General features: G+C 44.0%; 1 protein-coding gene across 1 annotated transcript; it reads left to right on the top strand.

The window, feature by feature from the left end:
• Positions 1-51,136: 51,136 nt before the first annotated feature.
• On the top strand, positions 51,137-253,611 carry LOC149282334 (gamma-aminobutyric acid receptor subunit alpha-3-like). Its single transcript, XM_089498382.1, has 9 exons — positions 51,137-51,141; positions 51,273-51,394; positions 72,069-72,136; positions 91,150-91,370; positions 124,561-124,643; positions 158,940-159,083; positions 198,783-198,935; positions 250,437-250,648; positions 253,303-253,611. Exons 1-9 carry the CDS (start codon positions 51,137-51,139, stop codon positions 253,609-253,611), a joined length of 1,317 nt encoding a protein of 438 aa, XP_089354508.1.
• Positions 253,612-288,358: the final 34,747 nt, after the last annotated feature.

Raw genomic sequence — 288,358 nt, 5'->3', positions numbered from 1 at the left:
AACACTCCCCCCCAAACTTACCGGTGCTTTTGTCTCCCCTGCGTCCATCGCGCAGACCTTCCCCGACTGTCAGAGAGAATTCCCCGCACCAGTACGGGGAACTCTGATCTCTGACAGCCGGGAAAGTTCTGCGCGATGGATGCAGACAACCCCCGCTGCTAGCCACACCTCCTTCCGGCTGCAGCATAAGTTGTCTACGCGAATCGCATAGACATCTACACACTGCCCCGGCTGTACACCGGGGACTCAGAAGCACCGGTAAGTGGGGCGGGGGGGACAGGGGACAGGAGGATCCAGGTCCCCTGCAGCTGCGGGGGATCTGGATCTTAGTTGTCTCATAGTCAGACCTATTTGAGGTCTGATTATAAGACGAGGGGTATTTTTCAGAGCATTTGCTCTGAAAAAAACCTTGTCTTATAATCGAGCAAATACGGTATAGATATATATATATATATATATATATATGCGTATGTGTGTGTATATATATATCTGTTGTTGTATATACTTCTCCTCTCTCAAACCAATACCACCAATTGATATGCGTGGAGAATAATCCGTTCTGCGTTGTGTATTAATGATATATGTAATACCCTTGTTACCTCCTCCAAGAACTAACATATAACCGTATCCCCTTTTCCAGATAATATATATGTCTAGTTCTACTAAGGTTTTCTACCTGATATTACAATAAAACAGCCAACCCAAGATTCTTACCAGAGAGAGGGCTTTAATTAGAATCTACCCAGATTACACAGCTCTGTTAGCGTTTTTCCAGTATCCTTCATGTTACGTCGCTCAATAACTCTTTCAGCTACCAGGTACACGGACAAACGCCGGTTTGTCCACTCTTTATGTCGGATTGGCTGTTGGTTTAGTGTTAGAATGGCTTTTAACCCTTGGTGCTCCAACTTCTGCTACCGATCCAATTTATGCTTCACCGCTGGTTGTGTACTTTGGCACATATATGTGCATAGATATTTTATGTTGTTTTAGGTTCCTGGGGGGGGGGGGCTGCTATATTATATGGTTTCCATCGTTGTCTGTTATAAACCTTTGTGAGTTGTTCTGCTTGCATGTACCTTACATAGCCTACCGTGGCTTCATATTCGTCTACCATCATACATGCCAGTTCTATACCCACACCTTCCATTGTAGTCAGGGTAGGCGAGCTCCAGTTTAAAGAGTTTAATGGTATCATCAGGCAATATTACTTTACGGAAAGGTAGTGGACGCATGGAATAGCCTTCCAGCAGAAGTGGTAGATGTTAATACAGTAAGGCATTTAAGCAAGTATGGGATAGGCATAAAGCCAAGCTGGATATACAATATGGGGAGGTACTAAAGGTAATATTCAGAGGTTGGGCAGACTGGATGGGCCTACTGGTGCTTACCTACCGTCACTTTCTATGTTTCTATGTTCCTGTTGTTCCAGACCTATCACGTCTATGGGTCCATACGGGCTGAGACTTCGTTTTTTTTATTGACTGGCGTCCAGTCTACTCGCCCGTACTACATACGTCACATGTGCAATACTCATAAAATTCTTACTCGTCCACTTGAAGCAAACTAGGCCGAGATTATTATTAGCCGGTTCTCGCCACAGGTATCCTCTCCGCCTTTGTAATCAAAGTCTGACACGTCTTTCAGACTTGTATGCCTAGACTCTTCGTTTTTAATTGATCCATCCAGTCCACATGGATCGGGTCGGCATACCGGGCCCTCGCACGTACACTTCCCCTAGGTAGCGCCATGTCCAGCTTGTTACCATACGGTCGTGGGGGTCCCATCTCGTTCTAGACTCTGCCCAGGTGGTCACCACTCCCTCCCCCTTCTCCACTACTGTATTTTCTCATAGTGACCGCAGTTTAACCATTTGTTTTCTCCCAGCCGTCATGTCTCACGTCTCGGACCCTCAAGATTTGGACTCCGTTCCTGAGACTCCCGCCAGAGGGTCTGACAGGGGTAGCAATCAGTCCTTCAGGGCCTGGACTATTCCCAAGCTTGCAGCGGAGTGACAGAAACGGGGGATAGCTTACTCAGCCACGGCCAGGAAGGCTGAACTATTCAGACTTTTGTTTCCCACTGCAGCACAAGCCTCAACCTCGGAGGCTGTGTCTCTCCAGTCCGTTAATACCCTGCTAGTCCAGATTCGTTAAGTGTTGTATTCTCTCTGTACCTTTATGCTTCAGCTTCAACAACGTACGGAAGCTTTGGAGAGAATGAACACCAGTAGTCGTATGCTGGCCACCCATGTCGCGCAGTCTGGTCCTATCCTACAGCCGGCAGCCTCTCCGCCTTTAGGTACGGGCCCCACTAACCCTGCTGTCATTTTTATGTCGGCTAGTATTAGGAGGGACATCTTGGAAGGCAAAGATGTTAATCTTGCTTCTCTTTCGATCACCACGCATGGTGTCGCTGACAATTAGTCGTATGCTTGCAGGGATGTGTCAGTGGTTCTTAAGTCTAAGGATCTCAGATTGAACAGGAAACTCTCTATCCCTGAGTTTGTGCTGGTGTTTAGTCTATTTAGGGATATGCTCTGCTCGGTGCACCCGGATAGGAGTGAAGAGCTGGACCTCTATTTGTACAATGTGGTAGATCTGGGTTGCAAGTATGGGGGTTCATGTTTTTATGACTATCACTGTTCCTTTTTGGCCAAAGCAGCAGCGGCCCTCTCCCAGTTCCAGTTCCAGTGCTTTGCTTGATATGGAGCTGTTTTGTAGACACTTTGCGGGCATTAACCCCTTCAATCCCAGGGGTTTTTGGTACCTCAAAGCCCAGAGCAATTTTGCCATTTTTGGGGTATGTCGGTTTAGTGATGATTCTCTTTTCCTGTGAATAGTGTACCCATATAAACTATATATTGTTTTTTCAAGGAGAGATAGAGCTTTCATTTGATACCATAGTTGGATGATTAGCTGAAAATTTAGAATGAGAAATTTAGTAAAAACTAGCGAAGATTAGAAAATTAAACAAATTTTTTTTTTTACATTTTCCCTCTGAATCCTCACAAAATTAGGTAAAGTGATGGAAAATCCCCTCCAAGTTTATCAATTCAGGTGTCCTGATTTCAGAAATACCTAATTTATATAGATTTTCCAGACTTTCCCAGCACCAGGGAGCATACTATAAGGTGTACAATTTTGTATAATTTTTATGCATCTGGCTTCACGGGTTTGGGGGTTGTGAACGGGGGCAGAAGGGTTATACTGGCTAGATGTTATGCTAGGGCAATGGGAAGTAAGGTTTTTTAATAATTTTTTTATTTTTTTTATATATTTTTTTTTATTATTTTTTTTAATTTTAATTTTTTTACATTTTTTTTTTATTTTTTATATATTATTTTTACACAGAAATGGTTAGAGGTCCTTAGGTTAGGGACCTTCTGAACATGCCAGTGATGTCACAATGACATCACAGCTCACATTATATATTTTTTTTATTATATATATTATTATTTTAATGATTTATTTAATATTATTTTTTAAATGAATTAACTTTTTTTTTTTTCTGCTTTTCTCTTTCAGGACGGGAGGGGGAGTGAGAGAGATGGTTTCTCATTCCCCTCCCCGCGATCCCCCTGCACCGATCACACTGTGATCTCTATGAAGGTCCTCACAGACCTGCATAGAGATCGCAGCGTCTCTGTGCCTCATCGGAGGGCAGGATATCCCCGCAGGGGGCTTTCATGCTGGAAGCTGTTACAGGAGATCGGGCAGCCTGGTCTCCCGTGCAGCGGCAGGGATGTGTCCCTGACGCTGCACGAAGGGCTGGACGTACCGGGACGTCCATTGGGGTTTCTTTGTGGGCGTTTTTTGGACGTCCCGGTACGTCTATAGGGGATTGAAGGGGTTAAGGCCCTGCTTTGCTCCAATTGCCAGTCTTCAGCTGGTGTCCTACAGCTGCTCTGGCAGCTTCTACCAGCTTGGATAGGGGAGGGGCATAGCTTCAGCCATCCTCTTCAGCGACACCACAGGTGGATAAGTTGGGCAGGCCCATTTGTTATTTAGGGAAGGCTCAGATTTGCGATATTTTTAACCTTGCAGTATGCAACTAGCGCAGTGTCGGTTGCTTCACGTGTGTTTCATTTGCTATAGGGCGCACCCTGAAACTGCCTGTACTATTAAGCAGCAGCTTATGTCACTATCGGTCATGTCTTTTTTGCGTAGGCTCGCTTGGTTATCTCTGCATCATCATTTTCATTTCCTGGGCGCTAACATACCAGGAGTGTTAAACTCGGCAGCTGATTTCCCGAGCTTATTTCCGTATGTTCTTTTTACAGAATCCAGCAGCAGACCCCTTACCCACGCCTGCATCGCACTTCTCCCAGTTCACCATGGATTGAAGTGCATATGGACGTTGCCCTTGCCCTTATCGACAGCTCCCTGTCCCATAATACTAGAAGGCTTATACCACGGCCTGGAATACCTTTGCTAGATTACACGATTTGTATCCCGGCCAGGACTCTAGTGACACGCGGTATATACTAGCTGTCATATCTTATTGTCACAAGGACCTTAACCTGTCCTATAGTACCATTAGACTGTATCTGGCGGGGATACAGCACTTTAGGTCTATAGCTGACCGCGACATTTCTTCGTTGTTTGCTTCTAGGCCAGTCAAAGTGGCGCTCGCTGGGTTTCACAAACTACACCGCCCATCGCGCATGAGGTTGCCTATTTTTGGTACCCTGGTTCAAGGTATGGCTTCCTTGCTCAGCAGTTCTCCGTTTGGGGTACTGCAGAGCTTGGTGCTCAGGGCTGCCATATTTTTGTCCTTTTATGGTTTCCTGCGGCCCAGCAAGTTTTCTTACTCAGGCAGTCAGTCCCTTGTGCTGAGGAAATAATTTAACCAGACAGCCGCAGGGTTACCACTTGCATTTGCGACGTTGCAAGACATGTCAGACAGGACCGGGCGTGTTCATTAAGATTTTTGCTACACAGAATCAATGGTGTCCAGTGGCAATTCTGGACCTACTGTTATCCACTTTAGTGGACAAACCACCAGATAGTCCTCTGCTTCCTTTCCCGATGGGACCCCTTACCACCATACCGTTTATTACGTATGTACGTATCCTATTGGCTAATCTGCGACCCTAAGAGTTTCTTGGCTCACTCCTTCCATGTAGGCGCAGCTTCAGCTGCTGCTAAGAATGGGGTGCCTGCCCACGTCATCAAGCATCTTGGTAGATGGAACTCTGGGTGTTATGCTAGGTACATCCCAGATCCGCAGGTGGAAATGGGTATAGCTTTTTCTAAAGTTGTTGCAGTTTTGGAATATTTGCAATGCTTACCTTTTGGCTTCTTTTTGGCGTACCGTCCATCAAGATCATGGCACACCTCAGATCCGGGTTCCGGGCGCCGGGCAGGCAGCAGGGTTAGGATACAGATCCCCCGCAGCGGTGCAGGGGACCTGCATCCTCCTCTCTGATACGCTCAGACAGCCTCCCCTGCCAGCACTTCCCACAGGGGAGTGCCGGCACGGGAGGTTGTCTAAGTGCATCGTGCAGACGTTCACCGGCAGCGGCCGGGACTTCCCCCGTGGGAATTTCCGGCAAGGGAGATTGTTAAAGCACATCGTGCAGACGTGCCGGCAGCGGAGGCTGTTTATGCTCATATCGCCGCAGCCGGTGAATATCTGCTCAATGTATGTTAACAATCTTCCTTGCCGGTACTTCCCACGGTGGAAGTACCGGCACCGGAAGTTGAATACGCGTTATACGTAGATGTGCCCCGCAAGAACCCGTGGAATCTGCACCGGTAAGTCTGGTGGGGGGGGCATCTTGGGGACAGAGTGGCAGCATATATGAGGGGTAGAGTGGCAGCATATCTTGGGGGTGGGGGGGGATAGAGTGGCAGCATATCTCGGGGGGGGCACATCTTGGGGCAGAGTGGCAGCATATCTGGGGGGGATAGAGTGGCAGCATATCTTGGGGGGGGCGCAGACATTTTTTTTCTTTAAAAAAGCACCTAACTTTTAGGGTGTGGCCTATATTCGAGCCGGTAAGAGAGATAGATAGATAGATATATATATATACACACACACACATACCGTATTTTCCGGCGTATAAGACGACCCCCAACTTGTCCAGTTAAAATATAGAGTTTGGGCTATACTCGCCGTATAAGACTACCCCTCTACCCAGTATACAACAACCAGCCAATCACGGCAAGCGATGTACCTTACTGGTGATTGGCTGGTTGTTGTATACAAAGCCTGCTTGGATTGGGTGGGTCAGCTCTCCCTAACATATGCCTGTCGACACACACATGTATAGACATACACTGCCCTCACACACCCCTTCCTTTACACACATATACACGTACACACCAGCTTACAAACACACATACACATACACAGACGTATACATACATACATATATACATACACTGCCCTTACACACATATATATATATATATATCTACATCTACACATACTAACATACGCCTGTCCATACATACACATTTATACACTGCCCTCACCACACACCCCTGCCTTTACACACACTGCCACTCTGTGTCCCCCCCAAGATGTGCCCCCCTCTCCTAGACTTACCAGTGCAGACTCCCGGAGTCTCGGGTGTCTTGCGGGGCCGACAGGGGACATCTATTCTAGGATGTAAGGAGGATTGTTAAAGCTTACCGCGCAGACGTTCACCGGCAAGCGTAAACAACCTCCGCTGCCGGCACGTCTGCACGATGTGCTTAGACAACCTCCCGTGCTGGCACTCCCCCCGTGGAGGCTGTCTGAGCGTATCAGAGAGTAGAATGTAGAATTTTTGTCAAGGATCTTGGTTGTAACCACAGTCTTCTAGGGTAAATGAAGCCCAGGACACATCCAGCTCAGTTTCAATGTTTTTTTTTCAGGAATAACTGCAGCAGTTATAAGCAGCACAGGATAACAGTCTTGAGTGCTTGCTTAGGACAAAACAGCTTTGCAGAGAGAAACCACTCCTCAGTTCATCAGCTCTCCTAGCTGGCATAACAATGGCTCCCCCTCTGAATCAGGCTCAATTCCTTTTACCCTCTGCCTGCTAATTAATCAACCACAGGTGAGCTGCTACTTAGTCCACACCTTTTGTCACAATATGTATATATGTGTATATGTATGTATGTATATATGTGTGTATGTATATATATATATATATATATATATATATATGTGTGTGTGTGTGTATTTGCCAGACTATAGGCCGCAGTTTTTAAGTGAGGGTGCGGCCTATATTCGTGGGCCTGAGCAGGAATGTGCAATTCGTATCGCCCGGGACATGCAGTTGACAGCCAGCCGGTGAACGTCTGCACGATGCGCTTTAACAATCTCCCTTGCCTTGTCAGAGTGGCAGTATATCTCGGGGGGGGGGGCAGAGTGGCAGTATATCTTGGGGGTGGGCAGAGTGACAGCATATCTGGGGGAACAGAGTGGCAGCATATCTGGGGTGGGCATAGTGGCAGCCTATCTATTCCACTAAGTAGTGATGTCCGGATCATGAATGAATCGTTCATTTGATCCGATTCTTTTTAGTGACCAGTCTACTGAACCGATTCATCCGGAACGATTCATTTGTAGCAGTTCAGTTTGTGAATCTTGCAGTCTGTGTCTGAGGAACCATGGCTCATAGAGTCAGAGAGTCGTTCAAAGATTCGAATGATCCAAATGATTAGAGTCTTATAGAGATCCGGATCTTACAGAGATTTTAATCATTCAGAGAATATCACTGATACCATACTTTTATAAATCAATACATTAATAATCTTCACTGCCCCCAGGATTTTGATTCCCCTTAGTTTGCCCCCCTTTACCTCTAACTGCACTTTCAGTTAACAACTTCCGCCTCTCCCGTCCACTTCCGCTGGGGCTTCTACAATGCAGCGCCAGCATCACATGACCTTCGTCGTAGAAGCCCCAGCGGAAGTGAAGGGGATTAACGGAGGCTGTCTGTGCGCATCGTGCAGACCCCCACCGGCTGACAGAAAGGAGAATCCAGGTCTCCTGCATTGGATCATCCTCTCTGTCAGCTGGTGGGGGTCTGTGCGATGCGCTTCTATGAAGCTCCAGTGAAAGTGCCTGTCAGCAACGGAGGTTCACAAGACACCAGGGAGTCGGGGAGAGAGGCAGAGTGGTGTATGGGAGGGGGGAGGAGGCAGAGTGGTGTATGGGAGGGGGGAGGAGGCAGAGTGGTGTATGGGAGGGGGGAGAAGGCAGAGTGGTGTATGGAAGTCTGGGAGAGAGGCAGAGTGGTGTATGGGGGGAGAGAGGCAGAGTGGTGTATGGGAGGGGGGAGGAGGAACAGTGGTTTATGGGTGAGTTATAGTGATGTATGGGGGGGGTATAATGAATTTCAGAGTGGCATACCTGGGGAGGCAGAATGGTGAATCAGGGAGTATAATGAATCTCGGGGTGGTATAGGGCATTTTTGGGGGGCGGAGTGGCATATCAGGGTGCACAGTGGCATATAGGGGGTATAAGGCATATCAATATTGGGCATGTCAGGGGGGCATAAGACATCTGGGGGTATAAGGTATATCAGGCGGCTCAGTTGCATATCACTAGTATATAAGGAGTATACGGCATATCGGGGCACAGTGGAATCTCTGGCATATAGGAGGTATAAGGCATATCTGGGGCAGAGTGGCAAGCTGGGGGTCAGATGTGCATAACTTGGCAGTTTGGCAAATAAAAGAAAATATAAACAAGGCTTTTTTTCTCAGTTTTTTTTTTAACACCCAGTTTGTTCATTACATTATTTTAAATAAAAGAAAAATTAGCATTTTTTTATCCGATAAATTGAAAAAATAATCGGCCACCTAATCGATTATTAAAATAATCGTTAGTTGCAGCCATATCTATATATATATATATATATATATATTTATTTATTTTTGTTACTTTTTTTTTATTTTTTTTTAACTGTTTGCCTCCTGAAATGCCCCTCCCCTCGACTTACCACTGCTTCTGACACCCTGGTGCCTGGTGGGGGCAGCGGGTGGAGGCCGTTCATGAAATTAAAGGAGCCGGCGTGCAGGCACCGCGGGTCAATGGCCGTGCCTCAGCTCTTCGCCCTGGAGGCAAGGTATCGGTTTTGGCATCGGAGCAGTTGCAACTGCTGTATATCGGCACCGATACCATTATTGGTATCCCAGGCACCAGGGTGTCAGAAGCAGTGGTAAGTCGAGGGGAGGGGCATATAGGGGTATAAGGCATTTCGGGAGGCAGAGTGGCATATAGGGGGTTAAAAGGCATATCATGGGGCAGAGTGGCATATAGGAGGGTATAAGGCATTTTGGGGGGCAGATGTGCATAACTGGGGGGGCAGGTTGGCAAATAAAAGGAAATAAAAACCCAAATCTCTCAATTACAGTTAAAAAAAAAAAGTTAAAAACCCCCCAAAAAACTAGGTCTCAAAAAAATATAATATATATATATATTTAATCAGGGCTCGACAAATCCCAGGTGCCAGGTCTCCATGGCCACTAAGAATTTTGTCCTGGTGCCTAGGTCAGGGGCGTCCAACGTGCTTTTGTGAAGGGGAACCGGCAACAGACTTACTCAGAAGGGCGGAGCTTCCCCTGCAGCAGCCGGCACCAATAGAAAGACAGGGGAAGGACTATCTTGCCATCTACCATCTCTCTCATTCTCCCAGCCACTCCCCGAGTGTCTCTGGCTTGACACGCCCCTTCCTTTCCATTCCTGGCCTGCATCCAATTGTCTGGCCCGCCCCGTTTTGCATCATCTGGAGTTTCTAGCTCTGCTCAAGGTAACGAGGAGGAAGAAAGAAGCTGTCTGGGAGTGATAATGTGTAATAGCTGGGTATAATGGGTCTGATACGTGATGCCTGAGTGTGATAGTGTCTGGGTGTAATAGAAGTGAGTTGGGATGTGTGGTGGTTGGGTGTGATAGGAGTGAGTTGGGACGTGTGATGGCTGGGTGTGATAGGAGTGAGTTGGCATGTGGTGGCTGAGTGTGATAGGTGTGGGTTGTGATGTGTGGTGGCTGGGTGTAATGGGTATTAGATGTGCTGGCTGGAGAACGGTCACAGCTGCCACTGCGAGTGATTTTCGCCAGCCGCAAGATGGCGGCCGCCCTGTAAAAAACCCAAAACTATCAAGTTGGAAAAGTTAGCCAGAGGGTCTCCAGACCCTCTAGAGATTTCCCTGCCATCCCAGGTGACACTGATTAGACTCCTCCTCCATACCTGAGATAGGGCAGGACTCAAAAGGTTAAAAGGCCCCTCCCCTCCTAGCACCCTCAGTGTTTTTTCCTGCCCTACATCAGGTAGGGAGGACTCATCTCCCTGTAATAAAATGTATATGGGCCAATACAAAACTTCAAATAATTGGATCACATATAAATGTATGTGCGTCAAAAATAGGCAGAGTCACTTAGATGCAAACAAAGGTAAAACATTTAATACGAACAAAAATAGAAGAAGAATATAAAAAGTAGATAACAAAAATAATATAAAACAAGTCTTACAAAACCTTGGAGAGGAATTTAGTTCATGACATCTGTCCTATGCATTCCTGAGGATGGAGGGAGGGAGTGTTGGGACGAGAAGAGTCCGTGGATGGCAAGTACATCTCCCCTCTACCTCTCCTCTTATGCTTTTCCAAGGCCTTAACTTATATACACAGTTTGAATAATGATGTCGGTCTTGTCAGTCTATTGGTCTTCACCTAATTGGGTAAACATGCTCACTAAGATCTTTACACGTCGAAACCCTATTTTAGGTGGTGGCTGTACGCAAACTGTAATGCCCTTTTAGAGTTACAACTATACCATGCATTAGCAAGCTTCTATCCTATCTATAGAATGCCTGTTCAGCAAATCCTTCATTCCATATTTTAAGGTCAAGGAAACCTTGAAGCCTATCATTGAAACATATTAATATATCTTAATAATCATTTATTTATGAACAATGATTACATATCTTTGACTATTGCCTATACCAATAATTATATATGGTCCATTTCATATTACTAGGGTTAAAAGAGATGTTAAATGTGTTCGAATCTTTTACAATTCCCCCTGATGATAGGATAATATCCTTATCATATATTTTCAAATACACACATTTACTCACCATTCGTATAACATTCGTATCACATTTATACTACAATCACATCACACTTTTCCTGGGACCATATGATAATCATTAGCATGAGACACCCTTTTCTCTACGTTTGTTATGGAATGAGAAGATTGTGCTCTTTTTATCATTTCCCTTAATATTCCATCTCCCTTATCTACTTCATACTTAACATGTTTATATATCTTACTTATTCTACACATAAGAAAACTTTGATAAACAATACATAATAAAACAAGTATAGCTATAATAACAATTGGATTTAACAATATATTCTAGGGCTGCAACAACTAATCGATAAAATCGATAATAATCGATAATGAAAATCGTTGCCAACGAATTTCATTATCGATTAGTTGAATCGATTTTTATTGATTATAAAATGAGGGTTTTTTCAGAGCAAACGCTCTGAAAAATACCCCTCATTATATAATCCGTTTAGTCTGACTCACAGCAGCAGCTCCTACTTACCAGCCCCTCCCTGTAATCACTGTGACAACTGGCCCCGCCCCCTTCCTTCTCCCAGAAGGCCAGAACCACATGGCTGTGACACTCATCTAACTGTAAGTATAAGATTAATATTTGGGCTGCTGAAAGTTAGGGGAGGTGGGGGTTAATTTAGGGGAAGTTATGGTTAATGGAGTGTTTAGGGTTAATTTAGGGGAAGTTATGGTTAATGGGGTGTTTAGGGGCAGCTATGGTTAATGTGGTGTTTAGGGTTAATTTAGGAGCAGCTGTGGTTAATGGGGTGTTTGGGGTTAATTTGAGGCAGTTGTGGTTAATGGTGTATTTAGGGTAGTTGTTTTGATGGGGTATTTAGAGTTAATTTAGGGGTAGTTATGGTTAATGGGGTGTTTAGGGTTAATTCAATGATGAGGACTGAGGGTTAATTTGATTAATTTAATAAAGTTAACTTAAGGCGCAGTTAGAGGTAAAGGGGGGCAGACTAAGGGGAATCTAAATCCTGGGGGCAGTGAAGATTAACCCAGTACTTATTTATAAAAGTATGGTGTCAGTGTGCTGTGAACGGGTCTGTGACCCAGCGTGGCACGTCTGGGAGGCAGCGTGGAGTGGTATATGTGGGAGGCAGCGTGGAGTGGTATATGTGGGAGGCAGCGTGGAGTGGTATATGTGGGAGGCAGCGTGGAGTGGCATATGTGGGAGGCAGCGTGGAGTGGCATATGTGGGAGGCAGCGTGGAGTGGCATATGTGGGAGGCAGGGTGGTGTGGCATATGTGGGAGGCAGCGTGGAGTGGCATATGTGGGAGGCAGCGTGGAGTGGCATATGTGGGAGGCAGCGTGGAGTGGCATATGTGGGAGGCAGCGTGGAGTGGCATATGTGGGAGGCAGCGTGGAGTGGCATATGTGGGAGGCAGCGTGGAGTGGCATATGTGGGAGGCAGCGTGGAGTGGCATATGTGGGAGGCAGCGTGGAGTGGCATATGTGGGAGGCAGCGTGGAGTGGCATATGTGGGAGGCAGCGTGGAGTGGCATATGTGGGAGGCAGCGTGGAGTGGCATATGTGGGGGGCAGCGTGGAATGGTATATGTGGGAAGCAGCGTGGAGTGGCATATGTGGGAGACAGCGTGGAGTGGCATATGTGTAAGGCAGCGTGGAGTGGCATATGTGGGAGGCAGCGTGGAGTGGCATATGTGGGAGGCAGCGTGGAGTGGCATATGTGGGAGGCAGCGTGGAGTGGCATATGTGGGAGGCAGCGTGGAGTGGCATATGTGGGAGGCAGCATGGAGTGGCATATGTGGGAGGCAGAGTGGAGTGGCATATGTGGGAGGCAGCGTGGAGTGGCATATGTGGGAGGCAGCGTGGCATGTCTGGGAGGCAGCGTGGCATGTCTGGGAGGCAGCGTGGCATGTCTGGGAGGCAGCGTGGCAAGCCTGGGCTCAAATGTGCATCAATTGGGGGGGCTGGTTGGGAAATAAAGACAAGAAATGCATTTTATCAAAGTTTTTTTTATTCTGCTGTTTTTATTTAACATCATTTGTTTATTAAATTATTTTAAATAAATGAAAAATGTACATTCTTTTTTTTTATCCGATTAATCGATTAATCGACAAAATAATCGGCCAACTAATCGATTATGAAAATAATCGTTAGTTGCAGCCCTAATATATTCCCAGCTGCGGATTTTACCGAAGATTGTGACCACATATTTACTGATTTTTTAAAATTTGACCACCAATTAACTCCAGACATATCATTCCATTGATGTTGAATTTGTTCTAATTCACCTTGTTTATGTTGGAAAACAATTTCTGCATCTTTCAATTGTTGCTTTAATATGGCCAATAATCCCTTATCTTTCTTTATTTTCTTCTGTCCATGTTTTCCAAGGAAAATGGTCTATCTGTGTCAGATTAAATTGCTGAGGTAGTGTTCTTAAACGCTCTGTACCTATAGTGGAGACATTAAACTTTTTCCCATCTATCTCCAACTTTTTCAAATCACCTTCTATGCAATATAATCCTCTGTGAAGAGTATCATTATGCATACAATTTGAAAAGAATGCTCTGACCAATGACTCTTCCTTCATTACTTGAAAACAAACTTTCCCTATCTTTACTTGAGTCATTAATTCATGCATAGATGTAACACTTTCAATCCTGGCTTCACATGATGAATGATTCTGAAAACAAGAATGATAGACAACCTTTTCTTGCCCTGGAAGACATATTACTTTAGAAACAAAATGAAGACAAGCTGAAACATCTAATTGTTCCAGATTTTCCCCATCAAATACAAAATCTGTATACCTTAAATTATAATGAATCAATTGTGTGTCACTGACCGGAATTTCTAAAACTGTTACTGGTACCACTACTTGTTCAACTCCTGCCACTGGGATTAAAGATGTCCCAATACAAAAATCCTGATCACAACCCATCCATTTATTAATCCACAAATCAATATGACCCAGACCAAAACTATATTTGTCAGGTAAGCTTTTCAACAAACCCAGAGGTATAATACCACTCTGTAAAGCCTGTGCAATCATCTTTAGATTAGTGGAATATTCTATCTGTATTTCCAGGCATGCCCTTGACACTTGATTCTCCTCTTGACTCTCTATTAAGTCTAAAGTGGCATCCTGTAAGTGAGATACAGACGACCCAATCACAGTAGCAGAACTTAGAACCATTTTTTCCAATAACTGATTTAACCCTTTTTGTACTTTTGCTCCCTGACTTCCAACATAACTCACGGATCCCAAATCGGATTTAAGAGTATTTATATCCATAGTATTAAGTAAGCTTCCTACCGAACCAACACCCCCCAAGATTCCCTCAATAATACCTCGTCTACTTCTTGCCATTCCCAATATTTGTCCAATTTTGTCCAAACCATTGAGCAAGACCTTTTTCCATGTTAGTAAGGTGTGACAAACATTGAGGAAACCAAGTGGATATTTTCCAATCAGTCATGTTAAAAGTCCATACTAGGGTTACAAACGATCCATTCCTCAACAATGGCTTAGATTGAAAGTAATTAACCTGAAAAGGATTGGATGGTTTGAGTCTAGTACCAGTACACAAATTGTCTTCAGGGGACCAAACACTGACATTTGCCCTGTCACAGTGTTTGTAATCTCCTTTCATTACTTTCAAGGAATCCATGTATAAAGTGGATATAGAGGCAAAGGTGATAATTGTTAACCTTATTTGCATGTGCCTACCCAGAATCCCTTGTGGTTGTGAAAGCACCATGAGATTTCTGAGGGAAAAGCAAGCCTTCTGGCTTGTCTGGTGTCTGTAGATGAGTGTTTAATAATACTTCTACTACCCCTTAAATTTTAGTGGAAGGGTTTCCATCACCTTTTACCCACCATAACTTATGTAATGATATAATCTCCTTTCAGTAATACACCACATTCATATATCCCAGAGTCTTTACGAGTTGGACTATCTAATCTAAGCATAAAATGCATACCATTCCAATGTACATCCCCCATTTGACCCTTATGAAGTATACGAGTTGGATTATTTGTAAAACTTCCTGTCACGGAGCTGGCTAGTCCGACCGACTGCCTCCGCTGTCTTGTGCTCCCTTAGCCTGGGACAACACACTTTCCCCGGTTCCCCAGTCACTAGCCGAGACTCAGTGTAGGGTAAAACCAAACGAAGACTGCTTTATTTTAGACACACAGAGCTGGATATATCCAGCAAAACACACATTAACATAAAACAAGATATTGGGACACAAACCGCCCCCTTAATCTGCCTCTCAGAGACAACAGGGGCAGTAACGGGATTAACAATACAATAGGGGGGAGACTGATTTATACAACATTAAACATCAAACAATGGTGGTCACTTCCTGGTGGCAGATCCTGGCTGTCTGCTGGAGATAATCCCCTCAGCCAGTGATGAGATGATACTGCTGGGGGTAGCCACAGAAGCCTTTACAAACCCAGGGCCCATAGTCAATAGGGAGGAGGCTGGCAGTCAGGCTTCTCCAGTGGCCCCAGTGATGGAGGCTTCCGTCACAATTCTCCCCCCTTCGAATTGGACTGACATAGGATGAGACCCCAAACGGGTTGACTCCGTAGTCAGTCAGTTTATTTGGCCCATTAATGCCCTCCCATGGTACTGCGCCATCTCCCGGGTACCGCTGGGGAGTGATGCCGCCTGCATCCCCTCCCTGGTGCTCCTGTTGCCGTTGAGGGAGTTCCGGTTGATCCGGTCCTGGAATTAGGTTCTGCTGCTGGGGGGGCGAGTCGCCGCTGTATCTCCCTGAACTCCTGCAGCTTTGGTAGGTGCTGGGCAGAGGCCAGCGATGCTCTGCCTGGTTGCCAGCACTTCAGCTGGGGTTAGGGAATCTTGTGGGTCGGCCTGCCGCTGGGGAGGGAGGGCCGGTTCCTCTGCTCCCGGACATGTGAGCTGCCGCTGGGAAGATGGACCGGCTGTCACATCTCTCGGTTCCTCCCACTGCCGCTGGGGAGGAAAAACAAGTTCCTCCGCTCCCGGACATGTGAGCTGCCGCTGGGGAGAAGGGCCGGCTGCCACATCTCCCTGGATCCCTGTAATCATTACAGGTGTGGGGCAGAAGCCAGCAGCGCTCTGCCCTGTTGCCAGCTCTTCAGCTGGGACTAAGAGATCTGGGCAGACTGCCCAGCATTCTGAGGCCCCCGGTGTGGAGACCGCAGTGTTATCCACCCCTCTTGGGTTAACATCCTCAGATGCAAAATCAGTTAGATCCACAATCTCTGGATCTGGTTGTGGAGCACAGTCGCACAGCTCCAGTATCGGATCTGGATTAGCTGCCCAGTATCCCTCTGACTCAGGGGTGGAGACCGCAGTCCCATCCACTCCGCCTGAGTCAACATCCTCAGGTGACCACTCAATAACATCCACAAAATCCACACAATCCCTGGACACCGGGGCATTCTGTTGAACGCGGTCGAACAGTTTTTTATACGCCTTCTCCAGTTCCCACTCCTGCGTAATTAAAAAGTCTAAATCACCTTTAAGTCCTAGCGCATCTGGGAGGTCCCACTCCCTGAAATCCCGGATGTCCTCAATCCGCCACTCCGCTGTGCTGCCGAAGTCTGGATCCTCCTGAAGACTATCCCATAATAATCCCGGGCCACCAAAGTCATAGCCCTCTGGAGAACATTCTTTCGCAGTTCCCCAATATGCTTGCTCTGTATACCACTGCAGAGCCCTATAGTGATCTTCCAGCTCTACCTCCTGTTGGACCAGCTTGTCCAATTCGGATACCCATTGCTCCTGGGGTTGCTGTCCCAGGAATGACATCCGTAGTTCCCGCTGGTCTCTAATCTTTTGTTCGGAGCTTGGAAGACACTGACCCCGGCGTATAACAGCCCTCTGCCATACTGACCGTCGAACCACTTGCCTCAGGTTCTGGTATTGTTCTGTAGGCAAAGCAGTGGTGTAGCAGGAGAGGATGACCCGCAGCAGCCCCTGGAATTCTGATACCACATCCATGTCCTTGTCAAGGCGACCGAAGTCTGCCGTCCTGTCGGTCAATCCCGGTAGAAAGTAAATGTCCCTCAGACTAAGAGGAAATCCCGCCGCTTGCCACCAATGTCACGGAGCTGGCTAGTCCGACCGACTGCCTCCGCTGTCTTGTGCTCCCTTAGCCTGGGACAACACACTTTCCCCGGTTCCCCAGTCACTAGCCGAGACTCAGTGTAGGGTAAAACCAAACGAAGACTGCTTTATTTTAGACACACAGAGCTGGATATATCCAGCAAAACACACATTAACATAAAACAAGATATTGGGACACAAACCGCCCCCTTAATCTGCCTCTCAGAGACAACAGGGGCAGTAACGGGATTAACAATACAATAGGGGGGAGATTGATTTATACAACATTAAACATCAAACAATGGTGGTCACTCCCTGGTGGCAGATCCTGGCTGTCTGCTGGAGATAATCCCCTCAGCCAGTGATGAGATGATACTGCTGGGGGTAGCCACAGAAGCCTTTACAAACCCAGGGCCCATAGTCAATAGGGAGGAGGCTGGCAGTCAGGCTTCTCCAGTGGCCCCAGTGATGGAGGCTTCTGTCACACTTCCTAAAGATGTTTTCCCTTTTGACCAAACAAGTGATGCTTCCTGGGGTAATAGTAACCTTGTCCCACATTGTAGTTCTATAGGTTCCAATTCCTCTTGGCTTTTCACACTATGGGGATTAACTCTAACTTCAGGTGCTATAGAATTAGTTACCGTAAATACAAAAGATACTTTGGCCATAGCTATCTCTCTTTCCACCTGAAAGTTCCAAACCCTAGTCCAATCATCATCCCCTGCTGATATAGAAAGCAGTGAAGGATCCAAGATTTTACCATAAGACTGAGTCTTATACCAAATCTCTGTCTTTGATCTTCCCATTTTCCCTGATGTTAACATCTCATTGGTAACATCACCTGTCCATTGTGCATGTTCTTCTCCCTTAATTGTTATAAACCACCACATGGACTCAGTAGGATGACATTCCCAAACACCTGTCTGATTATTATGGGTATAATTCCCCTGTGACTGTGTGAATTTGGCTTTTGGTCCTACTTTTGCATGAACCGTGATCTCTGAGGTATGCTCAAAAAATATAGTCAAACAAGGTTGATCTCTGGAGCCATAACCGAATCTAATTTGTCCAACAATGTCTCTTGATGTATCAATGTCTGATGTCAGGAGTCGATCAACTCGAACTTCTCTTATCTTATGTGATAACAATGTCTCCTGTGGTAAATCCTTTGTCGGATCATCAATTCCAATTGGCTTCTGGTATAGATCAAACAACACAGCAATCAAAAAACTCAGCACCAACAACCATGGAAGTAATATGTAACACACTATTTTGATGTCACGCTTCTTGTATTGCTGTTTCTCTGGAGGTTCTCTGTCCAATAGTAAACAGTTTTGTTCCTCCATTTTCTTGCAGAACTGTGTTCCTGCAAGAACAGAATTTAGTTAGAAACATACAATTTACACTGGTCAACATGTACCCACAGCTTCTGCTGCCTACGGGTATTTTTCACTGTTTTTTCTGTTCTTTGAACAAGGATCATAACTTGACCCATTGTGTCGATTATTTCAAACGGTCCTTCCCAATTACTTTCCCAAGGTCCTGCCTTCCTAAAAGTCTTAATCATTACTGATGCTCCTTTCACAAATTTAGATGAGTGAGGCGGTACCATACGCTGCATTCTAGACGCTGCGTGAGGAAGGATTGTTTTTAAATTACCCTGAAGTACCTGTAACCACTTAGTTCTTGCAATGGCATCTTTCTGTGGAGTAGACAAAAACGGTTCATGAGGAAAGATCAATGGCATTTTCCTTCCTGTCATTAATTCAAAAGGTGTATACTGGGTAGTTGAGGAGCTTGTTCCCCTAATACTCATCAATACCAGAGGTACTGCATCAACCCAAGTATTTCCTTTATCAAGTAACATTTTTGCAATTCTAGACTTAATCGTTCTGTTCATTCTTTCTACAATACCTGCGGACTGAGGATGGTATGGAACATGGAATTGTTGACGTACCCCCAGTATTGCGCAAACAGCCTGCATGACTTTGCCAGTAAAATGGCTCCTCCTGTCAGAAGAAATCATCCTTGGGATTCCCCAAGTACAAAAAACATGATTCACCAATGCTTTTGCCGTAGACAAAGCATCATCTTTCCTGACAGGCAACAGTTCTACCCACTTAGAAAATACATCTACCACGACTAATGCATACCTGAGACCTTGTTTACCTGAAGGTAGGGGACCTATGTAGTCAATCTGCAATGTAGACCACGGACCGTCTGCAGGTGCAATTCTTAGAAGTGGTGGCTTTTGTCCTTTAGGCCTGGGGTTTACTTGAGCACAAATGAGACATGACTGAACAACATTTTGTACAGAGTCTTCCATTTTGTCCCAATAAAACTTCTCTTTGAGAATTTCCAGCAATTTTTGCTGACCCACATGACCTAAACTTTCATGATTATAGCGGGTGAATTCCGTCTGCAAGTGTTTAGGCACAACTGGAAGTAAATTACCTTGCATCTCATAACAAACCACTCCATTTTCACAAACAAAGGGAGGTGTTATTTTATTCTTACATTCCAACGGTTCTAGTTCCATCACTATCTGTCCTGTCAAAGCTGCTTCCTTTGCTAGAGAATCTGCTTTCTCATTTCCCAAAGCTAAATCACTAGTTCCTCTGCTATGACCTGGTACTTTGACAATAGCATATCGGTTAGGATTTTTAGAAGCAAGCTCAAAAATAGTCTGCAGTGTATCAACATGACTTAAGATTTTGTTAGATGAATCCACAAAACCTCGTTTTTTCCACACTGGTAAGTAGTCTGTTAGTGAACGTACGACATATGAACTATCGCTATAGATTACCAAAGGATCATTGTTTTCTTTCTTGTTAATTTCCAATACTGTTTTAACAGCTTCAATTTCTGCTCTCTGGGCAGAAAAATGTCCTGGTAGTCTATGCTGAATAGCTCGACCTTTCTTTGGAAACCAAATGGCATATCCGGTATAATACTGTCCTTTCAAGCAAAATCTAGAACCATCTACAAATACTGGTTCATCAGTTTCCTCTACTTCTTTTCTAAAAAGAGATTGATAATCCCCCTGAAATGTCTCAACACACTCATGTGATTCACCCTCATATTGCATTAGTTGAGGGAGCACATATTTAGCTTTATGATCCACTTCAATCTGTTTTGGAGACAAAGACAACAACCAATGTGCAAATCTTTGATGTGACACTCCTGGGATACTTTTTTCAAGAAGCAATTTCAAAGTGGAGTGAGGAGTCTGCAGAATTAGTTTGTTAAACCCAACAATATGTTCAGTCGCCTTAACTGCAAAGTGTACACCCACCAAATGTCTTGCACACGTTTCAAACCCTTTTTCTACAGGTGAAAGGAGTTTGGAAAAATAGCCAACTATTCTCCATTCTTTTCCCTGTAGCTGCAGTAAAACTGCTGAGACAGCCGTCTCTGAGGTATGACCTTGTAAAGCAAAAGGCTTAGATGGATACACAGTTGTCAAAGCTGGTGCTCTCTGTAAATCAAGTTTAAGTTGTTCAAACGCTTTCTGCTGCTCATCTCCCCATGGACCAAATAAATTGTCATCATCAGTACTTTTTAGTAAGTCATATAAGGGTTTAGCTTTTTCAGCAAAGCCCTCTATGAAGTCTCTAGAAAAATTTACAAGTCCCAGGAATTGTCTTAAAGCTTTGAAAGTTGTAGGTACAGGCAAAGCTGCTACTGTTGCTACTCTTTCCTGCAAAGGGCGTCTCTGGCCTGGACTTATCAAAACTCCCAAGTACTGAACCTCTTGTTTCAGTAATTGGACCTTCCTTGGATTTAATTTCAATCCTGACTCGTACAACAGATCAAACAATTCTGCTAACAAGGTGAGGTGTTCCTCCCTACTCTCTGTTGCCAACAAGATATCATCAACATACTGTAGAATACAATCTTGCCTTGAGAATTTTGATAACACTTTTGCCAATGCCTGATGAAACAGACTAGGTGACATGTGCGCCCCTTGTGGTAATCTGCAAAATACATATTGCTCATTCAGAAAAGTAAAAGCAAATTTGTATTGACAACTCCTCTCTATCTGAATACTGAAAAAACCATTACTAATATCCAGTACCGAGAAAAACTTCGCCTTAGCATTCAATCGAGACATGATGTCAGGGATATCTGCTACAATTGGTGCCACATTTGGGATACATTTATTAAACATACGCAGATCTAGAAGCATTCTATAAGAATTATCTGGTTTCTTAACTGCCCATAACGGATAATTTGTAACCGAATTTGATTTGCGTATGATGCCTTGTTGAAGTAGTTCTTCAATAATTTTGGACAAAGGCTCAATTGAATCTGGAGGCAATCGGTACTGTTTCTGAGCTATGGGATCTATTCCTTCCACTTTAACAACAACATCTTTCATTGTCCCTACCTCATTCTTAGACTGAGCCCATAACGAGGGATGTTTCTGCACAATTTCTACAAGAGCCAAGTCATTACAATCCATTTGTGGCCAAACATGATTTGGGGATACCTCCTCAATTAAATTGATAACGCCCACTATACAATAGTCACTTGGATCTATTACTACAGGCCCTTTAAGGTTATTACTTCTCCAAATCACTTGATTCCCTAAGTCAATGACCCAACCTCTTTCTCTCATTACGTCAGCCCCTAAGATATTTTCTGAGCTAGGACAATGCCAGATATCAATTTCAGTACACAAATAGCCAGGAATCTCAAACAAAACACCAGTAACTAAAGTTGCTGAAGTATTACCTTTACCTCTAAAACCTACAATCGAGCAAACAGGTGAATTAGATGTTATAGGCAAAGCTTGATTAGTCACACTTAATTGAGCTCCTGTATCAATTAGGAATGTAATCTCTTTTCCCTGTAATTTTCCCTTGACATATGGTCTGCCACAGTTGTCAGTTGACACTGGAGCTACATAGGTCAACTTACAGAGTGATTGATTCTTATCTAGTCACTGAAAGGGCGTCAGACCCCCCCTGACATTCTTTCCTGTTACATTAGTAGCAGTACTATTTGTTGTCAGCTCTTGCACCTGTCGTATTAGTGGAGTGTATGGGGACGTTGACTTAAACTGTTCACCAGTAGGTGGAGCTGTTGGCACCAGCCCATTCTCTTTCCCAAAATTTTGTGTTCTAGGGACAAATTTTCTATTTTTAAGAAATTGTTTACACTGCCACTTCAAATGTCCTCTTTTACCACAATGATAACAACTAACATTTGGTCTGAATATCTTTTGGTTAGTATTATCAAATCGTTCAAAATTAGTAGGATTAGTTTGTGGCTTGTGACAGTCATTCTGAGTTAATTCCAGCCGTTTGTCAATTAGTTCCTGTACTGTAGATACTTTTACCTTTACAGTTGACATTTTCATTGCTCTTCTAATACGATCAATGAATATGGCTGCTTCTTGCAAACTAGGTTTTTCAGAGGCAAGCTGAACTGATACAGGATCTAGATATTTAAATTTCCTTACAAATGCTATAATCATTGCCTGTGGTTCATCTCCATCATCAATTCCCATTACCATTCTATAGGCTTTCTCAAATTTCAACAAAAATGCAAAGGGATCATCTTGCAGATTCACTTTTAGAGATTCAATTAAGTCAAGAGATGGAGATGAGTCACCAGTTGTGAACAGAATTAATTGCTTCAATCTATCCATGTCATTTGCATGCACTAATTGACCTAATGCATCCTCTGTAGGTGTGTCCTGTAACCTTTTGGACATATGGGAAGGTATCCAAAACCTAAAAATGGCGTTTCTTTGTTTATTATTTAATTGGAATTTGTCTGTATTTGTCTCAAATACATCAATATTATGGAATGCATCCATCTTATCGTCATATTTAGGAAGATCTTTGGCGATTTTCATTAATTGATCATTAATTTTTAAAGTCAATTTTGTTGCACTGTCTCTGAGCTTTTGTCTCTCAACTCCTCCTACGTCAAGTTCCTCATCAGAATCTATCGTTGAGGTACCAGCTATTTCAGGAACAAAGGATACGCCCTTCTTACCTTCTTGTCTTGTGATAACTGACACCTTTTTATTTTTAAAACATAATCTAGACAGTCTATCCCTATCCCTCTCCAAGTTCTCTAATTGCTGAGCTAAAACAAAACAGTCGGGACAGCTGTTAGTCGTCAGTACTGTCATCAGGGTGAGATTCTGGTACAACTTTGTTAATCATGCAAATACTTTGTCTAGGTTGTAAATCCTCCACAATCAAGTCATTAAACGTTTTAAACATGCTTATGACATTTTGTAGTTTCTTCTTAAGTTTATCAATACATAACAATTTCTTATCTATCTTCATATTTTCTAGCTCACATTGTTTGTACATACTAGCCCATAGCTGTGCATTAGTAGGACAATTATCAAATTGAAAAGTTATTTTACTTTTGTTAGCATAAGTTTTTATAAAATCCATGACTTACCCTGTTTAGTGAACTCTCCGTGAGTGGCTGTTGTTTCACGCTGTATGGCTGTCTTGCGTCTGCCGTCAATAGCGTCTCTTAGCACTTGTGGTTCCAATAAAATCTGAAAGTCTGTATCCTCAAAGGTCCTTTTCTTAATTTTCTCCCGACAGTTTGCAAAAAGTGTACAGATATATCTGCCCTTCCCCCTGAGCAAGCTGGAGGGCAAAGGTCAGGAAAAAATACGCAGGGCTGGCACGCCAGATATGTAATAAAATGTATATGGGCCAATACAAAACTTCAAATAATTGGATCACATATAAATGTATGTGCGTCAAAAATAGGCAGAGTCACTTAGATGCAAACAAAGGTAAAACATTTAATACGAACAAAAATAGAAGAAGAATATAAAAAGTAGATAACAAAAATAATATAAAACAAGTCTTACAAAACCTTGGAGAGGAATTTAGTTCATGACATCTGTCCTATGCATTCCTGAGGATGGAGGGAGGGAGTGTTGGGACAAGAAGAGTCCGTGGATGGCAAGTACATCTCCCCTCTACCTCTCCTCTTATGCTTTTCCAAGGCCTTAACTTATATACACGGTTTGAATAATGATGTCAGTCTTGTCAGTCTATTGGTCTTCACCTAATTGGGTAAACATGCTCACTAAGATCTTTACACGTCGAAACCCTATTTTAGGTGGTGGCTGTACGCAAACTGTAATGCCCTTTTAGAGTTACAACTATACCATGCATTAGCAAGCTTCTATCCTATCTATAGAATGCCTGTTCAGCAAATCCTTCATTCCATATTTTAAGGTCAAGGAAACCTTGAAGCCTATCATTGAAACATATTAATATATCTTAATAATCATTTATTTATGAACAATGATTACATATCTTTGACTATTGCCTATACCAATAATTATATATGGTCCATTTCATATTACTAGGGTTAAAAGAGATGTTAAATGTGTTAGAATCTTTTACACTCCCGTTTGTTGTTTTTATACGGCTCTAGGTTGAGCCGGTTCTCCTTAGGGCTAAGCCCCCCGGGTGGGGGTATTCCTGCACCGTAGCCGGATGGCTGGTGCCGCGCTGCCCCGCGCATACTCACCTCGGCTGTGCGGTGGTCCGTCCGGCTTCCTTCCCTCAGCTCCCGCTGCTTTCTCTTCTGCCTTCTGCATTCTTAGACGCCGCAGTCCGGTGTCTCAGCGTTTTTCAAGATGGCTTCTCTGCTTCTTCCGGCTAGGATTGCTAGGCATGTCCGGTATGCGTTCCTAGCCTCGTTTTCATGTAAAATTCAAAATTTTGGTGCCAAATTTGCTGCTGTTGCAGCTTGCAGCCTGGTTTGGAGCTATTTAAGCGGTATGGTGAGTTGAGAATGGATTGTTATATATTTTTCTAACAGTGCTGTTGCATTCTGTCTGATTATGTCTGCTCCAGATAATTCTGAGCCTCCCTCTGTTGGGGAGCGGCCTAAAAAGGCTTTAGCTAAAACCAAGCAGTGTTCTGGTTGTCACAGGCCTCTGCAGGATTCTAAGAAAAAGCTCTGTTCTGCCTGTTTAAAGTCTGTGGCAGATTCTGAAGCCTCTGGTGGGAGAGAGTTTTTAGCCTGGCTTAAGGAAGAGATGCAGTCCACCTTTTCTGCCTTTCGTCAGTCAGTTCCTGCTCCTTCCCATCTTCCGGCAGTACGGGAACCATCTCTCCTGGGTTACCAGCAGTTTTCTGACTCCGAGTTTGATTACCCTGAGCTGGAGGAGTATTCTTCAGAGGAAGGTGAAATCCGGGAGGAAAGCTCCTTTTTGTTCCCGGTGGAAGAAATTGATACTCTTGTTTCTGCTGTAAAGTCTGCCATGAACTTGGAGGATACAGCGACACCTAAGAGGGATCACTTCTTTTCCGGCTTCTCCAAGCAGTCACCTGCTTTTCCTGTGCACCCTGCCTTATCCGACATCATTAAGCAGGAATGGAACCATCCAGAGAGGAGAGTTAAGTCCAGGCGGGTGAAACGCCTTTTTCCGTTTGAGGAGGACTTTGCCAAATTTTGTGCAACCCCACTGGTTGACACCGCGGTGATGAAAGTTTCCAGAAAGACTGCCTTGCCGCTGGAGGATGGCTCTCATTTTTCGGATCTAATGGAAAAGAAGGCTGAAGCGGCCATTAAGAAATCTTTTGAAGCCTCCACTGCTGCTTTTAAACCTGGCATAGCATCTGCCTCAGTGTCTCGAGCTGTAAAAATCTGGCTGTCGCAGATCGAGGAGGATGTTGCGGCAAAAACGCCTAGAGAGACTATCCTCAAGAACATTGCTGCTATCAAGTTGGCTGTGGATTTTCTCTGCGATGCCTCAATTGAAAATGTCAGGATGTCAGCCAGGGCCTCTGTACTTTCGGTGGCGGCCAGACGGGCCTTATGGCTTAAAGCCTGTGGGGCTGACAATGCCTCAAAGAACAGACTGCTTAATATCCCTTTTAAAGGAGGGTCTCTGTTTGGCGAGGAGCTGGAGTCCCTGCTTGAGAAGACGACTGGTGATAAACATTGGATGCCACAACGCAGAACTGCTGCCAGGAGGCGGCAGTCCTTTCGTCCATACTTTCCAGGCCAGTCCAGGGGCTATGGTTCCGGTTTCTCTCGCCCTGCAAGGGAACATGCCTTCCGGGGCAGATTTCATCGTGAAAGGGGTAGACATGACAGGTTCGCCTTCCCCAAAGCGGCCCGGGACCCCAAAGGTTTTGCATGACTCGGCATGCATCCCGGTGGGAGGAAGACTTCGGCATTTCAAAGACTATTGGTTCTTCATCACCCAAGATTCCTGGGTGAGATCCATCATATCCCAGGGTTATCGACTACAATTCGAGAGCAAGCCTGCAGACCAGTTTTTGATTTCCCACCTTCCTCAGAACCTGGAACAGCGGGGATTCCTGTTGTCTGCCGTCCAACAGTTTGTAGATACAGAAGTCCTTATTCCCGTGCCCCTGCAGGAACAGGGTCAAGGGATTTATTCTCGTGTCTTTTTGGTTCCAAAAACACCAAAGGGGTTTTGTCTCATTATAGACCTGCGTTTCCTGAACCGTCACTTTCGTTTCATAAGGTTCAAGATGGAGACCGTACGATCGGCCCTGGACTCTCTAAACCTTCAAGACTTCATGGTCTCCATAGACCTAAAGGATGCGTATCTTCATGTCCCTATGCACCCCTCCCATCAACGGTTTCTGCGGATAGCTATTCCTTGGGGCTCAAGAATCAGACATTTTCAATTTCAGGCCCTTCCATTTGGACTGTCTCCAGCCCCCAGAGTGTTTACAAAACTCCTTGCAGTGGTGGTGGCCCATTTCAGATGCCAGGGCATTTCGGTTATCCCTTACCTGGACGATTGGCCGATTCACACTCATTCAGCAGCTCTCCTTCAGTCTCACCTTTCCCGGGTGGTCCATACGCTTCAGGATCTCGGCTGGATTCTAAATTGGGAGAAGTCCAACTTAGTTCCTGCTCAACAATTGGTGTTCCTCGGCCTTCGCCTGGATTCCTGCGAGGGAAAAGCTTTTCTTCCTTCAAGCAAGATCAGCGGTATTTATTCCCTAACCTGCAAGGTGCTTTCTGCGCGCAAAAGTCCACTAAGGCTATGTATGTCTCTTCTCGGCAAGATGACTTCAGCAAGGTATGCAGTTCCCTGGGCCCTGGCTCACATGAGGGTCCTTCAGAACCATATTCTTCATCTGCTGGAGGAGAACCCATTCGCCCTGGACAGACTGGTTCGTCTTCCTCCGCATGTCAAGGCATCCCTCTCCTGGTGGCTCCTACGAGACACTCTGGCCTCGGGAAGACGATGGGCCTGGTCATCCAAGGAGCTCCTTACCACGGACGCGAGCAGAACAGGCTGGGGAGCCACTTATCGGGACAGCTTTGTTCAAGGTCTCTGGTCGCCTGCCACTCAGCTCCTTCCCTCAAACTGCCTGGAGCTGCTGGCAGTGGAGAATGCCCTACATCACTGGGAAAAGCAGCTCTTCGGCAAGAACATCCTGCTTCGTTCCGACAATCGGGCGGTAGTCGCCTACATCAACAAGCAGGGTGGTACGAGGAGTCCTCGCCTGCTGCGCCTAGCTCTCAGGATTTCCTTTTGGGCAGAATCACGTCGAATGACTTTGTCCGAGGTTCACCTACAGGGGGCTTTGAATTCCCAAGCCAACTTTCTGAGCAGGACTTCCGTTCAAAACAACGAATGGGCTTTGCATCCTGCAGCCTTCCACATGATTGTCCAACGGTGGGGAATGCCCGAATTAGATCTTATGGCCTCCAGGGACAATGCTCAAGTTCCAGCATTCTTTTCTCTCAATCCTCAGGACCAGCCACTGGCGGTGGATGCCTTCGCCCAGACTTGGAGTTTCAGCCTCGCCTATGTTTTCCCTCCATTTCCTCTAATATCCAAGGTTCTGCAGAAGATCAAGGCCAACCGGGCGTCTGTTATACTAGTAGCCCCAGACTGGCCCAAACGTGTCTGGTACGCGGGCTTAGTCACACTCAGCCACTCACCGCCCCTACGGCTCCCGGCCTGGAAAGACCTGCTTCACCAGGGTCAGTTCCTTCATCCAAATCCTGCGGTATTTCAGCTGACGGCTTGGAGGTTGAACGGAGAATTCTGAGGTCTCGAGGCTTCTCTGAGTCAGTTACGGAAACTCTTCTTCGCAGTCGTAAGAAGGTCACATCCCTCAGATACATTAAAGTGTGGAAGAAGTTTTGTAGCTGGTGTGGATCCAGGAAAATTCGTCCTTCAGACAGTTCTCCGGCTGCCATTCTGGAATTTTTACAAATGGGGTTTGACCATGGACTTCAGCCTTCTACCATCAAGGTCCAGATTGCTGCCATCAGTGCTTTACTTGGCTTCAACTTGATTTCTGTTCCAGTCATCAGGCGTTTTTCCAAGGCTATGGTGCGTATTCGTCCTCGCCCTGTCTCCAAGATGGTGCCCTGGGACCTGAACCTGGTCCTTCGCAGGGTCATGTTACCACCTTTTGAGCCTCTTCAATCAGTTTCCCTACACCTGTTGTCTCTGAAGACGGCCTTCCTGGTGGCCATTACCTCTGCGAGGCGTATTAGTGAACTCCAGGCCCTTTCGATGAAGGAACCGTTCCTGCGGGTTTTTCCGGATAAGGTCATCCTCGCTTTGCCCCCAGAATTCTCACCCAAAGTTCAGACGGCTTTTCACAGGGACCAAGAAATTGTGTTGCCTACGTTCTTCTCGTCCCCTCAATCGGCGGAGGAAGAAGCGCTGCATACTTTGGACTTAAAAAGATGTCTTTCAATTTATCTGGAACGTACGCAGCCTCTGCGCAAATCTTCTAGTTTGTTTATAGCCTCTTCTGGTCCCAGTAGAGGTCTTAGCATTTCTAAGCGTACAATGGCAAAATGGATTGTGTCAACTATCAGCTTGGCTTATACCGCAGCTGGCGGGGTTCCCCCTCCCGGGATTCGTGCCCACTCTACCCGCGCAGTTTCCACTTCATGGGCTGAACTATGTCTCGTCTCGCCTGAACACATCTGCAAGACAGCTACGTGGGGAACTCTAAGTACTTTTGTACGACATTATAGACTCGATCAGATGGCGCAGGAGGATGCGCTGTTCGGTCGTACGGTTCTTGGGGCTGTTCTTTCCCCCTGAGGTTCTTTGTTTCCCACCCTTCTTCTTTGTTATATCTCTCATCAGTGTCACCTGGGATGGCAGGGAAACATTAAGTTCTACTTACCGAGAGCTTCTTTTCCCTTTCAATAAATGTTTTTTTTTTTTTGCCGCAGTTCTGTTTTCCTGTGTGGTCTTTGATATTCACTGAGGGTGCTAGGAGGGGAGGGGCCTTTTAACCTTTTGAGTCCTGCCCTATCTCAGGTACGGAGGAGGAGTCTCTCATCAGTGTCACCAGGGATTGGCAGGGAAAAGAAGCTCTCGGTAAGTAGAACTTAATGTTTCTTGCTCCACTTGCAGGTTGAATACAGGTACTGCATTCAACCGTGCAAGTCAATGGAGCCCAGCTTTCTAATCACAGTGTGATTAGTAAAATAAATATAAATAATAAAAATACAATTATTTTTTTATTATTGTTTAAAAAAAACTGTAAAATGTAAAAATAATTTCCCACTAATGTCACCTTCAAGTTCCAAAAAATTTAAAATAAATAAATAAATAAAAAATTAAAAGGCAAAAAAAGGTAATATATATATAAAAAAATAAATTTGTGAGCAAGTCCTAAAATTAGCACATTAGCTTAAAACAATTTTCGCATGGAAAGAGTTAAGATACTGGCATGTTAAATGCCCATGGGGTGTCTGCTTTTAAAAAATGTGTGATTTGATGGGGTAAATTGAATTGGCCGGGTTCAACAATGTCCCAATTAACACGGGGGGAAGGATGACCACACGTCTAATTTACAATAAGAAAAATGCACATGTCCGAAATGTGGCCTTTTAGTTCCCCAAAAAACAGACAAACCCATACATGGGGGGGTATCACTGTACTCAGGAGATGTTGCTGAACACATATTGGGGTGTCGTGTGACAGCGACATATACCAGGAGCTGTAAATTCATACATAAAGTAGGTGTGTGGAAAAATACACACAATAAATACCACTGCAAACTTTGAAAAAATGCTGGTGGTAAAATGTGTGCATGCAAAGAGTTAAAATACCAGCATTTGAAATACCCTGGGGTGTCTAGTTTTCAAAAATATATGGTTTTATAAGGCACACTGAAATGGCCGGACTCAAAGATGTACCCAATAGGGCATGGGCAGTGGATCACCAAGTGCCAAAGTTCAACATTGAAAAATGTGCATGCCCCAAATGTGGCCCTTTTCCCCCAAACAGCAAGGCAAAACCATTCATGTGGGGTATTGCTGTACTCAGAAGATGTTGCTGAACACATATTGGGGTGTTTATGACAGTGACATATACCAGGAGCTGCTAATTCATACCTGAAGTAAAACGTGTGTGAAAAAAAAAAAATGCAAAAACATGACTGCCACAAAGTTTGACAAAGACTGGTGGTAGAATTAGTGCATGGAAAGAGTTAAAATACTAGCATGTGAAATACCCTAGGATGTCTAGTTTTCAGAAATATATGATTTGATGGGATAAATTGCATTGGCTGGCTTCAAAGATACCCGAAATGGCACATGGGGAAGAATTACCAGATTTGGAAAAAATGGTTTTGAAATAGCAAAACACTACCTGTACTTATTGCCCCATAACGTGCAGAAAAAAGCAAAAAAACATTGGGTATTTCTAAACTCAGGACAAATAATAGAATCTATTTAGCAGGTTTTTTCATTACTTTTTATAGATGGCTAAAATATTTTTCAACTAAAAAAATGTCTCCATATTTTACACTTTGTTTAATAGTAAATAATATGATACAATCAAAACAATGTCATCTAAAGAAAGCCCTTCTTGTCCTGAAAAAAGCAATATATAACTTGTGTGGGTTCAGTAAACGGGAAAGAAGAAAACTACAGCTAAACACGAGCAGCGCGGAAATGTTAAAACGCCCATTATCACAAAGGGTACAAAAAATGAAATCAGCCTTTATCACGCAAGGGGTTAATCAGATAAAAAAACTGACATTTTTTGTTTATTTAAAATAATTTAATGAATAAATTGAGTGAAAAACAAAGCTGAATAAAAAAAAAAAAACTTTGAGAAAAATGAATTTATTGTTTTATGCACATCTGAGCCAAGCTGCGTCCCAGATATGCCTTATATCCCCAGATATGCCTTTCACCCCCATATATGCCACTCTGCCCCCCCCCCCCAGATATGCCTTATACCAGGGCGTCCAACATGCGGCCTGCCGGACTTTAATGTGCCCTGCTCACGGCGCAGCACGGTGTGAGCAAGCCGGCCGCCTAAAAAAATTAAAGTGGCCAGCGTGCACACACGGCGGTCTTACCACCTCAACTTTGGACTGTCAGCCCACAGACCGGCCCACAAGGTCCACTTAATTTTTTTTAGCCGGTCGGCTTGCACACACCGGGCTGCTGAGTGGCAGTGCCTCAGTGAGGCTCTTTGTCCCGTCCCTTTCAAGACGTGACGCTCAAGGGGGTATGCTCACAGAAGAGTTCCTTGTGACGGGGAGAGGATCTTCACGTCGGAGTAGAGTGGGGAAAAAAAGAAAAGCGAAAATGTAAGTATTAAAAAAAAAATAAAAAAATAGGCGTTCGAGGAAAGTGGACCTATATTTAAGGGAGAGGGGGGGGAACTCCCTTGGGACATCATTAATTTTCGTTGTTGAAAATAAAACTTAGTTTAACAAAAATTCCTGGCTCCTAACTTTTTTTAGCTGGCTCCTAGATTCAAAACAAATATGTCCTAACAAACTAATTTTTAGAAATTGATGTACTTTAAATATGCAGATACCTCTAATGAAAGGGGAATGGGCCACAAATCCACTAGAGCTGGGAAATGACAGCAGTGCTGCTTGTCATTATAGAGTTTTGGACTATACAGTAAACCGCTCTATGCATTTAAAACATATATTAAATGTGGTCTTGGTTTTTTTTCTTTTCCCACAGGTTTTGCAGGTATAACTCTTTTAATCATGGCACAGTGGAAGAAAGACACTCCTTTGATATACTTGGTTACTCTAGGAATTCTCCTGATGATCTGTCTGCTGCCATCTGGCAAAGGGTGAGATTTGAGAACATACATTTACAAATTTGATTTTGGATGTCAATGTAGAAGAGTGTTTCGGCTCCAGCGATCATCAATCAGTGTGGTTTAATGTAAAAACAGAAGTTATTCTGCACCACACTAAAACTATTTTAGAAAGGCAGTAGTAGTGAGTGTACATCCTGTAAAACAGTGTACATTTGCTGTCCCCTCAAAATAACACACAGCCATTAATGTCTAAACCTTGGCAACAAAAGTGAGTACACCCCTAAGTGGAAATGTCCAAATTGGGCCCAATTAGCCCCCCCCGGTGTCATGTGACTCGTTAGTGTTACAAGGTCTCAGGTGTGAATGGGGAGCAGGTGTGTTAAAATTGGTGTTATTGCTCTCACACTCTCTCATACTGGTCACTGGAAGTTCAACATGGCACCTTATGGCAAAGAACTCTCCAAGGATCTGAAAAAAAGAATTGTTGCTCTATGTAAAGATGGCCTAGGCTATAAGAAGTTTGTCAAGACCCTGAAACTGAGCAGCATGGTAGGCAAGACCATTCAGCGGTTTCACAGGACAGGTTCCACTCAGAACAGGCCTCACCATGGTCGACCAAAGAAGTTGAGTGCACGTGCTCAGTGTCATATCCAGAGGTTGTCTTTGGGAAATAGACATATGAGTGCTGCCAGCATTGCAGCAGAGGTTGAAGGGGTGGGGGGGGTCAGCCTGTCAGTGCTCAGACCATACGCCGCACACTGCATCAAATTGGTCTGCATAGCTATCGTCCCAGACGGAAGCCTCTTCTAAAGATGATGCACAAGAATGTCTTCAACAATCTGTTTGCAGGCTAACATTACTGGAACCATGTCCTTTCGTCCGATGAGACCAAGATAAACATATTTGGTTCAGATGGTGTCAAGCGTGTGTGGCGGCAACCAGGTGAGGAGTAAAAAGACAAGTGTGTCTTGCCTACAGTCAAGCATTGTGGTGGGAGTGTCATGGTCTGGGCCTACCTGAGTGCTGCTGGTACTGGGGAGCTACAGTTCATTGAGGGAACCATGAATGCCAACATGTACTGTGTACTGAAGCAGAGCATGGGCGGTATTCCAACATTATAACGACCCCAAACACGCCTCCAAGACGACCACTGCCTTGCTAAAGAAGCTGAGGGTAAAGGTGATGGACTAGCCAAGCATGTCTCCAGACCTAAACCCTATTGAGCATCTGCAGGGCATCCTCAAACAGAAGGTGGGGGAGCGCAAGGTCTCTAACATCCACCAGCTCCGTGATGTCGTCATGGAGGAGTGGAAGAGGACTCCATTGAAAAACATGCTAAATATATTCTAATATTCACCCTGAGTTTAGAAATACCCAATGTTTTGAAGTTTTCTTTCTTTTGTTTTTGCAAGTTATAGGGCAATACATACAGGTAGCATTTTGCTATTTAAAAACAATTTTTTTTCAAAATCAAGTCATACTGTCCCATGTGCTATTTTTTAATCTTTGAAGTCAGACAAATTTACCTTGTCAAACCATATATTTTTTGAAACAAGCCACCCCAGGGTATTTTAACTGTTTTCATACACCAATACTACCACCTGCCTATGAAAAGTTTGTGGTAGTATTTTTCTGTTTTTTCTGACACACACACTCACTCACTCACTCACTTCCAAACAACAGAAACAGCAATCGGGGCGCATGTGTATATAGGAAAAAAAGAAAAATATATCTGATAGTGTGATAACGTATGTAAAAATCAATATGTGTAATGAGTATATGCACTCACAAGTATAGCCGGTGAAAGAGGGTCTTCAAAGGAAAATTAACAGTTCTTTATTCTTTAAAATCTATAAATATAGAAATGAAAACAACCACATAGCGCAGTAACTTCCTGTGATGTGATAAACAAATGTGAATGCACTTACAGGATGGTTGAATTCATATGGTATGTTCAAACTCATAAAAAGTCCAGGGTTCAGAGAAAGGAAGGAAGATCCTCACGTCAGGAAATACCAAACCTCCTCTGTGTGGTCACGGTCTCAACGCGTTTCGCCTCTTAATGGGCTTCCTCAGGAGAACAAATTCAGAGTAATCTGCAGTATTAGCGTATGTGTAGCAGTCGCGGGGAGTTCACTTTAAATACCATCTGGATCTATGCAGTTGCCGATGCATATAGAAGGCGTCATCACGTATGTGCCGGCATCTCTAGATGACGAAGACGTATCTCCTCCCTTCAACTTTAACGTCTCCTAGTGACGGAGACGCTTTGGAAGTAAATATGTGCGTGTGGGAGTTGTTTTTCCCTGCGGCGTCGGCGTCTCTAAGCGACCCTAATATGTGTTCAACATCTTCTGAGTACAGTGATACCATCCATGCATGGGTTTGTTGGTGTCACGGCTAGAGGACCAGCAATGCAGGAACTTGGTATCATCCACCGGTTACAGGAGCAGAGCAGGATACAGGTAGCAATTGGCAAAAGAGTAGTTGTTACACGGATCCGAGGTCAGGAGTAGGCGAGGACAGGATAATCAAAACAAGCCGGGTCAAATGCAGGAGATATGTCAAAATATAGGTGAAAACCAGTGCTCGTATAGTTGTGAATGGTGTAGAAGATATATGAAAAAATAGGGTACTTCCCTTTTGCCGGATATACAGCTGCAACCTTGAACAACACTCTCCAAGTTACAAATGGATTCTGCTTAGGTGCGCTCGTATAAATCGGTACCAAAAAGATATATAAGAAAACAAAATAAAAACTTGATATTGTAGAAATCAATGTAACACCTTGTATCTTAAAAAGCTCTCATTACACTCACAATGTGTCTGTGATGTTCTGGACCTTCAAGATCTGCATGAGGCTTGCATGTAAGAAACACACAAACAAGAAACAACCACAAGGTGGTAATTTGACAGAGAAAATCAAGGAGGTGAGATGCACTTACACTTAAGTGGATATGCTCAGTCAGTAAGTAAATCCAATGGATATCCAGGTATAATTTCCGTTTGATGTCTGTTGCAGGGTCAGTCTGCAGCTCCACGGTCTGATTCACCTGAATCTTTTGATTAGTTCCTCTGGTGTTTCTCAATATCTCCAAATATATAGGTGGGTGCAGGTACAATAAGGGGTTGGTGAAAGGACCTGTTATACCACTCAAACCACTGGAAACCTCTCTTCAAATAGTTAATAAATATCTCAATTTATTGTGGGACCAAGCCCAGTATGTAATAATTTATAAGGGACAATCAACATACGTGATTATAAATAAATATTTATTTAAAATGTATGTATTGAAGTCCCGAAAAAGTAAAAATAGATAAAATCAATTGGTATAAAATTTAAATAAATACTGGAAAGACGGTTCCTTAGTATCTTGACGCGTTTCGCCACCGTGGCTCATCTTCCGTTTTTTTTCATGTGTGTGTTCCGTCCTCTACTTCCTCCTCCCGGCGTGATGACGTCTACGCTGTCTGTTCCGCCTTCTACGTTCTGCGTGCCGTCCCACAAAGGTGTGCAGCTTTGCCCTTCCTCTCGGCGTTAGGGACTGCTGTCTCCTTCATTCTAAAACGCTGCTCCACCGGCATGTGGAGTTTCAACGTATAAGCAGAATTATGGAAAGGATAGAGGTTAGATGTGGAGGACATAATTTTAAACGGTATTCTTCTGGCAGCCTATTGATCATATGTCTTAAAGGAGTAATTATTATATGATTCCTGTAGATCTTAATAGTGATGGATGAGAACAGGTAAAAAAAAAATAAAGTAAATTATTATGAAAGAGATAACGAATGTTCCTTCTTAAATAAATAAATGCTTACTCTCCTAATGTTGGTGTTGTGTATTTTTTACGTGTATTCTTGTTCGTATGTGGATGTCTCAAGGTAAGTACGGTATTATTATAAGCATTAATGGATTATGGGATAAGAACTCCAAATCTTTGGATATAAATAAAGATCATTTTAAAGGTAAATAAAAGGCTAGTATCGACCATATGGACCTATTTGAAGGATGGGCTATGTGAGGGACCTTGTTCATCAAATGAAGGCTAGTATGTCTAGTTCCATATTGAGACCCCCTTTTTTAATAGTTTCAAATTTAAATATCCATTCTGTCTCACGTGGACAGATTCTCCACATAATCACCACCCCTCCAATTTGGAGGGACCCAGTCTATGCCTATAATTTTTATGGTTTTGAAAGAAAAAAGGTGGCATGTATTGCAATGTCTTGGGACACTATGTTTCACGTTCTTATGTCTGATATTTCCCAGGTGTTCTAGTATCCTTTCTTTCATAGGTCTAATCGTCCTTCCTACGTATTGTAGACCGCATTTGCATTCCAATAGATAAACTACATTTTTGGAAGTGCAGTTTATAAAATGTTTGATCTCATATGTTAGACCTGTTTTTGTCCCTTTAAATTGACTAGTCTTTTTGGGAAGAGAGGTACACATTTTACAATGCCCACATGTTATCCAAAAAGGTTTTTTGTGTGGTTCCCTTTTTTGGTAGAACACCTGGGGAAAGGATTGTTTTGAGGGACCCTGCTTTTTTGAAAATAATCTGGTCTTTTGGACAATAGTGTACCCAAAACCTCATCACTTTTAAGGATATGCCAATGTCTTTCTAAAATGGTGTTATGTTCAAAAAATAATTGTACATCTAAAAATTCTATTTGTTCAGTCTGGATATTGGAAGTAAACTTTAAGTTAAAATGGTTGTTATTGGACTTCCGGGAGGCGGGCCCTTGAGATGGCTGCTTTTTAATCGAGCTCCTCACCTTGCTTGAAAATCCATAGCCATCCATCATTCTACACGGTGTTTTTTTGAGCACCACTTACATCACACTCTTGGTTTATTTACTGGGGACACGCATCAGGTTTTATTTTGTCCATTTTTTTGCTTTTGGAGCTGCATTCCCCACTCAACGTGGTGTGGCCTGGAAGTCAAGGCCTCAATAGAAGCCGCCGGCCTGGAGTGGAGACTTCTCTGCTCTGCCATTTTATTTTCTGCCTGCAACGGTACTTTCTTTTTTCCGCCGAGACCCGTCCATCATCTGCTCTGACCAGCTGTAACCCGCGTAAGCCGAATACCTACCTTCTTCGTTCCTGTCAGGGCACTCGGTGCCGGATCAGGTAGGAGTCTCAATGCAGGGGCAGGTTCAGAACATGGATGTAGGCCAGCTGATGTGTCCAGTTCAGGGCTGTGCGCTACTTTAGCTTTAGATTTTCTATTAGGCGCCATCTTTAGGTGTTCAGAGAGAGCAGGAGAAAAACAGGCAGGAAACTGGAAGCCCACGGGCAGGGCAGACGGCTAGGAAGCCCAATGGCAGGGCAGACGGCTAGGAAGCCCACTGGCAGGGCAGACGGCTAGGAAGCCCACTGGCAGGGCAGACGGCTAGGAAGCCCACTGGCAGGGCAGACGGCTAGGAAGCCCACTGGCAGGGCAGACGGCTAGGAAGCCCACTGGCAGGGCAGACGGCTAGGAAGCCCTCAGGCAGGACACAAGGCTTGGAAGCAGCTGGACAGGTAGGTACGTCTGGAACACGCCGGGGTCTGGTACACAAAACTGGATCGTTGACGTAGCCAAGAGTCATACACAGGAGACTGATCAAATGCAGCAAAGCAGTAGCTCAGTATACAGGGCCAGGAACACAATGCTCTAGCAATGAGGCTAAGCTGATGCCTGGTTTATATTAAGCCTTAATTGACCAAACGAGGGGCAGGTGTTTCAAGAGCATTAGGGAACAGCATGGTCCAAGGAGAGGTAGAAGGACACTGCAGTCCAAGATTCACCTGGTGGAGTAGTGGATAGGTGATAAACCCAGAATCCACAGGGTTGCAGGTTTGAATCCTGGTGGTGCCTGACATAACCCCTCCCTTAAAGGCTGGCCTCTGGACAGCCTCTTGTTTCAGAGTGGTTTCTTTTTGTGGCCTTGTGTCTGGGCACAAAGGGCCTGCTCAAAAATAGCCTGGTCTTTCCTCCGTATGATGGTCCCATTGGAGGCCACCATGAGATCAGGTGATAATTGAAGAGGTTCTGCGTAAGCTGAGGTCACAGGAGTGGATGGATTTTGCTGTATAGCTGTGCTGGGTTTACTGTGGGTTGCAGTGAGGACACCATGTTGTAGAGGCGAAGTCAGAACGGTACCAGTTAGTAGACCATGCTTGACACAGGGTGCATCCTCTACTGGGGATGTATAGGACCCAAGGTCCTGATGAACAGAGGATGAATGGACACAGTCCATACTTGAAGGCAGCTTGGTAATGCAGGTACCTGAGGAGTCCTTCTGGTTGGGGACTAAGAGTGTTCTCCGTGGATCCGATTCCTGTGGAGATGTATTCCTTCATTCAGGGTTAGGCTGAGCTCTTGGGGGCCGAATAGGACAAAAGCTAATATAATGATTCTGCTCCCCACAATAGAAACAAAGGTTTTGCTCCCGTCTTCGGGTCCACTCGTCAACAGACAGGGGTGCTCTGGGCCAGGAAATACGGGTCATTGTAGAGACGGATGCCAAAGCGGGCACGGGACAAACTTGTAGCTTAGAGTTCATGGTTGCCACCACAGAGGGCTTAGTGGCCTTAATAGTGGTACAACCCTCTGGAGCTGAGGCCACCCTGTGTGTAGGCTGCTGTGTGGGACACAAAACAGGCAATAACATAGTCTTCAACGTTTTTAACTCATTTAGGAGTAATTTAAAGTTCTTTTGCTGGGCTAGCATTTGTTCAGTGAATAGTCCAGGGCCGTGGGTGGTTTTTTCAAAAGCAGGTGCAGAAGGTTGTGCCACGTACCTCAATTCAGGGGTGGAAGCAGATCTAGGAAGCTTGTCTTGGCTAGGTTTTACTGTGGACGTAATCATGGATTTTAGGAGTTGGAAGTCCTTGAAAATCAATACAAAAAAATTGTGTTGCTCCTTTATGCAGTTTGCCATTAGCATGATCTGTTCGGTTAACTGGGTTAAAGCTGATAGCACCCCTGCGGACTCCATAGTATGGCTAGAGCATTCTGTCAGGGCACTCGGTGCCGGATCAGGTAGGAGTCTCAATGCAGGGGCAGGTTCAGAACATGGATGTAGGCCAGCTGATGTGTCCAGTTCAGGGCTGTGCGCTACTTTAGCTTTAGATTTTCTATTAGGCGCCATCTTTAGGTGTTCAGAGAGAGCAGGAGAAAAACAGGCAGGAAACTGGAAGCCCACGGGCAGGGCAGATGGCTAGGAAGCCCAATGGCAGGGCAGACGGCTAGGAAGCCCACTGGCAGGGCAGACGGCTAGGAAGCCCACTGGCAGGGCAGACGGCTAGGAAGCCCACTGGCAGGGCAGATTGCTAGGAAGCCCACTGGCAGGGCAGACGGCTAGGAAGCCCTCAGGCAGGACACAAGGCTTGGAAGCAGCTGGACAGGTAGGTACGTCTGGAACACGCCGGGGTCTGGTACACAAAACTGGATCGTTGACGTAGCCAAGAGTCATACACAGGAGACTGATCAAATGCAGCAAAGCAGTAGCTCAGTATACAGGGCCAGGAACACAATGCTCTAGCAATGAGGCTAAGCTGATGCCTGGTTTATATTAAGCCTTAATTGACCAAACGAGGGGCAGGTGTTTCAAGAGCATTAGGGAACAGCATGGTCCAAGGAGAGGTAGAAGGACACTGCAGTCCAAGATTCACCTGGTGGAGTAGTGGATAGGTGCTAAACCCAGAATCCACAGGGTTGCAGGTTTGAATCCTGGTGGTGCCTGACAGTTCCGCCGTACTGTTGTGGGAGTCCGGTTGGGCCACCACGCGGTTGGTGGCCTTGTGGGAACGCAGAGCTGGAGCGGCGGTCTTGGTTGGCAATCACCTTTCCCGGCTCTCTACGTTGCAGACATCACGCTGGGCAGTGGCTGTTGGACCACTAAGCGGACGACTTGAGCGCGGCTACTTCCCCTGACTGGCCTCCGATTCATCGCTGCCGCAAGCACTTACCGGGATAAGCTGCCCCTTATTTTTTGTTTATGATACGACCTGGCATTAGTTAGATGGAAGTACGGGTGGGTTTTAGTTAGGTTGGGTGGTGGGGTTTGGGACTTGGGCTTTGCCACATACAGATCGTCTCCACGTGCTGCGCCATTAAGTGGATCTGTGACTCCTACTACTCTCCTGAAAACGGGACTTTATGCTACCTGTGTGTTGCTGCACCTTGCATCTAGATAGATAGGGGTTCTGGGTGGGCTATAGTTAGGTTGGGTGGTGGGGTTGGGTTTGGGGTTCTTCTACTTTTTTTATGTTTATTTTTTGGTCCTGGTTTGGTTGAGTGGCTTGGGCCCGACTTGGAAGTGGTGTGCGTCGCATGTGAAGGAGAGCTACGATAAGCGTCAAAAGCACAAGGCCCTACATCAACGTGACTGTCCACGGACCACTTTTTTTTTTTCTTTTTGACTTGCCACTTAGTTAGTTTATGGGTTAAGGTGGGCACTAGTCAGGTGGGGAGGCAGGATTTGGGCTTCTTTATTTACTATTCTTTTGGGGTTTGTGTTCAGATTTTCCTTTTCTCTGCTGTTGTTGTGATAAGCTCACTGTTTTGGTGATATATCAGTACATGTATATATGCTCGGGTATCTCATCCCATCAAACGATCTGTGCATAGATTGTGGTTTTGTGTCATACTCTCTTGTGTTATTCTATTCTTTCCTACTCTTGGGGGTGAGTTCCTCACGGCCCCTTATCTACACATGGAAAAATATATGGATCCACCATCTAAATCATCCACCAGACAAAGCAAGGCAAGAGACAAATCTACAGCGACTTTCAAACCGGTGCCACCTTCTGGGTCAGGTTCTACTGTAGCGGAGGGGCACTCCGTGTCCGACGCCTCCTCAAAAGATCCGCTGACGGCTCAAGACCTTGTTGGTGTCATATCTCCACTCTTAGATGCAAAGCTTGAGAAACTGTCTGATTCCATCAATGCCGTTCTTGCTGAGTTGGTCTCTCAGGGAAAAAGGATCACTTCTCTGGAATCCAGGGTCTCCGACATAGAGGATGGGAACGTCTCCATGTCTGCATCCCTCCGCTCACAGGATCATTTACTCACGTCATTACAAGACCGTATTGACGACCTTGAAAACCGCAGTAGACGCAATAACTTGCGTCTGGTTGGCCTGCCTGAGGAGGTTAAGGGCATAGCGCTACACTACCTTGTAATGCTTCCAAAGTCTTTGGGCCTGGTGCTTCCTCAGGGTAAATTGGTCATCGAGAGAGTACATCCGATCGGTCAACTACCAGTTTCTGCCACGTCTCGTCCTAGGGCGGTGATTTTTCAGGTCCTCAACTATACTGACAAGGTCAAGATCCTGGACATGTATAGAAAGGTCACGGCTCTTTTTTATCACAAACACAAGCTGTTACTTTTCCAAGATTTTTCTGCAGCAGTAACGGTCAAACGACGCCAGTTCTCCGAAATCTGCACGGAACTTTACAACAAGCAAGTGAAATTCGCTCTTCTCTATCCGGCTAAGCTCAGGATTACCCATGAGGGGTAGGCCTACTTTTTTGACACCCCTATGGCGGCCAAAGAATTTCTTCGTGCTGGATCCAGATCTTCTCCCTCTCCGGATGATAGTTCGGCGGTGCCTGGGGCCTCCCCCCTTTCTCCTTCTCGCTCTCGTCCTGCTCTGCCTCGCTCCTCTCCGCCTGTCTCCCCTAGGGCTCGAGATCTCTGAAATCCATTGGTACTTGGATATGTATCCTCTGGTTTACCTTTATTGGTTATTGTACACTGTTTTGTTGATTCTCGATTATTCTTATTTTTTTTGGTTACTCTGTTGTGTTTCTGGGCACAAAATTATATGTGCCGAGTTTCGGTTTATAAAAAAAACGAAAAAATGGGAGAAGCATAGCACTTTACAACTGGTGATGTACGGTTTTCTTTTCTACTTCGTCCGCTGGGCACTTGGGGGGGCTGGCTGGGACCCTCCTGGGCCGCCATTTCCAGGTTCATTTTCTGTTTTATCTTTTCCTCAGCGGTGCATTGGGTGACCTCCTGGCCTCGTTGTTATTGTGGTTATGGTACAATCTGATAATAGCTGTGATGCGCCTTCTTCCTTACGGATTGTATCATGGAATGTTGAAGGCTTAAATACACCTGTTAAGCGTAAAAAGGTACTTACCCATCTCAAATGAATGCACCCAGACGTTATTTACCTCCAAGAAACCCATTGGTGTGACCGTGTTAAAAATGAGCTGAAAGCTCCGTGGCTTCGAGCTTGTTACTCCGCTATGTATACTAAGAAATCTAGGGGTGCCACCATTCCCCTCTCTAAAAGGTTGCCCTTTGTTATTGAGTCCGAGATTGCTGACCCGGAGGGACGCTACATTATTCTTAAGGTTAAATTGTTTAATGAATCTTTTACTTTTGTCAATCTATACGCCCCTAATTCTGATCAGCCCGCTTTTCTGGCCAAAATTTACTCACTGTTGCTGGAGATTGCGGCCCCTAACGTCATTCTGGGGGGTGACTTCAATTTAGTGGCCAACGTTTCCCTAGATGTGTCTGGCCCTTCCTCTCGCCCTGTCGGGCTCTCCTCCCTACCCGTGTTGGATCACCTTCGTTTGCGGGATGCCTGGAGATTTCTTAATCCGACGGATAAACAATACACGTTTTACTCCCACCCCCATAACTCCTTCTCCAGGCTGGATTACCTGTTCTTACCGGTGTCGTTTTTGCACAGGTTGAAGGGTGCCCACATAGGCCAAATAGTGATCTCTGATCATGCCCATATCTGGATGGATATCTGTCTAGCTTCCCCATATCAGGTGTCCCGTAATTGGAGGTTTCCTAATTATTTATACAATTCTGAAGCGTTTAAACAATTCCAGATTGCGAAATGGAATGATTATGTCGATGATAACCATGAACATCTTGACGACCCTGATTTGTTTTGGGGTGCTTCTAAGCCGGTTCTGAGAGGGCATATCATTGCCTATGTTGTACGACGCAGGAGAGAGGCCGAAGCTAAACTTGTCCAACTCACTGACGATCTTTCCAGGGCATATGTTGCCCATAAAACCCATCTTGGTCCAGATACCCTAAAAAATATACAGAGATTAAATCCCTCTACGATGCCTGGGTTACTGAAAAGGCACAGCTTTCTTATAATTATACTCGTGATACTTTTTTCCGCTGGGGCAATAGGTCTGGCAAGCTTCTGGGCAATCTTATCCGTCACTCTAAATCTAAATATCATACTGTAACCCGGCTTCAGGATTCTTCTCAATCAGTCGAGACCGACCCTGTTAAAATCACTCAACTCTTTGCTAAATACTTTGAGGATTTTTATTCTTCAGAACCTAATGACCCTGATGAGGCGCTTCAAATGTTTCGGCGGGCTGATATTCCAAAACTGTCACCTGCAGACTGTGAGCGTTTAATGAAACCGTTCACCCCGTCTGAGATAGCCGCTGCTATCAAGTAGCTTCCTAATGGCAAATCCCCTGGCCCGGATGGCCTGGGAGCCGAATATTATAAACTTCTCTCTACGTAACTACTGGTACACCTTGCTGATGTTTTATAATGGATTTCTGCAGGGGAAGGTCCCCCCGAGGGATTTCACGACCTCCCGTATCATAGTCCTTCCCAAACCTCACAGGGACCCTACCTTGCTCTCCTCCTATCGCCCCATTTCCCTCTTGAACCAAGATCTAAAAATATACACCAAGATTATGGCCTCTAGACTGCAACCTATTCTAATGACACTCACCTCTCCTTCTCAGACTGGATTTGTTAACCCCTTAAGGACCGGGCTCATTTTTCGTTTTGTACCCTGTGGGACCGAGGCTGTTTTGACACTTTTGTGGTGCTTGTGTTCAGCTGTAATTTTCTCCTCACCCATTTAGTGTACCCACATAAGTTATATATTGTTTTTTTTCAGGACAAGATGGGCTTTCTTCAGATACCATTATTTTGATCGTATCATCTTATTTACTATAAAAAAATAAAAAAAACATGGTGAAAAATTGAAAAAAAAACACATTTTATGACTTTTATTTGAAAAATCTTTTACTCACCTAAAAAAGCAAGTAAAAAAACTAGCTAAATAGATTCTACTACTTGTCCTGAGTTTAGAAATACCCAATGTTTTTATGTTTTTTTGCTGTTTTTTGTAAGTTATAGGGCAATAAGTACAAGCAGCGTTTTATGATTTCCAAATCTTTTTTAACAAATCTGGTCAGTCTGCCTCCATCTCCTCTTTGGAACATCTTTGAAGCCGGTTAACTCAATTTAACCCATTCAAACCATATATTTTTGAAAACTAGACACCCCAGGGTATTCCAAATGCTGTTATTTTAACCCTTTCCATGCACCAATTATACAACTACACTTTGTCAAACTTTGTAATAGTAATTTTTTTTTATTTTTTTTTCCACACAAATTGTACTTTAGTTATAGATATACAGGTGCTGGTATATGTCACTGTCAAACAACACCCCAATGTGTGTTCAGCAACATCTCCTGAGTACAGCGATACCCCACATGCATGGGTTTGTCAGATTGTTTGGCTGGTAAAAGGCTACTTTTGGGGCATGCGTAATTCAGGTGGTCATTTGGTCATTGTGCCTCCCTCTCCTCTTTGGAATATCTTTGAAGCCGGTTAACTCAATTTAACCCATTCAAACCATATATTTTTGAAAACTAGACACCCCAGGGTATTCCAAATGCTGTTATTTTAACCCTTTCCATGCACCAATTATAGAACTACACTTTGTCAAACTTTGTAATAGTAATTTTTTTTAATTTTTTTTCACACAAATTGTACTTTAGTTATAGATATACAGGTCCTGGTATATGCCACTGTCAAACAACACCCCAATGTGTGTTCAGGAACATCTCCTGAGTGCAGTGATACCCGACATGCATGGGTTTGTCGGGTTGTTTCAGATTTAAAATGCCACATTTGGGAAGTGCGCTTTTTTTCTCCATTTTGTCCAGTCTGTACCTATGCCCTATCTTTGAGCTAGGCCACTCCAATTTACCACATCAGCCATTTTTTTTATATATTAGACACCCCTTGGGTATTTGAAGTGCTTTTTTTTTAACTCTTTGTTGAGATTTTTGAGAAATTTTAGCACTTGCTCAAAATAATAAACTTTATTTTTTAATTTTATTTTATTTTTTTAATACTTTTTTTATATTTTTTTTACACATTTTTCTGGTACTGGATGGTTCATCTAGTGACATCACTGCATAATAATTTTTAAATGTTAGCACATTTTTTATATTTTTTGAATATTTTACTAATCACATAGTGATTAGAAAGCTGGGCTCCATTGACTTGCATGGTTGAATGCAGTACCTGTATTCAACCAGCAAGTGGAGCCAGTTCTCTAGAGGGTCTGGAGACCCTCTAGCGAACTTTTTCGTCTTTATTGTTTTATTTCCCGGGCCGCCGCCATCTTGCTTGATGGCGAAGATCACCGGCAGCGGCGGCTGTGACCGCTCTCCGGAGCGGTCACAGCCCACCCAGAGGTAAGTGTTTGGTGTCGCTGGATGCCTCCTGATCGAGGCATTCCAGCGACACCATTTAAGTTTAGGAGGCGATCGTTGATCGCCTCCTAAACGCTTTTAAAACGGGCGTCCGCCGCCATACAATGTATGGCGGCTGTTGACGCCTCCGGGAGGGGCCAGACATGGCCCCCGATGCCGATCTCGGCCTTGCTGAATGCCTCGACATCGAGGCATTACAGTAACGCCGTTTAAGCGAAGAAAGTGATCGTTGATCACTTTCTAAGCTTATTTTACTTTTTGACGGTTCAGGACCGTCAAAGGTCATTTAGTGACCTTCATGTCATGACGGTCCTGAACCGGCAAAGGTCGCGAAGGGGTTAAAGGGCGCCACTCTACTCAAAATATTAGGAGCCTTATCTCAGCTATTCTTACTGCCAAACTAACTAACAGCAAGGCCTCTATAGTAATTAGTTGTGATGCTGATAAGGCGTTCGATAGAATTTCCTGGCCATACCTTGTTAGTTTTTTCAAATACCATCATTTCGGGTTGCCTTATGTACAAATGTTTGCTCCCACTGGTTCTCCCTGGGTAGGGGTACTCGCCAAGGATGTCCCCTGTCTCCTCTACTTTTTTAATCTGGCGATTGAACCTCTAATTCGTGCTATTGAGCGTTCCACCGAAATTGAGGGAATCAGGGTGGGTGATGTCGAACTGAAGGTTGCCGCCTTTGCTGATGATCTTTTGTTATATCTCTCCAATCCCAAAGCGGCGATGCCTCATCTACTTAACCTATTTGACCGATTTCATAAGGCCTCGGGATTCTTAATCAATAAGCTTAAGACCGAAGCGCTTCCCATTTTCCCACAGGCTAAACGTGGCTGGGGGGGCCTTCCCTTTCAATTTGACTCGACTTCCCTCCTTGAAGTTCTAGGCCTTACAATCCCCATAAATCTGGCACATCTTTACAAACTAATTTTTTCCCCGTTGTTGCATCAAATGGAAGACTCTTTTAAAACTTGGTCCAAATTTAATCTCTCCTTCTTAGGTAGATGCCACTTATACAAAATGGCCTTTTTCCCCAAACTACTGTACCCGATTCACATGTTGCCCATTACCTTGAAGAGGAAGGATATCCAATATCATAATGCACTGCTGCGTAAGTTTCTGTGGTGCAACAAAAAAGCTAGAATTTCATTGGTGAAGCTTCAACAGCCTGCTCATAATGGGGGAGTGAATTTACCGAACCTATTAGACTATAATCTGGCCTCTAACTACCGCTTTGTGGCGGATTGGCTGCGTGGCAGGTCTAGGTTCACCAATGTGACCCTGGAGCAGCAACTCTTTCCTACCATTTCTTTGGCCTCTCTCCTGCATCAGCCTAGAAATACTTTGCCTCCCGATGTGGTCACCAGTCCATTGTTGTATCATACAATAAAGGCCTGGGAGCGTGTTAGACGTTGCCTGGGCTTGGAGGTCCATTATTCCCGGTTCTTGCCCCTGGTTTGCAACCCGCAGTTCCAACACGGGAGGGAGGATGTTGTCTTTAGAAGACTCGCCCGGGTGGGGAGTCGCGCTGTTGGTGACTTCCTTGACCCACGAGAGGGTAAACGGTTGTCGTTCTCGCGGTTCCAAGCTAAATTCCCTACTGTTCAAATTCATCCTATTCACTACCTCCAGCTCCGTAACTATGTTAATACGCTTAGACCAGATCACAATATTATCGTCTGCCCCAATGCTCACAATGTCTACAATATATAATCTGCTTCGACCACTTATCGATTGGGAGACCCATACGGCGGGTATTGCCTCCTGGAAAACTGATTTTCCAAATCTGTGTCCAAAACAAGTTCTCCAGGCATACTTCCGTAATTCTAAACTTTTGGTGTCTAGGGATTATTGTGAAATGTTCCTTAAAATCCTGCATAAAGCGTATGTCACCCCCAAAGTCCGGTTCTTAATGGGTTTATCTGATCATTCCCGATGTCTGAAATGCCGCTCACCTGAGGCAGATCTTCTTCATGGCTTGTGGTCCTGCAGTTCTATTGTCCCGTTCAGGAATGCCCTACAGTTGTACATCACAGATACTCTGGGCATTCGTTTTGTAATTTCTGTTGAATGGGCAATTTTTGTTATATTCCCTGACCATGTTCCTCCCTCTGAAGCGAGAGCTAAATCTCTCTTGCTCACTATCTCGGCAGTGGCCAAACGGGCAATATTGTCCCAATGGATTGCTCCTCAGCCACCTTTATTACCTATGGTCCTGTCGCGATTACGCTTTTTGTTTCAGATGGATTGGCTTGAAGCCGTTCTCCATAAGGAAAGCAAGGTTAAATTTCTGTTTAACCGTTGGTCCCCATTTATCGCGACGCTGGATAGTAATACCAGGTTGTTGTTATACCAAACATTTAATACCACAGAATGGTACTGCCTTCAGGTCCTGAGAGGTACTCGCCCTGTCCCGGGCTTTTGATCTTAATGATGGGCGGGATGGATGCATGTTGTGACCCGAGGTTTTGCGTCGGTGGGGGTAATGACATCTTTGTGAAGGGAAAATTTTGTACCTTACATTTGCTTCCATGATTGTCCTCCACTTAACCTTACTTTTGGTCTCCCAGATCATTGTTTGTACTGTATGTTATACTGAAACTGTACATCACTTGTCTCTGTAAATGTCAAGTTTTGTCAACATGTCTGGATGAAAACTTATTCTCATGTTTTATGCTTTGTCTTCTCATATATTTTTGAAAAATATACACCCCAGGGTTTTTCAGATGCTGGTAGCTTTTTCAGTGCACGCATTCATCTTTGTTGATCAGTTTGGCCATTTTTTGGGGGAAGAGGGCTTTTCTCCACATTATCCTTTACTAGCCTCACTAGGGCTTTTGTGGATGCTGTGAAGCCACCGTTTGCAGCGTTTACTACAATTTTCAAGCAGCGCATTGTCACAAATGCATTGCATCTTGAGCCTGTACATGTACAGGATTTGAAACATGAAAGAGTTAAAGACAAATAAAATACAAATAAAAAATGCCAAAGATCCCACTGCCTCAATAAATATCTCAGGTCGGTTTTTCGTAGAGCGTGTGCTTTAGAGAGGTTCTAATTGAACTCTCCATAGTAAAAACAGACAAGTCCTTGGGACCTGATTGGATACGCCCAAAGTTATTTCAGAGTTTCCCGGCCAAACCGCTAGCAGACTTACTTAACTAGCTGTTATTGGCAGGGGCAGTTCCAGAGGATTAGAATTTGGCAATTTTGGTACCACTTCACAAAAAAAGGTAGCAGGGTAGACTTGGGCAATTACAGACCAGTAAGGCTTACATCATTTACATCTGGATGTAAAAAATGGGTTGCAAGATCAGAGCCACAATGGGTTTTCTGCAGGGGACCCTGTCAAACTATTTTAATTTATGTATTTAACTTAACCACTGCATGTTGGTGCCTACACCTAATGAGGTGTAGTTTGGTGTTCGACCAGAAATAAATGCAGCAATTTGAAGAATAATGTGCAATACTTTTAACCTTTCTTTTCCCATATTTCAAGAAAAAAATGTCAGTGGCAGCAGCACATAGGTTCCATCTGAGAAGCCTTCAAAGACCTTGCACCCACCCATGTTTAATCAAAATGTGTATTATATTAAGATGAAACAGGATGGGTGCAAAGTGTTTGGTGGCTTTTCACTTGTCAGGAACCAATTTTTCACTGCCTGAACCATGGCTTTTTTTATACCTGTGGCGTTTACATCTGCGACCACTAGTGGCCACCCTCCGCCCTCTAGAGCACTCAGAACTCAGGTGTGCCTTCTTACCTGGGTTGAGCCCTAGTCCATACATCCAGCTGGGCCTTGTTATCTGGATTACCCTGCCTTTATGAACCTGCCCTGCCCTTCAGTCAGGGCATTTGTATTGAAGTCTATGGACCTTCCTGCTGTGGCTCTGCACCTGTACTGTTCCTGGTTCCCTGCTATTGTGTCCTTCCAAGTGGACTCCCTGCTATTGTGTCCTTCCAAGTGGACTCCCTGCTATTGTGTCCTTCCAAGTGGACTCCCTGCTATTGTGTCCTTCCAAGTGGACTCCCTGCTATTGTGTGCTTCCAAGTGGACTCCCTGCTATTGTGTCCTTCCAAGTGGACTCCCTGCTATTGTGTCCTTCCAAGCGGGCTGTGTGCCTTTTGTGTCCTTCCAAGCGGGCTGTGTGCCTTTTGTGTCCTTCCAAGCTGGCTGTGTGCCTTTTGTGTCCTTCCAAGCGGGCTGTGTGCCTTTTGTGTCCTTCCAAGCGGGCTGTGTGCCTTTTGTGTCCTTCCAAGCGGGCTGTGTGCCTTTTGTACCCTTCCAAGCGGGCTGTGTGCCTTTCGTGCCCTTCCAAGCGGGCTCTCTGTCTGTCGTGCCCTTCCAAGCGGGCTCTCTGTCTGTCGCGCCCTTCCAAGCGGGCTCCCTGCCAAAAGACTTATTACCTGTATTTTATTTTGCCATACGTCCGGTTACTTGCTTAGACTATATTACCCTTATTTGCTGGTCCTGTTATATACATGAAATACACTGCATTACCTGGATTTCTGTTTGTGGTGTCTTTGTTTGCATAATCATGCACCGTGGGTTACATACTGAACTGTTAAATGGGGGGCATAAGGCATTTCTGGAGGCAGAGTGCTCTGTGAAATGCCTTTTAACCCCCTTAATGCCACTCTGCCTCTAAAAATGCCTTTTAACCCTCTATACGCCACTCTGCCCCATAATATGCCTTTTAACCCTCTAAATGCGATGGACCCAAACAACCCCTGCTGCTAGCCACGCCTCCTTCCGGCTGCAGCGTAAGTGCGTGGGATCTACACGCTGCCCCGGCTACATGACAGGGAAGTCAGAAGCACCGGTAAGTTGGGGGGGGGGGCGGGGGAGTGTTAAATGGGGGGCATAAGGCATTTCTGGAGGCAGAGTGCTCTGTGAAATGCCTTTTAACCCCCTTAATGCCACTCTGCCTCTAAAAATGCCTTTTTAACCCTCTATACGCCACTCTGCCTCGTGAATGCCTTAATGATATGCCTTTTAACCCTATATGCCACTCTTCCCCATAATATGCCTTTTAACCCTCTAAATGCCAGAGTGGCATATAGGGTAAAAGGCATTTCTGGAGGCAGAGTGGCACATAGGGGGTCAAAAGGCATATCATGGGGCACAGTGGCATTTAGAGGGTTAAAAGGCATATCATGGGGCACAGTGGCATATAGGGGGTATAAGGCATTTCTGGGGCAGATGTGCATAACTGGGGGGCAGGTTGGAAAATAGAAGGAAATAAAACCAAAATATTTTTCTCAATCATAGCTTTTATTAAAAAAAAATAGTTTAGATGAATTAACATTTACTGGTAAAACTTTTTTCCTATAGGGTCGTCTTATATTCAGGCTTTTTCTTTTTTTCCTAAATTAATATTCAGATTTGGGGGGTCGTCTTATAATCGAGCAAATGCGGTATTTGTTTTTTCCCACATGTATTTGCACCCCAACATTTGAAGATTTGTTTTACAACTATAATAATGAAAGAGAAATGTGAAGGAACTATTGCTATGAGTATAATATTTTCATAATTATTTAATCTTCAGACTGTCACCAAAACATGCCCCTGAAGTGCTTGATTACAGCAAGGACAATATTACGATATTCACCAGGATCCTGGACAGACTGTTAGATGGATATGATAACCGACTAAGGCCTGGACTTGGGGGTAAGGAACATGGTTTTTATGTTTCAATTCACAGATATACCAATGCCTTTGTTAATGTCACATACTGTATATATACACACTGTGTTTTTGGAATATAAAATATAATCTGTAAAATTAAAATGTCACTTTGTTAGTTAACTTTGGTCCAGTAAACCTAGGTCAGGGGCGTCCAACGTGCAGCCTGTGTGAGCAGATTAATTTTTTTAGGCGTAAGGTGGCTTGCACACACCGTGCTGCTAAGTGGCCATGCCTCAGTGAGGCTCATTGTCCCTCTCCTTTCAAGACGAGACGGGGAGAGGATCGTCACGTCGGAGAAGAGCAGGGAAAAAAAGAAAAGCGAAAATCTAGTATGAAGTATAAAAAAAAAATAGGGGTTCGAGGGAGAGGGGGGATTCCCTTGGGACATCAGTAAAACCTAAATAATACAAAAGGGGGAAGGCTGTGTTTTGAAATGACAAAATCAATATAAACGGGTGTGTGTGGCTGGGGCTAATACACATGGCAGTGGGGGCATCAATAGACAAAAGGGTGGTTGGGCATCACATAAATTAATACTAAAGGGGGGACATCAATACACAAGGGAGGAGGATTGGCTGGGGGCAACACAAATCAATGCACATGGGTGTGATGGCATAAATGCCCAAAGGGGGGCAATACACAAGGTTGTGGGGCCAACCACATTAATCAATACTAAAGGGAGGCCTGGCTGGGGCATTAATACACAAGGGGCAAAAATATAAAAGGGGGGTTCATGACAAACCAGTGACAAATACAAGGCATGTTCATGGCCACAAAAAGCCAAGTGAAAAACACTAATATATAATATAGAAAATTTGGTGTGTCACATAAGAATATATAAAATTATCTGCATAACTTAAATGCCCATGATGTTTGGTTCTAGTCCTTTTTACGTATAAATTTAAGATCTATTATTTTTATTGTTGAAAATAAAACTTTGTTAGTTTAACCCCTTCAATCCCAGGGGTTTTTTGTACCTCAAGTCCCGGAGCAATTTTGCCATTTTTGCGCTATGTCGGTTCAGCGATTTATTCTCTTTTCCTATGAATTGTGTACCCATGTAAACTATATATTGTTTTTTCAAGGAGAGATAGAGCTTTCTTTTGATACCATAATTTAGTGAAAATTAGAAAAAAACACCTAATTTTTTATAAATTGTCTCTCTGAAACCTCGCAAAATTAGGTGATGGAAAAATTAAGTGATGGAAAATCTCCTCCAAGTTTATCAATTCAGGTGTCCTGATTTCAGAACTGCCCATAACTGCCCCTAAATTAACCCTAAACACCTCATCAACCATAACTGCCCCGAAATTAACCCTAAAGACCCCACCAACCATAACTGCACTGAAATTAACCCTAAACACCCCACCAACCATAACTGCCCCTAAATTAACCCACACCTCCCCTAACGTTCAGAAACCCAAATATTAATTTTATACTCAGATGAGTGTCACAGCCATGTGGACACTATAGGAAATGGGGGGGCCAAAATGGTGATAAATGGAGCCAAGTCCAAACGTACCAACCCCAACATACGTTTTGCTGCATTTGATGAGGCATGTGTCGATCTGACATGTGTCACTTTTATTGGCTGCTCAGATATATAAATAGGTATACCAGTTACGCTGTTAGCCACACCCCCTGACAAAGCTGTCCAGGTGTGGCTAACAGCGTAACTGGTATACCTATTTATATATCTGAGCAGCCAATAAAAGTGACACATGTCAGATCGACACATGCCTCATCAAATCACGCGTACCTCAGCCATAGGGTTGGGTATATACACACCTGATGAATGATGGCGGTGATAACAGTGCACGTATCGCTACCATTTTTGGGTAGTTTGTTAGTTTTTGGTGATTATTATATCTCTGTTTTTCCCTGCCTTGCCTCAGTTCCCATGTTTAGCTGTAATCCATTCCTGGATTTCCGTATGCTCTGTCCTGAACCTCTGATTCCTGGATTCTAGTTCTGCTCTTTGCTTCAGATCTTGTTTCCTTTATAAGGTGTGCCACACCCGTATGTTATGTTTGTCGCAGTCTAAAGGTATGTCCTTCTCGGTTCTGTGTTTGGATTCAGTGGTTACTTTATTAGTAATTCAGTAAGCAGGGTTTAGCGTTAGGACCCACCAAATATTGGAGTACTTTGGCGTAGTGGTGGGCTAAGCATACTATGGCCATATGATGTGACGGAATCTCCAATTCTTATCACATAGTCCGAGGCTAGTTCCTGTATTCATGTTTGTCTCTTATGTACCTTTGCCCTCCTTTCCCTGAATCATCTGAGGATTTCAGTTCCTCTCTCCTCTCCCCATGTGCCAGTTAAGCTGTCCTATCCTTGCTTAAAGGAGAAGCGTCAGAGGATTCTGGCTCCTCACTCCATCCCCTGTGTTCCTTGTCTTGTTCCCTGTGCCTTGCTTGTTATGTTTCTTGCTCTGTCTCCCTGTTCCTTGCTCTGTCCTCCTTGCTTGCTACGTTTCTGTTGATACTCATGATGCACATGATTCTAGTGCAATGACTCATGCCTGCCCCAGGGTGCTTGCAGGATACCTCCACGTTCTGCTTTGTTCTGGACTACATCAGCTACTATGTCAGGGTGCTGTTATGTGGCTGCACAACCCTAGATGCTCACCCGTGTGAGTGCAGTCGCCCTGCATAAGGCCCTGTCCAACTCCGCTACTGCGCAATAACTCCTGAACACAATCTTTGGGCGCTCTGGGTCCCAATGGACCAAGTTCCTGACATAGAGATGGCGTCATATTCAATAATATACCATGGGTCATCTTTAATTTGTTCCATTTGTAAGTAACTTACATGTGCAACTATATTAGCTTGGTATAACCAATATATATTAGAGTAATTCAGTCCGCCCTGCTTAATTTTCCTGCAAAGAGTTGACTTGGCTGTTCTTGGTCTTTTCCCTCTCCAAATATATGCATCAAATAATGATTGGATCATCTGTAACCAGGGTCTTGGAATTTTAAATGGTAGCATTTTAAAAAGATGTGCCCATTTTGGCATTATATAAGAATTTATTGTATTAACCCTTCCCCACCATGATATTTCTAGATATCTCCATTCTCTTAATAACTTGTTTGACTGTCCATATAGGCTCGTAAAATTTATCTCTACTTGATTTTTCAAATCTGCCGCTATCTGTATGCCAAAATAACTGAACTCTTTGCTAGTCCAATTAGAATAATAATGATTTTCCAGAGTATTCCGTAAATCTGGAGCAATTATTTGAGCAGTTGTTTTATTCTCATTTAAATTATAATTTGAGATTAAACTATATCTATTCATTTTGTTCATTAAATGATGTAAAGAAGTGAGGGGCTGGGTAAGAGTAACTAGAATATCATCCGCGTACAGAGACATTTTTAATTCTCATTTACTAGTTGGAAAACCTTTTATAAGGGTGTAATTTCTTATTCTTAATGCCAGAGGTTCTATTGAAATTAAGTAAAGGAGAGGGGATAATGGGCATCCTTGTCTTGTACCGTTTGTTAAATTTTGCAAGTATTTGGACCAATAGTTCTAGCCATAGGAGATGAATTTATGCTTGCCTCATAAAACAAACCTTTAATTACAAAAGCTTTTTGAAAAGTAATTTTTATTTTGTCAATAGAAAAGATGACTTCCAAATAAACTTAAATACAGACAACACACCACATCATAGGTACAGTGTACATATCACGACAACGCCAATGAGCGCGGAACAGGAGATAATGTAAACAGAATGTACCCTAATAATAGGCCCCTGGCACAACGCCCAAAAGACGAAGGCACACATTGAGCGCACAGAATATCAGCGCCGGTGAGTCTGGAGTAGGTGTAAGTATCGAAAATCATCTCCAGAGAGAAATGCAGAGAAAAGAAAAGAGATAAAGCCAGAAGACCAAAGAGAAGCACCGAAAAAAGGAGAGGGGGAGAAAAAAAAAGAAAGAACTCTCAGAAACCTCAGAGCCTCAGCCAGCCGAACAACAGGTAGCAGCCACAGGTCAGATCCACGAAACCGTTGCTGGCGACATCCCAAATTTCTCCATCCACGGTCCCCAGGTGAGAAAGAAAATGTGGGACTTGTCATGCAGGTAAGCCGTGATCTTTTCCATCTTCAGCATATGCCAAATTTTAGCTTCAACAACGTGCAGCTCAGGAGTGCCAGATTTCCATACTTGGGCAATAGCGAGACGGACCGCCGTACAGACTCGAAATATAAGACGATGCGCTGGTTTGGACAGAGTATCCGAAGGATAGCATCTACAGAGAAGAGCCGACCAAGGCTCGGGTCGGAGGGATTCCCCAAGAGCATCGCTCAGCAAACTGAAGAAATGGGCCCATATCGGCACAAGCTTGGGGCAGGTCCACCAAATATGCAGCGGGGTCCCCACCTCGTCACAGCCACGAAAACAGAGAGGGGAATGCGTCGGGAACATACGGTGCAGGCGTGAAGGGGTGAGATGCCAGCGAGACAACACCTTAAAGCAGTTCTCCTGCACAAGAGTGCAGGTGGTGACTTTCCAAATGTTCTCATAAATCTCCCCCCAATCAGAGGAGTCGAGGGCTTGATCCAAATCGGTCTCCCATTGGCTTTCAAAAGAAGGCGAGGACGAGTACTTCACCCCCAAAGCATGGTTGTACAGAAGTGATATCGCCCCACCGATTTTATGGGAACGCACGCACAAACGTTCATAAAAGGTAGCAACGTAATCCGGAAAGCGCTTGAGGAACTGAAGGAGAAAATGAGAAATCTGGCTGTATCGAAAAGTTTCAGACATAGGTATGTCGTGCAATGAGGCCAGTTGTTGGAAGGAGTAGGGCCGACCGTTGAGGAGCAGATCTCCCACTGTAACCAGACCCTTGTCAACCCACCACTGGAACGGACGAATCTGAAGACCAGCCGGGAAATCCCGATTCTGGAACATCGGTTGCAATCTAGAACCATTGTCCATGAGCTTATATTTGTGACGAACCCGGTACCAGAGAGAGAAGGAATGTAGGAGGGTAGGGCTGTCCGATATCCTGAATTACAAAAGCTTTTAATGTCTCATTTAGATATCCCCAACCAACGCACCTTTTCGGCATCTAGAGATAGTTAGTAAGGGTTTCCCAGAATTCTCTACTTGTTCTAGGATATCAAACATTCTTCTTGTATGGTTGCAGGGCAGTCTGTTAGGTACAAACCCAATCTGGTCAGAGGTATTATTGGTTTAAGACATTCTGCTAATATACACTGCTCCAAAAATTAAAGGGAACACTAAGATTACACATCCTAGATCTGAATGAATGAACTAATTGTATGACATACTTTCGTCTTTACATGGTTGAATGTGCTGACAACAAAATCACACGAATATGACAATCCTGGTGTTCTCTGGCAAATGCCAAACTTCCTGCACAGTGTTGGGCTGTAAGCACAACCCCCACCTGTGGACGTCGGGCTCTCATACCACCCTCATGGAGTCTGTTTTTGACCATTTGAGTGGACACATGCACATTTGTGGCCTGCTGGAGGTCATTTTGCAGGGCTCTGGCAGTGCTCCTCCTGCTCCTCCTTGCACAAAGGCGGAGGTAGCGGTCCTGCTGCTGGGTTGTTGCCCTCCTACAGCCTCCTCCACGTCTCCTGATGTACTGGCCTGTCTCCTGGTAGCGCCTCCATGCTCTGGACACTACGCTGACAGACACAGCAAACGTTCTTGCCACAGCTCGCATTGTCATGTGCCATCCTGGATGAGCTGCACTACCTGAGCCACTTGTGTGGGTTGTAGACTCCGTCTCATGCTACCACTAGAGTGAAAGCACCGCCAGCATTCAAAAGTGACCAAAACATCACCCAGGAAGCATAGGAACTGAGAAGTGGTCTGTGGTCACCACCTGCAGAACCACTCCTTTTATTGGGGGTGTCTTGCTAATTGCCTATAATTTCCACCTGTTGTCTGTTCCATTTGCACAACAGCATGTGAAATTGATTGTTTATCAGTGTTGCTTCCTGAGTGGACAGTGTGATTTCACAGAAGTGTGATTGACTTCGAGTTACATTGTGTTGTTTAAGTGTTCCCTTTATTATTTTGAGCAGTGTAGTTGCTTATAGTTTTACATCTACGTTGATTAGAGAGATCGGTCTGTAGTAGGGCTGCAACTAACGATTATTTTAATAATCGATTAGTTGGCCGATTATTTTTTCGATTAATCGGATAAAAAAATGCAATTTTTTTTTAAATTTAAAATAATGTAATAAAAAACGTACAATTTACACTTTCATCTCTTTATTGCAATGGCCTCTTTCTCTTTATTCACCTTCTTATTTTACTGACATAATAATAACAGCAAGAACCCAAACACAGTGTTTCTCAAACTAGGTTTTAATACAAAGTTATTAGTAAATATTAATTCATATGTTAACTATTTTTCATATTTAATAAAAACTATGAGAAAAAAGCCTTGTTTATATTTTCTTTTATTTACCAAACTGCCCCCAGTTATGCACATCGGACCCCCCCAGCTTGCCACTATATGCCTTATACCTCCTATATGCCAGAGATTCCACTGTGCCCCCTGATATGCCACTGTGCCCCCGATATGCCTTATACTCCTTATATGCCAATGATGTGCAACTGAGCCCCCTGATATACCTTTTACCCCCAGATATGTCTTATGCCCCCCTGATATGCCTAATATCGATATGCCTTATACCCCCTATATGCCTTATAACTTCCAATATGCCACTCGCCCCCATTTATGCCTTATACCTCCCTATATGCCACTGTGCACCCTGATATGCCACTCCGCCCCCATAAATGCCCTGCACCACCCTGAAATTCATTATACTCCCTGATTCACCACTCTGCCCTCCCCAGATATGCCACTCTGAAATTCATTATACCCCCCATACACCACTCTACCTCCCCCTATACACCACTCTAACTCCCCCAGATATGCCATTCTGCCTCCCTGAAATTCATTATACCCCCGATACACCACTATAACTCACCCATACACCACTCTGCCTCCTCCCCCCTCCCATACACCACTCTGCCTCCTCCCCCCCTCCCATACTCCACTCTGCCTCCTCCCCCCCTCCCATACTCCACTCTGCCTCCTGTCACCAATGGAGGTTCAAAAGACACCAGGGAGCCGGGTAGAGAGGCAGAGTGGCGTATGGGAGGGGGAGGAGCCAGAGTGGTGTATGGGAGGGTGGCTCCCATACACCCCTCTGACTCCTCCCATACACCACTCTGCCTCTCTCCTGACTCCCTGGTGTTTTGTGAACCTCCGTTGCTGACAGGCACTTTCACTGCAGCTTCATAGAAGCCTCAGCGTAAGTGAAGGGCAGTAACGGAGGTCTGCACGATGTGCACAGACAGCCTCCGTTACTGCCCTTCACTTATGCTGAGGCTTCTATGCAGTGAAAGTGCCTGTCAGCAACGGAGGTTCACAAAACACCAGGGAGTCGGGAGAGAGGCAGAGTGGTGTATGGGAGAGGGGAGGAGTCAGAGGGGTGTATGGAAGAGGAGAGGAGAGACGGAAGTTGTCTTTGCCCATCGCATGGACACCCACCGGCCGACAATGAGGGGAATCCAGGTCCCCTGCAGCGTTGCGGGGGATCTGGATTCTAGTGTTATAATCCGATCTCTGTTTGAGGTCGGATTATATAAGGAGAGGAGTTTTTCAGAGCATTTGCTCTGGAAAAAAACCTCTTTTTATAATAGATAAAAATCGATTCGACTAATCGATAATGAAAATCGTTGTCAACTATTTTAATTATCGATTATTATCGATTTTATCAATTAGTTGTTTCAGCCCTAGTCTGTAGTTTCTTATATTGGTAGGATCTTTTTCAGGTTTTAAAATCGGTAAAATATTGGCATATAGAAATCCGGCAGGAGTTTTAGAACTTAATGCTATTTCATTAAAGCTAGACAAAAGGCATGAAAGATTTTATAAAAGTTATTACCGAATCCATCCGGACCAGGAGTTTTTGGTTTTCTAAATGATTTATTGCTTTTATCAGCTCTTTCATAGTTATTCGTTGATTTATACCGTCTCTTAGAAAATCTGTTATTTTTGGGAATTTTATTTATTTCAGATAATCATCTATTTCTATTGTGTTAAATTGTAAAGATCACTATAATAATGTGGTTAAATGCCTGACCAATATCCTCCTGGGTTAAAAATATTTTATCCCCTTCCATGATTTTAGATATTCTACTCGCTGATCTTTTATTTTTAAGTTTATTGGTCAGGATTTTATCTGCTTTATTCCCCTTGTAATAGCTCTTTAGTTTTAAATTATGAATAGCTTTTTTGATCCTGTCTTCTAATTTAGTATTTATTTTTTGTTTCGGCTCCTTGATTGCAACTAGATTATCTTCTTTGGGAGTGGTTTTATTGTTAGAAGTCAATTTAAGATATTTCATATATAAATCAGCCAAATCTGGGTCCTTATTTTTTTTGTCTTGTTTACTTATTTTAATTATATAGCCTCTCATTACTGCTTTATATGATAGCCAAATTGTAGCCGGGTCTAGTTCAGGAGTCATATTTTCCTTAAAAAAGAAATCTGACATTTTTAATAAATCTCTATTTTCTTTATTTCTTTGTATTAAGTAATTTAACTGTTGCCAATCTCTAAAACATTGAAACTATGGTCCGACCATGTATTTTCTATTAAAATCGATTTCTTCACTCTCTTAATCGTGGTTGCACAGCCCAAGCATAGGTCAAGCCTAGAGTAAGAACTGTGTACTCGGGATAGATGGGAATAATCTCTTACAGAGGGATGAAAAGTAGTTATTTTGGCTTGTTTAATTAAGTTTTTATCTATCGGGCCATCATTGGGAATCTTTTTGTCCAGATTCGGATCCATTATACAATTGAAATCACCTGGGGTGAGTGTTCTGTGTTGCTGAATGCCTCTTGATCGAGGAATTTGAGCAACACAATTGAAGTTTAGGAGGTGATCGTTGATCGCCTCCTAAACGTTTAAAACACTGTATAGCGGATGTTGACAGCCACGGGGAGAAGCCAGACATGGCCCATGATGCCGATCTTTACCATTCCTATCCATCTTTGAAGCTTTTACGAACAATTTCAAATTTTTATTACGTATAACGTCACTAAACTGAAAACCCGAGCCTCCAGTCTTATTCGCAAGCAACTCACTGCACCTTAAGTTAACCTTATTAAATTAATTAAATCAGGGGGCGTGGCTTGGATGGCAAAGAAGTAAGACGTAAGTTCGTGGCGCTCCTCCAGCTTTTGTTCATTTTCTACTGATTATACTACTTTTTTGGAACCTGGTTGCGGATTTACTGTTTCTACCTTGCTCCTAAGATGTCAGTGAACAGAAATAGATGTTTGCTCAAAACTAACCCGGCATTTTTGAGCCTAAACCGAAGAGGAAGGCAGCTTCCCGCGCTTTACCGTCGACTCGTGGGGGGGGGAGGAAGATCCCACGCTGCTTCCAGACACTGCTCTCCAGCCAACCTCTCCGACTCCTTCCACTGACGATCCTGAAAATCAAATTGTCACCATTACATCAATGAAACTTTTATTAGAAGAGACCTTCTCTGCAGTTCAGAAAGACCTACAGATTTGGGAGACCGAACGCACCACTTGGAAATCAAAATGGAGGACTTCTCCGCCGCTCATAATACGGTAGTGGATGCTTGTGATTCCCTTCAATCTGAGGTGGACTCTCTACGTCTAAAGCTAAGTGACTTAGAAGATAGCTCGCGGTGTAACAATATCCGCATACGGGGTATTTCCGAGGATGTCACACCAGACAACTTACAGGCCTATGTCACCTCCTTTATGTGAGCGGTGCTGGGTCTTCCCAACACGGATGATATCAGCATCGATCGCATCCACCGCTTGCCGCGACCTAAACCGTTGAAAGGTTCCTCCCCGCGGGATGTTATTCTTCGGGTACACTTTTATGAGCTCAAGGAGAGGTTCATGTCGAAGGTGAGACTCAGTACGGACATTCCTGAGCAATATCGCCATTTGCAACTCTTTAATGATCTCTCCCAATATACACTTTCACAAGATTTCGTATAAATGGGGCTTCCCTACTCACCTTTTAATTGCTAAAGGCGGTCTGACCCACTCGGTTCGGTCTCCTAAAGAAGGAGTAACATTACTGGCGGACTGGGGCTTGGACATGCTGCAACCGAACCTCCCATCTCGCTGTACTGCCTCCTCGCCTAAACGGCTGGCTCGAGAATGGTCCACGTCGACTACTACACGCACCGACCCCTAAAGTTGCTAGACTCTCATCTCTTCACATCGACAACATGAACACCTGAAGGTTGACAACACTTTTTCCCTTTTTTTTTTTTTTTCTTCCCACCTTTTTGCTGTCTCCGGGCCATCGCTTTGGGACGTAGTTGCTGAAGGTCCACAGTTTTACCATGATCGACGTGACTGTGCTACCTTGACTGACAGAGGCGTCTCTAGGTGGCGACTATGCTGCCCGAGATTTATTTTCGTTGGCTCTACTACTCGCCACGTATTTGCTGAAGGTCCACAAGTTTTACCGGGATCGGCGTGACTGTGTTACCTCGACCGACAGAGGCATCTGCAGATGGCGACTATGCTCCCCGGGACCTAATTTCGCTGACTCTACTACTCGACACATACGTGAGATATCATGAACTTAAGTTATGTTTTCCTTTTTCTTTATCACCTGTATGTTTTCCTTTTACTGTATTACACATTACCCTTCAATGACAGTAGAGACGAATATTTTACCGTTATTAAAATCTACAAATAAAACCTAAGAGACTGGAAAAGGAAAGAAATTTCCTGGATCGGTAGAATAAACACTATTAAATCATATATTCTTCCTAAATGGACTTACTTATTTCAAATGTTACCTTTACAAACTCCTAAGAGTTGGCTACGTATGATCCAGACAGCTTTTAATAAGTTTATTTGGCTAAATAAAAAAAACCTAGAATAAGTTTAACACTTCTATCTAAGAAAACTAGAGAAGGGGGCCTTGGAGTACCAAATATTATGGAATATCATGACGCATGTATGCTAGCCCATGTAATGGCATCCCAGACAAAGGAAGCTAGAGATGAAACATGGTATCAAATTGAAGGGAAAATTATTGGCTGTGTAGATATAGCATCAGGCAGCAAACAACGTAGGTCAGGAACAAGCCGGAATCAATACCAGAAAGATAAAGCAAGTCAAACGCTAGTGTAGACAGAAAGGCAATATCACAGGCAAAGGTGTAGTGCCAAATGAGGGTTTAAATATCCCTCCATGAAAAGATCCTCCTACCCACCTAATTAGGGGGAGGAGAAAAAAATGTGATAAATGTCACGGCTCTCATGACGTTGAGACGCGCGACCTGTCAAGATCTCTTGAACTCGGCGGGGATGCGCGTCTAGGAGGAGGTGTCAGGGTCCTCAGCAAGGACCCCAACGAAGCGACTCACCCGAGTACCCGCCAAGGGCGGGCACCAGTTCCCACGCCGCTGCCGTCCTCACTGCTACTCCGTCGGCTGCTTCTCAACGGCGTTACGCACGGAGGCGGGGCGACCCCTGGTGGTAGCTTTAAAAACCAGCACTGAGCTCTATAGAATTGCTGATTATTTCTATTGATTCCTGTTGCTGACCCTTGGCTATTTGTACACCGTTTATGCTGACTTCTACGTTCCTGACCCTTGGCTACTAAATACCGTTTATGCTGATTTCTCCGTTCCTGACCCTTGGCTATTGAATATCGTTTATGCTGATTTCTCCGTTCCTGAACCTTGGCTAATAAACACCGTTTGCGCTATTTTTTCCAATACCGGGCTTTGGCTGGACTTGCTGAATTGCCATCTATCCTCACCGCTGTGAGGTATCCTGCATTCCGGGTTCCTCACCTCGAATCCCCGACATAACTGAGCCAACATGGAACCCGCAGGATTTCCGGACACGCTTACCGCCCTCACACAACAATTAGCCAACTTCCAACAGACGCTCCAGGAGATTTAAGCCGACCAGCGCCACCTAAGACAGGAGGTACTTCGGCTTCAGGTAACATAGTTCATAAGGTTGAAAAAAGACCAAAGTCCATCAAGTTCAACCTATATACATATTGTGTCCCTACTGTGTTGATCCAGAGGAAGGCAAAAAACCCTTATGAAGCAGATGCCAATTGCCCCATACCAGGGGGAAAATTCCTTCCCGACTCCAAATATGGCAATCAGAATAAATCCCTGGATCAACGTTCTGTCCCTATTAATCTAATATCCATAACTTGTAATATTATTGCTTTCAAGAAACACGTCCAGGCTCCTTTTGAACTCTTTTATTGAGTTTACCATCACCACTTCCTCTGGCAGAGAGTTCCATAATCTCACCGCTCTTACTGTAAAGAACCCCCGTCTGTGCTGGTGTAGAAACCTTCTTTCCTCCAACCATAGAGGATGTCCCCTTGTTATAGATACAGTCCTGGGTATAAATAGGTCCTGGGAGTGATCTCTGTACTGTCCCCTTATATATTTATACATAGTTATTAAATCCCTGCTCAAGGTGCCACTGCTCTTGAGCCACAGATTCCTCTACCAGAACGATTTTCGGGAGATCGGAGTATATATCGTGCTTTTGTGACTTCGTGTGAGATCCTCTTTTGCCTGAAACCCCGGACATATCCTACAGACTACATCAAGGTACACACGGTCATATCCCTGTTATCCGGTGAACCTCAACTTTGGGCGCATCACCTATTGCACAGCAATAGTTCAATATTGGACTCTTGGCGTTCCTTTCGTGAGGCTTTGGATTCCCTCTATGATGATCCCTACAGGGCCTCCTCTGCTGCAACTACATTGCGAGCATTAAAGCAGGGTCGTCGGCCGGTGGAGGAATACATCTCGGAGTTCAGACGCCTAGCTCTAGAATCTAACTGGAACGAACCTGCACTACATGACCAGTTTCGCTGGGGTTTGTCGGAGGCTATCAAAGATGAACTTGCACGCTCCTCTATTCCCCCATCCTTAGAAGAATTCGTACGCCTGGCTACCCAGATTGACAGGAGACTACGAGAGAGACGAGCTGAACGCCAGGCCACCAGTTCCAGTTGGACACCGGCACGGGATCATCCCGGGGTCCCTTCTTGTCCTACGGAAGAGCCTATGCAGATAGGTATTGTTCGAGGCCCCCTTTCGACCGAAGAGAGGGAGCGTCGTAGAGCCTTGAACCTCTGCATGTATTGTGGCAAATCAGGCCATCTATTCAAAGATTGCAGACTCCGTGCCTGCCATACCAAGGGTAAGGAACCGATCGTTTTGCTTCATACCAGTTCCAATAGACGTCCTTACCTATCTCCTCATCTGTCTATCTCCGTGTCTTTGCAGTGGACTAAAGGTACAGCCCGGCTCACAGCCATGGTGGACTCAGGAGCCAGCGGAAATTTTATCGACGTCGAGACACTTCAGACTTTGACTATCCCTACACGTCTCAAGAGGAACCCGGTGGCTATCCAGCTGGTGGACGGTAGTCCCCTTAAAACCGGTCCCATCGTCAGAGAGACTGTACCTTTGACCCATCATATAGGGAATGGTCATACCGAAACCATCCAGTTCGATGTCGTACCCTCTCCAGTGTCTCCTCTCATTTTAGGTCTCCCTTGGCTCAGGAGACATAACCCCCTCATAAACTGGGAGACTGGTGTACTTCAGTTCTCCTCCTTGTACTGTACCAGTCGCTGTCAAAAGACTTCATCCATTTGTCTCACACAGACTGTTTCTCTCCAAGAGATTCCCCTTCCCTATCTACAATTTAAAGACGTATTTGAGAAGAAAAGTGCTGACAAATTACCCCCTTCAAGACCATGTGATTGTCCCATTGACTTCCTACCTGGTGCTACTATACCCTTCGGCCGTATTTATCCGCTCTCAGAACCAGAACTCGCTACACTGAAAGACTATATTGAAGAAAATCTGGAGCCGGGATCTTCTTTGTACATAAAAAAGATGGGGGCTTGCGTCCACAGTACCGGGAGCTAAACAACGTCACAGTAAAGAACCGCTATCCTTTGCCACTCATCCCAGAACTACTTGAACGTAAAATCTGCTAAATATTTTACCAAACTTGATCTACGCGGGGTTTATAATCTGGTGAGAATACGCAAGGATGACGAGTGGAAAACAGCTTTTCGGTGTCGTTATGGACATTTTGAGTATCTCGTTATGCCATTCGGCCTGTGCAATGCTCCTGCCACCTTCCAGCATTTCATAAATGATGTATTCCATGATATTCTAGACCATTTTGTTATTGTATATCTGGATGACATATTAGTATTCTCACCGTCCTTGGAAAAGCATCGTGTACATGTGCGCCAAGTTCTGGCCCGCCTGAGGACACACGGACTATATGTCAAATTGGAGAAATGCATGTTCGAGGTACAGAGAATAGAGTTCCTGGGATATATCTTGTCTCCGACCAGTATAGAGATGGATCCCAAAAAGGTTACGGCAATTCTCAACTGGCCAGCTCCTACAGACCGTAAAGGAATACAACGGTTCGTCGGCTTCGCAAACTTTTATCGCAAATTCATTCGCAATTTTTCATGAACTATACAACCTATCATGATCCTTTCTTCTAAAAAACAAAGATTTATTTGGACGGAGGCGGCCCAAAAGGCCTTTGACTACCTGAAGGAGAAATCTGCCTCGGCTCCTATCCTTCAACTACCTGTTCCACAGAGACCATACACACTCGAGGTCGATGCTTCTGACACCGCTGTAGGTGCTGTCCTCTCCCAAAGACAAGACTCCGATGGGCAACTTCATCCTGTAGCCTTCTTCTCCAGAACGCTCTCACCTGCCGAGAGAAATTACTGTATAGGCGAACGTGAACTGTTGGCCATAAAACTAGCACTGGAGGAGTGGCGACATCTTCTCGAAGGTACCCTTCACCCCATCACCGTCTTGACGGATCATAGAAATTTGGAGTATCTACTTTCGGCTAGACGTCTACAACCTCGACTAGCAAGATGGTCACTATTTTTTACCCGGTTTCCACTGCATATCACCTATCGTCCAGGGTCTCGCAACGTCAAGGCGGATGCCCTATCCCGAATGTATGACTTACCCTCGTTATCCTCAGATCAGGACACAATCCTCTCCCCTAATAATTTCCTAGCTGTTACCCACTCAGTATGGGATTCTGTGCGTCAACATTCAAGAGACATTAACCCTTCTGAGATTCCTGGGTTGCGATACCAACACGGTTATCATAACAACCTTGTCTACGTTCCACCTGAGGACCGTCTGCGGATCCTACAGTCATTCCACGACACCCCTGCAGCAGGTCATGGAGGTACCAAACAGACCCTCGATTTGATACAACGGTCCTTCTGGTGGCCTGAAGTAAAGGAAGACGTAGCATCATTCGTATCCTCCTGTGTTCCCTGTGCCCGCTCCAAGGAGATGCACAAGAGACCCGCCGGTCTTCTACAACCGCTGCCGATTCCCTCAAAACCATGGACCAACATCACTGTAGATTTCATCACAGACTTGCCTCCTTCACACAACCAGTCTACAATAATGGTGGTAGTAGATCGCTTCACCAAGATGGCACATTTTACCCCTATCAATCACCTTCCCTCCGCTGCGGAGACAGCCTCTCTGTTCATTCGAGAGGTCTTTCGCTTACATGGTCTACCCACGAATTGATCGTGGCTCCCAATTCACCTCTCGGTTCTGGAAGGCATTCTGTGAACAGCTGCATATACAACGGTCTCTTTCCACGGCATTCCACCCTCAGAGCAATGGTCAGACCGAGCGTACCAACCAAACATTAGAGCAATACTTCACCACTTATTTACAGGATGACTGGGATCAATACCTACCTTTGGCTGAATTCGCCTACAATAACCACATCCATCGCTCCATCAACATGTCTCCTTTTTATGCTAACTACGGATATCACCCTTCCATGCTCCCAGGCTCCCCCATACCATGTGTTGTCCCTTCAGTTTCGGAACAAATCATCAAGCTTACCAAGACGTACGATATGCTGAGGGAGACTCTAAGAAAGACCCAGCTACAACACAAATTCTTTGCCCACCAACGTCGTTCCGATGCTCCAGCATACCACCCGGGTGATAAGGTTTGGTTATCAACCAGACACCTCCGTCTTGTCCTACAAAGAAGCTGGGTCCAAGATACATAGGACCTTTTCGCATCTCTCGCCTCATATCCCCTTTGGCCGTAGAGCTCGAGCTACCCAGTACCATGTCCATCCATCCCGTATTTCATATCTCCCTCCTTAAACCATGGACTGCAAACCCATATCCTAATCGTTGCCCCTATCCTCCTGCTCCAATCCTTGTCGATGACGTAGAAGAATACGAGGTCAAGGAGATATTGGACTCTCGACGTTTCTATGGGCGTTTACAATACCTGATCCGTTGGAAGGTCCTGAGGAGGATTCTTGGCAACCAGCTAAAGAGGTTCACGCTCCTGATCTAGTTTCTGCTTTTCACCATCACCATCACCATCCTGACCGCCCTAAACCTGCTAGAGTCGGAAGGCCTCCCCTAAGGAGGAGGATGGACCCGGCCGAGGCTCCCATCAACGGAACGAGCAGGGAGCCGAACGTGCAGGCTGCGTCTCGGCATCCCTGCTCGTGGAAGAGAAGATGCCACAGAGGAGGTAACAGGTATTGGCTTTGCAGCAGAAATAATACTTATAGATGTGTGGTACCAGAACAGTGAGGACTGGTGATTATTCCTCCTTCTTGAGACTATCAGCAGTGGCGTCTCCAGCTTTCATATTTAGGAGGGGCACATGGGGGGACAGGGACCAAAGTGGGGGACAATTATAAAACGCTACATATACACTATATATATATATATATATATATATATATATATATATATATATATATATATATATATATATATATAGCGTATTGGCTCGAATATAGGCCACACTTTTTCCCCCCACTTTAAAGTGGGGGTGCGGCCTATATTCGGGGACCTGCATCCTACTCTGATACGCTCAGACAGCCTCCCCTGCCTGCACTTTCCACGGGGGGAGTGCCAGCTCGGGAGATTGTCTAAGCGCATCGCGCAGACGTTCACCGGCAGCGGCGATGCGCGTAAACAACCCCCGCTGCCGGCACGTCTGCATGATGTGCTTTAACAATCTCCCTTGCCGGGAATTCCCACGAGGGGAGTCCCGGCAAGGGAGATTGTTAAAGCACATCGTGCAGAAGTGCCGGCAGCGGAGGTTGTTAACGCTTGCATCGCCGCAGCCGGTGAACATCTGCGCGATGTACGCTAACAATCTTCCTTGCCGGCACTTCCCACGGAGGAAGTGCCAGCACCAGAAGTTGAATAGGCGTACTGCGTAGCTGTCCCCCGCCGGCCCTGCAAGACCCCGGGGAGTCTCCACTGGTAAGTCTGGGGGGGGGGCCTCTTGGGGGCAGAGTGGCAGCATATCTCGGGGGCAGAGTGCATATCTCAGGGGGATAGAGTGGCAGCATATCTGGGGAGAGCAGAGTGGCAGCATATCTGTTCCACTAAGTGTTTTTTTTTTTTACTTTTTTTTAATTTTAAGAAAACTTTAAAAAAGCACCTAACATTTAGGATGCGGCCTATATTCGGGTGCGGCCTATATCCAAGCCAATACAGTATATACCGTATTGGCTCGGATATAGGCCGCCCCCATATATAGGCCGCACCCTAAAAGTTTGGTGCTTTTTTTAAAGAAAAGGTTTTTTTCTTTAAAAAAGCACCAAAAAAACATGCTGCCACTCTGTCCTCCCTCCCCGAGATATGCTACCACTGTCCTCCCTGCCCGAGATATGCTGCCACTGTCCTCCCTCCCCGAGATATGCTGCCACTGTCCTCCCTCCCCGAGATATGCTACCACTGTCCTCCCTCCCCGAGATATGCTACCACTGTCCTCCTCCCTGCCCGAGATATGCTGCCACTGTCCTCCCTGCCCGAGATATGCTGCCACTGTCCTCCTCCCTGCCCGAGATATGCTACCACTGTCCTCCTCCCTGCCCCAGATATGCTACCACTGTCCTCCTCCCTGCCCCAGATATGCTACCACTGTCGTCCTCCCTGCCCGAGATATGCTACCACTGTCCTCCTCACTTACCGGAGCAGACTCCCGGGTGTCTTGCGGGGCCGGCGGGGGACATCTACGCAATACGCGTATACAACTTCCGGTGCCGGCACTGGATGTGCCGGCACCGGAAGTTGTATACGCGTATTGCGTAGATGTCCCCCGCCGGCCCCACAAGACACCCGGAAGTCTGCTCCGGTAAGTCGGGGGGGAAGGCAGAGGTAAAACGCATCGTGCGGACGGTCCGCACGATGCACTTAGACAACCTCCCGTGCCGGCACCCCCTCCGTGGGAAGTGCTGGCAGGGGAGGCTGTCTGAGCGTATCGGGGATTAGGATGCAGGTCCCCTGCACTGCTGCGGGGGATCTGTATCCAAACCCCGCTGCGTGCCCGGCGCCCGGGACTGCTTGTCACGGGCGTCGGGCGCTAGACCCCGAATATAGGCCGCACCCCCACTTTAAAAACTTAAAGTGGGGGGAAAAAAGTGCGGCCTATATTCGAGCCAATACGGTATATGTATATATATATACGTTAGATATGTGTTAGACATGTATTACATAATCTGTACTTTGAAGTAAAGACTGTGATTGAAATGATGATTTTAAATTAACAGCTGAACTGGCAGTTGTTCTTCATTCTTTAATATTAGACCCTGCTGCCGATATATATTAGTATTGGCCTCTGCTGCCAATATATCTATCTATCTATCTATCGATATATATATATATATATATATATATATATATATATATATATATTAGACCCTGTTGCCAATATATTTAATATTGAAAAAAATTGGACCCCAGGAAGGTATTTCTTTGGGCCCTAGCATGCAAGCGCCTACACCGTGACCACGGAGCTGTGCAGTGGAGGACAGGCTCATTCCAAGTAAAGACCAGTGGGGCCTTACAGCAGCTATCACTTACCTGACTGCTGCTTTATATAATGATCATGCAGCTCTTAATCTATCTAGTGTCAGATTGCCACTGATTGCGTCATAGCTTCTCTTAGGCTTGTTGGTACAATATGTGAAACAATACAATGCACAGCATCAAAATGCCCTTGAGTTAATAAATAAAAGTTACAAAAATTTTTGTTGTTTCTAGGTCAGTCATGTAATTTAACCTCTGCAGTTTTCCAATGACTAGATCCTGATTTTTATTTTAGAGTACTAGCACCAAAAGTACTCCATCAATAACATTTCATTGAATGACACACATAATTGACAGATCTGTGATTTATAGGCAAAGTATGATGATGATAATAATCAGGGCTGGCCTTAGGGGTGTGCGACCTGTGCGACCGCACAGGGCGCCATGGTTGCAGGGGCGCCTGACCGGGACTTAGATTAAAGCATAGTTTTATTTTTTTGTGTTTTTTTTTTAAAAACTTTATTTAACATCATTCATGTTAAATAAAGTTTAAAAAAAAAAAACGATGCTTAAATCTAAGTCCCGGTCAGGGGCGCCGAGCGGTTGCTCGTGAAGTTCTCGGCAACCGCTCGGCGCCCCTTACTCTCCGTGACTCCGTCGCTGTGCCGGCATCTCATGTTGAGCGCCAGACTATTCCGGCTCTCAACATGAAATGCCGGCACCGCGGCAGAGCGAGAAGACGGATGCCTCCCGCTCTCACCGCAGGACTCTGGCAACAAGGTAAGTGGGGGGGGTGTAGTTTGAAGGGGCAGAGGGGGGGGGTGTAGTTTGAAGGGGCAGAGGGGGGGGGTGTAGTTTGAAGGGGCAGAGGGGGGGGGTGTAGTTTGAAGGGGCAGAGGGGGGGGTGTAGTTTGAAGGGGCAGAGGGGGGAGTGTAGTTTGAAGGGGCAGAGGGGGGAGTGTAGTTTGAAGGGGCAGAGGGGGGAGTGTAGTTTGAAGGGGCAGAGGGAGGGGGGTGTAGTTTGAAGGGGCAGAGGGAGGGGGGTGTAGTTTGAAGGGGCAGAGGGAGGGGGGTGTAGTTTGAAGGGGCAGAGGGAGGGGGGTGTAGTTTGAAGGGGCAGAGGGAGGGGGGTGTAGTTTGAAGGGGCAGAGGGAGGGGGGTGTAGTTTGAAGGGGCAGAGGGGAGGGGTAGTTTGAAGGGGCAGAGGGGAGGGGTAACTACTCCCCTCTGAAGGGGCAGAGAGGGCGGGTAGTTTGAAGGGGCAGAGAGGGGGGGTAGTGAGGGGGGGCGCCAGAGGAGTAGTCCGCACAGGGCGCCACAACGCCTAAGGCCGGCTCTGATAATAATAATTTACGAATTAGCATTTGGACGTAACACTTTATTAGTTGAACATAAGTAACTGTAGATAGACAATTTTGTGGTTATTACATGAATTCTGGACTAATTGGGTAGTATATTAACCCCTTAATAACAAAGCCCGTACATGTACGGGCTCAAAATGTATTGTTTTCAAAGGGTTTAGGGACTGCCCATTGTCCTTAAGGGGTTAAATCCATAAATTCCAAAGTATTTGACGTAGTCTTAATCCATTTTTCCTTTTAAAATGGTTAAAAAAAAATAATAGTCATTTGTACACTAAAAACAGCGAAAGACAATGAAATGAAAATGTAGTAAAACATTTTTCTATTTTGTTTTGTCAGATTCAGTGACAGAAGTAAAGACAGATATTTATGTCACCAGCTTTGGTCCTGTGTCTGACACAGATATGGTAAGTAGACATGATATGATATAAATACAAATAATTAAGCAATATCTCTGAAAACCATGTTAACTTTTATAACCGTGTTAGCGCTTAGATCCTATAATATATTTGTATGCTAAGAAAATATAATAGAACGCACATTCCTGTGCCTCTGGGGCCATTTAGTCATGTTATTTTCCTTAATCCGTTGAGCAGCTCTTAAACCCTTAACGACAATCCACATGCATGTACGGGGTTGCCGTGCAACGAGATAATGACAATGCCCGTTAAATAGCTGCATTGCGGCATTTTCATGAGGCTGACCGTGGATCCGGGGAAGAAAGCCCTCCCCGGAAGAAAAATGGCGTGAAGGTACGTGTGTCCAACTCTATTGGTCCCCGGAAGGGGGCTCGTCTGGCATCAATGAATGAATTGCAGAACTGCAGAATGCACTTCATTCGTTGATGGCAGACGAGCCCCCTGCCGAAATGACCAATAGAGTTGCACACATGTACCTTCATGGTGCTATCCGAGGTGTACACAATACACATTGCCCTAAACTGAGGGCCAAGTTCCTCCGAGCAGTTGTCTTGTCTAAGACCTAGACAAATGCTCCAAGGAACTTGGCCTTCTTTATTTATCATACACAGTCACACATCCATAGATGTTTAAAAAAAGAATAGGGATTATTTTACATTTTTAAATCGATTTTAGACCACTTTTAAATACATGCCTAACATTTGCTACCTATTTACAATGGCATACTTTGCAACAACCCAACTTTTACTGGACAGGAAAGGAAAAAAGCAAGACTGTCCCTGAAAAAGTTGGGTCTGTTGGCAGGTATGTGGATGGAAAAATGTTATAGGGTGAAGTGTGAGTTATAGCGTTAACCCCTTCAGGTCTGGGACGTACCTGGTACTTCCTGATCACAGGTCACCGGTAGACTGGGACGTACCAGGTACGTCATCCCCAAAAACCGCCCCCACATCGCCACAATCGCGGGGGCGCTGCTGCTGCTGTCTGCCCAGGAGTCTGGGCAGACCAGCACAGCCTCTCTAACCCCGCCCCCAAGCCTACGATCACGGAGTGATTGTGTAGGCTGAAACCGCGATTGCAGAAAAACCTGCAATCGCGTTTTCAGCTGCCACAGGCAGCTTCAGGGAAGGGGGTGGTGTGTTGATTGGGTGACACAACACCCCCCTGCTACCTGATCGCTCCATGAGAGCGTCAGTGCAGCGTTAACCCCTTCAATGCCGCGACCACGGCATTGAAGGGGTTAATTCCCGTTTTTTTATGGGGCTCTGCTGCTGGTGGTCTGCCTGGAACCCCAGGCAGACCAGCAACAGCGAAAACGAGCCCCCACAAGCCCTTTGATCAGTCCTGTAAGACTGATCTAAGAGACTCCTCCCCTGCAATCTCCAGTCTATGGGAGATTGTGTCCCAGCTGCCAGAGACAGCTTCAGGGACAGGGAGACAATGTTCTTTGGTCTCCACATAAGTGTGGAAACCAGCCCCCACCCCCTCCCTTGCTCAATTAACCCCTACCCCCCTCTTGCTCAATTAACCCCTTCAATGCTGCGATTGTGTATAACCTCCATCGCAGCATTGCAGGGGTTAATATTAGTCCCCACAAGCTTGTGGGGACTAAATATCAGTCAATGCTGTGCTTCAATGGAGCATCAGCATTGAAAAAGTTAAAAAAAAAGTTAAAAAAATTTTAAAAAAAAATATATAAACAAAATGAAAAAAATTAAAAATAAATAAATTTAAAAAATAACAGCACTGACCTGAAAGTCCAGGGTGCTTCCAGGTCAAATGCTGGGCTGATGATGATCAGATCACTCCTGGCCAATAGGAGTGATCGGATCATTGTGGCAGCCCATGGATGAGCCTGCCCTACAAAGAGAGAGGGGTAATCTAGGGTAATTATGAAAAAGCACAAATTATTAATAATAATAATAAAAAAAACATAATTATTACCTGATCACTTGTCGGTGACATTTTAAGTCACTGATTATTGATCGGTCTCCCTGATTGATGTCAGCGGCCTAAACCTGTCACTTACAAGTAATCTGATAAAAAAAAATATTTATAAAAGTTTCAAAATTGAAATGCGCATGTTCCAGTTTTGCCCTCATGGCTTCCTCAAAAAAGGCATGAACCATGCATGTGAGGCCTTGTTGGAACCGGGGATGTTGGTGAACAAAATGTGGTGTTCTCTTCCATTGTTGCACATATGCTGTGCAAGAAATAATTTGCAACATTGAAATGTATTCGTTAAAAACGCAATAAAATAAATTTTCCGTGAACTTTGGCAGACATCAATGAAGAAATGGCTGCCTGAAAAACTGTCAAAATTACCCTAGTTGAATACCTTGACTTGTCTGCTGTTCATAAATATATACTTTTATGGGGTAATTTACAGTGGGGAGCTTCCAAAATCTCCCAAATGGTATATGGGCCCAGTAAACCAATTTCTGAAAATTCCAAATTTGAAAACTAAAATGCTCGTGTTCCCGCTTTGCCCTCATAGCTGCCTCAAAAAATGCATGAACCATGCATGTGAGGTCTTGTTGGAACCGGGAGATGTTGGTGAACACAATTTGGTGTTTTTTTCTGCAGTTGCACCTATTCTATACAAAATATAATATGAAATCTTAAGCAACATTGCAACATATGCAAAAAAACACAAAAAAATATAAAAATACCTCAAAATTTGGCAGCAATTGGCGATAAAATCCCTGTTTGAAAAGTGTCAAAATGACCCTGGTTGTACACCTTGACTTATCTACTATTCATAAACATATAATTTTGGGGGGATAATCAGTATCTGTGACAAATAATTGCAGTTATTAGACTACCATGCCAAATTTGAAAAAAATTATATTTTAAAAACGTGATGCATGCCTTGCAATATTTGCCCTATACTGGTCAAAATAGATGAAAATCTTGGCTTTATTGGGTGGTTTCCAAATAAGGACAAGTTAATGAATATATTTTGGATAATTTTTTCCCATTAGTTCAATGTGTGTACAATTTGTATGTATACAAAACTGTAAAAAAATTAGTTTTTTTTTATTTTTTCCCACTTTTTCCAGTTTATTTCAAACAAAACAATGTACTACCCAGCCCTACTTGTGCTGAAAAAAACAATATATGATTTGTGTGGGTGCACTAATTGATAAGAGAGAAATTACAGTTGAAGAAAGACATCGCAAAAACACAAAAACGGCTACGGTCCTTTAGCGACACCTTAGTATGAAAATCCCGGTCCTGAAGGGGTTAATGCTAGTGAGTGTAGAAGTGAAGGCCAGGGCAAATAACAGGAGGAAAGGTCCTTGTGATTTGTGAATTGTACATGTGTGTGTTATGTGTGTTATGTTTGGTTGGTTGTGTATCAGACGGAAAAAAATTATATGGAAATGGAAAAGGCGAATGAGTGGGCAATTGGCGACCCACTTACCTGTTTCACCCCAGGGCAAAGCATCCAAACAACTGTCAGTCCTATAGTTTGGCAGTGGACTTCCAGAGCTCAGACACTAGGCCCTAGCGTAAGCTGGCTACTCCGGCGGAGGTAGCAGGCGTTGCCACACCGCAAACAGACGCAGCCATGGGGGAGAAACTACCCTTACCATTAGGGACATTTTGGGCATGACTCTAGCCAGGAAGCGAACTGGCAGAGAAGAGACGCTGGCACTACCACCAGCTTTGAAAAATGGAAAAGGCGAATGAGTGGGCAGTTGGCGACCCACTCGCCTGTTTCACCCCAGGGCAAAGCATCCAAACAACTGTCAGTCCTAGACGTTTTGCAGCGGATTTTCAGAGCTCCGACACTAGGCCCTAGCGTAAACTGGCTACTCCGGCGGAGGTACCAGGCGTTGCCACACCGCAAACAGACGCAGCCAGGGGGGAGAAACTACCCTTACCATTAGGGACATTTTGGGCATGACTCTAGCCAGGAAGCGAACTGGCAGAGAAAAGACACTGGCACCACCACCAGCATTGAAAAACGGAAAAAGCGAATGAGTGGGCAATTGGCGACTCACTCACCTGTTTCACCCCAAGGCAAAGCATCCAAAGACTGTCAGTCCTAGACGTTTGGGAGCGGACTTTCAGAACTCAGACACTATGCCCTCGCATAAATTGGATACACCGGCGGAGGTGGCAGACGTTGCCACACCGCAAACACGTGCAACCAGGAGGAGAAACTACCTTGAACATTAGGGAAAATTAACTTTCCGAGCTAAAAGCTGGGTAACCCAACTTGGGCAGATTGAATTTAAGAAAGGCAATCTGCTCCATCAGATGAGGTGCCATGCGTGAGCGCTGTGGACTCAGTATGTTTCCAGTCATAGAAAACACGCGGTACCGGTGGGAACAGTAGGCGCAGCACTAGTGGTGGTAATGGTGGTGGTGGTTTTCCCTACGAAGGAATGAGATCGCTTTGGTTTGGGAAAACCCCTCTGAGTCTTGCTACTAATTTGGCTCTGCTTGGTACCTTGCATGCTGCTTGTGGATGGGGAAGATACTACTTGGGGCAAAAGGCACTTCTTTTTACTCACTGGGCTAGTAGAAGTACTAGTTGTGCTACCCTTTAACTTTGAACGTGCTTCTGGGGCTTTAGGCTTTCCGTAAAAAAACAATAGAGCTTGTGGGCCTAGCAGCACTACTACTGCCTGCTTTTGGTGCCTTTCCTTTACTTGATGATCCTTCAAGCAATGCTTTCTTAAACGATAAGCGAGAGCTTGGCCTACTTGACCGACTAGACTGACGCAAAGGCTGCATCTTAGAACTGGTGGTGGTGGTGGTGGTGGTAGATGGAGCTTGTCCCTCCTTAGTCCCAAAAGTGTGTAGTGTAGTGTTTAACCCCTTAATGACAAAGCCCGTACATGTACGGGCTCAAAATGCATTTTTTTCAATGTGTTTAGGGACCGCCCATTGTCCTTAAGGGGTTAAAACTATAAAAAAATAAAAAATTAAATTAGAGGAAGTTTCTCTTCAGTGCTACTGCTGAAAAAGTAAAACTATGCACAACTGCACTGTTCTGTTGTGTGCAATCTGCCAAAGTGCTCAAGTTATTTAAATTATTAACTCAAGATTAACTATTTATATTAACTAGCAGTATTTTATTTTTAATTTAAATTTACACGGGCCTAAGAGCCTAGCCTACTACTATGCTAAAGCCATATTTCCTTACTATTCTAAGTCTAACTCTAGGCAGATGCTCTCAAGCCCATTAAGCTAAAGTGAGGTTAAATCAGATTCAGTATATGATTTATTAATTAATATTAAATTATATAATATTAATAGATTATAAATCAGAATTACTTATATTATGGATTATAGAGTATAGATTATGAATTAGAATTACTTATATTATAGATTATGAATTAGAATTTATTATATTATAAATTATATAATATATTATAGATTAAGATTAAAGATTAGAATTATTTATTAAATTATATTATGGGGCTAAACAACTTTTAGTTTAAATCAGATACAGAAGCAGACAGATATAGTTGTCCTACTTCTGCTTACTCTACAAAAATGTGCTAAATTATTTTGTTTTTTAATAGTACTACAGCTAGTACCTTGAAGCTTTTCTTAGTACAGTTGTCATCACACAGTCAATCTTTCTTGAAAATAAATTAGAAAATAAAATGTAACAGCAAAACCGTTAGCTTCACTGCTTGCTGAACAAAAACACACAGCACTTATTCGGCTGCACTCACTAGCCCAACAAGTTCACTTCACTGATGGACTGAGGTGAGCAAAACAAATGAAATAAAATTAAATATCAATTAAGAAAAATTGACTTGGTCTCTTGCTGTTGCTAAAACAAAGCACAAACTAAGGAGCTGCAGCACCAGTACTAATAAGATTAGCTGAACTATAAAGTTATTAAATTATTAATAATTTGTTAATTAATTAATAATGAATTATCAAATTCTAGATTGATCTTAAAGGTAGTAGTGGACTGGTTAATCTTTATGTTGGATACATTATTAACCCTTCTACCTGACAGACAGTCTCAAGCAAAATAAGCTAGTAGTAATTTATAGCTAATTAATTATTAAGCTAACTAAAATGAATTATATAATATTACTATAATGATTTTAGATTAGACATCAGTAGTTGTCTTGAATGTCTACACTCTACACTAGTATACTATAGTATATATGACTGACAAATATATATAATAATATTAATGTATTAAATTATTATATATTCTATTAAATTATTATTTATACATTCTATTATTTATTTAATTTATCTAAGTGAAGACAGGGCAGGCAGTAGGCACTGCCAGCCCAGGGCAAGGACAACCCAGTGCCAGTGAGGCACTGTGTGCACTGTCAACTCAACAGCACTACACAGTTGATGACAGACAGAAGCACTAAAAAAAATGTAATTAAAAAATGACTAAATTATTATGTAAAGAGTACACTGTGAGAAATGGCAGGCTGAGGCTTACCAGTCTCACACAGAACTATCTCTCTCTGTAATGCTCGGATGCAGCACAGCAGTGTTGCCAAAGCAGTCACAGTGAAAAATGAATGAAAATGAAAATGAGCTCTCAGGCAAGCTCTGGTCTTATAAAGGCGGTTTCAGGATTCAGAAAACAGAAGCCACAGGCATTGGACGAGACCTTTAGCGTGACGTCACAAGAGCCGATTCTTCGTGGTTGTGCGTCTTCGCCTACGTTTTACTGGCACTGTATTCTGTTCTACGTTTCTTTGGAACGAACAAAAAAACGGACTCTTCGTGTTTGTTTTCATGTTCGCCCAAAGACGAATGCACAAGTCTACTTATTTCTGAGAACTGAAAAGTAAGCGAGAAATGTAACAAAGTGTTGGAAAAAGCAAACGGTGTGTTGGGTTGTATAGCTAGAGGCATCAATAGCAAAAAGAGGGAAGGAAGTGTTTGACCTTACCCAGAATATTGTGAGACACCTTCTCCAGAAGGTTATTGCCATTCTGAAGGTAGTTCAGATGCTGCTATAATGGTTAATTGTTTGCTGTATTAAAAAAAAAAAATATTAAAAAAGGCCAAGGGATCTGAAAATGTATTTCTTAGAAGAGCAAATTGAAGGAGGAGAAATGAAAACACAACAAACACAGAAGTATATTCCAGGAGGAGCAGAAATATTAGTACAAGAAGACATAATCTAAAACTTGTGGGTCAGAGAATTATGTGTTTATTTTGCTTTGTTGCAACATAAACATGTAATAGGATGTTTTACTTTACTGAGAGGGTGGAAGTTAAGTGGAACAGCTTCCAAGTGGCTACGGCTCATAGAGTGAGGGAACTTAAAAATGCATGATATAGGCAAAGTTTGTGACTAAAGATTACTGGAGTCGTGAATCTAAAATTTTTATAGGTAGAGACATGCATTTCCAACGAGAGACTGATCTTAGCTAATAGGTTAAAAAGTTTCTGCGTAAAGGTGCCAAGCGGGCCAGATGTCATTATAGAAACCAGTGTTTGAGACCATTGAGAAAACAGAAATTTTACTCATTTCCTTTCTCCAGTATAGTGGCCGTACTTGTGGGCTTGTTCTTTCCCCGGGACAAGACGCTCTAAAAGATAAATAAAGAGTTAAAAAGCCCTCCCCTCCCGATGGACGCAGACAACCTCCGCTGCCAACCACACCTCCTCCCGGCTGCAGCGGAAGTTGTCTACGCGGATCGCGTAGAGCTCTATACGCTGCCCGGACAACGCACCGGGGACTCAGAAGCTCCGGTAAGTTTGGAGGAGGAAGGGGGAGGGAGTGTTAAATTGGGGGCATAAGGCTTTTCTGGAGGCAGAGTGTTCTGCGAAATGCCTTTTAACCACCTTAATGCCACTTTGCCTCCAGAAATGCCTTTTAACCCTCTATACACCACTCTGCCTCCTGAAATGGCTTATAGCTCCCTATATGCCCCATAATATGCCTTTTAACCCCCTAAATGCCAAAGTGGCATATAGGGGTATAAGGCAATTCTGGAGGCAGAGTGGCACATAGGGGCTCAAAAGGCATATCATGGGGCACAGTGGCATATAGGGGGTAGAAGGCATTTCTGGGGCAGAGTGGCAAGCCAGGGGGCAGATGTGCATAACTGGGAGGGCAGGTTGAAAAAAAAAAGGAAATAAAAACAAAATATTTTTCTCAATCATAGCTTTTATTAAAAAAAAAATTGTTCACATTGTTCACATGAATTAAAATTTACTGGTAAAACTTTTTTCCTGTAGGGTCGTCTTATATTCAGACTTTTTCTTTTTTCATAAATTTATATTCAGATTTTTGGGGGTCGTCTTATAATCAGGGTCATCTTATAATCGAGCAAATATGGTAATACAAAAACGAGGGAGGGAAATACGGACTGTCACTATACTGGGGAAAAGAGAATTTACGGTGAGTAAAATTTCTGTTTTTTTCCCTACGTATAGTGGCGGTACCCGTGGGATATAACAAGATCCCTTAATGGGAGAGAATCAGGAATTAACTGCATGCAGGACCTGCCACCAAACAAGGTTTCTTAGGCAGAGGGCATGTCCAGCCTGTATTTTTTTAATAAATGTATTCCAGGAGGACAATGTGGCTGCTTTGCATATTTCTTCCGGTGAAACTGATGCCTTTGCTGCCCAAGAAAACGGACATGGATCTTGTGGAATGGGCGTTAACATGTGAGGGACGTACTGCATCACAGGCCTTGTATGCCAAGTGTATAGTATCTGTAAGCCATCTAGCTAATGACCCGATGACTTTCCTTGAAATTTTACAAAAATATGGTCTGATGAACAAAAATAAGCAGTACGTTTCAAATAAATGCATAGAGCTCTTTTGACATCTAAGGTATGTCATGTTCTTTCCTACAGTGAGTGCTTGGAGTTTCCCAATTCTTCGTGCTGATGTAATGGCCACTAGAAAGGCAGTCTTAGGGGAGAGAAATTTAAGGGACACATCCTCTAGAGGTTCAAATGGAGATGAACACGGGGGAAATTATGTGATACGCGCACAGGGAGAGGTGCTTTGGAGGAACGGACGTAATGACGTGAAGGCGCAACGAGGAAGCTGAAGCGGCTACCGGACCCCACGGCTGGACTAGCTGGTGCAGCGGTTCGGAGACGGGTGGCGAGCTGGCGTAGCGGTGACGTCTCGAAGTGTCTTGGTGCCCTGGAGTGACAGCGTCTCTGCATTTTTTCCTCCTGGTGCCTCAGCGTCCTGGTTGGTTGGTGCCCCTGTGTCCCGGTTTGTTGGCGCCACAGTGTCCGCCAAGGTGTTCAGTGCCCAGGTCCTGTAATCGGATGTGATTTTGGGTGGCTGCATTGACGGACAGCCGAGAAGTGCCTTGGAGGGATCAAGAGGCCAGACGAAACTGCATGGGGGCTCCCAAAGTAATGCAGTTGTAAAAAAAAAAAAAAAAAGATACTTATGCTATCCAGGAGCAGGACTAACAAGCCGACAACAGCACTGGTTGGACACGCATAACGCAAGTACTAGATCTCTTTTTGGAATCCCAGACCAGTTGTTTCTTACTATAAAATTTATTTAGAGTACCTAACTCATGTATTATGAAAGGTCTACTTGAATAATTACTGTTTAAAGGTACTCAATACAAAATCTGAGATCACTGTTATAGAAAAAATAATCCAGAGCGATTACTAAAACAGGCGTTCATATAGAGCAGGGGCGTCCAACATGCGGCCCGCGGGCCAAATGCGGCCCGCAAGACCTCGAGGTGCGGCCCGCGTAAGATCGGCAGCCAGGGCAACCGATCTTACACGAGCCGCACCTCAAGCCCTGCTACTTACTTGTGGGAGGGTCTTCTGGACAGCACAGAGGAAGCGGAGTTCACGTGACATCCTACTTCCTCTGTGCTTTAGCAGAGAAGGCAGAGGGAGGCCGCGCCCCCTGCTGAAGTCTGTGAGCGGCATCGAAGGGAGATGCAGTGCAGGTAAGGGGGTGGGGAGGGTGTTTGAATGAGTGTGTGTGATTGAGGGAATGAATCTGTGAATTAATGATTATATGAATAAATGAGTGTGTGTGTGTGTGTGATAGCATGGATGTGTAAGTGCTGGAACCTAGGCATGATGGGACTGTGATTGCTGTTAGCAATCACACTCCTATCATGCCAAGTCAGCCAGTACATGCTGAAACCTGGCTAGCTGCCCCCCTTGTGTATTGATGCTGCCAGCAGTATGGGGTCTGCACATCACTTACAGCCATCCTGTACCAGCGTGTATTGGCTGACTTGGCATGATAGGAGTGTGATTGCTAATAGCAATCAGAGTCCCATCATGCCTAGGTTCCAGCATTTACTGGATGGATGTGTAAGTGCTGGAACCTAGGCATGATGGGACTGTGACTACTGTTAGCAATCACACTCCTATCATGCCAAGTCAGCCAGTACATGCTGAAACCAACTAGCTGCCCCCCTTGTGTAGTGATGCTGCCAGCAGTATGGGGTCTGCACATCACTTACAGCCACCCTGTACCAGCATTTACTGGCTGACTTGGCATGATAGGAGTGTGATTGCTAACAGCAATCACAGCGAGCACAGTCCCATCATGCCTAGGTACCAGCATTTACTGGTTGCCTGGGTATGATAGGAGTGTGATTGCTGTTAGCAATCACACTCCTATCATGCCAAGTCATATTGCAAATTTTGTCCAATTGTGTGTTACCTACTTTTATTAAACATGTGAGTTTTTATTATTTTTAAAGGTGGGGGTCATTTTCGGTTTTGGTTAAGTGAACCCTGAATGTTTTGGTCCAGAATTTTCATTTTAGTTCATCCCTAGAATTAATCTAGGGAATCCTGAATTTGTAGTCGCAAAACTTTCAAGGCCCAGAAATCAGTGAGAGGAAGAGTAAAGGTTTTGTGTCATTTTACTTTATTTTAATCTGCATATTTTATTAAAGGCCATATTTTTTGTCACAGTGAAAAATGAGTGCGGCCCGCGCACGTATACAATTCTGATGAAGTGGCCCACTGCAGAAAAAACTTGGACACCCCTGATATAGAGTATATCCCTAAAAATAACATCATAAAGAAATAAGCAAAGTATATGGAGCCTGACTCAGCTTTCTAAAGCATAATTATACAGCTAGCGGTCTTGTCAGTATAAATAACACCCAGTACCTGTGAACAGCTGTTTCCTCAGTATGAAATCTATTAAGAGCATTATTGATTAATTATTTTTCAAATGGCATATATGAACTTTTAGAATAACAAATATAAAACCAAGGAAGTTTAAGCCATATTTCAAAGTCTATGAAGATTATACCTACTGCCCAAGAAGCAATTGTACTAAATTAACATACAATTAAATCAAAAGCTACTATGATACAGCTAATGGACTCTAACGGTCCCTGGACTAATTTATATCTCACCTAAGAGACGCCGCACTGGACCCTACTATTTTTTATAAATTAAGAGAAAAAAGCCAGATACAGGGCAAAGGACATACTAACAAGATGTTACGGAGAATTAACAGTCAAGATGGCCTCAAAAAAGGAAGAACCAAAGTACAAAAAAGGGAAAAGCGTGATATTGACCAAAGGAAAGAAAAAAATATTACTACATTAGTTTCCCCTCAGGCCCCTAAAAAAATGGAGGAATCTCTATGCCTCTCGGACGCTACCATAGATGAATCTGGAAGACAATCTCTCAGTCCTAGTTATCAAATGACGCAACAGATTACCAAAGATTATTTTCAACAATGTATGGAAAAGCATCTTACTCAATTTAAAGAAGAACTAACGAAAGTACATAATGACTGGAAAACCGAATTTAAAAATGGATGAAAGCCTCAAATTAAATCAGCAAAAATGTGAGCATTTGGAATTCGAGATAAAATCCATAAAAGAAGATCTCAGCCAAAAAGAAAATATGATACGAGAACAAAAACTGATAGATTCTGAAGATAGATCACGAAGGAAATACTTAAGAGTTAGAGGTATATGTGAAGAGATTAAACAGGACTCTATTAGAGGTTTTCTGAAAGAGTTATTCATAGATATTGGCATTCTTGAAGTAGAAAGAGATGATGTAATTGAACAAGTCCACAGAACTACAAAGCCTAAATCCATCATGGATTCTAAACCAAGAGATATAATCATTTGTTTTTCCACATTTTATATACAACAGAAAATACTGAGGGCTTCAAGCGCTTATACCTCTAAAGAAGTTAGGATTCAACATCTGCTCTTTTTCCAAGATCTATCATTTGATACTAGACAAAAGAGAAGGGGATTTAAAGACATAACTAAGACTCTACGGGACAGAAACATCAGCTATTTATGGGGCTTCCCAGTAAAACTGATTATAAGGTTTGGAAAACAGGTGGTCACTTTGTCCTCAGCTAAAGAGGCTAGGCAATGGCTAAATGATGAGCTTCCTTTAAACTAGGGACATCAAGGACATCTAAGAGTCGCCTTCCTTTTTTTTTTTTTTTTTTTGCAGGATATATGAATCTTATTAACTTGCATTGAATATTGATCACTGAGTTCCTTATTGATAGACAAGGGTTTAAGTGAAATGTATTACTTGTCTTATGATATGTTTTATAATGGTAGAAGGAAGAAGGACAAATGAAAAACACTGAAATTGTAAGGATATTAATAGACTAAAAAATATACAGTGATAGAACATTCTTCTTCTTCATCCAAAAAGAATCGAGGGGTGGCAATTCAAATCTCTAATAATATTAAATCTGAGATAATTTATAAACAGAAGGATAATTGCGCCACGTATGTCTTTATTGTCTGTAAACTTGATGATAGAGTATATTCAATATTAAATATATATGCTCCTAATTCAAAACAAATTAATTTTCTCAATAGCACTCTACAGAAGATTCAAAAATATATACAGGGAACATTCTTATGCATGGGAGATTTGAATTGCGTTATAGATCCTGAAATGGACAGAAAAATTAATGAGAACTCTAGCAATAATAGTAACCAGCCTGCCCTATCGAGAACATTTAGGGAAACCTTGGTAAAATATGATTTTTATGACATATGGAGAACTATAAGATTGGCCGATAAAGATTATACTTTCTTTTCTCATCAACATAAATCCTTTTCAAGAATTGACCTAATACTGACTAAAGCCAATTAAAAATTTTTATAAAAATCACAATTAACAATGTAGCGTGGTCAGACCCCGATTCAGTAACTCTTGAAATGCTAAGGACCCTGGAGACTCCAAGACTATTTGCTGACAGGAAAAGACACCTATGAATACCTCTCTCTGAAAACTGAACAATATTTTCAAGAAAATTTGACAGAGGATATTAGCTTAGGAAACGTATGGGCAGGGTATAAATGTGTAATGAGAGGACTTTTAATTAAAAAATCTGCCTACTTTAGAACTAAGGGTAAAAAACATTTGTCAGAATTATATATTATATATATAATTTAAAAAGAAAGTGTGCGGAGCATCCTAGTGATTTACATATCACAAATATGATACAAGTTAAAAAAGAAATTCAAGAGATCCTTATTTCTAAAGCAAATTATAACCTAATTAAAATGAAACAAAAATATTATTATGTTGGTAATAGAGCGGATAAATTACTTTCCCATCAATTAAAAAAAACGAAACCTAAAAGATGGGAATAACCATCTGTATAGCCCGGAAAAGATAGGGAATGCTTTTGGTGAATTCTATTCAACCCTGTATAACACCTCTGATCAAAATCAGGACAGGGAACACATTAGGAAATACTTACTAGAATCTAAATTGCCAAAAAATATCAAAGGAACTAGCTGAACAATTAGATACACCTCTTACAGATGATGACGTTTGGAAAGCAATAAAATCAATGAAACTGAACAAGACCCCTGGACCTCATGGTTTTACAGCATTATTCTATAAAATAATTTATTAAATTATTTCCTCATTTAACAAACATTTTTAATCACATTAAAAATACTAAGACCTTTCCTAATGGCATGTTAGAGGCATCTATCCATCCAATTTCAAAACTGGGGAAAGATGGTACAAATTTGGCTAACTATAGGCCGATTTCTCTAATTAATGTTGATACAAAGATATATTCTGCCATCCTTGCTGAACGTTTAAAGGCAATTAGCCCCCAGTTAATCCATAAGGACCAAACAGGCTTTATTAAGGGAAGACAATCTAACGACAATACGCGTAAAATAATTGACCTTGTGGAATATGTATGCACATATAAGATTCCTACTGCGTTCTTGGCCCTGGACGCTGAAAAGGCTTTTGACAGAGTCAACTGGACCTTCCTTGAGGAGTCACTACGCTGTTACGGGTTAGGGGAAGGATTCATTGATTCGTTAATGTCATTATATACAAGCTCGACTGCTAGAGTAATAGGTTAAGGGTTTAAATCAGATTGGTTTAATATGTATAATGGCACTAGGCAGGGATGCCCTTTACCACCCCTGTTATATGTTCTTACCATAGAACCTTTGGCGTCCAGGATCAGGAACAATGTGGATATCAAGGGGATTAAGATCGGGGATACCGAAAACAAAATTAGTCTATACGCGGATGACGTTTTGATTTTTTTATATGACCCAATGTCATCCCTAAAAGTACTAATGGGCGAAATATTATACTTTAGTCAATTTTCAAATTACAAATAAACATTAAAAAGACACAAGCGGTGATGGCAGGCATTCCAGATTTGATAAGAATGAAACTGGAAAAAGAATATGATGGAACATGGGAAATGAATAAGATCGATTATCTAGGTATTATTATTCCACTTAAGATATCCAACATCATTGAAATTAATTATAATAAGCTACGAGTTGAACTGTTAAAACAAATTTCAGCCTGGAAGGGATTATTTGTGTTTTGGCTAGGTAGAATAAATATTATAAGATCCTACATAATTCCCAAATGGCTATATATTTTAAGAATGATACCTCTTCCAAATTATTGGATTCAAATATTCCAAAAAAATATAAAAAAATTCATATGGGCGGATAAAAAACCCAGAGTTTCCAGAAAAATTATTTATGCAAACAAAATGGTCTAAATGTGCCCCGCTTGGGGAGATACGGGCAGGCTAGCCTCCTCTTACACACTCTAAAGATTCAATATAAGCATAGCATCAATGAACTTTTGTTTCATATAGAACAAGAATTGACAGGAATATCTAATCTGGAATGCCTGTTATGGTTGCATCACGATAGGTTCCATATAATATCAAAATCTCTTCCTATTTCTCTAAAAAGTACAATGGAATTCTGGTATTCTTTTAAACATCGTATAGTATTGAGAAATAAAATTATGTTATCAGCTCCGCTTGAAATACTACATAATAATATTTCTAATCTGAATCTTAGGAAATGGTGTAACTTTAAAAATAAAAGAGTTAAAGACATATTGATTGAAAATAAATTGAAACCATTTATTCAAATCTTTGAGGAATTTAATCTTAATAATCTGGAGTCTTTTACTCTTTTAAGAATTAAGCATTACCTAAATAAGAATCTAGAGGATGTATGCGTACAGATTAGTGAAGTATTTTCACGAGAGATAGTTACTAAATGTCTGAAAAGATGTTACTCTATATTAGAGGATATCGAATCCCCACTTCGTATTAACGCCTTGACTTCTCGGCAACAGGATCTCTGCATTCAAATTGATCAAAAACAATGGGTAAATAGCTTAATGGAAATAAATAGAGGAAGAGTTTGGATGCTGCTGCCACTAATGCCATGTTCCTGCTTATGGGTGGGTAGGAAGAAACAAGGAAGTGATTGCGTGGAGCCTTGAAAAATCTGATCTTTTAGCCTTCTGATATTGTTTGTCGGATCCATGAGTTGTTTGTAGTCTGGAACCACGTGTTCTGAAATACCTGAAGGCGACCTCCCACTCAGAATTTTCTTGGCTTTTCTTGTCTAGTGGGTTTTGCTTGAAATCTTCCTTCTCTGTTTTGCCTCCAAAAATAGATGCTCTGGAATATCTTAGTTTGTTTGGATATCTCCGATTCCATCTTGGTCTCAGGTCTTGTGGAAGAGCTCTCTTAGTATCAGACATTTGTTTGATGAGATCCTCTATTGATGAGATCCAAATAACTTTACCTTTTTAAAGGGGAGATCGCACAGCGCCAATTGAGTTGCCGTATCTGCATTCCTTGACCTAAGCCATACTGCTCTTCTGAAAGACCCATATTCCGTGCAGAAAGCTTCACAACTTCCTCTACCGTATCAATTAGGAAATTTCTTTAAAAGGTGTGTAATGTCTTCATCTGCATCTTCTAATAAATGCTCTTTTGCACTGAAACCCTGATGCCTGAAAAATTCTTCTACCAGCAGTTTCAGCTCTTTTGTCCATGGCGTCCTTGAGACCAGCCACTTGTCCTATAGAAAGGGTAGTTCTCTTAGACAACTGCGCTATTTGCACGTCAACCTGCACATGAAAGACACTATGTGAAGCTACAGGATGATCCCACCAAGAAATTTACTAAACAACTCAATAAGATAATAAAAAGACTGCCATACACCATTAAAGACCAGCTAAAACCACTAATACATGAAGATCCAAAATTGGGCTCCTTCTACATGCTACACAAAATACACAAAGAAGGCAACCCAGGGAGACCCATCATCTCAGGAATTGGTACACTGACAGAGAATATATCTGGCTGGATAGAAAACACCCTGTAACCACTAATACAAGAAACACCCAGCTTCCTTCAGGACAGCACAGACCTCTTAAACAAACTGGCTGACCTCCCACAGAACACTCTCCTGGCCACCATGGACGTTGAATCCCTATATACTAACATCCCACACAGAGATGGCATAGCAGCATGCCAGGAATACCTGAACCGATACAACATGGACATTGAATCAGTTACGCAGCTCATTCAATTTATACTTAACCACAACTATTTCAGGTTTGGACAGGACCTCTACATCCAGAAAACTGGGACTGCGATGGGTACTCGAATGGTGCCACAATGCGCTAACCTCTTTATGGAAAAATTAGAAGATTTCATATCCACCTGCCAAAAAAAAACCCTGGTGTACCTTCGCTATATAGATGATATTCTAATCATCTGGACCGCCAGCAAAGAGGAACTTCTCACCTTCTGATCATTATGGCAGTAATTATGGAAAAAACATATTAATAAAAAAAAATAAGTATTACCTGATCACTTGTCGGTGACATTTTAAGTAACTGATTATTGATCGGTCTCCCTGATCAATGTCCGTGGCCTAAACTTGTCACTAACAAGCCTGAAAACTTTCACAATTACCCTAGTTGAGCCCCTTGACTTGTCTACTGTTCATAAACATATACTTTTATGGGGTAATTTACAGTGGGGGCCCCCAGTAAACCAATTTCTGAAAATTCCAAATTTGAAAACTAAAATGCACATGTTCCAGTTTTGCCCTCATAGCTTCCTCAAAAAATGCATGAACCATGCATGTGAGGCCTTGTTGGGGGATGTTGGTGAACACAATTTGGTGTTTTTTTTTCTGCGGTTCCACATACTCTATACAAAATATAATATGAAATCTAAAGCAACATTGCAATATATGCAAAAAAACCCCATAAAAATACCTCAAAATTTGGCAGCAATTGGTGATAAAATCCCTGTTTGAAAAGTGTCAAAATTACCCTAGTTGTACACCTTGACTTATCTACTGTTCAGAAACATATAATTTTGGGGGGATAATCAGTATCTGTGACAACTATTGCAGTTATTAGCCTCATGCCAAATTTGAAAAAAATTACATTTTAAAAATGTGATGCAATGGGAAGATATTGCTGGAGAGATGTAGTTCCATTTAACTTTTCTGTGCATTAAGTAGCTCCGTCCTCAGCGGGCTCTTGCTCTAAGAAAAGCACATAACATATGCAGGAGTTCTTGTAAATCACTTCAGGGAGAACGCTTTATAATGCAATGTAAATTCAGGGAGCTGAAATCATAACTCTGCTGCAAACTCTACTTACATTCTCTGTTTAGTGAATAAACCCCAAACTCTGTGTGGTACTCACTGAGCTCTTCCAACATAAGGCTGGAGTAATTCATGTCCTTCGCAAAGGTTAAATGGTCTACATGTTTTAAAAGCTGTTTATTAACATGCATATTAACTTTTTTTGTGTCTATTAATTAAGGTGTTAAGTGGTCAGTTAACTTATGGGTTAATTTGGCTGACCAGACTCTACTCCACTGTTCATTAATCTGCGAGTTAGATGCATGCAAGTATCCATGGCTTTATATTTTACAATTGGGAGTATGTGAACTTGTGTGACCTCACCTATGATTTGCAAAATTAACATTGGCCCACAATACCATATTTTAAATGTAAAAAAAATGGAGGTCCCAACAGTAGGTTGACAATTCTCTTGCCCTGCAAGGAGGTGTGTGGGCTAAATAAATATTCTGTGAGGAGTATGTTCATTTATGTCCCCCTTTCCCTTACCCCTTGCTTTGTGGGATAAGGGATTGAATGATGAAAATACATCCAATGAGATGAGGGGTTAATGTATACGGTATCTTTGCCAAACACCTTCCACCCCCCAATCCCTGACTTATAGGATGGGAAGGATCGGGTTACTTAGAACCTACCTACTCCACTACTCCTAAGTTCCTCTGGTAAATAGAGAAAAAAGGTTTATATATCTTAACCCAAAAAAGAATTAAAAAAAAAATGAAAAATAGAAAATCTTCCCTGATGGCACTGTCATATAATGGGTGCTGGTGAATTTGCAAGTTGGACGTTGGTATTTTTTGCCAACTCGTGAGCGCTCCAACCTTAGTGAATAGAGGTGCCATCTTTTTAGTACTTGGGCATCACCTTTTATTTTTATTTCAACAAGAATAGATAATTGTTTGTGTTTAATGTCTTTATGTTTTACTAATTCTTGAATGAGGACAAGCATTTATTATATGCTGAACTTTCATAGAGAATTTCAAGTCATCTAATTTTCTCACCCTGCATTTGAAATGAAGGTTCTTCCAGTTATGCTACAATAAATATCTATAAAAATGGTTATTCTTTTACATGTACCATGTTGTTCCTTTATCCCATTAGGAGTACACTGTAGATGTTTTCTTCAGGCAAAGCTGGCTGGATGAAAGGTTAAAATTTAATGGACCCATGAAGACACTGCCCCTCAATAACCTACTTGCCAGCAAGATCTGGACCCCAGATACCTTCTTTCACAATGGAAAAAAATCAGTAGCCCACAATATGACAACGCCAAACAAGCTTTTGAGGCTCATTGACAATGGAACCCTTCTCTACACAATGAGGTAAGGGGCAAGGATAACACTATAGGTCACGCAGGGGACTATAAGCAAATTTTTACAGTTATACACCTTGATGGTATTATTATTATACTTTATTCATAAAGCGCCGACAGATTCCGCAGCGCTGTACAAAGATGAAAATGTTACAGCTAATGACAAGTACAATACAGCAATTGACATACAGATACAAGAGTAATGAAGGGCCCTGTTCCTGCAGGAACTTACAGTCTAGGTATGGTATTTTACTATGCCCTGTCCAAAGTTCAATTTAGATGTCAAAAGGGTCTATACACTAAACTGCGACTGCTTGAAAGAATGGATGTTTCTAGTAGGAAACAAAAGTCCAACTAACAAATTACTAATGCTAACTTACATTAACAGTCCCAAAATGACAATGGGAGAATAGTCCCCAGTTATAGCCCCCTCACCCCTCTCATTCCTAGTGGGGTGTGATATAAAAGTATAATTTAAACTAGACTTGTGCATTCAGATTGGTACAAACTTTGTCTTTTTTAATGAAATATGCCTGCTTTGTGCATTGGTACAAAACTCCGATAACATGAAGGGTTCCTGACGAAACAACTGAAAAAAAAAAAGACAAAAGATTTGTTTATTCATTTGCCACGTTTTAGTGCCCTGTGAGACTGTGAACCCCAGGGAGTTGATTGGCATGGCATCTGGGTACAGCTGCTATGCAGATTTTACATATGGGTCCCTGGGGTGGAGCAATTGGAGAGCAGAGTGGGCCAATGCTCTGTTCCCCCATTCTGTGAAAATTCCATGCCGGCTTTTCCAGGAGGCTAGAAGTCTGCAGGATCCGGTCCGGGATTCCTATGGGGGCCGGCGTCAGGCACAGGTGCTGGGCATTAAAAACCCAGATGATACTCAGAGAGACTGTTTTCCCTGAGCTCCATGGGCAAGGAGAGGCCCTGAAGAAGACCATCCCTGAGCCAAGTGAGGCAATACCTGCCTGGACCTGTGTGTGCTGTCTGGGGGAGGTTTTCCAGAGCCTGGCTTAGCTGGGTCTGGCGGGGAGGTCAAGTTAGTGGGTGATTAGGCTGGTCAGTCTGGGCCAGCATAGTTTAGTTAGAGGGCTCCAATTGGGAGCTAGGTGTTTATTTTTATGATTTGGTTTTGGGATTTTGCAACAAGCTGGTGTTCCCAACTCTGATTACCCTAGAGGAGTGTTCTTAGAACCCCTAAATGTGACATGTATGGCCCTCATGCTACAGGGTTTGTCACAGCCCCCAATTACAAACTGTTTTGGCACTCTTGGTTAAGGTAAAGTGGAAATGTACTGTGTGTGGAAGGGTATCAGAAACTTTACTGGTACGGTTGAATTGGAGAAGCTGTAATATGCTGCAGTCTATGTATTTAATTAACTGATATACAGGAGACATTTTTCCTCATTTTAGGGCTTTTGATTACTTAAAAAAATGCCTCTACATTTTGATCAGCACAAAACAAACACCCTCTTTGAGTTCTATGGTTTTACAGATCAGGACATAACAATCAGTTCCTGTCAGGACTCCACCCTCTCAGCCTGGACTATTTAGGTGTCATGTCCGTTGCAGCCTCTAGAGATCACCTGTCAGATCACAGTAACTTGTATGCTAACAACCTGACCAGCTGCATCTGCTTACCTGGTTGCAATCCTCCCTCTTAAATACCTGTTGATTCCATCATTCCAGGCCTTTGCACTGCAGTGTATTCAGCCCCTGCTGTTTCTCTGCTTCCTGGCCTTATTCTGTCTCTAGTAGTTCTGTTGGATTCTACTTGTTTTGACCCGGCTTGTCCTGATTTTGATCTTGGCTCCTGATTTTGCTGTTATTCGTGATCTCCTGGTATTGATGCGGCTTGCCTGACCATGTCTGCCCTGTCTGAGGACTCCCTGGCATGTGTCCAGTGCCTTGCATGAGGACTGCCTGACGGAAGTCCGGTGCCCTGCCCGAGGGCTTTCCAGCTGTGTGCCCTGCCCGAGGGCTTTCCAGCTGTGTGCCCTGCCCGAGGGCTTTCCAGCCATATGCCCTGCCTGCCAGAAGTCCGGTGCCCTGCCCGACTTCCCAGGCAGTCCTCATGTTCATCCCCAGGCAGTCCTCATGTTCACTCACGTCCCAGCAAATTCACCCAAAAGTCAGACCTTGCAGTGCTTGGTGAAATTGCAAAAAAAAAAAATCCAAGAATCTCAGACTCTTCGGGCCTCAGAATGTTAAATGTTAAAGTTCATGACAGTACAATTAGAAAAAAGACTGAAAAAGTATAGTTTGTTTGGAACATTAAAGCATACCTGGGAACTCTCCGGAAGAAGCAACGAATCCTCCGGGTTGTGGGAGCAGGGTCTTAACACTCCCCACTCCCTGTCCATTTCCCCTTTAAATGAGGGTGTTTCCCGCGATGTCAGCGGGACCGCCCACTGACCTCAGCGGGCAGTCCTGGCTACGTCCTGCAAGTCCAGACCTCACTCGATGGAAATGCCATGATGGGATGTTAAGAGAGCTGTGCATAAACAAGTGCTGATAAACCTCAACCTACTGAAGTAACATTGTAAAGAAGAGTGGGGCAAAGTTCTTCCACCATGTTGTGAGATACTGATAAAATCATACAGAAAACAATACCATAGTCCTATAAGCTGAGGTCAGCATACCAGGAATCAGCAACCAGGAGGTTGTCCTCAATGTGCATTATCCTCTCTCAGTTCTTACATGTTTGACCTTGGCTTGTTTTACCTTGATGTTGATTCTCCAGTCTCCTGACCCTGGCTCCTTATACGATGATCCTGATTCCTGGTATGCTGACCCTGCACTATGAAGCATAGGCAGCCATCAGAGGGCAAGGATCACTGGGAATTAAAAGGTTTAAATAGGGAACAAAAGGATGGGGCACGGAATTCAAATTTGGCACCAAAATCCGTTTGAAACATCACTTCCGATTGTCAGGGCCCCCAGCTTTCTGTAAGTGGAGGGGGTCTCCCTCTTCTCTGTGGTGGTTGTTGCAGCTGTGAAGAGGAGGGGTTCTCCCCCTTCTTCGAGCAGAGGACAGAGAAGAGGAGTGCCATGCAGATATGTAACACTTCATGTTTATTCATTGATAAATATTGGTGACAAAATCAGGCATTTTACTGCGCTTGCGGACAGTTTGACTGTGTTTTAGTTGTTTCAAATGTAGGTTCTGTAATTGAGCTGAGTTGATTGAGACAGTTATGTTACCAGTCAAGCATCTAATTTGTGGACCACGCACGCACGGTTCCACCAGTTAGTACACCGCCATATGAAAACATGCCTCTTCTGGGTTCTGTACAGCCCCTCTTAAAAGGACCTATATAGCGCATTTGCCCTCCAAGCCTCGTTTCCACTGCAAAGCGAGGGGGCTGGAATTGGAGGACTATTTGAGTCCTAAGAACACAGTGATTGCCTGTTTTAGTGCCTTGTGCATTGTGGCTCCCATATCGTACTGATCTATTATTCCAGTTTTGACCCTTGGTTTATCCACAACCTCTCCTGCATATCCACAGTCCTTGACCTTGGCAAGTACCTGACTGAGAGATACTTATGCCTGCCTACCTGGTTGCCGACCCAGGCCATGTCATCTGATTTTTCCAGTCCTTGTCCTTAGCTTGCATGACACGTTTCTAACTGTCTGCCTGGTTACCTTCTTCGGCTTGCCTGAAAACCACCCCTGCTGCTACACTTCCACCTTGGCATATTAATATGCTCATATGCCATCCATCCATTTTAACAGTTGCCGGCTCCTCAGAACTCCATCCCGCAATGAACACCTATATACCATTAAGCAATACAGACAGCAAAAGGCCATCACCTTCCAGACTGGGTTCTACCTCTACTTCTCCACCCACCATTACCACTTCAAATTATACTTTAGAATTGCTTGTAAGGCTTCAAGGGTGTGTAACATATTACACCTGCTCTAGATCACCTGACTGGGACTATACTAACCAGGTTCCTGCATCAGTGGTCCTCCAAGTGTTATAACTCTGCTTTGTGCCCAGTTCGCAAAGGATATGGTCATCTAAAAAAACAATGTTGTTTATGACGCCGATGCCCTGGATTAAAATTATGAGCCATACATGTTGGAGTCAAGCAACACTTTCAGTAATAATGTCTCTGTTAGATGTTTTTCTCCTTCCACTCTGTGTGAGCAGCAGCAGTGTAGCTATACCATGGATTCCTCTACATGAACTGGCAGCACTACCACCATCACAAATGCTATTTTATTTTTTTTTATTTACAGTAAGGACAATAAGGATGTGGAATTCTCTGCCTGCAGAGGTAGTTTTATCGGAGTCCGTACAGACATTTAAACTGCAACTGGATGGATACTTGGAAAAACATAATATTCGGGGATATAATCTTTAATTATGGGGAAACGGCTTATTGATCCAAGGAGAAATCTGACTGCCATTTTGGGGTCAAGAAGGAATTTTTCCCTGGTTAGTGCAAAATTGGAAAGAGCCAAACTGGGTTTTTTTGCCTTCTTTTGCAACAAATTATCAGATATAGGAAAGGCTGAACTTGATGGACGCATGTCAGCCTATATAACTATGTAACTATCATGGGGGAGGAGGGCAAAACACTAGTACCATTGCTACCGTATCTGGTGAGCAATGTCATAGTAAATTGTGGGGGTACTTTTAGAGTGTGGAAGATGGGTGCATTGCAAGGTGCAAGTTTTGTCATAAGGTAGTGAGCCAGATGTTAGTAGATCTCACCAATTCTGGTATGACTCAAGATCTATGCTTCCGGGAGAAACTGACAGCATTGGTGCCAACCACAAACCTACAACTGGTTCCACCGCCAGCAGCAGCTGCCAGAGCAAAGGGCTTGGTAAGGCCTCTGCCTTCTAGAAGAATGCAACTATTTCAGAGGGGCAGGAACATCCACTGCATCAGCCTACCCTATAACACTTTAGGGCTTTGCATTCAAGGAGCACATCAAAGCAGCAGTTTCTGTCAGAAGTGCTTCCTTCTCCATGGTTGAGGGGGAGCATGCCTTTCTTTCACTGACTGTACACGGGTGGCCGCTTAAAAATTTGGATGACAGGATCACTGTTGCTGGCGTAGGCACACAAGATGACAGGAGATTCGAAACTGGGGCAGCAATCCAACAGGATTATAGATCTGCCACAATTTTAAACCTTGTGTAGGCTCATGGTGCACCAAAGAAAGCCAAAACAACAAAATGGTAAAGTTGCGTGTTGCAAAGGATCCCCATCTCATTGGTGGGAGAGTGGTGAACGTCCAGGGACACAAAATATCCTTAAACTGTTGGTGGAATAGTGCTATATGTCCATTTTTGCCAGGAAAACCAACGTGGAATGCACAGCGGAATGCATGGACCAGAAACCAGAAGTGCCCTACATATAGTTACATAGGCTAAAAAAGACATGCGTATATCAAGTTCAGCTTTTCCCACATCTGTTAATTGCCGTTGATCCAAAAAAGTCAAAAAAGTTTGTAGCTCTTTCCAATTTTGCAACAAACTAGGAAAACCAATTTCTTCTTGACCCCAGAATGGCAGTCAGATCTCTCCTTGTACCAAGAAGTTATTTCCCCATAATTTTAAAATTATATTTCTGAATATAATGTTTTTGCAAGTAATCATCCAGTTGTTGTTTAAACGTCTGCACAAACTCTGATAAAACTACCCCTGCAGACAGCATTCCACATCCTTATGAACAATAATAACAATACTATAAAAAAAAAAAAAAACCCTTTCCTTTGCCTTAGACTAAATCTCCTTTCTTCCAGTCCAAATGCATGACCACTTGTCCTATGCATAGTCCTGTTGATGAATAGATTTCCAGACTAATATATTTGTATAATGCTATCATATCCACTCTGAGGCACCATTTTTCTAAACTAAACAGATTTAAATTTGTTAACCTTTCTCTATAACTAAAGTGTTCCATTCCTTAATTTTGTAGCCCGCCTAGGCACTCTCGACCTTACTGTTTTTCTACCAACTGCTGACTGACATTCCACATTGTTGCCTAATTTGTTGTCTATAACAATTCCCAAATCCTTCTGATTTGTTGTTATCCCTAATTCACTCCTGTTTAGGGTGTAAGTTGCTTGTGCATTCCTTAGCCCAAAGTGCATAACTTTGCATTTCTCTACATTAAATTTCATCTGCCATTTGTGTGCCCAGTCCCCCTTGTCAGGACTAGGGTGATCAGGTCAGGTAGGAGCCCATGCGCCTTGGGGTTCGGTCTGTAACCCACAGTGCATGATTATGCAAACAAAGACACCACAAGCAGAAATCCAGGTAATGCGATGTATTTTATGTATATAACAGGACAAGGAAATAAGGGTAATACAGTCTGTAAGCAGGAAACCGGACGTATGGCAAAGTAAATACCGGTAATAAGTCTTTTGGCAGAGAGTCCGCTTGGAAGGGCACGAAAGGCAGAGAGCCCGCTTGGAAGGGCACGAGGTATAAAAAAGCCATGGTTCAGGCAGCGAAAAAGTGGTTCCTGACACCCCCAGTCTATCTAAATCTCTCTGCAGCAAAGTAATTTCCTACTCACATTCTATTACTTTACAGAGTTTTGTGTCCTCTGCAAACACGGAAACATGACTTTCAAACCTCCCCCGCGTTAGCCCCCCATATTAAGAATTTGTTAGATCTGTTTTTTTCTAAAAAAATATTAATCTTTTTCAGGGGGGCTAACCTGTAGCTAGCCCCCCTCAACAAAAATTTCAACAAACTTATTGATTATGATAGCTCCGCGTTAGATGAGGTTTGATCAGACAAAATTTTTGTTAGATCTAGTCCAATTACTGAGATATTGCATATTTAATGGGGGGGCTGGCCCCCTCAACTGAAATTTTGATTTTTTTAAATTGATTTTGGTAGATATTTGTTAGATCTGGTAAGATCAACTGTTTTTTTCCCTTAATAACCCTTCAAATACTCTGCCAGCCACAGAAGTTAAGCATGCAGGTCTATAATTTCCAGGCAAAGAGTTTGAACCCTTTTTGAATATAGAAACATCTGCATTCCTCTAAACCTCTTGTACAATTCCTGAAAGAAAAGAATCCTGGAAGATTAAAAACAGAGGTTCACTTATTTACACACTTGGCTCCTTAACCCCTTCAAAGCCCAGGGCAATTTTGCAATTTTTTGCGCTATGTCGGTTCAGCGATTATTCTCTTTTCCTGTGTATAGTGTACCCATGTAAACTATATAGGAGAGATAGAGCTTTCTTTTGATACCATAGTTGGATGATTAACTGAAAATTTAGAATGAGAAATGTAGTAAATTTCTAGCAACAATTAGAAAAAAAACCCTAATATTTTTAACATTTTCCCTCTGAATCCTCACAAAATTAGGTAAAGTGATGGAAAATCCCCTCCAAGTTTATCAATTCAGGTGTACCTAATTTATATAGATTTTCCATACTTTCCCAGCACCAAGGAGCATACTATAAGGTATATATTTTTTGTATAATTTTTATGCCTATGGCTTAATGGGTTTGGGGGTTGTGAATGGGGGCAGGAGGGTTATACTGGCTATTTGTTATGCTAGGGCAATGGGATGTAAGGTTTTTTTATTTTTTTTTTATATTTTTTTTTTTACTCTAAGGGACCTCCTGAACATGCCAGTGATGTCACAATGACATCACAGCTCACATTATTATAATTTTTTAATTATTTATATTATTTTAATTTTTTTATAATTTTTTAAATGAATTAACGTTTTTTTTTTCCCTTCACTGTTTCAGGATGGGAGGGGGGGGTGAGAGACATGGTTTCTCACTCCCCTCCCCGCGATCCCCCTGCTCCAATCACAGTGTAATCTTTATGCAGGTCCTCATGGACGTGCATAGAGATCACAGCGTCTGTGCCTCATCGGAGGACAGGATATCCCTTGCAGGGGATATCCTGTCCTCCGATTAACTTCTGGGTTACGTCAGCAGTGACGCAACCCTGAAGGGAATGCCCGATCGCGTGATTTGTTGCATGGGTTTGTTGGGTTATGTGGGAGGTAAAAGGCCGCCTTTGTTAGGTGTGTATTTTTTTTGCCATTTAGACATCTGATCCTACTGCCCCCATGTCCCATATTTGGGACATCTTTGAACCCGGCCAATTCAATTTACCCCATCCACTCATGCATTTTGTAATACGAGACACCCTATGGGCATTTGTAATGCCAATATTTTAACTCTTTCCATGCTGGAATTTTTGTAAAGATAAAGAATTTTAGGACTTGCTTATTAATTTTTTTTTTTATTTTTTTTTTTTGGTGACAGTGGGGCTTTTTACATGTTACCATATTTTTTTTAAAACATTTTTGAACAATTATTATTTTTTTTTTTTATTACTCTCATTAGTGAGCTGGGCTCCATTGACCTTGCATGGTTGGATGCAGTACCTACATTCAACCTGCAGGAGGAGCTCGAGAGTTCTCAAGAGGGTCTGGATAGACCCTCTGTGAACTAATTTTCTATTGTCAATGCCATCCTGTGAATGACGGCAACGTCATTTACAGGATGGCACTTGTGGTTGCTCTTCGGAGCAATCACAAGGCGATCGGGGTAGGGGGGTAGTGTTACTGACATGCCTCGATATCGAGGCATGTCAGCAACACAGTACCTTATATTTATCTGCAAACTTTTTGCAATAATCATTTGCATATCCATTGCCATTGGTTCCTCCTAACTTAGTAAAAATAGTTATTTAAAGTTTCTGCCTTTTCCTGGTCCTCATTAACTAACACACCCAACTCTGTTTTCAGTGTACCTATACTTCTCATTATTTTTATTTTAGAATTTATATACTTATAAGAACTTTTAGGGGTTGGTTTTGCTCTCTTTGGCTATCACTTTCTCATTTTCTAGTTTAGCCCATCTAATCACCTTTTCACATGCATTATTGCCTTCCTTATATCTCATGTAACAAAATAAAACAAAAAAATCAAAATAGTGTGTTTTGCTTAACTGTGGGTTTTCCCCCCTTTTTAGTGTGTAATTTGTACAGGGTGGGGCTTATAATCGATTAACTCTTTTGCTCTGTATAAAAGAAGTGGTTAAACTCACAACGCTTGCTCAGAGTAAGGGCTTGCAATTCGCTAAGTGACTTGCTTTTTGTAAGTGGCCAGTTTGTGCACCACCGCCACAAAGGAGTTGCAAAGAGAAACTAAGGTAAGCTAGATATTGTTTCAATTAATTACTCATGTCCCTCCATAAAGTATGAGCAAGCTTGGAGATCTCACTGCCATATGTATGCTTGCTTGGAACAGCAGTTCCTGGATCCCAACAAATTTGCCCATTTAAGTGAGCGTGTTGGGGAGGCAGACTCAGAGGTGGGATTTCTGGAAAAAGCCGTTAACCCTAAAATCAACTCATCCAGTGTCACAGACCGGGTGAACAGGTCTGATAGGCGTCCAGGTGCAGGGGATATGAGGGGCTCTGTCTGTACCCCACAATGCATGATGGTTTGGGGTTGTTTCAGACAGGCACAGGAAATAAATCACAGACAGAGGATGCTGATAATAGTTGTATTGCAGATGATGGTACAACAACATATACTGCAGGGCACTCGACCTGGGAGTCCACTAGTGGGGCGCTGGCCACAACTCAGGAACAATAGAGGAACCAAAACAGGCAGTCCTCTAACGTTAATGTCAAGGCCCAGACTGAAGGGCTGGGCAGGTTCATAAAGGCTGGCTTGATCAGGTAATAAGGAGCAGCTGGACATGATAAGCACTCAGAGTGGGTCAGCGTGACAAGGGTGGCCACTAGTGGTTGACAATGAAAATGAGCAGCACAAAGTTTAAACAATTCCAGACAGTGAAGGGTGAAACGTTACATCCAGTGTACATGAGATCCATAAAGAAAGAAAAGTCCAGGCACGTTGGGGTGGTAGGGGATTCTATAATTATGAACAGGAGAACAGACAGGGTAATCTGCAGCACTGATCTCAGCAACCGAATGGTTTGCTGTCTCCTGGTATGTTGCAGACAGAGTGGATAGATTATTGGCACCAACTATCTCACTATCTACCCTGCCCCCCCTTTTATCACCATCATCTACCCCCCCTCCTCCTCCTCACTACCTGCCCCCCCTCTCCTCACCACCTGCCCCCCCTCTCCTCCTCCTCACCATCTACGCTCTCCCCCTTTGTAGTTCATTTACCTTGTAGAGGTCCTGTGGTAGGAGCGCGAGGCCTCTGTGTCCCTGCTCTGCCGTGGGGCGTGTTGCTTCACTGCTGAGCGCCGGAATATGACGTAAGGACATATCATCTAATTTTCTCGCTTTTATTTGAAAAATCTTTTACTCATCTGCAAACATGAAAAAACCTGCTAAATAGATTCTACTATTTGCCTGAGTTTAGAAATACCCAATGTTTTTGTTTTCCCTTTTTTCTGCAAGTTATTGGACAATAATTACAAATACCGTTTTGCTATTTTAAAACCATTTTCCCTCGAAATCTGGTAATTCTTCCCCATGTGCTATTTTGTGTATCTTTGAAGCCGGCCAATGCAATTTACCCCATGAAACCATATATTTTTGAAAACTAGACACCCAGGGTATTTCAAATGCTGGTGTTTTAACCCTTTCCATGCACTAATTTAACCATCAGCTTTTGTTAAATTGAAAAAAAATTTACACACACTGTACGCTCCTGGTATGTCATTGTCAAACAGCCAAATATGTGTTCAGTAACATCTCCTGAGTACAGCGATACCCCCATGCATGGGTTTGTTGGGTTATTTGGGAGGTAAAAGGTAAAATGGTCAGCCTGTGCCCATGTCCCAAACATTTTTTTAAACTAGGCACCCCATGGACATTTAAAATGCCAATATTTTAACTCATTCCATGCAACAAGTTTTGTGAAGATATAGCGCTAATTGTAGGACTTGCTCATAAAAAACTTTTTGTAATATTATATATAATTTTTTTTTAATTATTAATTTTTTTTTATTTTATTTTACTAATCACATTGTGATTAGTGAGCTGGAATCCATTTACCTGAGTTCTCAGATATTTAACAGCTTTGCATTGTGACCCTAACTGCTTCTCCAGATCTCCAATATGAGCTTACATACAAGCCACTTGCTCACCCCTGCCACAGAGGTATAGACCCTGGACGGATTCATCCAGGCATGCATACATGAGGCAAGATGTGCATTGAGTCGGATCATCAATCTTGCTAACTCCCATAACCATACACACAATTAAATATAGGTAGAAAAAAAATAAATGAGAATCTACAAAATAACAGTTAAACAAGAACACCCATCAAAAATAAACAGTTAAAAGTACAGAACTAAAGTTCAACAAAAACAGTCCAATAAATATCTAACAGTATAAATAACAGTACCTTGTGTAACCCCTTTTTCTCTTTTCAACTCCTGTTTCTTTTTAACTCCTACTTAAAATAGCCTACTTCAAAAGAGATCTCAATGCAGAAGCATTCTCCTTCCCCTACTCACTATCTACCCTCCCCCCTTCTTACTTTCTACCCCCACCCCTTTGCAGTTCACTTACCCTGGCGAAGTCCTGTGGTGGGAGTGTGTGGCCTAAGCCTTGCTGTCCTGGCGCGGCGCGCGCAGCTTCACTGCTGAGCATCAGGATATGACATCATATTCCGGCGCTCATCATTAAGTGCCGCACCGCGACCAAGGCCTCAAGTTCCCACCACCACAGTCAGGGCAGCGGTAGGGAGCAGAGGAGACAAAGGGGGCTGAGCAGTTGCTAAAAACCTTTTCATGTGCGACCACTCCGCGCCCCTTTCTCTCCTCCTCTCCCTGCCACCTCGGCACGAGCCTGGCCTTGGTGATGGCGCCCCTGCTGCCATGGTGCACTGTGCAGCCGCACAGATTGCACACCCTTAAGGCCGGCCCTGTATACTGTGGTGACCTTCAGATCTTTGATGCAGTTCCCATTTTGGGGGAATCTTCTCCTGTCTCCTATAGGTTTGTTCTATCCTTTTTCTGTTTATATTATGTCTAAGTGAATTCATCCACCTTCTTAGAATCTGAATCGTTTCACTTACGTATAGTCCTAAACCGATGCAGCACACACTGTTTGGGGTATACATTGGATGACTTGCATGAAAAGTTACCTTTAACTTTACGGTGTACGCCTGTACGTTAAATTGGTACCGTGCTTGTGGTACATGTGTGTGCACAGGTTTCACACCTTTTCCGGTGACAGCGTTCATAGCTGGTTTGTTTAGGGAGCTCCTTACTTGTTGTTTTAGGTTTGCAGTTGTTTGTAACAGAGTAGAAGAGGGAGTGAGAATATGTATGTATATTTACAATTGCTTGTTAACAAAAATAACTAATCAGCTAATCACGTGGGAGCAACTTAATGCATTTAGGCATGTAGACATGGTCAAGACAACTTGCTGAAGTTCAAACCAAGCATCAGAATGGGGAAGAAAGGGGATTTAAGGGACTTTGAACATGGCATGGTTGTTGGTGCCAGACGGGCTGACCGGGTATTGCAGAAACTGCTGATCGACTGGGATTTTCACGCACAACCATCTCTAGGGTTTACAGAGAATGGTACAAAAAAAAGAGAAAATATCCAGTGAGCGGCGGTTATGTAGAAGAAAATGCGTTGTTGATATCAAAGGTCGGAGGAGAATGGGCAGACTGATTTGAGATGACAGGCAACAGTAACTCAAATAACCACTTGTTACAACCAAGGTATGCAGAATATCATCTCTGAATGCACAACACGTCGAACCTTGTAACAGATGGGCTACAGCAGCAGAAGACCACATCTGGTGCCACTCCTGTCAGCTAAGAACAGAAAACCGATGCTACAATTCGCACAGGCTCATCAAAATTGGGCAACGGAAGACTGGAAGAACATTGCCTGGTCTGATGAGTCTCGATTCACAGCTGCAACATTCAGATGGCAGGGTCAGACTTAAGCGTAAACAACATGGAAGCATGGATCCATCCTGCCTTGTATCAACGGTTCAGGCTGATGATGGGTGTGGTGTAATGGTGTGGGGGACATTTTCTTGGCACACTTTGGCCCCTTAGTGCCAATTCAGCATTGTTTAAGCGCGACAGCCTACCTTAGTATTGTTGCTGACCATGTCCATCCCCTTATGACCACAGTGTGCCTATCTTCTGATGCCTACTTCCAGTAGTATAATGCACCATGTCACAATGGCTCACATAATCTCAAACTGGTTTCTTGAACAAGAATAAAAATAGTAGTGCAGTAGAAAACTGGAGAAATAAAGGAAATAATGAAAATGAACAAAAAAACTATACAAAGTGATAAATGATGAGCAAATCATGGATAAAAAATATGGAAATTACAAAGCTACTATTACAGTTAATACATTTATCTACAGTTCTTTTGAGCACAAAAAGTAATTCTAAGTGAAGGACAGATGCAAAAGTTGGAAATAGAAATTTACTAGCAAAGTTAAATGATCGCCTCTAAAATGACCAAAGCATATCTTGAGAACTTGCTACTACCTACTAGTATTGACATTCAAAGTTTTGGGACCAGAAAGCTAGTCTGGACAGGCATCTCCCTAATGGCCCAGCAGTTGCTTTCATCACTACTTACCAGTTTGCAAAGCAAGAGGGTTTTCTCTGTGAAACCCTCAGAGAACACAACTCTCCCTGCACCTGGTTACTAGGTTACTGAGCACTCAATATTCAAAGTAAATGTGATGCTATTGCTGCTGCTCGATCGCCTTCCTTACTCTGGGGGATAATTTTTTTTACATTTCTGTAATATTGGGAAAACTCCCTTCCTGGGTTTTGGGGCAATTTGATGTAATCAACATGCCTTTGTTTAACTTAATTGGATATTCATTCTATTTCAAGATTAGTGTTAGGTGGTTAGGGAACGGGGAAGATTGCGTGTTGATAATGGGCGTAGGAGACCCCAAAACATTAGATTTATATCATTTTTTTGGTTGGCTGCTTTCCATGGCTTAAAAGTGAATGACAAATTGTTGCATGGATCATTTGGTTGCCAATGATGTAAACAGTGGCTTTTGTGATACCTGAATGGTGCTTAAATGGACTGAATATAGGGCTGAAACAACTAATCGATAAAATCGTTAATAATCGATAATGAAAATCGTTGTCAACGATTTTCATTATCGATTAATCGAATAGATTTTTATCGATTATAAAAAGAGGTTTTTTTCAGAGCAAATGCTCTGAAAAACTCTTCTTATATAATCCGACCTCAAACAGAGATCGGATTATAATACTAGAATCCAGATCCCCCGCAACGCTGCAGGGGACCTGGATTCCCCTCACTGTCGGCCGGTCTCTCACTTCCGTCTCTCTCCCCCCTCCCATACATCACTCTGCCTCTCTCCCAACTCCGTTACTGACAGGCACTTTCACTTCAGCTTCATAGAAGCCTCAGCGTAAGTGAAGGGCAGTAACGGAGGCTGGCTGTGCGCATCGTGCAGACCCCCACAGGCTGACAGAGAATCATCCTCTCTGTCAGCCGGTGGGGGTCTGCATCGCACAGACAGCCTCCGTTACTCACCTTCACTTACGCTGAGGCTTCTATGAAGCTGCAGTGAAAGTGCCTGTCAGTAACGGCGCCGGGTAGAGAGGCGGAGCGGTGTATGGGAGGGGGGAGGAGTCAGAGGGGTGTATGGGAGCCACCCTCCCACACACCACTCTGGCTCCTCCCCCTCCCATACGCCACTCTGCCTCTCTACCCGGCTCCCTGGTGTCTTGTGAACCTAAGTTGCTGACAGGAGGCAGAGTGGAGTATGGGAGGGGGGAGGAGGCAGAGTGGAGTATGGGAGGGGGGAGGAGGCAGAGTGGCGTATGGGAGGGGGGAGGAGGCACAGTGGTAAATGGGAGGGGGAGGAGCCAGAGTGGTGTATGGGTGAGTTATAGTGGTGTATGGGGGGTATTATGAATTTCAGGGCATATAGGGGGTAAAAGGCATATCGATATTAGGCATATCAGGGGGGCATAAAACATATCTGGGGGTAAAAGGTATATCAGGGGGCTCAGTGGCATATAGGGGGTATAAGGCATATCGATATTAGGCATATCAGGGGGGCATAAAACATATCTGGGGTAAAAGGTATATCAGGGGGCTCAGTTGCATATCACTGGCATGTAAGGAGTATAAGGCATATCAGGGGCACAGTGGCATATCAGGGGGCACAGTGGAATCTGGCATATAAGAGGTATAAGGCATATCAGGGGCACAGTGGCATATCAGGGGCACAGTGGCATATCAGGGGGCACAGTGGAATCTGGCATATAAGAGGTATAAGGCATATATGGGGGCAGAGTGGCAAGCTGGGGGTCAGATGTGCATAACCGGGGGCAGTTTGGTAAATAAAAAAAATTTAAACAAGGCTTTCTTCTCATAGTTTTTATTAAATATGAAAAATAGTTAACATATGAATTAATATTTACTAATAACTTTGCATTAAAACCTAGTTTGAGAAACACTGTGTTTGGGTTCTTGTAGCTTTTATTATTATGTCAGTAAAATAAGAAGGTGAATAGAGAGAGGCCGTTAAATAAAGAGATGAAAGTGTAAATTGTACTTTTATTACATTATTTTAAATTGAAAAAAAAATTGCATTTTTTTACCCGATTAATCGATTAATCGAAGAAATAATTGGCCAACTAATCGATTATTAAAATAATCGTTAGTTGCAGCCCTAACTGAATACCTAGAAAACTTGTGGCCGTGTGGAAGGCAGGATGTTTTCATATATATATATATATATATATATATATTTTAATCGATCAGGTGGTGGTTTTAATTTAGTTTCGCCCTACCAGATATAGGATGGGGCTAAGGCACACCCTTAAGGAAATTTTTACACCTCCCTAGTTTGATTAATTTACCTTGGACCCGTTATGTGTTGAGAAAAGGGAAGCAACCATCACCTTTCCCTTAGTTAATAGGAATCCTATTTTTTTTTATATTTGTCATATTATTTCTGTGTTTTGAAGGGGGTGGATTACACATTTTTTAATGTTTCAGATGAGGGTATGCAATATTTAATTTTACTCTCCTGCACTTGTAAACAGCACTTTAGCATTTTAGTGATTGCCCAATTTGTTTTGTGAATTTCAGCATGGGAGGGCATGCACCTTCAGTTGAGTCGACTGACCACTCAACATTTTTTGTTACTATGTAACAAGCAGTTCTAAAATGAGTAATGTGCTTGTGGACGTGTTATTTCAACCTATATTTTCCCTAAGTATAGTGGCAGTATGAATGGGTTTGTTCTTTCCCCCCCAGACAAGAGCCCTGAAAGATATAAAGAGTTTAAAAAAAACCCCTCCCCCTTACCTATAAAGGGCGAGATACTAGACCCCTCATCAGTTCTTTCTGGTCCCTTGCAGGACGAGTAGTGCCGTTGTTTTCTGTATAGCTGGTGCAGCACATGGGTTGTTGCCGTGGGGAGGAGAGTTTTTCGTGGTCCTGTGGCTTCCCGGGTGGTAGCACAGCTGACACGTGCCTCATAACTCCGGTTACAGAGGCTTATGCGGCTTCCGTTTTTTTTATTGGTTGCAGAGGAGCATGTGCAGTATGATATGCAGTGCTCTTACGCAGAACGGGTCTGTTGTTTGGCGCCAAACTTGAAAATTTGGCAGCCTATTTAAGCTGTGCTAACCTGACTGACCACAGGAGTGTGTGTCAGCTCCTGCTAAAAAGGCCTCATCTAAATCAAGGCATTTGCTTTGTTCTGATGGATACAGGAAAAAGATGTGCCAACAGTGTGCTGCTGACAACATGGCTAAAAGACAAGATCTGCAGTCTTTTTTATGCTGGTTCCAGGATAATCTGGCACAGACCTTTCTAGCATTTAAAGATGCAGCAAAGCCGCCTCTACCGGATTTACCAGAAAAAAAAAAAGCGCAAAAGGCAATTATCTTCATCTTCAGACCGCTCTCCTGGAGAGTGTTCCCGTTCCTCAGTTGATGCTTCTAGTTCTTATGATACAGAAGAAGAGTCCGGTTTCCCTCCTCAGGAACTTGACACATTTATTAAGGATGTTAATCATCCGTTACAGCTTATTCCAGAATCTAAAAAGAAGGGTTTTCCTATCCTTCCTAAAAATATGGAATTGGTGCAGAGGGAATGGAATAATCCAAGCAAAAGAGCTTTCATTTCCAAACACTTTAAAACAGATTGTTAGATTGCAATAAGAAGTTAAATGGGAGGATCTCCCTAGAGTTGATGAGAAGATCACACAACTGTCCAAAAAACTATTGGAGAAGTGGCGGGCCTTAAGGACGCCATGGATAAAAGAGCAGAAACAGCCGGTAGGAGGATTTTTCAAGCAGCCGGTTTCCAATGTAAAGCAGCATCAGCAGGTGCAGCGGTGGCCAGGGCACAGGGGCTTTTGGATCATTTCCTGGAGGAAGCAGATAAAGAGATTACTCAATTTTTGAAGAACCTAAGATTATCCAATGAATATTTGTGTGACACTATGGAAGAGGTTGTCAAGCTCTCTGCTAGAAATATGGGTCTTTCATCTGTAGCCAGACGTGCTGTGTGGCTTAGATCCTGGAATGCGGATACAGCATTATGTGATCTTCCTTTTGAAAAAGGAATTTTTTTTGGGTCTCCACTAAAGGATCTCATCAAACAAATGTCAGACCAAGAAATTGCTTCCTCAAGATATTAGGCCAAGGTGGAATCGGAGATATACATATAACAAGCAGAGATATGCCAGAGCGTCAGATAAATTGTCTTCCTTTCGGAGGCAAAATAAAGAAGGTTGCAAACTAACTACATCAGACAAGATAAGCAGAGAAGGGTCTGACAGAGTAGGTCGCTTTCAGCAGTTCTAGGAAGCCTGGTTTCAAACTAGACAACACCTGGATCAGACAGATTGTGTCTGTAGGTTACAAAATCAGATTCTTCAAAATTCCTCGCAACCGCTTCCTTTGTTCTTCTTACCTATCCATAAAGAAGAATGGAACCTTGAGGGCAACAGTTTCCCACCTCATGCAAAAAGGAGTCATCAAGCAAGTTCCCAAAGATCAGCATTTCCGGGGAGTGTATTCTCGTCTTTCTGGTCCCCAAACCAGATGGTTCGTGTCGCCCAGTATTGGATCTAAAAGCCATCAATCAATGTATCCCTTATCAGCGTTTCATAATGGAAACAATCTTTTCAGTCACTCAGATCATAAAGGAGATTTAATTGTTACTGCCTATCTGCACATAAAGACAAAGAAAGGTTTGGGACATTTCCAGTTCAAGGCTCTGCCCTTTGGCCTCTCAACTGTTCGTGGGATTTTCAAAAAACTTCTCAGCCCTTTAGGGGCAGATTTAAGACATCACGACATTTAAGACTAGGGCTGCAACTAACGATTATTTTCATAATCGATTAGTTGGCCGATTATTTTTTCGATTAATCGGGTAAAAAAAAAATATGCACATTTTTCGTTTTTCATAATCTATTAGTTGAATCGATTTTTATTGATTTATAAAATGATTTTATCGATTCTTTGTTGCAGCCCTATTTAAGACATTGCGGTCATCCCATATCTCGATGACTGGTTACTGCAAGCTTCATCCCTGTAGCAACTCCACAAAGATCTTCAAAATACAATACCTTTTTTAGAAAGCCATGGATGGATTATGATTGCGGCGAAATCCAATCTAACCCCTAGCACAAGAATCAAATTCCTGGCATTTATTGTGGACTCTCTGTCCCTCTGCCTTCACCTATCTTACCAGAAGATAAAACAAATCAAACAATCTATAATTTGTCTGCAAGAAAACCCTCTTTGCTCTGCTTGCAGCAACTATACCAACTATACCAGCAGTACGTTGGGCACGAGCAAGGATGAGACCACTTCAGTGGCAAATTCTTTCCAGCTGGTCCAAGACAGAGGAAGAGCTGGATACAAGCATTCTTATTCCAATAGAAGTTTTGCAGCCGCTAAATTGGTGGAAAATAAAAAAACAAATCATTCCAGTGGTCTCCGTTTTCAACCAGTAGATTTGACTATAATTATGACTGATGTGTAACAGGTTGGGGAGCTCACCTTCAGTTCCGCATGGCTCAAGGGAAGTGGACACCAAAAGAGTCTATGCAATCCTCCAACTACAGGGAACTAAGTGCAGTGTTTCAAGCCCTACAAGCATTCCAACCATGGATTAAGCACAAGTCTGTGAAGATTCAGTCAGACAATGCTACCACAGTGTCCTATCTCAACAGGCAAGGGGGCACAAAGATATGGAAACTTCAGTGTCTCTGTGCAGAAATTATGTCTTAGGCACAACAGAATCTGCTAGATCTCTCTGCATCTCACATCAGAGGTCAAAACAATATTTTAGCAGACGACCTAAGCAGAGGAAGATTCTCCCAGGCAGAATGGTTGATGGATCCCGTTATGTTCAAAATGTTAGTCAGAAAATTCGGGCTCCCAGAAGTAGACCTAATGACAACAAGATTATAGTCTGTAGTCTACAATTATTCTTAATCCTTCTCCATGGGAGAGACCCATCATGTATTCCACCTAATACCTTGGTCCAGTTTAAGAATTTTAAATTTACAACAACTCTTTACATTTTATTATTTAGCCAGTTTTCAATTCATGTACATACGTTTGCTCCTAAATGTTTTTCTGTCAACGTTTATATTGAATATTCTGATTCAAAATACGGGTCTGGCTAGAATTGGGTAAACTCCTTAAGTACCCTTGGTTGTATACCATGCGGCCCTGGGGTCTTGTCTACCTACACTTTTTCCTGTTTGAGCCAATTCCATGTTTGTTGTAAAGGTTCTGTAAAATTATCTAGCAAGGACTCACCCACTATTTAAAATATCTACTTTCTCCGAATTTAGCCATTTTAGTTGCCTTTTTCGCAGGCTTTGCTGGCATATGTGTACCCATGATACTTATGATCCCTTGCTTTTATTATGTTTGAATGCCACTTTATTTTTATTGGCTTTAATTTGCTTCCTTTGTTTCCCAAAAGGTATACATTGATGTGTGTAATTTTGTAATATGCACATAAAGGTATTTCAGTTGCCTTCTGTGTATTGTCCGGAAAACAGTCCATCCTAGTGCACGTGTTAAATAGATACACTTAGCCTGTCAAAGATTTTTAGTGAAATAGTTATCAATTTGCTTTTTCAAATTATTCCCAAATGAAACCATACTTCCCTTGATAGCGAGGCATTCAGAGACACCAAAAACCCACCCCAGGAAGCACTGTGAGCACTCTGGAGAGCAGCCACAAGCACCACTGCAAGATATTTTGCCTCTTGCAAGATGGTGGCTGTCCTCAAGACCCTCTTGAGGACTGTAAAGGTTAAATACAGGTACTGCATCCAACCACGCAAGTCAATAGAGCCCAGCTTCCTAATCACAATGTGATTCGTAAAATATATAAAAAAAAAACATTAACATTTAAAAATAATTATATATGATGTCACCAGGAGAACCATCCAGTTCCAACAAAATGTAAAAAATAAAAAATAAAAGTATTTATTATGAGCAAGTGCTAAAATGTATGCTGTATTTTCTCAAAAATCCTGACATGGATACTAGCATTTCAAATGGTTTGTTGGTTGATGGGGTAAATTCGAGTGGTCGAGTTCAGGCACTGACTGACTAGATGTCAAAATGAAAAAGTGCACTTCTCAAATGTGGCCTTTTAGCACCCAAACAACCCGATAAACCCATGAATGGGTGGTATCCTTGTACTCGGGAGATGCTGTGGAACACACATGGGGTGTTTGGCAGTTACATATACCAAGAGCTGTAAATTCATACCTAAAGTGCAATGTGTGGGGGGGGGGGAACAAACAAAAAAAAATCCTACTACAAAATTTGACAAAGGCTGGTGGTAGAATCTCGTGCATGGAAAGGGTTAAAATGCCAGCATTTGAAATACCTTGGGGTGTCTACTTTTCCAAAATGTATGGTTTGATGGCGGTAAATTGCATTGGCCGGCTTCAAAGATGTCCCAAATAGCATATGGAGGCAGAATGACCAGATTTGGAAAAGAAATTGCTTTGAAATATAAAAACATAAGATATTTCTAAACTCATGAACATATTTAGCAAGTTTATTAGCTTTTTAATAGGAAATTAGATGATATGATCATATGGTATCTGAAGAAAGCTCTTCTTGCCCTAAAATAAAAAACAATATATATAACTTGTGTGGGTACTTGGGTATTGGAGAGGAGAAAATTACACCTAAGCACGAGCACCGCAAAAGTGTTAAAACAGCCTTGATCGCGAAGGGTGCAAAAAATAACAAACAGCCTGGTCCTGAACCCTTTCAGTCCCCTATAGACGTACGTGTATGTCCTAAAAATGCATCCAGTAAAGCCCTTTAGGACATACAGGTCCTGCCTTTCTTGCAGGGACACATCCCTGTCGCTATATGAGATATCAGGCTGTCGTTTCACAGCCTAGTTTCCCCCCTGTCAGCTGCCCAATTTCTTGTAATGGCTGCCGGCGTGGCAATATTTGACGTGGCAATATTTGCCCTCTCTTCTTTGCAAAAGCGCTCCAAATCTTTCAGACTCTGAGGACATCTCCTGTGCACAACCCTCTTCAGATCACCCCACAGATGTTCAATTGGATTCAGGTCTGGTCTCTGGGTGGGTCATTCTGAAATGTTAATCTTCTTCTTCTGGTGAAGCCATGCTTTTGTGGATTTGGATGTGCGCTTTGGGTCATTGTGGTGCTGAAAGGTGAACTTCCTCTTCATCTTTAGCTTCCTAACAGACGCCTGAAGGTTTTGTGCCAAGATTGCCTGGCATTTGGAACTGTTCATAATTCCCTCCACCCTGACTAAGGCCCCGGTTCCAGCTGAAGAAAAACAGCCCCAAAGCATGATGCTGCCACCACCATGCTTCACTGTGGGTATGGTGTTCTTTGGGTGATGTGCCTTGTTGTTTTTGCGCCAAACATACCTTTTGGAATTATGGCCAAAAAGTTCAACCTTGGTTTCATCAGACCATAACACATTTTCCCACGTGCTTTTGGGGGACTTGATGTTTGGTTTTGCAAACTTCAGCCGGGCTTGGATGTTTTTCTTTGTAAGAAAAGGCTTCTGTCTTGCCCCCCCCACCCCATAGCCCATTCATATGAAGAATCCAAGAGATTGTCACATGTAGCACACAGACAGGACTTACCAGAAATTCCTGCAGTTCCTTTAATGTTGCAGTAGGCCTCTTGTAAGCCTCCCTGACCAGTTTTCTTGTCTTTTCATCAATTCTGGAGGGACATCCAGTTCTTGGTAATGTCTCTGTTGTGCCATATTTTCTCCACTTGATGACTGTCTTCACTGTGTTCCATGATATATCTAATGCTTTGGAAATTCTTTTGTACCCTTCTCCTGACTGATATCTTTCAACAATGATATCCCTCTGATGCTTTGGAAGCTCTCTGCGAACCATGGCTTTTGCTCTCGGACGCAACTAAGCAAATGTCAGGTAAATCCTACTAGAACAGCTGAACTTTATTTGTGATTAATCAGAGTCACTTTAAATGATAGAAGTCATTACACATCTGCCATGTAACATGAGTTTGACATTGAATTTGACTTTGATGCCCATCTCTATGTTGCTGAATGCCTCGATATCAAGGCATTACAGCAACACCGTTTGAGTGAGGAAAGTGAACATCCGTTTAAAGTCATGACATGCCAGGCGCAACTTGTGATTAACTGACTGTTTTTGCGTGATGTACCTGGACCGTCAATTGTTGTCAAGGGGTTCAGTTATTCATACACAAAACAATACAAAAAAAACAATTCAATACTTTAACTGTTTAACTGAATATGAATATATATATATATATATATATATATATATATATATATATATATATATATACACACACACACACATACAGTATCTCACATAAGTGAGTAGACCCCTTACATTTTTGTAAATATTTTATTATATCTTTTCATGTGACAACGCTGAAGAAATGACACTCTGCTACAATGTAAAGTAGAGCGTACAGCCTGTATAACAGTGTAAATTTGCTGTTCCCTTACAAATAACTCATCACACAGCCATTAATGTCTAAACCTTGGCAACAAAAGTGAGAACACCCCTAAGTGGAAATGTCCAAATTGAGCTCAAAGTGCCTATTTTGTGTGTCACCATTATTTTCCAGCACTGCCCTAACCCTCTTGGGCATGGAGTTCACCAGAGCTTCACAGGTTGCCATTGGAGTCCACTTCCACTCCTCCGTGACCAAATCACAGACCAAATTCTGTTTGAGGATGCCCCACAGATCTTCAATAGGGTTTAGGTCTGGAGACATGCTTGGCCAGTCCATCACCTTTACCCTCAGCTGCTTTAGCAAGGCAGTGGTCGTCTTGGATGTGTGTTTGGGGGTCATTATCATGTTGGAATACTGCCCTGCGGCCCAGTCTCCGAAGGGAGGGGATCATGCTCTGCTTCAGTATGTCACAGTACATGTTGGCATTCATGGTTCCCTCAATGAACTGTAGCTCCCCAGTGCCGGCAGCACTCATGCAGGCCCAGACCATGACACTCCCGTGATTTACTGTAGGTAACACACACTTGTCTTTGTACTCCTCACCTGGTTGCCTCCACACATGCTTTACACCATCTGAACCAAATACGTTTATCTTGGCCTCATCGGACCACAGGACATGGTTCCAGTAATCCATGTCCTTAGTCTGCTTGCCTTCAGCAAACTTCAACCTCTGCAGCAATGCTTGCAGCACTCATACGTCTGTAACCTCTGGATATGAGGCTGAGTATGTGTACTCAACTTCTCTGGCTGACCATGGCGAGGCCTGTTCTGAGTGGCACCTGTCCTGTGAAACCGTTGTATGGTCTTGCCCACCGTGCTGCAGCTCAGTTTCAGGGTATTGGCAATCTTCTTATAGCCTAGGCCCTCTTTATATAGAGCAACAATTCTTTTTTTTCAGATCCTCAGAGAGTTCTTTGCCATGAAGTGCCATGTTGAACTTCCAGTCACCAGTAGACTTGTGCATTTGTCCTCGGGCGAACATGAAAACGAAGAGTGCATTTTCGTGTTCGTTCCGAAGACACGCCGAAGAGAAGACAGCGACGATAAAACGTAGACGAAGATGAAGACACACACCGCGAAGATCTTCGTGATAGTCTTCGTCTACCACTTTCCCCGGTCCCTTCCCCTTCTAACTTACCTTATCTTCGCGGCAGTTCACGGAAGCGGAAAATCCGTAGGTTCGCCGTCAGGGGTTACAGGGCAGTGCGAATGAGCCTATTGGTCGCCTACAGGGACCTCCTCTGGCATCAACCAATAGGCTCACTCGCACGGGCTTTGTAACCCCTGACAGCGAACCTATTGGAGCGGAAATCCGTAGGTTAAAGTGCCGTGCAAGTGACCAATAGGCTCACTCGCACGGCCCCTTAACCCCTTAAGGTGCAACAAGTTACGCCACCAGGAGCCTAAAAGTCTGTACGAGCGACCAACAGAGTCGCTCGTACAGACTTTAAAAAGTTAACCCCTAATGAAGAAACTTGTCCGGCAGATCCCACTGGTCTCCATGTTCTATCAGTTAAATGTCCGTACAAGTGACTTTATTGGTCGTTCGTACGGACATTTAACCGATAGAACAGGGAGACCAATGGCATCTGCCGGACAAGTTTCTTCAAATTAAAGCACCAGGAGCCTAAAAGTCTGTACAAGCGAACAACAGAGTCGCTCGTACAGACTTTTAAATGCCTGGTGCCGTAACTTGCCCGGCAGATCCCACTGGTCTCCCTGTTCTATCAGTTAAATGATAGAACAGGGAGACCAATGGTATCTGACGGACAAGTTACGGCACCAGGCATTTAAAAGTCTGTACGAGCGACCCTATTGGTCGCCAGCAGGGGGCTCGTCTGCTATCAACCATTGGCAGATGAGTCCCCTGCTGACGACCGATAGAGTTTGGTGCAGTCCATCTCCACTGTAGCTGACTGCAGTTCTGCCCAGTGCTCCAGAAAACTAAAGCCCTCTTTCTTATCCTACCTTCTCAGCCATGCATTGATCTCCCTAAGGTCCTGCTTTCTTCCTGATGTATTTGCATGTTACAGGTAATATTTCAGAACCACCTCTATTGAGCAAATCTAATGCAAATTTAAATGTATTACATTTAATAAAATATGGGTGGAAAATGTATTTTTTAATGTTTTGTACATTATATTTTAATGCACATTTTGAATGTTAGGTCACTATATTAAATATCTGTGACGGATCGTCCTGTGCCCCAGACTGGACACATCCGCCCGTCAGCTCCTTCCCTCTCCCAGTAAGCGGACACGCTGTGGCTGTCCGAAGAAAGCAGTCACAGACCAGCACTTCCCTCAATCATGAGACAGGACTTCATGCTTTGAGGTTAAAAACAGAACTCATTTATTAAAACCAAAGACAGAGCTACATATACACAAGTAAGAAAAGGGGCAAGACAAATATCACATGATCTAATTACCATGGCAGGAAGGAAGTAATTAGATCAAATCCTGCAACACAATATCCGGGGGAAGGACAGAATGACATGAGACGTAAAATACAATTAACAATGCACAGACAATCAGCCTTCTTCCTACCACAGGATGTCCAGCTGACGTTACAGTTCTGATACTCTGAGTGCTAAAACATGGGGTACATCAGCAGACTGAACCCCTGTATCCACACACAGAAGTCTCTACAAGGCCTGGGCCCATAGTCGATAGGGAGGAGGCTGGCTCTCAGGCCTCTCCAGGGGCCCCAGTGATGGAGGGTTCTGTCACAATATCTATAAAAATATACTTCGGTTTCTCTAGGTACAGTGTATTCCGTTTCTGATTTGTCCCTACTCCGGCACTCAGAGATTTAAAACAAAATACATTTTTAATACTTTCTCTCACAAGTGATTTTAGGTACCGAAGATGATTAACATGCCATGAGATGTTTTGTTACCGCTTATCTCCTTATAGCAAATCTTGGTGTGGATGTTCTAAGTCAAGATGACAGAAAGCTCCCTCTTTTCCACCACTGTATTCAGTTGTGACCCTTAGTCACAAGTTATGTTAAGTATTTGTGTTTCTAAAATGTAAAGAACTACAAGCAAGATGCAGCTTATCCAGCATGATACACGAGTAGGAGGAAGTGCTGCTGATCGTCAACATATGAGCTGTGGATCTCCAGGGAATATTACTTTTGCATGTAGCTGCGTAAGGTTTTGGTCAGGGGCGTACCTCGAGTATTTGGCAGCCGGGGCGGATCCTGTAAGTGGCACCCCCCCCCAAATGTAAAGACATCTACAAAATTATGTTGGCAAGAATATTTATTGCACCAATTTGTAAACTTTATGTCAACTGTAAACAAGAAATCTGAAAAAAATTAATAACTTAATAAGTAAAATAAACACGTATAAATAACATTTACTGAACATATAATAGTGCTTTCTTTAACCCCTTAAGGACCGGGCTCATTTTTCGTTTTGTACCCTGTGGGACCGAGGCTGTTTTGACACTTTTGTGGTGCTTGTGTTCAGCTGTAATTTTCTCCTCACCCATTTAGTGTACCCACATAAGTTATATATTGTTTTTTTCAGGACAAGATGGGCTTTCTTCAGATACCATTTTGATCGTATCATCTTATTTACTATAAAAAAAATAAAAAAAACATGGTGAAAAATTGAAAAAAAAACACATTTTATGACTTTTATTTGAAAAATCTTTTACTCACCTAAAAAAGCAAGTAAAAAAACCTGCTAAATAGATTCTACTACTTGTCCTGAGTTTAGAAATACCCAATGTTTTTATGTTTTTTTGCTGTTTTTTGTAAGTTATAGGGCAATAAGTACAAGCAGCGTTTTATGATTTCCAAATCTTTTTTAACAAATCTGGTCAGTCTGCCTCCATCTCCTCTTTGGAACATCTTTGAAGCCGGTTAACTCAATTTAACCCATTCAAACCATATATTTTTGAAAACTAGACACCCCAGGGTATTCCAAATGCTGTTATTTTAACCCTTTCCATGCACCAATTATACAACTACACTTTGTCAAACTTTGTAATAGTAATTTTTTTTTATTTTTTTTCCACACAAATTGTACTTTAGTTATAGATATACAGGTGCTGGTATATGTCACTGTCAAACAACACCCCAATATGTGTTCAGCAACATCTCCTGAGTACAGCGATACCCCACATGCATGGGTTTGTCAGATTGTTTGGCTGGTAAAAGGCTACTTTTGGGGCATGCGTAATTCAGGTGGTCATTTGGTCATTGTGCCTCCCTCTCCTCTTTGGAATATCTTTGAAGCCGGTTAACTCAATTTAACCCATTCAAACCATATATTTTTGAAAACTAGACACCCCAGGGTATTCCAAATGCTGTTATTTTAACCCTTTCCATGCACCAATTATAGAACTACACTTTGTCAAACTTTGTAATAGTAATTTTTTTAATTTTTTTTTCACACAAATTGTACTTTAGTTATAGATATACAGGTCCTGGTATATGCCACTGTCAAACAACACGCCAATGTGTGTTCAGGAACATCTCCTGAGTGCAGTGATACCCGACATGCATGGGTTTGTCGGGTTGTTTCAGATTTAAAATGCCACATTTGGGAAGTGCGCTTATTTTCTCCATTTTGGTCAGTCTGTACCTATGCCCTATATTTGAGCTAGGCCACTCCAATTTACCCCATCAGCCATTTTTTTTATATATTAGACACCCCTTGGGTATTTGAAGTGCTTTTATTTTAACTCTTTGTTGAGATTTTTGAGAATTTTTAGCACTTGCTCAAAATAATAAACTTTATTTTTTAATTTTATTTTATTTTTTTAATACTTTTTTATATTTTTTTTTTACACATTTTGCTGGTACTGGATGGTTCATCTAGTGACATCACTGCATAATTATTTTTAAATGTTAGCACATTTTTTTTAATTTTTTTTTTCCATTTTTTATTTATTTTTATTTTTTTTGAATATTTTACTAATCACATAGTGATTAGAAAGCTGGGCTCCATTGACTTGCATGGTTGAATGCAGTACCTGTATTCAACCAGCAAGTGGAGCCAGTTCTCTAGAGGGTCTGGAGACCCTCTAGCGAACTTTTTCGTCTTTATTGTTTTATTTCCCGGGCCGCCGCCATCTTGCTTGATGGCGAAGATCACCGGCAGCGGCGGCTGTGACCGCTCTCCGGAGCGGTCACAGCCCACCCAGAGGTAAGTGTTTGGTGTCGCTGGATGCCTCCTGATCGAGGCATTCCAGCGACACCATTTAAGTTTAGGAGGCGATCGTTGATCGCCTCCTAAACGCTTTTAAAACGGGCGTCCGCCGCCATACAATACGTTGACGCCCCGGGGAGGGGCCAGACATGGCCCCCGATGCCGATCTCGGCCTTGCTGAATGCCTCGACATCGAGGCATTGCAGCAAGGCCGTTTAAGCGAAGAAAGTGATCCTTGATCACTTTCTAAGCTTATTTAATTTTTTGACGGTTCAGGACCGTCAAAGGTCATTTAGTGACCTTCTTGTTATGACGGTCCTGAACCGGCAAAGGTCGCGAAGGGGTTAATAACCCTCCAAAAAAAAAACAGCGTCCACATTGCCCACATAGAACCTGACCAGCACCCAAATTACACACACATAGGATGTGCCATCTTTGCCCCCAAACAGCCCAGCATGAGTCAGCATTGTTCCCAAACAGCCGAGTGTACGCCATCTTTGTCCCATAAACATGCTACCTGTGCCATCTTTGTCCCATAAACACCCTGCCTGTGCCATTTTTGTCCCATAAACACCCTGCTTATACCATCTTTGCCTTTTTGACAAATCAACTATACACCTATGATTAACACAAACACTTTTACAGTCACTCACTAATTCACTTTCATTCACACAATAATTTATTCTTTCACACAAATTATTTACACATATTCATTGATGCATTCTCACTATCTACACCCTATCCCCCAGTCTCACTCCCTTCTCCCTATCTACCCCCTCCTAACTATCTACCCTCTCCCCCCTTTGAAGTTCACTTACCTTTCAGGAGTCCTGCGGTGGGGGTGCAAGGCCTCTGTCTCCCAGCTCTGCCACTGTATGGAACAGCATAGAGTGATGGGAGTTATAATGTACTTTAGAGCATAATTATATAATGAAAAAGACATTGGAAATGGTACAGCATAACACCCATCACTTTCACACACTTACCATTCCACACATACCAATCCACAGATTCCACACATACCAATCCACATTTACCAATCCACATATTCCACACATACCAATCCACATATTCCACACATACTAATCCACACTAGGGCTGCAACTAACGATTATTTTAATAATCGATTAGTTGGGCGATTATTTTTTCGATTAATCGGATACAATTTATTTATTTTTTCAATTTAAAATAATGTAATAAAAAACGTACAATTTACACTTTCATCTCTTTATTGCAATGGCCTCTCTCTATTCACCTTCTTATTTTACTGACATAATAAAAGCTACAAGAACCCAAACACAGTGTTTCTCAAACTAGGTTTTAATACAAAGTTATTAGTAAATATTAATTCATATGCTAACTATTTTTCATATTTAATAAAAACTATGAGAAAAAAGCCTTGTTTAATTTTTTTTTATTTACCAAACTGCCCCCGGTTATGCACATCTGACCCCCAGCTTGCCACTCTGCCCCCATATATGCCTTATACCTCTTACATGCCAGTGATATGCAACTGAGCCCCCTGATATACCTTTTACCCCCAGATATGTTTTATGCCCCCCTGATATGCCTAATATCGATATGCCTTATACCCCCTATATGCCCTGAACTTCATAATACCCCCCATACACCACTATAACTCACCCATACACCACTCTGGCTCCTCCCCCTCCCATACACCCCTCTGGCTCCTCCCCCTCCCCATACACCACTCTGGCTCCCCCCCCTCCCATACACCACTCTGCCTCCTCCCCCTCCCATACATTTCTTTGGCTCCTCCCCCTCCCATACATCACTTTGCCTCCTCCCCCTCCCATATACCACTTTGCCCCCTCCCATACTCCACTCTGCCTCCTCCCCCTCCCCCTCCCATACATCACTTTGCCTCCTCCCCCCTCCCATACTCCACTCTGCCTCCTCCCCCTCCCATACATCACTGTGGCCCCTCCCCCTCCCATACATCACTTTGCCTCCTCCCCCCTCCCATACTCCACTCTGCCTCCTGTCAGCCACGGAGGTTTACAAGACACCAGGGAGCCGGGTAGAGAGGCAGAGTGCCGTATGGAAGGGGGAGGAGCCAGAGTGGTGTATGGGAGGGTGGCTCCCATACACCCCTCTGACTCCTCCCCCCTCCCATACACCGCTCTGCCTCTCTACCCGGCTCCGTTACTGACAGGAACTTTCACTGCAGCTTCATAGAAGCCTCAGCGTAAGTGAAGGTGAGTAACGGAGGCTGTCTGTGCGATGCAGACCCCCACCGGCTGACAGAGAGGATGATCCTCTGTCAGCCGGTGGGGGTCTAAACGATGCGCACAGACAGCCTCCGTTACTGCCCTTCACTTACGCTGAGGCTTCTATGAAGTCAGTAATGGAGCCGGGTAGAGAGGCAGAGTGATGTATGGGAGGGGGGAGGAGTCAGAGGGGTGTATGGGAGGAGGAGAGAGACGGAAGTGAGAGACCGGCCGACAGTGAGGGGAATCCAGGTCCCCTGCAGCGTTGCGGGGGATCTGGATTCTAGTGTTATAATCCGATCTCTGTTTGAGGTCGGATTATAATTTTTATAATCGATAAAAATCGATATGATTAATCGATAATGAAAATCGTTGACAACGATTTTCATTATCGATTATTATCGATTTACTGTCACTCTCACTGAATGATTTCCTACCTTTCCTCTTTTCTTCTTACAGCAGTCAGCTCCTTTTCTTCCTCTTCGCTCCTTTTCTTCTGTCTTCTTCCGGTTCAGAGGGCACAGGGGGCGGTGGGCGCGGCTTTAGTGTTGTGCGCCGGGATCTGACAACAAACCCTGGGGCACAGCAGCAGTTGCCGCACGGATCGCGAGGGAGCGGTATCGGAGGTCTTTAACAGACCTCCGGCTCCCTTGAGTGATTTTAAATCGGTGGAACCGGCTTAAAATCACTCAAGGGAGCCGGAAGTCTGTTAAAGACCTCCGATACCGCTCCGTTGCGAGCCTTCTCCTCCAGCGGCGGACATTACTGTCCGTCTCTGGAGGGGTGCCGGGTGCCGGCAAGTTGGCAGCCCCCTGATGAGCGGTTTTGGTAACTGATAAAATCATGCCTGCCAATTTAGCATTGATGAGCGGTTTTGGTAACTGATAAAATCATGCCTGCCAATTTAGCATTGGGGAATTTTCACCAGTTGGGAAAATCCTCTGATCTCCCATGAATACCCCTTGGAGCTGTAAAATCAAAGTAAGCACATGTTAGAGATCTCAATTGCAGCGCCAATGTGTCCACCTTGCAATGAACTAAAACTGAGCATCACAAAGTGGCTCTTCTTCTAAGGTGGACAGGGTGGCCACAACTCTAGTCTTACTGGCTCCCGATGCATAACTCACCTCTTATGGCATCCATAAAATGTTAGTGATTATGTTGCAGTGTTATTTTCTGTCTCTTTCTATTCCTGATATCATTGCCTGAAAAATAATAGAGCTGCATTTGTTTTCGGAAAATAAATTTCATTTCCTGACCTTTTGATTTGTATACGAAATTCTGAACAATATTTGGTGGTGGTCCCTTCCACCTTCTGGACCTTTTTGACAGCACCAGCATCGCAGGTCTTAGGAGATCCAGACTAGATTTTTCAATGCAGGACCACCAGCAACGGCAGCACCACACCAATGGATAGACATCTCCAGCAGCATGGCATGGGCTAAATTTCCCCAAATATTGGACTATTTTGATAAATTCATCACTTAGAATAATGAAAGTGATGAATTTGAAAGATGAAAGAGCAACAGCAGTAGTAGGGAGCCGGACAGACACTTGCAGACAAACACACCCAGCCACATGGTATAGGATGGAAGTTACACAGAAAATAGACAAATTTTGATGACTAGATCCCTCAGAATAAGGAAAGTGGTAGGGCAGCAACAACATTGACAGACAATGCACTGGGCCAGCACTTAAAGACAGACATATCAAGCTATATGCACTCAAAAACAAACATTTTGTGAACTGATCCCAAAGAGTATTGAAGGTGATAGAGTGACAACATTAGCAGCAGTAGGGAAATGGGAAGATGCTGTCAGATTGACACATCCAGCTACATCTGATCCACCAGGTGCAGGAAGAGTGGTGTTCTCTCCTTCAGTGAGCATGCCCTTTTTGCGCTGCATCTTCTGCATCCTAATGAAAAGCATGTTCCTCCAAATTTTAAAATTATTTTTTTATATGTTGAAGGGACAATTTGCAGTTTACCCTTAAACCACAGGAGGTTAGCTTGTGCTCTAGGATGTTTAGGATGGCTTGCATATGCGACCTGTGTGCTTCAATTTAGGAATTAGTGTTTCAACCTCCAGGTGTCATTGTATTCCCAGGAAGTCATGCATTTTCTCCATCAGGTGGGTAAATAAGGGCAGCTAACACAACATTCTACAATAAGAACATTATACCATTAGTCAAGGCAGGCAGCAACAGGGTCTGTTACAAAGAGACAATAGTACGGTACCAAATGATTTTTCCAAAAGTGAAGTAGAGTTCACACCAGATCCATAGGATCAGCAATCAGGTTCAAACCCTCCAACACTGGCATCTTTAACTGCCATCTACTTCTGTCTGCGACTGAGTTAAAATGGTATCAGCAAACATCTCTATTATTATCCCTTCCCCTTGTAAATAGTTTAAAAGAAAAACGTCACTCGCTGAACTATCAGTCACAGCTCTAATCAATCAGATTGTCCTTCCACTTAATGTCAAGATTGTTTTGGATACTTCTAGATATCAATCACTTATTCTGTACCCTCCTAGACGTTCTCACTCTCCCTCCTGAAAGATTACCAAAATGGGTTGTAATTGCTCCTAAACGGACCAATGAACAAATTCCTAACAAATATTCACAATTTTTCATTTGTTTCATTGGGTTTCTCTTGTTTTCTCAGATTCATATTCATATCAATCCTAATCCACAGGTTTAAAAAAAAAAGTGCTCAATAAATTAAATGTAACACATAGCTTTCTCACATGAACAATTTTGTAATAGTTAATGTACCAACAAATCTTTCTCTATTGTAGGCTTACGATCCATGCTGAGTGCACAATGCATCTTGAGGATTTCCCAATGGATCTTCATGCTTGTCCGCTGAAATTTGGAAGTTGTGAGTACTTTGGTAACATTGATTTTCTAGCCGTCTATCTATGTATTGTGATCCTGCACCCACACAGGGCACCAAACAGCATGGTCCTCTAGGGTATTAAAGCCACAGTCTCGGTAAGGTAATCAACCACAATTTATTTGTAATCCATGTATTCAGATTTTAACAGGATTATACAGAACATAAATTCCCTATAAACAAAAGCCTAGCTCGTCTGAGCATTTACTAACATAGAAGTCCCTCACTACTCAGGGTCTAAACTAAACAAAACGTAATCTCACCAACCTTTTTGATGGTCTCTTTTGTACATAGCAAGCCTTACTGCTTCCAAACAAAACTCTCTCTTTTTTTCCTCTGTCCAACAGGCAAGGCTTTATTGCAGTCAGTGCAGCTAATTACATGCAGCTGACCAGTGCATTGGAGTCATCTTAAACTCCTGTCCTGGATCCTGTGTCAGTCCAGGTGCATGTAAACTGCGGGGTGGAGCACCAGCCTGCCCTATGTCATACAAAACCCTGCAAAATCGAGGGGGAATGTATACCCCTTCCACAACAACACCCTGCACCTTGTTACAGTATCTGTCAGTTAAAATGCTAATTTTGGAAACTAAAGATGAAACTATTTTACAAACCAAACTGAATTTAATCAATAGAAAATAAAAATTATGCAAACTTCATTATGAATATTTTAAGCAATTCTCTTGTAGAGCTATGGCTTCATGTTTTAAATCTGCCTTAGATTATATCTGTTGTGTTTTTCACGTTTTCTATATCTGTACTCATTATCATCTGTCATATGTATCTCATTTTGCCTCTTTAAGGGAAACTAAATATTCATGTGATAGACGTATGGCTATCCTGAATCTAAGGCTGATTAAAGCTTGGATGGCTGGTAGCTGTCTCATGGCGTAGCTGATATAAGCGGGGTTGCAGCAAATGATCTGCCACTCTAGGCTTTGCCTGGTGTGTGACATGACCAGTCCAGGCCTGGGTTTGACCCTTAACAGAAAGAAAAACGGACAGACTAGATGGGCTGAACTAGATTGGATGTTCTTTTCAGTCATCAAATTACACAAGGACTGCGTCAGTGTCCTAGCCAAAAGGGTCCCCATTTTACAGAACAATGCTAGAAGGCTTTGTCACAGACACATTATGCACAAAAAAACACAGGAACATAAAATTACATTAAAAAATGATGGAGTACACATTATGTCTTTACAGTAGAAGCTGTTTTACAAACAGTTGTTAATGTCCTAAGCTATTTGTGTTACGTGGAATCAGGCACCACAGGTGATGGACCCACAATGCAGGAATGGCGAGTAAACCCAATAAACAAGCCGGGATCGAGGCAGGCAGCACAGGAGCGTAGTCAAAAAACAATAGCCAAGGTCGGGACGGGCAGCGCAGGATCGTAGTCAAAGAACAATAGCCAAGGTCTGGTACACAAAAATAGCAATCAAAGGCACAAGCGAAACAAACACCCCGAGAACAAAGATATGGACTCGTTGAACGGGCAAGGAAACACAGGACCAGGAAGTTTAAATAGGACCAATGGCAGGAGAGCAGGTACGATGAAGAGAAGCGTCGTCGCGATGGCAACAAAACAAAACAAACCCTCCTGCCTGTGGTACCTCCGCAAACGACGCGGAAGCGCCACACAGGCAGGAGAGGAAGGAGACAGCCACCGTGGACAGGCAGCGGCGATCGAACACTCGATCGCCGCCGACATGCCCGCGGCGGCTAACCACAATGTCCTCTCTGCCTGTGCTGCCGCCGCGAGCGACGCGGCGGCGCCACACAGGCAGAAGATGTACTGGTCGGGTGCCGCGAGCATGTAGCGGCGGATCGTCTCTTCGATCGCCGCTGACATGCAGCGGCAGCCCGATCAGGACTGTCAGTGGCAGGGAGGCGTGCCTGCCCGACACACACGCCCCCTCGTGTGCGCGCCGCACGCACGGCAACACACGAGGAGGACGGGCGCGAGGAACGCCGAGGGACCCCAGCCCGACGGGTAGGCATGACAATTTGCCTCTACAGATAAGCTTGCAGTTTAGCACATTTTATGGCTACCGCTTTAACGGTATAGCCTGTTGGGGTAAATAACAGGTATATATATTTGTAATTAATATGTGCTTGATTGAGTTTATGTGTGTATGATAGCTGCAAGCCACTTGGGGGGGTCAAATTCACAGAATGGGGCCTTGGGCAGAACATGGATAACAGAAAAAACAGCTGTAAGAAGATATCACACCTACATGCTATTTAGGGAAGGAAGGAAATGCATCACCTGGAGATAGGCTTGGGAAACATAACAAGTCAATAAAATCATCTTAATGGTGTTTATCCTACCCAACCAGGAGACCTTAAGTCTCGACCATCTGAGCAGGCTATATTTGAGCGAAGCCAGCAAGGGAGGGAAATTGAAACCAAAGAGGCGGGAGAAGTCGTCTGACAACCATATGCCCAGGTATTTCAGTTTGGAATGGCACCAAGCAAATGGAAAGGAGGCTGCTAGCTGGCGACTAACCGTCAAGGGTAAGTTGACATTGAGGATCTCAGACTTAGACATATTCACTTTAAAGTTAGACAGCATACCGTAATCAGAGACCTCCTTTAAGATGACCGGCAAGGACAGACACGGGGCGGGCGTACCATTAGATATTGTAAAGGGGTCAGAGAGAGAGCCATTGACTCGGAGATGAGCTGTAGGGGATGTGTAGAAGGATTGAATCCAGGCAAGCATGCTGGAACCAAAGCCCAAATGCCGGAGAGTGGCCATCATGAAGGGCCAGCCGACTCTATCAAACGCTTTCTCTGCGTCCGTAGAAAGGAAGATAGAAGGGACATCTGAGCGCTTGGGAAAATGCAGGAGATTAAGAGCGCAGATAGTACTGTCTGGGACAAACCCCATCTGATCAGGTTGTACTAGCATAGACACATAGGGCTTAATACGGCTGGCCAGGATTTTGGCAAAAAGCTTGAGGTCCGAGTTAAGAAGGGATATCGGCCGGTAGCTGCTTCAGTCTGTGGAATCTTTGCTGTCCTTGGGGATCATTGCTATAGAGGGGGATAAAGTGTGGGCGTGTGTGCGACCGCCATCCAAAAGAGAATTGAAGGCCTCCACAAAACGAGGCCCTAATTGTTCACTGAAATGCGAATAGTATTAAAGCGGAAGCCTGTCGGGACTGGGACACTTCCCGGTCAGAGACGACCTGATAGCCAGAGTCAACTCCGGGAGGGAGATCGGAACATCAAGCCCCCTCGCTTCCTCAGCGGTGAGGCCCACGCGTATCGTCCGTCGCAAATAGTCTGCAAATTTCAACTCCCCTTCTTCAGTGGGGGGGTTTGGCTTGGGGGAGTGATATTATACAGCTTTGTGAAGTAAAGAACTAACTAAAAGAAGACAGCGCTCAAGCAATATGTAAATATAGAAATATATATTTTATTATAAAAAAGAAAACAAATATTGAAAAAGCATGTCTGGCCCCTCCCCGGGGCATCAACATCCGCTATACATAGTATGGCGGCGGATGCCCGTTTTAAAAGAGTTTAGGAGGCGATCAACGAAGACCTCCTAAACTTCAATTGTGTCGCTGGAATGCCTCGATCAGGAGGCATTCAGCGACACCACACACTTACCCCAGGACGGGCTGTGACCGCTCCGGAGAGCGGTCACAGCCGCCACTGCCGGTGATCTTCACCATCCGCAAGATGGCGGCTGCCCTGTAAAAAAAAAAAAATAAAGTTGAAAAAGTTCGCTAGATGGTCTGCATTCAACCATACAAGTCAATGGAGCCCAGCTTTCTAATCACTATGTGATTAGTAAAATATTTTTTTTTTAAAAAAGGAAAAAAATATTTTAAAAAAAATGGTGACATTTCAAAATTATTATGCATCAGAGGAACTATCCAGTTCCAGCAAAATGTAAAAAAAAAAGTCCAAAAAGAATAAAATAAATAAAATTAAAAAATAAAGTTTATTATGAGCAAGTGCTAAAATTAGCGCTGTATCTTCCCAAAAATCCGGACATGGAAAAATTTAAATAAAAGCATTTCAAATACCCCAGGGGTGTCTAATTTAAAAATATTAATGGTTTGATAGGGTAAATTGGAGTGGCCGGGCTCAAAGATAAGGCATAGGCACAGACTGACCAAAATGGGGGGGGGGGAAGCGCACTTCCAAAATGTGGCATTTTAACACCAGACAAACCCATACATGTGGGGTATGACTGTACTCGGGAGATGTTCCTGAACACACATTGGGGTGTTGTTTGATAGTAACTTATACCTGGAGCTATAAATTTATACCCGAAGTACAATTTGTGTGAAAAAAATACCAAAAACAATACTACCACAAAGTGTGGCAAAGACTGATGGTAGAATTAGTGCATGGAAAGAGTTAAAATTCTAGCATTTGAAATACCTTGGGGTGTCTAGTTTTTAACCCCTTCGCGACCTTTGCCGGTTCAGGACCGTCATGACATGAAGGTCACTAAATGACCTTTGACGGTCCTGAACCGTCAAAAAGTAAAATAAGCTTAGAAAGTGATCAATGATCACTTTCTTCGCTTAAACGGCGTTACTGTAATGCCTCAATGTCGAGGCATTCAGTAACGCCGAGATCGGCATCGGGGGCCATGTCTGGCCCCTCCCCAAGGCGTCAACAACCGCCATACATTGTATGGCGGCGGACGCCCGTTTTAAAAGCGTTTAGGAGGCGATCAACGATCGCCTCCTAAACTTAAATGGTGTCGCTGGAATGCCTCGATCAGGAGGCATCCAGCGACACCAAACACTTACCTCTGGAGAGCGGTCACAGCCGCAGCTGCCGGTGATCTTCGCCATCAAGCAAGATGGCGGCCGCCCTGTAAAAGAAACGAACAAGTTTTTAAAGTTCGCTAGATGGTCTAGAGAACTCTGGCTCCACTTGCAGGTTGAATACAGGTACTGCATCCAACCATGCCAGTCAATGGAGCCCAGCTTTCTAATCACAATGTGATTAGTAAAATATTAAAAAAAAAAAAAAAAAATATGGAAAAAAAAAATATGGAAAAAATTAAAAGTGCTAACATTTAAAAATAATTATGCAGTGATGTCACTAGATGAACCACCCAGCAAAATGTGTAAAAAAAAAATATATAAAAAAAAAAAAGTATTAAAAAAATAAAATAAAAAATCAAAAATCTCAACAAAGAGTTAAAATAAAAGCACTTCAAATACCCAAGGGGTGTCTAATATAAAAAAAATGGCTGATGGGGTAAATTGGAGTGGCTGAGCTCAAAGATAGGGCATAGGTACAGACTTTCCAAAATGGACAAAAAAAGCGCACTTCCCAAATGTGGCATTTTAAATCTCAAACAACACGACAAATCCATGCATGTCGGGTATCACTGCACTCAGGAGATGTTCCTGAACACACATTGGGGTGTTGTTTGACAGTGGCATATACCAGGACCTGTATATCTATAACTAAAGTACAATTTGTGTGAAAAAAAATTACTATTACAAAGTTTGACAACGTGTAGTTGTATAATTGGTGCATGGAAAGGGTTAAAATAACAGCATTTGGAATACCCTGGGGTGTCTAGTTTTCAAAAATATATGGTTTGAATGGGTTAAATTGAGTTAACCGGCTTCAAAGATGTTCCAAAGAGGAGATGGAGGCAGAATGACCAGATTTGTTAAAAAAGATTTGGAAATCATAAAACGCTGCTTGTACTTATTGCCCTATAACTTACAAAAACAGCAAAAAAACATAAAAACATTGGGTATTTCTAAACTCAGGACAAGTAGTAGAATCTATTTAGCTAGTTTTTTTACTTGCTTTTTTAGGTGAGTAAAAGATTTTTCAAATAAAAGTCATAAAATGTGTTTTTTTCAATTTTTCACCATGTTTTTTTAATTTTTTTTATAGTAAATAAGATGATACGATCAAAATAATGGTATCTGAAGAAAGCCCATCTTGTCCTGAAAAAAACAATATATAACTTATGTGGGTACACTAAATGGGTGAGGAGAAAATTACAGCTGAACACAAGCACCACAAAAGTATTAAAACAGCCTCGGTCCCACAGGGTACAAAACGAAAAATGAGCCCGGTCCTTAAGGGGTTAAAAATATATGATTTGATGGGGTAAATTGCGTTGGCCGGCTTCAAAGATACCCAAAATGGCACATGGGGGGAAGAATTACCAGATTTGGAAAAAATGGTTTTGAAATAGCAAAACGCTACTTGTACTTAATGCTCCATAACGTGCAGAAAAAAGCAAAAAAAACATGAAAACATTGGGTATTTCTAAACTCAGGACAAATAGTAGAATATATTTAGTAGGTTTTTTCATTAGCTTTTTTGGATGAGTAAAAGATTTTTGGTTTTTTTTTTACATTTTTCATCATATTTTATTATTTTTTTTATGGGAAATTAGATAATATGATCAAAACAAGAAAGCTTCTTGTCCTGAAAAAAACAACATACTTGTCTCGATAAAACTTTTTTGCAATCAATCTAAAAAATCAAATTACCGTATTTGCTCGTCTTATAACCGGGGTCCTCTTATAATCAGAACTCAAACAAAGGTCTGACTATGAGACTAAGATCCAGATCCCCCGCAGCGCTGCTGGGTTCCTGGATCCTCCTGTCTGGTAACCCCCACACACAAACTTACCGGTGCTTCTGACTCCAGGGTGTGTTGTCCGGGTAGTGGGCAGACGTCTACGCGGTTCGCATAGGAAACGTCCGCTGCAGCCGGTGTGGTTAGCACAGGGGTTGTCTGCGCCCATCACGCAGACCTTCCCCGACTGTCAGAGAGGAGAGTTCCCGTCAGAGGGTGTATGTGCGATGGACGCAGACAAACCCCGCTGCTAACCGCACCTCCTTCCGGCTGCAGCTGAAGTTGCCTACGCGAATCGCATAGAAGTCTACCCACTGCCTGGACAACACATCGGGGAGTAAGAAGCACCGGTAAGTTTGGGGGGGGGTTAAGTGGGGGGCATAAGGCATTTCTGTAGGCAGAGTGCTCTATGATATGCCTTTTAACCCCCTTAATGCCACTCTGCCTCCAGATATGCGTTTTAACCCCCTTTATGCCACTCTGCCTCCAGAAATGCCTTTTAACCCTCTATATGCCACTCTGCCTCTTGAAATGCCTTATACCCCCTATATGCCACTCTTCCCCATAATATGCCTTTGAACCCCTTAAATACCAGAGTGGCATATAGGGGTATAAGGCATTTCTGGAGACAATTGGACGTCCTGGAGGATTGTTTAAATCCTTATGTATTTTCGGAAGGTGGTAGAAAATAGGAACCCTCAGGTTTTTAATCATTAGACTTAAGTATTAATCTCTAGAAATGATGCTATTTTCTAGAGCTGACTGTAGCATAACACATAAATTTAAGAGTGGGATCAAAAGATAGACGAGTATAACATTTTGTATCGGAAAGTAAATGTATAGCTTCAGCTCTATATACTTCTGTATCTTGCAACACAACTCCACCCCCTTTGTCGGCTTCTCTTATGACAATGTTGTCAAGATCTTTTAAGACATTTTAAGGATGTTTTCTCAGTGGGGGTTAGGTTGTTCTTTTTAGGGTTCACTTCTAATTTCACCCATTCTTCTAGATGTATATTTATTCTTGTTATTATATTTCTGAGGTATAGAGTGGTTTCTAGGTCTGACCTCAGAAATATTGTAAGAGTTTTCAATAGGAAACTCAAATGCCACTTTATTCCTCTTCCTTGTTTTTTTTTATCTTTACTAATTCTACCAAATGTTTCTTGGCTAGTCCTCTCTTTAACAATAGGAGTTCTAATACAGCCAGTCCTATCCATGGTCTCGTTTTTATCTCTGTGTGTTTTATTATATTTATTAGTATATTTGTCTCTTTTAAGATTTTCAACGGGCCGATTGGTCTGAGTATAACTAGGGTTTCTATGATTATATGGTTTGGTGTCTTATTATACCAATCTAATTGTCTCCCCTGACTATAATCAGTCTGGACTCTTTTAAATTTAAGCTTTTTCTTTAAAATTATGCCTGATTCAAATGTATATAGTCTTTCCTTGAGTATATTCTCTAATTCTTTATATTCCAAAGCCTCCTTAAATTGTTCTAATTCTCCTTTTAGTTCAACATTTTTCTCAATCTTAGTTAACAACATAGATTTTCTCATTGAGATAAGTAAATCCAATAGTTCCAGGGAACAGTGATCTAGGGTTTTATTCCAATTTTCTTGGAATTGTTTATCGTCTCCTCCAATAGTGGCTTTCTTTTTAATCCTAAAACCTCTGGGGATGATACCTGCCTTGACATTGTTCTAAACTGGCTATATCCCACCAGGTTCTAAGTTCTGATTCCAATATATGCTGCAAATCAAAAAAAAGTGAATCAATATTTTTCTTTCTATTTTTATTATACTTAAGTGTCTGATCAGTGTCAAAGTTCATATTGAAAATGTTTTCACTTACTGTTGTGCGATTACCCCACTCTTGAACCAATATACAGTAAGTGTACAGTACAATAAGCTCTATAATATATAATTCAACAGCTGTAATAAAATATAGCAAACCACTTAGTGGGCTATTGAGTAGAAACAGAAAAAAGAGAGAAAAATACAGCGCTGATATTACTTATATGTATATTAAAATATGTGAATCAAGTGTAAAAAAGACCCCCCTGTTATTCAAAGATAAGTCTATTAGTAGTGAAATCGAGTGATAATTACCAATCTTATCTCTATCGGTGGGAATAATGTGAAGAAATAATAAATAATATTTGATATGTAGATATTTGTAAACAATGCAGCTAGTCCTGGAGAGGTATGGAATTCCTCTTGGTTTGGGAAAACATATGATGACAAAGATTAACTAAACGAAGATTAATTAAACTATTAGAGATATCAGAGTGGAGAAGGCACGTCTTACCAGCGGAAGAACGTATCTTAGGGATGTAGGTCAGAGTGCGGGAGGCCCTCAGGGCCCTCGCCAGGTACTTCCCTAGTTTATCCCCGTGCTGATATAAATCAGAGGGCCTGACATTTAGGATCACATTTTTTTGTGGGCCCTTTGCGCCTCAGCGATACGCGCACACAGAGAGGCGATCTGTGCCGTCGCAAGTTTTTTACGTTGTGGGCTTCCCAAACCGTGAGGTGCGGGAAGTTGCCCGTCAGGTTCTCAGGGAAGAAGCTTGTGAGTGTCACAACTTACCTTTCCGGAGAAGCCTCGCCCCGATGCCGTTCCTCGCGTTGGGGCGAGCAGCTGTCAGGAACTTTTTCGCTGCCTGAACCATGGCTTTTTCATACCTGTGGTATATAAATCTGCTACCACTAGTGGCCACCCTTCGCCCTCTGGAGCACTCAGAACTCAATTACTAGGATCAGGTGTGCCTTGTTACCTGGATTACCCTGCCTTTATGAACCTGCCCTTCAGTCAGGGCCTTTGTATTGAAGTCTGTGGACCTTTCTGCTGTGGCTCTGCACCTGCACCTGCACCTGCACCTGCTACCTTCTTTGTGTCCTTCCAAGTGGATTCCCTGCTTTGTGTCCTTCCAAGTGGGCTGTATGCCTTTCATGTCCTTCCAAGTGGGCTCTCTGCCTTTTGTGCCCTTTTAAGTAGGCTCCCTGCCAAAAGACTTATTACCGGTATTTATTTATCCTGCCATACGTCCGGTTTCTTGCTTACAGACTGTATAACCCTTATTTTCTTGTCCTGTCATATACATACAATACATTGCATTACCTGGATTTCTGCTTGTGGTGTCTTTGTTTGTATAATCATGCACCGTGGGTTACAGACCAGACCCCAAGTATCCCCTGCACATGGGTTCCTACCTGACCTGATCACCCGAGTCCTGACAGCAGCAGACTTAGGCTAGGTTTCCACTTGGGTTTTTGTCCTGCGTTTTTTTTCTTGATGAAAAACGCCAAGAAAACTGCCACTGCATTTTCCTGCGTTTTGGCGTTTTTTTCTGGAGTTTTTTCTGGCGTTTTAGCCTTTCTGTGGAAATTGCTTTTTTTGACCTTAGGCAGTTTTTCCAGCCTTTACAAGTTAGAAGTTTCACCCAGCTAAAAGGGATTAGGATAAATGGCAAGTATCTGCCCCCTGATGTCATTTACTTGGTAGAGTTCTACTTAAACGCCCCGGCGGACCCTTTTGTCACTTTTCTGTGGTTTGTAAGGCCTGCTTTATTCCGAATGTCTGCTCCTCTAGGAAGATTGGCCCCAAATGATGGTGCAAATTGTTTGCTGTTGCTTTTGGCACGCAGGATCCAGTTGATGCGTCGCGTATGTTTGTTTGTAATGGCATGTTTGTTCCAAATGGTGTAGAATTCAATATGAACTTTGTTTTGTGTGAAACTGTTTGTTTCCAGCCTATTTCTCGTAGGACACACAGATACTGGGTCCATCCTCTGCATTGTAACTGTGGAAAAAACGCCATAAAAAACGCCAAGGCAATAAACCCTCTATTGGAGAAAAACGCCAAGATTTCCTTGCAAAAAACGAGTGTCAACATGCTGCGATTTTGAAAAACTGCCACAGAGCCCAAAAAAGCGAAAAAACGCCAAACAAAAAAACGCCAAGTGGATATGGCATTCTGCGATTTCCTATTGAAGAACAGCTAACATCTGGCTGCTGCGTTTTTTCACAAAAAAAACGCCAGGTGGCGCTATTGGCGTTTTTATGGGCGTTTTTAGCTAAAAAAAACCAAGTGGAAACCTAGCCTTAGTGTAGCTGCTTCTCGCTACACGTCTCCAAGGCAGCTCCGGGGGCGTGGCTTGGTGTGGCGCCAAATTTAAAAGTCCTGCTGGTCTGCTGCACTTTACCCTTGTCTGGTCTTAGTGTCTGACGTGCTGCGGTTAGCTCCTACTCTGATTACTCCTCCGTGTACCAAATCCTGGCTTTTCTGATTAACTCCTCCATGTACCGAATCCTGGCTTGTTTGATTAACTCCTCTGTGTACCGAATCCTGGCTTGTTTGATTAACTTCTCTGTGTACCAAATTCTGGCTTGTTTGATTAACTCCTCCGTGTACCGAATCCTGGCTTGATTTCTACACTCCATTTAGCATGTCCAGTGCTACCTCTACTGTCTAGGCTATTGTCTATACCCTGCCTTCTGACTGCTCAATATTTCTTCTGCCCTTGGTGTCCCTTTTGGGCCTTCCCATTGGGTATCACTCAGGGTGAAGCTGCGGCTTTTCGAGTTTCGTGGTGTAGGGACGTGACATTACACAGGGGTGATGGAATCCTCTGAGCTAGACAAGGCATTAGCATTCCATGGACAGTTGCTGCAATCGCAAGAGGTACGCTTCCTGGGTATAGAGGAGAAGATGGATCTATTTTCTCAGCCTATGCAGATCCTGTTATCCAGGTATGACCTCTTCTGCCGGTGCTACAGCTCTTGCATCTACTACTACCCAGACGCTTTCTTCACCAATTGTTCCCGCTGCTCCAGCCTCCTTGAAACTTCCTGCACCTAGTCGCTACTATGGAGATCCTGATGCTTGCCGAGGATTCCTCAATCAATGTGCTATCCCGTTTGAGTTATCTCCTCAGATGTTTTCTTCTGAACGGGCCAGAGTGGGATACATCATCTTCTTATTGTCCGGAAAAGCTTTAGCATGGGCCTCTCCACTGTGGGAAAATGACTCTCCCTTGATTTATCACAGTTCCTCATTTTGTTTCTGCATTTCGCAAGACCTTCGCCGTTCCTGGGAAAGCTGCAACGGCCTCTCTATCTTTGCTGCATGTCTCTAAAGGTTCCCGTACTGTGGCTGAGTTTGCTATAGAATTCAAAACCATTGCTGCAGAAGTTAATTGGTCAAGCGAAGCCCTTATAGCAGCTCTCTATGACGGTCTCTCTGAACGGCTGACGGATGAGTTATCCACCAGAGATCTACCTGGAGAATTTGAAGGACGTACGGTGTTCCCAAAGTATAAAGCTGTTACCGCTCCTGTGTCTGGATCATCTACTGAAGAACCCATGCAAATGAGAGCTACTAAGCTATCCATGGAGGAGAAACAACGTAGACGTTCCATGGGATTCTGTCTTTATTGCGGTCTTAAGGGACATTTCGCCATTTCCTGCCCTAACAAACGGAGAAACTTCCACACCTAGGTCCTGTGAAGGAGCCTAGCCTAGGTGAGCCTATTTCAGCTCCTACATCAGACAAAGACTGTTTTTTGATTCCTGTCTCCATCTATTGGAATAACACCTCTGTTTCCAGCACAGCGGTGATTGACTCTGGGGCTGCAGGATCCTTTATTGACCAGACTTTTGCTTTACAAAACCATATTTCTTATAGTTCTGTGGATCCTCCTATTCCCATCTCTGCCATTGACTGGTTTCCATTACACCAGGCCATCATTACACTTCAGATGTCTCCTCTCCTTCTCAGAGTGGGACTATTACATCAAGAATCCGTGTCATTTTTTCTTATAGACTCTCCCAAATGTCCCATAATTCTGGGTTTGCCGTGGTTACAAGCGCATAACCCAACCATCGATTGGCTCACAGGAGACATTAGGTCCTGGGGAAAGACCTTTCAAATCCATTGTCTTCCTAAAATTTTACCCAATAGGACAGCCATTGGATCCATACAACAGCAACTCATACCAACTCCATGTATTGATTTTCAAGATGTTTTCGACAAGAAGCAAGCTGACGTTCTTCCCCCTCACCGCCCTTATGACTGTCATATAGAAATATATCCTGGCACGATTCCTCCTAGGGGCAGGACTTATCCATTATCATTACCGGAATCACTTGCCTTAAATGAGTATATAAAGAATAACCTAAACAAGGGCATTATCCGAAAAATCCACATCTCCTGCGGGGGCGGTTTTTTTCTTTGTATCTAAGAAAGATGGGGTTTAAGGCCCTGTATAGATTACCGTGGACTCAATAAAATTACTGTCAAAAATAAATATCCTCTGCCTCTCATCCCTGAACTCCTTGACTGCCTACGCAATTCTACTATATTTTCTAAATTAGATTTACGAGGTGCTTATAACCTGATCAGAATCCGTGAGGGGGATGAGTGGAAAACCGCCTATAATACACGTATGGGTCACTATGAGTACACTGTTATGCCATTTGGGTAGTGCAATGCCCCAGCGGTATTTCAAGAATTTATTTATGATATCTTCCGTGATATTGCTCTACAATTCGTGATTGTATACCTAGACGACATACTGATCCATTCTCCTGATCTAGAATCACACCGTAAACATGTACGCATTGTACTTCAACGCCTTCGTCAGAACCATCTTTATGCCAAACTTGAGAAATGTCTGTTTGAAGTTCTTCGTATTTCATTCTTAGTATACATTATTACGGCAGATGGATTTGAGATGGACCCGGCCAAATTGATTGCTACCTCTGAGTGGCCTCAGCCTGGAGCTCTGAAACCTCTCCACCGATTTTTAGGCTTTGCCAATTACTATCGAAAATTCATTAAAGACTTTTCCAAAATAGTGGCTCCTCTTACATCTACGACCAAGAAAGGAGCAGATTGCTCTCACTGGTCTGAAGAGGCTATACAGGCCTTCCACAAGCTTATAAGTATGTTTTCGTCAGCACCTGTGCTTGTCTATCCCGACATGTCCAAACCTTTCATGATCGAGGTAGACGCCTCCGAGATCGGTGTTGGGGCAGTATTATCTCAAAGAAAGGACTTCCAGAGTAAACGGCATCTTTGCGCATATTTCTCTAAGAGATTCACGCCTCCAGAGATCAACTATGACTTTGGCAACCGAGAACTATAATTTTAGCACTTCAAGAATGGCAGCATTTATTGGAGGGAGCCAGAAACCCTATTACAATTCTCACTGACCACAAAAACCTTGAGTATTTAAGTAAGGCTAAATCCTCGTCAAGCCCGATGGTCCTTGTTCTTGTCCAGATTTAACTTTATTATATCCTATCACCCGGGAACTAAAAATGTTAAAGCCGACGCCTTATCTAGGCAGTTTGTCAATAACACTAATGAAATGCTTGACCATGAACCTATAGTCTCTCCCTCTCGGATCTTCGCTACAGTCACTACTCGAGTATCTTCTCCGCTATTTCAACGAATTCTAAAGAACCAAGCTTGCATGCCTGTACACAGCAAATGGCCTACCGGTTCCTTGTTCGTTCTGAAAGATTGAACGTGTTAAAATGGGCTCTTTCTTCTTGTACCTCGGTCACCCTTCTACTCTCCACACCAGAGACATTATTTCCACACACTTTTGGTGGCCAGACTTGGTGACGGATTGCGTATGGTATTGCGGATTGGTATTTCATGTGCTACTAGCAAAGCATCTCACACTCTCCCCCCAGGGACTTCTTCATCCGCTCGAAATCCCCACTCGCCCATGGACTCACCTGGCTATGGATTTCATAGTAGATCTACCTCTGTCGGAAGGAAATACTGTCATTTTAGTTATAGTCGATCCTACCCTGTGTAATAATGTCCTACAACCCTTATCTAAAATTGTGTCACGTACGTACCGGCACGCAGGGTCGGCGCCGGCTTTCTCCCGGATCCCTGGTGCCGGCGTCGTCTCGGCCGGCGGCTTCTTCACTCCCCACATCCACGTGGGGAGCTGGGGAAGATGGCGACGGAGCGGCGTCGGGTGCCAAGAGAGGGGCGGCGCTTCTTCATGCCGACCCGGTACCTCCCCCTTCTGCCGTCTGTGTGCAGGAGAAGGTGGGAGGTGAAGCCGAGGAGGCTGTTGCTAGAGGGGCGGCGCTTCCAGCGCCGTCTCCCTCTAGAGTTCACATAGAGGGCGGTAATAGGGCGGGATCTACAGGCGTGACGTCATACAGCACACCTGTGATCCCTATAAAAGCCCCAAGCACCCTCTCAGCAGTGCTCAGATATTCTGAGACGCTCTGTATGTTACATAGCGTCCCAAGTGCTGTGCTCCTTGCCCTATTTTGAACCTGTGCCTGAACCTGTGCCTGAACCTGTGCCTGAACCTGTGCCTGCACCTGTATTGCTACCTGTGCCTATACCTGTGCCTATACCTGCACCTGACCTGTGCCTGCGCCTATACCTGTGCCTATACCTGCACCTGTGCCTGCGCCTATACCTGTGCCTATACCTGTGCCTGTGCCTTTACCTGTGCCTGCGCCTATACCTGCACCTGTGCCTGTACCGTCACCTGCACCTGTGCCTGCGCCTGTACCGTCACCTGTGCTGTCACCTGTACCTGTGCTTGATCCAGACCCCTGGACTTTACCTAGTAAAGTGAGTCTGAACTACACCTGTTTTTGCGTCCCTATTCCTTTGGTCGTCCTGCATATTGGGCTCCTTCTCTGAACTGAACACAGACACCTAGTGGTGTCTGACAAATTGATATACAATATCAACGCCAAGCCAATCGTCAGCGCCAGATGGCCATTTCTTATTCAAGAGGGGACAGAGTGTGGCTATCTACAAGAAATATCAAGCTGAACGTTCCATCTATGAAACTGGCTCCTCGTTTTATTGGTCCTTTTCGAGTTCTAAGACATATCAATCCAGTGGCTTATGAATTATTGCTTCCTAATTCTCTTTGGATCCCTAGAGTGTTTCATGTATCTCTACTCAAACCTCTTACCTGTAACAGATTCACAAGAAGAGTTTCTCGACCTAAACCCGTAATTGTTGATTCCCACTTTGAATTTGATGTTTAGTCTATAATTGATTCTAGGAGAGTTCGGAATTTCTTACAGTATCTTGTCTATTGGAAAGGTTATGGTCCTGAAGAAAGATCCTGGATATCTAGTAAAGATTCTGCTTAAGAACTTTCATGCTAAATATCCCACTAAACCTGAGACATCTCGACCTTCGGTCGGCCGTCAGAGGGGGGGTAATGTCACAACTTACCTCTCCGTTCCTCGCATTTGTGGCAAAGCAGCAGGCTTAGTGTAGCTGCTTTAAAAGTCTGCTGCTCTTTACCCTTGTGTGGTCTTTGTGTCTGACGTGCTGCGGTTAGCTCCTACTCTGATGTTTCCTCCGTGTACCAAATCCTGGCTTGTCTGATTAACTCCTCCATGTACCGAATACTGGCTTGATTTCTACAATCCGTTTAGCAGATCCGGTGCTACCTTGTCACCTTTCGCCGGCGGGTCTTTCTGTGGGGCTCCGCTGCTGCTGAGCGTCCATCTCACTCCCTCGGGTGGGGGCGTCCTCCATGGTGCCCAATGTTGGGTCCTCCAGCGCTGCTCGCCATCGGGGATCACCCTCTTCGCCGTCCTCGGCCGTTGTGGCGTCGGTCTCTCCTGCTGGGGGTCTGCGGCGGGGGTCCTGGACAGCTTCTTCTTCCGTCCTCGGTGTGATGGAAGTGTGCACACGTGCACGCTGTCATGGCAGCCAGGAATCCCATACCCGGCAACAGTGTACGTCACACTAGGGGGCGGGTCCTCCCGATTTTTATCTGATTGGCTGATTATTTGCTTCAGCTGTTTGGCACCAAATTTAAACCCCCTGCTCACTCTAATCAGAGCCCTTGTGTGGTACATACGTTATCACTGTCTCAGTGATATTCATACTCATATTCTAATTTACTGGTATCCTGACTCCTGCTTTGTTCCTGACTACTCTCTGATCGCCAACTGGATTGACTTCGGATTGCTTTTTAACTTTGCCTGTTTGCTGCCTGCCTCGACCTTGGACTGTGACCTGTTTATGCTATTGGAACTTTCCTGCTGTTGTCCTGATAGCTCACCATTCTGCAAACGGGACCCGTCTCTCGTCGGATTGTTACATACCTTCACTGTCTACGCTACAGCCATCTACTCCTCAGAGACTGCCTATATTTATTGTCTATACCCTGCCTTCTGGCTGCTCAATATCTCTTCTGCCCTTGATGTCCCTTTTGGGCCTTCCCATTCGGTATCACTCAGGGTGAAGTTGCGGCTTTTCGAGTTTCGGGGTATAGGGAAGTGACAGTGAGGGCCTGTGCTGTGTCTCGCTTTTGGAAGCGAGATCACTCAGTTTGAACCCAGCAGAAGGGGAGGTCAACGACAGTAGCGCGGCATAATTGTGGGGGAGCCGAGGCAACCGAACAAGATAAACAAATATGAGTGTACTATACACAACAAAGTATGTGTTTATAGAAATCAAATAGAGTATATAAACGCAAACAATATATCTGTGCGTCGCCGACCGCAGGAAGAGCAGTAACAAATTAGCAACCAAGCAGCATCCGCCCCTTGAGGAAGTGGGAACAAAACAAATTACCCTACATTCCCATCGACCGGTTTAGAGAGGTACATCACAGAGAAATTAAAAAAAACAACCCCAGAGGCTGTCAGAGAGGTATACTCACCCTCCCAACAGAGAATATGTCGTAGGAAAATAAATAGGCACATCCGCCCTAGTATGGGGAAGAAAAAAAAAATACCCCATACACATAAAAATACGAGTAATCTATCAGCTCCACCAGAGAAATATAAAACCCAGCACCACCCTTTGTGGTGACGTAACAAGTATTGTTGTCAATGTTTTTGCCAGTTGAACTCTTCCTTTATCACATGTGTCTTTTGATATGTTAACGAGAGCACACCTACAGTGATTCATTATGCCTGTTGAATGCAAAATCTTAGTTCAGTCTCTCTCTGCCCACCAGCCTGCATAGATGGGGCAACCGGTGGTGTGCTGGGTTATGTTGGACCTTTAGGTTGCAGGTTAGTCTTGGAACGTGTTGCATTGTATGTTGGGCTGCCACTCATTTATTGTATGTTACTGTATTTTTGTCTCTTATTAAATATCTGTTAAAGTAGACAAACCTTTGTGTTATATTTGGTTTAACACCACACCCTTCTCACTCCCACATTGCACATGAGCATACAGAATGAGGCATAAAACAGATGGTGGAGGCAGAAAATAGGCGCGGGTATAAGGGCTAGCGGGTATCCCACAGTCACATTGGGTCAGCGACAGAGGCCTCACTCAACATCACAGAAGAACAGGTCTCCGATGATAAAAAAAGGGAGGGTGAGGATGGTGATTGCTGGGTCAGAGACAGAGGCTCCTCACAACATCACAGAAGAACAGGTCCACTGTTATTGTCCATAGACAAAAGAAAGTACTGCCTCCTAGCGGAGAAGGCTGCAGTCTGCTGAAGGAAGAGGGGGGGGAGAAAGGGAAATTATAATAATGTATATATATTTGGGTTCAGTGATGTAGATGAACCTCCTCAACCTCCAGGGCCCGTGAAACCCGCTGGGACATCAGCGCTGCACCAGTGGCAGGTAAGCACCCACCTCCACGATCAGATGTCATCAGCCGGGCGTGCCTCGAGAGTGGCGGCCTCAAGAGCGTCTCATCCATGCCCAGTCAAAGCCCAGTCGATTACTGGTATATCAGGGAGCCCTAGGGTTTGTAACAGCCGCATGAGATTGCGATGGTACCGCAGAGAGAATGTGGTATTGTTATGTCGGATCAACAGTGTAAACGGGTGACTTCAAAGATAAGGGGTTCTAAGCTGCTGTAGCTCCAGTGTCGGGGTCATAGAGGCTTGCAGGGTGAGGTCTGAGAGATCGTGGAACAAGGTGACCAAAGCGCCGTTGAGTTGCCACGCGCGCACCTCCCTTGCGCGAGACATAATAGCCTCCTTGAGGCTAAAATCTGTAAGGTGGCAGATAATATCCCTCGGGGGGGGCTGTAAGGGTCGCCCTGAGGGCGTAGTGTCTGGTGTGCTCTGTCCACTGTCTACTACCCTGTCCAGTAGGCCGGAGAACAAGTCAGTGAGAAGGGCCAGCAAGTCCTCAGATGCCTCAGACTCAGGGACACCCTGGATTCTGATGTTCTGCCTCCGTCCCCTTTTCTCCAAGTCCTCTAGCTGCCTCCTAATAGGCCGCATACAACGTAGGTGGCATTCTGCTGACTGTGCTGCAGCCTGGCCTACCTGTTGCTGCAGGAGAGATCCGTGTGGAGGGCCGTCATCTCGTCACGGACCACCTTGGCGCCAAGGAGAAAAGCTGGAGCATGACTACTCGGTGTTGGGAGCTCGGCAGGAGCTCGTTTAGTGCGTCCCATCGTGGTAGAATTTGTGCAGATTAAAACGCCGGCTGCACCGAAACACAGAGCTCAAGCATCCATTTTCCTTGACAGCAGGACACGCCCCCCCACCAAAGTATATTTTAATATAGATAAAATGAACAATCAATATAATAGTCAACATTGGCTGTTTCAAATAGATATATAAGATGAGGCGATACAATGCCACTGATGCATGATTTGCAACCAGTCTGGCTCTTTGAGTGTCGAGGAAGGGTGGCAGTTACAAGCAGTCATTGTGTCATAGTAAAAGTCCAGGTGGCACAAAGGAGAGATAGTCTCCGCCCCACAGGTAAGGCAGGGAACCTATAAAAAAAATCAGAACGTCCCCAGATCCCCAGTTTAGTTTCCTGCCTTGCTCAGGAAGGTACTGGAGACCAAGGGACGTGGTTCCGTAAGATTTTATTGTTTTTATTGTAGGACCCCTGGCAGGGTTCTTTGTATTAGAGCAGGTGTCTTCAGCTACCCCGGCAGGTAGGCTTCGGGTCTCAGCTGTCGCTCTCACGCAGCGTAACGAACCAGTAGAAGAGGACGTTGGTGGCGGCTTGGCTTCAGTTCTTCCACTGCTACAGCAAGCGTAGCAGTGGAAGGGTTAAAATGTCGGCAAGGCATTCCTGCCATTTTTTTAACTTGGAACTTTTACATCTGGTCCTACTGCCCCCATGTCCTAACATGACCATCTTTGAAGCCGACTAATTCAATTTACCCCATCAAACTATATATTTCTGAAAACTAGACACCCCAAGGTATTTAACCCCTTAATGACAATTGCCAGTTCTGGCACGTCATGCACTAACATCAGGTTAGTGACAATTGACGTGCCAGGACCGTCATCACTTTAAACGAGTGCAGAAAGCGAACGTAGATCTCAGCAACGCCACGATCGGCACTAGGGGCCATGTCTGGCCTTCCCCCGGGGCGTCAACATCCGCCATACATACAATGTATGGTGTCACTGGAATGCCTCGATCAGGAGACATTCAGCGACACCAAATACTTACCCCAGGACAGGCTGTGACCGCTCCGGAGAGCCGTCACAGTAGCCGCTGCAAGTGATCTTCGCCATCCGCAAGATGGCGGCCGCCCTGTAAAAAAAGCAATCAAGAGGGGCGTGGCTGGCCTGGCGAGGAAGATGGCTGCCTGATTCGTTTTCTCCGCGCCACCCGTCCTAATATTTGCAGACACCCCGGTGTAAACCGCAATGGGCCGCACTAAAAAGGGTCCCCCGGAGCCGACTAGCCCGGCGACTAGCGGCAGACCCCAATCCGCGTCTTTGAAGGACTTTTTTGCTGCTCCCCTGCTCTTGCAGACTCAGCCGGGGGATTCCGACATGGCGCAGACTCCCGCGTGCTCTCGGGCCTCGGAGGACAGTGCTCCCCTGCTGCCCGTGCCAAGTTCCTCGGGACCGCCTTCGCCTGATTGGCGCCGACTTTTCTCCTCCCTACCCACCAAGGACGACTTCAGTCTCCTCGTGGCAGAGGTGAAGCAGACGGTCCGGGCCGAAGTAGCTGCCTTACGGGCTGAAGTTACCCGCCTCGACGAGAGGGTCTCCGGTGTGGACACCAGGACTAGGGATGTTGAACGCCAGCTCTCGGCCCACTGCCGCTCCTGTTCCCACCAGTTGGCTGATTTGTTCTACCACCTCGAGGACCTTGATAACCGGGGACGGCGGTCCAATATCAGGGTCCGGGGCCTTCCTGAAGGTGAGCGACCCGAGGACCTTAAAGAGATCCTGGACAGACTTTTCTCCATGATATTGGCGCGGCCTGCCGACCCGGAGAGGAAGCCTATAAACTTTGACCGCGCACATAGGGCCCTACGCTCCGGCGGCGGCCCGGGTGACCCCCCCTAGGGACATAATTTGTTGCCTCCACAGCTACTCCTTGAAGGAGGAGATCATACTGAAGGCCCGTGCACGTCGTTTTTGGGCCTTCGAGGGCCACGAGGTCTCCCTTTACCAGGACCTTTCCCACTACACACTGATGGCCAGAAGGGCCCTACGTCCGGTGACCGCTGCGCTTCAGGAGAGGAAGATCGCCTACCGTTGGGGCTATCCATTCGCCCTGGTCGCCCGTCGGGGCTCGTTCACGGCTACCATCCGCAGGCCTGCGGATGTTCGTCCCTTCCTTTTGGAGCTGGACCTACCGCCGCTTGAGGTCCCCGACTGGACCACCCGGGACGTGGATCCTCGACAGCGCCGCGGCCGTTCGACACAACGCGGACCCCCCCGGATCAGACCCCCTAGACGGGCTGCGGGAGACGGTGACCGCGACTGGCAGCCGAGGGAGTGATTGACGCCGGCCCGGCGCCGGTGGTGAACCCGCGGAGATTCGGTTGTATCCTTCCCTGGTTGCGTACGCCGCTACGACGGCGGGGACTATTGCTCTACGCGGACTCTCGCTTGTGCCTCACCGCAGGGTACCCGCGGTTCTTATGCGCCTTTATGTTGGGTTTTGTTTTTTGCTACTTTACTTTTGTTTTTTCGTCGTGGTTTTGGGGCTGGTAGGAAGTACTTGCGCCCTGACTGTGTTTCGTGTTTGTGGGGCCCCGGCGTCAGTCTGCGGCCACTTGCGGCTCTTGACGCCTGTTGCTCGGGTCGCGCGTGTGGACCATGCACGCACTCACTCGTGCTTTCCTACTTCCACCTGTTATTTCATGCTCACTTTACGTGGTAACTCATGTACCACATGCGCGCTCTTGCACACGTGCGCACTGGTTGTCATGCATTTTTACGTCACAACAATCCCTGATGGATGCCATGACTATTAATCTGGGGAAATGACTCCGGTTTGCAGCAGTGGCCACTCAGCAGCGGATGATACCTTATAGATATGCTATAATGCTGACACTATGGTGTGACCATCCAGACCGATAGCATCAGTGCTGTCAGTGCTGTGTGTGCAGCTTTATTTACGTGTGTGATATTATCAGTTACACATACGTGGAGAGGGTGTGGCACATAATAAACCTATGCTATTACACGATGGATACAACAACGGCTGCTGGGTGTGTCTCTCCATACCTGTACGCACATGCCATGTACATTTTTATACTCTGTACCAGTTCTGTATTATTTTTTTTATTCATTTTTTTTTTTTTTTGCCACGTCACAACAATCCCTGATGGATGCCGTGACTATTAATATGGGGCAATGGCCACTCGGCAGCGGATGATACCCTCTGGCTATGATATAATGATGTCACTATGGTGAAAACATCTAGACCAATAGCATCACTGCTGACATTACTTTGTATGCAGTTTTATTTATATCTGTGATATTATAAGTTACACAAAAGTGAAAAGGGTGTGCCAAATGACAAACATATGCTACTGCACGATGGATGCGCCGGCGGCTGCTGAGTGTGTCTCTCCATTCCTGTACGCACATACCATGTACTTTATTATACTCTGTACCAGTTCTATGTTTTTTTTTTTTGTTTTGTTTTTTGTCCCTCCGCTCTTGGTGGTTCTCCTCCGGGTTCCGCGTTTGTTGTGTGCTCTCTAATGTATTGCGTTGCCCAATCTCTGTTTTCTTCGCGTTATGGGGTTGTCTGTTTTGGGCGGGTGGCGGGGCGTCTTTTGGTTTTGTGACATCTGGTTCCTCACGGAGCCTTTGCTGCTCTTTTCGTCTCCTCGCCCGCTTGGTTCTCTTCCCCACGGGGCTTGGTGTCATATCCCGTTTCCTGGGGACCCCGTTCGCCTCCCTCGGGGGGTTGGAGTCTACCTGGTACTTGACACATTTCCCCACATGCTATCTCTCTCCCGTACCTTCCCCCTTCCCGTTCTAGTCCCCCTTCTCGCCGTCCACTTCTTCTCCGTCCTCCACCCCCTCCCTCTACCCCCCGCGGTTTTGAGACACTGCTTTATACAGCGACTCGCCTGGCTTTCCGCCCGGCTCCGCTGACCATTTATTCTGTTAACGCACAGGGTCTCAATCTACCCGAAAAACGGTCCAGGGCTCTGAGAGAATTTAAGGCACATGATGCCTCTGTGGTGCTGCTTCAGGAGACGCACTTTAGGGAGGGGCAGGCCCCTAGCCTTAAGAATTCCCATTACCCTCTGGGATATTTTAGTAACAATCCGGAGTCTAAGACTAAGGGGACGGCTATACTATTTTCTGGCAGGGTCCCGTTTGTTGTTAAGGACACCCTCCTTGACCCCTCGGGCCGTTTCACCTTCGTCAAGGGCTATATTGCAGAGGCTCTCTACACTTTTGCCAGTGTGTATCTCCCCAATCGATCTCAACATGTGGCCCTCCGGTCTATCGCGGCCTCGCTCTCCACCTTCGGAGAGGGCCTTGTGATTCTGGGAGGGGATTTAAATGTTCCCCTTTACCCGGAGGCTGATACCTCCTCTGGTTCTAGTTGTGTCCCCGGTAACCAGCTGCGCTCGGTTCGCAAAATCCTAGCTGAGCAGCACCTGATTGACTGTTGGCGCTCTCTGTACCCGACTGCCCGGGACTTCACTTTCTATTCCTCACCTCACGCCTGCTACTCTCGACTGGACTACATATTTCTCTCTCAGACTTACCTCGACTTACTGCGGACGGCCGTGATTCTGCCGATGACCTGGACAGACCACTCTCCTGTTTCCATTACGCTAGACTCTCCGTTGTGTAGGGCCAGGGAGTGGACGTGGCGACTTAACGACTCTTTCTTACTGGACGAGGCTCTTGTTTCTCAGACGGAGACGGAACTGCAACGTTATTTTCTGGATAATGCTACGCAGGGGGTGTCCCCTCTGGTGGTGTGGGAGGCCCATAAGTGCGTGCTGCGGGGTTTTTTCATACAACAGGGTGCGCGGAGAAAGAGGCGCGCACGCTGGAGATTGATCGGCTCACTGCGCGTATTCAGCACTTGGAATCCGCGCATAAAGACACCCTGGACGAGGAGACTTACGCAGAACTGACCTCCTTAAGGGGCCAGTTGTCGGATATTCTCAACTCTAGGTTTCGTCGGGCTTCCCTGTATAGCCAGAGGTTTTTCAGTGAACACGGCAACAAATGTGGTAAGCTGTTGGCCAAGATGATTAACCCCCTTAAGCGCAACACGCACGTCCATCGGGTCCGGACGCCTACGGGGGATTTGTCCCCTTACCCCTCTAAGATTGTGGACGCGTTTCACGCCTACTATTCCTCCCTTTATGGCTCGTCTCGGGCTTCGGATGTTCGTGCCCGTCACGATAAGCGGGTCCGTATTGACCGTTATCTGGCGGCACATGGTGTGCGCAAGCTTACCCGCAAACAGGCGGATTCCATGGAGGAGCCGTTCTCGGCTGCGGAGCTTTCCGCGGCTCTGAAGGCTACGCAGCGGGGTAAGTGTCCGGGCCCGGACGGTTTGCCCTTGGGGTACTACCGTACCTTCTCGAAGCACCTTTTCCCTCACCTGCTTGCTGCTCTCAATGCCATACGAGAGGGACTTCAGTTCCCTTCCCAGTCGTTGGCGGCTACGATCACGGTTATTCCGAAGGAAGGCAAGGATCCTGGTTTGTGTCAGAGCTACCGGCCTATCTCGCTCCTTAATGCCGATTTAAAGCTTTTTGCCAAAATGTTGGCGCTGCTCTTGGCTCGTTTCCTCCCGCTGCTGATCCACCCCGATCAAGCAGGTTTTATCCCTCGACGTGAGGCGCGGGATAACACGATTAGGCTTCTCTCCGTGATAGATAAGGCACGGGTGGAGGCACGCCAAATTTTATTCTTGTCGACCGACGCGGAGAAGGCCTTCGATAGGGTGGACTGGGTGTTCTTGGAGACTACCCTGGTGCATCTGGGTCTGGGTCCCTCTATGTTGGCTTGGATTGGGGCTCTCTATTCCTCACCATCTGCTCGCATTCGGGTTAATGGGGCTCTCTCCCCCCCTATAGCGATACGGAACGGAACTAGGCAGGGGTGCCCCCTTTCCCCGATGCTCTTTGCGCTGTCTCTGGAGCCTTTCCTGGAGGCTGTCCGCTCTGACCCGAACATATTGGGGTTGCAGGAGGGTGGTAGGCATCATAAGGTAGCGGCGTACGCGGATGACCTCCTGTTTATCGTTGACCGCCCCGGTGTCACGCTTCAGAATATTCTTGAGGCATTTCGCCTCTACGGCGAGCTGTCTAACCTCAAAATCAACTACACACACACATATATATATATATATATACATATACACATATATATACACACATACACATATATATATATACACACACATTATATATATACACATATATATAGAGATATATAGATATATATGTATATACAGTCTAATAAAGTTTTCTGCAGTTTCTTTGGAAAGCCACCTTCTCATAACTGCCCGATACTTCATATTGGTATTTTTGGTTAGAGGTCGGTGCGGAACGCTTCTGATATTATAAACATCATTCCCCAGTAATGGTCAGAGATACACATTTTAAGACAGACGACACACAGGGGGTAAGCAGTGTCCCTCTGCCTTCTCTCATTTCTCTCCTCAGCAGATGTTCAATCCAGGATTACAGGAGCTGGATGAGTTCCTGCAAGGTTAAAATCATCACTAAATGTCCCTTACAATGCCGCGCATACACATCCCCCTTCAAAATGGCCGCACAGAGTGCCTGGAAGGGGATGTTTCTGATGTCATTTGTCAGATCTTACACAGAACTGCAGCTACCACACGGAACATGTCTTAAGATGGAAGTAATCATGTTAGTGTATAGATTGCTTGCACCCCGAGCTCGTGTTATTAGATCATTGTACAATTGTACGATAAATATCCTTCGGATATGGGCAGGACGCAGACGGCTATGTCTGGAGTGCCTTTTAATGGTGCGACATCTGTCTCCAGTAAAGCTGACCATTCATTTTGCCAGCGGAGGTCTCCGAGCCGGTTTCTGTGTCATTCTCCTTCACTCCTTATCCAGAAACATGCAATTTACTTTGGAGGCACAGATTAAATTCCTTCTAAGACCCCCCCCCCTGCACCGTCCCTGTAATTCTCCAGCAGAAAGCTGTTTATGACAAAGCAATCTGACCCGACCTCGGCTCGTCGCACATTATACAGGAGAGCCTTCCGGCGTCTGTTAAAATAACAATCTCATTACTCTTTCACCTGTTTATGCTTTATACAGCCCCGTGGAATATGATGGTGCTATATAAACCAATAATCATAATAACCATCTGTAAATACAGAGCTCGCTGTACCGTCACTGTGTCTTTATACTAAATCCAATTTCATGAAAACCAAAATGCTCCAAAAATGACACGTATAGAGTCGCTCATTAAATCCGGATACTTACAAATAACACCGTCTGCACGCCATCCTTCCACGCGGCAGCTCAGCACAGATCTGTCGATAATGGATCACGGCTCTTGCGGGTAATAATGGGGAGGGCGAGATATTTCCAGCCAGGTTCACCCACAGAGGAATAGCACAAACAAGTCAGCCTGTGATGTGATCATCTTCCATCTCCGTCTGAGACAAACCCAACCGAGCTCTCCGTGGGGTTTTATAATAAATACATAGTAACGCAGTCATTCACAGAAAGCAGTGCGGCAGTTAAATGGACTAAAGAACAGAAAAGGGCAGAGCGCTGCTTCTGCGTCCAGCCGTCGTTCGCTGCGAGCCCGCCGCACGCCCTGTGCATGAATTCACTGCGCCTCGATAGATGAATGAGAATCAGCATTCGGAAATCACCATCTTGTCTGAATCATAGTACAGTCCGGGTACCAGCACACGATTGGCTCTCACATCTCCACGGTAACAGCAGCATCTATTCCCTGGACTACGAGGGGATGAACACTGTGACAGCAGAGCCGCAAGGACGTGAAACGGAAAAAAAACAAAACAGGAGCGTCTCCAGTACCATCCGAGACATCCGAGACACGCTATCCTCTGCAAGCCAGCAAAGGGGGAGAGGCTGAGCCTGCTTGTGTTGAATAATTAATCCTCTGCGCTATTAATTGCCTGTTTATTGCCAAGCACAGGGTCATTTCAGCAACACCCCATTCAGAAGGGCATTTTGAATATTACCCTGCCCCCTCGACTGGCGGCTGCGCTCATGCCTAGCTTCCCCTTCAAGTGGTGCCCAGAGAAGCTGAAGTATTTGGGGATCTGGCTGACTGCCGACCCCGCTCGTCTTTTCCATGCCAACTTTGCGCCAATGCTCGCCGTCCTGTCGGGGGACCTGCGGCGGTGGATGCCGCTGTACCTCTCCTGGATGGGCCGGGTGAATGTTGTTAAGATGAACCTTTTGCCTCGGGTGTTGTATCTGTTCCAAACGCTGCCCATCCGGATACCGCGGGAGTTTTTCCAGGTTCTTCGGTCCCTGGTGTCTAAGTTTGTCTGGGGTAATAAGAGCCCTCGACAGCGGTTCGCCCAGCTCACGAGACCTAAATCTGCGGGTGGTCTTGCCTTGCCTGGCCTGACTTTCGTGGGTACTACCGGGCTGCCCACTTGCTTTGCGTCTTGGAGTGGCACGCACTGGGTCCTCTCGCTAAGCCGTGGGTCGACCTGGAGCTTGGTGAGTTGCGGGGCTGTGTGTATCATGCCTTGTGGGGCCCGAGTGGCAGCCACGGCGGCATTTCGCACCCTTTTATTCTGGCGACTCTGGCGGTTTGGAGGGGGGTGGGCCGACGGGCCCGTCTCTCTACCGCTCCGTCGCCCTTGTTGCCCCTTTGCGGGAACCCGGACTTTGCGCCGGGACGCGGGGAGGGTCGATTGGATTTTCTTGGGGTTCCTGCCCCTGTTCGGGCTCGGGCGCTCCTGGGGGAGGGCGGGATTCTGCCCTTGGGTTCGTTGATAACGGGTCGCGTTCCTACGTGGTCGGAGCGCTTCACGTATCACCAGATTCGGCACTACCTTTCTACCTTACCGCAGGGGGACCATCTTCGCCGACCATTAACGGGCTTTGAGACCTTGTGCACGAGGGCTCACCCACCGGAGAGGGCCATCTCCCTGCTCTACTCTTTTCTTTTGACTGCGACTTCCACGACACGACCGCCCTTCTGCGCGACTTGGGAGGCCACCTGTGACACTCAACTCTCCGACAAAGACTGGGACAAGATATTCATCTTCATCCATAAGAGCTCTAAAGCGACTAAGACGCAGGAGACTAATTATAAGCTGTTGACGAACTGGTACAGGACGCCGCAGAGGCTCCATAGAATGTTCCCGGGTACCTCTGATAGGTGTTGGAGGTGCGGTGGGGACGTGGGCACTATGTTGCACATATGGTGGTCATGCCCCTTGTTGCAACCCTACTGGGAGGAGGTCCACCGGGTGATCTTGGAGCTCTCGGATTCCCCTCCTCCGTTCCGGCCGTTGCCCATGCTCCTGCACCACACTTCCCACTCGATCTCACATTACAAGCGGTCGGTGGTCCGACATCTCCTTGACGCTGCTAAAAGTCTCATCCCGCTGCACTGGAAACAACCTCGCCCTCCCTCTCGCCGGGAATGGGTGGCGAGGGTGGAGGAGATCAGGAGGGTTGAGGATCTCTCCGCCTCGACCCCGAAACTTAGGGAGGCCTATACGGCCACATGGTTCTACTGGTTGTCCTCTGTTGTGGGGCGTGATGCGTAGTTGCCCTGTTTTGCCCTGTATTGCCAGGTTGCTCGATCGTTCGCTGCTTTTTCCTGGTTTATTGGCAGGCTTCCTGGTCTTCTCGATCTGTGTATTCCATTTTTGCCACCGGTCTTGTTTTCATACCGCAAATTGCTACCTCATGTTGGCCGGATTAGGTACTGGTGTTTTGTACCTGGATTTGTGCTTTTGTACATCGTTGTCTCATGCCAGGGTGCCTTGATTCCCCCGTATTCCTTCCCTCCCTCTTTTTCCTTTCTGTATCCCTACCCCCCCCCATTGTATGTTTGGAAACTTGAATAAAAATTGATTTTGAAAAAAAAAAAAAGCAATCAAGTTGAAAACGTTTGCTAGATGGTCTCCAGACCCTCTAGAGAACTCTGGTTCCACTTGCAGGTTGAATACAGGTACTGCATTTAACCATGCAAGTCAATGGAGCCCAGCTTTCTAATCATAGTGTGATTAGGAAAAATAAATTAAAAAATAAAAATAATAATAATTAGAAAAAAATTGTTAAAAAAAAACAGTAAAATGTAAAAATAATTTCCCACTGATGATGGGAACCTTCAAGTTGAAAAAAATGTAAAAAAGGCAAAATAAAATAAAATATATATATAAAAAATATATTTTTGTGAGCAAGTCCTAAAATTAGCACATTAACTTACAACAATTCTCGCGTGGAAAGAGTTAAAATACTGGCATATTAAATGCCCATGGGGTGTCTACTTTTAAAAAATGTATGATTTGATGGGGTAAATTGAATTGGGCGGTGTGACGGAAGCCTCCATCACTGGGACCACTGGAGAGGCCTGACTGCCAGCCTCCTCCCTATTGACTATGGGCCCTGGGTTTGTAAAGGCTTCTGTGGCTACCCCCAGCAGTATCATCTCATCACTGGCTGAGGGGATTATCTCCAGCAGACAGCCACGATCTGCCACCAGGGAGTGACCACCATTGTTTCAGTTAATGTCTCCCCCCTATTGTATTGTTAATCTCGTTACTGCCCCTGTTGTCTCTGGGAGGCAGATTAAGGGGGCGGTTTGTACCCCAATATCTTGTTTTTATGTAAATGTGTGTTTTGCTGGATATATCCAGTCCTGTGTGTGAGAAATAAATCAGTCTTCGTTTGGTTTTAACCTACACTGAGTCTCGGCTAGTGACTGGGGAACCGGGGAAAGTGTGTTGTCCCAGGCTAAGGGAGCACAAGACAGCAGAGGTAGTCGGTCGGAACTAGCCAGCTCCGTGACAGGCGGGTTCAACAATGTCCCAATTAACATGGGGGGGAAGGATGGCCACACATCTAATTTCCAATTAGAAAAATGCACACGTCCCAAATGTGGCCTTTTAGTTCCCCCAAAGAATGACAAACCCATGCATGTGGGGTATCACTGTACTCAGGAGATGTTGCTGAACACATATTGGGGTGTCTTGTGACAGCGGCATATACCAGGAGCTGTAAATTCATACATAAAGTAGGTGTGTGTGGGAAAAATACACACAAAAAAATACTACTGCAAACTTGCAAAAAATGCTGGTGGTAAAATGTGTGCATGCAAAGAGTTAAAATATCAGCATTTTAAATACCCTGGGGTGTCTAGTTTTCAAAAATATATGGTTTTATTGGGCACACTGAAATGGCCCGGCTTAAAGATGTACCAAATAGGGCATGGGCAGTTGATCGCCAAACGCCAAAGTTCAATATTGAAAAATGCGCATGCCCCAAATGTGGCCCTTTTGCCCCCAAACAGCCAGGCAAAATCATTCATGTGAGGTATCGCTGTACTCAGGAGATGTTCCTGAACACATATTGCGGTGTTTTATGATAGTGACATATACCAGAACCTGTTTATTCATACCTGAACTAAAATGTGTGTGGAAAAAAATTGCAAAAAAATGACTACCAGAAAGTTTGACAAAGACTGGTGGTAGATATGGTGCATGGAAAGAGTTAAAATACTAGCATTTGAAATACCCTGGGGTGTCTAGTTTTCAAAAATATATGATTTGATGGGGTAAATTGCATTGGCCGCCTTCAAAGATACCCGAAATGGCACATGGGGGGAAGAATTAACAAATTTGGAAAAAATGGCTTTGAAATAGCAAAACACTACCTGTACTTATTGCCCCATAACGTGTAGAAAAAAGCAAAAAAACATTGGGTATTTCTAAACTTAGGACAAATAGTAGAATCTATTTAGCAGGTTTTTTCCTTTTATAGATGAGTAAAAGATTTTTCAACTAAAAGTTAGAAAAATTCATTGTTTTCTAAATTTTTCACCGTATTTTATACTTTTTTTTTAATAGTAAAAATTTGGATACAATCAAAACAATGTCATCTAAAGAAAGCCCTTCTTATCCTGAAAAAAACAATATATAACTTGTGTGGCTTCAGTAAACGGGAAAGAAGAAACACGAGCAGCACAGAAATGTTAAAACGGCCATTGTCACGAAGGGTACAAAAAGTAAAATCAGCCTTTGTCAAGAAGCATTTTAACCCTTTCCATGCATGAAATTCTACTACCAGTCTTTGCAACAGTTTGTGGTGGTAATTTATTTTTTATTTTTTTTTTCACACATAAATTTATAGCTCTAGGTATACATCACTATCAAACACCCCAATGTGTGTTCAGCGACATCTCCCGAGTACAGTGAAACCACCCATGCATGGGTTTGTCTGGTGTTTGGGGGGTTAAAAGGCCACATTTGGGAAGTGCGCTTCCCCCCCCCCCATTTTGGTCAGTCTGTGCCTATGCCCTATCTTTGAGCCCGGCAACTCCAATTAACCCCATCAAACCATTCTTTTTTTTTTTTAAATTAGACACCCCTTGGGTATTTGAAATGCTTTTACTTTAACTCTTTAGAGGTTGTCAAGATTTGGGAATATACAGCTCTGATTTTAGCACTTGCTCATAATAATAAACTTTATTTTTTTATTTTATTTTTTGACTTTTTTTTAATAATTTGCTGGAATTGGATGGCTCCTCTGATGCATAATAATTTTTAAAATGTTACCAATTTTTTTTTTTATATATATTTTACTAAGTCATTAGAAAGCTGGGCCCTCTGGTGAACCTTTCTTGCGAGTGGCAAAATTACTCGCAGTGGCGGCTGTGACCGATCTCCGGAACAGTCACAGCGCATCCTGGGGTGAGTGTTCGTTTAAGCGAAGAAAGTGATCATAGATCACTTTCTAAGCTTGTTTAACCCTTTCGCTCCTAAGCCATTTCCCACCCTTGTGCTAAGGCAATTTTGAACGCGTTTAGAAGTAAATTTCTTGAGAATAAACTATACAAACCATATATTGTTTTATTCAGCACACCTAGCAGATTCCAAATATTCAATTTTTTATACGTATCCGGAAATCGTGAGGGATGGACGACGACGTCGGAGGCGTAACATGGACGGACATGATTTAAAAACAGACTTTGAACTGTCACGGACATATGAATACCCACTGCGGATTAAACTTTTTACTCGTGTTTTATTTGTCATTTTCTCCTGAAGAAGCCAGTAAGGCGAAACACGTTGAGAAGAGAAGAGAAGGAGGACGCAACATTGCGGTATCATTCCATAGGAGCAGTTTGGGATATATTTCCCTCCACCTCCGGACTTTTAAGTTGAAGTGCTCTATTTACGCCTTCGTTGCTTGTTTAACATCTGCAGGAAGATATTGGGCCATTTGTTTTTTTTATTTATCTAATTTTAGATTTATGGAAGAAATAAAGATCCTTTTATTATTCTGAAGAGCCTCTTACATCGGCTGTGTTTGCATTCACATCACATTTATATTATTTTATCTTTTGACAATATTACACTATTATTTTTATTATTTTTTCTGTTTTACCCTATATGTACATGCGCCCCTAAATTTGTCATATCTACTGTTGAACACTGAGAGGAGTGTATATTGGGCTGCTGCAGTGTCATTTTAGGGGAAGTACTTATTTATATACTTCACTAAGACACGTGACTGGTGTTTTTCATTTACTTTGTTTTTCATCCTTTCTTCCAGTCTAAACACGTGACCACGTGTCCTATGCATAGTCCTGTTTATGAACAGATTCCCAGACAATGGTTTGTATTAGCCCCAAATATATTTATATAATGCCATCAGATCCCCTCTGAGACGCCGTTTTTCTAAACTAAACAGATTTACATTTGTTAACCTTTCTTCATAACTAAAGTGCTCCATTCCTTTTATTAATTTTGTAGCCCGCCTCTGCACCCTTTCTAGTGCTTTGATATCCTTCTTTAGAATAGGTGCCCAAAATTGCACAGCATATTGAAGGTGTGGCCTTACCATTGATTTATACAGAGGCAAAATTATATTTTTATCCCGCAAATTGATGCTCCTTTTTATACACGACAATACCTTACTGGCCTTAGCAACTGCTGACTGACATTGCACATTGTTACCTAGTTTGTTGTCTCTAACAATTCCCATATCTTTCTCATTTGTTGTTATCCCTAATTCATTACCATTTAAGGTGTAGGTTGCTTGTGCATTCGCTAGCCCAAAGTGCATAATTTTACATTTATCTACATTAAAATTCATCTGCCATTTGTGTGCCCAGTCCCCCAGTCTATCTAGATCCCTCTACAGCACAGTAATATCCTGCTCACACTGTATTACCTTACCTAGTTTAGTGTCATCTGCAAACACAGAAGCATGACTTTCAACACCTATTGCCAGGTCATTTATAAATATGTTGAATAAAATTGGTCCCAGAACAGAACCCTGAGGGACACCACTAATTAATTAGTGTAAGTGTGTTTACATAAGCATACCTGGGAACTCTCCGGGTTTGACCCGGGGATTGCCGGGTGAAGCACCGCTCCCCGCCTATTTTTCCTTTAAATGTTTCCCGCCCCCGACATCAGTGGGAACACCCCTGGCGTCAGGGAGAACTCCCACTGAGGTCAGGGGGAACTCCCACCGACGTCACGGCACCATCCGCTGATGTGAGTGGGCAGTCCTGGCCGTGTCCCACAAGGGAAGGCTCCGGTTAGCCGGAGCACAGAAGTTCCCAGGTATGTACATAAGGAGGAACTCCGGGCATGCATGTTGCTTTAATTAATTGATGTGTCACACTTCACACACACCCTGCGTATGTACTTAAGTGTGCTAGAGTATATGTCGGAACTGGGGGCTGTCATGGTAACCCTGTGAGGCCGAGGACACATAGGGGTATGTTTGAGTTTGAGAAGAGGGCACTGATGGGTTCCTGGGGAGACTCCTTACCTGTCTGCCTAGTCCCCTCTTATGTCTAAGCCCCTGTTCTCATTGAGGGGCACAGGGTCTGCCCTAACCAGACTCCCATGAACTAACCGCCTATGGGGGCTCTACAAGACAGGGAATGTTTGATGCGCCTGACCAGGACCTAGCCACAAATTCATGGAACTGCAGTGAGGTATATAAAGCCTACCTCCCTACTTAGCTAACATGAAATGGCTGGGCTTCCAGGAAGCCTAGAAGTAAATATCTGTGATAAAGTGCACTTTTTTCTTTATCATGATGTGTCATAATGTGACAGGTTAGCTTCTGTGCAAAAATTTAATATTAAAACTGATGTTTATTTGTTCAATTAAATAGGTATAGGGGATGTCCCTATTAAGTAATTAATAGTCTGTACCCCCTAGTCTGTACCGCCTAAATGAAAAATCCAAAAGTTAAAATTTTACTTTTAGACTGTTTTCTTTTCATCTATATTTTTGCTTTGATTCTTTTGCAGATGCATATCCAAAGACAGAAGTTATTTATTCTTGGACTAATGGCTCTGATAAATCTGTTGCTGTTGCCCCTGATGGCTCCCGCCTCAATCAATACGACCTGCTAGGCTTAGTGGTGGGAACGGAGACAATTCGTTCAAGCACAGGTATATTTCATGTTCATTCTGTAGGGGTCTGATAAACACACTTATGATTTATAAGACTTATGATTTCAAGTTAAAATACTGCTCACAGTATTCTATTTTATTTTGTATCTACATATAAACTCAAAAAACAGAAATCATTATGCCTGTATGACTCTTAATGCATGGTACACCTTGCATGTACTCTTACTTAGTAATGGCCAACACATCGTTTTACCAGATAGAGCCCATAGCTCATTTGATAACCTCGGAGTCTGCTTTGGGAGTAGTTGCTGTGCATAGCAAGTATAAAAGAAAACAGATTACAATACAGAGCCTGTGGGGGACAATGCAAAGGCTGTGAGGGGCATTACAGAGGCTGAGGGTATGTATGACTAGGGGCAATAGGGACAATATAGGGGCTGGGATAATGGTACATGTTAAAGGGAAAGCATATGAAAGGGGATAGGGGGTTTAAGAGCTGGCTGGGAATATTACGCAGGCACTGTGTATATGCCATTTGCAAGTGATTTGATGGGGGGGCAGGAATCTGACAGGGTGGCAATATCATGCCTCACAACTGGCCTGCTTTGTGTGAGGTGTAAAACATGAGGTATTGTGATTTGGGGGTTAAACTAAGACAAAATAGAATAGTAGTTTAACTCAAAAAAGACAGGGGAACATAATAAAAAGACTAAAGGGAGTAGTAAAAAAGATGGCAGGACAACTAAAGAAGAGGGTTAATTAAAAATATAGGTGTAATATATATGTCATACCTCCCAACATTTCAAAATGTGAAAGAGGGACACTTTTTTAAATCTCGCGGAACTCAGTGATACAAGCAATAGCACTTTACAATGTCGCGCTCGCATCGTCACTTTAAACTAGACTTGTGCATTCGTCTTCGGGCGAACATGAAGACGAGCACGAAGAGTCCGTTTTTTTGTTCGTTCCAAAGGAACGTAGAACAGAATACAGTGCCGGAAAAACGTAGGTGAAGACGAAGACTCACAACCACGAAGAACCGAAGAACCGACAAAATTTCGAACAGGAGTGAGCTGATCCTCGTCTGTCCAATCAGCTCGCTCGTCTGACGTCACGCTAAGGTTCTCGTCCAATGCCTGTGCTGCTGTTTTTTGAATTCTAAAACCGCCTTTATAAGAGAGCTTGCCTGAGAGATCCATTCATTTTTCGCTGTGACTGCTTTGGCAACACTGCTGTGCTGCATCTGAGCGTTAGAGAGAGAGATAGTTCTGTTCTGTGTGAGACTGGTAAGCCTCAGCCTTCCATTTCTCACAGTGTACTCTTCCTCACTTCAGTTCTACTGAATTAATAATTTTATTAATTTAGTCATTTTTTTATTTAATTTTTTTTCAGTGCTTCTGTCTGTCATCAACTGACAGCACACCCAGCACTGGGGTGGCCTTGCCCTGGGCTGGCACTGCCTACTGCCTAATTTAATAGAATATATAATAATTTAATACATTATAAAATTATATATACCGTATTGGCTCGGATATAGGCCGCACCCGAATATAGGCCACACCCTAAAAGTTAGGTGCTTTTTAAAGAAAAAAGCTTCTGCCCCCGAGATATGCTGCCACTCTATCCCCCCTCCGAGATATGCTGCCACTCTACCCCCCCGAGATATGCTGCCACTCTACCCCCCCCTGAGATATGCTGGCACACTACCCCCCCCGAGATATGCTGCCACTCTGTCCCCAAGATGTCCCCCCACCAGACTTAGCGGTGCAGACTCCACGGGGTCTTGCGGGGCCGGCGGTGGACATCTATGCATAACGCGTATTCAACTTCCGGTGCCGGCACTTCCGCAGTGGGAAGTACCGGCAAGGAAGATTGTTCGCGCAGACGTTCACCAGCAGCGGCGATGCGAGCATAAACAACCTCCGCTGCCGGCACGTCTGCAAGATGTGCTTTAAAATCTCCCGTGCCGGGACTCCCCCCGTGGGCCAGAGACCAAGGCCAATTTGTGGCATTCCACTCCAAGAGGTCAATGTCCAAACAGCAGGCCAATAAAGTAATGCGACTTATTGGTCAGTTCATTGCTGTTGGAGGGGCATCCTTCTCCATGATTGAAGGGGAGCCGTTCAAACAATTGATGGCGGCTGTGGCTCCACAATATACAGTTCCGTCACGTTCCACTTTCAGTAGGAACATTGTCCCCTCATTGTATCGGTCCTGTGTTTCAGCAGTGAAAGAGGAGCTTTCCAAGGCTGCTGGTCAGTCTGTTCATTTCACAACAGATTTGTGCCCAAGGAAGCTGCTGCAGCAGGCTACCGATCATTCCTTCTCCATGCAGAAGTGATGGATGAAAAGCACACTTCCCAAAATATTCTGCATGCAATGAGGAAAATGTTTAGCTTTTGGGTGGGAGAAGAGGCGGGCACCAATGTTGAAGTTGGTTTTGTGGGAACTGACGGAGGTGCCAATATGGTGAAAGCGCTGCGAGATGGTCATATTGTTGGTGTGCGCTGTGCAGCCTACATCATCCATCTTGTAGTGAAGGCAGCAATGTCAGAAGGAACTAATGTAGCAGCAGTAGTTCTGTCCCGCTTCAGAAAGATCGCTGGGCACTTTCACCATAGTGTTAAGGCTAGGCAACTTTTGAGGGAAGAACAAGAGAGGTCAGGTCTTCCCGTACACTGCCTACGACAGGATGTCAGTACGTGGTGGAACTCCACTTTAGAGATGCTGGAGAGGATTTTGGAGCAGCAGAGGGCAATCCATAATCTTGCCTCAGAGCATAATATTGGGATTACATCTCCATTGAATAGGGAGGATTGGACAGTGATCGCCCAGCTAGTGGCAGTCCTTAAACCATTCAGGGATGCCACTGAAAATTTAAGATCAAACACTGCCAGTCTGGCCCAGGTAATCCCAGTGTTCTCCCATCTAGGCAGCAAAATGGATGTGTTCCTTGAAAACCGTGAGGCTGTTCAAGGTGGCACTCTACATCCTGACGTAGCAGCCATAGTCAGGAAGCTGAAGGATCTGCTAAAAGTACACCTTCGCAAACGCATGGAAGAAAGTCCCGAAATGATGCTAGCGTGCTTTTGCGATCCAAGAATTAAGGGAAAGCTAGCAATGAAATTCAATGTTCTCAGTAGCTACCGGGAGCAATTGGTTAACAAGGTGCGTGACTGGCATCGTAAAATTGGAATGCTGTCCGAGGAGGGAGAGGTGCAGGAGGAGGAAGAGATGATGTTGTCTGCTACTCCTAGCAGCAGCATCAGCAGCAGTGCCACAAGCAGCACAACACAGCCGAGTGGAGCAGCTGCGTTTTGGGAAGAGGCACTTGGGAGTATAGTTGGACCATCTGACAGAGCTAGCAGCAGAAAGGAATGTAGTGCTGCTGAAATGGTCAAACTTTACCTCTGTGAAGTTCCTTCTGCGCCTAATGTTGATCCTCTTAGCTACTGGGATGAAGAAGAGTGTGTGGCCTGCACTGTGTGGTTGCGCAGCAGCTACTATCATGTCCGCCAAAGTGAGCGCGTGTTTTCTATGACTGGAAACATACTGAGTCCACAGCGCTCCAGCATGGCACCTCATCTGATGGAGCAGATTGCCTTTCTTAAATTCAATCTGCCCAAGTTGGGTTACCCAGCTCTTACCTTGGAAAGTTAATTTTCTTTATCTAAGGTTCAAGGTAGTTTCTCCACCCTGGCTGCCTCTGTTTGCGGTGTGGCAACGTCTGCTACCTCCGCCGGTGTAGCTAATTTACGCTAGGGCCTTGTGTCTGTAAGTCCGCTCCCAAACGTCTAGGACTGACAGTCTTTGGATGCTTTGCTCTGGGGTGAAACAGATGAGCGGGTCGTCAATTGCCCACTCATTCGCCTTTCCCAATGCTGCTGCTGGTGGTGGTGTCAGCGTCCCTTCTCTGCCAGTTCGCTTCCTGGCTAGTGTCATGCCTTAAATGTCCCTAATGGTAAGGGTAGTTTCTCCCCCTGGCTGCGTCTGTTTGCGGTGTGGCAACGCCTGCTATCTCCGCTGGAGTAGCCAGCTTAAGCTAGGGCCTTGTGTCTGAGCTCTGGAACTCTGCTGCCAAACGTCTAGGACTGACAGTTGTTTGGATGCTTTGCCCTTGGGTGAAACAGGTGAGTGGGTCTTTTCCATTTCCATTTCATTTTTTTCCGTCTGATACACAACCTACCAAACATAACACATAACACATATAACACAGTGACATAACACATAACACACATAACACACACACGTACAATTCACAAATCACAATCACCTCCTGTTATTTGCCCTGGCCTTCATTTCTACACTCACTAGCATTAACGCTATAACTCACACTTCACCCTATAACATTTTTCCATCCACATACCTGCCAACAGACCCAACTTTTTCAAGGACAATCCTGCTTTTTTCCTGTCCCATCAAATTTAGCTAAACTAGGTATGCTAGTGCACATAGGTATAGCTGGGTAGTGTAGCACTACAACATTAAATAAATATAATAAAGTAAATAATAAATATAACTTTAAAATAAAATTAAATAAACCCCCCTTTTTTTTTAACACCCATTAAAATTTAAATGAAATTATTTAGAGATCATACATCTTTACCAAAACAGTGCACTGCTAATAATCTTAAACATAACCGTACATTAACCCTAAGCTATTTTTAGTTCTTGTCCCACATTTTTCCATTTGCATACCTGCCAACACACCCAACATTTTCGTGGACAGTCCTGCTTTTTTCCAGTCCTGTCCCATCAAATTTAGCTAAAGTAGGTATGCTAGTGCACGTAGGTAGGTATAGCTGGGTAGGGTAGCACTACAACATTAAATAAATATAATAAAGTAAATAATAATAATTAAAAATATAACTTTAAAATAAAATTAAATAAACCCCTATTATTTTTTTTTTAACACCCATTAAAATTAAAATTAAATTATTATTTAGACATAATACATCTTTAACCGAAACAGTGCACTGCTAATAATCTTAAACATAACCGTACATTAACCCTCCTGCTTTTTTCCAGTCCTGTCCAGTAAAAGTTGGGTTGTTGCAAAGTATGCCATTATAAATAGGTGGCAAATGTTAGGCATGTATTTAAAAGTGGTCAAAAATCGATTTTAAAATGTAAAATAATCCCTATTCTTTTATTAAACATCTATGGATGTGTGACTGTGTATGATAAAAAGGAGGCCAAGTTCCTTGGAGCATTTGTCTAGGTCTCAGACAAGACAACTGCTCAGAGGAACTTGGCCCTCAGTTTCGGGCAATGTGTATTGTGTACACCTCGGATAGCACCATGAAGGTACGTGTGTGCAACTCTATTGGTCGTTTCGGCAGGGGGCTCGCCTGCCATCAACGAATGAAGTGCATTCTGCAGTTCTGCAATTCATTTGTTGATGCCAGACCAGCCCCCTTCCGGCGACCAATAGAGTCGCACACACGTACTTTCACGGCGCGAACGCACCTGCTGCTGCTCCAATGTGTTCTTAACCCCGTATTAACCCCTGCTACGCAGCCGGGAGAAAACGAAGATGAAACGAGCACGAAGAATGTCCACAAATATTCACCCGAAAAGAAGACAGGAACGGAAAAGTATTTTTTTTTCCCCGAAGACGAGCACGAAGACGAACACAAAGAGCCCCCTGGTTCCCAAGTCTACTTAAAACCCACTTCATTTTTGTCAGCAGTCATGCATATTAAAAATAACCAACACATTGAATTGAATTCCCATAAGGCTTAGCCAGACATACTACTTCCATGATGCTGGCTGAGCATCATGTGAACTAAAATTCCTATGATTCTCAGCCAGCCAGGTGTCCACTATAATGCTGGCTGAGTATCATTGAAAGAGTAGTTGTAATAAAATGTATAAGGCCAATACAAACTTCAAATAATTGGATCACATATAAATGTATGTGCGTCAAAAATAGGCAGAGTCACTTAGATGCAAACAAAGGTGAAACATTTAATACGAACAAAAATAGACGAAGAATATAAAAAGTAGATAAAAATACGAGTCAAGTCTTACAAAACCTTGGAGAGGAATTTAGTTCATGACATCTGTCCTATGCATTCCTGAGGATGGAGGGAGGGAGTGTTGGGACGTGAAGAGTCCGTGGATGGCAAGTACATCTTCTCTCGACCTCTCTTCCCATGCCTTCCCATGTCTTACAAAAGCCTTGCTTATATGTGCCTTGGATAGTGATGTCAGTCTATTGGTCTTCACCTAATTGGGTAAACATGCTCACTAAGATCTTTACACGTCGAAACCCTATTTTAGGTGGTCACTGTACGCATATTGTAATGCCCTTTTACAGTTACAACTATACCATGCATTAGCAAGTTACTATCCTATCTATAGAATGCCTGTTAAGCAAATCCTTCATTTTATATTTAAGGTCAAGGAAACCTTGAAGCCTATCATTGAAACATATTAATATATCTTAATAATCATTTATTTATGAACAATGATTACATATCTTTGACTACTGCCTATACCAATAATTATATATGGTCCATTTCTTAATTGAGGTTAGAAAATGTATTAGAATCTTTTACAGTAGTCCACAGCAGCAGATTTTTTTAAATGAAAAAAGGCTAATGTTAGCCTCCCTCCCAGGACCCTTACACATACCTGCCCATAAACACACACATACACATACTGTCAGACACCAGTGGAGTGTCTGCGTTGAGAAGGAGGAGCCCAGAATGCAGGATGACCGGAGGAAATAAGGAACAGTCCTGACAATAGTGAAGATTAGGGCACAGGCAATAAGTCAGGTGCAGGCAGCAATCAGATAGCGTGGTCAGGTCACAGGCAGAGATCAGGTTCAGGCAGCAATTAATAAACGTAGTCAGGTCACAGGCAGAGATCAGGTTCAGGCAGCAATCAATAAACGTAGTCAGGGCACAGGCAGAGATCAGGTTCAGGCAGCAATCAATAAACGTAGTCAGGGCACAGGCAATGGTCAGGTAATAGATAAGAACAATTAGGGTTAGAATAAGGAAAGGAGCACAGTACTGGGAATGCTGTGTAGGGCACAGAGCGTCTCAGAATATCCGAGCGCCGACATAAGGGAGTTTGGGGGTTTTATAGACGTCTGGCGTCACGTCCAGAGATCCACCCTCCGTACCGCCCCCAACATAATCTTTAATGAGAGACGGCACCATAGGTGCCGCCCCTCCAGCAGAATCCTCTGCACTCACTCCTCCCCTCTCCTCCTGCACACAGTCAGCAGGAGGAGAAGGAGTCGGAGCGGCGTGCAGAAGCGGCGCCCCCTTCGTGGGACCCGAGACCGCGTCGCCAACGTGTTCCTCAGCTCCCTGCGTGGACGCAGGGAGTGAAGAACATGCTGCCCGTAATGGTGCCGGGGACCAGGAACCTGCTGCGAGCCGAGGCGGTCGTCCCTGGGAGGTATGTGCCAGACCCCGGACTGCCTTTACACACACATATACACTGCCCTTACACACACCTGCCCATAAACACACGTATACACGTACACTCCCTTTACACACACACATATACACGTACACTGCCTTTACACACACATATATACACGTACGCTGCCCTTACAAACACACATACACGTACGCTGCCCTTACACACACACATGCACACTGCCCTTACACACACACACATATACATGTGCACTGTCATTACACGCCAGCTAACAAATACCTATACTGCTCTTACACACACACAAGCTTACAAACACATACATACACTGCCCTTACACCCCTTTCTCCCCATCTCTTACCTCTTCCACCATCCTTCTTCCTTCTGCCTCTATCCAGTATCCTGCGGTGAGAGCGCGAGGTCTGTCACTTCAGGTTAGTAAATACTAGACTTGTGCTTTTGATTCGTACAAACTTTATTTTTCAAGAAATTTCCCAATTTTGTGCTTTCGTACAAATTATTATTATTATCTTTTATTTATATAGCGCCAACAATTTACGCAGCACTTAATACAATACATATATTCAAGGGGTACGAAAAGATGAGAATTGACAGACTAAGACAGACCGATACATTAGGTGGAGAAAGCCCTGCTCGCAAGCTTACAATCTTGAGGGAATGAGGTGACAAACATAAGGCACAGAGAAAGGTTGAGAGGTAGTGTGGTGGTTGTATCAGTGACAAGAAAGTTCTAGCAGCTAAGGTGGAATGCTTCTCTGAAGAAGTGGGTTTTGAGATATTTGTTGAATGTTGGGAGGGAGGGTGAATGCTGAAGGTTCAGTAGAAGTAGATTCCAGAGATATGGGGCAGCTCGAGTGAAATCTTGTAGACGGGAAAAGGAAGAGGTAATAGACGGGAGGGAGTTTATGGTTGGAGATGATAGGAATAAGACTCGTTAGGTTGAGCATGTTGGTTGAGTTTGGTGGTTGAGAGTGATAGAAATAGGGAAGATTATTTGGGGGACAGAAGTAGCAGCGCAAACACAGGTAGGTTTCACATATAAAGATTTAGTGTAGAGGTACTGGGATAGCTGTGATGGCAGAGAGATGGGATTTGGAATGGTTTAATGGGGAGTAGTGGGTACTAAATGGATCCAAAGAGTTGGTGCCCTCTACTGGCATGTTTAACTAGATCAGGTAATTAACTGTCTATATATAAGGACAACACTGGGGCAGGTGGGAGGGCAAAAAGTCAGTTGTTGTGGGGAAGGAGTGTATTGCAGGCTTTGAGGGCTGTAATAGAGAGTGTTAAATACTGTTAAAGTGGACAGGGGCAGTGAGAGGGCAGATATAGGAGATAAGGGGTTAGTGGAGCAGAAAGATAGAAAGTAAAATATAACACACTTAAGTAGTGACAGGCATGACATAAATTGTACCAAATAAAACAATCAGTGAAAAAATGCTGCAACTCCCATTCCTAGGCTATCAAGCACAGATAGACAGAAAAGAGTAATAGGCAATTCTGACACAGAAACAGGAAAATGATAATAACAATACAGAAAACAATAACAGATAATTATGGAGATCTCTTGGCCCAGTCTGTATACCTTTTAGCAAAGTATGCAGGTTTGCTTAGGCTTCAGTTGTTGTGGGGTAGATGGAGGAGTGTATTGCAGGTTCCCAAATGAAAACAAACGGCTAGAGCTTTGAAATTCCATTAAGGTACGGTAATTAGTACTGTAATGTTGTGGTGCCATTACAACCCGTTTGAGGAGGCTCAGTGGCGTCAGCAGAGGGGGCCATGGGCCCCCTACATCATGCTGTGTCCCACCGTGTGCCCCCCCAATTAAAACACCGGGGTTTTTTTGTTTGTTTTTGACGCGGAGGAGAGAGAGGGGCACCGAGTGATCGCTCAGGAATAATTTTTCAGCAACCGCTCGGCGCCCCTCACTCTCCTCCGCGAGGCCTCTGTCTTGGTCGCTCAGCAGTGAAGCAGTGGCAGGGCAGTGAGACAGAGGCCTTGCAAGGTAAGTGATCTACAAAGGGGTGGTAGATAGTAAGAAGGGGGGGTAGATAGGGAAAAAGGAGGGTACTAAGATATTGAAATAAAGAGTTTGAATGAGTGAGAATGAATGAATTCATGTGTGGATGCATTCTATGAATGAGTGATAGTATGAATTAATGTGTGGATGAATTGTGTGAATGAGTGAGTGAATTAATGTGTGGATGCATCGTGTGAATGAGTGAGTACAAATTAATGTGTGGATACATTGTGTGAATGAGTGAGAGAATTAATGCATTTCTGAGAATGCATTAATTAATATGTGTAACATATTGTGTGAGAGTGAGAGAGTAAATGACTGTGTGAATGAATTGTGTGAATTAGTGAGTGACATATACACTATATATTTAATATATATATATATATATATATTATACTTTGTTCCCTGTCCTCCCATGTTCCCCCTAAATATGAAAGCTGGAGACGCCACTGAGTAGGCTGGCAGATCATAATTACAGGAAAAAGGGTGAGATCTTGGAGGCTTCATGGGAAACATTATTTCTAACAAACCCAGCCCACAGGCGTAGATTAGCCCAATCAGATTGATGATCTCCTATAAAGCACCTAAGCATTTGTTCTAATGTCTGATTTGTCCATTCTGTAAGGCCATTGGTTTGCAGATGATGTGCAAAGGAGAACGTCAACGATCTAACAAAAGTTTTGCAAAATGTATCAATAAACTGCACTCTTCTGTCTGATACGATCTGTTCGGGTAGGCCATGTAGTTGGACTACTTCTTGTACAAAAATAGGAACTAACTCGGGTGCAGAAGGTAGCTTGAGTAATGGAATGAAATGCACCATCTTCAAAAATCGATCCACCACCACTAGGATGAGAGTGTACCCATCTGAGACTAGTGCCACATCGAAGACACTCGGCCACATAATCCCACATAAATGGCCACCTGCTATGCCTCAAGTGCAAGAGTAACCTGACGTGAGCAAGGAATGTGCCCAGGCTAACACATTAACTCATTCTTTCTCAGAAAAAAACAATGTACCTTCAGGCCAATGACTGTGAACCAACAAGCAGTCCTGTGCTTCCAGAATGCGATGTTACAGTGGAGTACAAACTTGGGTGGAGATAGAAACCAAGATACTGGTAGGAGGTATAATGGGTTCAGTGCTGAGTTTTTCATCTGCAGGATTTGTTTTCGAAAATTAAGCACATGGAAGGAGACGTCCTTGGAAATCTTTACATTGGGATGAAACAGCTCCCACTCCAATTTCATTGGTGTCCACTTCAATAGTAAATGGTTTGGAGATGCCTGGATGAACTAACACTGACGCTGAAGAAAATGCTAGTTTGAGAAGGCCAGTATAGCTTCTTCTGACCAATTTTTACAATCAGTCCTCTTTTTGGTCATGGTAGTAAGCTACCATTTTAGAGAAGTTTGTAATAAATTTCCTATAATAGTTAGCAAAGCTATGCAAACGTAGGGGCTTTAGAGCAATGGGCCGAGGCAGAGGTGTATATAGGGTATGGCAGCCATGGCACATGCCATGGGCGCCATCTCAAGGGGGGCGCCGGTGAGCGGCTTTTAAATGCCGCTCACCGGCATTTTTTATTTTTTTTTTATGCGGAGGAGAGAGAGGGGCGTCTAGCAACCGCTCGGCGCCCCTCATTCTCCTCCACGAGCCCTCTACCCCCATCCCGGTGCCGGCATTTCATGCAGAGCGCCGCAATATGCCGGCATATTGCGGCGCTCTGCATGAAATGCCGGCACCAGCGAGCGGCTTTTAAACACTGATGCGGAGGAGATAGAGGGGTGCCCAGGTTCTATGTCGGCAGTGTGGACGTCAGGGCTGGCTTTGGGGTGCAACCTGTGATCTATGCCTGTAATTTAGGGGGTTTTAAATATACCTTTAATGCCGTGTTTTTATGTGAATTCCAATTGATCTTTACCTGCAAAGCTGGGTTTTTGTGTTATGCTGTAGATCCATATCTGCTATGCTATGTTTCCATACATTATTTATGTGTACCTGCAAATACAGGGTTAATATGTCTTATTCAGTTGATCTATACCTGCGATGCTACGTTTCATATATTATTATTGTATACCTGCAAATACAGGACTTGTATGTCTGATTCTGTTTATTTGATATATACCTTCAGTGCTGAGATCACAAGTGAATTTCAATTGATCTGGGTTTGCGTGTTGATCTATGCCCGCTATCGGCAGCAGGGACTAATATATATATATATATATATAGGCAGCAGGGGCTAGTAAATGGGTTTTTATTTGGACAGGGGCGCAATTTCAGTGCTTGCCATAGGCGCTATTTTCAGTAGATACGCCTCTGGGCCGAGGCCATTCAGAAATGGAGGATAGTTTAGCTGAGTCCATTTAGAATCCAGTTGAGGAGATGATGTACCCTAAAAATGTGATCCGGGTAACTTCTAATTAGCACTTTTCCAATTTAGTGTATAAATGATTATTTATGTCTTCTGTGTGTTTCAAGATCAGGTGAATGTATTAATATGTTATCCAAATAGACAATCACAAATGCTCGGAAAATTTTATTAATTTTTGGAAAACCACTGGGACATTAGATATGCCAAAAGGCATTACTGTGTATTCATAATAACCCATTTTATTGAAGTCTGTCTTCCATTCGTCCCTGTCTCTGAAGCAAATTAAATGGTATGCCCCTGTCAAATCCAATTTGGTAAAAATAACTCTTAAGCAGTCAAAAAGTTCAGGAATAAAGAGTAATGGATACTTATTTTTTATGGTGATTTTATTAAGTCCATGATATATGGCCTCAGGCTACCATCCTTGGCAATGAAAGATAATCCTGCCCCCAGCAGGCGATGAAGAATACTGGATAAAGGCTCTCTGGAGATTGTCTGAGATGTATTCTTCTAATGCTTGAGATTGAGGAATGGATAATTTCTGCCTTGGGGTGGTACAGTACTCGGAAATAAATCACATTTGTAGGAATGAATAGGAGGAAGAACTTCTGCGTGTCTTTTATTGAATACAACGGCGTAATCGTGATAAAAACTTGGAAATTCGAGAGGTTCTATGAAGGCAGTTAGTTTGGCAGAGCCGACACCAAGACTAGATCTCACCGTACTTCCAGTGCATTGAGGGATTCTGAGTTTGAAGCCATGGGAGTTCCAAAATTACAGGGTATATAGGAGAGGAGATCAGAAGTAAATAATCTGTTGGTGGAACAAGCCGATACTGAGAAGCAAAGGACCTGAACGATGGAAGCAGGATAAAGTGGAAATCCGTCAATAGTGGACACAGCCATAGGAGAAGAGAAGAAGGAATATTGTATTATTTGGCAAATCCACCATCAATGAAGGGACTGGTGGCACCAGAGTCTATCATAGCTTGGGAAGAAACTTTATGCCCGTTCCATTCCAGTGATACAGGAACCAGAAAACAGTCTTTGAAAACGATGGGAGCATTACACAGTTCACCCAGGACAGGCTTCCTTACTAGCCCTAGATGCGGGAGTTTCCTGGCTTATTGGGGCAAGAACTAGCATAGTGGCCCTTTTGCCCACAGTATACAGTCGTGGCCAAAAGTTTTAAGAATGACACAAGTATTGGTCTTCACAAAGTTTGCTGCTTCAGTGTTCTAATAAAAAATTCTAAGATGTTACTATGATATACTGAAGTATAATCACAAGCATTTCATAAGTGTCAAAGGCTTTTATTGACAATTGCATTAAGTTTATGCAATGAGTAAATATTTGCAGTGTTGACCCTTCTTTTTCAAGACCTCGGCAATCTGCCCTGGCATGTTGTCAATTAACTTCTGGGCCACATCCTGACTGATGGCAGACCATTCATGCATACTCAATGCTTGAAGTTTGTCAGAATTTGTGGGGTTTTGTTTGTCCACCCACGTCTTGAGGATTGACCACAAATTCTCAATGGGATTAAGGTCTGGGGAGTTTCCTGGCCATGGACCCAAAATGTTGATGTTTTCTTCCCAAAGCCACTTTCATCAGTTTTGCCTTATTGCAAGGTGCTCCATGCTGTCAAAGGCATTGTTCGTCACCAAAGTGTTCTTGGATGGTTGGGAGAAGTTGCTCTTGAAGGATGTGTTGGTACCATTCTCTGTTAATGGTTGTGTTTTTAGGCAAAATTTAGAGTGAGCCCACTCCCTTGGCTGAGACGCAACCCCACACATGAATGGTCTCAGGATGCCTTACTGTTGGCATGACACAGGACTAATGGTAGCTGTCAGGACTCGGGTAAGGTAGGATGCCAAATGCAGGTGATACTTGGGGCTCGGTCTGTAACCCACGATGCATGATTATACAAACAAAGACACCACAAGCAGAAATCTAGGTAATGCAATGTATTGTATGTATATGACAGGACAAGCAAATAAGGGTTATACAGTCTGTAAGCAAGAAACCGGACGTATGGCAGGATGAATAAATACCGGTAAGTCTTTTGGCAGGGAGCCCGCTTGGAAGGGCACGAAAGGCAGAGAACCAGGAATGGTGCAGGTGCAGGTGCAGGTGCAGGTGCAGGTGCAGGTGCACAGCAGAAAGGTCCACAGACTTCAATACAAAGGCCCTGACTGAAGGGCAGGTTCATAAAGGCAGGGTAATCCAGGTAACAAGGCCCAGCTGGATGTATTGATTAGGGCCCAACTCAGGTAATAAGGTACACCTGATCCTAGTAATTGAGTTCTGAGTGCTCCAGAGGCCGGAGGGTGGCCACTAGTGGTAGCAGATTTATATACCACAGGTATGAAAAAGCCATGGTTCAGGCAGTGAAAAAGTGGACCCTGACAGTAGCGCTCACCTTGTCTTCCCTGGATAAGCTTTTTTCCGGATGCCCCAAACAACCGGAAAGGGGATTCATCAGAGAAAATGACTTTACCCCAGTCCTCAATAGTCCAGTCTCTGTACCTTTTGCAGTCTGTCCCTGATGTTTTTCCAGGAGAGAAGTGGCTTCTTTGCTGCCCTTCTTGACACCAGACCATCCTCCAAAAGTCTTTGCCCCACTATGCGTGCAGATGTACTCACACCTGCCTGCTGCCATTCCCAGGCAAGCTCTGCACTGGAGGCACCCTGATCCCGCAGCTGAATCAACTTTAGGAGACGTTACTGGTGCTTGCTGAACTTTCTAGGTGCCCTGACGCGTTCTTCACAACAATTGAACCTCTTTCCCTGAAGTGAAATCTTACTAGCAGCAATATCCTTGCCTGTGAAGCCCTTTTTGTGCAAAGCAGTGATGACAGCATGTGTTTCCTTGCAGGTAACAATGATGTCAAGCACCACCCTTTCCTCGCTTAAACGGTGTTGCTGTAATGCCTCGATGTCGATGGAATTCAGTAACGCTGAGATCGGCATCAGGGGCCATGTCTGGCCCCTCCCCTGGGCATCAACATCCACAATACACTGTATGGTGGCGTACACCCGTTTTAAAAGAGTTTAGGAGGTGATCAACAATCACCTCCTAAACTTCAATGGTGTCGCTGAAATGCCTCGATCACTAGGCATTCAGCGACACCAAACACCCACCCCAGTACGCATCGTGACTGCCACTCGCAAGATGGCGGGACCCTTAAAAACAAACAAACAATAGAGTTGAAAAGAATCCTCAGGATTCCAGACGCTCCTGAGAATCTGGCGCCACTTGCAGGTTGAATACAGATACTGCATTCAACCATGCAAGTTAATGGAGCCCAGCTTTCTAATCACAATGTGATTAGTAAAATATTCAAAAAATAATGTAAAAAAAATATGGAAAAAAAAAAGTGTGCTAACATTTAAAAATAATTATGCAGTGATGTCACCAGAGGAACCATCCAGTACCAGCAAAATGTAAAAAAAAAAAAGTCCAAAAAGGAATAAAATAACTAAAATAAAAAATAGTTTATTATTTTCTCAAAAATCTTGACATAGAAAGAGTTAAAATAAAAGCATTTCAAATACCCAAGGGGTGTCTAATTTAATAAAAAATGAATGGTTTGATGGGGCAAATTGGAGTGGCCGGGCTCAAAGATAGGGCATAGGCACAAAAAAGAAAAAAGCGCACTTCCCAAATGTGGCATTCTAAATCCCAAACAACCCGACAAACCCATGCATGTATCACTGCACTCGGGAGACGCTGAACAACATATTGGGGTGTTGTTTGATAGTGACGCATACCAGGACCCATGAATTCATTCCTGAAGTACAATTTGTGTGCAAAAAATACAAAAAAAAAATTACCACCACAAACTTTGGCAAAGGCAGGTGGTAGAATATCATGCATGAAAAGGGTTAAAATTTGAAATACCTTGGGGTGTCTAGTTTTCAAAAATATATGGTTTGATGGGGTAAATTGAAGTAGCCAGCTTCAAAGATGTTTCAAAGAGGAGATAGAGGCAGAATGACCAAATGCTAAAAGTGTGTGTTGAAAACCTGAATTACGCATGTCCCAAAAGTAGCCTTTTACCATACAAACAATCTGAAAAGCCTATGCATGTGGGGTATCATTAGAGCTTCATTAGACCATTTGACTTTTGTAGTTTTAAATTCTATGGCATAATCTGCCTTCCTTGGGGCATCAAACAACTTGCGGAATGCCAAGATGAATGCAGAACTATAATTTACAAGAGGAGAGTATTTTTCCCATAAGAGTGAGGCCCATGCTAATACCTAGCGAGATAACATAGCCAACTTTAGTATTTTCAGAAGGAAACCTATGAGGAGACAGTTCAAATTGTATGAAACACTGGTTGAGAAAGCCACAATAGGATTCTGGATCTCCCCATAATAATTAGGAGGAGAAAGTTTTATAGGAACATGGTAAAGAGCTGCTGGGAACCCTGGCCCACTTTGAGCAGGGGGCATAGTGGCTGCCGAATCCAGAGCTGAAGCTGCCTAGGAATCAGACCTGGATAACAATATTGGTTCAGTTTATTCACCTTACTTATTTACTTTATTTACTCAGAAGAATCCATGACCCTGGTGTAATGTCACGCCTAACTGACACCGGACCACTCACCGCAGAATATCTTTGCTTTATAAAGCTACAGCAAGGGGTATATCCCAGGTGCAGAAAACAGGTGCTAGGCAATCCCAACAGTGAGGAGGCTATGGTATAAGTAGAAATAGATAGTAGTCCTTGAGACCAGGCTAGTAGTCAGTAGAGAACTTTGGTTTAGGGCATGATTTGCTAAATAAATTATTTCCTAAATCATTATGGAATTCCTAAACCGGTCAACAGATAAACTGGGGACAAGAAAATGGAGCTGGATGCAAGGTACCAGACAAAAGAAGGTCAAAAACAAGCCAAGAATCAAAGCACAGCAATCTTCACAAAACAGGATACTTAAAATACTAGACCCACCAGGGTATCAATGGAGTCAGTTTCCACGTTTTTATGTCTATGTCTATCATATCCTCCTCATTACATAATCCTTACAAGGGCTATCAATATGTTTTTGATTAGATACAGGCTGAAGAACGTTCAACCTGCCATGCCTGTGATTGCCTCAATGAACTTCTTCCAGATACTGATCCTCCCAGAGACAGAACCCATACTTGTCTTGGCCAGAATCCCTTGCTTTGGAAGAATACATTAAAGACAATTTAAAGAGAGAATTCATTTGTAAATCTACATCTCCAGCTTGAGCAGGTTTCTTTTTCATTTCTAAAAAGAAAAGTTTGAGACTGTGGACTCTCATTACTGTCAAGAACAAGTACCAATACCCCTCATACCAGAATTATTTGATCGTCTGCGTGACTCTACTATTTTTTACTTGTTGAATCTTCTGAGGGCATCAGAAAGGGCGTTGAGTGGAAGACAGCTTTTAATACTCGTATGGAACGCTGTAAGTACACAGTGTTGTGCTTTTGACTGTGCAACGACCTGCTGTGTTTCAATACATAACTTCATAAATGATACCTTCCGCAGAATTGCTGTCCAATGCATTATTGTATATCTAGATGACCTCTAGATACTCTCCTGACCTAGGTACTCATAGGAAACATGTATAGTCCTACAACATCTAAATCAGAATAATCTCTATGACAAACTACAGAACTGCCCGTTTGAAGTTCCCTGCATTTTTTTTTCTGGAATACATTATTTTGGTTTCTGGTTTTAAGATTGTTCCTCAAGAATTATCAGTCATTTCTAGATGTCCTCCGCCTCTTGGTCTTAAACTACCCCGATGGTTCCCGAGTTTAGCAGATTCATAACAAACTTTTCCAGGATTGTGACCCCAACTCATGACCATGACAGAAAAAGGGGCTGGCTGTAAACACTGGTCTGAAGAAGCAGTCCAAGCATTTATAAAGCTTAAACTGTGCTTTGCATCTGCAACTGTCTTAATTCATCCTGCCAGTCACAAGGAGCTCCATGGCAGACTGCATAATTTGCAATATAAGCAACTGAGAGCTCCTGGGGATCATTTAAGCTCTTTAGGAGTGGCGGCAAGAAATCTTTTCACTATCCTCATGGACCACAATAATTTGTAGTATCTCAGAAGGGCTAAAAGGTCAAATCCTAGGCAAGCTTGTTGTCTCTCAAAATTCAATATCATCGTTTAAATTCGCCCAGGATCAAAGAATTTAAAAGCAGATGCTTTATCCAGATAATTCATCACTGACTCCAATCCCAAACCCCAAATCCTTCCTTCACAGATCATTGCTTCTGTAACCACTCATTTGTTGTCTCCTATGTTGAGTCAGATATTGAAGTTCCAGTCTGGCACTCAAGTCCACAGCAAATGGCCCACTGAGACTCAGTTTGTCCTTAAAACTGAAAGGTGTAACTTTTGGCCTGGGTTAGCTTGCCCCTTTCCTTAGGACATCCAAGTACTTGTTGCACACTGGAAATTGTCTACAGACACTTTTGACAGTTTGAAATAAAAAAAATTATGTGGCAGCTAGCAAGGCCTCCCATTCTCCATCCCCGGTATTCCTTCAACCGATTCCTACTAGTCCTTGGACCCACCTGGCTGATTTGCCCTCTAAGAGTAACACCGTTAATATTTTTCTAAGATGGCTGATTTTCTTCCTCTACAAAAGCTACCCTGTACTCCTGAATTAGTTTCTATTTTTGTCAAAGAAATCTTCACCCTGTACCAATCATATTGGATTGAGGTCTCCAATTTACGTCTTTCTTTCGGAAAACTTTTTGTTCAGCAATGGGAATATCTTCAGCCTTTTCCTCAGCATACCTCCTCCAAATTAATGGGATCACAGAAAGCAATTTATCCAGCTGTTTGTGTGGATCACCAGGCTGACTGGACAAATCTCCTTCCATGGACCGAATTCGCCAGGTAGAACGCCTCTTGCAAAAGATTTCCCTGCTTCTTTTGTAACTACGAATACCATGCCTCTTCATTGCCTTCATCTTTCAGTGAAACACCAGTTCCAACAGGGAGCCAATTGCCCACACCCTGGGATAAGGTTAGGCAGGCTTTGTGTAAGGCCTCTGCACTATATGGGGAAAAGACGAATTCTCATAGAAGACTGACTCTTTCATACTCTAGGGGTGATGGAGTGTGGCTATCCAATAAAAATATAAAACTCAAAATGCCTTGAGTTCCCTTCCGAGTCTTTGGTTGAATGAATTATATGGCTTCCTTGCTTCATATGCCCCATGCAGGGGCATAACTAGAAACCAACAGGCCCTGATGCGTAAATTCACCCCGGTCCCCCCACCTTCAACAGCTAGTCTGTGCCCTGTTTGCCACTTCCCCGCCTCCTTCCATCATAAAACACATGTAACCACAAAAATTACACATACTTACTCATACTCACTAACACACACTCTATCTCACCCCACTTACACATCCATGCTCACACACACAAGTACACATCCATTCTCACACACACACAATTACACATCCATGCTCACACATGCACACAATTACACATCCATGCTCACATATGCCTCCCTGAAATGCCTTATCCCCCTGTTTACCACTCTTTCCCCAGATATGTCTTATTCCCCCCTATTTGCCAATCCCCCCTAGATATGCCTTATACCCCTATATGCCACTCTGCCTCCCTGATATGCCACTTTGCCCCCTATACCCCACTCTGCCCCCAGATATGTCTTATTCCCCCCTATTTGCCTCCCCAACTTATGGATGCATCACTAGACTTCTCCCCCGTGCTCCAGACTCCCTGGTCTCAAGTAGGGGCAGCCAGTTAACGTCTGCTCAATGCGCACAGACAACTTCCGCTGCTAACTGGGACATCCAGCGGGGCTTCTGAGCACCGGAAGGTCACGCCGGTGCTCCGTCATAGAAGCCCTGGTCGCAGTGCTGGCCAGAGAGGAAGATCCAGATCCCCCGTAGCGCTGCAGGAGACCTCTATCAGACCTCTATTTGAGGTCTGATTATAAGACAACCTTGAATATAAGACGAGGTGTATTTTTTTCAGAGCAAATACTCTGGTATTTACTCTGAAATAACCTTGTCTTATAAGCAAGCAAATATGGTGTGTATATATATATATATATATATATATATATACATCCATCACATATTTAGCATCTTGTGTAAAATTGCAGGACAAACTTACAAACTAATATCAAATGCATGTTCCAGATATTAACCTTGAGTGCATATATATTTTATATATAATTAACACCTCGTATAGAGTTGCAGAGTTAAATTATATAAAATACATGCTCCCATCATTAAGTCTTAAACAGTGTATGCAAGTAAGGGATGCACCAATATATCGGTGGCCAAAATATATGCAGAAATAAAAAAAAAACGGCCGAAAATAATCGTCCACAGGGGGTGGGCTGCTTACCTGCGCGTTGGTCGCACAGTGTGCGAGCAGCATCTCAGCCAGGAAAAGCAGGAACCCAGCGATTCACGTGAAAGCACTTAACGTGACTCTGCTCCGTTCCTTCCTCCTCTGGGGGCGTGGCCAGATAAGTTGTTCGAGAGGAAGCAGCAGGGCCCCTGCAGTAGTCTGCGAGTGAGAGATCTGCAGATCAGGTAAGGGGGTAGAGGAGGGTGTATGAGCAAGTATGTGTGATTTAAGGGAATGAATGAGTATATGTAAATGAATGAGTATATGAGTGTGTGTGTGTGGGGGGGGGTGGCATTGCATAGGGAGCCTGTAATCACACCCCTATCATGCCCTGGTTCTAGCATGTGCTAGCTGCCTGGGCATATGAGTGTGATTGCTGTTAGATATATTATATGTTGTTATTGATCTTTTTGGGTGTGTTAACCATTTTTATCAAAAGTTACAGACCAAAAAACAAAAATGTCTAAATATTCAATTTGAATACCATTCCAACTTAATAACCTTAGGATGTCTAGTTTGCAATTAAAACATCCAATATGCTCCCCTTTTGTCAAGAATCCTGTTTATCTTCACCCAAGGGAAAATTTGTATCTTAATTCTTAGTTACACTAGACACAAATGTTTTACTGTGCCTAACATTACCACAACATCTACATCACCCGGAACAACATCTATACATGCCTAGGTAAGCCATGTAGTTTTCTGTTTAGAAATGATGGAGATAGGAGTCACCGGTACTGCAGCATATATTAGATGTTAACATTTTATTAATAGATGAATGTTTTCTCAAAAAAGCTGTATGATAAAACCATATTGTGCACTAGATTTCTGCATTCAGAGTTATACAAATTTCTACGTTAACAAAATTTTCAAATTTCCTAAATTCGTATGAATCCTTATGAAGAAAGTGGATTTAAGTGACTTTGAACATGGCATGGGCTGGTCTGAGTATTTCAGAAACTGCTGATCTACTCGGATTTTATCGCACAACCATCTCTAGGAATTACAGAGAATGGTCCGAAAAAGAGAAACTATCCAGTAGGGCTGCAACTAACGATTATTTTAATAATCGATTAGTTGGCCGATTATTTTTTCGATTAATCGATTAATCGGATAAAAAAAAACAATATGCAAATTTTTTGTTTATTTAAAATTATTTAATGAACTGGATGTTAACAAACAACTTAAATTTACATTAACATTCTTATTTTGTTATGATGTAATAAAAAACAATATTTTCAAAGTACAAAAACCCAAACACAATATTTATGAAACAAAATAACCCCAAACATTCTGAAAAGAGGTGGACTATTACTGTTCAAGAAACTTTGCCCCAGCCCTGGCACTTTGCACCCAGCACTTTGCACCCAGCACTTTGCACCCAGCACTTTGCACCCAGCACTTTGCCCCACCCCTGGCACTTTGCACCCAGCACTTTGCACCCGGCACTTTGCACCCAGCCCTGGCACTTTGCACTCAGCACTTTGCCCCAGCCCTGGCACTTTGCACCCAGCACTTTGCCCCACCCCTGGCACTTTGCACCCGGCACTTTGCACCCAGCCCTGGCACTTTGCACCCAGCACTTTGCCCCAGCCCTGGCACTTTGCACCCAACACTTTGCACCCAGCCCTGGCACTTTGCACCCAGCACTTTGCACCCAGCCCTGGCACTTTGCACCCAGAACTTTGCACCCAGAACTTTGCACCCAGAACTTTGCACCCAGCCCTGGCACTTTGCACCCAGCACTTTGCACCCAGCACTTTGCACCCAGCCCTGGCACTTTGCACTGTGCCCCTGCACCCAGTCTCCAACTCTGCCCTGCACCCAGCCCTGCCCCCACATTCTGCCCTGCCCCCACACTCACACCCTGCACCCACTCTGCCCTGCACCCACACTCACACCCTGCCCTGCATCCACACCCCCACTCTGCCCTGCACCCAGTCTCCCACTCTGCCCTGCACCCCCACCCCCACTCTGCCCTGCACCCAGTCTCCTGCCCTGCCCTGCCCCCACACTCACACCCTGCCCTGCATCCCCACCCCCACTCTGCCCTGCACTCAGTCTCCTACCCTGGCCTGCCCCCCCACCCCCACTCTGCCCTGCATCCCCTGAAACCCCACCCCCACCCCAGCGAATCGCTCTGTGCGAATGGAGCCACTCGCACAAAGCGAACCGCTCTGTGCGAACGGAGCCACTCGCACAGAGCGAACCGCTCTGTGCGAACGGAGCCACTCGCACAGAGCGAAGCGCTCTGTGCGAACGGAGCCACTCGCACAGAGCGAAATCGCACAGACATGAAGAATACTTACCTCAGGAACGCGTCACATCCGTCTTGCAACTAAAAGAAGGCGGAGAGTGCAGAGCGTGTAGCGGAAGCGGGGAACGCTCGCGGAGGTAAGTAAAAGGAGCCGAGTGCTCCAACAACGAATCGATCACTCGATTAATCGATAATGGAAATCGTCGACAACGATTTCCGTTATCGATTATTATCGATTTTATCGATTCGTTGTTTCAGCCCTACTATCCAGTGAGTGCCAGTTGTGTGGACGAAACATGACAGCCTACGTAAGTGTTGTCTCTGACCATGTCCATCCCTTTATGACCACAGTGTACCCATCTTCTGATGGCTACTTCCAGCAGGATAATGCACCATGTCACAAAGCTCACATCATCTCAAACTGGTTTCTTGAACATGACAATGAGTTTACTGTACTCCAATGGCCTCCATAGTCACCAGATCTCAATGCAATAGAGAACATTTTTACATATGTTCATTATACATCCATCCAGAAGACAGGATTGTTTATTGAAGCCTGAACACACGTGAACACTGTAAGTGCATTATATAGACTTACAGCGATAGCACCTGTGTTGAATATTACACAATTATATTCTTTTTCTTTTTATTTATTTCTTTGAAACCGGTATACACGAGCGCCCCCTAGTGTTCTTGGTTCCCTTGTTATCACATCACAGATTGCCCTGCCTTAATGAACCTGCCCTGCCCTTCAGTGAGGGCCTTTGTATTGAAGTCTATGGACCTTCCTGCTGTGGCTCTGCACCTGTACTGTTCCTGGTTCCCTGCTATTGTGTCCTTCCAAGTGGGCTCCCTGCTATTGTGTCCTTCCAAGTGGACTCCCTGCTTTTGTGTCCTTCCAAGTGGGCTCCCTGCTTTTGTGTCCTTCCAAGTGGACTCCCTGCTTTTGTGTCCTTCCAAGTGGACTCCCTGCTATTGTGTCCTTCCAAGTGGACTCCCTGCTATTGTGTCCTTCCAAGTGGACTCCCTGCTTTGTGTCCTTCCAAGTGGACTCCCTGCTATTGTATCCTTCCAAGTGGACTCCCTGCTATTGTGTCCTTCCAAGTGGACTCCCTGCTATTGTGTCGTTCCAAGTGGACTCCCTGCTTTGTGTCGTTCCAAGTGGACTCCCTGCTATTGTGTCCTTCCAAGTGGACTCCCTGCTATTGTGTCCTTCCAATTGGACTCCCTGCTATTGTGTCCTTCCAAGTGGGCTGTGTGCCTTTCCGTGCCCTTCCAAGCAGGCTCCCTGTCAAAAGACTTATTACCGGTATTTATTTTGCCATACGTCCGGTTTCTTGCTTTGACTGTATTACCCTTATTTGCTGGTCCTGTTATACATAAAATACACTACTACCTGGAATTCTGCTTGTGGTGTCTTTGTTTGCATAATCATGCACCGTGGGTTACATACTGAACCCCAAGTATCCCCTGCGCATGGGCTCCTAGCCGACCTGATCACCCGAGTCCTGACAAAATGCTTGTTTCTATGTCATGATTGCTTTCCTTCTTATGTATACGACAAAGTTTTTTTAAGTGAAGATCAAATACGTTTTCAAGTATTGAGCATATTAACATATGGGTGTATCTCAGAAGGTCTCAGAAAAGGACTATGACGATACTTGACGATATTACTAATGTGTCACTGCCAAACAACACCCTAGTATATGTTCACCAACATCTGAGTACGGTGATACCACTCATGTATAGGTTGTTTGGAGGCTAAAAGACAACACGCACAATTCAGTTTTTCAACTTGGACTTTTGACATCTTGTTATCCCTTGCCCATGTCCTATAAAGCTGGACAGTTTAATTAATTAAACCACATATTTTCTGAAAAACCAGATACCCCAAGGTATTGTAAATAGAAACATAGTAACGCAGAAACATAGAAAGTGACGGCAGATAACAACCAGTAGGCCCATCCAGTCTGCCCAACCTCTGAGTACTTTCCTTTAGTACCTGCTCTTATCCTATATCTAGCTTGGCCTTATGCCTATCCCATGCTTGCTTAAATGCCTTTACTGTATTAACATCTACCACTTCTGCTGGAAGGCTATTCCATGCATCCACTACCCTTTCTGTAAAGTAATATTTTCTGATGTTACCATTAAACCTTTGCCCCTCTAGCTTATGACTATGTCCTCTTGTTGTGGTAGTATTTCTCCTTTTAAATAAACTCTCTTCCTTTATCTTGTTGATTCCCTTTAAGTATTTAAATGTTTCTATCATATCCACCCGGGTCTCTCTCTCCAAGCGGACAACTTCCGAGTGTAACAAAATAATAACGAAAAACGGCACGCAGACGTGTTTCGCCTTAACCCCTTAGTGACAAAGGCTGATTTTACTTTTTGTACCCTTCGTGACAATGGCCGTTTTAACATTTCTGCGCTGCTCGTGTTTAGCTGTAATTTTCTTCTTTCCCGTTTACTGAACCCACACACATTAGATATTGTTTTTTTCAGGACAAGAAGGGCTTTCTTTAGATGACATTGTTTTGATTGTATCGTATTATTTACTATTAAAAAAAGTATAAAATATGGTGAAAAATTTAGAAAAAAATGACTGTTTCTAACTTTTAGTTGAAAAATCTTTTACTCATCTATAAAAGGTAATAAAAAAACCTGCTAAATAGATTCTACTATTTGTCCTGAGTTTAGAAATACCCAATGTTTTTATGTTTTTTTGCTTTTTTCTGCACGTTATGGAGCAATAAGTACAGGTACCGTTTTGCTATTTCAAAGCCATTTTTTCCAAATCTGGTAATTCTTCCCCCCATGTGCCATTTCGGGTATCTTTGAAGCCGGCCAATGCAATTTACCCCATCAAGTCATATATTTTTGAAAACTAGACAGCCCAGGGTATTCCAAATGCTGGTATTTTAACCCTTTCCAAGCACTTATTCTACCATCAGCCTTTGTCAAACTTTATGGTAGTAATTTTTTTGCATTTGTTTTTTCACACACATTTTACTTTAGGTATAAATAAACAGGTTCTGGTATATGTCACTATCAAAAAACACCCCAATATGTGTTTAGCAACATCTCCTGAGTACAGCGATACCTCACATGAATGATTTTGCCTGGCTGTTTGGGGGCAAAAGGGCCACATTTGGGGCATGCACATTTTTCAATGTTGCACTTTGGCATTTGGGGATCCACTGCCCATGCCCTATTTGGTACATCTTTGAGCCGGGCCATTTCAGTGTGCCCAATAAAGCTATATATTTTTGAAAACTAGACACCCCAGGGTATTTCAAATGCTAGTATTTTAACTCTTTCCATGCACCATATCTACCACCAGTCTTTGTCAAACTTTGTGATAGTCATTTTTTTCCATTTGTTTTGTCACACACATTTTACTTCAGGTATGAATTAAAAAGTTCTCGTATATGTCACTATCACAAAACACCCCAATATGTGTTCAGCAACATCTCCTGAGCGCAGTGATACCCCACATGAATGATTTTGCCTGGCTGTTCGGAGCCACATTTGGGGCATGCACATTTTTCAATGTTGAACTTTGGCATTTGGGGATCCACTGCCCGTGCCCTATTTGGTACATCTTTGAGCCGGGCCATTTCAGTATGCCCAACAAAACCATATATTTTTGAAAACTAGACACCCCAGGGTATTTTAAATGCTGGTATTTTAACTCTTTGCATGCACACATTTTACCACCAGCATTTTTTTAAAGTTTGCAGTAGTATTTTTGTGTGTGTATTTTTCCCACACACACCTACTTTATGTATGAATTTACAGCTCCTGGTATATGCCGCTGTCACACGACACCCCAATATGTGTTCAGCAACATCTCCTGAGTACAGTGATACCCCACATGCATGGGTTTGTCATTTTTGGGGGGAACTAAAAGGCCACATTTGGTACGTGTGCATTTTTCTAATTGGAAATTAGATGTGTGGCCATCCTTCCCCCCGTGTTAATTGGGACCTTGTTGAACCCGGCCAATTCAATTTACCCCATCAAATCATACATTTTTTAAAAGTAGACACCCCATGGGCATTTAATATGCCAGTATTTTAACTCTTTCCATGCGAGAATTGTTTTAAGCTAATATGCTAATTTTAGGACTTGCTCACAAAAATATTTTTTTTATATATATATTTTTTTTTTGCCTTTTTTTTTATTTTTTTAACATTTTTTTTCAACTTGAAGGTTCCCCTGATAGTGACATCAGTGGGAAATTATTTTTACATTTTACTGTTTTTTTACTATTTTTTTTCTAATTGTTATTAATTTTATTTTATTTTTAATTTATTTTTTCTAATCACACTGTGATTAGAAAGCTGAGCTCCATTGACTTGCATGGTTGAATGCAGTACCTATATTCAACCTGCAAGTGGAGCCAGAGTTCTCTAGAGGGTCTGGAGACCGTCTAGCGAACTCTTTAGACTTTATTGTTTCTTTATTGAATTTTCCCGGACCGCCGCCATCTTGCAGATGGCGAAGATCACCGGCAGCTGCGGCTGTGACCGCTCTCCGGAGCGGTCACAGCCCATCCAAAGGTAAGTGTTTGGTGTCGCTGGATGCCTCCTGATCGAGGCATTCCAGCGACACCATTTAAGTTTAGGAGGCGATCGTTGATCGCCTCCTAAACGCTTTTAAAACGGGCGTCCGCCGCCATACAAAGTATGGCGGATGTTGACGCCCCGGGGAGGGGCCAGAGATGGCCCCTTTGTGCCGATAATGGCGTTGCTGAATGCCTCGAGGTCGAGGCATTACAGCAAAGCCGTTTCGGTGCAGAAAGCGAAAATAGATCGCTTTCTGCACCCGTTTAATGACGTGCCGGTCCTGGCACGTCATTTGTCGTTATCGACATGAATTTCCGTGACGTGCCCGGACCGGCAATTGTCATCAAGGGGTTAATCAGGCTTTCTCAATGGTGTGCCGGCTTTCTCCCTTCATCCTCTTAAATACTTCCTTCTGTGTGGTTAGTTAATTGGCTCTGATCTCATTCAGATTGTGTGTGGTATCAATTAACTCAATTGAATCATTATCAGTTGCAACATTGTATCCAAAGAGTTGTTACAAATGTGTGTGGTATCAATTAACTTAATTGGATCATTATCAGTTGCAACATTGTATCCAAAACCTTGTTACAAATAGAACGTTACAAGGGTATAGCCCGTGTTAACCCTAAATTGTACAGAATATACACGCAATTAAATACATACATGCACTTTACATATATATAGGAAAAAAATATTTTTAACACGTATTTTAATCACAAAGATAAAAAATATATTAGTTAAAAATAGACTTTAATTAGAAATTTATAATCAATTATGTAGTAAAGTGCATTAGATGAAAAATATTTTTGATCTGTATATTATACATAGATCAGAAACTAAAACATTAAAAACAATATACAAAAAATATTAAATCATAACATAATACATTTTAAATATTACATACATATACTGTATCAAATGAACAAATAAGAGAAGTCGTACAATTGTGGAGTCGGCCAAGTGTCTCAACCCTTGTCAGGCCAGGTGGGCTCTCTTCCTCTCCCGCTTTCCCTTTGTGCTGAGTTACTGTCCCGGTTCAAAGAACGCTAAAGCGGACGCACTATCCCGCATGTATACACGACCAGACGAGGAGAGTAGAGCACCTGAACCCATTGTCCCCTCTACCAAGGTCGTTGCCGTCATTCGGTTGCGGGTTATGCTCCCCTGCTGGATCGCATCACCCGCTCTCAAGGTCAAGCTCCGGATTCCTTGCCTCCAGGGAGATTGTATGTTCCTCCCAGTTTGCGGCTCCCTATCCTACGCATGCTTCATGGTGCCAGAACCTCGGGACATGCGGGAGTGGCACGCACCAAGGACTTACTTTCACTGACTTTTTGGTGGCCTCACTGGGGAAGGGACGTTACAGCTTTCGTCCAGTCCTGTACTAGGTGCGCAACCAACAAGTCCTCTCGTACTCGTCCTACTTCTTTGACCTCTTCCTTGTCCCTCGGTTCCCTGGACTCATGTGGCCATGGACTTTATTGTTGAGTTGCCTCTGTCCAGGGGACATACTGTGATTCTTGTGGTGGTGGACCGTTTCTCGAAGATGGCGCACTTCATTCCGCTACGGAAGTTACCCAACGCCTCCACCTTGGCAGACATCTTCATCCGAGAGATTGTTCGGCTCCACGGAGTGCCGTCTGAAATCGTACAGTCGGACAGAGGCACCCAATTCGTAGCAAGGTTCTGGCGCGAATTTACTAGGTCCTTGGGCATCACCTTGGCCTTCTCCTCGGCATATCACCCTCAGACGAACGGTCTAGTGGAGAGAGCGAATCAACATCTGGAGCAGTACCTGCCTCTCTTCATCAATGACCATCAGGATAATTGGGTCGATCTACTGCCGTTCGCAGAATTTGCATGGAATAACACGCTCCAGGAGTCTACCATGATCTCTCCGTTTTTTTGCCTGTATGGTCTCCATCCACAGTCTCTCCCAGAGATGTTGCCAGTTTCTCCGGTTCCGGATCTGGAAGAGAGGCTTGCTTCCATCCGTGCCACCTGGGCTTCGGTTCACTCTGCACTGGAACGCACCGCTCAGCTCCAGCAACGTCAGGCCAACAAGAAACGTTCTCCCAACCCCTCGTATCGGCCTGGCGATAGGGTTTGGCTGTCTACGCAGTTCCTGAGACTCCGGGTTCCTTCCATGAAGTTGGCTCCACGGTTTATTGGGCCATTTCCGGTTTTATGTCGGATCAATCCAGTGGCTTATGAGCTCCCGCTACCCAGAACGCTTTGCATTCCTCGGGTATTTCACGCCTCGTTATTGAAACCTCTGGTCTGCAACCAGTTTACCCGAGGTGCACGTTCTGAGACTGCCAGGAGGGCTTCGGAGGGGCGCACTCCTCAGGTCATCCTCGATTCCCGGCGGCAGCAAGGCAGCCTACAGTATTTGGTACAATGGAGAGGTCTCGGTCCCGAGGAGCGGTCACGACTCTCCGTTCCGCGATTGATACGCGCATTTCACGCTAGACGCCCTTCTCGCCCTGGTGGTCGCCCTGAGGGCGCCCTTTTGAGAAGGGGTACTGTTACTTCACCTGCCCTCAGCTCCCACATTGCCGCAGCAGCCGCCACGCAGGAGAGGGAGACCACCCTCCAACGCTCGGCCACCTCCGCAGCAGCCGCCACGCAGGAGAGGGAGACACCCCTCCAACGCACGGCCAGCTCCGCAGCAGCCGCCACGCAGGAGAGGGAGACCCCCCTCCAACGCACGGCCACCTCCGCAGCAGCCGCCACGCAGGAGAGGCAGACCTCCTGGGACATGGCGTCCTGCTTCGGCGCTCGCGAACCCCCGAACTGCAGGCATATATGAAGGGAGATTACGCCACACTCATGATGGCCGTGATTCCCGGATACCGGAAGTGAGGTCATGACGGTTTGGCGGGAGATTCGAACTTCCCCTGCGGTTCCCTATTTAAACCTCCTCAGTTCAACCAGACCTTGCCTTCTGATGGTTGTCTAAGCCTTGTGCTAGTACCCAGATAGCGGTTTGATCCTGTTTTCTCGTGTATGATGCCGGCTTGTCTGACTTCGTTGATTTCCTGTTACCTGACCTCGGCTACGTTTACGTTTTTCCTGTTCTCCTGAATCCTGACCTCGGCTACGTTATATGACTTATTCTGCTCTCCGGAAACCTGACCTCAGCTTGTCTGACCTGTTCTGTCCTGGAGTCCTACCTGACCACGGTGTCTCCTAAATTACTTGTACGTGACAGTAAGTTATTATTAATAATTTGTTTATTAATTAATAATAAAATGAATTATCAAATTCTAGATTGAGCTTAAAGGTAGTAGTGGACTGGTTAATCTTTATGTTGGATAAATTATTAACCCTTCTACCTGACAGACAGTCTCAAGCAAAATAAGCTAGTAGTAATTCATTTTATTTATAGCTAATTAATTATTAAGCTAGCTAAAATGAATTATATAATATTACTATAATGATCTTAGATTAGACACTAGTAGATGTATTGAATTTCTACAGTACACTCTACACTAGTATACTATAGTATATATGACTGACAAATATATATAATATAATGTATTAAATTATTATATATTCTATTAAATTATTATTTATAAATTCTATTATTTAATTTATCTGAGTGAAGACAGGACAGGCAGTAGGCACTGCCAGCCCAGTGCCAGTGAGGCACTGGGTGCACTGTCAACTCAACAACACTACACAGTTGATGACAGACAGAAGCACTGAAAAAAAATTAAATAAAAAAATGACTAAATTAATAAAATTATTAATTCAGTAGAACTGAAGTGAGGAAGAGTACACTGTGAGAAATGGCAGGCTGAGGCTTACCAGTCTCACACAGAACAGAATTATCCCTCTCTGTAACGCTCGGATGCAGCACAGCAGTGTTGCCAAAGCAGTCACAGTGAAAAATGAATGGATCTCTCAGGCAAGCTCTGGTCTTATAAAGGCGGTTTCAGAATTAAAAAAACAGTAGCACAGACATTGGACGAGACCCTTAACGTGATGTCACAAGAGCGAGCTGATTGGACAGACGAGGATCAGCTCACTCCTGTTTGAAAATTTGGCGGTTGTGCCGAGAAAACGTAGACGATTTGCCATTTGGCTTCTTCCTCCAGGAACATCAACCCTGTTGCAAATTTTTGTGTTGTCAGCAAATAGACATACCTTTCCATCAAGACCATCTGCAATATCACTAATAAAAATATTAAAGAGAATGGGTCCAAGTATAGATCCCTGAGGTATCCCACTGGTTACAAGACCTTGTTCTGAATATACACCATTGACTACAACCCTCTGTTGTCTGTCACTCAGCCACTCCTTAATCCATTCAACAACATTGGGATCTAAACTCAGAGATTGCAGTTTATTTATAAGTCTTCTATGTGGCACATTGTCAAAGGCCTTACTGAAATCCAGATACACAATGTCTACTGCACCATCTTGATCAATTACTTTAGTCACCCGATCAAAAAAATCTGTAAGATTCGTTTGGCATTATCTTCCTGAGGAAAACCCATGTTGTTTTCGATCTTGAAAGCCATGTGACTTCAGATGTTCAACAATCCTTTCCTTTAACATTGTTTCCATTAATTTTCCCACTACAGATGTAAGACTAACTGGCCTGTAGTTGCCCGACTCCTCCCTACTGCCTTTTTTGTGAATGGGCACAACATTCGCTACTTTCCAATCCCCTGGGACAACTCCCGTTACCAATGATTTGTTAAATATATCAGTTAACGGTTTTGCTAGTACAGCCCCAAGCTCTTTTAATAGCTTGGGGTGTATCCCATCAGGCCCCATCGACTTATTTGTCTTTACCTTAGACAACTGAAGTAGAACCTCCGCCTCGATAAACTCACATATTTCAAATGATTCAGTGTTTTTCCCCAACTGAGGTCCCATTCCCTCATTTTCATTTGTAAAAACTGAATAGAAATATTTATTGAGGCAGTCAGCTAAACCTTTATCCTCTCCTACATACATTCATTTTGTTTTCAATCTAACTAATCCTTGTTTTACTTTCCTTTTCTCATTTATATATCTAAAAAATGTTTTGTCTCCATTTTTTACTGACAGGGCAATTCGCTCTTCTGCATGCGATTTGGCAGATCTTATTACTTTCTTTGCCTCTTTCTGCCTAATTTTATAGATCTGTCTATCTTCCTCACTTTGGGTATTTTTGTATCTACTAAAGGCTAACTTCTTGTCTTTTTCTATTTTGGCCACTTCTGCAGAGTACCACAGCGGGTTCTTTAATTTTTTACTCTTACTGACCAGCCTAATACAATTAATAATGGTGATATTTTAACACTTTACATGCACTAATTCTACTACCAGCCCTTTTCAAAGTTTGTGGTAGTAACATAATTACACTAAGCAAATTATAACTACAAACTTTGACAAAGGCTGATGGTAGCTAGTATTACTGCATGAAATTGTTGAAATGCCACGATTTTCTTGCCCAGAAAGTAAACGACTGCAAGAAAAAAAAAACATTTTTATTTTCAACAATACCTCCCAAGTTAGTTTAGCTGCACCAATCTGAATTACCCAATATTCTTTTTATCCATAAAACAAGAACAGCAAAGTGTATTTTTTTCTATTTTTTTTTTTATTTATTTTAGGTGAATGGGGAGTGCTGTAGGGCGTGGGAAGGGTATTTTTAAAATTTCGTATAGAGCTAGATATGATGGGATTTTTTAAAAAGTGTATTTTTTTGTATATTTTTAATTTTCCTTTTCTATTGAGAACATTAAAGAGCATTGATCAATGGATAGAGATCTACTTTAGGGTCTTTTATGGAGAACAGGGCAACTGTTGACACTACCTGTTAGGATTCCCAAAACAGCACTCAGGGGGGTTCCCCTTCAGCGTTTCACTGTGCATTAGGGGGTTCCTCTGTGGTGCTCCCCTCTACAGCATTTAGGTGCCACTTGGTCCTTAAGAACCCAGTTTTTTGCATGAAGGAAATCAACACAAAAAAGGAATTGAGTATATTAAAAAAAAATCACAACATGAGGATGTAGTCTTAAATCAGGGGGCAAAAGTTTTAAAAGTAATATCAGAAAATATTGCTTTACTGAGAATAGTGGATGCGCAAACAGTTGGGGCGCAGAACATAAAAAGGGAAAAAAATAATAGTGCAATAATGCACTTTTATGCGTCTTTGGAAATAATCTTCTGTACCAATAAAAATTACTTCTTAAAAAAAAAATCTTAATTTTAAAACCTTAAAGACAAACAGACTGCAATGGTGTGGTATCTCTGGTAAAATGGTGTAAAGGGTCAGAATGCACTTAGTTATATATGGCACAGTAGCAATCGCTGTGCACATAAGCCTGAATGTCCCAAAGTCCACAAACGTCCAAAGTAGTCCGGATAAGAGCTTTAAAATGGTCCAATCTCTTATTTCTAGATGCATTTCGCCTTTGGCTTCCTCAGGAGAAGTAAAGAGGTAATCGGTGTACATCTGCGGTGTGTGTTCGGCTTTTAACTGTGTGTAATTTCCGGGTTCTGGATGTCATCACGCAAAGCGTGAAGTGTCATCACAACGTCCTTACATGGGGCGGGGTCACAAGGGAATCACTCGTTTCCATTCTGCGTAGACTCACTCACAGATTGTACATATAAAGGGATGCGAGAGGATGCGAGACAGGGGATGTCATTCGGATTCCGCTGCGTCTGGGATGTAAATGAGGAGATGCCACTCAGACACCATTACGTCCTTGACTCGGACATCCGCCGATGTACATAGGAAGAGACACACCGCTCATTGATGGGCAAAAAAACCATAATCCAATGTTATCTATTTACATCATTTATCATATAGATGAATAGGTGAATGAGAAATAAATAAATAAAGAGTGAGTGAATAAGCATGAATAGACACTAGGCTTTTTCATTTACTTTAGGTATGTAATAATACATGTGATTCCGGAGAAAAGAAGGGAGTGACCACCATTTGACTAAGGTGTTTAGCAGACCGAAGGTATTCCAGGTTGTGATGGTCGGTATAGATAATTTAACTCCCTCTAGGACATGTTGTGACGCCTACAAAGCCTGTTTTATGGCCAGTAATAATTTTTGCTAACACTATCATTTCTGATAAGTAAAATACCACAAGGTGGAGATATTGTTTTATGCCTGTTTTTTGGGAAAGGATTGCCCCGGTTGCTGTATCTAAAGCATCCACCTCAAATGCATACTATTTTCGACATCTGGTAGAGAAAGAATGGGAACTATAGTAAGGAGTTTGTTAAAGGGATATTGGAGTTCTTCTGACCACTTGAAAGTTTGTGTCTGTCTGATTAGACAGGTTAGAGGCAGGATAATGGAAAAAAAGGACTAATGAATTTTCTATAGAAATTCGCAAATCCTTCAAATCTATGGATGTTTTTGTTTGTGGGTGTGGGCATGCATGGTAGAAACTTTACAGGGGTTCATTTGTAGACTTTGAGGTGGTCCTCAATGTAGTCTTTTAGGACTTTCAATTGTGGCTCAGAGAAAGAGCATATTTGGCCAATAGGTATGAGTGCTCCTGGTAAAAGGTTAATCGGATAGTTGTATGGACGATTTAGTGTACCCACACAAGTTATATATTGTTTTTTCAGGACAAGAAAGGCTTTCTTCAGATTTTTTGATCATATCGTCTAATTTCCTGTAAAAAAAAAATGTTGAAAAATCTTTTACTGGTCCAAAAAAGCTAATGAAAAAAACCTGCTAAATAGATTCTACTATTTATCCTGAGTTTAGAAATACTTAATGTTTTATGAGGGTTTTTTTTGCTTTTTTCTGCAAGTTATTGGGCAATAAGCACGAGTAGCATTTTGCTATTTCAAAACCAATTTTTTTTCCAAATCTGGTCATTCTGCCTCATGTGCTATTTTGTGTATCTTTAAAGCCGGCCAGTGCAATTTACAATCTATCAAACCATTTTTGAAAATTAGCATTTGCAATTAAGTATTTCAAATGCTGTTTTTTTTATCATTTCCATGCACTAATTCTACTACTACCCCTTGTCAAACTTTTTGGTAGTAATTTATTTTTGGTTTTTTTTTTATCACACAAATTGTACTTCTCATGTTTTTCTAATTGAGAGCTTTTTTTCTAGACCACTCATGTATTTCTAATTGAATGAGAGCGTCTTTCTCTGGACCACTCATGTTTTTCTAATTGGGTGAGAGCGTTTTTCTCTGGATTGAGATTCTCCCTCACCTGTGGACCAATTGAATTGAACAGACACACTAAGGAGTCACAGAGAGCTACACTACATAGGGACAGTTTATTGCTCCCCCAAAAGGCAAGAGTCTAATGCATTTTTTTTAATTACCGTATTTTTCGCTCTATAAGACACACCTGCTGATAAGACGCACCTAGATTTTAGAGGAGAAAAAAAAGGAAAAAATATTTTGAGCTAAAAAATGGGCTATAAAAAAAGGACATCATCCTCCCGTCATGCCTGCACAGAAAAAAGCTGGTCAGACATGATGGGAAGTGTAGTTGGACTACAAGCGCCGTACTGCGCATGCGCCGGCGCCATACGTGACACGGCGCTTGCGTCAAATCCCCCCGTCCTCTCCATCCAGTCCGCCCTTAGCCGTCGCAACGGACCAGAGAAGAGGAGAGGCGGCGACAGAGGCGGCGGTCTCCAGATGAAGACCTCCCCTGGACGGCGAAGCGAGACAGAGACTGTCTGGGACACTTTTGGTGAGTACCGTATTGGCTCGGATATAGGCCGCCCCCGTATATAGGCCGCACCCTAAAAGTTTGGTGCTTTTTTAAAGAAAACGTTTTTTTCTTTAAAAAAGCACCAAAAAACATACTGCCACTCTGCCCCCCCCGCCCCCCGAGATATGCTACCACTGTCCTCCCTCCCCGAGATACGCTGCCACTGTCCTCCCTCCCCGAGATACGCTGCCACTGTCCCCCTCTGCCCCCCCCTCCCCAACTTACCGGAGCAGACTCCCGGGTGTCTTGCGGGGCCGGCGGGGGACATCTACGCAATACAACTTCCGGTGCGGCACATCCGGCACCGGAAGTTGTATTGCGTAGACGTCCCCCGCCGACCCCGCAAGACACCCGGGAGTCTGCTCCGGTAAGTCCGCGGGGGGTGCAGAGGTAAAACGCATCCGCACGATGCGCTTAGACAACCTCCCGTGCCGGCACCCCCCCCCGTGGGAAGTGCTGGCAGGGGAGGCTGTCTGAGCGTATCGGGGAGTAGGATGCAGGTCCCCTGCACCGCTGCGGGGGATCTGTATCCTAACCCCGCTGCCTGCCCGGCGCCCGGGACTGCATGTCCCGGGCGTCGGGCGCTAGACCCCGAATATAGGCCGCACCCCCACTTTAAAGTCTTAAAGTGGGGGAAAAAAGTGCGGCCTATATTCGAGCCAATACGGTATATCGTTGCCCCCCCCCCTCCCTGCCTGCATCTTCGCTCCATAAGACGCGGCTGATTTTTCATCCTACTTTGGGAGGAAAAAAACTGCGTCTTATGGAGCGAAAAATACGGTACTTTGCCTCATAACAGAGTCACACTTTGTATTTTTTTCCTATATGTCTTTAGATGTTTAAGCTGGTTGAATATACTAATTCAGTTAAAACTTCACCATTTAGCCTAGGAATTGAATTTAAGGGAAGTTTGTGTGCGCAAACACCAGGATGATTTTATGTATCTTTGCGTTTTATGCACGCAGTAAGACATGTGGGGTTGATTTTCAGCACAAGTTCCCTGCTATTATAGTAGATGGTAACAAGTTCGTTAAATTGTTAACCACCAATTCACACAAACAAGTACACTTATACACACCCTCCATTTCTTCTCTTATTTACATCCGAGTGTATATGCTTGTGGTAACAGTGGGGTTTTTAAATTAGTGTACTCGTATGCAGGAAGTACTGATAGTCTGACTCTGCAACGCTTAGTACTCTGCAACGCTCAATATGAGGAAGTAAGTGTGATGGTTCCCAGGTCCCATTTTAAACGTGGATTATGGAGTCTGACCCAAGCCTGACCCAAAATTACGGGGAAGAGAGGTGAATCAACCACTTGAAAGCGTAAGTCTTTTTGGTAATTTTGTCCCAGTGGAACTGCCAGTGGTATGGTCTCAGAGGCAATGGGACCAGACTTCAAATGACTCCCATCCACCAATTGAACGTGAAGGGGTATGGACTTTCTTTTGTAGGGTATTGTGATGGACCGGCAGAGCATGGTCTACAAAACAACCACTGGCTTCGGAATCAATAATGGTGGATATACACATTGTTCTTTCATCCAACCATAAATAAAAGTAAATGGTAAGGTGTGTTTTGTTGCAGTCCTTGATTAACATTGAAACAATATTACTCACTATTACCCTTACTCACTGATGATTTTGTCTTGGCCTTGCAATCCTTTAGGACATGACCCAGCTTGTCGCAGTTTACACAGTATAAAAAGTTATGTCTTTTGTGCATGCATTCATCTGGAGTCAAGGGCCCACTTGTTTCCAGAGGCTTCTCAGCAGATATTGTTGGTACAGGAGAAGAAGGAGGATGTGGAGGTTCTCGCTTGTCAGTATTCTGTGAATATTCTATTGAGCTTAATGGCTAAGGATAAAATAGCATCTAGTGTGTGAGCAGTACCCGCAAAAACTAGTTTTCCTTAATGACTCCATTAAGAATTGATTCGGGAGAGCTAGTTCATTGTAACCTGTTTCTAGGGCCAGAGGAGGAAGATCCAGGTCACCTGCAGTGCTGCGGGGATCCTCCTATCTGGCAGCTGGTGAACATCTTTGTGATCTGCGCAGACAACCTCAGCTTCTATTTAGCCTAATGGAAGTAAGTGGTTTCTAAATGTATGTTGCGCTCTCTGGAGGCAGAGAAGAAGCTGCATGAGGAGTAATGTCCACAGGTGCTGTGGGTACAGGTTGCAGGGCCTGGACTTGATTATGGAGTTGGTTCTGCCCAACTTGCAGATCCTGGACAGATTGATTAAGGGTTCCTAACTGTTGTTTGAGTGCGGGCTGAGTCCATGTAGTGGCTTAGTTAGTTGTTTTGTAATGGCAGAGTCTCTTACAACAGGTGAGTCTAGGAGCAGGAGAGATAGGTGAGGACATGGGACACCTGCCATTGTACTCTAAAGTAAAGCCGAGGTCAAAAGCTGGGAGTTAACAGGGTCAAGAGGGGTCAGCAAGTCAACACGCGGGTGTAAGGATGAATGATGCCTATATTTAGACAGACACCACAGCTTGGAACACACAAGCACTAATTTAGGTCAGAGCAGATGTTATATAGGTTAAGAGGCTGAGGCTCCACCCCCTATGGCTAGTCCTCTCCTTCTCATAGCAGAATCCACCCATCAATGCTGAACTGACAATCAGGAGGCCACATCAGCCCTGACCATATCAACCCAAAAACAGAAACAGCACTCTTGCTCTCTATGCCACACCACAAAAGATTAAATTAGTTTGATACACCTACCCAAGCCACCAAGTTAGATCCTCAACACTGTATACAAGGCCATCATCCCTAGCCACATCACCCTGGGTATTCTAACCACAACCATAAAAGGTTATTTTTAATGGCTCAAACAAATATCTTGGTGGATTGTCATCCAAATCAGCCAATAATATGGTGGGCACTTCATGAATGTTGACATTGTGAGTACCCCTGTATTCTTTTTTTGGTAAAAACAGAGGTCCTTGATCCTAGATCTCCATGCTGACCTGTATACATAATAATACCTCAGACTACAGACCATGCTCATAAAATACCTAAAAAGAAGAAACAATAACCTACACCACCAGTCCGAGAGGGGAAATCTTTCTCACCCTACCCCAGGGTCCTCCAGTAACAGCTAAAAGACAGACCACAAAAACCTCACCCAATGGGTTGCAAAAGTTGTATGATAAACATGGCACAGTTCAGATGTAATCCCATCATTGACAGAGCTATCCATGGGAAATGAGAGCCTGGCAAGCCTCCATCTGCAGTTTCTCAGAAACATCTGGATGTGAAAAAGATGATTTTACATTCTTAATCAATTCTGTGGCTTCTGCATCATCAGAAATATTCAACCAAGACAGGTTGAACCACTTCAATACTGGGTGACTTCCACCACATTCAGTACACTTCAAATTACATATAGCATGTTAAAGTTAAAATGTTATAATCATGAATGCCGATAGATGTCTTTTTTCTGAGGTCTAGAAGCCCAATTTGCAAAGCATTTTCATAGCTGAGACCTACCATTCTTTTAATTCATTTTGTTGCCCAGTTTCAATTTCCAGTTTCAAGATGCATTTAAATAAATTGATGCCCATATTGTACTGCATATAAAATATGTGGCATTATTCATTATGAAGGGCCAACAAAAAAACAGGTTGCTCCAGCAAGAAGGGCTGCACTGACCCTACATACTGCATAATTTAATAGGTGAGGATTGGTAGTTTCAAGTGAGATGTCACCATTTACCCACCGATGAGTAATTTAATTTGATGATTTCACATGTAATGCAATGATTATGTAATCAGTATGCCATTACTGACAATAATACCGTTTAATGTCTTTATAACATATGAAATACACAAAAAGTCTCAGATCTTCTAGTCATAAAGAGATATAAGCACTCAGCAAAGGATATTTGTGTTATCACTTTTGTCTCTTTGTGTGTTACTAAATTACAAATACAGGAGGTGATCAACTTTAGTAACAATGCTTTTTGTCTTATTTTTAGGTGAATACATTGTCATGACAACACACTTCCACCTGAAGCGTAAGATTGGATACTTTGTAATTCAGACATACCTGCCATGTATAATGACTGTAATCCTGTCACAAGTATCTTTCTGGCTAAATCGTGAGTCTGTTCCTGCCAGAACTGTGTTTGGTAAGTTAGGCTGATTTTGCCTTTGCTGATATTGTATCAGTGACAAGATTTCAGCAACAGAATACTCTCATAGTGTTCTCACTTCTGTTTCTATTTTTTTTTTATTCTTTCTAAACATATCCTTTTTGCATTCCACTTCAATTCCTTTTTTTCTGACTTATGTTATGGTTATCTGTCGTTCAGACACTATTCATTAATTATTGGTTCCTTAGATGCATATAATTATTGTTCTTGCTGCTGCGAGCAAAATAATTGCTAAATAGCCAGCAGCCGTTGTGTGGGTTAACTAATATTTCATTTTTAGGGAAAGACTGATTACTTAAGCAACATTCAGTGACCAATAAAAACATGGCCATTATGACCCCTTTAATCTGTTATAGAATGTCACCTCACAGTTTTATAGATACAATAACTTAATGTTTTTAACCACTTCGTGACAAAGGCTGGTTTTACTTTTTGTACCCTTCGTGACAATGGCCGTTTTAACATTTCTGCGCTGCTCGTGTTTAGCTGTAATTTTCTTCTTTCCCGTTTACTGAACCCACACACATTAGATATTGTTTTTTTCAGGACAAGAAGGGCTTTCTTTAGATGACATTGTTTTGATTGTATCATATTATTTACTATTAAAAAAAGTATAAAATATGGTGAAAATTTAGAAAAAAATGACTGTTTCTAACTTTTAGTTGAAAAATCTTTTACTCATCTATAAAAGGTAATGAAAAAACCTGCTAAATAGATTCTACTATTTGTCCTGAGTTTAGAAATACCCAATGTTTTTATGTTTTTTTGCATTTTTCTACACATTATGGGGCAATAAGTACAGGTAGCGTTTTGCTATTTCAAAGCCATTTTTTCCAAATCTGGTAATTCTTCCCCCCATGTGCCATTTCGGGTATATTTGAAGCTGGCCCACGCAATTTACCCCATCAAATCATATATTTTTGAGAACTAGACAGCCCAGGTTTTAACCCTTTCCAAGCACTAATTCTACCATCAGCCTTTGTCAAACTTTATGGTAGTAATTTTTTTTGCATTTGTTTTGTCACACACATTTTACTTCAGGTATGAATTAAAAGGTTCTCGTATATGTCACTATCATAAAACACCTCAATATGTGTTTAGCAACATCTCCTGAGTACAGCGATACCTCACATGAATGATTTTGCCTGGCTGTTTGGGGGCAAAAGGGCCACATTTGGGGCATGCGCATTTTCAATGTTGAACTTTGGTGTTTGGCGATCAACTGCCCATGTCCTATTTGGTACATCTTTGAGCCGGGCCATTTCAGTATGCCCAATAAAGCCATATATTTTTGAAAACTAGACACCCCAGGGTATTTCAAATGCTAGTATTTTAACTCTTTCCATGCACCATATCTACCACCAGTCTTTGTCAAACTTTATGGTAGTAATTTTTTTTGCATTTGTTTTGTCACACACATTTTACTTCAGGTATGAATTAAAAGGTTCTCGTATATGTCACTATCACAAAACACTCCAATATGTGTTCAGCAACATCTCATGAGCGCAGTGATACCCCACATGAATGATTTTGCCTGGCTGTTTGGGGGCAAAAGGGCCACATTTGGGGCATGCACATTTTTCAATGTTGAACTTTGGCATTTGGGGATCCACTGCCCATGCCCTATTTGGTACATCTTTGAGCCGGGCCATTTCATATATTTTTGAAAACTAGACACCCCAGGGTATTTTAAATGCTGGTATTTTAACTCTTTGCATGCACACATTTTACCACCAGCATTTTTTCAAAGTTTGCAGTAGTATTTTTGTGTGTGTATTTTTCCCACACACACCTACTTTATGTATGAATTTAAAGCTCCTGGTATATGCCGCTGTCACACGACACCCCAATATGTGTTCAGCAACATCTCCTGAGTACAGTGATACCCCACATGCATGGGTTTGTCATTTTTGGGGGGAACTAAAAGGCCACATTTGGTACGTGTGCATTTTTCTAATTGGAAATTAGATGTGTGGCCATCCTTCCCCCCCCGTGTTAATTGGGACATTGTTGAATCCGGCCAATTCAATTTACCCATCAAATCATACATTTTTTAAAAGTAGACACCCCATGGGCATTTAATATGCCAGTATTTTAACTCTTTCCGTGCGAGAATTGTTTTAAGCTAATGTGCTAATTTTAGGACTTGCTCACAAAAATATATTTTTTATATATATATTTTAATTTTTTTTTGCCTTTTTTAAAACATTTTAAAAAAAATTTTTCAACTTGAAGGTTCCCCTGATAGTGACATCAGAGGGAAATTATTTTTACATTTTACAGTTTTTTTACTATTTTTTTTCTAATTATTATTCATTTTATTTTATATTTATTTTTTCTAATCACACTGTGATTAGAAAGCTGGGCTCCATTGACTTGCATGGTTGAATGCAGTACCTGTAATCAACCTGCAAGTGGAGCCAGAGTTCTCTAGAGGGTCAAGAGACCGTCTAGCGAACCTTTTCATTTTTATTATTTTTTTTCCCGGGCCGCCGCCATCTTGCTGATGGCGAAGATCACCGGCAGCTGCGGCTGTGACCGCTCTCCAGAGCGGTCACAGTCCATCAAGAGGTAAGTGTTTGGTGTCGCTGGATGCCTCCTGATCGAGGCATTCCAGCGACACCATTTAAGTTTAGGAGGTGATCGTTGATCGCCTCCTAAACGCTTTTAAAACGGGCGTCCGCCGCCATACAATGTATGGATGTTGACGCCCCGGGGAGGGGCCAGACATGGCCCCTGATTCCGATCATGGCGTTGCTGAATGCCTCGAGGTCAAGGCATTACAGCAACGCCGTTTGGGTAAAAAAATCGATCACGGATCGATTTTTTTTACCCGTTTTAACAAATGACGGTCCTGGCACGTCATTTGCCGTTAACGACATGTTTTTCCGTGACGTGCCCGGACCGGCAATTGTCATCAAGGAGTTAAAGCTGCTAAGTGCGGGTAATGAAAAAACAGAATCTTAACTCCTCGGTGTAATGATTTAGTGAGGTATGACCCCAGATGGCGGAGTGAGCCAGGCCAAACAGAAACCAAAAGAAAGCCAGAGAACCAGCCGGTAATCAGGATAAGCTGAATCAGAATCTAGAGACGAGGTGAACAAGCCAAATCACTACCAGACGAGCAGGAATCAGGAGCCAGGAACGAGGTCAACAAGCCGAGTCAAAACGGAGCAGGTAGTGGAAGTCCCAGGTAGAAATAGGGAGAGATGGAGGCGTTTCCTGCAGGTAGAGGTCACCCGAGGTTATAAGAGTGCGTTCCTGAAGGAATGCGCAATTTCAGGTTTTGTTACTGGTTTGCCACGTGGCCGACCACGTGGTGAAGCCGCTGGGCGGACAGCGGGAGTACTCCCCCTGCCTGGGAAGCCGCCAGAGAGGGATGCGTAGCTGGAGCAGCCACGGAGCTGGACCAGGAAGGCAGGTAAGTCCTTACATTCTGTATCCATGTGTACTGGATAAAGATGACATTAGTGCTCGGCAGATAATATAGAATAGAATCTTATGTGATGTGATTGAGAGTACATCAGTACGGCAGCACCAGCGAGGAGATACAGGCAGCATCACTCCTCAGCGGCTGACTGAGGGCCAGGGAGACAGTGCAGCCGGCCCATCTCTCCTGAGGCAGCACCAGGGAGGGGATACAGGCAGCATCACTCCTCAACGGCTGACTGAGGGCCAAGGAGACAGTGCAGCTGTCCCATCTCTCCGGAGGCAGCACCAGGGAGGGGATACAGGCAGCTCTCACCATTGAGCTCAAGAGACGTGGCTTGCAATACTTTTGGGGTTACCCCTTTAGCCTCAACGTCAGATCTGTGGACGTTACGTTTTTCCTCAGCTATCACCGGGAACTGTCGGCTTTACTCCAGGATTTACACCTACCTGATTGCTGATTGGAGTTTGCCTGAACTACCTAGGCGGCGCAGTGCTGACCCTCTGCGTAGGGAGGTGGTGGAGAATGGTCGTGCATCTTGACGCAGGAGAGAGATCTCGGCGATTCATGCTGCTGCAACCGTGGAGGAGTGAACCCTTGAATGGGATTGCTTGCAATCCCCGTGATCTGTGATTGTACGATTGTACATTAGTGACCCCTGCTTTATGTGTCACTAGGAAGTAGACTTGTGCATTCGTCTTCGGGCGAACATGAAAACGAACACGAAGAGTGCGTTTTCGTGTTCGTTCCGAAGACATGAAGAAGAGAAGACAGTGCCGGTAAAACGTAGGCGAAGACGAAGACTCACACACGAAGAATCTTCGCCTTCGTCTACTATTCTCCCCGGTCCCTTCCCCATCTAACTTACCTTATCTTCACAGCATCGCGGGAGTTGACTAAAGTGGAAATCCGCAGGTTCGTCGTCAGGGGTTACAGGGCAGTGTGAGTGAGCCTATTGGTCATCTGCAGGGTCTTCCTCTGGCATCAACCAATTGGTTGATGCCAGAGGAAGACCCTGCAGGTGACCAATAGGGCTCACTCGCACTGCCTTTTTAACTCCTGATTTCCGCTCCCGTTAACCCCTGCGATGCTGCGTTGGATAACGGGAGCAGAAATCCGTAGGGTAAAGGGCTGTGCAAGCGACCAATAGGCTCACTCGCACGGCCCCTTACCACTAGTTGCTAGGCAGAAAAAAAAAATCAACCTGGGACCCTGCTGCAACAGTTAAAAGTCCGTGCCAGCGACCAACAAAGTCGCCGGTACGGACATTTAACTGACACAGCAGGGACACCAGTGGTCTCCCCGCTGTGTCAGTTAAATGTCAGTGCCAGCGACCAACAAAGTCGCCGGTACGGACATTTAACTTAGCATAAATAACTTACTATAACTTCGGACACAATGCTGCCCTCTGTTGGTTTTACATTAAGTAGCATATGCTTGAAATCCAAAGTTATTATGCTACTCAGTGTAAAACCAACAGAGGGCAGCATTCTGTCCGAAGATATATTAGCCATAGGCAGTGTGTTCATTTTCATTTATTAATTATTTAAATAAAATATATCCCCATGATCTGCTGGTCTCCCCGCTGCAACAGTTAAATGTCCACACTCGCGGACATTAATTCTGTCGAACTTACAAACTCTTTTTTTCTATTTATTTTGGGGTTTTTTTTGTATTAAACCATTACACGAAAGGATCATGGGAATATATTTTATTTGAATAAATGCAAATGAGCACACTACCACATATGGCTAATATATGTTCGGACAGAATGCTGCCCTCTGTTGGTTTTACATTAAGTAGCATTGTTCCATATGCTTGAAATCCAGTTATTTATTATGCTACTTAATGTAAAACCAACAGAGGGCAGCATTCTGTCCGAAGACATATGGCTAATATATGTTCGGACAGAATGCTGCCCTCTGTTGGTTTTACATTAAGTAGCATTGTTCCATATGCTTGAAAGAAATCCAGTTATTATGCTATTTAATGTAAAACCAACAGAGGGCAGCATTCTGTCCGAACATATATTAGCCATATGTGGTAGTGTGTTCATTTTCATTTATTAATTATTTAAATAAAATATATCCCCATGATCCGCTGGTCTCCCCGCTGCAACAGTTAAATGTCCACACTCGTGGACATTAATTCTGTCGAACTTGCAAACTCTTTTTTTCTATTTATTTTGGAGTTTTTTTTGTATTAAACCATTACACGAAAGGATCATGGGAATATATTTTATTTGAATAAATGCAAATGAGCACACTACCACATGTGGCTAATATATGTTCGGACAGAATGCTGCCCTCTGTTGGTTTTACATTAAGTAGCATAATAACTTTGGATTTCTTTCAAGCATATGGAACAATGCTACTTAATGTAAAACCAACAGAGGGCAGCATTCTGTCCGAACATATATTAGCCATATGTCTTCGGACAGAATGCTGCCCTCTGTTGGTTTTACATTAAGTAGCATAATAAATAACTGGATTTCAAGCATATGGAACAATGCTACTTAATGTAAAACCAACAGAGGGCAGCATATATTAGCCACATGTGGTAGTGTGCTCATTTGTATTTATTCAAATAAAATATATTCCCATGATCCTTTCGTGTAATGGTTTCATACAAAAAAAACCCCAAAATAAATAGAAAAAAAGAGTTTGCAAGTTCGACAGAATTAATGTCTGCGAGTGCGGACATTTAACTGTTGCAGCGGGGAGACCAGCGGATCATGGGGATATATTTTATTAAAATAATTAATAAATGAAAATAAACACACTGCCACATATGGCTAATATATCTTCGGACAGAATGCTGCCCTCTGTTGGTTTTACACTGAGTAGCATAATATTCTGCCCGAGAATATATTAGCTATATATATGGTAGTGAGCTCATTGGTCCCCAGCAGGAGGCCCCCTGCTGGCGACCAATAGAGTTGCTGATACGCACATTTAAACTACTGGCGCCAGAGCTGCTGCGGTACGCGTTAACCCCGTATTAACCCCGTAACTGGAAAAAACGAAGAAAAAACGAATATTCGCCCGAAGAGAAGGCAGGAACGGGCGAATATTCGCGGAATACGAAGATTTTTTATTTGACGAAGACGAGCACGAACACGAAGAGCCCCCTGGTGCCCAAGTCTACTAGGAAGGACTAGTCTTGTTGTTGGCTCATGACTGTGTGTTCTATATTTGGGGATGACCCTTTGCCTTTCCATTTGAGTCTTTAGCTCGGGACTATAGCTGGGTTCTTTTTCGCCCCTACAGATGAGCAACCTTCTTGTCCTTCACTCAGGACACTCTGAAATCGGCCGCTGAGGATATCTGTGGACTTGGGGGCATGTTTATTTTTCTTTGTTTACCTCTGCTTTTATTTATGCTATTTGTATGGCCTTATCGTTTTGTGGCGGAGAGTTTGATACCATCCTCGTATCACAAGGCCGCTTATCGAAATTTTTTTACCAGTGGCTTGCTCATCTGCCACGAAGCCTAGAGGTGGGGATTGCTTTTGGACTGTTTACCGATATATGTGGTAGCGTACTTTTTTGTATCTATTCTTTTTTTTTACGATTCGGCTATAATTCACCGAGGGGGATGGGGGTGGGGGACCTTCACAGCTAGGGGATGGGCTTTGGGTGGGGGTGGTCTTCATTTTGTCATTTGCGGGTGGGAGGGATTTTATGATTTACTGGGGGGTTGTTTTTATTGTACTAGCGGTCGACCTATGTCCACACTGCTACTTTGTCCGATTTAAGTTTTTAGGCTTGCTGATACTCTCAGAGGTCGCGAAATCCTGCTTGTCGGAAAGTTTTCAAACGTGCAATCCTTTCGGCCTTATCATGCTGGGGGTGTGGACTATAGCAGCTAGGGGATGGGGTTTGGGTGAGGGGTGGTCTTGGTTTTATTGTTTACAGGTGGGGGGGAGGATTTTATGATTTACTGGGGGGGTTGTTTTTATTGCTCTAGTGGTCACCCGTGTCTATACGGCTGTTTTGTCCAATCTAAGGTTTAGGCTTGCTGACACCCTCCGGGGTCGCGAAATCCTGCTAGTCTGCAGGATTTTTTTGCAATATACCGTATTTGCTCGATTATAAGACGACCCCCCAAAATCTAAATATTAATTTAGGAAAAAAACAAAAAGCCTGAATATAAGACTACCCTATAGAGAAAAAAGTTTTACTAGTAAATATTAATGCATGTAAACAATTTTTTCATATCTAATAAAAGCTATGATTGAGAAAAATATATATATTTTTTATTTCCTTTTATTTGCCAACCTGCCCCCCAGTTATGCACATCTGCCCCCAGGGTTGCCACTCTGCCCCCAGAAATGCCTTATACCCCCTATTTGCCACTCTGCCCCATGATGTGCCTTTTAACCCTCTATATGCCAGAGTGGCATATAGGGGGTTAAAAGGCATATCATGGGGCAGAGTGGCATATAGGGGGTTAAAAGGCATTTCTGGAGGTATATATATATATATAACTGCTAACAGCAATCACACTCCTATCAAGCCAAGGCAGCCAGTACATGCTGGAACCTGGGGATGATAGGAGTGTGAGTACAGCCTCCCTATGCCATGATTCCACCACCACCCACCTTACACATCCATGCTATCATACACACACTCATTCACAAACATTTAAATACTCATTCATTCCATTAATCACACATACTTGCTCAAAAACCCTCCCCCACCCCTTACCTGAACTGCAGATCTCTCACTCGAAGACTTCTGCAGGGGCCCGGCTGTGCGAGCAACTTCTCTGGCCCCGCCCCCAGAGGAAGGAGAGGGGAGGCAGAGTTATGTGACACTCTACTAGCTTCCTGTTCTTCTGCTGCTAGAAGAAGAGATGCTGCTCGCGACCAAAGCACCGGTAAGCAGCCTGGCAACCTAATCGAGGTCTGATTAGAAGACGACCTCGATTATAAGACGAGGGGTATTTTTCAGAGCATTTGCTCTGAAAAAAACCTCGTCTTATAATCGAGCAAATACGGTACAATCCCTCGGCCCTGTCATGTTGGGCATGCTCGGCTCTCACCTTCGTGCTAGTGCCCCTTTGGTTTCGAGCCTGGGGACTGTTGCTTCCCAGCTGACGTGGTGGTCTCTACATTTGTGGTGGTGATTTGGGGGTTGTTTTGGGGGAAGGGATTTGCGTTTCATTGTTTGTGGGAGGGGGAATTTATGTTTAATATTTTCAGAGAGCTGGCTTACATCTCATGTTCCCTGTGGCTTTTCGGAGTTGTGGCTTACTCATGGTGGCAGAGCTTGGGGGTGCGCCGTCCCTCCGGCTCTCTTATGAGCTTGGTCTTTTCGCACTCTTGCGGATCCCCTCTAGATGTAGGTGGGGGTTATGGGGTTTGCTTTAGAGGGGGTTATGTTTTGGGGGGTTTGGTAGAGAGATGGGGGGTTGTTTGGGAGGTTGGGGGGGGTGGGAGTTTTTTTTATTTTTTTCTTGTCGTGTTTGGTATTACTGACTCTCTTATTTCCAAAGAGAGTCCTGTGGTATACTGGGTACCAAGGTGCGGCTCACGCACGCCGGTTCTTGTGCTCTCTTATTGTTCCAGATTCCTCTCCGGCTGTTGCTCTTCCTCATGCTATAGGCGTCATACTTGTGGGGTACGGCGGGACTTGTTCTGTAGTCCCGCTGTGTGCCTTCTACCGACGGACGCCCCTGGTACATTTGTTGGATTTCCTATAACCCTAATTTTTATCCCGTTTGGTGTCTCTTCATCTCCCTAGTTTTTTCTCTTCTAGTTTTCTTTTTACCCTGTCCCTTTTCTCTCAGAGACTTGCTTTGAGTCACAGAGGTCGATCTGCTTCCCATTGCTTTTCTCCTACTGACAATATGACTCGTACTCTCGATCAGTGCCAAGGGTCTTAATGTCCCTGAAAAACGCTTGATTTTGTTCCGGGATTTGAAACGTCGACGCGTCTCTGCAGTGTTTGTTCAGGAAACTCACTTTCGGGGCCAGTCCCACCCTAGCTTGATGTCCCAAGACTACACTGCTGCTTATCTCAGTAACAATCCGCATTCTAAATAGAAAGGGATGGCAATATTGATCTCTAATCATTTACCGCTCACTGACCTTACTCACTTAGCAGATTCGGAGGGTAGATTTCTTTTTGTTAAGGGTAGGGTTGCTGGCACGATGTACATGTTCGCTAATGTGTATGTTCCTAACACTGGGCAGCATCTGTGGCTTTCTAAAATGCTCCGAGAATTATGGAGATTTCAGGAGGGGTTGACGGTTTTCGGTGGGGATCTTAATGTAGCTCTTTCTCCCAGGATACATTCATCCATGGTTGTTTCTCAGACACCCTCTCGAGTTTTGAGGAGGATACGTTCTTTGTTTACGTCCGAACAGTTGGTGGATTGTTGGAGGGCCCTTCATCCCTCAGATAGGGACTTAAGCTTTTACTCCATTCCACACAAACGGTATTCTCGCATAGATTGCTTGTTTATTGTTCACTATAATTTGCCTCTCCTGCAAACAGCCAAATACGGCTCTATTACTTGGTCTGACCATGCTCCCCTGACCTTGACGCTTAAGTCCCCACTGACTCATCCTACTCAAAGCTCTTGGCGATTGAATTAATTGTTGTTAACAGATGACCTTGCATCTGCAGCTACAGCTGAGACCATACGTGACTACTTTTTGACCAATGTGACACCGGATCTACCCCTTCCTACGATCTGGGAAGCACATAAATGTGTTGTCCGTGGGCAACTTATTAAATTGGGTGTGGAAAGAAAGAGGGCCTATGCCCAAAAACTTAGCACTTTGTATTTACAGATAGAGGGGTTGGAGAGGATACACAAGGACATGTTACGAGACGCTGACTTTATGCATCCACTTGAGCTTTGTGCGGAACTCGCTGCCATTCTTAATAGTCAGGCTCAGAGGTCTTTCTCTAGACTCAAAGCCCTTTTTATGAACATGGCAACAAACCGGGGAAATACTTGGCGACAACTCTCATATACAGGGCCGGCCCAAGACATAATGCAGCCTGGGGCAAAGTTTAAAATTCCCCCCGTATCTACCCTTCCTCTGCCGCCCCCCCATTAGCTACCCTTCCTCTCCCTCCCTATTATCTACCCTATCCCCCCCCCCTTTGTACTTACCTTTCAGCAGTCCTGCGGCTAGTCTCCCTGCTCGGTCTCGGCTTGTAATGCTGAGCGCCGGAAATGACGTCATCTTCCGGCGCTCAGCATTACAAGCCGGCACCGAGACAGAGCTAGAGGGCTCGCAGAGGAGAGAGAGGGGCACCGAGCGGGTACTGACAACTTGGTAAGTGAAAACCACTCTGTGCCCTCTCTCTCCTCCGCTTTAAAAAAAAAAAAGGGCTTGGGGCGACAAAGTGCCCCTTCAAAAGTGCCACCTGGGGCAATTGCCCCACTCTGCTCCATGGTAGGACCGGCCCTGCTCATATATACCCAGGATACGTTCCTCCGGGGGACCCATGCGATACCTTCCATCGGAGTTAGCTGATGACTTTGTGGCTTTTTATTCCTATGGAAATGTGGAGGCTCGTAAGTTGGCAATTCGCCAAAACTTGTCCCAGTATTTATCACATCGGCTGTCCCCGGCAGACTCTGAGCAGTTGCAGGTTCCGGACAATTAAGCTTTCTAAATCAGGGAAATGTCTGGGCCCTGATGGCTTATCGTTAGGCTATTATAAAACAGTTTTTGATATTCTGGGTCCACAATTGACATCTGTATTCTGGATGTAGAGTCCTTTCATCCCCCACACTTTAGCAGCCACAATTGCGGCGACCCCGAAAGAGGGGAGGGATGCAGATCTCTGTGAAAGCTACAGGCCTATTTCCCTGTTGAATGTGGATTTAAAGCTATTCTATAAAATTCTGGCTATGCATATGGGTAGATTTCTCCCGGACTTGATCCATCCTGACCAATCGGGTTTTGTGCCTGGCAGAGAGTGCAGGGACGGAACTATCCGTGCTGTGAATCTTATTCACTTGGCTAAACTATCAGGATCCGGGTCTATTTTGCTGATGCTGAAAAGGTGTTCGACCGGCTTGACTGGATGTTAATGCTCGCGGTGCTTAGAGAAGTGGGGTTCTCATGTGATGGGGTTTCCGCTCTGTACTCTCGGCCTTCGGCTAGGGTATGTGTTATCGGTGCGATTTCAGAATTGTTCTCCATATCTAACGGTGCTAGGCAGGGATGTCCACTTTCCCCCATGATCGTTGTCCTCTCCCTGGAACCCCTTTTGGAAGAGATTCAGGTCAATCCGGATGTTTTTGGGGTGTTGTGTAGGGTGTGAGACTGTGAACCCCAGGGAGTTGATTGGCATGGCATCTGGGTACAGCTGTTGTGCAGATTATACATATGGGTTCCTGAGGTGGAGCAATTGGAGAGCAGGGTGGGCCACTGCTGCGTTCCCCCATTCCTTTTCCAGGAGGCTAGAAGTCTGCAGGATCCGGTCCGGGATTCCTATGAGGCCGGCATCAGGCACAGGTGCTGGGCATTAAAAACCCCTTGAGCCTGATAATCAGAGAGACTGTTGGGGGAAGAGGAAGTTCCCTGCGCTCCCAGGGCAAGGAGAGGCCCTGAAGAAGACCATCCCTGAGCCAAGTGAGGCAATACCTGCCTGTGTGTGCTGTCTGGGGGAGGTTTTCCAGAGCCTGGCTTAGCTGGGTCTGGCGGGGAAGGTCAAGTTAGTGGGTGGTCAGTCTGGGCCAGCATCGTACAGTTAGAGAGGGCTCCAATTGGGAGCTAGGTGTTTCTTTTTAGGATTTGGTTTTGGGGTTTGAGTTAAAATAAAGCGCTGTTTTGCAACAAGCTGGTGTTCCCAACTCTGATTACCCTAGAGGACTGTGCTTAGGACCCCTAAATGTGACATGTATGGCCCTCATGCTACAGGGTTTGTCACAAGGGGTACACATCATAAAACAATAGCCTTTGCAGATGATTTGGTGTTTACGCTTACAAACCCCTGTGTATCGCTGCCTGTGCTTCTCTGTGAATTTTGGATTTATGGCCGTCTCTCTAATTTGAAAATTAATTTGACAAAATCTGTGATTTTAAATATTTCCCTTCCTAGAGCTGAAATGGAGGCGCTGGCCTCCTCCTTCCCCTTCCGGTGGTGTGCTCAAAGACTGAGACACCTGGGTATATGGTGGATGTATCGCTCCTGTATCTCTCCTTTATAGGTTTAATTTTTCTCCTCTGCTGGAAGCGATTCGGAAGGACATCCGAATGTGGGGATCCTTGTTTGTTTCATGGGTTGGTAGGGTTAATGCCCTTAAAATGAATATTCTTCCCCACATACTATATCTGCTTCAAGCCCTGCCGATAGCTGTAACGAAAAATTTATTTTCGACATTGCGGTCGCTGTTCCTCTCTTTTATCTGGACAAGAAAGCCTCCTCGACTACCTATGGCCCTGTTGCAGAAACCCAATATGGAAGATGGTCTGGGTCTCCCTTGTATCCATACCTATTACTTTGCTTCGCCTCTGCTCAGGACTTTGGAATGGAGCTATCGCCCTTCCCATAAGTTATGGTTGAATTTGGAGGCAGATGCTTGCTCAGTCCCGATACAGGTACTTACCTGGCTCGACTCATCTGTAGCGCGGAGACAAGTGGGGGGGAATCCTTTTGTTTTGGATTCCCCTGCACCTTACTCCCCTGCCGGTCTCTGTTTATAGGAGATCGCTAGTTAGGCATTTGTTGAACGAAGCTAAAGCCCTGATCCCCCTGATTCCCGTCTCCTCCTTCTGTTCGGGAATGGGTGGTGCGGGTCAAGAACGGACGGGTTATGGAGGATTTGGTGGCCAGATCCGATAGTCTTGGTCGTACCTGGTTTTATTGGTCACGATTCTTGGCAGATCCTTCCACTCAGACGCTGTTCTGTAGATGTATTTCTCCCTTGACTAGGACAGTCTCATGCTTGTCATCACTGTCCTATGGCCTATCCTGCTGCGTCAGGATCATGATGTGTATTTTTGTCTCTCTTGACCAAATTCAGGTGCTGGCAGCAAAAACTGGGTCACATGCAATAGAGTGTACAGCTGGATCCCTTCATTCTATAATTTCTTAAACGTTTGAAAACTTCCTATATCTTGTGGCTCGACACAATAACTGTAGCATTTATTCTGATACTTTGAAATTGAGGCTGCGTGCAACCAAAGCTGCAGGAGAAGTAAGGAGTACTCCTGATGGAAGGGCAGGTGGGGGTCTGTATGTGAGCATGGATGTCTATGTGGGTGAGAAAAGTATAATTAAAATAAAATGTATTGGCATCTCGTTTAATTGCAAGCTTTCAAGACCAAGCTGAGGTCTCTTCCTCAGGCCCTAATAAAGCTAAAACAAAATTTCCTAAATATCCCTAAATATATATATATATATATATATATATATATATATATATATATATATATATATATATATATATATATATATTGTGACATAAAGCAGGGGATGATAATGGAAGGAGTTTATATATCCCCTTATATTTTGCAGGGTGGCTACCCACAATAGTTTCTACTAGCCCCAGGGAGATGTATTGTTAAGAATGTAATTATTGATATTTGTTATTTGTGTATTTTGGGTCCCTGGGGTGGAGCATTTGGAGAGTAGGGCGGGCCAGTGCTCCACTCCACAGTTTGAGAGCAGCAGAAGACCAGCAGGTGGGAATCCAGTCCAGAGATTCACGGTTACTCTCCTAAACACTCACCTGCATCTATTAATTAATGGGAGAGGCAGTTAAGTAGTCTCCTGATCTCAGAGCAAGAGAGAGATCATCTCTGAGAGAGAGAGGTGCTAAAATACTGAGTGCTGCCAATATTACATGCAATTTTGTTATTTTGTTTGTTGGAACGGATAAGCCGCCCAACTGTAGTTAGGTTGAGAATCCTGTATTAGTTAGAGCTCACGAGAGCAAGGCTTTTTGTTTTGATTTATTTATTTTCTGTAATGCCTGTGGTGACAAAATAAAACAGGCCCAGCCTTTTTATTTTACCCTCCTTGTGTCTGAGCCGTCTCTGCATCCTGGTAGACTGTGTGTAAGTAAACATTCCCGGACAGAGTACCAAAGTGAAGGGGTATTGTGTCACAATATATATATACTTTCATTTTAACAGCCTTCCCAGCTCAAACAATGGATAGTGAGGTGCACTATTCACAGACAAACAGCAAATTATATCTCAACAAAAGAGATGTGAGACCTGTTAACACATCTGCAGCACAGATAAAATACTAATACCAGGCTTTCTTGTTTTACATGAAAATCATCCAATGTGCTGTACCTCATTATGTGCGTGAAATGCCTAAAAGCAATCTATGTGGGAGAAACAGGCCAAGCATTACACAAACTGTTTAATTCCCATAGACATACTATCAACTAGAATAAAATAGATACACCTGTTGGAGAGTACTTCTGGGAACAGCATACAGGATGTGAAGCTCTTAGTACTGATGGGATTGTTCCACACCCAGAGGGAAAGAGATATATGGAAGATCAAACTGATATGCCAGTTTAATCCCTATTTACTGGCCTCAATTGAGATAGAAAATTAATTTCCCAATATAACCTTACAAATTAATAATCCTCTCACAAATACTGAATTACTACAACCAACTGCTGAGAAAGCCTATGTGAGCATGGATGTCTGTGTATATATGGATGTGAACATGTATGTAGGTAGTGTGTACCGTGCATTGTGAACCCGATACCATTTAACCCACCAAATAACGACACGGAGACTGAAATTGGATAAAGCAGGCCACAGCACAATTTTATTATAAACCATAAAACACTGTGTTGGCCCAAAACACCATAAACCAATAACAAGAATATACAATAACCGATAAATAATAAATACAAATATACAAATATACATAACACATTACCATAACATATTCAAACATAACCAACACAGGAATCTAATTAACCCCGTCCTTGCCGGCCTCTCACACTGCACAATCCAGACCACAGGTACTCACCCCCCCCCCGTCCACACAAAGATGACAGCTACCTTTCGCTGTCCCACCACCAATGCTAACCACCAACCATCCACAAGCTCGGTGGGCACGTCCAATAAAACACCAGAGGTTAGGGGAGGATTGAGCCTTCCATTACACCATCATCCAAACTCCATCACTTACCAAAACCAGACCGGCAAGGACACACAAACCGCCAGCTGTGACAAAAGAAAGAAAGTTAGTACACAAGCAATAGGGAGGGAGGGTGGGAAGCAGGTAAGACTGTTGGCCGTATCTGAAAAAAGGACAGTGACCGGGGTCACCCATAGGGCACCTTATATCACCTAGGGTCTCCCTCCCCTCAATTAACATACCCCAATCAAAACCCGGACATGCCCTGAGCATGCACTAACCCACACACATACATGCTCCCTGTCCATTTAGCTACGCTGATTCCCAGGGGCCTTGTATGTAGGTAGTGTGTACCGTGCATTGTGAACCCGATACCATTTAACCCACCAAATAACGACACGGAGACTGAAATTGGATAAAGCAGGCCACAGCACAATTTTATTATAAACCATAAAACACTGTGTTGGCCCAAAACACCATAAACCAATAACAAGAATATACAATAACCGATAAATAATAAATACAAATATACATAACACATTACCATAACATATTCAAACATAACCAACACAGGAATCGAATAAACCCCGTCCTTGCCGGCCTCTCACACTGCACAATCCAGACCACAGGTACTCACCTCCCCCCTCGTCCAAACAAAGATGACAGCTACCTTTCGCTGTCCCACCACCAATGCTAACCACCAGCCGTCCACAAGCTCGGTGGGCACGTCCAATAAAACACCAGAGGTTAGGGGAGGATTGAGCCTTCCATTACACCATCATCCAAACTCCATCACTTACCAAAACCAGACCGGAAAGGACACACAAACCGCCACTAACCCCGCTGTTTAAACCCCTTAAATCAGCGGGGGCCCCCACCAGCACACGCCATGGCCTGACCGATAGCCTCCTGCAGAGCCAAATTGAAAAGATCCAAACCGACGTCATTCAAATGAACACCATCACTCTGAAACAAATTAGCCGCGTCCCTCTCAAACACCCTATGCCGAACCGTCACGCCATTAACGCTAGCCACAAACTTGGAAATCCAACGATTAAATTTAACCCGCGACCGCTCCAGGGCCCAATGGTTAGTCGCCACCCGCCAAAAATTCCGAGACACCACCTCGGACCATACCAACCGGACATCAGGAAACAAAACCAGAAGCCTAGCGAGGTCCCGAAGAACCGTATCCCCCAGAGACCTGACCGGGACTACCCCAAGATCATTCCCCCCAAGGTGAATCACCAGGACCGAGGGAGGACCCAACAACCGAGACAACCGAACCAGCTCAGGGAGGAGATGAACCCACCGCATCCCCCGCTTCCCGAACCACCGCACCTCAACCGCAAGAGGAGAGAACCCCAACTGCTCCCCGTTCGGGCAAACTGCCGCCCGCCTCCTGGCCCAGAAGACGAAGGAATGTCCAACGAGCCAGACTTGAGGGAGAACCACACCTACAAAAAACAGAGAACATTAAAGAGGCATATCCAAACGAACATACGACCTAAAGCGACCCGATCGCCAGCGCCCAATACGTTGCACTGAGGAATCAGGCAAACCAACCCGGGTAGCCTCCCTGGCGGCACCAATACGAAAGGAATGGCCCCCAAAAGACCCGGCAGGAACACCCAAGACTCACAGCGACTTCCGAAAAACGCAGACAAACTGGAAATGGGCAAATAGGGGAGACCGCAATGGCACCCAAACGAACGCAAGACCCCCTACCCAGGACATCCGTCTTTGAGCACCGAATGCGAAAGCTCAGACCACCAGCCCCCAATTCCACATCCTCCGCCAAAACACCCCCAGGAACACGCTTACTAGGGCTAACCAACTCCCCTATCCACATAGCCCCGAAAAAGGCTAAGCTGAAAGCCGCCCTGAACAACCGAACTTCGAATTCCGAAACGCAAACAGAACCCAACACCCCACACAACCTAACCAGCAACTCAGCCGAAACCGGCCTCCGAGTATCCCTCGTAACAACCCCTTTTCGCCATCCCCTCAAGGCCTGGCGAACAAGGAAATCCTTAGTAAAATCAGTGATACCCATCAACTTACATAAAAAACTAAGCCCCGACAGGCGAGCTGAAGCCGCAGATGGGGACACCCCGGTCGAGTCCCACTGACACAGGAGGGAAAGCAAGCCACGAACCCGAGCACCGCCCACTCGTCCCACACTTTTCCATACCTCCCCCAGGTGGACCTGGAAACCGAACCTCGAATCCACTCCGTCACTCGTCCAACCCAAGGGACCGCAGGTCCACTGGACACGGGACCCCTTCTTCGTCCGCGAACGGTGCCGTAGCTCGAAACTCTGCAAACTGAAAGCGAGAAAGAGCATCAGCCGTCACATTTTTGACACCGGGTATATGCACTGCCCTACAGGTCACGTTCAGACCCAAACACCGCAACACCAGCCGACGCAAAAGGCGAACCACCGGTTGTCACAATGAAACAGCACCCGCCGATCACGGAGAACATCACCCCATACTTCCACCGCCACCAAAATGGGAAAAAGCTCCAGGAACGCCAAGTTCCGGGTGAGCCCCAACTCCCTCCACTAGACCGGCCATTCCTCAGCACACCAGTGCACACCCAGGATAGCCCCGAAACCCACCGACCCTGCCGCATCCGTGTAAAGATGCAGCTGGGAATTAGAAACCTGGGGCACCTGCCAATACGACCGACCATTGTAGGCATCCAAAAAAGACCCCCAGACAGCCAAGTCGTCCCGCAGCGGGCGAGTAAGCCGAATAAAATGGCGGGGCCGAACAACACCCGCCGTCGCCGCAGCCAGCCGCTGGCTAAAAACCCGACCCATCGGCAAAATGCGACAAGCGAAGTTCAACTTCCCCAACAGCGATTGCAACTGACAAAGCTGAACCTTCCGCATCCCACGCACCCTGGCAACAAACCCCTTCAAGTCAACCAGCTTATCAACAGGCAGGCGGCACTCCATCACCACAGAATCGATCTCGATTCCAAGGAAACTCAGACAGGTGGACGGCCCCTCCATCTTGTCGGCCGCAAGAGGAACTCCAAAACGACGCATCACGGCCTGCACCGTGTGCAGGAGACGAAGACAATCCCCCGAATCCCCCGACCCGATACACAAGAAATCGTCCAGATAATGCAGGATAGAAGCCAAACCCGCCTCCTCCCGAACAACCCACTCCAAAAACGTGCTAAAACATTCGAAATAGGAGCAGGATATAGAACAACCCATCGGGAGGCACATATCAACGTAAAAACTACCGTCGAACTGACAACCCAACAAATGATGGCAAGCCGGGTGAACCGGGAGAAGGCGAAACGCTGCCTCAATATTATTATTATTATTATTATCCTTTATTTATATAGCGCCAACAGTTTACGCAGCGCTTAATACAATACATAAATTCAAGGGATATGACAAGACGAGAATTTACAGACTAAGACAAACCGATACATTTGGTGGAGAGAGCCCTGCTCGCAAGCTTACAATCTAGAGGGAAATGGGGTGACAAACATAAGGCATAGAGAAAGGGTGAGAGGTATTGTGGGGGTTGTATCGATGACAAGGAAGTTCTAGCAGCTAAGATGGTATGCTTCTCTGAAGAAGCGGGTTTTTAGATGTTTCTTGAATGTTGGGAGGGAGGGAGAATGCTGAAGGTTCCTTGGGAGAAGATTCCAGAGATATGGGGCAGCTCGAGTGAAATCTTGTAGACGGGAAAAGGAAGAGGTGATGAGTGAGGAGGAGAGCCTTAGCCCATGGGAGGAACGTAGGGATCGAGTAGGAGAGTATTTGCTAATGAGGTCAGAAATGTACGGAGGAGCAGTATTATGGATGGCCTTATATGTCAGTACCAGGATCTTAAATTTAATTCTAAACAGGGCGCCACGACCCGCCGCCCGTACCATGTCAACCGCCTTATCAAACGATGCGTAAACAACCCGAACCATTTCAGCCGAAATGCCGTCATTAAGCGAACTACCACGGGGTACGATAAGTGATGAATCAAACGAAACTTACCAGGATCCTTCTTAGGGACCACCCCTAGCGGAGACACCCGCAAATTCGCCAAAGGCTGCACGGCGGAAGGGCCCGCCATGCGCCCTAACTCAACTTCCTTTACGCAACTTGTCCCTAACAACATCAGGAAAGTCCGCAACAGAGCGCAAATTCCGAGAATTCACCGAACTAGGTGTCACTAACGGTGGTTCAGGCTGTAGATCCTCGCTGCAGTACAAGGAAAGGCGCCCCAAGCGGTGATGACGAGTAATGCAGGAACAGATGGTATAGGAGCAGACAATCGGATAGTCGGGGTCACGAGCAGAGATCAGGACTGGCAGCAAACACGGATAGTCGGGGTCACGAGCAGAGGTCAGGGCAGGCAGCAAACAACGGATAGTCAGGTACAAACTGAGTTCAGGTAAAGGCAGGCAGCAAACAACGGGTGGTCAGGTTCAAGCAGAGTTCAGGCAACAATAAGTCAAATCAGGTACAGGAACGCTAGTGTAGGCAATAAAGGCTCTATCACAGGCAAGGTATAGCTCTAAACTGAGGGTTTAAATATCCCTCCATCCCTAGATCCTCCTACCCACCTAATTAAGGGGGAGGAGGAAAAAAGATAAAAGGTCCCTTTAATTCCCCTAATGAATATTCATGAGATAGCCGTTCGCGCATGCGCGAACGGCTCTCATGATGTCTCGGCGCGCGTCCCGTCTAGATCACTCGATCCACACGGGGGCGCTCGTCCCGCAGCAGGACAGACCTCGCCGCGTTTCCCGCGAGCGAGATGAGCCGGGAGCTGCCGGCGCGAGCTGCGTCTCGGCTCCCCCGCACGAGGACACCGCGGATCCGCCGGCGAGGTAACAGTACCCCCCTGTCCACAAGAGCCATCCTGGCGATCAGAGGCTGGCTTCTGAGGGAATTTTTTATGAAAAGAACGAATCTTGGCTGGAGCATGGACATCCGAAGCAAGAACCCAAGAACTCTCCTCAGGACCGTATCCCTTCCATCTAATAAAATACTGGAGCCTCCCTTGTTTCTTTCTAGAGTCTAGGATGGTCTGTACCTCGTATTCTTCTTCGCCCTGAACCATTACAGGGTCGGGAGTACGAACCGTAGAGGAGTATTGATTTTTAATTACTGGCTTTAATAAAGAAACATGAAATGCATTATGAATGCGCAGCGTCTTGGGAAGCACAAGCGAATAGGTTACTCTGTTAATCTGTGTCCTAATCTTATATGGGCCAATATATTTAGGCCCAAGGGTTCTGGCAGGTTGTTGGAGATGAAGATACTTTGTGGAGAGCCACACATAGTCCCCGGGGTTGAGCACCGGTCCTGCAGATCGATACTTATCGGCTGTTTTCTTTTGCAACCTTTTAGTTTGCTTTAACTGTTCAGAAATAAGTGCCCAATGGTCACGCAAGACCTGGAATTGGGCTTCGGCTGCTGGAACCCCCGTGGTACTGGTTTCTTGAGGCCACAATGACGGTTCATAACCATGAACCGCTTTAAACGGAGACATCTGTAGTGACTCGTGAAATGAGCTGTTGTATGACCATTCGGCAAGATACAAAAGCGTTGACCAATCAGACTGGTCCTCTGAAACATACATTCTCAGGTATTGTTTAAGAACTTGATTTGTTCTCTCCGCTTGACCATTGGATTGTGGATGGTGGGAGGAAGAAAAATGTAACTCAATCCCCATAAGTCTACGCATTGCTCTCCAGAACTTCGAGATAAACTGTGAACCTCTATCAGAAATAATTATTTGAGGAACCCCGTGAAGTCTTATGATTTCCTTCATGAAGATGTCAGCTAATGTACTGGCTGACGGAAGCTTAGCGAGAGCGATAAAATGTGCTTGTTTGCTAAACAAATCTACCACTACTAAAATAGTTGTATGTCCCCGAGAAGGAGGTAGATCCGTAACAAAGTCCATGGCTAAGTGCTGCCATGGTCGGTCTGGGACATGTAACGGACATAATAATAATAATAATATCGAGTATGCGGTATCTTATTATGACTGCATACAGTACATGCTTGTACAAAGTCAGAAATATCATGATTCATAGTAGGCCACCAGAAGTTTCTCTGCAGGAGAAATTTTACATTCCGAGTTCCCCGATGACCAGCTACCGGAGAAGCATGACCCCAGGACAGAACAGCTTTACGAAAGCGTGGTTGCACATAAAGTCTCCCAGGAGGTGGAATTTGCCCTCGGGGACGAGGCGTCTGAGATTTAGAAATGTGCCACATGAGGGTACTGTGTATGGTGGCAATTATCTTTGTAGGTGGAACAATCGGTTCGACAGAAGTTTCAACATTAGATGCCTCATGTTGTCTAGACAGTGCATCGGCCTTAGTATTCTTTGAACCCGGTCGAAAGGAAATAGAAAAATTAAACCGCGTAAAAAATAATGCCCATCGAGCTTGTCGAGGATTGAGTCGTTTGGCATTTTCTATATACACTAGATTTTTGTGGTCAGTGAGTATAGTAACGGGAGTTACAGTCCCTTCAAGCAGATGTCGCCATTCTTCCAACGCCAACTTAATGGCCAGTAATTCTCGGTTCCCTATATCGTAATTTTGTTCGGCCGACGAAAAAGTTTTAGAAAAATAGGAACAAGGATGAAGGCGGTTAGAAAACTGATCTCGTTGAGACAAAATAGCTCCAGCCCCAGTTTCTGATGCGTCCACTTAGAAAATAAAAGGTAAATCAGGATTGGGGCGTTTTAAAATAGGTGCTGTAATAAAGGCCAATTTTAGTCTTTCAAAGGCCTTACTTGCTTCAGGGGTCCAAGATTTAGGATTTGCCCCTTTTCTAGTCAGTGCAATGATTGGCGTGATAATCTGAGAAAAGTTCCGAATGAAGCGACGATAATAATTGGCAAAGCCTACAAATCGCTGAATACCCTTGATATCCGAAAGCTCCTCCCAGTCTTTGATGGCCGTAAGTTTGTCAGGATCCATCTCTAATTGTCCAGCAGATAGAATGTATCCTAAAAACTTCACCTTGTCACAATGGAACTCGCATTTCTCAACTTTAGTAAATAAAGAATGTTCCCTTAACCTTTGTAATACTTGACAGACGTGTTGCCGATGTTCTTTCAAATTTTTTGAGTAAATCAGAATGTCATCGAGATAGACCATCACATGGGATAACAACATATCGCGAAAAATATCATTCACGAAACTCTGGAACACTGCCGGGGCATTACATAGCCCAAACGGCATCACAAGAGACTCATAATGTCCATATCTCGTATTGAAAGCCATCTTCCATTCATCCCCTTCTTGTATTCTAATCAGGTTATAGGCCCCCCGTAGATCAAGCTTGGTAAAGAAAAGAAGCCTGCTCCTGCCGGAGACGCAGAAGGTCTGATGAAACCTTTCTTTAAACTTTCTTCGATATACTGGGCCAAGGCTTGATTTTCTGGTTGGGACAATGGATATGTGTGCCCTTTAGGTGGGTTGGTGCCGGGTAACAATTTTATTGTACAATCGTACGCCCGATGGGGAGGTAAGGTTTCCGCTTTTCTTTTAGAAAACACCTCCAAATACTCCCAATATTGAGGAGGTACCAGGTGACGAGGATCCTGAGCCGGTACTTCGAGCATTAAACTCAACTTAGTAGGAGGGCTGCAACAGTTCTTTAAACATTCTTTACTCCAAGCCAGAATCTGTCCCTCTCTCCAGTCTATGCTGGGATTATGTTGTCGGAGCCATGACATTCCTAGAATGACAGGGATATGAGGACTGGATAGTACATTAAATTGTATTTCTTCCGAATGAAGTATTCCGATGACGGCACCAATAACCTCGGTTTGAAAGGGCACGATCCCAGTTCCCAGAGGCGAACCATCTAATGCTGCAATTGAGGTTTTCTGGGTCCTAGGTTGTAAAGGAATTCTGTGTTCCAAGGCCCATGATTTGTCAATAAAATTTTCAGCCGCCCCCGAATCAATGAAAGCTTGGGTGGCCACTTGGTGGCCTGTCCACTGCAGCTGGATGGGAACCAAAAGTCTCTGTGACTGAGGAGGTGTAGCAACAGTAGCACTTAGTGAAGCACCTCCAACCTTCACTAAGTTCTGGCGTTTCCCGGTTTCCTAGGGCAAGCATAAATCAAGTGTCCTTTTTGACCGCAATATAAGCATAGTCCCAAAGTTCTGCGGCGTTGCTTCTCCTCAGCAGATAGATGGAGCACCGGGCCTATTTCCATAGGTTCAGCCACGGCGGCAGCAGGTTGAGCAGGAGCAGGAGTGGGATGTCGCGTCCAAGGCCTTAATTGACGTGGCCTTCTATCGCGTTCTCAGTCGCGTTCGAACTTTCTTTCCTGACCTCTGGCTTCTAAACGTAAACACAGGGTGATCAAATTTTCTAGGTCATGAGGTAAGTCACGGTAGGTGAGAGCATCTTTAATGGGTTCATTCAAACCCCTGCGAAAGGCCGCTGTCAGAGCACTGACATTCCAGTCTGTCTCGTATGCTAATGTGCGGAATTCCACGGCGTATTGAGCCACAGATCTTCTTCCCTGTTGGACTTCCATTAAATTGGATTCTGCAGATTCACGCCTCCCAGGAGCGTCAAAGACAGCACGAAAAGATGTAATAAAGGGGTCTGCATCTTCCAAAATAGGCGAGTTCTGTTCTAGCAGTGGTGATGGCCATGCCAACGCTTCTCCTTTTAATAAGTTTATAATAAAAGTCACTCGGTTGCAATGAGAGGAGAAGGTTTGAGGATGGGCCCGGAAGTGTAATGCACACTGATTCAGGAAGCCGCGACACTCTTGAGGATCACCAGAAAACTTGTCCGGTAGTGGCATCTTGGGTGCTTTGGCCAAAGTACTTTGCCCCGGCACAGGAGGTGAAGAATCAGAGGATGCCCCTTGCTGAGTAGTTGGGGACAAATTCGTAGCCATCGATCTTAGCAGGTCCGCCACGTCGTCCAATTTCCGTTCCAAGGATTGGAGTTGGGAAGCGTGAGCCGCAAGAACTTGACCCTGTCTGTCTTGTCTGTTGGACATCCTTACCAAGTCTGCGGGATCCATAGTAGGGCCTGTGATACTGTCACTAACGGTGGTTCAGGCTGTAGATCCTCGCTGCAGTACAAGGAAAGGCGCCCCAAGCGGTGATGACGAGTAATACAGGAACAGATGGTATAGGAGCAGACAATCGGATAGTCGGGGTCACGAGCAGAGATCAGGACTGGCAGCAAACACGGATAGTCGGGGTCACGAGCAGAGGTCAGGGCAGGCAGCAAACAACGGATAGTCAGGTACAAACTGAGTTCAGGTAAAGGCAGGCAGCAAACAACGGGTGGTCAGGTTCAAGCAGAGTTCAGGCAACAATAAGTCAAATCAGGTACAGGAACGCTAGTGTAGGCAATAAAGGCTCTATCACAGGCAAGGTATAGCTCTAAACTGAGGGTTTAAATATCCCTCCATCCCTAGATCCTCCTACCCACCTAATTAAGGGGGAGGAGGAAAAAAGATAAAAGGTCCCTTTAATTCCCCTAATGAATATTCATGAGCGAACGGCTCTCATGATGTCTCGGCGCGCGTCCCGTCTAGATCACTCGATCCACACGGGGGCGCTCGTCCCGCAGCAGGACAGACCTCGCCGCGTTTCCCGCGAGCGAGACGAGCCGGGAGCTGCCGGCGCGAGCTGCGTCTCGGCTCCCCCGCACGATCACACCGCGGATCCACCGGCGAGGTAACACTAGGGGCATCCACAAAGGGAATCCAAAACCCCTCCGAAAACCCCCGCAACAAAATGTAGCAGCCCGCTGGTCCCTATACCGGCTTAGCCACGGGCGCATCGCGGCGGCGTCCACTGGCGTCGTCGCCCTTCGTGCCCACATCTGCGCGCTCACCCCCTTTAGCCCGCTTGAAGCAGCGGGAGTGGGGATGGGCCCCGCCGCAGCCGGAGCACTCATGCTTGAACCGACAGGACGTTCCAAACTTACACTGCCCTTCGTTGAACTGGTAACAGCACCCCGGCCGCCGCTGACCGTCCGGAGAGGGCGTGGCACCAGATACCCCCCCGGCCCCCCCAAGAAACGACGAGAAACCACCCTGGTGCGTGGCCGGCCGAGTCATAATGGCCAGCCACAGACCAATGTCCATCTGATCCCAACCGATAGACGGCCGGACCGCCAAGCGTTGGCGGAACTGCTCATCGTACCGCCACCAGCCCAGACCCCCATAAGTCCGACACGCGCTCCAGATGAGATCTTGATATGCAAAAAGTGCCGAACATTTCTCAGGGCACTTTTCGCCTATCACACTAGCCAAGATAGAAAAGGCGCGGATCCAATTCCCAAAGGTCTTTGGAATCCGCCGATACCGAAACTTCTCCTTTTCCTTCTCCTTTTCCTTCTCCTTCTCCTCCGCCGCAGGGGGAGGAGCTTCCTCCAGCGGCAGAAGGGAGAAAATCTCCAGGAACTCCCCTTTCCAGATCTTCTCCTTAATCTCCTGTTTCAAGTCCAGCCGGCGGGGCCACCACCACCGGAACCCTGGGGGCCACCAGGCCCAACGTCCCGGCACCAACAGACCCCGCCACAGCAGGCGCAGAAAGGGAAACCGAACCTAACGACCCCGCGCCACCCCCAGGCCGCTCCCACACGGACCTAACCTGACTATCCAGCCCCGACCCCGACGGACCAGCACCCCCATCGCGCTCCCACGCATCCAAAAAACCCCGCAGACCTGAAAGAAAAGCACCCATAGAAGAGCCCGAGCGACCCTTCACCCCGGCTCCCAAGAGGCCCACAGAATGAGAAGGCAACTCACCGCCAAGCGACCGGCAGACCTCCTGCGGCGCCGTAGCTGAAGCCGTAGTGATAGAAGGTCCCTGAAGTCCTGGTCCCAGCAGCGGCGAAGCAGCCTGCAGCAGCCCACCAGACACAGCCTGTGTAGAGGAAGGGGGTGAGATTACAGATCCTGGAACAGTACCCGCAGTACCAGAAACCGCCACCAGCTTGCCGAAACTTGGCAAGCCACCAGCAGGCGCCGTAACGAAAGGGGGGAGGGGATAGCGAAAGCCTCCTCATCAGAGGAGCCGTACAGCAGCTGGGAAGACCCCACCATCCCCTCCCCCTGAGGAGGTAAGCGGGCCGAGGGCCCCAGAGAGAGGGCCAGGTCGTCAGCCGAGCAGGAGGGCGGGCGCGCCGGCGACCCGAAATGCGCCCGCGAGACGGTGCCTCCGCGGCCCCACCAGACCCGGCAGGCACCACAGGCACCGCAGCCTGGGGAAGCAAATGAGCAAATTGCTCACGCAGCGCCCTACCACCGTCCTGGTCCGCACCAGCCCTAAGAGCAGCGAGGATCGCCTCCACGTCCATACTCCAGGCCGTCAGGGTACACCTAAGCACAAGCAGGTAAGACTGTTGGCTGTATCTGAAAAAAGGACAGTGACCGGGGTCACCCATAGGGCACCTTATATCACCTAGGGTCTCCCGCCCCTCAATTAACATACCCCAATCAAAACCCGGACATGCCCTGAGCATGCACTAACTCACACACATACATGCTCCCTGTCCATTTAGCTACACTGATTCCCAGGGGCCTTGAATGTCTAAGTGGATGTAAAGATGAATTTATATATAAATGTGTATGTGTTTGCATGTGAGCATGAATGTGTATAAATAAGTGGTGTGAGAGGGAATGTGTGTTAGACCAGATATGCAATGTCTACTGCACCACTGTCAGGGTCCCCAGCAAAGACCCCAACGTAGCGACTCACCGGAGTACCCAGCAATAGGGGGCACCAGCTCCCATGCCGCTGCCTTCCTAATTTCTGCTCCATCGCCTGCTTCCCCACCTCTCTTTGTGGATTCCTGAATGGAGAAGGCGGGGAACGCACGTCAACGACGCTACGCACGGGGGCGTATCACTCAGTGCTCAGTTATTGTGCTTAACGGAGCTCTATTGTTTTGCTGATTATTCCTATTGATTCCTGTTGCTGTACACTGGCTATTGAATACCGTTTATGCTGATTTCTCCGTTCCTGACCCCTTGGCTATTAAATACCATTTACCCTGTTTTCTCCAATCCTGACCTTTTGGCTTTTTATTTCTGGACTTTGCTGTGTTGCCATCTGCCCTCACCGCTGTGAGGTATCCTGTATACCGGGTTCCACATCCCCAACCTGACAACCACCTTGATCAATTACTTTAGTCACCCAATCAAAAGAATCAATAAGATTTGTTTGGCATGATCTTCTTGAGGTAAACCCATGTTGCTTTTGATCTTGAAACCCATGTGACTTCAGATGTTCAACAATCCTGTCCTTTAACATAGTTTACATTAATTTCCCCACTACAGATGTAAGGCTTACTGGCCTGTAGTTGCCAGACTCCTCCCTACTGCCCTTTTTGTGAATGGGCACAACATTCACTAATTTCCAATCCCCTGGGACGACTCTTATTACCAGTGATTCATTAAATAAATCAGTTAACGGTTTTGCTAGTGCACCACCAAGCTCTTTTAATAACTTGGGGTGTATCCCATTAGGCCCCATCGATTTATTTGTCTTTACCTTAGACAACTGAAGTACAACCTCAGCCTCGATGAACTCACATATATCAAATGACTCAGTCTTTTTTCCTAACTGAGGTCCCTTTCCCTCATTTTCATTTATAAAAACTGAACTGAAATATTCATTGAGGCAGTCAGCTAGACCTTTATCTTCTTCTACATACCTTCCTTCTTTTGTTTTTAATCTAACTAATCCTTGTTTTACTTCCCTTTTCTCATTTATATATCTAAAAAAATGCTTTATCTCCTGACAGGGCAAGTCTCTCTTCTGCGTCTGATTTGGCAGCTCTTATAACTTGCTTTGCTTCTTTCTGCCTAATCTTATAGATCTGTCTATCTTCCTCACTTTCTGTATTTTTGTATTTACTAAAGGCTGACTTCTTGTCTTTTACAATTTTGGCCACTTCTGCAGATTACCACAGCGGTTTCTTTCATTTTTTTACTCTAAATGACCAGCCTAATCCAATTTTCTGTTATCTTCAATAATACAACTTTTAAATAATCCCATTTCTCCTGGACTCTATTTAAATTGCCCCAGTCTGATAATGACTCCTCTACACATATTCTCATTTTAGAAAAGTCATCTTTTCTAAAATCTAAAACTTTTGTTTTTGTGTGGTGTTAACAAATCTCCATTTGTGAACATTAATGTTATGCGGGACCAAGGACAACATGGATGATGCACCCACTATGCAGAGACGGTAGCGTAGCGCAGCACAAAGGGTATAGGCAGAGAGAACGCAAACAGGATTCTACGGTCGGGGCAGGCAGCACAGAGCAAAGTCGGTGCACAAGCCAAGGTCGGGGCAGGCAGCACAGCATCAGAGACGGTAAACAAAGCCAAGGTCGGGGCAGGCAGCACAGAATCGAATCCTCTACTGCTGGTAAACCGCCATGGGACGAGGACTAGAGGGTGGTACCCTAAAGCAGCGTAAAAGGGAGAACACTGCAAGGCGGTGTGCAAAGATTTGTTATAGGTCATCTCGGCCAAGGGCAGGAGGGAAAACCAGTTGTCTTGCCGGTCGTTGATGCGCATAGGCAGATACTGCTTTAGGTTTTGATTGGTGTGCTCTGTTTGCACGTCGGATTGCGGATGGTAGGCAGATGTTAGGTGCATTCAAACGCCTAGTTTGAGGCAGAGGGCTTGCCAGTAATGGGAAATGAATTGTGGTCCTCTGTCCGATACCACGTGAAGGAGAAGGCCATGTAACCGGGCCACCTCTCGTATGAAAACATCTACCAGCTGTGATGCTGTGGGAAGTCGGGGTAGAGCAATGAAATGAGCTTGTTTAGAAAACCTGTCCACTACTACGAGTATGGTGGTGTGTCCTCGAGAGACAGGGAGGTCAACAATAAAGTCCGGGGGCGTGGCTTACCATCGAGCAAGATGGACGCATAATTCCCTTGCTCCGCAGACTCACTGCTTCTTTTTGATTGAAATCGGTGTTTAATCCTTACAAATGGGGAAACATTTGAAGCTAGGCACTACGCCGAAGCACACTCAACCCAGAGACAAACCATCACATACCTCGGTCAAGTCGTTCTTTCAGAACTTCACTGATGCCGATTCCCGCGACTCCATGCAGAAGGCCTCACCGCCTGGCAGTCCTGGGAGCCAATTTTCGGACCTACCATCTGAATCCAGTCGGGATCCGCTCCATCTGCAACCTAATTCAGAAGAGGATCACTGGCGTAACACTTTGAAGGACTTACCGACTAAAACGGATCTTATTTCTATTATTGCTGAAGCCCACGCGCCCTTAAAAGCTGACCTTTCCGACATCAAGAAGGACCTACAGCACATGGGGGATCGGGTCTCTACCCTGGAGGCCGATGCTGTCACTACACGCTCTACAGTCGACACTATCTCTGACCAGCTGAAGGTGCAACACGAGACGATGCAACGTTTAATGCAGAAAATTGAAGATTTAGATAACCGAGGCCGCAGATCAAATTTGCGGATCCGAGGCATTCCGGAGACGGTTCTTAGTTCGGAGGTGGTTAGTGTCATTAGCACTATTTTCAACCGCCTGCTCCAGCAACCTGAAGACACCGTAATTAAGTTTGATCAACCTCATCGAGCTCTTCGGCCTAGGCCACCGGACGACCGCCCTCCACGAGATGTCGTTTGTTGCCTCTCGGAGTACGGGGTCAAAGAAACCATCCTCGTCGAATATCGCAGAGCAGGCTCCTTGGAGTGGGAAGGACACAAGCTTCAGGTATTCCCTGATTTATCACCTATAACGCTCCAATACCGACGTGTCCTCCGGCCGCTCACCTCGGCCTTGCGCGAGGCTGCCATCCCATATGAGTGGGGGTTTCCTTTCTCTCTCATGGTCCGTAAGGGCCCTGACCGTTATGCCGTACGCTGTGCGGCTGATATCCCTGAGTTGCTTGAGAGACTGGGCCTACCTGCCATTACAGTCCCTGACTGGGAGTTATCCTTTACACCTCCCCCCAAACTAAGCGACCCGACCCGGGACTGGATGTCTAAACCGCAGCACCGACGTAGACCCAGGAAGGCCGACCCTCTGCCTACCTGAATTACCATTAACTGTTTCTGAGTTTTTCTACATACCACCGTCTTTACCTGCGTATGCCCCTTTTTTTTGGACCTCGTAGTCCATGACTGCGATTTCACCCTCCTTTTATGGTTTTCGTCGCTTCTCCTCTCTTTGACACACGACGCCAGCGGCTCCTGTACCTGCGGACCCCTTGGCCTTCGCCTATTGGATCTCCAGGACATCATGTTTTTGCTGTACCTCGACGACTTTCTCATCGTGATGCGGCTTGCATTCCTGAATGGCTCTCCTTCGATTCTCAGCCCACTCGGTGCAGATGTGCCGGCTTCAAATTGGATCTTCTCGATTCTTTGCCGTACCGGTCTGCACTGGTCCATCCCCATGGTTCTCATGGCTCGTTATAGCATGTAGACCGTTGTACCTTCGGACTGAGTATCTGCTTACCGCGTCACTATGGACATTGTCGATAAGTACCGTTTTTTGGGGGGGGGCCGCCGGATCTCCTTTTTATTATATTTTTTGGATGTTTCTATCATATACACCTACACTACATTTACGTGTCTCCTTTTATCTGCACTCACTTTATATATACATTTTCTGCTGACACATATGATGTTTTTGAAGTCCCTATGTATTCCGCAAAGGTGCTTTGATTTCTGGTCTTCTACCTCACTCAGCTCTTACCTAATCTTCACGAGCCTTGCATTCGTGAGGACTGTCGCCTCATGCCCTCGTGCAGGCTGCTGTTCTTGCCATTCCCTATTATACACACATCATACGCAATACCTCTTTTATTTGGTTACTACATATGGCCGCTACGGTCATTCTTATTTTCTCGTCGTACAGAGGTTGTCTTCCTCTACATATAACTGTCTCAGATCAGATACACTTCCGTCATTGTGCCTCATACATTTTACATATGTTTCCTTGCATTACACTCCTTTGTGACTCTATTATATTGTTTATTCTAGATTGTGTCTGATAGACCTGTATTTTATTTTTTTATGTTTTTTACTGTGTGGTGCTTGGTTGTGGTGGTTGAGGCGTTCTGCCTTGTCCCCCGCGGCCTTGCACCCCTGGTTATATTTGTAAACACATTCAGGTTCAGTTCTACATGCACCGACATTATCTGGCTGCACTGGCAGCTTTTTGTTTTATATCTAAGCAGTGGGTCTTGGTACCTATGTCTCCCCCTCTCCTCTTCGCTTCCTACATTTCTGTACTTCCCCTTTCTCCCATTATTGTCTCGCTTTTTCCCACCCCCCGAGCTGACCATCCGGATTCTAGTGATCCGGGGTTTTTGTTTTGATCCTGCTTTTGGATTACATGGCTCTCCTTTGGATGCTCTTGCATAATTTCGGAACCCGCACTCCGAACGTTCTGCATTCCTTTTGGTTCCGTGATTATTGTTTTCATTTCTTGTTTTATTTGATTGTTTTCTTGATGCGTGGTGTCTGGTTGTCCACTTTGGGTCCTTTTGGGTGTCGCCTGCATGCATCACACTACACTTAATTTTGTCACTTTAAACGTCAGGGGCCTAAATAATCCGGAAAGCCGCTCCAGTCTGGCTCATTTTCTGCAATCTACTAAATCTAAGTTGGCTTTCCTCCAAGAAACCCACTTCAGGGACGGCAAAGAGCCGCCTCTAGGCGCTAAACGTTTCCCCCTGCGGTATCTCTCTAGTTCACACGGCACTAAGACCAAAGGTGTCGCTATCTTGTTACATAAAAGCTTACCTTTTCAACTGGTTGACACCTGGAAGGACTCTGAGGGGAGGTGTATTTTCGTCAAGGGATATATTGTTTCGCAGATGGTTACTTTTGCCTGCATTTACGCTCCTAACCGCAACCAAACAAGCTTTTTAGTCTCGGTCTTGCGCAGGCTTGCAGATTTTCAGGATGGGATTTCTATTGTGGGAGGCGATTTTAATATGACACTTGACCCCAGACTGGACTGCTCCTATGGACGTTCCCATATCCCCTATTCTCGTATATCCCAAGTTAAGAAGGCCCTCCACAATATGCAATTAGTTGATGCTTGGAGGGTATTACACCCATCCGTTAAGGATTACACGTATTACTCAGCGGTACATTCCCGCTATACGCGAATTGATTCCATTTTTATTACTCATTACCACTTACCTATGCTCTCCTCCTCCAGCATTGGGCCTACTACTGTAGGGGATCATGCCCCGTTACATGTCACCTTGTCCCTCGCTCAGCTCCCGCCTAAGGTGTGGAGTTGGAGAGTGAATGAATCCCTCCTGTCGTCTTCGGCTGACGTTCAGGTACTGGCCGAAGAGCTTCGTCATTATTTCCGTGACAATATCTCCCCTGAGGTGCCCTTCTCCACGGTCTGGGAGGCTCATAAATCTGTTATTCGGGGGCACTTGATTAAGTTAGGGGCCGCTGCTAAACGCCTTGCACTTGGTGAAATTACCCATCTTACTAACAAAATAGCAGCCATAGAGGGAACCCATAAATGCACTTTGAACCCGGATCTTTTGACTCAACTAGGTGTGCTAAGAGAGAGGTTGGCATCCCTGGTCAATACCCGTGCCAAACGACATTACCTTCTGACGCGTAAACATTTTTATGAGCTTGGAGATAAAGCAGGGAAACTGCTAGCCAGGGCAGTCCGGGCAAAGCGGGCTATGTCCTTCATCTCTAACGTGCGCGATCAGGCCGGTAAAACTCATCACTCCACCCCTGACATAGCAGCCTGCTTTCAGGCCTATTATGCCTCGCTATACGGCTTGCCCCCTGCCCCCGGTTCGGTGCCTGCCGCTGGTGACTCGCTTCAGCAGTACCTGAATAAATTTCTTCCGGTCCGTATCTCTAGAGAGGACTCCGCAGTATTGGATGCCCCGATTGATCTCACGGAGGTTGAGGCGGCAGTAAAGTCTCTGCCTAATGGTAAAAGCCCTGGCCCTGACGGGTTTACCAAGGCCTATTACCAAAAATTTCTTAAGATACTTGGTCCCCATTTGGTCACCCTGTTTAACGGTCTGACTAAGGGAGATCATTTTGACCCCCATACTAATATGGCTCATATATCTTATTCTGAAACCGGGCAAGGATGCGGATCTATGCGGTAATTATCGGCCAATTTCTCTGCTAAACACAGATATCAAATTATTGGCCAAAATATTGGCGACGTGTCTCAAACCCCTTATCACGGGCATAATCCACCGGGGCGGGAAGCGCGTGACAATACCATCCGCGTTCTAGATGTGATAGACCACGCGAACAAATCAAATCTCCCTCTTACCTTGGTCTCTACTGACGCAGAGAAGGCCTTTGATAGGGTCTACTGGCCTCCGTCACTTAGAACTCGTGGAGTCTTTTGCAGTTGGATATCCGCCTTATATTTTAACCCCTCTGCCAGGATCAGAGTGAACGGCTTCCTCTCAGGCCCAATTGCTCTTTCAAATGGCACGCGCCAGGGATGCCCCCTCTCTCCCATCTTGTTTATCTTTTGCATGGAACCCCTAGCTACTGCCATACGATTGAATCCCAACATCAAGGGTATACAATCCTCAACCATGGAACATAAACTGGCCCTGTTTGCGGATGATATGCTGGGAATGTTGTCTGATCCTCTATTATCGATCCCGCTTTTTCTAAAAGAGCTAGAGACGTTCCAACAGATTTCTAATTATAAAATTAATTTAGCTAAATCAGAGATTCTGGGGGTTCGGGTCCCGGATTCGGTCAAGCAGGTCTTGACTGCACGCTTCCCTATTAAATGGTGCCTTACTAGTTTTAAGTTACTGGGACTACAGATCCCTGCCGACCTCTCTTTATTATTTTCTCTGAATTTTGATCCTCTTTTGGACCGAGTGTCTTGTGACCTTCGACACTGGTCCTTCCCACATATATCTTGGTTTGGGAGAGTTGCGGTGTTAAAAATGAACATACTACCGAGGTTTTTATACCTCTTCCACACCTTGCTGATCTTTATCTCACGTACCTACTTTAAACAATGTCACAGGATTTTTTTGAAATACATATGGTCCTCCTCCTCGCATCGCCTGGCCTTTTCACATTTAGTTAGACCCAAATTATGCAGGGGCCTGGGGGTTCCTCACATGGAATTATACTATCACGCGGCGCACCTGCGCCGGGTGGTTGAATGGACAAGCAGTGGGTTCAGCTGGAGGAGGGGGTGCTCCCACACCCCATCCATTCTTACCCATGGCTTCCGTCCACGTTCAGTCACTCATGTCACGTTACACACCCCACCATCGCACCGACTTTGCGCATCCTCAAAAAATATGTCACTAAAGGTCAACTTTTGTCACACCCCAGCCCTCTTTTCCCTATCTCCGACAATCTGGCTTTTCCACCTGGGTACCTTACTGGCCGTTCCAGAAGGTTCACGCCTGTATCTGCGGGTGCCCTGCGCTTTTGCCATGTTTATGTTAATGATGTTTTGAGACCTATGAAGGACCTGCTAGGCCAGCAACCACCACATGCCCAGGATCACTTCATCGCCTCTCTGCCCCGACGGACTGACTACTGTAGACCCTTGACGGCCTTTGAACACCTATGGTCTGCAGCCACTGAGCCGCCCCACCTGATGTCTGCACTCTACTCCATGCTATTAGCATTAGATACGACTTCTAAGCCCTACATTTTGGCCCTCTGGGAACGTGAGTTTCCCCAAATTTCCACAACTACAGACTGGGATAAAATTATTCAACTTACGCATAAGGGTGCCTTAGCCAGTAGAATACAGGAAACCTCCTATAAATTGCTTATTCTGTGGTACCGCGTCCCGCATGATCTTCACAAGTTCCTGCCGGAGGTCCCTGACCTCTGCTGGAGGTGCGAGAGTGGTCCAGGCACCTTTTTGCATATATATGGTGGGAGTTCCCATTAGTGGTTCCGTACTGGAGGGTTGTGGAGCACGTATTACGGGAAGTAAACGACTCAGCTTATACTCTGACTCCTGCTGCTGCCCTTTTGCATCACACCCCCCTTTCCATAACTGCTTACAAGCACTTGGTCACTTATCATATTCTTAGCGCAGCGAAGGCGGTGATACCTCTTTTCTGGAAACAAAAGGACACACCTCCTATACAAATCTGGCTTAACAAGGTGCAATTCATTTCGCAAATGGAGGAATTGGTGTGGACCTCCCATGGGAAGGAATTTCAATTCAACAGAAGGTGGTTTTGGTGGAGGGAACTTATCGCCTCCCCTCGGTTCCCTGAGATACTGCACCCAGTAGGTTAGTTTTACCTCCATCTCTAACTGCACCGCTTCTGTTCAGGTCTCACTGTTCAGGTACTATTTTTGTCAGCTTGTGAAACCGACTCACGCATCGTTTTATGTTTTTCGTTTATGTTTCTTTTTGTTCTTATGTTCACTGGTTACATTATGTCCTTTGCTCTAAGGACTGATTCTCCGGCTATTATTACGTCTCGGTTGAGATGTATGTTATCTATGTGAATGTACATTCCGGGCATTCTGGGCGTCTCTCGTCCTCATACGGGTCCTGGACTTCTGCCCTGTTCAGTACCTGTCCTTATGTATTCCGTTATGTACTTTCATGACGCATACCTGTACTACGGCACAAATGTCCTAGCTGATTATACATGCATTTTCAGACCTGTTGTTTTCCGTGGACGGACTTTTGGGTACCATCCTAATCATAATATTATTTTTTGAATATGTTGTTTCCTAACGCATTATTGTATGCTGTCTTACTACACTGTGCTGTACTGCGATGTTTTTCTTTACACACCTTGCAATAAACAGAGAATTTACAAAAAAAACCAAACAATAAGTTCAAGGTTTTTTATGCACAGGGAAAGGCATTAACAGACCGCGAGGACAGGTGTGTGAAGACTTGTGTCGAGCGCACTGGGGATGAACTTTGGTGACCAGCGAGAGAACGCTGGACAACTGTTCGAAAGCGATGTGGCACAAATAGACGACCCGCAGGAGGTCTTTGAGATGCAGTGATTTGTGACTGTTAGACATCACGGCAGAGGACAGGAACAAAATGATGCGTGTTTGTGGTACGATGGGTTCTTCCTGCTGAGTGTCGTGGTGACAGTCGAAATGTTGAGAGAGGGCATCCGCTTTCGTGTTTTGTGAACCGGGTCGGTAGGTCATCACGTAGTTGAATCGTGTGAAGAACAGTGCCCATATCGCTTGTCGTGGGTTCATCCGCCGTGCTCCTTCTATATACTGCAAGTTTTTATGGTCAGTCATGACTATGACGGGTTGTTTGGTTCCTTCGAGGAGGTGGCGCCACTCATCGAAGGCGAGTTTGACCGCAAGTAGTTCCCTGTTACGAACGTCATAATTACGTTCAGCAGATGTAAAACTTTTCAAGAAGAAGGCGCAAGGGAGGTATTTGGAAGTGGTCGGATTGCGTTGTGACAGGACAGCACCCGCACCATTCTCTGACGCGTCTACTTCCAGAATGTACTGAAGGGCGTTGCAGAATTGTAGCAGAGACGAAAGCCTGTTTGAGCCGGTGGAACGCCTTGATGGCCTCGTTTGACCAGACATTGGGGTTAGCCCCCTTTTTTGTAAAAGCTGTAATGGGAGCTGCGATACTGGCATAGTTCCGGATAAATCGCCGGTAGTAGTTTGCGAAACCCAGGAACTGTTGGACGGCTTTCACGGTTTGAGGGATCGGCCAGTTCGTGATAACCGTCAGTTTAGTAGGATCCATCTCCAATCCCTTGGCAGAGATGATATACCCCAGGAATGGAAGGCTGCTTTTCTCGAATTCGCATTTTTCCGCTTTGGCATATAAGCCGTGTTCGCATAGTCTCTGCAGTACGGAGCGGAGATGCGTACGATGGGTTTCACGGTTGGGTGAAAACACGATGATGTCATCGGGGTATACAATTACATGAGTGAGTAACATATCTCGGAAGACTCCATTGACAAAAGCCTGAAACGGTTTTCCACTCGTCGTTCTTTTTTATGTGAATCAGGTTGTAGGCTCCCCTCAAGTCCAATCTCGTGAATATCGTGGCACCTTTTAGCCGGTCATAGATCTCCGTGATCAAAGGAAGGGGGTATCTGTTTTTGACGGTGATACGATTGAGGCCCCGGTAGTTGATACAAGGTCGAAGCGATCCTTCCTTTTTGGAAACAAAGAAGAAACCGGCATCCGCTGGCGATGAGGAGGGCCATATGAACCCCTTTTCCAGGCTCTCTTTTATGTACTGTTCCAGTGCTTCATTCTCAGGTTCTGATAACGGGTAGGTGCTCCCTCGTGGAGGCGTGGTACCAGGCAACAGCTCAATGGCACAGTCATGAGGCCTGTGAGGAGGTAGCCGTTCGGCTTGTTTTTTGGAAAACACATCCAGGTACTCCCAATACTGTTTGGGTACCAGGAGCTTGGGGTCTGTTGGCTTGAATTCCAGCACAAGGTTTACTCGCCGACAACGAATGGAGCAAAGACGGTGACATTGGTGACTCCAAGCCACGATCTTTCCTCTTTTCCAATCAATATGTGGGTTGTGGGAATGAAGCCAGGTGTAGCCCAATATGAGAGGTGCATGCGGGGACTGGATGATCTCGAACGAAATGGACTCTTTGTGGGTAGCTCCGATGTACATGGTGAGAGGCGAGGTCTCGAGTGACTACGCCAGGACCCAACAGGTTGCCATCAACAGTGGTAACGACCGAAGGTGTCTTTTTAGTGCGCAGGGGCACGCGATGTTGTAGTGCCCATTGTTCATCGAGGAACACGCCAGCCACACCAGAGTCTATGAAAGCTTGGGTGACCACTGTGTGGTCTTGCCACCTAAGCGATACAGAGAGCAACATGCAGTTTGGAGGAGTAGAGATGCTTAGGGTGCTTAGTCGTGCTTAGGGGTCCTCCTCCAGTGCTCCCTAAGCTCTCTCGTTTCCCGAACGTATGGGACAGGAGCGCAGTAGGTGGCCAGCTTTTTTGCGCCAGCGACTGCAGCTGGGAGGAATGGGATGTCAGCAGTTGGTCTTGCAGCTCCTGGTGGGAGAGAACGCTTGCCATCTCCGCGGGGTCCATGTCTGGCCCATTATATGTGTTATGTGGGACCAAGGACAACACGGATGATGCACCCACTATGCAGAGACGGTAGCGTAGCACAGCACAAAGGGTATAGGCAGAGAGAACGCAAACAGGATATTCCACAGTCGGGGCCACACCGGCAGATGCTGGGGTAGTCGAGCCCCGCGAACAAGTCGCGGCAGCTCGCTCATAACACTGCCCATAGTTACAGGCGCGTTGTGCCGTGTCGACGCGAACCTCCCTCTGTGTACGTGCCGCGCGCACAGTACACTGAGAGAATGTGTGCGCGGCACGTCCTCTCTGTGTACGTGCCGCGCACACATTACACTGAGAGGACGGGTGCGCGCCGCCCACCATTGGCAGACCGGCGAGGGACCGCAGCGGACAAGGTAGGTATCACAACTAAATTCAATATGGGCTCCTTACAAATTGGCTCCTCAACTACTTGTTTTAAAGATAATCCCAGTAGGGAGTTCAGAATATCAGATACTTTGGTTTTCCAGTTCACATCAGGGAGATTAAAGTCATTTTAGGTATTTCCTCCACTAGTAGATTATCTAGTTCTTCTATTTGTCCTGGGTGTCTATAAATCACACCTATACAAGTTACTTTACTTTACACCACATTGTAATGTAACCCAAAACGACTCTATGTTCTCCTCACCAACTTGTGTGAATTTTGATTTTATGTTATGTTTCACATATAGGGCTACCCCTCCCACTTTCTTGCCCTTTCTGTCTTTTCTATATAAAGAGTAACTGTTTGGGTACCAGGAGCTTGGGGTCTGTTAGCTTGAATTCCAGCACAAGGTTTACTCGCTGACAACGAATGGAGCAAAGACGGTGACATTGGTGACTCCAAGCCACGATCTTTCCTCTTTTCCAATCAATATGTGGGTTGTGGGAATGAAGCCAGGTGTAGCCCAATATGAGAGGTGCATGCGGGGACTGGATGATCTCGAACGAAATGGACTCTTTGTGGGTAGCTCCGATGTACATGGTGAGAGGCGAGGTCTCGAGGTTGCCATCAACAGTGGTAACGACCGAAGGTGTCTTTTTAGTGCGCAGGGGCACGCGATGTTGTAGTGCCCATTGTTCATCGAGGAACACGCCAGCCACACCAGAGTCTATGAAAGCTTGGGTGACCACTGTGTGGTCTTGCCACCTAAGCGATACAGAGAGCAACATGCAGTTTGGAGGAGTAGAGATGCTTAGGGTGCTTAGTCGTGGTATTGATACCTCCCAGTCAGTGGCGTCATATTTAGGGGGGGCACATGGGGAGACAGGGACCAAAGTAGGGGAGCAATTATAAAAAGCTACATACATATATATATATATATATATATATATTGGAATTTATATATATATATATATATATATATATATATATACACATATATATACACATATATATGCGCTAGACATCCATTTTGAATAACTACATAATTTGTATTTATCTCTTTGAAGACCTTGATTGAAATATTAGACACTACTGCTAATGTATACTAATATTATACCCTGCTGCCAATATATATTAATATTACACCATGCTGATAATATATATAAATATTAGACCCTGCTTCCATTATATATTAATATTATTCCCTGCAGCCAATATATATAAGTATTTGCTCCTGCTCCAAATATATATATATAAATATTAGACCCTGTTGCCAATATATTTTATAGTGAAAAAATTGGACCCTACCCAAGCATTTCCTTGAGCCCCGTTCCACGCTACCTAGCATGCAATCACTCCCTCCGCTACCACACCAAAGAAAAAATCAGGGACTGTGAGATTCAGTAGCCTTCCCTCCTTTTGACCGCACCGTGACATTGAGAGGTCCTCTTCCTCGTAATCATCACTATACCTCTCTTTTACTTACTCCCTGTAGTTCAGGTATAGATCAAATAAACAACACATGGAAACAGCACGTGCAACTGAATAAGACATAAAATCCTGGATTTGCAGGTATACATAAATAATGTATGGAAACATAGTATTGCATGTATAGATCAACAGAACACACAAACCCAGCTTTGCAGGTATAGATCAACTGGAAATCACATGTAAACTCGGCACTCAAGGTATAGATCAAATAAACAACACATGGAAACATCACTCCAGGTGTTGATTAACTGAATAAGCCATACAAATCCTGTATTTGAAGGTAAACATAGCATAGCAGGTAAAGATTAACAGAATAACACAAAAGCCCAGCTTTGCAGGTATAGATCAAATCGAACTCACATAAAAACTCTGCATTAAAGGTATAGATAAAACCCCCTAAATTACAGGCTTAGATCACAGGTCACATACCCCAAAGCCAGCCATGGCGTCCATATTGGCCACATAGAACCTGACCAGCACCCAAATTATGTGCAAAAAGTGAGAAAACCAGTATGAGGAGTAGAATAGTAAATAAATTAAGTAATCAGCCGTAATGACTTTCCTTTCATGTATGGAAACACAGCTGCAACCCTTAAGCAACACTCTCCGGGTGTTGAAGTATTTCAGCCAAAAGTCCACTATTCCATTCGATGTGGATGATAATGAAAATAAAACAAAGAAAAAAATAATATAGTGTAGGTGTACAAAAAGGTGTAATGTGCCCTGCGTATCGCAGATTTCACACTCACAGTGTATCTGTGTTGTTCAATGCGTCACAAGGATACCCTCAGGGTTCACATAAGGGATATATACCGAGGGGAAAAAAACAGAAAGGGATCCAATAGTGTACAACAAGTAGGCGCAACAAGTGGAAATATACTTACACTTAAGCAAGTGTAAAGATGCCCGTAGTTCCTGGTGACGGTGTGGTATTCTTCAATCTGGTAAATCCGATGATTAAATACCGGTGGGTGTGTGGTGTATCAAACAGCCACTGTCCACATGAGAGGTGTATTTAAAAGATGTATTTATTCCAAGGTAACAATAAGCTGGATCTATAACAGATGCAGCTATAAAAGTATTTAACAAATAAAATAAATAAAAAGCACTAGTACGAATAAAATGGTAGTTAAAATAGTCCAAAAAAGTCACTTGACGCGTTTTGCCATGTGAGGCTTCATCAGGAGTATTTTCTTCTCGTGTGTGGAGGTCCTTTTAAATGTTCGGCGCCATCTGCTTGCCGTCTGTGTTGTGGCGTCTGACGTCAGGCCGATAATTACTTCCGGATTCCATTCATTCGCCTGCATGTAGAGGTCGCTGTCTTGAGAGTAGCAGATGTCCCGATCGGAGGTTGCGTTTCACCATAGGAGTAAATAGTAAGTAAAAGAACAGTGTTTGTCTCGTTATACTGATGTGTTTTCTCATTATAGGTGGCAAAGAAACCGCAGGAGGACGGGTCAGTGTTATCCGTTCAAGGAACGAAGCAGGAGGAGCCGTAACCGTGCGGGACGTGTATTCTGACCAGGATGCGTACCGGTGTATAAGCTCGGGTTGAAAAAGGAGCCGAAGGACGAAGATTACAACGGGGATACACAACGATATGCGGGAATAGATGAAAGGGGTAAAGCACCGATGAGACACCGGAAGACAAGTGGTTATACGAGAGTATGTGACAGTATACAGGATCGGCGAGAAAAGTTGTGTAAAATGCAATAAAGGTTCCTAATAGTATGTATGAGTGTAGAGGCAATCAAGAAACTGTTGATATATATATCCAAAGTGTACAAGGTTCAATAGCACGGGGGTCACAGAGCCGAGGGAGCCACTAGAAATGCAAAGCACTGGTCATGCGCCAATCACATGGACCTAAAGTACTGTAATTGAATGAATGAAAGCTCCCATATTGTCTCATATCATGTATTGCAAGATCTATACTCAGTCTATATAGATGCCACCATCCACAGTGGCTTAATAATATCCCTAAGGGTCAATTTGCACGAATAAGAAGAAACTGCTCAAAAGACGATGATGAAAAAGCGGATGAAATAACACAAAAATTCATTGATAAACAATATCCGATACAAACCTTTAAAGAGCAGCCAACAACAAGCCCAAGGAATAAATAGGCAACACCTACTTGATTCCAAAAATAAAATACTAGACATAAAGAAAGACTATAGTTTTTCCTTTTTCACAAAATACAATACACACGCCAATCAGATAAAAAGAATATTTAATAGGCATTGGCACGTATTGAAAAATGACGAGATCCTGGGGAAAGTCCTACCGGATAAACCCCAAATTATTTTTAAGAAAACAGGTTCTCTGAAAACTGTGCTTGCGCCTAGTGTACTTTCCAAACAAAAGCCAGACACAACTCCACATACATTCCTAGGTGTAAAACCGAACGGCTTTCACAAATGTGGACACTGTAAAATGTGTGGCCCACTTCCCAGAAAGACCGACCACTTTACAGGACATAAAACAGGTTTAACATACACCATCAAACACTTTATAGACTGCTCCACAAAAAATGTTGTATATTTATTTCAGTGCGGCTGTGGCGTACAATACGTGGGGATGACAACAAGACCCCTTAACCCCTTAAGGACCGGGCTCGTTTTTTCTTTTTGTACCCTGTGGGACCGAGGCTGTTTTAATACTTTTGTGGTGCTTGTGTTCAGCTGTAATTTTCTCCTCACCCATTTAGTGTACCCACATAAGTTATATATTGTTTTTTGCAGGACAAGATGGGCTTTCCTCAGATACCATTATTTTGATCGTATTATCTTATTTACTATAAAAAAAACAGTGAAAAATTGAAAAAAAACACATTTTATGACTTTTATTTGAAAAATCTTTTACTCACCTAAAAAAGCAAGTAAAAAAACTAGCTAAATAGATTCTACTACTTGTCCTGAGTTTAGAAATACCCAATGTTTTTATGTTTTTTTACTGTTTTTTGTAAGTTATAGGGCAATAAGTACAAGCAGCGTTTTATGATTTCCAAACCTTTTTTAACAAATCTGGTCAGTCTGCCTCCATCTCCTCTTTGGAACATCTTTGAAGCCGGTTAACTCAATTTAACCCCATCAAACTATATATTTTTGAAAACTAGACACCCCAGGGTATTCCAAATGCTGTTATTTTAACCCTTTCCATGTAACAGTTATACAACCACACTTTGTCAAACTTTGTAATAGTAATTTTTTTTATTTTTTTTTCACACAAATTGTACTTTAGTTATAGATATACAGGTCCTGGTATATGTCACTGTCAAACAACCCCCCAATATGTGTTCAGGAACATCTCCTGAGTACAGCGATACCCCACATGCATGGGTTTGTTAGATTGTTTGGCTGGTAAAGGGCTACTTTTGAGGCAACACAGACTTTTAGCATCTGGTCATTCTGCCTCCATCTCCTCTTTGGAATATCTTTGAATCTGGTTAACTCAATTTAACCCCGTCAAACCATATATTTTTGAAAACTATTCCAAATGCTGTTATTTTAACCCTTTCCATGCACCAATTATACAACTACACTTTGTCAAACTTTGTAATAGTAATTTGTTTTATTTATTTTTTCACACAAATTGTACTTTAGTTATAGATATACAGGTTCTGGTATATGTCACTGTCAAACAACACCCCAATGTGTATTCAGGAACATCTCCTGAGTGCAGTGATACCCGACATGCATGGGTTTGTCGTGTTGTTTGAGATTTAAAATGCCACATTTGGGAAGTGCGCTTTTTTCTCCATTTTGTCTGTACCTATGCCTTATCTTTGAGCTCGACCACTCCAATTTACCCCATCAGCCATTTTTTTTTATATTAGACACCCCTTGGGTATTTGAAGTGCTTTTATTTTAACTCTTTGTTGAGATTTTTGAGAAATTTTAGCACTTGCTCAAAATAATAAACTTTATTTTTTTATTTTATTTTTTTAATACTTTTTTTTATATTTTTTTTACACATTTTGCTGGTACTGGATGGTTCATCTAGTGACATCACTGCATAATTATTTTTAAATGTTAGCACATTTTATTTTTTAAATTTTTTTTCCCATTTTTTTTATTATTTTTTGAATATTTTACTAATCACATTGTGATTAGAAAGCTGGGCTCCATTGACTTGCATGGTTGAATGCAGTACCTGTATTCAACCTGCAAGTGGAGCCAGAGTTCTCTAGAGGGTCTGGAGACCTTCTAGCGAACTCTTTCATCTTTATTGTTTTTTTTCCCGGGCCGCTGCCATCTTGCTGATGGCGAACAACACCGGCAGCTGCGGCTGTGACCGCTCTCCGGAGCGGTCACAGCCCATCCAGAGGTAAGTGTTTGGTGTCGCTGGATGCCTCCTGATCGAGGCATTCCAGCGACACCATTTAAGTTTAGGAGGCGATCAACGATTTTAAAACGGGTGTCCGCGCCATACAATGTATGGCGGCTGTTGACGCCCCGGGGAGGGGCCAGACATGGCTATGTCTCGGCCTTGCTGAAGGCCTCGACATCGAGGCATTACAGTAACGCCGTTTAAGCGAAGAAAGTGATCGTTGATCACTTTCTAAGCTTATTTAATTTTTTGACGGTTCAGGACCGTCAAAGGTCATTACGTGACGCTTTTTCCATGACGGTACTGAACCGGCAAAGGTTGTTAAGGGGTTAAAGAGAGAATTTTAGAACACCTGGGCAATATCAGAACTAAAAACCTTAAACACAGTGTCCCGAGACACTGCAACTCATGCCCTCTTTTCTCACAGGACACATTCAAAATTATAGGTATAGATTGGGTTCCCAAAAATCGGAGGGGAGGCAACACAAAGGAGAACCTCATAAAAAAAAGAAACAGAGTGGATCTTCAAGTTAAAAGCCTTCAAAAGTGGGGGACTAAATATGGAATTGGATATCCTTGCACATATTTAGGCACTATATAACTATCCTTCATATCATCATTATACTATTTTTATTTTTAATTTATTTTTTATTTATCTATATATATATATATGTTGGGGTTTTTTTTTCTTCTTCACAACAATACCATACAAATAACCACCAACATCTTGAATGAAGAGCTAATGCATTCCACTTTATTAATATTTATTATAGACTGAGTATAGATCTTGCAATACATGATATGAGACGATATGGGAGCTTTCATTCATTCAATTACAGTACTTTAGGTCCATGTGATTGGCGCATTACCAGTGCTTTGCATTTCCAGTGGCTCCCTCGGCTCTGTGACCCCCGTGCTATTGATTGGATATATATATCAACAGTTTCTTGATTGCCTCTACACTCATACATATTATTAGGAACCTTTATTGTATTTTACAGAACTTTTCTCGCCGATCCTGTATACTGTCACATATAACCACTTGTCTTCCGGTGTCTCATCGGTAACATAGTAACATAGTAACATAGTTCATAAGGTTGAAAAAAGACCAAAGTCCATCAAGTTCAACCTATATACATATTGTGTCCCTACTGTGTTGATCCAGAGGAAGGCAAAAAACCCCTTATGAAGCAGATGCCAATTGCCCCATACCAGGGGGAAAATTCCTTCCCGACTCCAAATATGGCAATCAGAATAAATCCCTGGATCAACGTTCTGTCCCTATTAATCTAATATCCATAACTTGTAATATTATTGCTTTCAAGAAACACGTCCAGGCTCCTTTTGAACTCTTTTATTGAGTTTACCATAACCACTTCCTCTGGCAGAGAGTTCCATAATCTCACCGCTCTTACTGTAAAGAACCCCCGTCTGTGCTGGTGTAGAAACCTTCTTTCCTCCAACCGTAGAGGATGTCCCCTTGTTATAGATACAGTCCTGGGTATAAATAGGTCCTGGGAGTGATCTCTGTACTGTCCCCTTATATATTTATACATAGTTATTAAATCCCCCCTAAGCCGTCTTTTTTCCAAACTAAATAACCCTAATTCTGATAATCTTTCTGGGTACTGTAGTCCTCCCATTCCCCTTATTACTCTGGTTGCCCGTCTTTGAACCCTCTCCAGCGCCACTATATCTTTCTTGTACACTGGTGCCCAGTACTGTACACAGTATTCCATGTGTGGTCTGACTAGTGACTTGTACAGTGGTAGAATTATTTCCTTGTCGTGGGCATCTATGCCCCTTTTGATGCACCCCATAATTTTATTTGCCTTAGCAGCAGCTGCCTGACACTGGTCGCTACAGGTAAATTTACTGTTAACTAAAACTCCTAAGTCCTTTTCCATGTCAGTCGTCCCCAGTGTTTTCCCATTTAATACATATTCCCAGCCTGGATTTTTCTTCCCCATGTGCATAACCTTACATTTATCTGTGTTGAACCTCATCTGCCACATCCCAGCCCAAGCCTCCAACCTATGCAGATCCATTTGTAATCGTGCACTGTCCTCTATTGTGTTAACCACGTTACAGAGCTTAGTATCGTCTGCAAAGATTGATACTTTACTATACAATCCCTCTACAAGGTCATTAATAAATATATTAAAAAGAATAGGACCCAAAACTGACCCCTGTGGTACCCCACTAGCAACAGTAACCCACTCAGAGTATGTACCATTAATAACCACCCTCTGTTTCCTATCACTGAGCCAGTTACTTACCCACATACACACATTCTCCCCCAGCCCAAGCATTCTCATTTTATGTACCAGTGCTTTATCGGTGCTTTACCCCTTTCATCTATTCCCGCATATCGTTGTGTATCCCCGTTGTAATCTTCGTCCTTCGGCTCCTTTTTCAACCTGAGCTTATACACCGGTACGCATACTGGTCAGAATACACGTCCCGCACGGTTACGGCTCCTCCTGCTTCGTTCCTTGAACGGATAACACTGTCCCGTCCTCCTGCGGTTTCTTTGCCACCTATAATGAGAAAACACATCAGTATAACGAGACAAACACTGTTCTTTTACTTACCTTTAATCCTATAGTGAAACGCAACCTCCGATCGGGACATCTGCTACTCTCAAGACAGCGACCTCTACATGCAGGCGAATGAATGGAATCCGGAAGTAATTATCGTCCTGACGTCAGACGCCACAACACAGACGGCAAGCAGATGGCGCCGAACATTTAAAAGGACCTCCACACACGAGAAGAAAATACTCCTGATGAAGCCTCACATGGCGAAACGCGTCAAGTGACTTTTTTGGACTATTTTAACTACCATTTTATTCGTACTAGTGCTTTTTATTTATTTTATTTGTTAAATACTTTTATAGCTGCATCTGTTATAGATCCAGCTTATTGTTACCTTGGAATAAATACATCTTTTAAATACACCTCTCATGTGGACAGTGGCTGTTTGATACACCACACACCCACCGGTATTTAATCATCGGACTTACCAGATTGAAGAATATACGGACGTGACCACACCGTCACCAGGAACTACGGGCATCTTTACACTTGCTTAAGTGTAAGTATATTTCCACTTGTTGCGCCTCTAGCGCTATATACAGTAATACACTATTGGATCCCTTTCTGTTTTTTTCCCCTCGGTATATATCCCTTATGTGGACCCTGAGGCTATCCTTGTGACGCATTGAACAACACAGATACACTGTGAGTGTGAAATCTGCGATACGCAGGGCACATTACACCTTTTTGTACACCTACACTATATTATTTTTTTCTTTGTTTTATTTTCATTATCATCCACATCGAATGGAATACATGATCGCCCCCTAGTGGACTTTCAGCACCCAAATTACACATAGGACGTGCCATCTTTGTCCCCAAACAAAAAACTGGTGAGCTTTAAATAATCAAATAGGAAACGTGTTGTAAACCTCCACAGTGGAAAAAATATAAAAATTATACTTATATATATATATGTGTATATATGTTCCACGTTTCTTCCTCCAAGTAGGGTATAAATCATGTACATGGAAAAACAAAAAGAACCGTACATAGCGCAATTTGTAGCTAGAAGGAATAAATAAACTCAAATATATCGCAAAATGCCAAAGAAAGAAATAATCTTAAAAAAAAGATCAGGTGCATCTGATGAAGCCGACACAATTGGCAAAACACTTAGTGCTGCACTTGCTTTTTGGACTTTCAGAGACTCCGTCTGGTTAAACACGTCAGATACGAGAACCCGGAAACCATACGGCGGTTGTTTATGAAGAAAGAAACGCCGAACGAGTATCGAAACAGTTTCTTCCTTTGCCGCTTTGGACGTTTATATTTTTCATTGAGGAGAGACATCTGAGAAATCGCTGGAACAGCCTCTCACATTGCCGATTCGGTAAAGCTTTTCCTGACACTCATATATTGCGTCTGCTTTCCTAAGCACAACCGCTTTACATTTGCCGATATTGAAGAGCCCAATATATTTTTATATATTTGGGTTTATTTATTCCTTCTAGCTACAAATTGCGCTATTTACGGTTCTTTTTGTTTTTCATGTACATGATTTATACCCTACTTGGAGGAAGAAACGTGGAGATATTCTAAGTATAATTTTTATATTTTTTCCACTGTGGTGGTTTACAACACGTTTCCAATTTAATTATTTACAGCTCACCAGACTCTCACTTGTGTTTTTTTGTTGTCTATTTAAATTTGGGGTTGTTTTAAGGGAGACTGCCCTGAGTATTTGGTTTGAAGCTGTTTTCTTTACAGCGCTTTATTTTCATCTTCAGTTCTTTTGGTTTTTGTCCCCAAACAGCCTAGCATGAGTCAACATTGTCCCCAAACAATCGAGCAAACGCCATCTTTGTCCCATAAACACGCTACCTGTGCCAACTTTGTCCCATAGACACCCTGCCTGTGTCATCTTGGTCCCCAACGCTGCTAATCTTTGCCTTTTTGACAAATCAATTATACACTTTTACAGTCACTCACTAATTCACTTTCAGTCACACAATCATTCTTTCACTCTTTCACACAAATTATTTACACATATTCATTAATGCATTCTCACAAATTCATTGCTTCCCTCTCTTATTCACACAATTCATCCACACATTAATTCATTTATTCTCTCACTCATTCACACAATGCATCCACACATTAATCCATTCACTCTCTCTCTCATTCTGACTCTTTATTTCAATATTCTTGCTACCCTCCTTTCTCACTATCTACCCCTCCCCCTCCCTTTTCACTATCTATCCCCCCTCTCCCTCCCTTCTCACTATCTACCCCCTCTCCCTCCCTTCTCACTATCTACCCCCTCTCCCTCCCTGATGTACCCCGTCTCCTTTTCTACCCCTTCTCCCTATCTACCCTTCCTCATTCCCTTCTGCCCTATCTACCCCTTCTGCCCTATCTACCCCTTATCACTGCCTTCTGCCCTATCTACTACCTTCTCCCTATCTACCCCTCCTCACTATTTACCCTCTCTCCCCCCTTTGAAGTTTACTTACCTTGTAGAGGTCCTGCGGTCCTCTGTCTCCTTGCTCTGCCGCGGTGTGCGCTGCTTCACTGCTGAGCGCCGGAACATGACGTCATATTCCGGCGCTCAGCATGAAATGCCGGCACTGTGACCAAGACAGAGGCCTCGCAGAGGAGAGTGAGAGACGCTGAACGGTTGCTGAAAACTTATTCCTGAGCGACTGCTCAGCACCTCTCCCTATCCTCCGCATCACGGCTGCAAAAAAAAAAAAGAACATGGCATTTCAATTGGGAGGGCACACGGGGGGCACAGCATGATGTAAGGGGGTCATGGCCCCCTCTGCCCCCAGTCATTTTTTCTCATTATACCATGTCTCAGTAACAGGCACTATATAAATATTCTCAGTTGCCACTACTGTTACAAGTTCGTGGATCTTATTCCCTAAACTGTGAGCATTTGCTTGTCATTTAACACATGTGTGTTAGCATGTATACATTTGTGTTTACATATGTGTACCAGAGTGTATGTTGCAAGGGACAATAATGGCACAGACAAGATGATTGAGGGCAATGATAGCATAGACCAGCTGACAAATATTGCACAGGTGTTTTGATGGCACTGATAAGCTGCTTGGGGCAAAGGTGGCACTGTGCGTGATACAGCTTGGGGAAGATGGGCCCTGGGGCCCTGTGGTTTCTAGTTACATAGACTAACATGCATATTATTATTATTATTATTATTGTTATACTTTATTTATAAAGCACAGACAGATTCCGCAGCGCTGTACAAGGTAAAAATTTTACAGATAACGACAAGTACAAAATGACAAGCAATTGACATACAGATACAAGAGGAATGGAGGGCCCTGTTTCCGCAGGAACTTACATTCTAGGTGGATAAGGGGTGAGAAACAGGAACTGAGGACTGCGTGGTAGTGAATTACGTTAATGTAGGGGGAGTTTATGTCAGTGGTAGGCTCCCCTGAAGAGTTTTTTTAGAGAGTGTTTGAAGGAGGGTAGAGTTGGTGAGAGTCGGACAGCACGGGGAAGAGAGTTCCAGAGGGTTGGTGCTGCGCGAGAGAAGTCCTGTAGGCGGGCATGGCAGGAGGTGATAAGTGAAGATGCAAGGAGCAGGTCATTGTTGGATCTTAGAGGGCGGGCTGGAGTATATTTGTTGATGAGGGAGGATAGGTAGAGGGGAGCGGTGCATATGTGATGCACCCATTAAACACATGCTGAATATTAGTTGTGTTGATGTCAGGTAGCTGGAGTGGATGGCTAAAGAGAGCAGTTTACTCAGAGAAGATATGAGGTCCGACAAATGAATAGACTATTTTTAACTGTCAATGCTTCAAGCATTCAGGCCAATTCATTCACTTTATAGCAAGTTACAAATAAGTTACATGAAATGAATTGCAGTAACTTTACTTTATGTAGCAGGAAAAAGTTTGGTTGGCTTTTCTTAATAAAGTATAGCGGCATAACTGTTTATTGAAGAAACACCATATTCATTGTAACTAAATACAATATAATTACAATATAATTTTGTTACTGTTCCTCTTAATATATATATATATATATATATATATATATATATATGCAATAATAATATTACAACCTGCATTTTCTTCCCTAGGAGTCACTACTGTCCTGACAATGACCACCCTCAGCATCAGTGCCAGAAACTCTCTTCCAAAGGTTGCCTATGCAACAGCTATGGACTGGTTTATGGCAGTGTGCTATGCTTTTGTCTTCTCTGCCCTAATTGAGTTTGCCACCGTAAATTATTTTACCAAGAGGGGATGGGCCTGGGATGGCAAGAGATTTCAGGATGGTCAAACTTTCAAGGTAAGATTCGGATAGGCACACAGCATAACACAAAATCAATGTATAATGTAATAAATTATGAATAAAACTTATTACAAATCTGTTGGCCTCAGTATTTATAATACATAGCATTTGATGGCAGATCCATTCATGACATGTAGAATGCCTGTTTTTTCGTGATGTAAAAACTCAAAACTAGTTCTTGGTCTCAGGATAGCAGTATACCTATCCTAAGCATGTTTAGCTACTTCGGTACCAGGGCTTTTTCATAACCTTTAAATAATACATGTGCAAATTATACATAGTTTTGTTCTTTTAAAATCATAGAAATACACAAAACCATATAGTTATTAGTGATTATAGGTAAAAAAAAAAAAAAAGAACTAGATTAAAATAGTATAAAATGTAGTAGCAGTAGTGATAAGTTTAAGGGGCACTTTTTCTTATTAATAATAAAAATGTATATAGGGCCATCATATTCCATAGCGCAGACAGGACATAACAAGTACTATATAAAATACCAATTTGACTTACAGAAACAGCAGGTGAGGAGGGCCCTGCTCAAATGATCTAACAATCTAGAGGGAGTTAGAGTGTAATAAACGCCGTTGTTAGGGATGAACCAGCCACACTGATGTTTCCCCAAAAATAAGACACTGTCTTTTTCCTCAAGAAGACACACTATGGCCCATGTATATTGAACCCAGCCACCCACCTCGCACCTTTGTGTATTGATTTATGTGGTGCCCCCTAGCCACCCCCATTTTGTATTTAATTGTTGTCCCAATGCAGCCCCCCTTTGAATATGGCTCCACTTCCGCCTATTACCCCAACTATTTTGTTATCTTTTTTATAATTACGGTTTTGCTGCCATCCTTCACTGCTGCTATCCTCCAACGTGCTCTTCTAGCTGTAACGAGGAACTGTTCTGTGTGACTGCCCCCTTGAGTGGCCCATCACATTGATGATGTGACGTGCCGCTCAAGGGGCCGGAGTCACACGGAACAGGACACTGGGCGGCACTGTGCAGACACGCTGGCCGCTTAATGATTTTAAAGCGGCCGGCGTGTCTTACCTCCGTTGTAAGACTCACAGCCGCATCGGCTGCAATGGCATCTCGGTGTGCCGGCCAGTTCGGCCAGCCCACCATGGATGCTGCGGGCATTAAAGACGGCCCTGGCGTGGCTGAATCGGCCACTTAAATGGGCGCCCCCCCAGCCCAGCCCGCCCCTGGCCGGTGTTCACGCACGGCGCTGCCCAATGGCCGTGCCTTAGCTCTTCGTCCCACGCGCTGTGAAGGGCTTTGGAAGTAAGAGTCAGAATTTTGAAATCAATCCTGAAGTGTACAGGCAGCCAATGAAGAGACTGACAGAGGGGAGAGGTGTTAGTAAAGCAAAGGAAGAGGAAGATGAGTCTAGCAACAGCATTCATGGTAGATTGTAGAGGGGCAAGATGGGTAAGGCAGAGACTAGCTAAGACATACAGTCTTAGCTATAATCGAGGCAATAATCAAGGCATGGACAAGTGGACCTTGGACCTTAGTGGCATTTTGTGTTAGGAAGGGACGGATGCGAGCAGAGTTTTTAGAGACAGACTGAATGTAGAGGGTTAAGAGAGATCAGAGAAAGGTAAGTCTTTGAAATCTTCAAGGGGTGTGCTTTTATGGACTATGTAGTTTTATGACGTTAAATTGATATTCGGGACCTCTACTATGCATGGGCCCATTAAAGTGATCTGTCAAAATTTGAAAACTTAAATGCGCATGTTTTAGTTTTGACTCCACATTGTCTGCAAAACATGACTTATCCTTGCGTTTGGGGTATTGCTGTACTTGGGGGATGCAATTTCACATATTCTCTCATAAAAATAATCATGAAGAAACTGGAAAGTGGATGTGATAATGTTTTCTTTTTTTTCTTTTTGTTAATCATCTGCATGGGACAGGTCAATATGCCCCTAACCAGATTCCCTGAGCTTTTTAGTTTTTGAAAATATATAGTTTTATGGAGTTACATTGAAATATAGGACCTCTACTGTGTCTCAAATGAGATGTGGACCTAGCACACTGATCTGTCAAACTTGCATGCTTGAAAACTGTAATGTGCATGTTGCAATTTTAAACCTGCAGTGCCTAAAAGACATGCATATGGGGTATTCTATGGCTTTTATTTTACCCTAGAAGACAAATGTATCTCTGAAAAACTCCTTGTGCTATAAAAGAAGCTCAGTCACTCTATATATACTGATCAGCCATAAAATTATGACCACTGACAGGTGAATTGAATAATACTGATAATCTTGTTATGTGAGCATAAGAACTGGACCAAAGAGCAATGGAAGGTGACCTGGTCTGATGAATCACGATGCCTGTGTATCGTTTACCTGGAGAACACATGGCACGACGATCCATCAATGGAGGCCCCCCCCCAGCAACTTATACGACTTAATGGATCTACTGCTAACATATTGGTGCCAGATACCACAGCACACCTTCAGAGGTCTAGTAAAGACCATGCCTCGACAGGTCAGGGCTGTTTTGGTGACAAAAATGGGGACCTACACAATATTAGATAGGTGGTCATAACATTATGGCTAATCAGTACATTACTTTGTTGTCACCAAATTACTGATTCATTAAAAACATATAACCACAATTTTTTTTGTTCTTGTTCTAGAAAAAAGACCCCATAATTTTGTCCAAGAAGACAAACAATTCTTACAACATTGTAGGAGCAACATATACACTGAATATTAAGGAACCAGCTCTCACTACTATTGCTAAGAACGCAACACTTCCTCAACAGCCCCTCTCTTTGCCACACCCTGAACTTAATCTGGAAGGCAAGAAGACTTATAACAGTGTTAGCCGCATAGACAAGATCTCTCGCATCATTTTCCCTGTATTGTTTGCTATTTTTAATTTGGTATACTGGGCTACATATGTGAACAGAGAGTCTGCAATCAAGGGCATGATTCCTAAATAATTGCCAGTTTGTTATCTGTCTCTGGTAAGGAACTGTGTGGGACAACGTATTTCTTTCTGTACAATTTAGAAGGCTCTTTTTGTGAGAGAACTTTTTTATCTCAATTTGCTCACTGTGACACGTCTATCTGAAGAGGTGGTTGTCTATTTCGTATGTGAATTTTATGTTTTAAAATTGATGTTTTGCTATTGTTATTCCCATTACTGTGAACATTCCTGTTTGTAATTCTGAGTACATTCTCTTTTCCCCTCTGTATTTCAATGTGAACAGTATGTGTTAATAAAATTATAATTTGTGCTATCCTCACTATTAAAAATTAAAATCTGGAATTTGGTCCAGTCCAGCAAAATACTTGGCGGCATCTCACACAAACAAAACACACCACACAATGTAGGTGGATACAAATTATAAAAATAAGGATCCTCGGATAATGAAACAGTTAGACTTCAGAACCCTTGTTAGGTCAAACTATCTGCTTAAAGGCAACCAAACACATCACCACAAGATGCCTTTTGGGTCTATACACTAAGTTGCGTTAAGTAAACCTTACTTAACTTACTACTGGCCAGACTCTACTTCAGTCTCATGCTCTTTCATTCTAATGGTCACAGATTCACTAATTCCTGTGACATTACATTTTGAGAGTTTCTCGGGGGGTGGTATATAAATTGAACAGCTTCTAGCAGAAGTGTTAGGTGAAGTATTTATCAGAAGTGCTGGATTTTGAGTAGTATTATAGGAGCTGGTGGGTACATGACATGGGCTGGAAGATATTGTATGGACTGCTGGAGCAACTGCTGAGACTGGCTACTCTTTGAGCTTGGGTTGATCAAGTTTGGACTTGATAACAACTTCCTATAAGCTTATAGATGGCATTTTTCATAACTGCTTATGCCCATAGCACAGGCCCCACAAACCACCCCATACTGAGACTACCCTGACACAGGACACCATTGGTGGGATAGTGCTTTTCAGGGATAGTCTCAGTGTGGGGTGGTTTGTGGGGCCTGTGCTATGGGCATAAGCAGTTATGAAAAATGCCATCTATAAGCTTATATGGGCAAGCGGCACAACCAACATATACACATCCCACTAACAACCTGCCCAGGTTGCACACGGGAGTGACCACCATTGTTTCAGTTTAATGTTGTATAAATCAGTCTCCCCCTATTGTATTGTTAATCCCGTTACTGCCCCTGTCGTCTCTGGGAGGCAGATTAAGGGGTACACTGAGTCTCGGTGAGTGACTGGGGAACCGGGGAAAGTGTGTTGTCCCAGGCTAAGGGAGCACAAGACAGCGGAGGTAGTTGGTCGGACTAGCCAGCTCCGTGACATTGGTGGCAAGCGGCGACATTTCTTCTTAGTCTGAGGGACACTTACTTTCTACTGGGATTGACCGACAGGACGGCAGACTTCGGTCGCCTTGACGAGGACATGGATGTGGTATCAGAATTCCAAGGGCTACTGCGGGTCATCCTCTCCTGCTACACCACTGGCGTCTCTTCTTCCCTGTCAGGTTCTGCCACACCTCCTTCTGGATAGTTCTCAGAGCCACACCCACAAAAAGTGAAGTATAGTGTCCTCAGAAGTCCAAATATTGTACATAGCATTCACATATTATAAAAGGGAAAAAAAACAATAAAAAAACAATAAAAATAATGGGCTACATTCTTTCCCCTGTAAAATCCCTGCCTTCCAGTGGCAGGACTAGAAGTATAACTATGTACAGGAAATTACATCAATAGGGGCCACTCGCCCAACAAACCAGTCAGGCTATGTAATAAATTAACTATCTTAACATAAACAGGATTTGGTAGGTTGGTTCCCTAATTTGATCATAGGTCAGAAACCTGGGTGGTCTTCTTGTTCTCCGGCCCCGCCTCAAGTTCCTCTGAGGAAGTCCACTGGCGTCTTCAACTCAAGTTCTTTTTCCCGCACCTGTGGGAAGGATTCCAGTGGCTTGAGGCCCTGGTCCTCCCATAGTACTAAAGTCTCTAACACAGGAATCTGGGACAAAGCTAGGACTTTGAGGATTTAACTGAGATGGAGGAGAAAGGGAGGAAAGAGGCACTGACTGAGAATTAGCTGGAGTCCACCAGTCTTGTCCACTGCTCAGTGTAACTCCTCCGGGATCATTACAGGGCTGTTTTCTTTCTGCAGGAGCCTCTTCAACACTTCCTTCAGTCTTAGTTGGAGGTAAAAGATGGTTAGTGGAGCCATCAGCACAATCATTCTGAACATTTCCTTCATCATCATCTCCACTGGCAATAGATGATTTCTATGCCAGGCCTTTATTTTACCCTCAGGCCCTTTGATCTTATATACTGGGATTCCAGGAATCTTTGCGACAACTTCAAATAAAATGTCCTTCCATCGATCTGCAAGTTTATGCTTTCCTGGGACTCCTAGGTTCCTTAATAAGACTTTATCTCCAGACTGAAGGTCCTTGTATCGCACTTTTGTATCATATCTTCTTTTATTGTTCTCATTCAGTTTGGCTGTAGTTTGTTCAGCCAACTCATAGGCATTCTTTAAATTTTCTCTTAAGTCACAAACATAGTGGTAATGGGAACGATGGTTCATGCCATCAGAAGACACACCCAGACGAATGTCAATGGGCAATCTGGCTTCTCGACCAAACATTAAGAAGTAAGGAGAAAATCCAGTGGATTCATATCGGGTACAATTGTAAGCATGTACCATAGTCTCCACATGTCGGCTCCATGATCTTTTCTCGTTGCCCGAGAGGGTCCCCAGCATGTCAAGCAAGGTCCGGTTGAACCTTTCAGGGAGAGCATCGCCTTCAGGATGGTAGGGAGTTGTCCTGGTTTTCTCTATATCTAGTAGCTTTAACATCTCTCGAATTATTCTGCTCTCAAAATCTCTTCCCTGGTCAGAATGCAAACGATTAGGAAACCCGTAGTGAATGAAGAACTTGTTCCACAGGACTTTGGTAATGGTAGTGGCCTTCTGATCTTTGGTAGGGTAGGCCTGAGCATATCGGGTATTTTTTTTTTATTTTTTTTATTTACTTAGTGATTTAATCTATTAAAATATACATTTTGTGGAAATGTTTGAACAGTTGGTTGCCATTATACAAGAAAAAGGTTTTTTTGTAAACAACTAATGTCATGAAAATAGAAACAATATTGCATTGCTTGGAGCTAAGCGGTGATTGAAATACCAATCTTTGCTATGCAGTATTTTTTTGTGTGTGTTATTTTTTTTTTTATTTTTTTTTAATAGCAATATATCAACCATAAATATTATTACAAAATTACAAAACTCCCACCCACCCCCTCAAGGCAAGGTCTGGGGAAGAGAAAAAAGAAAAAAAAATAATGAAAAATCAATTTTACCAAAAACTCCAAGTGAGATGGAACTCTTTCTTTTTCTTTTTCGACTCCAAACTTCTATAATGTTCGTATTTTATAATTCGTTCTATCAATTTTAACCACTGAGCAAGACAAGGGGCCTTTTTATTGAACCAGTACCTAAGTATCAATAATCTCCCCAAGAAAAAAATCTTTCTCAAAATTTTATTAAATTTACCAAACTGTTCCACATCTCCTAAGATCATGACCTTTGGGTCCATTATACCATTACAGCTAAATTTTATTTTAACAAAGGTAAATACATCTTCCCAAAAAGTTTTTATCATAGGACATTCCCACCAAAGATGGAGTAGACCCGCATCAAAATAGCCACATCTAGGACAGTCTGCGTTTTCTCTACAGTTAATTTTCCATAGCTGAAATGGAGAATAATATAACCGATAAATAATTTTAAGTTGTGTAAATTGGTATTGTTTATTTGTAGTGCAACACCCTGTGTATTTTAATATACGGTTCCAAGAGGCCTCATCAATAGTACCAACGTCCCCTTCCCATTTCCTCTTAATATTACCAAGGAACTCTATTTCCATTTCTCTAATCAAAAATTTATAAATAAAACTAAGTGTCTTTTTCCTTTTAGCATTTTTTTGCAGAAATTCAAACAAATCGTGTGTCCTAACATCAAAAATCTTCTTATTTTTCGTGGAATTATATGCGTGTATTAATTGATTATACCAAAATTTATGTCTATTATCTAATTCAAATTCAGATTTAAAAAGATTAAAATCTTTAATCTGGCCCATAACAAACAACTGTTTAACAAAACTAATCCCTTTTTTTTCCAAAAATCACTACCTAATCCCTTGTGGAATTCCTGAAATTTTAAATTGTGCCATATTTGTGTATAGGGTAAACTCCCCTCAATTTTACAAATATATTTAATATAGGAAATGAAGAACTTGTTCCACAGGACTTTGGTAATGGTAGTGGCCTTCTGATCTTTGGTAGGGTAGGCCTGAGCATATCGGGTATAGTGATCTGTAATCACTAGGACATTGGTGGTCCCAGTGGAGTCAGCTTCAATGCAGAGGAAATCCATGCAGACCAGGTCCATGGGTCCGGAACTCTGTAGATGGCTCATGTATGCAGCCCGAGTGGGTAACGTTTTCCTCTGAATGCACCTTCTACAACTTCGGCAATACCTTTCCACGGATTCCCTCATTTTAGGCCAGTAGAAACGATCTTGTATCAGACCAAAAGTTTTGTCAATCCCTAGGTGACCATGATAATCATGTAAGGATCTCAAGACCATTCCTCGATATTTCTGAGGCAGTACTAGCTGTTTCCTACCAGGATGATCATGATATTGCATAATCCTGTATAGCAATCCATTTTCAACCTGGAATCTATTCCATTCTTTCCTGAAAAACTGGCGAGATTCATTGGGTACTCCCTTCAGTTGACTGAGATCTTTAACTTTTACAGCTTGTAGCAGGGGCCCAATCATAGGATCTTGAGCTTGAGCCTGTTGTTTCTCTTCCAAGCTGATGATTGACCACTGGGGTACGGTAGTGGGAAGACACATAGCTTCGGGGATAGCTTCTGGAGTACAACTTAGGGAGTCTATACATCGCAACTCAGAAAAGTTCACCCACTCGTCCTCGACTATGAAAGTTTGACCAGGAATTTCAACCCAGTCTTCATCATCTTTAATCAGAGGTAGTCCTGGTCGCAGTGATAGGGCATCTGCTCCTACATTCTTAGGCCCTGGTTTGTATTTTAATGAGAAATCATAACTGGACAAGGCAGCTAACCACCGATGACCTGTGGCATCCAACTTGGCTTTGGTAAGTATGTAGGTGAAGGGATTGTTATCAGTTCGTACCTCAAACTTCACACCATAGAGGTAGTCATGTAATTTGTCTACAATAGCCCATTTGAGGGCAAGGAACTCCAATTTGTGCACGGGATAATTCTTCTCACTCCCAGTTAAGCTCCGGCTGATATAAGCTACAGGCCTGAGTCCTTCAGGATAGGGTTGGTGTAGGACACCCCCCAAACCCTCCAGGCTGGCATCCACATGTAAGACATACGGTTTGTCTGGATCAGCATATGCCAGTACAGGGGCTTCAATCATCTTTTGCTTGAGACTTTGGAATGCCTTAGCGCAATCAGGTGTCCACCTCTCTCCAATGGGCTCCTTTAAACCAGAAGGTTTTTTTCTTTCCTTGCTAGGTTCTACTTTCAGAAGGTTATGGAGACTCCACGCTATTTTGGAGTAGCCTTCCACGAACCGGCGGTAGTACCCACAAAAACCTAAGAAAGAACGCAGCTCCTCTATAGTTTTTGGTTGGGGCCAGCTTACAACTGCTTCTATCTTGGCTGGGTCCGTTGATACTCCCTCGGCAGACACTATGTGGCCCACATAGGTTACCGAACTCTGAGCAAATTTGCACTTGTCCAAAGATAGTTTCAGCCCTTCATCCCTCAGACGATTCAGTACCTGTACTAGTCGTTTTTCATGTTCTTCTGGGGTCTTTCCGAAAATAATCAGATCATCCAGGTACACTAAACATTCTGCAGGGTTCAATCCTCCCAGAACCTTCTCCATTAATCTCTGGAAGGTTGCGGGAGCTCCTGTCACGCCTTGTGGCATCTGGGTGAACTGATAAAACCCCAGTGGGCAAATGAAAGCTGTCTTCCCCTGGTCTTCATCTTTCATGGGTACTTGATAATACCCAGACCGTAAATCCAGAACACTGAACCATTTACTGCCAGTTAATGCATTCAAAAGGTCTTCAATTCGGGGTAGGGTGTACTGGTCTGGAATAGTTCTCTTATTCAAGGTTCGGTAATCTATACACAATCGGACAGAACCATTTTTCTTGCACACAACTACTATTGGGGAGGCATAGGGACTCCTGGATTCTTTAATAATACCAGCATCTTTCATTTTATTCGGGATTTGTCTTACATCCTCCACATCTTTGGGAGCCAACCTTCTAGACCTTTCTCTGAACGGGGCAGGGTTATTGAGCTTTATAGTGTGTTGCCCACTCTTTGCACAGCCCACGTCCATTTCTTCTCTGGAGAAGACATCTTCACAAGACAAAAGCACATTCAAGAGCCTCTGCTTCCATTCAGAAGGTAGCGGTGAGTCCTCCAGGTAAAAGTGAGATTCTGCAAGAGGAGGTGTTTTAACTTCAGCACACAGGGTGGTAATAGGGAGTATTGTTTCTAGGAGGCTAATGACTCCCATCCACTGTCCAGGGCAGATGTGAACCTCCATAGGGGACATATTGTGAACAGTCACAGCAAAAGGGGTACCCTTCCATCTTCTCCAGTCCTTGACCTCAGGTACAATTGTCCAACCTTTCTTCACATCCTCCTCAGGAAGGGACTCTATACAAAACTGCCGATCTCCTGTCAAGATAGCAAATGGAACAGCAGATTGCACCATAACTGACCGAGCTTCACCAGGTTGCAATGAGAGAGTCTTGAGACTAGGATAGAAGAAAAAACCTTGTTGGGTTTCCATAACCAGTCGGTGGACTCCTCGCGCAAAACAAGGGGCAATTCGTCCATTCGTTCCATTGAGACATCCTTCACTTCTTTCAGGTAAGCCCGGAAAAGGTCCCGAACCATGGAGGTGTTGGTGCCTAGTAGGATAGGAGCAGAGGATTGTCTTGGGCTAGGGCAGACTATGGCTTCCACATTCATGGGGCAGATCTTCCCAGTATTCATTTGAGGAATAATTATCTGAATTTTAATCACTCCATCGACTGGGTAAGCCTTGTCACTAAGCCCATAAAGGCCCAACACTAAGCCCATGTTGGTCGGGCCCGCTTGGGCTGCATTTGAAACAGGAGGTTAAAGAAAAGATCTGGAAAGGGGAGTTTTTGGAGATTTTCTCCCTTCTGCCGCTGGAGGAGGCACCTCCCCCTGCGGCGGAGGAGAAGGATAAGGAAAAGGAGAAGGAAAAAGAGAAGTATCGGTATCGGCGGATTCCAAAGACCTTTGGGAATTGGATTCGCGCCTTTTCTATTTTGGCTAGTGTGATAGGCGAAAAGTGCCCTGAGAAATGTTGGGCACTTTTTGCGTATCAAGATCTCATCTGGAGTGCGTGTCGGACTTATGAGGGTCTGGGCTGGTGGCGGTACGATGAGCAGTTCCGCCAACGCTTGGCGGTCCGGCCGTCTATCGGTTGGGATCAGATGGACATTGGTCTGTGGCTGGCCATTATGACTCGGCCGGCCACGCACCAGGGTGGTTTCTCGTCGTTTCTTGGGGGGGCCGGGGGGGTATCTGGTGCCACGCCCTCTCCGGCCGGTCAGCGGCGGCCGGGGTGCTGTTACCAGTTCAATGACGGGCAGTGTAAGTTTGGTGCGTCCTGTCGGTTCAAGCATGAGTGCTCCTGCTGTGGCGGAGCCCATCCCCATTCCCGCTGCTTCAAGCGGGCTAAGGGGGGCGAGCGCGCAGATGTGGGATCGAAGGGCGACGACACCAGTGGACGTCGCCGCGATGCGCCCGTGGCTAAGCCGATATAGGGACCGGCGGGCTGCTGACATTTTGTTGCGGGGGTTTTCGGAGGGGTTTTGGATTCCCTTTGTGGATGCCCCTGGTTCGGTTAATTTTCGGAATTTGCGCTCTGTTGCGGAATTTCCTGATGTTGTTAGGGACAAGTTGCTTAAGGAGGTTGAGTTAGGGCGCATGGCAGGCCCTTTCGCCGTGCAGCCTTTGGCAAATTTGCGGGTGTCCCCGCTCGGGGTGGTTCCTAAGAAGGATCCTGGTAAGTTTCGTTTGATTCATCACTTATCATACCCCCGTGGTAGTTCGGTTAATGACGGCATTTCGGCTGACATGGTTCGGGTTGTTTACGCGTCGTTTGATAAGGCGGTTGACATGGTGCGGTCGGCGGGTCGTGGCGCCCTGTTGGCGAAGACGGATATTGAGGCGGCGTTTCGCCTTCTCCCGGTTCACCCGGCCTGCCATCATTTGTTGGGTTGTCAGTTTGCCCTCAAACTGACAACCCAACAAATGATGGCAGGCCGGGTGAACCGGGAGAAGGCGAAACGCCGCCTCAATATCCCTTTGTTTTTACGTTGATATGTGCCTCCCGATGGGTTGTTCTATATCTTGCTCCTATTTCGAATGTTTTAGCACGTTTTTGGAGTGGGTTGTTCGGGAGGAGGCGGGTTTGGCTTCTATCCTGCATTATCTGGACGATTTCTTGTGTATCGGGGCGGGGGATTCGAGGGATTGTCTTCGTCTCCTTCACACTGTGCAGGCCGTGATGTGTCGTTTTGGAGTTCCTCTTGCGGCCGACAAGACGGAGGGTCCCTCGACCTGTCTGAGTTTCCTTGGAATTGAGATCGATTCTGTGGCGATGGAGAATTTGCCTGTTGATAAGCTGGTTGACTTGAAGGGGTTTGTTGCCAGGATGCGGGGGATGAGGAAGGTTCAGCTTTGTCAGTTGCAATCGCTGTTGGGGAAGTTGAACTTCGCTTGTCGCATTTTGCCGATGGGTCGGGTTTTTAGCCGGCGGCTGGCTGCGGCGACGGCGGGTGTTGTCCGGCCCCGCCATTTTATTCGGCTCACTCGTCCGCTGCGGGACGACTTGGCTGTCTGGGGGTCCTTTTTGGATACCTACAATGGTCGGTCGTATTGGCAGGCACCCCAGGTTTCTAATTCCCAGTTGCATCTTTACACGGATGCGGCTGGGTCGGTGGGTTTCGGGGCTATCCTGGGTGTGCACTGGTGTGCTGAGAAATGGCCGGTCTCCTGGAGGGAGTCGGGGCTCACCCGGAACTTGGCGTTCCTGGAGCTTTTTCCCATTTTGGTGGCGGTGGAGGTATGGGGTGATGTTCTCCGTGATCGGCGGGTTCTGTTTCATTGCGACAACTTGGGGGTTGTTCAGGCTATCAATACTTTGACGGCTTCCTCTCCTCCGGTGGTTCGCCTTTTGCGTCGGCTGGTGTTGCGGTGTTTGGGTCTGAATGTGACCTGTAGGGCAGTGCATATACCCGGTGTCAAAAACGTGACGGCTGATGCTCTTTCTCGCTTTCAGTGGGCGGAGTTTCGAGCTACGGCCCCGTTCGCGGACGAAGACGGGGTCCCGTGTCCAGTGGACCTGTGGTCCCTTGGGTTGGACGAGTGACGGAGTGGATTCGAAATTCGGTTTCCAGGTCCACCTGGGGGAGGTATGGTAAAGTGTGGGACGAGTGGGCGGCCTTTGAGGACGGCTGTGGGGGTTTCCCGACTCACGCTGCTCGGGTTTGTGGCTTGCTTTCCCTCCTGTGTCAGTGGGACTCGACCAGGGTGTCCCCGTCTGCGGCTTCTGCTCGCCTGTCGGGTCTTAGTTTTTTGTGTAAGTTGATGGGCATCGCCGATTTTACCAAGGATTTCCTTGTTCGCCAGGCCTTGAGGGGATGGCGAAAGGGGGTTGTTGCGAGGGATACTCGGAGGCCGGTTTCGGCTGAGTTGCTGGTTCGGTTGTGTGGGGTGTTGGGTTCTGTTTGTGTTTCGGACTTCGAGGTTCGGTTGTTCAGGGCGGCTTTTAGCTTAGCCTTTTTCGGGGCTATGCGGATAGGGGAGTTGGTTAGCCCTAGTAAGCGTGTGCCTGGCGGTGTTTTGGCGGAGGATGTGGATTTGGGGGTTGGTGGTCTGAGCTTTCGCATTCGGCGCTCAAAAACGGATGTCCTGGGTAGGGGGTCTTGTGTTCGTTTGGGTGCCATTGCAGGCTCACCTATTAGTTGGCCGTTTGGTTAGTGCATGCTCAGGGCATGTCCGTGTTTTGATTGGGGTATGTTAATTGAGGGGTGGGAGACCCTAGGTGATATAAGGTGCCCTCTGGGTGACCCCGGTCACTGTCCTTTTTTACAGACACGGCCAACAGTCTTACCTGCTTCCCACCCTCCCTCCCTATTTCTTGTGTACTAACTTTCTTTCTTTTGTCACAGCTGGCGGTTTGTGTGTCCTTGCCGGTCTGGTTTTGGTAAGTGATGGAGTTTGGATGCTGGTGTAATGGAAGGCTCAATCCTCCCCTAACCTCTGGTGTTTTATTGGACGTGCCCACCGAGCTTGTTGGACGGCTGGTGGTTAGCATTGGTGGTGGGACAGCGAAAGGTAGCTGTCAATTTTGTTTGGACGAGGGGGGAGGTGAGTACCTGTGGTCTGGATTGTGCAGTGTGAGAGGCCGGCAAGGACGGGGTTAATTCGGTTCCTGTGTTGGTTATGTTTTGAATATGTTACGGTAATGTGTTAGGTATATTTGTATATTTGTATTTATTATTTATCGGTTATTGTATATTATTCTTATTGGTTTATGGTGTTTTGGGCCAACACAGTGTTTTATGGTTTTATAATAAAATTGTGCTGTGGCCTGCTTTATCCAATTTCGGTCTCCGTGTCGTTATTTGGTGGGTTAAACTGGTATTGGGTTTACAATGCACGATACACACTACCTACATACAAGGCCCCTGGGAATCAGCGTAGCTAAATGGACAGGGAGCATGTATGTGTGTGGGTTAGTGCATGCTCAGGGCATGTCCGTGTTTTGATTGGGGTATGTTAATTGAGGGGTGGGAGACCCTAGGTGATATAAGGTGCCCTCTGGGTGACCCCGGTCACTGTCCTTTTTTACAGACACGCCCAACAGTCTTACCTGCTTCCCACCCTCCCTCCCTATTTCTTGTGTACTAACTTTCTTTCTTTTGTCACAGCTGGCGGTTTGTGTGTCCTTGCCGGTCTGGTTTTGGTAAGTGATGGAGTTTGGATGCTGGTGTAATGGAAGGCTCAATCCTCCCCTAACCTCTGGTGTTTTATTGGACGTGCCCACCGAGCTTGTTGGACGGCTGGTGGTTAGCATTGGTGGTGGGACAGCGAAAGGTAGCTGTCAATTTTGTTTGGACGAGGGGGGAGGTGAGTACCTGTGGTCTGGATTGTGCAGTGTGAGAGGCCGGCAAGGACGGGGTTAATTCGGTTCCTGTGTTGGTTATGTTTTGAATATGTTACGGTAATGTGTTATGTATATTTGTATATTTGTATTTATTATTTATCGGTTATTGTATATTATTCTTATTGGTTTATGGTGTTTGGGGCCAACACAGTGTTTTATGGTTTTATAATAAAATTGTGCTGTGGCCTGCTTTATCCAATTTCGGTCTCCGTGTCGTTATTTGATGGGTTAAACTGGTATTGGGTTTACAATGCACGATACACACTACCTACATACATGAGCCCCTGCGTCCATTTCTCTCCCTCTGGGGCTGTGCTAGAACAAGAATTTGCATCTAGATCAATTTCTTTCAGTTTGGCTACTAACATATTGTGTCAAATACCTTGGCAAAATCCAAGTAGATTACATCCACTACAACAGCTTGATCTACACTTCTACTTACTTCTTCATATAATGCAATTAAGTTAGTTTGACATGACCTATGTTTCATAAAACCATGCTGATTTTTGCTAAAAACACTGTTCTTCCCAATGAATTCCTGAAGATTATCCCTTAATAACCCTTCAAATACTTTCCCAGCAACAGAAGTTAAGCTCACAGGTCTATAATTTCCAGGCAAAGAGTTTGAACCCTTTTTGAATATAGGAACCACATCTGCCTTCCTCCAAACCTCTGATACAATTCCTGAAAGCAAAGAAACCTGGAAGATTAAAAACAGAGCTGATCTCCGTCAGACCTCTACTCACCTTACTGGTCTTGCCTCGGACCTGCTCCACTTGATCGAAGACCTTGAAAATAGAGGTAGGAGGAACAACGTGAGGGTACGAGGCCTGGGGGAATCTGAGGGCCCCGAAGATCTGAGGCCCTTGCTACAGCGGCTCTTTAACATACTTTTGGGCCCATTGCTTGACTCCCCAGTTCGCTTAGATAGAGCACATCGCACCTGAGGCACTGTGGCAACCTCGCCGACCCCCCCAGGGATGTTATATGCTGTTTTCAGGATTTCCTCCTGAAGGAAGAGGTAAAGGCCAAGGACTTATCCCCTATCACCCTTCCATGCTACAAGACATCACGCATGGAGGTTACACACATGTTATTCATCGGCACCAGGATATCATGGAGGTTGCAAATGTTCTCTGCTTTCCCTCTTCTCACTGGGACTGTTCCTCAAAGGGGCCCATTACCTAGACTCTTAGGGCAGAGGCGCAGGGACGATGATGTTGAAAGAAGCCACCCCTTGCACGCACATGAAGAATAATATCTCCAGCATTGCTGCATCACATGCACACACCTGTCTCCATATATATATATCTTAATTTTGTCCATTTAATAATTTTTTTTGCAACCTCCATTTTTTTCATGTTGCGTGGCTGGGCGCGCTAGGCCAGATTCTTCGAGTGCAGTTAGACGCACGCTTATGCCAACATTTACTCCAGCATGCACGCCCATGCATGATCGAGATATTGTTCTCACCAAAATATATATGACACACTGGATGCTTTGCCTGATACTGCTGGACCCTCCTCGTGGCACTCCTTGGTGTGTGGTGAGCATCACCCAGCTTCTCCCACACTGCAACTCTTAACTTTCTTCACGTGTTGTTCACCACTGCTGAATGTTCTCTTGGATCTACGAACTATTCTCTCCTCTTCATCGGATCCAAGTGTCCCCTAGATGCATTTGATGTTGGACGTTTTGACCCTGGAATTTGGTCCCTGGAAAGCCATCCAGCATGCCTCGGTACAACTCGCCCTTTCAACCCTCGCACCTAGCACTACTGAGCCTTGGTTATTTGGAGAAATCCATCAGGCTATGGTCTCCGTGGCTCTCACAAGAGACCCACTTTAAAGGGACTAACGCACCTGCCTTTCGGAGCCCAGCCTTCCCTTTGATTTTCGCCAGCAACTTCACGGCCTCAAGATCTTCTATGATCATGGCAACAAAAGCGGGCACTTATTAGCTAAAGCACTACGCGCTAGACAGCAATCACTATACATTACTAAAATTAAAACACAAAACGGCATGATCTCTTGCTCTCCTTCTGACATTTCTAACTCCTTCTGTCAATATTATTGGTCGCTATATGGCCTTCAGAGTAATTACACAGGGGAACGCTGGAGGGAATACTTAAATACTTATGTGCGTCTTAAGCTGGCAGACAATCAATCAGAAGACCTTGAGGGAGAGATTACAGTTGTGGAGATTTCAACCGCCATGAAATCCATGGCTGCTGGGAAAGCGGCGGGTCCTTATGGGCTCCCCTTTAGATACTACCGAGCCTTTTGCAAGCATTTGCAGGAACCCTTTACGTCTCTGCTCAACGCCGTTAGGACTGGTGCATCTTGGATGCATTGGGTCTCATCTTTATATTCTTTACCTTCTGCTCGAGTGCGATTGAATGGAGTACTCACAGAACCCTTCCAGATTCGTAATGGGATGCGCCAGTGCTGCCCCTATCTCCTCTCTTGTTTGCCCTCACCCTCGAGCCTTTTCTACAAGCAATACGGGGAAATCCTAGTATCCATGGCCTTACCTGCTCAGATCGTTCACTTAAAGTATCAGCATATGATCTCCTGTTCGCAGTTTCTCTTATCCTCTTATCTCACTTCCGCTCATTCACGAGGAGCTACGTACATATGGTTCCCTCTCCAATTTTAAGATCAACACAGATAAATCCGAAGTCCTGGATGTTTCTTTGCCCCGGGTGAGGCGGGGTAGAACATCATCAAGCAAGAAAAACAGCAATAGATTGCATTAATACTGTAACAAGTAAATAGCAAAATACGGTCTAACAGTGTCACCCTCCCCCCTAAAGGGAGAGAATCAGCATCATATAGGCAAAGTCAGTCGTCTTATGGAATATATAGGTACAGAAGTCACAGTGGTATCCCGCAGCATTCGATCTAGTGGTAAAGCAGGGAGCTGTACCTATGCAGGAAACAAACCCGCACAAGCTATGCGAACCAAAATCAACATGGAATGTGTGACAACAGTACCCCCCCAAAAAAGTGACAGTCGTCTCGAGCAGAGAAATGGTTCAATGCGAACCAGGGGGAAGGCTATAGGGAGAGGGAGGGATGGGGAAAGTGGAGGGGAGAAGAGGAAGAAGGCATGGGGAACAAAGTAGTGGGAACGAACCCAGAAGCCGGTCACAAGGGGCAACCGAATAGGGTAACCAGAACCAACATAACCTCCAATCCGTAGAATGAGGAAGTAGTGCCAAATAGTATGACAGGGAGAAAAAAAAAAATGGGGGGGGGGATGAGGAGAGGGGAAAAGGCGGCCAAGCCCCACTATCACGTCAACTGTAGTGCGCTCTAGGTGTTCCAGTAGCCGCTAGGGCAGGAGAAGAGGTTGCCCTGGGTGTAGGGCAGGAGAATACCTTGCCCTGGGTGTAGAATAAAAGCTATAGTCCCGGTCACCAGGGTGGAGAGCTCTCCAACAATCCACTCATTGAAAATCAAGAAGGAGCGTTTTTATCTTACACAGGACATGCGGGGGCGAGCAAGAACGGCCCGAGGACGTGGCCAATTTGGGTTCAAGCGCCACATTAAAGTCTCCTCCAAGAATCAGTATACCCTCATGAAATGATTGCAGCTTGTGTAAAATCCTGGAAAGACTATTGTGTTGTTGCCTATTGGGCAAGTAAAAATTTGCAAATTTGCAAAATTGCCCCACAATGGTTCCTTTTACAAAAACATAGCGGCCTTCAGGGTCAGACAGTTGTGCCTTCTCTGAAAATGGAGTGTGTTTGTCAAACAAGATTGCTGTACCTTTGGATTTGGAGTTGGGGTTATCACTGAAAAACCCCAATGGGTAGTCAGAAGTAGTAAGTTTAGGTCGAGAGTGCATCCTGAAGTGAGTTTCCTGTAGAAAGGCTACCGAGGCCTTGTTAATCTTTAGGTCACGCATCAGCAATGATTGTTTCTCGGGGGTTATTCAGACCTTTCACGTTGTATGACACGAAACCTACAGAGAACGGTCTGTATACACCAGGGGCGGCTAAAGGACGTCAGGCCACCCACCCCTCCCAATAGAGAGAAGGGGACTCGGGCTACGCCAATAGACTAGAACGCCCACGGCGAGGGACAATGGGCCCACCGCAGAAAGAAGACCAGGAAAAGCACCAGTCAAATTACGATATAATAAACTAATAAACAGAGTAGGGGAGGTCACCACCTCCCCCCGACCACCTGTCAAAATAACTTGCATCCGTAAATCAAGCCATATTGCAGCAGTAGGACAGTCAAATACAGGAGATCGCCTGCCCAGGGCCAAACAGAACCAGAAAACACAGCAGCGTTCACCCACCCATTGACGGGAAGATATGCTGTGCACAAGCTTGCTCCATACACATGTTACACATACTGACCCCTCGACAGAGCCCGTCACGTAAACCTCCCAACCACCCCGGGGACGGCGCACAGGGAACAGATATGGAGGACACATATGTATAATACAAAGCAGCATAACATAGCAGTCACACATATATCCCTCGAGACACACGCGGGTACACTATGGAAACACCGCAACTGACCGCGGGGTCAGCGGTCGTGGACAGGAGCTCCAAGAGAGAACTTCCACCGGCCCAGGACCCAACTCCCCACCCAAACAACAGGAACCCCCCAATCCATGTCAGGTATCAGTCGGCGGGCCTAGGCCCACAAGGATGCGGTCCGAGGGCTGAAGATAGGAGCAGAAACCGGTATAGTCCAAAACATTGACAGGTCCCGGAAAGGTCTCCCCTGATGTACTTGGCAGAGGAATCAGATAGACCAGAGTGGAATGCTGGGGCCGTGGCTAGGGCAACAAATGCTAGGCAAGCGGAGGGGAAAGGCAGGAGGCACGGGTGCGGAACACACGATTGTGGCACCCTCGGGGAATCCGCATGGGAACCAGGGCCTATGGGCCAGAAAGGTGGATCACGGCTAGGGCCAGTGCCAGCAGCAAAAAGTCAAAAATTGGGGAGATCACAACATGGCTACTCACTGCGTGAATTTGTGATTATTCCTCAATCTCTCTCGTCCAGGTTAACGATCCAGCCCATTCGGAACGTGCCTCCGCAGGAGTATCTGGTATGGGCCACGGGCGCCTCTAGGGACCCCGGATACGTTGGCGCAAGGGTCCACCAGAGGGACCGGCCACGGTCTGAGGGTCAGGCAAGCTCCAATCCGACATGACCATCTCGGCGAGGCCCAGCTCCTCTAGGAAGGCCGGTAGCTCATGGAAGAACCGGATAATTTTAGTGGAGTCGTGGAGCCTAACTTTAAGGCAAAAGGGGAATCCGCAACTGTAACGTAGGCCGCAATGTCTCAGTTCAGCCGTCAGGGGACGCAGGCATCTGCGAATGTGTAAGGTGATGTCCGATAGATCCTGGAAAAAGGAAATTTCCTGCCCCTGTTGAAGATATGGGTGAGTATGCCAAATACATCCTCCAGCTCCAGCGCCGAGGATTCTGGAACGCCCCTGACTCTCACATTGTGTCTCCGGCTACGATTGTCGAGGTCTTCTATGCGGCGTCTATAATCCGCCAGGTGTCTTACATGCTGCAAGGCACTTTTCGTAATGTGAGAAAGTTGCTTGGCCTGCATGGCCGAGTCTCGCTCCTGCGCCGCAACACGTTGTTCTAGGCCCGCAAGGTGTAGAAGGGTGGCCGGGGACACCCCGCATCTCCAGCATTTGTCAGGCACGTCAGGTGGATAACGAGATGTCACAGTGGGGGGGTCTGTACCAGTGGGCCAATAGTTTCTAGGACATTTCTTGGTCCCTATTTCTCAACGAACAGCGAATGCAAACTTTCTCCCACTGCTCCTCCGTGGGGATGATCTGCAGCAACATTTCCCATTTTCCCATAAACGCAGGGGGTACTGGATTCAGGGCAGACACCACCAGTGTATATACCCCCTTCCCAGGATACACTGGGAAACAAGTAAACTCCCAGGAGGGAAGTCAGGGTTATCCCTCACTGAGGTGAGCGGAGATGGGATGGTGGAGAGTTGCGTGCCCCAAATTAATGAATGCCAAATACAGAACCTTGCACTAATAAAGGGATGGGGCGACGCCTGGCCATGTCCTTCACAAGCCAGGGAAGAGCCCTCATTGAAAGTCCAAGCAGTCCAGAGTCCTGGAACCACTCCACGATACACAGTAAAAAACACGCCCTATAGAATGTGTGCGGGCAGGGCAAAGCAAGGCCACCCCTAGACTTGGGGATAATTAACATACCGAACTTAATGCATGGAGCACGGTGGCCCCACACGAATCTAATAAAGGTAGAACGGATGGAAGCAAAAAAAGAAAGTGGCACAAGAATTGGAAGGGTTTGAAATAAATATAAAAGATGGGGCATGATGTTCATCTTAATGATATTAACTCTACCCAGCCAGGAAACCATCAGCCTCGACCATTTGTCCGTCAGCCAAACCCCAAGATATTTCAACTTCGAATGACACCAGACAAAGGGAAAGGAAGCCGCTAGGCGTATCAATGTCGAGAATCTCAGAATTAGACTTAGCACCGTAGTCAGCGATCTCCCTGCAAACAGAAGATCATCGGCATACCCTAGGACCTTATAATGAGCATTCCTAACATTCAGCCCCCTTATGTCAGGGTTCAATCCATTGGCCTGCTAACGGCTCTAGGGAAAGCATAAACTGCAAGGGGGACAAGGGGCGCCCCTGGCGGGTTCCGTGGGGGTCAGGTACAGGGAGCGGATCCAGGTCAGTAGGCCGGGACCGAAACCCATATGACGTAGGGTGGTCAGCATGAAGGACCAGTCCACCCTATCAAAGGCCTTCTCTGCATCGGTAGAGAGAAAAATAGTAGGGGTAGCTTCGCAAAATGGATCAAATTTAGAGCACAAATGGTACTGTCACGGGCTTCCCGACCGGGAACAAACCCAGTCTGATAGGGATGAATCAGCATGGGCAGAAATGGCTTAATACGGTTAGCGAGTATTTTAGCAAACAACTTTAGATCGGAGTTAAGGAGCGAGATAGGCCGGTAACTATCGCAGTGTATCGCAGAGTAATTGAAGCAGACAAAATGTGAGCATGGATAAGACTCCAAAATCTCCATTTATACACTGCGATAGTTACCGGCCTATCTCGCTCCTTAACTTAAATGCTTCCACGAAATGTGGTCCCAACAAATCTTTATGTAAGATTTTAAGGGCAGCCCTGTGCATCTTACTATTAAAGATTGTTGTCAACTCCTCCCACATTGATGCAAGCCGCTGCAGGTCATCCCCAGACGCGGAGGCCTTGTGAGCCCGTTCTGCTATCACTATACGGTCACATAGGGAGCCAATCCTCTCCTCCTCCTGCCTCCTACGCTGAAAACAAACCCGTATAAAATGGCCCCTTATAACACTTTTATGAGCCTTCCATACCGTGAGGCGTGGGACATAGTTATACCTATACGAGCACAACGGAGGAGAGCAGTATGTTGGTAAGAAAGTAATCAATACGAGAATACGAGCCATGAGAAGAGGAAAAAAGGTGTAATCCTTAACAGTAGGATATAAAGCCCTCCAGTAATCAACCAAACGGTACGCGGAAAGGAGGGAGGCAATTTTCCTCAACACATGTCTCGGGGTGCGGGTCATACCTGAGGAGGTGTCAAGTAAAGCGCAACCTTGAAATCACCCCCTAACACCAAAATGCCTTCCCCGAACTCCTGCAATTTACGGAGAACTGTCCTGAGCAGGAGATGTTGGCCCCTATTGGGTAGATACAGATTAGCGAAGGTGTATTTCTGGTTCGCAATAAGACCCTTCAGCAATAAATATCTCCCCTCTGGATCGACACAAACGTCCACTTCTTGAAAAGGGACGTATTTTGAAATAAGAATGGCCACACTTTTAGTTTTCGGCGTTGGCTTGCAACTAAAGAAACCCGTGGGATAAAACCGTGGGTCTTCTAAACCAATATGATTAGGAATGTTTGTGGACCCTAATATGACAGTTCTCTTTAATATGACAGTCACTGCCACCCAGTCAAGTTCAGACGACTACCACTAACTAGATACCTATCTAGTTAGTGGTAGTCGTCTGAACTTGACTGGGTGGCAGTGACTGTCCTGCTATGTTATGGGTTTTTTATTTGGTTCCCCTGTAAAATATTGCCGCACTTATATACATATATATATATGTAGCCCATTATTTTTATTGTTTTTTTCCCTTTTATAATATGTGAATGCTATGTACAATATTTGGACTTCTGAGGACACTATACTTCACTTTTTGTGGGTGTGAGAACTATCCAGAAGGAGGTGTGCCAGAACCTGACAGGGAAGAAGAGACGCCATTTTAGGATGAGTTAAGGCCTGTTCCCCATCGAGCAAGACCAAGTGACTAACTAGCAAGTGCAGGACCAAATCCTGATCTGTTTTGCCAAGAGGTTGCTTGATACAAACCAGAGCTGCAGCTTAAGGTCTTCCAGCAAATTCATCTCTACAGAGAATCTGCTCTCAAGCCTTCCTGCAGTTGGCAAGGACTGTATCCAGGCTCCATATGAGAACATCAGACCAGGGAAGTAACATCCTCATTACACAAGGATATTGCTGTATATCTACCAGGGCCCCAATGTGCAGCAACACCATTTACTGGAGCTCCTGGGTGGGCAATTATCCAGCTTTGGGTGGGCTATTGGGTTTCTGTATTTTTTCATTATATATATATATATATATATATATATATATATATATATATATATATATATATATATATATATATATATATATATATGTATTTTGGCACTGGGTTGAACACACAGTTACTGTGAACTGCCACTCTCAGGACAAATCTTTATTTCCTGTGAACACTGTTATTGTTCCCCTATATTACAGTAAAATAGGTTTAATTTGTTTATCAGTTATTGTGTACTTATTAGTACCATTGCAGGGCCACTTCTCAGTGAGTGGATTTCCTGTATCTAAATAAATCACTGAGTGGAGGCACTGAATGCAGAATTCAAATATGTCCCAATCTCCCTCACTCATTGCGGAGGCTCAGGAGCCGTATCAGCGCCAAGAAGCAACAGGGATTGTTGCTGATCCTGACCCTATTTTCCAAGGATTTTATAGAGCTCTTTTATTTGGACTTTTATCTATGTTTTAACATCCCCTAGTGGATAATTGTTAATCAGTTTTATTTTGGCAAATAGCCTTAAATAAATAGTATATTTTTTATTCGAATATATTGTGGTTTTACCTCTATTCAACCGGAAAGGGCAGTTTCACACCAGTGGAGCACTGGGAAACATCCAGAAGCACCGGAGAAGGAAACAGAGGAAAAACACCTGATGTATATGGGTTTAATACCCTCTCAAAAAGCGTAAGTGTCTCTCTACATTTGCGTGTTACACCACTCGTAGATACTACACCATTGTGGTCCCATTTGTCTTCTGCTTCTTTGCATATATCCACCATATATCCACCTGGAAGATTGGATGGTTTATGAAGCATGAAAATATGTACATATTGTGAGTGCATTATATAGACATTTAGCGCTACTATCTGTGCATAATATTACACAATTATTTGTTTTCTGTTTTATTTTTCATTTTCAAACCGGTATACACGAGCGCCCCCTAGTGTCCTTTGTCCTATTTTCCAAGGGAAAGGAAAAAGGGTTACAGATTGAGGCACTGCTGAGATGAATTGGGACTTTAAGGACTCAAGTATGGGGATTACATACCCCACTCCAAAAGAGGTTAGAGACTGGGCCCGTGTCATGCGGGTTCCACCCAGCCAGGCAATAGCAATATTGCTCTCAATCTTGATAAAGAACAGTTACGGGCAGCCCTCAGGAAGAGTCAGGATGCATTCTCGGGTAGGTAGATCAGCCTTCCCCTTGATCAACGCCAGAGAAAATTGCACTCTAGTTACTTTGCAAACCTATGTGAATTTGCCCAAAATTAAAAAGTTTGGTAGGCTTAGTGAGGCCCAGAATAGTCCAAACCAAACATTACCCGAATGGAAAATGTGGGTTGGCGTTGATCAAGGGGAAGGTTGATCTACCTACCCGAGAATGCATCCTGACTCTTCCACTGCCTGGAAAGAGTAAGCCGGGGTGTACAATAGTCTATGCTACCAGAGATACTGATACAGATACAGACACAGATGAGGATGAGGATTCAGGTCAGATCTTTAGTATCCCTCAACCTTTATTCACTGATTCTTCCCCCATAGTAAGGCCTAAACGAACGTTACCTAGTACCCCTGTGTCATCGAAGGTTGCCTCAGAAGGGAACTTTGTATCTACACAGGATGAAAATTCCCCTATGCTACAGGCAATACGCCAGTTAGCCAGTGAATTTGCTCGGGCTGCACACAGCCAAGAATATCGAAAGCTACAGACATTTTCTGGGATTACCCCACTCCCTAAGAGGGGTTTGAAGTCTGGCGGGACGTTGCCACCCAAGCCATAAGGGAATGGACTTGTGGGGAAGACACAATGAAAAGGCGGCTCATCGAGAGTTTGAGGCCTCCTGCCTTGGACTTGGTAAGGCATCACCAGGTAAAGTCTCCTCACGCTACCGCTGGGGACCTACTCCAAATTCTGAGTGGTGCTTATGATCCAGGGTCAGATGAATTTGAATTAAGGCAACAATATGCTGCCACCAGACAAAAGAAAGGAGAGTCTTTAGCCAGCTTCTCCCTCCGAGTGGAGCTCATTGTGGGCAAGCTACTGGAGAAGGGAGTGATTTCCCCAATTGAGGAACCCAAATACAGGCATCGGCAACTTTTTCATGGGCTTGTTAAGTTTTCTTTTGAGGAAACTAGTGAATTGTGTTATTAAAATATCAATCAGATGGATTAATGCTTTATCTACAGCATACCATCTAAAAGATTTATGAATGTGTTATGTGCTTAAGATTACAACTGATCCAACAACAGATACATCCAAACACATATCAATGAAATCACAATATGTATTCGGATATATCTCCTGAAGGCTACACTTATCCAGGTGAATGGGTATATGGATACACTTATGAAATATGCACCGATAAACCCACCCACTGGCTTATTAAGTTAAACAATCCCTGTTCTATCTCTTCTAACTTTTAAGGTTTGAACTGAAAACTTTCGCTTATTCCAGAATGCAACAGAATATTTTGAAACAACAACAGGATATCCAAGAATCCACAATGCGGCTATGATACAACAATACAAACTTTTACTAGAACGTTCCAAATATAAAACAATACAAATAACAGTACAATAACAATAATCCCCACATTAATTGACACACTTACAACAAATATCCAAGTATTTGTTAAAACCAAGCTCACATCACCATCATGTAACAATTCATTCAACTCCACTCCTGCCTTCTCTATATTATTGCTTATTTGGATTAGATGGCTATCCTTTCTTTCTAACAATTTATGTAAATTCAGGGACAGTGGGTCTATGTGGATGTTAAATACAGGGACATATCTTCCTGGTTGGATATTGTCTGGTACATTGTCGAGGTACATATCATTCTTATAGATAGGGATTGGTGTAATAACGATCCCCCCAATGTTAGTGTACTCATGAGGTGTAAAGCAAAAATTTGGTCTGTGTATAGGACACCGCTGATCCCCATAGAGATACTCCCCGACATTGGTCACCACACAATATTGCCCTTCATGGTTGTATGTGACTTTTACCGTTGGTGTTCTCCATTTGGTCAGTTGGACTGGGCATCCATTCCCGGTTATAGGATTGGTTATATTTGTTGTCTTGCTGGTTTCCGTGCTGGTTTTGGTTCTGGGCTCTGGAACCGGATTGTTGGTGCCCTTTATCTGTTCTTCTTCTGTTATGACCTCACTTTGACTTAGGCCACATATTGGAGTGATGCTCTTGAATACATCACAACGACACAAGTACTGGCTGTCTTTACTAACGCAGCATGCTTGGGCACCTTCCAATTCCCTTGAACTTTCGCCAATAGTTTTGGCACATTCAATCTTTCCTTGTAAATATTCTTCTCCAAATATCCAATAGATCTTACAGATGCCAGCGTGCTGACCATATCTTCGCTTGGGTTGAAGATCGGTATTGACATGGTAAAAGACACATACAAGCCGTTAATTGAACAATTGGTATGACTTCCACTGCAAGGGTGCGCACCTCCAATCGGATGCGGTGTGACAATACCCAGATTACGGATCACTGCTACCGGTAGGGGTGTACAGTTCCCGTTGCTATAGTACCCCTGAGGACAGTACCAGCGGGTGAGGTGTATATCCCTTATAATATTACTTATTTTATTCAAAACAAAGCTCCCATAGGCTGTACATACAATCTCTCGCCCTTCTTTGTTTTCTGTAACTCTCTGATGAGCGCATTCAGTTTTACTTGCGTTCTGGAAAACAATTTTGCTATGTCATGCATGTTCAATATTGTAAACGTTTCCTCTGCTGCAAGACCCTCGATCCCCTGCAGGACAGGTTTCAAGACGTGCTTTCCTTCTTGTTGTTCAAACTTGATTTGATATGAGCCCGTATTGCCTTTAAATCTGCCCTATTCCAAATGGACATCCCTGACCCAAAAAGTCCCGTGGCTGTTCCAATTATTCCCTCCAGACTCCTTACTCTCCTCAGCCTATAAGTACCTTTTAGATGGGAAACCTCCTGCCCTGTGAAAGGATCTTGAGTCCTGCGTGCATAGGATAAAACTAAATCGGCTAATAATGACGCTTTCACAATACCCGAATTCCGCCATATCCCACTTGGACAAATTTACCACCACCGGTACATGTATGAATTTTACATTATTATACAAAGTTCCAGGAATGGAGATAGCCGTGAGGCCACTTGTGGACCCTTCCTGTGTTACCGGGCATTCCATGGATCTCTTTGTTTTATGTCCCATGGTTGTTGTTGCCACCGTTGCAGGGACAGTTGATGACTTTGCTCTAGGGTATACCTTGAGATAAATCGTTCCAGGGACCTAAGACTCTGTGCTTTGTGAGGCAAGGTTCACGATAAAATAATATGCCCACTTCCCAGTATCCTCAAGGCGTGCGTCATGGAGCAACAGTGACCCATTCGGAAAAACGGTGACTCTATCTTTGTAGGTCGGAGCTTCCCCAACTTTATGATCTCTTGTTCCTTCCACATAAACAGGGAGGAAGACTGCTTCTCCCTCATTGCAGAATATTTGATCTTTGTCTTTATTGAGTCTTATGACGGGTTGTTGACATGCAACCACGCCCACGGCCCTCATCTTCCTGTATATGAGACAAACAAAAATTTTAAGAGACAAACATATGATCACCATGTCCTATATCTTTTCTATATTTTCCTTTCTGTTAGGTCAAACTGTTAATTTGTCAATTTCTTTTTAATCTCCGGGTCCTGCATTTGAACGTCTGATATATCTGGTGTTACAATTGATAGCTTAGTTACGGCACAAACAGTGGGGCACACAGTATTTGTTTCTGGCATGTCCCACACGTCGCCCCCTTGTGCTCCCTGTTTTGCTAGTAAGTCAGCAGTCACATTTAGTTTCCAATGTGGTGAACGTGTTGAATGTGCCTTTATCTTGCATACTCCAGGTACGTGTGAAAATTTTTGCGCCATTGATAATAAAACATATCAAGTAGTTTATTAGTCTTAGAAAAGATCTTATAGTAGGAATACTGACAGGTAGAGGTAAACAAAGGATGGATTTTACCTTGTCTGACGCCACTGCTCGACCATCTGATGTGATGGAAATTCCTAAAAATGATACAGACTCACGTGATATCTGAGCTTTTGTAGGGTTACCCTTCACTCCAGCCTCTTTCAGGATTCCTCGAAGTTCATCCAGTTATATACGTTGCTGTTTATAACTAGTCGCTAGGAGTAAATCATCCACATTTTGCAAAAGATTCTTGTGGGAAAAGAATTTAGTTAAGTGATCCCTCATTTTGGAATGTTTTCCTAAAATGGCTTCTAACACTTGTTTGTCTGGATGGCTCTCTGTTAGTTTTAACAAATCATATTTAACATCATTTAGTTTGATGGCTGCTATTGCATGTGAATCTGGAATTACCATCGTCCTGGTACCTGTGTTGGGAGAACTTTGTAACAACATGAGGTTAGTCAAATCCAACATACAATCATTGGTTACCAAAAAATCAGATCCTAGCAGACTTGTACATAATGGTTCCCCTGATGATACTGGTGATTCTTGAGGATGTTTAGTATGTAAAATGGAAATGGCAGCTCCTGTGTCAAGTATCATTTTGCACTGATGACCCTTTATCACTACTGATACTTGAGGGTGCCCACACCTATCCAGAGTTATAGGTGCGACATATTTGGGGCCTGTTCCTGTCATTGATTATCTGGGACCAGGTGATTCTGGGAAGCCTTTAAATCACCTGCCTGGTCCTGGGTTTTTAATTCCATCTCTTTTAATTGTTCTCTTAATTGATGGTAAGATGGAACTGCATTGTGGGTACTATCTGTTTTGCCCTGTTCTGTTTGCTGTTGCAGTTCCCTTAATTGTTTTTTTAATTCAAAATAGGAAGGAGTGTTTTGTTCTCTATACCTTTTGTTTTGATACCAGGTATGAGAAAAGTCCCTTCCTCCTCCTTTCCATTCAAGTCTAACCCAGAAAAACCTGTTTTGAGGCTGTGACCTTTTTACCCACTTTGGATTGTAGGGAGTGTTATCTTCCCCTGGGCAGTATGGGCCTTCTAAAGGTTGTAAGGGTTGATTATGAATTGGTGCATTATATAATGTTCTTCCTGTACTGTCATAACCCAAAATTGTATCATTTCCTCCTGTAGAAGGAAACAGACATGTTCTTACGGAGACAGGGGTTTTCATTGTGTCAGCCTGCCCATTCTCAACATTCTGTTGTTCTATCAATATGGAACATTCTCCCCTGCTGTGCGGGTCAACAACTTCCCCTAATGCAATTGGTACACAATTGTTTGATTCAGTAGAATCATTGTCCCAGGTGTCTGGGTAGGGCTCCTCCCAATCATTCATTACGTATGCGCATGTAGGAGCAGATGGTTTACATTTCAATTCCTGAATCAATATGTTTTGTTCTTTTAAAACAACAAGTGATTTTAACAACTGAATCTCTCTTTCTCTACATGGGGCATGGTCTATAGACTTATCTTGCCCCGCAGAACTGAGCTGGATGTGCATGTCTTTAAGACGTTTCTGCTCAGTCTGGCTCTCTGCTAGCATTACTTTATATTCACTATTTTCTTTTTTAACAACTTCATTTTCTTGTTGTGTCAACTCATTTTCTCTTTTTACTTCTTGGAGGGTTTGCTGACACTCAATTAATTTGCCCTTCATTGCGAGGCATGCAGCAAAGAGACTAGCCACTGCCATGCCTTTCTTATATTTCTTTTTCAATTTCTTTGAGGTAGTAACCTCTGTATCAAAAAGCTCCTGAACATAGGCCCAAGGATCATTTTGTAATTTTGTCTCACAAGCAAACTCTGAACTTTTGTGTTCATCAATATATTTGATAACAAAACTTTCTAATTGTGAAACTGCTTCCATATTTTACTCAAATCAAAGCTACCGCCAAACTAATTTTTTTAAACTAATTATTCAACCAGATTACACTGGCATTAAAACCAAAATCCGAATTTAAGATCAAAATAAAACCAAATCAATTACTCCAAAGTTACAAAATTATAGGCTAACCAATAGAAACCAAATAAAACAAAACCATAAGTCCTTTTAACTTTACGGATAACAAAATCAAAATAAAACAAAAACAGGCTTTTACCTTTAAGCAACAAAACAAAATAAAACAAAAATAGGCTTTTACCTTTAAAACAAAAAATAAAACTAAAAACCAGGCTCTTTCACCTTTGGGTTTTTAACAAAATAAAACAAAACATCAACAACAAAAAAAATAGGTTCTTTCACCTTTTAAAATAAAACTAAAAACCAGGCTCTTTGACCTTTGGGTTTTTTAAAAAATAAAATAAAACAAAACATCCAGTGGTCTTACTGTCCTCTTTTCAGTGTTCGCTAGCTCTTCTGAAATTATCCAACATTTGCCACCTTCAAAACTTAATGCAGCTGCTTCTTTTAATATTTAAAACCATAAACCAACAAAGTGACCCTGTTACTGGTGGTTGGCTGCTTCAGCCTGAAACCCTCCAAAACCCTTCAATGTCATACAACAAAGCTAGGTGTTGATCCTGGAAAAATACAAAAGATTTTCAGTCCCTTCGTGGTCGCCAATGTTAAGTTTTCTTTTGAGGGAACTAGTGAATTGTGTTATTAAAATATCAATCAGATGGATTAATGCTTTATCTACAGCATACCATCTAAAAGACTTATGAATGTGTTATGTGCTTAAGATTACAACTGATCCAACAACACAATATGTATTCGGATATATCTCCTGAAGGCTAATGTGTTTTCTAGCTACAATAACTACACTTATCCAGGTGAATGGGTATATGGATACACTTATGAAATATGCACCGATAAACCCACCCACTGGCTTATTAAGTTAAACAATCCCTGTTCTATCTCTTCTAACTTTTAAGGTTTGAACTGAAAACTTTCGCTTCTTCCAGAATGCAACAGAATATTTTGAAACAACAACAGGATATCCAAGAATCCCCAATGCGGCTATGATACAACAATACAAACTTTTACTAGAACGTTCCAAATATAAAACAATACAAATAACAGTACAATAACAATAATCCCCACATTAATTGACACACTTACAACAAATACATATATATAAGTTCCTATTTACAATATTCAAACATGCATGTTCATAGTTACCTTCCCTGAGAGCTCCAGGTTAGTGATGTTCCTTTGTCTCTTTACTTTCTCTCCTCTTCTCCTCTTTCACTACCTGTCCCTTGATATACTAGAGGGTCCCAATTGAGTCTACTGGGAGATCCCTGATTGGACCCTGTGGTTGCCGTAGTTACCCTTTGAAGTTATTCCCTTTGGCCAACACCACACCCTGGGGTCTTTACAATCATGGGCCAGTAAAACCCAAAGATCTCCTGACCTGATTCAATCTATTTCATGAGAAAACCTCTCTTTCTTCCACACACCCTTCATCACGCATATCAGTTTTATCTAAACTAAGATAAAAGGTTAAATATATAAAGTGTCGCGCAAAAAGAAAAAAAAAAAAAAAAAAACCACAATTTAAAGATATAAAATTCACCAAAGTTGTGACACACACAGTGTATAATCCACCAGAAATATAATTGAAAACAATACTTATATCCTCAATTAAGTGGAATTGGCATCCAACCGTTTTCAAATGGAGGCTTGTTGACATATGAAAATCAAAAACAAATAATAATCATAGTGCTTTCTATATTATATCAGTGAAAGACTTCCCCCCCAGGATAATATTGCACTCACGTAAGGTTGAGCAAAACAGCTTGCTCAAACTAGACAAGCGTTGTGGGATTTCTCTCCCAAGTTGTATCTCCTCCGTTGTTTACGTTTGAACCGTTTTCTGATCCATACAAATAGCGAAATGCAGATGGGGAGACAGGATATGTATTGCAAAAAGATTTATTTGCAGCAATAAAGTGCAATGTGCTCTTGAATTAAAGTCTCAAAGTATCGGAGTCCTCTTTGTAGCTCCAACCGGCGAGAAACAGCTCCCGGGTATAACGTCAAACACCTAAACGCGTTTCGCCCTATCAGCAGGCTTCTTCAGTAGTGTGATGTTGCTCCAACTCCACCTCCCTTAAATAACTGATTCCATTTAAATTGTGTCCATTCCTGCAGCTCGTTAAGATGTATCACAGGTGTAGCCAAGTCCATATCACAGACTCTTAAGTGAAACAATTAGAAAGTAGTTTGTTCCAAAAAAGACACGGGAATCCGATATCAAGTGCATCATATATAATATAAATATAAATATTAAAGACATAGTCATATTAATTCATATATAATGATTTTAGAAGACTGGTTTTAAAAGAGTTTAAATAAAATGTGTTCAAAGAGCATAGAGTTAAATCTAAAGTGCATATTAAATACTATCATACAGATAACAATTGTATAGCAGATAGAGTATTTCAGATTAATTTAGAGTATTATAAATATTTTAAATAATTTCAAATAATCTTAAAATGCACAAATAGATACCCATCATTGTTGCCACCAATAAAAATATATAGAAAAGTAGATAAAAACATTTTATTAACACTTTAAAAAAATATATAAAAGTATATTAAATTAAAAATAATTAGTTTTATTAAATATAATGCTAATATTAATATTTATGATGTTTAAAAATCCTAAATCAACTTAAAAAATTAAACAAATCAAAATCCTGATTCAAACCTTTTGGGGCTAGGGTTTTAAGGTTATAGACCCATTGCATTTCTATCCGGCCTATTTTCTTCTCATAATCACCCCCTCTCCAGTCCCTTCTAACTATATGAATCCCCATAAAGGTTAAGAATTTTGGATCACTACCATACCATTGGGTAATACATAAAAAGTTGGAATACGAGGATATGTTACATTTAAAAAATGATATTCTTTATTCGTTAAGATACCTTGTATTTTTCCTTGGTCCAAGATATGAGTTAAGCTTTTTTTCATTTCGATAGTGGGGTTCTTATTAAGTCTCTTATAAACCGAGTTGTCATTTAGCTGTTTGTAACATTCAGCAACATATTTTTCTTTATCTAGTAATACCAAACCCCCTCCTTTGTCGGCCGGTTTAATCACTAATTCTCTATTTAGTCTAAGATTTTTTAGCGCAAGGGTTTCACCTGGAGTTAAATTGTTAGTGGAATAATGATATTTCTTTTTAGATAAATTCTCAATCTCCTCCATAACCGACTTTTCAAATATGTCTATCGCTGATGATTTATAGTACACTGGATAAAAAGTAGATTTCTTAGTTAATGTTGTATGTTTAATTTCTTCATAAATTGGTGTATTCAGGTGTACTATGGGATTGTTCAAGAAGTATTTTTTTAAGGTTAAACGTCTTGAGAATTTCTGTATGTCTATATAAGCATTGAAGGGGTTAAATCTCCTATTTGGGGCAAACTTCAGACCTCTGTTCAAAAGTCTGATCTCATCTTGTGAGAGGACATATGTGGATAGGTTAAATAAACCTATTGGTTCCACAGGCGTCCTCTTTTTCCTTCTCCATAACTTCTTCCCCCCACGGCACCCTCGTCCTCTGGTGTTCTCCCCCTTTTTGAGAGTGGTGTCGGGGTGGTATTCCACCATTGGCCTCTTTCTGGTGCAACTCCTAAAAAAGGAACGAAGTTGTCTCCGGTATCTTTTTTACTTTTACCATAATTGGCCAGGGCTTCAAAGCGATTTGTGATTGGGATTGTGTTTGGATTATCTGGTCTGTGAGTGGTGTAATTGTTAGTGTGGTTTTTAGGGTTACTATAATGATTTGGTGTCCTCTGCTCTCCAGTTTTATGTGAATTTCTACCATTGTCCCGATTATTATAATTCCTTTTATTCCTAGTCACTAGGGTGAATTGATCTTGATTATCTGTTCTCTCTATATATGATCTATTTTTTCTTCTCCAATCAGATTGATAATCTTTGAGTGGTCTGGAATTGTTCTTTTTAGCATAGGTCCTAATCCTATTGTTGTCATAGTCTTCCTTATCTCTCATATATTTTTTATGTTTCATGCTCTTGACTTCTTTATCTATTTTATCTAGGTCTCTAGTGCACTTATCAGACAATTCTTTATAGTCATTAGAATTAAAGAAAGGTTGTAGTTTCTCCCTAATACTAGATATTTCTAGGTCTATTTTAATTAAGGTTTCCTTACGTAAACAAATTATTATTATTAAGACATATGCTTACAACCCACGGTGATAAAAACAAAGTCCTATTTGAAAGACACCATGAGTTTATTGAATTTATTAAGGGAGATAGAATGGAAAGACAATTATTTATTGGTCACTTGTGATGTATCTTCTCTATATACGAATATTGACCATAATAAAGGGTGTGAGGCAGTGGAATTTTTCTTGAATTTGGAAACATCTATTCCAAAAATTCAGGGAGAATTCATAATTTCAGCAATAAAATGGATACTTCATAACAATTATTTTATATTTGAAGAAGTTTTCTTTTTGCAACAACGTGGGACGGCGATGGGCACTCGCTTTGCCCCCAGTTATGCAAATGTATTTATGGCTTTTTGGGAAGAACATTTTGTTTTTTCACCACATAACTGGAAGACAAACCTGATTGCCTATCGCCGCTACATAGACGATATGTTTTTTATCTGGTCAGGGACAACTGAGGACCTAAATTTATTTTTGACTCACCTCAACAATAACGATTGGGGGATTAACCTTACTACCGAATATAGCTCCTCTGAAATCTCTTTTTTAGACCTTTCAATCTATATCCATAATCTACAACTCTACACTAAAACGCACTTTAAAAAAGTGGATGTAAATAGTTATGTGTTATACAACAGTGGACACTACAGTCCCTGGTTAACCGGTATCCCAAAAGGAGAATTTACCAGAGTTAGACGCAATTGTACAGATGAGGAAGTCTTTCAAGAGCAGGCCAATAAAATAAAAAGTGATTTTTTACAAAAAGGTTACCCAAACGATTTATTAGAAAAAACTCTGGAAGAGATATTCAAAATAGAACAAAAGGACCTATTGCAACCAAGAACAGGACAGGCGAACAATAGGGAGGATATACCTCTAGTCTTGAATTATGACAAATGTCATCAGGACCTTAAAAGAATAATTAGACGACATTGGCCCCTTTTATTAAAAGATGAGGATTTACGACAACTACTCCCAGAAAAACCTAAAGTAACCTTTAGAGGTGCACCCAATCTAGGTTGCGAATTAACATCTAGTTACACACGGGCAGAGAATAAAAACAACAAAGACAATCAACATTTTTTAAATGATAAAAAAGGCTTTTTTAGATGTGGCCACTGTACAACCTGCAAAAGTACCGGTACTAGAAGCAATGGTGCAGTCAGTAGTTTTAAATCTAACATTACTGGAAAAGAATATGATATTAAACACATGATAACATGCCATACAAAAGGAGTCATCTATCTATTACAGTGCCCCTGCAATCTACAATATATAGGAAGAACTATTCGTCCATTACATAAGAGATTGGACGAGCATGTTAGGGCGATTAAAACAGGAAAAGATAATCACTCCGTACCGTCACACTTTAGAGAGTTCCATGGTAGTGATCCAAAATTCTTAACCTTTATGGGGATTCATATAGTTAGAAGGGACTGGAGAGGGGGTGATTATGAGAAGAAAATAGGCCGGATAGAAATGCAATGGGTCTATAACCTTAAAACCCTAGCCCCAAAAGGTTTGAATCAGGATTTTGATTTGTTTAATTTTTTAAGTTGATTTAGGATTTTTAAACATCATAAATATTAATATTAGCATTATATTTAATAAAACTAATTATTTTTAATTTAATATACTTTTATATATTTTTTTAAAGTGTTAATAAAATGTTTTTATCTACTTTTCTATATATTTTTATTGGTGGCAACAATGATGGGTATCTATTTGTGCATTTTAAGATTATTTGAAATTATTTAAAATATTTATAATACTCTAAATTAATCTGAAATACTCTATCTGCTATACAATTGTTATCTGTATGATAGTATTTAATATGCACTTTAGATTTAACTCTATGCTCTTTGAACACATTTTATTTAAACTCTTTTAAAACCAGTCTTCTAAAATCATTATATATGAATTAATATGACTATGTCTTTAATATTTATATTTATATTATATATGATGTACTTGATATCGGATTCCCGTGTCTTTTTTGGAACAAACTACTTTCTAATTGTTGTTTCACTTAAGAGTCTGTGATATGGACTTGGCTACACCTGTGATACATCTTAACGAGCTGCAGGAATGGACACAATTTAAATGGAATCAGTTATTTAAGGGAGGTGGAGTTGGAGCAACATCACACTACTGAAGAAGCCTGCTGATAGGGCGAAACGCGTTTAGGTGTTTGACGTTATACCCGGGAGCTGTTTCTCGCCGGTTGGAGCTACAAAGAGGACTCCGATACTTTGAGACTTTAATTCAAGAGCACATTGCACTTTATTGCTGCAAATAAATCTTTTTGCAATACATATCCTGTCTCCCCATCTGCATTTCGCTATTTGTATGGATCAGAAAACGGTTCAAACGTAAACAACGGAGGAGATACAACTTGGGAGAGAAATCCCACAACGCTTGTCTAGTTTGAGCAAGCTGTTTTGCTCAACCTTACGTGAGTGCAATATTATCCTGGGGGGGGAAGTCTTTCACTGATATAATATAGAAAGCACTATGATTATTATTTGTTTTTGATTTTCATATGTCAACAAGCCTCCATTTGAAAACGGTTGGATGCCAATTCCACTTAATTGAGGATATAAGTATTGTTTTCAATTATATTTCTGGTGGATTATACACTGTGTGTGTCACAACTTTGGTGAATTTTATATCTTTAAATTGTGGTTTGTTTGTTTTTTTTTCTTTTTGCGCGACACTTTATATATTTATTTATTTTTTGGGTATAGGGGGTATACCTCTAGTGCTCGCAGCATCCACTTATTCTTTTGAGTAGTATTTACATTTTTTTGGAGCTATATATTCTTGTATACTTTAGCGCTTGATCACTATATAAATTATCTGTAAGATAAAAGGTTTCCCAAATATGTATCATTCCCGGCCACCTCCCATGCATCTTGATTTAACTAGTATTAACAGAAACCATGATATATATATATATATATATATATATATATATATATACACATACACATACATACCTACATATGCATATCTACACACATGTACATCCATACACCCGCATACACGTGTCCATATACATATTTATTCACACAACTGCTTATAGTGTAACAGGCTGATACGAGGCGAACCCTCTACTATCGCATTTGAAAGCTTGCTTAGCGTGAAAGGGCCTCTATCTTTCCTAGAGACAATGGAAGAAGCTTGGGCTATTGACCAGCGACATGCTCCAATACACACAGGCGAAGTTGATTCTCATCCTCTGCCATCTGGAGGTAAGAAGGAGAGAGAAAAGGGAAGGAGAGCTCCATATACCTCTCTGCCCAATTGGAAACCACTCAAGTGCCAAGAGTGTGGACTCCCTGGTCATCATACATCCAAATGCCCTCAAAAAGAAGAAGCATTACCAGTTGAGACTCTTGCTGTTGACCCGCATCTGCCAACAATGCCCTCTCGGGGTACAAAAAAGCATAGGCGTCCATATAAAAGGATGGATCGCCATTTGTCTACTGGTCCCAGAGTTGGGCCCAAGTCCATAGTCTCTGTCATTGTCGTACTGGACACAGGATCACAGGTGACTATTGTATTCCGTCCCTTTTATGATACCCACATTCCTCTCCAACCAGCCACATTCCTCTCCAACCAGCAGAAGATGGTCTTCCCCACGAGCCACGTCCGCCACCCCTA

This window comes from Sceloporus occidentalis, unplaced genomic scaffold, assembly GCF_023333645.1.
Source record: "Sceloporus occidentalis isolate IW3139 unplaced genomic scaffold, rSceOcc1.0.p SCAF_119, whole genome shotgun sequence".
NCBI lineage: Eukaryota > Metazoa > Chordata > Lepidosauria > Squamata > Phrynosomatidae > Sceloporus > Sceloporus occidentalis.
Note: the sequence above shows the minus strand (reverse complement) of the source record. Positions and strands in the feature narration are given on the sequence as shown.

Bases quoted from the DNA above. Each gene is read 5' to 3' on its own strand.
- LOC149282334 (XM_089498382.1), top strand. The intron at 91,371-124,560 runs GTAAGGGGCAAG...TCTCTATTGTAG, and splicing joins ACCCTTCTCTACACAATGAG to GCTTACGATCCATGCTGAGT. The intron at 250,649-253,302 runs GTAAGATTCGGA...TTCTTGTTCTAG, and splicing joins AGGATGGTCAAACTTTCAAG to AAAAAAGACCCCATAATTTT.